The sequence below is a fragment of the Xiphias gladius genome, chromosome 1 (assembly GCF_016859285.1).
Source record: "Xiphias gladius isolate SHS-SW01 ecotype Sanya breed wild chromosome 1, ASM1685928v1, whole genome shotgun sequence".
Classification (NCBI taxonomy): domain Eukaryota; kingdom Metazoa; phylum Chordata; class Actinopteri; order Istiophoriformes; family Xiphiidae; genus Xiphias; species Xiphias gladius.
In genome coordinates, this window is record NC_053400.1 from 22,220,767 (window position 1) to 22,472,086 (window position 251,320).

General features: G+C 39.4%; 10 protein-coding genes and 1 long non-coding RNA gene across 24 annotated transcripts; 5 read left to right on the forward strand and 6 right to left on the reverse strand.

The window, feature by feature from the left end:
• Positions 1–2,187: 2,187 nt before the first annotated feature.
• On the reverse strand, positions 2,188–17,414 carry pkd1l3 (polycystic kidney disease 1-like 3). 9 transcript variants are annotated; one of them, XM_040128217.1, is made up of 24 exons: positions 16,715–17,043; positions 16,049–16,245; positions 14,833–14,940; positions 14,660–14,685; positions 14,536–14,569; positions 14,329–14,390; positions 14,134–14,196; positions 13,850–14,008; positions 13,631–13,743; positions 13,370–13,493; positions 13,160–13,282; positions 11,685–11,904; positions 11,169–11,350; positions 10,817–11,047; positions 10,539–10,640; positions 9,802–9,980; positions 8,717–8,863; positions 8,409–8,611; positions 6,566–6,753; positions 6,194–6,326; positions 5,011–5,206; positions 4,653–4,875; positions 4,301–4,385; positions 2,188–3,460 (listed from the first exon to the last, which is right to left on the reverse strand). In XM_040128217.1, the coding sequence occupies exons 2-24, from the start codon at positions 16,152–16,154 to the stop codon at positions 3,414–3,416; spliced, it is 3,054 nt and encodes a 1,017-aa protein (XP_039984151.1). In that variant the 5' UTR covers positions 16,155–16,245; positions 16,715–17,043; the 3' UTR covers positions 2,188–3,413. The 9 variants fall into 9 exon arrangements, with proteins under 9 accessions (XP_039984151.1, XP_039984141.1, XP_039984131.1 ...); XM_040128207.1 differs by lacking the exon at positions 16,715–17,043 and adding an exon at positions 17,302–17,414 and having other exon boundaries at positions 2,188–4,385; XM_040128197.1 differs by having other exon boundaries at positions 2,188–4,385; positions 16,753–17,043.
• Positions 16,846–26,689, forward strand: dhodh (dihydroorotate dehydrogenase). The gene is made up of 9 exons (XM_040128277.1): positions 16,846–16,935; positions 17,879–18,091; positions 18,201–18,400; positions 20,383–20,465; positions 20,955–21,142; positions 23,202–23,315; positions 24,388–24,541; positions 24,664–24,823; positions 25,705–26,689. The coding sequence occupies exons 1-9, from the start codon at positions 16,918–16,920 to the stop codon at positions 25,859–25,861; spliced, it is 1,287 nt and encodes a 428-aa protein (XP_039984211.1). The 5' UTR covers positions 16,846–16,917; the 3' UTR covers positions 25,862–26,689.
• Positions 26,690–40,968: 14,279 nt separating this feature from the next.
• On the reverse strand, positions 40,969–52,275 carry LOC120792732 (beta-2 adrenergic receptor-like). 2 transcript variants are annotated; one of them, XM_040132042.1, is made up of 3 exons: positions 52,060–52,275; positions 44,110–44,475; positions 40,969–43,392 (listed from the first exon to the last, which is right to left on the reverse strand). In XM_040132042.1, exons 2-3 carry the CDS (start codon positions 44,390–44,392, stop codon positions 42,494–42,496), a joined length of 1,182 nt encoding a protein of 393 aa, XP_039987976.1. In that variant the 5' UTR covers positions 44,393–44,475; positions 52,060–52,275; the 3' UTR covers positions 40,969–42,493. The 2 variants fall into 2 exon arrangements, with proteins under 2 accessions (XP_039987976.1, XP_039987983.1); XM_040132049.1 differs by lacking the exon at positions 52,060–52,275 and having other exon boundaries at positions 44,110–44,564.
• Positions 52,276–55,975: 3,700 nt separating this feature from the next.
• On the forward strand, positions 55,976–60,874 carry LOC120797613 (haptoglobin). Its single transcript, XM_040141466.1, has 5 exons — positions 55,976–56,202; positions 56,312–56,458; positions 56,822–56,887; positions 59,209–59,500; positions 60,089–60,874. Exons 2-5 carry the CDS (start codon positions 56,436–56,438, stop codon positions 60,650–60,652), a joined length of 945 nt encoding a protein of 314 aa, XP_039997400.1. The 5' UTR covers positions 55,976–56,202; positions 56,312–56,435; the 3' UTR covers positions 60,653–60,874.
• Positions 60,875–69,893: 9,019 nt separating this feature from the next.
• sult5a1 (sulfotransferase family 5A, member 1) lies at positions 69,894–76,089 on the reverse strand. Its single transcript, XM_040134866.1, has 6 exons — positions 75,714–76,089; positions 75,292–75,503; positions 72,483–72,609; positions 72,262–72,359; positions 71,844–72,024; positions 69,894–71,205 (listed from the first exon to the last, which is right to left on the reverse strand). The coding sequence occupies exons 1-6, from the start codon at positions 75,850–75,852 to the stop codon at positions 71,036–71,038; spliced, it is 927 nt and encodes a 308-aa protein (XP_039990800.1). The 5' UTR covers positions 75,853–76,089; the 3' UTR covers positions 69,894–71,035.
• Positions 72,570–88,179, forward strand: dpep1 (dipeptidase 1). 3 transcript variants are annotated; one of them, XM_040134851.1, is made up of 14 exons: positions 72,570–72,633; positions 72,740–72,745; positions 72,835–72,890; positions 77,693–77,766; positions 80,021–80,101; positions 80,358–80,484; positions 82,372–82,504; positions 82,647–82,797; positions 84,050–84,119; positions 84,700–84,876; positions 86,060–86,144; positions 86,278–86,353; positions 86,880–87,015; positions 87,978–88,179. In XM_040134851.1, the coding sequence occupies exons 4-14, from the start codon at positions 77,723–77,725 to the stop codon at positions 88,155–88,157; spliced, it is 1,260 nt and encodes a 419-aa protein (XP_039990785.1). In that variant the 5' UTR covers positions 72,570–72,633; positions 72,740–72,745; positions 72,835–72,890; positions 77,693–77,722; the 3' UTR covers positions 88,158–88,179. The 3 variants fall into 3 exon arrangements, with proteins under 3 accessions (XP_039990785.1, XP_039990779.1, XP_039990772.1); XM_040134845.1 differs by having other exon boundaries at positions 72,574–72,890; XM_040134838.1 differs by having other exon boundaries at positions 72,574–72,890; positions 77,693–80,101.
• A 1,858-nt stretch (positions 88,180–90,037) lies between these two features.
• Positions 90,038–106,073, reverse strand: slc22a31 (solute carrier family 22 member 31). Of its 2 annotated transcripts, none has more exons than XM_040134814.1 (9): positions 105,393–106,073; positions 100,508–100,611; positions 99,725–99,879; positions 94,450–94,618; positions 93,499–93,644; positions 91,970–92,078; positions 91,506–91,720; positions 90,714–90,825; positions 90,038–90,513 (listed from the first exon to the last, which is right to left on the reverse strand). In XM_040134814.1, exons 1-9 carry the CDS (start codon positions 105,840–105,842, stop codon positions 90,069–90,071), a joined length of 1,905 nt encoding a protein of 634 aa, XP_039990748.1. In that variant the 5' UTR covers positions 105,843–106,073; the 3' UTR covers positions 90,038–90,068. The 2 variants fall into 2 exon arrangements, with proteins under 2 accessions (XP_039990748.1, XP_039990758.1); XM_040134824.1 differs by lacking the exon at positions 105,393–106,073 and adding an exon at positions 104,752–105,038.
• On the forward strand, positions 90,806–94,496 carry LOC120794143. Its single transcript, XR_005708099.1, has 3 exons — positions 90,806–90,947; positions 93,476–93,697; positions 94,399–94,496. It is a non-coding gene; the product is annotated as an uncharacterized LOC120794143 (long non-coding RNA).
• Positions 106,074–108,342: 2,269 nt separating the features above from the next.
• Positions 108,343–205,790, reverse strand: ankrd11 (ankyrin repeat domain 11). 2 transcript variants are annotated; one of them, XM_040118582.1, is made up of 15 exons: positions 205,675–205,790; positions 205,316–205,524; positions 180,128–180,207; positions 133,546–133,691; positions 129,552–129,684; positions 122,923–123,096; positions 121,599–121,799; positions 121,351–121,493; positions 120,826–120,973; positions 116,237–120,686; positions 113,447–116,123; positions 113,119–113,217; positions 112,565–112,708; positions 112,357–112,449; positions 108,343–112,238 (listed from the first exon to the last, which is right to left on the reverse strand). In XM_040118582.1, the coding sequence occupies exons 4-15, from the start codon at positions 133,630–133,632 to the stop codon at positions 112,053–112,055; spliced, it is 8,535 nt and encodes a 2,844-aa protein (XP_039974516.1). In that variant the 5' UTR covers positions 133,633–133,691; positions 180,128–180,207; positions 205,316–205,524; positions 205,675–205,790; the 3' UTR covers positions 108,343–112,052. The 2 variants fall into 2 exon arrangements, with proteins under 2 accessions (XP_039974516.1, XP_039974599.1); XM_040118665.1 differs by having other exon boundaries at positions 113,447–116,120; positions 205,316–205,744.
• A 1,805-nt stretch (positions 205,791–207,595) lies between these two features.
• spg7 (SPG7 matrix AAA peptidase subunit, paraplegin) lies at positions 207,596–215,794 on the forward strand. Its single transcript, XM_040134352.1, has 17 exons — positions 207,596–208,199; positions 208,500–208,602; positions 208,704–208,793; positions 208,917–209,158; positions 209,263–209,402; positions 209,670–209,772; positions 209,880–210,005; positions 210,248–210,410; positions 210,941–211,114; positions 211,213–211,337; positions 211,901–212,003; positions 212,227–212,337; positions 212,450–212,565; positions 213,355–213,511; positions 213,881–214,044; positions 214,282–214,359; positions 214,472–215,794. The coding sequence occupies exons 1-17, from the start codon at positions 207,981–207,983 to the stop codon at positions 214,676–214,678; spliced, it is 2,421 nt and encodes an 806-aa protein (XP_039990286.1). The 5' UTR covers positions 207,596–207,980; the 3' UTR covers positions 214,679–215,794.
• A 191-nt stretch (positions 215,795–215,985) lies between these two features.
• cdh15 (cadherin 15, type 1, M-cadherin (myotubule)) lies at positions 215,986–233,030 on the reverse strand. The gene is made up of 14 exons (XM_040133262.1): positions 232,980–233,030; positions 225,072–225,239; positions 223,370–223,525; positions 222,727–222,871; positions 221,743–221,924; positions 221,526–221,654; positions 221,166–221,348; positions 220,461–220,705; positions 220,224–220,360; positions 219,486–219,716; positions 219,124–219,363; positions 218,381–218,529; positions 217,798–217,989; positions 215,986–216,743 (listed from the first exon to the last, which is right to left on the reverse strand). The coding sequence occupies exons 1-14, from the start codon at positions 233,028–233,030 to the stop codon at positions 216,543–216,545; spliced, it is 2,409 nt and encodes an 802-aa protein (XP_039989196.1). The 3' UTR covers positions 215,986–216,542.
• Positions 233,031–251,320: the final 18,290 nt, after the last annotated feature.

Genomic DNA, 251,320 nt, shown 5'->3' on the forward strand with positions numbered 1-251,320 from the left:
TTATTTCAGATTAGAGGAATCGGTTCTTCATGGATCCTAATGACAGTCCTGCATCACCTTGAGACACATTTGACCTGTTCCGTCTCTAAATATACGAAGATCAGCTCAGGCTCAACACTTTCTCGGAGAGGGCACAAGTAAGAGCAACGAGGAAGGTGTTCAGTTCGGGCCATTCACTTGAATGCCCGTAGAGATACCCACAGATAGCTGGAAAGGCAAGACATCTGTAGTATATAGGGCTCACTGTGTAATGCAAAATGTGGTAGTTGAGGCATTTGAAAATGAGAATATTAGATACTATATTTACGTAGAGGTAGTGTTTATGGACTCTAAGAGTATTGAAATTAGTATATAGGTGTTTGTAAAAAGAGTAGCCAGTATAACCCGCCACAGAATTTTTGTTTAATACACTCATGTTTAGTGTTTTCTGAAGAGTGTGCTCTCTGTCTGGCCGAGCAGGACACTTTAAGCTAGAAAGGTAAATCATTCTTTAAACTTTGCTTTGTTGGATAAACCAATCATATTTTTTTACGTGAAGCGCATTTGGCAGACACTGTTGTTCAAAGCAGTGTATAATACAGTAAGTGCATTGAACCTATACAAGCACAAGAGCTAGGTGCAATTGAAAATGTCTAAGATAAACTATTTGGGTTGACTGTGCAGCAATAGTTTGCGCCTGTGTTAACATCACAGTGATGTTCGTGGCCAAGCGGCAAAAGATGGGTTTTGCAGGTTTTCTTAACGTTATACAACCTATAAACATCACAGAGCAGACTGACTTTGGAAAAACAGCACTGACAGACTGTTCATTATGGGCTTGAAGTCATCTCTTTTTACTGTGGAGGCTGAGTTACTGTGGCATGAATGTGGGACAAGCTACTCCGCTGTGGGGGTGGTGAAGAACATAAGGGGGGCATAATAAGAGTATGGGGCATGAGCTCTAACATTAAGTTTCTCCCACAGATTTTCAAAGATTACTCCACTGAAACCCACACATTTTGCGAAGGAAATAGTCACAAGCTATTTGTTGTCGGCTTATCACACTATTGTTGAGAGGCTATGTGATAACTACTGGTTTTCGGTGTCCTTTGTGACGTCAGAGACTGTCTGGCCAATCTAGGTGAGGCTTACATCACCTGGCGAACTATGTCAAATACTTCTTTTTCAGCAGTGAAAAGAAATTATTAGAACAAATGTTTTTGGGGTTTTTTTCCTTTCCAGATTCATTACTAAAATACCAGCCAAATGTGTCTGCCCTACGAGGACAAATGTGAAATTGGCTGGATGACATTAAATATCCGCTTTTTACAAAGTCACAAACACATCTTTTCAGAATAGACCAACGATACTGGCACTAAGATGTCTATTCTGCACCTAAAAGGTACTTCATTTACAGAGAGTGTACAGCTACTGATGCTAAAGTTCGGTTTATCTGGAAGGTTGTCAGGAAAAAAACAAACAACAAATTTACAGGGAACTAGTAGGGGTGATGAGTCTGATGATTTCACCTTTTCCCACATCACTTTCAAGAATCAAGAATAATGTTAAAGTGTTTGTTTTACTTTAGTTCTTTAAATATACTTATATATCCATCGTGTCTTGTAATCCATTATAGGGGAGGATCCCAGAAAACAATTTTAACTTTGGAGAACGTTCGATGAAAACTGCGCTAACATTGGGTTTCAACAAATAACCTTTTAGGAAGATGCCTTAAACGTTCTTTAAAGGCCGCCAAAAATGTAACCCTCAGGGTTGCAGTTTCATGACCATGAGGCATAAAACCACCATTTGTAACACAACGGACCTGGTATATGAGTAATCAGAGTTGAAAGAACATGATGATATGTCAGAGGTTTCCCGCTGCCGTGTTAAATAAAGCCTGTTTGCTGATCAGTCAGTAAACAGCTGCGGCGAAATAGAAAAATCACTTTTCTACGAACTGTTCAAAAATTTGCAACGCTAAATCTTTACCTTGACCTTCCCATGCTGGTCATAATGGCCTTTGGTGTCTGATAAGGTTTTTTAAAAGTCTTAATTAGTACAAGGTTGTGATGGAAAGTTGCGTTAGTCTTTAGATGTGAAAATTGTGGATATGCTGTAATTTTTTATTCTATTTTAAATATCCTGGCTATTGGTTTTCAGGTCTAAAGACTTTCAGCTACTTTATGTCTGCAGCTCGTATCACTTTATTCAGGCTCACTCAATACAATACATACAGTATCAATAGATGAAAACCATAAATAAATCAGTCGTTTCTGATCGAATAAAAGCACAGGTTGGTCTAAGACAGGACATGAAAGTATCTGCAGACCTGTGTGTATTCCCAAACCAAGAGCACAAACCTGAATGTAATTAGGTCTGTTACATGAATCATTCACAGGGAGGAAAGACTGAATCAAACAGAAGCAGGCATGTATGATGAAAAGTCATGACATGCACCTTCAGCATGTATTACAGTGATGGAGTTGAAATGATGATAAGTGATCAATTAATCATTAGCTCCCATAAGTGCAATTACATAAAAGTACCTTCCCACTCTTCTAAAAGTGAAAGTCCGTGTTGGTGCACAGTTGATGATTATAAACTGTGATGACTACTCATGTTGACACTAGTAGGGTGTGGCTGTTAGCATGACTGTCTTTGAATGCTGACCATACCAATATTAGCACTAAGTTGCGAATAGCAAATAATTTCTTCCAACAATAAATATCGTAAAGTTTTATTATTTTCAAGTAAAAAACAAGACGGATTCAGTTTTTCCCCCTTTTGGTGAGGTGAAATATCATTAAGAATAACAATGGAAAAATAAAATGCTCCCCTTAAAACCAAATTTACATAAGTAAAATTAACAAATTAATGAAGACTTTTGATATAATATATCTGTATGGACATTCAATCATTTTTGCAGGGCTACTATTCCAGTACTTGTTGATTATGTTTACTGGATTGAAGACAGTTTTTACCCTCAAAATAACTCAAAGAGGTCACAATAGGTTTTACAGTTTTTGACGTCTACACCTGCTCGAATGCTTCTTGAAGCTGTAAATGGATTCTACCAATTGTGTATGTTGACAAGAAATGAACGGTGTATCGTCCATATGAACAAAAGCTTATTAAAATAAGCAGCCAGAAATTTTCTTCATGTACAGACATCATCAAGGATTGTAAATGACTTGGAAAACGCAACACTATGACATGCAAGTTTAACATTTACCCTGACTCACCATTTCAGAAACTTTTCTGAGGCAGTAAAAATGCTGTACACATACATACCACCAGAATGTGTTATGCAATTTTATACTCAGAAAGTAAAACTTCCACTAAGTGCAAAAGAGTGTTTAAGAAGCGACGGCGCCATGGACCGAAGCAGTGCCCGTTGCGGAAGACAGCTTCTCCCGCCAAATGCAGCCTCCTCATAGTTTGTCCCTGCCACAGTATCGTCTACACTTGTCTTGTTGCTCTGTTAAATGGAGAAGACAGTGCAGTGAGATGCACAGTACTTTACTTCTCTTAAACTGAAGGAATGATGCACTGATACACTTAATAGAGAGAAGTCACTCTGGAGGAGTAGAAAAACTAAAAGGGTCACTAGTTTAGAGTTGTCAAAGCAAATAGTTTCACTGTTTCATATGCATCATTACGTAAGAGCTCTCTGCAGTCAGCCTGAAACCAGATGGAATGGATACCTCTGTCTGCTTTATGAATAAGTAGTTTGGACTAAACAATTTATGCGTTAAATGAAATTTTAGAGGCTATTTTTTTCAAATCTTGCATTCACGCATCTCAGGTTTATTTAAAGATTATTCTGCTATTCTATTCTTAGATGTTTTTTGCCATTTTTTTTCAGAATTATTAATTTTGTATTAAATTTTTTATAAAAGCCTTTTGAAGTGAAGAGCTCGAAAAATATGTATTTTATTTTGAAGCAAATATAGCTTCAGGGATTCAATGTGATTTGATTTTCAAAGTGTCTCTAGACCTCTATAAGCATTTTTTTTGCCAACTGGTGGCAAAAAAATGGGTTTCAGCACAAAAAGCTAAAACACGTCACTAATGCAATATCATCTTTTGAGTTGTTATGGCTAACGTGGTAGCAAACAGTTGTTTACAGATAACTACAGACATAATTAAAGAAAAAGAAAAAGAGCTGCAGACTTCTTACATGATGCGTAAAACATTGTTGATAAAAAGCAAACATGAAATTTCTGAGCACAGCATTTACAATACTTCACCAACAGCTAGTAGCCTTTACACCCCAACCTGTTCTGGTGACAGGTGAGCTGCATAATGTTTTTCTTGCCTAATAGCAATTGCTCTGTGTCTTCAGTCTCCTCCACAGCTACAGGTTTCAACAGCAGGGCAAAGAACACAGCAATGCCTATCACCTGTAAACCAAGAAAAGCACAGGAATCCCTCAATCAATGTTGTACACCTGATACACAGAAATATTAAAAAAAAAATACACAGAAATCTTTTAAACAAATTGCATTATTTTACAGAAAGCAAATTATCTTTAACATAGTCATATTATCCCAGTGACTGGAGTGACATGCCAGGAAACATACAATACAGTTTTTAGACCAAAATTCAAAAAAAAAAAAAAAAAGTGTCTTTTTAAGAGGATCAGTTTGATACAGATTAAGTTTTCCAACCTTGAGAGGCTGCAGTATAAAGATGCTCTGGAAGAGGGAGAGGCCCAGGGACATGACCCACTTGATGGACTTTTCCTTGCCGTACTGAAAGCCGTACAACAGGGTGAAGAAAGTGGACACTCCACTGATGGACAGCAACAGGAACCAGCCCAAGAACACACACCACCAGGGCAGCCGGCAGCCGCCCGACCTTTTCTTCTTCTTCTTCTTCACAGGAGGTGGGCTGGGCCAAGGAGAGGGAAGGAATGAGAGAAAAGAGGACGACACACGAGGTGTTTCAGTTCAGTAAAACCAGTGATATTTCTGCGCTATATAAACATTCTTGTTTCTGCGTGCGTGTGTTGGCTGGAGTGCTGACCAGTAGGCCAGGTGGCTGCTGAAGACCATCTCAGCCTTGCGGACCAGCAAGTTGGTGATGTTCAGGGCCCGCTGGTACTCGTGTGGACTCGGGAAGTTCTTTCCGTCCAATTTATCCAGGCCCATCAGGAGGTGACAGAGACCAGCTAGGAGGAACTTGCTGCAGTACACCCAGTGGGGGTCACTCTCACTCTCCCCTGCGACGGGATTACATAAAGGCAAGAGCATGTAATTACATTTCTCTGCACAGCATGGCCATTCCAAGACCTGAGGTTTCTTTCTTTGAGTAAAAAAGGTGGGTTCTTGCCTTTGCTACACAGAGCAGGAGAGTGTTGCCTCTTAGACTGGTCAGAGTGAGGGAAATAATGTGCCAAAAACTTTATAATTTTCAGTTGTGTGCTATGAGTCAAAAGACCATATTCTATATTTTTCTAACTGCCAGCATCGCATCAATTAGCCACACTGTTGTACTGAGAAACACGTTCCTATATTACAATGAACACGGCCACTGTAATTTATTTTAAGTCGATCTCACATACAATAAATGCTCACTAATGCACCAAATCCTCAACTGAAAATTCTCCCTAAAAATGCACTTTTTACTCCTGTTCAAACGTCTGCTCACAGCTACAGTGCCCAGCTGTTACAGGAATTGATTTAGCCTTTTTTAAAAATATATATGTTTGTGACCTGTTTTTTTTCAACTAGAACTTAATGTGTGTAGGGCTGAGAGAATCAAGGCTGGGGAGGCAAGCTGTGTTGGTTTGGTCATTTCATGGGATGTGTTGACAATAATATACAATATCACCAGTCTTATCCTTTAAACCTTTATTGCATCAGAATATATCTTTGCCCAGTTTTTGTGTTTAATTTTTGCCCTAATCCTCTTTTCTTGTTTAGCTTGTTTAGCTCAAGTAAGACCTGACTTTCTGGTTCATCCACTTGCCCCATATTAACCACATTTTATCCACTACAATGCTGCTCTGGTTACTGGTTCTTTTATGTAAATGCAAACTTATCGTGTTTAGATTTTTACCCTGATTGTACGGTGCAGACAGTACAGAAAACCCTTTTTTTCTTTTAACAAGTCAGGTTAACACAAGGTAATCAATGTTTGCTATTTTTCTGGAAAAAAAAGTTTGTTTTTTTTTAAAAAAAAGAAAAGAAATAAAAATAAAAACTACCTTGCATAAGTTGTATGAACTCATGCACCCTATCCAAGGCAGGGCAGAGGTCAGTGGTGGACTCCAGCCTGTGCATCTCTGACATCTTGTTCCTTGGACTTCTGCTCACCAAAGAAATCACATCCTCTGTATCCTAGGAGGGATGCACAATGAATAAACAAATGCATGTACAATATCGTATTTGATCAAATACGTAGAAAAGCAAGAGCACATATTGTATAGTAAAAAAGGCTCATTATAAGTCAAAGCCACACTGGGCACTTACAGTAACTGCAACATATACTTACAAGGACAGTGATGAGGTGAGTATGATTCATCAGAGAAATGCACAAAAAAAGTCACATAAAAAAATTGCTGAACACACTCGCACACCTTCAGAATAGTTGCTATGGTAACTGCGGGGGGGCCAAAGGTCTCCTCACAGTTGTCTTTTTGAGTTTTTGAAATGATGCGAGGTCGGATGCTTCGGAAGATGGTGACGATGAGGATGTTGATTGGGAACATGAGGAGACCACTCTCTACCCCAACCATGATTTCCTGCCAGGTGATTCGCAATGAACCTGGACAGATGCAAAAACAAGGACACAGTGGTTGTTGATGTGAAACAACTGAAAGCGGGCTCCAAAACACAGCTGCAACACCCAGTGGTTTGGACCTGCTGCGCAGTAGCACTCTAACCTGTTTCACCTATTAAAGCTATAATACATGTGCTTTTTTTAAAAACAAAAAGATCTACAGACAAGGAAAGTAACCATTTCTGTAATTTTGACAATTACAAAATGTACGAAGCATTTTGTTAAGTGCAGCATATTTTCTTCTCAGTGCTGAGCTTTAACAGAGCTCTGTGTCACTTGTGAGGAAGAAGTCCAGATTTTATTTGTCCGTAGCAAAAAGTGGGGTTTAGGTTGCAAAGACAAAAAGAAAAGAGTTAAAGAATTAGAGAAAACTGGAAATATAGGCAGATTTTGTGTTGGGAATTGAATATTTTAACCATAAAACCTGTAGTTGTTGAAAATAATTTATATAATGTTGTGACAATTTTTACAATCAATTAACACTTGTCTTGCGACCAGTTTTGTAAGAGACAGAATCCAATGCCAGGTTCATATATGTTTACAAAATAAAAGAAATAATTATTTCATAAAATCTTTAAAAATTTACACTTGGTATTTTAAAGTCACATGCTGAATTGTCTTTTTGAATTTTTATTTTTGCTAGAGAATAGTGTGACATAGCAGATGCGTAGAATACAATTCTAATAGGTGGAACAGGTGTAAAATGTAAAATCTCAAACACGGGTACACAAAGAAAACTGCAACTGTAACGGTGCCTGAAAGTGGTGTCATGTTTAACTCACTATAATTGTTACTTGCTTTTGCCTGCAGGTGGTTAAATCAACACCTGTACGTCTGCAGGTTTTACTGCTGCTGCACAGAGCTGTCCTGACAATGACTAAACAGCTCCCTCTTGTGGAAAAAGCTGCCTTCAGCTGAATGTGAATGAGTGAGTTTGTGAGATAAAATCCAGCTGCATGAACTGCTTGTCTCTATGAAGTCTGGCTGACATTTCCGGTTATATACACGCACGTGTATACACACTCTGCACGCTGCTGGAAAAGGGTTTGTGGTGCTACTAGCATGCCTTTTCAACCCCTATGACCTCTGAAAAGCAACAAACAAGCTCAGTATTATGTACAATTTTGTAAAGGTGGCTCTGTTCTGTCATCCCACACATTTTATTCATTTACTGCTGCAAGGCTGTACTGACGCCTCCATAGTTATCTCATCCGAGGAGGTTATGTGATCACCCGTGTCAGTTTGTGTGTTTATTTCTTAGCAGGATTACACAAAAATTACAGAGCCAATTTGCACCGAACTCAGTGGAGAGATGGGGCAGGGAGGAACCTATTAAATTTTGGGGCAGATCCGGATAATTTACTATGAATTTGAATTTTTTTCCTCTGAAGTTTGGTGTATGTTGTTTGACATTAGCCTTGGCAGAGGTCTGTGCTCTAATTAGCGCATTTTCTAGTTGAAAATGTTTCACTCGCACACATGAAAGCAGAAGCGCACCAGATATTACAATATATCAACAATATCAACAGACGGCTAATTAACTTGCTTCTGAAATGAAACCTTCTGCTCCAGCTCACATATTGCCTTCAGACTTTTGATCTTCCATTCAATACTTTGAGACCTAAAAAAATGTAATTCACCCAATGCAAAAAGTACCGACGAGTCCCCATCTACAGGAATGTTCCAGAAGGCGATATTGATGGCCATGGTGCAGAGGAGCAGGCTCATGCAGCAAGAGACCCTCTGGGCACGTGTGAACGGACTACGTGAGGGAGGATCCACTATGGACACCCAGATGTGTTCATCCCTGAAGCCAGTCGATGTTCTGCTCTGGAAAATATTCCTGACAGAGAAAAACAGAAACCCATAATGACATTAATCAATTAACATGACTTTCTCAAGAGCTGAGTTGGTCTATTTCAGCAGTGTTAAGTGGAGAAACTCCGACCTGAAGCTGGCAATCTCGTTTTTCTTTGCAGCATTGAAGGTTTTCTTAGTCATGCCATCTCCATGGTCATCACTCAGCCAGCAGTCGCAAAGGAAGTGCCACACGTGTTGCGTTTGGAGGTCTTGTATGGTCACCTTGTTTATATACCTTTTTATAAGGGGAATTCATAACACAAAAAAGGATTATACATCTACCATATGGGTAATTTTATGTCAGAAATGCAAATATTAGATAATATTTCAGCTACAATGGGAAAGCTTGCAACCTGCGAGGATCGAATGGCAGCATAAGGAGAGAATTCATATTATACAGTCTATGTTGTGTTTCCATTTACCACCTATCTATGCATAGGTTTCTTGCCTACAGCCAAGGCCAATATTAAAAGATGAGAAAAAGGTTATGAAACAAACCATGATATATTTACCATATCAAGAGTAAAGACAGCATCAAACTCTGATGCTACATGAGTCATAGTAATCTTATTGGAAACACTAAAGTGCTGTATATTGCCCAAAGGATTTTGTGTTTTTCTTTATTACCAATCTTATTTCTACAGTATATTACACTATAGCCCAGATCTATTCTCCAGGTAAGTGTGTGTTTATGCATGTGTACAGTATGCGCAGAGTGGTATTTAATGAGAAGTCATAACGAGGTACTGCTAAATGATGTTGCAGACCTGAAATTTGAAAGTGTTACTGTGAAGAAGCCAGCAAGCTGCTCTACAGAGAGCCAATAAACACTACCTGTGCACAGCTCTAACAACCCTGTTTAAATGATTACACTGACTCTCGCCAGTTATTCAGATGTTCAGTGCAGGGCTGAATCAATCCCAGCATTAAAAACACACAACTATGTAAGTATCACTTCAAGGTACATCCTAAAAATGTCATAAAGCTGCGATCAAACTGCATTCATACTTGTTTTAAAACCAATTATGCAATCTTAAGATAGCTGCCACGAACAACGTTGGGAAATTAGAATTTCTATGTATCCGAAAGAAAAAAAGTTAAATTTTTATGAGATGGTGTTGTACTAAATGTAATAGCTGCACTCAAAGTTTGATAAGTCTCAGCCTCTAGTACCATGACGGGTGTCCTCCAGAGTTGTCGTGCTGCAGCCTGAGGCTTCGTACTTCGCCCAGTGGGAAGGGTGTGGCCAATAGGAACATATCCACAGCTCCTCTCTCAAAAACAGGTTTAACAGGATCTGTGAGGGTGTGTCTTTCACTCTCTCCCTCCGAGCCAGTCAGCTTCACCGTGACCTACAGGATAGCAAAACGTACTGATGTAACAGCGCTGGGTTCACACATCAGTGACCTGCACCAAGATTGTGTAAGGGACCACACTGGTGTTTGTTACTAGTTTGGCCCATTCACTACAAACTGTGTATACCTGACATAACTGCCAACCATCCTCTAATGCAAACCATCAAACATCATTGCATGATCTTGCAGTTAGTTTGTAGTATAATGTAGAATGTGTATGCAGTGCTATTCAGTGAATCCCTATGAAACTCAAATGTGGGGCTTTCCATGAGCAAAGTTTTTTTTTCAATAATCCATATTTTTAACATCATGAATGTTCAGCATGAACTATATTCATTCTGTAACTTGAACTGAATCCATTGGCTGTCTGAAAGGTGGGGAAAAAACATTAATCTGAAGTATACAAAATTTGGATTAAACAGGCTTAAACATGCAGTTCGGTCTATAAACCAAGATGTATGGTACCCTCAGTGAAGGGATTATACTATGAACTATTTCAAAAAAGAAATAAAAAAGAAATAAATCATAATTCTGTAAATGAAAGAAGACTCTTACAATGGCACTAGTCCCAGCATTCTTTCGATGGCCAGTTTGGACACTCATTAAGTAATTGTACTGAGCACCTGGGTGGGTGTCCTCCAGCAGAGTCATCTTCCTCTGATAGTCCAAAATAAAACATTGTGGGGTGTAAATACGAATGTGTTGGCAGACATTGCTTTATTTTGGGCATCGGAATCAATATGAAGAGTTTGGTTTCCAAACAAAATATCCACCATTTTTAAAAAAAAAAAGGAAATTAAGTAGGACATTACGAATTGTCCGGAGAGACTGACCTTAGAGCATGACCTGCGGTCAGCATAGCAGGCCCACAGCAGAGTGACAAGGTAGAGGCCATAGAAAGTGCACAGCAGCGCCAGCACCACATAGTTCTCAGACACAGTGGCAAACAACGTTGTTGTACGAGATATGTCCACGTAGTTTGGCATCACAAAAAAGGAGCTCCCAAACAGAGTGAGGTGGTTACACAGGCAGTGTGTACGGTCTGGAGTGCTTTTCTCTCCCACCTTACACAACGACAGCACATAACTGTCTGATATGCAGCTGGTGCAACTAGAAAATTACTGTACATCAAGAGCCAAAGCAATACAGCCAAGTTTAGCAGACGTTATGCAGGTGGAAACTCACCTGGCAGCCATCTGTACTCCATTTCTCCTTTTCTATGTGCCAGTAAAGGCACTTTATCATAAAAGAAGTGACATTCAGTGTCAGGCCTGGCTCCCATGTGGAATTAAAGAGTCTGGTGTCAACATACCAGACTCCAGGAGTCTGATGTAACATCTCTGGGGTTATCATCCAGCAATAGCCTCCTGTAGCAAAAAGCAGCTAAATATGAGTTCACAGTCCAAGAACCAGTTGAATGAAACTTAAAACTATTTGTCAATTTGATATATTAAAACATGAGAGAACAGGGAGCACATACATTAAAAAAAAAAAGAAATAATACTAAATGAGTGTGTCTTTTGCTGTTTTTTGTTGTTTTTAGTGCCAACCTCGATTATTCGACTGCTACAGATACAGAGGAATTTAACAGACACGTGAGTTCACTCATGAATGTTAAACTCAAGTAGCAAAAGCAAAAGAAAAATCAGAGGTCAGGGTACGCAGTAGTAGATCAACACCCGCATATAGTGATGATTTTACCTGCCGGGCTCAAGATGGTTGTGTTGTTGGAATATGTAGATGTAGGAGGTGACCCTTGAGACAAGGTGAGAATCAGTGACACATTGGCACTGGGCTCCACGCTGAAGACGACGGTCACATTGGGGTCTGAGACGTTGATTGTGGCCAGCGCTTTTGCGTTTTGCTCCAACGCAGCGGTACTACTCATCAGTGCTGAAGCAGTTGGACGAGGCATAAAGATCTGGAGAAACCAGGGCGAGCAATCATAGTGTCCTGATACAAACCAAGAACATCAGACAGGTGTTTGTGTGTTCAACAACAGGCTTTAAAATGAGAATATGAAGCATGTAGAACAGGGAACTGGCAAGGAATTATTTCGTATGGCTCAAAATACTAACATGACTTTCTAACTCTAAATTGAGCCTCCCAGTAGGAACCATTATTTCTTCTTCTTCATTTTAATATATACATATTAGGCTAAACTACAGCCTAAATTATAGCCATTCATATGTTACATTATGTTTATCTAGAAGCCAAAGATCTGTATGTTTCCATATTCAGGATGAAAATAAATTGTGTGATCTTTGTGAGGTTAAGTGGAAAGTGAGTTTCATTTTCTTCCTATGGGGTGACATAAGAGAGTCAATTTTTCATTTAAAGACTCCAAAAGAAAAGAAAAGGAAAACAAACATTCAAGTGTATAGATGATGAGAAACTGAAATGGTGATTTAACACAGATGTTTCTGCTAACTTTGTCTCAAAAGTTGAAAAGAAGTTGGTGAAACGAAGGCAATATACACTATTTGTTTATTATATTTTATTCATCTTGACTTTGATATATCTAGGAGGTTACAATAACATTTACTTTATTAGTAATATACATAATTTTGTTGTAGATATGAAGTCTTGAAAATCTGACTATGTAAACTGCATGAATTGGTATTCTTAATTTTTGGACTTCACTGTGTAGTGTCATCAAGCCAGTGTAGACTGGGCATATTTAAATGCATGACAACAATAACTGAAATGCATGACATCAATAACAATTAAAAAAAATTCTTAGTGTAGTAGTAGTAGTATATTTACCACTTTTCCTCTGGAATTTGGAACGAACTATTCTTGTGGGGGTTTTTTTGTGGTGCTTTTCTGGTTTTTTTTTGTGCTAATTCCACTGTTTGAGCTAGGAAGGGTATACACAGTACTGTGCTAAGTGCTCTGATAAACAAGGTGTCACGAGCGGCTTCTTATCACCTGCCAGCTTGACTGTAGGCACTCTGATCGACCTTTCTAATAACACTGGCTTTCGTAACATGTCAATCTCACCTCTGCCATTTTCAACAACAAAAAAAAGCACTGACCGCCCCCACGGGAGGCACTGTAATGTCGAATTGTAACAAATGTCACTTTTTCTTTGCGTTTGCTGGCTACCTACCTTCAAAAAATTTTTGAACTTTAGTTCAAATGACACAATACCCAAATCCTCCCGTTGGTTGTACCTCTATCATCTCTGTCAGGTTTGCCAGCTTAATGTCTGAGACTCCACTGCTGAGTAAGAGGCTGCAAAGAGTTCCTGAGATGTTGTCACTGGAGGGATGGGGATTCCTGGAGAATGTAGCCATCTAAGAAGGAGAAAAGCTGTGTTAAAAAGGCCGTGGATGATGACAAAGATACAAACGCACATGCGCATGACGATAACACACACAGACCTGAGCCAAGATTTTGCTGTGCTCTCCAAGCTGGGCCTGAAGTGCTGAGTATGAGGGGAGTTTAATGAACTCACCATCTATCTCTGAACCCAGCACTGCATTGCCAAGGTCAGCAGGTTTGTGACTGAGGGGTGGGACATGGAAAAATCTGAATATATTATATAACAGTTTTTAATAATTTAAAGGCAAAAAAAACAAACAAAGTTACAGTTATAGTGGGATATACATCAGGTGAGTGATATTCTGAAAGAAAATACCAACTTGCTCTGATAGATGGTGCCTGTTCCGTGCCTGATGACTAATTTCTGTGTGGTTACTGAACCCAACAGCAAAGAGATTGTCCGGAAGATCTCAAAAACGTCCTCAAACAAAGACTGGAGGGGGAAAAAAGTGCAACACCACCTGGCTGTAAGAGACACAATGACGACCAAATGCGTATGATTGCCTGTGAGCCACAGTCACACATTCTGTTGAACTCACTGTAGGGTTTGGGTTAGTCTGGATGTCACATTTTTTCTTTGAGAGCAGGAGGATGCCGTTGCCACAGCTGATGATGTGACTGATGGTGTCATTGTGGCTCAAAGCAAACTCCGGAGTTAGTTTTTTGGTGCCCTCCAACAAGTACTGAATGAATTTGTACTGGGAAAGGGAAAACCAGACAACATTTCACGCAGCAGGACATACGCTCAGCATAAAAAGAGGTGAGTATTGTGGTGACAATGATGCAATAGTTTCCATAGGCTTTCCAAAGCGAAGCTGCCCACCCTGTTGTAATTTGTCGGCTCCCCTCCTGTCGTTTCCATTCGCTTAAGTTCTTTATCTGCTTCCTGTCTCAGAAAAACAGCGCATGTAAACTCTGAGGTATAATTAACAAAAGGCCTTTTACTGTACTATTCAGTGGTCTTCATGATTCATAGGTCAAACAGTCTGTATGTAAAAATTAACTAGGCATCTCTCACCAGGAGAAGTTTGTTAATGTCTGTGACAGATGAACCCATGGCATCTACATTCCTTCTGAGTCCTAAAATCAAAGTGTGTGTGTTTATGTGTTCGAGAAGTAGAGAAAGACAGAGAGGAAGGTACACAAATTCAGTTTTATGACTGTTGTTCTTCACGTTCATTGTTGGTTGAACTGATGATACACATAATGTTTCGGTCTAACTTACGAGATCTGCTTGCATGACTGGCCACTATTGTATTCTGCAAAGAAAACATGAACAAAACAAACATGGAAATTCAGCCTGGATGTCTATATGGCTTCTTACTGACGGTGTGCAATGTATCTCTTACCTTTGTGTTGGACGAAGACCGCAATTCTTTAAAACAAGAATGACGCTTTTACACAAACTGCATATTGAATATAAAGTGAAACATATAAACATCACTCAGTCGTTATGAATGCAAGAGAAGAAAGGAAGGAAGGATGGAGTTAAAGCCGGGATTAGGAAGCTGTTGTTACGTACTGTGGGTGCAGAGGAAGCCTCGTTGCTGGTTGCACTCGGATGTTATGATGAGCTGAAGAGGATTCAGCTTCATATATGTGCAGCTGTACTCTGAAACGTCACCAATGTCTGTTTTGGAAAGAAGCGTGTGCACCATAGACACAGAAAAGCCATTAGGACATTGCTTTGAGCCACGATCGCGTTACCCTAAACTCGATGACGACAAAAAACATTCGGGCTGAAACTATTGATTAATCTGTCAATTACTTTTTCAGATAATTTAGCCTATAAAATGTCAAACAGTAGTGAAAAATGCCCATCACAAGTTCCCAGAGCCCTGAGTAATGTCTTCAAATTGCTCTTTTCATCAAACCAACAAACAAAATCTAATAATATAAAAAATGACAAATGCGGCAAATCGTCACATTTTAGAAGCTGAAAGCAGAGAGTGTTTTGTTAATTTTGTCTGATAAAATACTTTGACCTGATTTATCAAAAATCTGCATTGTTGTCCATTAATTTTCATATGATGGACTAATTTTCAGCACTATAAATCATTTTAGTTTAGTAAACACGTCACAGAATAACTATAATTTATACAGACGGCTTTTACCTCATCTCAACAGTGAAGCTGTGAACAAAATCAGATGAAACTTTTACTGAAGAAAGTTGTCTCAGATGTAATATAATTTCGTAATGCAGTAAACATCCTACGTAGTGTAGTCTGGATAAACTAGAAGTTATTTGATAGGAAATAAAAAACATATATCTCATATTTCTCTTATTTCTAAATCTCTCAAGTACTGATTTTCTATGGTTTAATTGTTGTTAAAGAAAATATTTTGATTTAAATTATAATTCTCTTAATTTTTATACTGTTCTTCTGCCAACGCTCTTACACTGTTGTATTAAGACAACATGAAACACTGACACATTTAAGAAGTTTGTCTTACTTTGTTAGATGAAAAAAATGTTAATCCAGCTGTATTCAGCCCATAACAAAGTCAGGTTTTTCTAATGTGCGCCCTTTTCTCTTTTAAACATTGAATAACCTTTATCCACAAGGCCTCTGATGATAAATCGAATTAAAAAACCTCTGCATGTGAAGCCTGTGGCAGGGGGTCTTTAATAGAAACTGCTTGATTGTAAGGATCGCAAGCCAAAAACACAATACATTTTAAAAAACAATAATACACCAACAAAAGAAATGTTGTGTTTGTGTGTCTGTTTTTCTCACGTATGGTGGGTTCCCCTCGGACCCCCTCCCCCAGCCACCATGTGAAGTTGCTGGTGTTTCTCTCTCTGGTGATGTTCCTCAGGAGAGTTTTGATCGGGCTGATCATCACCTTCAGGAGCTCCCCTCCTCGCTGTTCACAGCTGCTCCTGGCAACGGACCAGGTTTTCGGTTCCTCAACAAACTCAAAACAGACATTTCTGAAAACAAGATCACACCGGGCAGGGAAATCATTGCCGGGACAGGCCTCAGATTTTTCAGGTAAAGGTAGAAATCCAGCTGAAAGCCACAAAAAGACAGAGGTTCGGACTAACATGTCCATGGTTATTATGATGTACAGAGCTAAAGCACATGGGTCTGCAGGAACTGCGGCTGCAACAGCAACTGAGCAAGGTCACTTCCGTCTGTCGCATGGAAATTAGTGAGCTTTCTCCAGAAAAACCCTGCATACGTTCTCAATACATTAGGAAAATCCCCGCAGACACTCAAACTAGATGCAAAGTGAAGGAGTCACTCGGTGTCACCAAAGGTCACACAAGATGAACCTTTTCATCTGCAACTGACCAAGGACAGGTTTCATTTTTTTTATTTGCCGTTAACATGAAAAACATACAGTATACTATTATCGTGACTGTATTATAGTGGTAAAAATAAATATCTTATTCTCACATTAAATCACCCTCAATATTCTCTGCATTCCAATTTACCCCTTGAGAAGACGCCTTCACTCAGTTGGATCCCTGCATCTTCTCGGCCGTCTACGCGCAGGATGGAAATATCGCGAGAGGATGCGGGGGGACGCAGTGACCGCACGTGTTTGTGTAACATGTTCGGAAAGGCATTCAGTGTAGGGCGATGACAGATCTGCGTCCATGGCGGGACATCTGAAGGTAATTTCGGACACGGACTAATACTCCTTGTCTCGCAGAATCAGATCATTTGAAACGACGCCACGAAAACTCGATGTGACAGCCGCGTTCCTGTTCGCGAGCTCGGTTGTTCCGCCTAAAAGTGACACCGAACCAGGAAGCGCTGTAACCTAGCTTCGCCGCGCCTTTGCATGGAACCCCAGATACACACTGAAGGCAGTGGTGGTGTCCTTGCCACCAGCGTTGCGTTCCCTTTGAAAACAGAGGCGGTTATATTAGGAAAAAGTCACAGAGGCAGATGCTTGGGTTGATGCGTTTAGGAGCGTGCTAAGTTTTCAGCTGTTACTGAGAACTTAAAGTCGCTGTTGTCCCCCCCCCAAACATTACCTCAGATCACGTAAGGATCATGAGACAACGGGCCCCCGGACACAGACAAGGAAAGGGCCCCGCTCCTATATAGGAGTAAGACCCCCAGATTGAAAGTGTAGTCGTTTTGTGTCTCTGTGGTCGTATTGTATCTCTCTGTAGTAATCTCGTCTCTTTGTGGTCATCTTGTGTCCATTTGTGGTTGTTGTTTTGTTTCTCTTTGCAGTTGTTTTGTGTACCTCCCAATTGAGTTTTTCCACAGCAGACATTTTGAGTTGTTATAACAGGAAAAGCACAGGTGGAATTGATTCTGTTAACAAGGGCTCAGTTCCATTGGTGTTAATAATTGCATAATGTGATGCGTAATGGCCATGCGGTCTGTTTTCTTCTGTACGCTACCATACATCCTTTCTGGATGTTAGCCTGATTATTAAACAAAACACTGTATGCAAACTCAGGTTATTGTGGAAATTGAGTCGTTGCAAACATTATGAATGCTTTGATTAAACTGTTACCAGTATATTCACAGTGACCAATGTCTGATGTAGCTCCTCTGACAGCACAAAACTGTATTCATTTTTCATGGTCTTGTCAACAGAAGCAGTTAAAAGACGCAGTGAAGGTCATCAGCTCAGGTAGCCTTCTGTTTGCCTCCTACCTCACTGTGGTTGGAGATGAGCGTTTCTATGCCAACCAGCTGATGCCCCTGCTGCAGAGGATTGTGGGGGCCGAGACGGCACATGTGTTGGCAGTGAAAATGATAGGTCTGGGTCTGGTTCCTCTGAACCGCTACCGGGACCCTGCATCATTGGTAAGCATGTCGTCCCACTGTCTGCGGTGGATCCGACACGTTCCCTTTACATCAGAATAAAGACTAGACTCTGTAAGACTTTGTTCTGTTCCTTGTTATGTCGCTATAGGAAGTGAACGTCCTGGGATTAAAGTTCAAAAACCCTATTGGCATTGCAGCGGGCTTCGACAAGCATGGGGAGGCCGTAGACGGCTTATACAAAGTGGGTTTTGGCTTTGTCGAAGTGGGGACAATCACTCCCAAACCTCAGGAGGGGAACCCCAAACCACGGGTGTTTCGACTCACTACAGATTACGCCATTATTAACAGGTAAGGTTTGGAAAAGCTGCACTATTGTCAGTACTTCAACTGTAAAGAACAAAAAAGATTTGTATTCAGTTACTATTTAATTAGGTTGCACCAAGCTAAAACTAATGCAGTCTTATACAACAGCCCTGATATGAATCCTACCCTCGTGAAGGTAGGAGGTTATACTGTTTCAGAGAGGTTTGATTCAACGTTATGGCCATTTCTGAAACTGTAATTTCTGCTGCCATTGAATTGTGTTGTGTTATACGGAGAGGCGTTTGCAGGGCTGTTGTAGGTAAACCTAATAAACTGCCAGCTGAGCCAACTGACGCTGTATAAAGTACACCTAGCTAAAACTAATGCAATCTAATACAACAGTCCTGCAATAAATTCAATAAATTCAATCCAATGAAGGTTCTAATGTTCAGTTTGTGTTGAATTATATTGCGTCATACCGACAGGTATTTCTATTATTTTTTCCGCCCTGTTGATATCAGTGAGGGTAGGATAAGTGACAGAGACACGTCTCTGTATAATGCGATACAGTTCAACAGCACCACAAACTCATCATTAAATATTATCTCAAAGTTGAATACACACTTCTCTAAAACCATTTTAAAAAATGGAACATTATAACCTTCATGAAGGCAGGATTTATTGCAGGACTATTGTATCACAGTGTTTTAACGTTAAATGGGAAAAATGTTTTCCATTTTAAATTGAAAATGTGATTTTTTTTTTTTTTGTTTTGTTTTTTTTTTTTACTTATTTCTTCTATTGTTTTTAAATTGTGTTAAAATATTACCTTGTATAAATAATGTTGCATATTAAAATAGTGCAACATTGTCTTACAATGAAAACTTTATTGCAGGTAGTGCGACACAGTGTGAAGCAACACGTCAGTCAAGAAAGCTAACATTTCGGTTAAACTGTCAAATTCAAAGTTTAATTAAAGTCCATTATCACACGAGTGTCTCAACAAACTTACAACAGGAAGCAGTAAACACAACAGCAAAACTAACGCCAAAAATAAATACAGTTGACAAGTTAATATAAGAAACACAAAATAAAATAAAATAGGTAGAGATAAAACGTTGGGAGAAATGTTAATAAAACCCAATATACTGCAAACAAGCCGATGACAACAAACAGCAAGTTACATATTGCATGACAAAGAAAGCAGTTGAGTTGTAAATCTGGCCTGAAAGGTCTCTATAGAGGGAGCCGTTCTGATATCTGTGGTAGACTGGGTGTATATGGTGTACCGAGATCTGAAAGGTAACTGGGTGCAAGTCCAAGTACTGCTTCATAGATCAGGCTGAGTACTTAAAATCAGCTCTAGTCTCTGTAGTCAGCTGTTAGCTTTAAGGTTGCAATTCATGTCTGTTAAAATCTTTTTTTATATGCATTGTAACTAATCACTCCACTTTTATGTTTTATGTTCACTTAACAGGAAAGCAGTCACATTAGTCTTAGTTAATGTTAAAAACTGAAACAGAGCAAGAGACAGTAATGATAATGTTCTTTTTCACAGTGCTCAGTCTTATTAAAGAAATTATGCCTCCTACAGGTTTGCTACTACAGGGTTTACATTTACAAAGCTGAGAAAAGGAGTTCAAAGGTTTATCTCATTTTCTATGCTTTTTTTAATTTATAACACTGAATTAAATAAGCTAAATGAAGGAAATCTTTCTTTACGAGCTCTTTTCTGATGATGTTTCTCTCTGTCATTATACCCAGTGAAATTGGTAATTTATGGTAATTTATCTTCATGAGATGTTGCAACGGACATTCACCAGTGAATTAAAAGCTTTGTCAGTGGATGCAAAACAATGGGATTAGAATGATTCCATATTCTAAAGAAAGTTTTATATTAAAGTTTTAGTATTTGGTGCACTTGATGTTGTTTACAAAGTGTGTAGGATAATTATTATTATTATTATACATTTTAACAAGTTGTACTGTGTGTGTGTGTGTGTGTGTGTGTGTGTGTGTCTGTCTAGATATGGATTCAACAGCTGTGGTTTAGCAGAAGCGCAGCAGAGGCTGAAGGCCAGGGAAGAAATGCAGCAAGGGAAAAGAAAAGGTTAGCAGGCACTCCGTATATTCTATGGAAACTACTATAAATGTGAAGTGCATCACTGACCCAGCTGAAAAAATACCTGGTACAATTTTTTTAAAACTTCAGCCTGTTTTTTTTCTGTTTTCTTTCCATAAATTTAAATTGTTTACATTTTTATTACCAAAAGAACTCACATACTGCATAAATCTGCCATGTTTTGTCGTGTGTGCATTTATTATTTTGCTAGTCAGTTAGTTTGTGATGAGGAAGCCAAGCACTAATTTGGTTTTGTTGTTGAATACGCTATTCTGTTGTGTTCTATTTTAATGATCTTGACCTGTCCTTGTCTCCCGTTCCATTGTGCATGATCCACACCTGCTTACAGCCCATTCAGCACATGAGCAGCCTCTGCCCCAGCTGAGTCATATGTCTGATGATGCAACTTGTGTTTTTACGTGTCTAAACTTTCCTGTTTGTGTGTTTTTGCATACATGCGTGTGTCTCTGTTTATAGCTGGCCTTCCCCTGGGCATCAACCTGGGGAAGAACAAGTTGTCCCAGGACGCAGGGGCAGATTACTTGGAGGGGGTGAGAGTGCTGGGCCCGCTGGCTGACTACCTGGTGGTCAACGTCAGCAGTCCTAATACGCCGGGTCTCCGGGATCTGCAGGGGAAGGCTGAGCTCCACGAGCTCCTATATACGGTAGGCCTGTCTGAATGTTCTTTAACTTACTGGTTTGGGACCCAACAGTGACAAAAATATGAACAAAAATGCATTATTTGGTATTATTGCTCAGCCTGTCCCCCTCAAAAGTAATTGAACTTACATTTTATATCACAAGTGAAAGAAAATCATCGTCACATACAGTAGATTCTAAAAATTTCTTAAATAACTTCAAGGAGAAAAAAAGAGGCAGCCTAATAAACAACAATCAATCACACACCAAATTATGTTATACAGTTAGAACAAGACATAAAATACCATATTAACGAAACATAACATTTGCCAAAATTATGGAGCCAAATTAGAGCAGTCAGTCCCTGCCCCTTGTGAAAAAAGGAAACAAACTCCTTAGAAAACCCTAACAAGAGCGAAAAAAGTGTCCAGTCACTTCATTGTAGTTCAGTTGATCATTATCTAAGGGGGGGGCAAATAGCGATTATTTTTTATTATTATTATTTTATCAAACATGCTTTCTGCTTTCAAATTGTTTTCTTTGACTAACAGTCCAAAACCCAAAAATTGTTCATTTTGCTGTCTTGAATGACAAAGAAAACCAACAAAGCAACCACTAAATGTTTAGCATTTTTGCTTGAAAGATGAACTACAACAGTTTATTGATTATCAAAATAGATGCCAGTTTCTTTTCTGGTGATTAACAAGTCAATTAATTAGTTTATTGTTGCACCTCCATTGTGGTGCCACCCTGTAGTATTCTCAACAATATTAGTTTGTACCTTTTTATCCACGGAAAATCCAGTAGTACTCACCTGCAGATCCAAAACGATCTGCGGAAAAAAAGATTGAAAAGACTGCCAAGAAATTATTTCTGCCACGTAGACCACACCCTTGAATTACAAGGCAGCATCCCATTTGTTCCCCACGCACCCCTCAGTGTGAGAAGTATCGAGTTCTTTTGCAAACACATGAAAAGATGAGGAAGGTGCTGCTGAGAGTTGTATTTGATGACTGATTACAGTAGTAGACGTACCACCACCACTACTAGTAAACGAGTAGCTTACAGTGTTGATCAGCATTAAAGTGTTTGGCACAAAGTTATATCCTCCTTACCAATCACTCAGGACCCTCTGTAAAACCTTGCTATGCTAAGCTAGCAGTTCAGACATGTCTGGCTAGAGAGCCGGGAGTCACCGTATGCAACTGCAGCATCACAGTTGTTAGCAAGACTCACTGAACTTGAAGTTCTGCCTTGAATGTTACAAAGTGTGGATACTGTTCACCAAAGTCGATGAAACTGCAAAATGTAAGATTTAAAGGAAGAACAAGTCTCTTGTTAAAGTATTTATCTACCGTCAACCATGTTAAAGTAAGAACTTGTGGTATTTTTGATAACTTGAGAAGGATGAGTGCATAGCTTCAGTGATAAAGTAGAATTCATATTATTTCCACTGTGGTGTTTTTTCTTTAGCTTCCACTGCTTCTGCAGCTCTTGCAACGCCCCCCAGTGAGGAGCAAATGCCTTTTTCTCTGGCAGTAAAAGGAAAAATGACTCAGGACAGGGTTAATGAAGGTCATAGAGCAGACGAGATGTTTGATGAAAGCCCCACACCCTTTCAGCACAGTGTAATTGCTTTAGGTATAATACTGAGTGAAATAAAAACGGGACATTTTTTTGTTAATTCCCGTCCAAACAAACTAGCTACGAAGATTGAATAGAGGATTTGAAAGGATTCACATTCAATAAGCGGATTTGGAACTTGATTGAGATTGGATAAAATGCTATCAAACCCCATCCCTAGGTGCTTTCAGGATTTGAAAACCTTTTTAAAATTTGTGAAGGGGTTGTGCTTATGATTAAACGTGGTGTTAAGTTGCTCTTTAAAATGCAGTAACTATTATGTATTTTTGTGGTTGAGTGCATCATCTGTCTGTTCAAATGAAGTGACAGCTGAACTTTTAATCCTTCCCATTCCCAAGGCTTCAGATCTTACAGCGCAGTACACAGACCTTCTGCCTAGTTTCCAATAGCCGCAGCTCTCTTTTCACCTCGTATGCACACATTCTCATACAATCTGCTCAGGTGCTGAAGGAGCGTGATGCCCTGCAGGGAGAACACAAACCTCCGGTCCTGGTGAAGATTGCTCCTGACCTCACTGCGCAGGACAAACAAGATATCGCTGATGTTGTCACTGAGGTTGGAAGTTATTTGTTATAGTCATTCGATTTCCATGTCACACACACACACACACACACACACACACACACACCCTTTGCAAGGATGCAGCTGCCTTCTTGCTTGAATGGCAGTTGTATTGCTGGCCACTTACATGTGACTCTACAAAACAGTTCAATTTCAGTTTTAATCATTAAAGTCTCCCTCTTAGTAATAAAAAGATAATAATAAACTTATAAACTTAGTCTTTCTAAACAAAGTTACAACATGTCTAGAAGGCAAAAAAAGAAAAAAATTGCAGAGAATGAAATTGAATAGAATACACTGAATAAACAATAAGGTAAGATAAAAAAAGAATACAAAACAAACAGCATATTAGAGATGGAAAAAAGAAATCTTTGGGTTAACATTACTAAAAGGCTTTTTAAAAAGAACCTTTGAAATGATAACAACTGTTAACTAATATCGCTGTTGCTGTAGTTTTGTCTTTTTTTTGTCTTTGTCTCGCTTCAGCAGGTTTCTAACTTTGCATTTTAGTTTAGGTAAATAAAGAATCCTATACATGCTAGAGTGAGGCCTGTAGTTATTTAGTGATCAAATATAAGGTTATAGGTTTTTGGGTTAAGGTTGCTGTTGGGCTTTTCGACGTGATTATTAAAGGCACAAGTATGGAAATCTGCTTGATGTGTCAGCTGACCGTTTTTACTGCGGTACTAATTTTAAAACAGGCTTGTTTTCAACCTCATCAGAACACTGTTTAAAATATGTTGCTCAACAAATTAATTTAAAAGGCTCGGCTCCTTTCTTCAACTCTGTTTTGCTAACCTCACCGCTACTTCAGTGGGTTCCAGTGAATCCAGAGCAGTGTTTTTGTGCTCATCGAAGCGAAGAGGAGACTAACCCTAATGGAAGAGACATTAAGGAGGGAAAAGCAAGCAAATATTTTAACAGCGCTCTGTAACTCTCTTTGTCACAGTACACTTCACATTAGAGGTCTGTGAAAGTCAAATGGCCTTTACTCATAGTGAGCCACATAAATCAGTTCTGCTCCTGTAGATGCAGCTACACCTCTGTATATTGTCTGTGTTTGCAGCTGGGAGTGGACGGTTTAATGGTGTCGAACACCACGGTGTCCAGGCCAGAGACGCTTCAGGATCCACATAAGTCTGAGGTTGGTGGGCTAAGTGGCCAGCCTCTCAAAGACCTCTCTACTAGCGCCGTTAGAGAGATGTACAGCCTCACCAAAGGTATTATTTAATTGTATTATTTAAAGTTCTCTGTCAATTTCTCATCTCCTCAGCATCAAGCAAAAATGCCAAAAGATTTTTGGGAAGTACATATAAAGTAGAGCGTGTTAACGTTATTGCAGGAAAAGTACCAATTGTGGGAATCGGTGGTGTGGCCAGTGGGCAGGATGCTATGGATAAGATCCGTGCTGGTGCTTCACTGGTTCAGCTCTACACTGCTTTGACCTATCAGGGTCCACCTGTAGTGACAAAGATAAAGCGAGAACTGGAACAACTTCTTAAGTGAGTATGACTGTGAATAGAAAATAACCATAAAGTACCAGAAAGGGAAACACCAAAAGTCAGGGACAATCCTTAAGCGGAAGATTTAAGATTTTTTTTCAGTTTTTCCTCTTAGCAAGTAGAGGTATTTCTAGTTTATCACAAATTGGATCTTATTTATTATTTTCTAGGCCATCATTTCTATTAGAAATAACATTTTATTCAACAAATTAATTACTGAGATTTGGGTACCCAGCCATATATTTCTAAAAGGTCTGACAGGGCAAGAAACACCGGCAGTCATTTTTAATTTAAAAAAATTTAGTGAGTTTACTAAACTCACCTGGAAGCGAAAATGATGACTTACAAAATGTCACTTGTAAAATTAATACCTAAACTGTCACGGATCACAGTTTACAATGTCTTTTGAAGTTTGACATCACATCAAACTTTGTGTTTTGCCTCCAAATAAAGTGGTTTATATAGTTTGGCTAAACTGTTCGCTTGTACAAACTCTATGATCATGTTTCTTTTTAGTAATGTTGCCGTTTTTTCCAATTCTCAGCCATTACTTTGATGAGCACAATGTCTGATAGAAACTGATAGAAATTATGGGAAAAGCTACAGAAATAAGAACTAATAAACTCGAATTAATGGCTAAAAAGTTTTCACTCCTCAATTTTAGCATCAGCTTACTTCATATAGTAGTATTTGGCAGCAATGCTAATGCAACGCCACAATGTATTTGACAGTCACGTCAAGTCATTTCATTCAGCATGTTTCTCGAGGACTTACAGCAGTAGTTTTTCATAAGATTCCTCGTGTTCATCAAGTGCTTTGTCTCTCAAGCTCTGATTCTCATCACAAATATTTCTGATTCGATACTTTATCTATTTCCACAGAGATCAAGGCTTCAGCAGCATATCTGAGGCAGTTGGAGCAGACCACAGAGGAGCAGATCGGATGACTCATAAGCACGGCTTGCTGAAAGAGATGGTAAATGTTAACGCAGATGCTCAGGGCTTAGCAGCACCTGTAGCTGCCATCTCTCCCAACTAGGCAACATGATTGTCAACTTTTGCCGAACTGAGACGAATGCTGAGTATTTGTGATGGTCCATCCTTTGATCTTGATACACAGGGTGGCAGATACAACTAGTGCCGAACTGGCTTGTTCTTTAAACTGTATTTTCAGTATTGGTGGTGAGGAGTGCAAACAGTAAACGCATCAAATCTCAGCTATACCTTTACTTGAAAATTATAAAGTGAATGATGGTAAATCTTTGATGGTGCATCTGCAGTACTGAGAAGCTGAGTTCGGTTTGTAACTTTTATTTAAGACATTCATCCTTTTGTTACAGTGTAACAGCAGTTAGTATTTCTCAAGTGCACACTGAGACCTAAGTGCTTGAGTTTTTCAAAGACTTTTTTTCCCCCAAACACACTAATTGTTGAAAATGGATACCAATGATTTTCTTGTGTGTAAAGAAAATAATCTGACATGATGATACAATGATAAAATAGCAGAACCTTTTTGTTGTCCTCCATTTTAGGGATTATCTATTACAGAAGTTTTAAAATATACATTCAAGTGCTGACATTGAATTATTTGCTGTCAATCTAAAAACAGATATTATTATTCATAAATGAATGGTAGAGTGAAAGACATATTAAAGACGGTACTGCACAGCTCAAATGTTATTTGAGTTTAGGATCAAAGTATTTATTTTGCTTTAAGTGCTGTGATAAAGGGCTGGTCATGGCAAGTGTTTGTGAGCTCTCTGTTTCATCTTTTGAACGTCAGACTTAATTAAAGCTCCAACAGGAAAGACTTGTCAACAGACAAAGTTATGCAGAAAAAAGTCTCATCCCTGACAACTGGTTTACAGTAGATTTCCCACTTAGAGCGCTTTGGTTTTTAATGTGCCATTGGCAGATTACACATTAAATAATTTGTATTTTGACATTTTTGATATTTTCACTTTTTCGCCATCTCAAGCTGACATTTTAGAAAGCTACCTAATTTAGCTGATGACTCGTTATACTGTATATAAAAGATATTTGTTCCAGTTTGGGAGATCCACAGCTGGAGTCAAACTACTGTTAAAGCATGACTGATTTTAAAAAAAAATCAATTATGGCCTTTATAGAATTCTTGTTAATCTGAGTCCTAATGATATTAAATTATGACTTAAAATTATCACTGAAAGTGACAAAAAATTGAAGACTGGAGAGTCATCAAATCTGCTGAGGTTATTGGTGGACCCCAGCGGATGAATCATACTACTATATTGCCACTTTCAGACCAACATTTTCACTTGTACATTGACAAACCTCAAAATCCGTTTGTCAGATTAGCATAAAATTTACTCAACACTTTAATGCTCCTCAGAGCGAGACTTTTTGAATTTCCTTTCACAACATATTCATCATCCCTTTGTTGTTATTTTGCATTATTGGATGATCCTGTGAGATCATTCCATCAGATTTTACAAGATGTGTTGATGAGTCTATCAAAAAGACAACTTTCAAAGCAAATGCATCACTAAATTTTGCAGTTGTTCAGGTCAAGTTGGGTATTTGAAACCATCTTCTTTTTCCTGCACCAAAAGACATTGAAGCAATGATGAAAGAAACATGTACCTTTGGAGAGATTACATTCATGTTATGCATACTTTGTCTCTGTTTTACTGTTATAAAAACTAAACAGCTTTGGAATGCAATATGTTCTGTGAGAGGAGGGATGAAATGACGTACCCTTTTTGAATATGAACTTTACAATGTACCGTCCTTAGATTTCAGTGAACCCAGTTCTGTTCTTGTGTGTTTGGAGAACACGGGGAAATGATAAGAAGAGTCATTCACATAGACTGGAAAATATGCTTTAAGGTACAATAAAAAATAAAAAAGATTACACTGTGGGACGATCTGAAGTAGTTTTTATTTTAACAATTACAGAAATCATTTTCCACAGTCCTTCTGAAGAGAAACACCTTCTGCCTGATCAGAGTGTAGTCAACTGATACTTCCCAATCATCTGTAGCAGCAGCAAACACGAGTGTACTTCTGTGGATTTAAGGAATTTTCAGTTTTGAAAGAACTAAGATGACTTTGCTATGTTTTTCCTCCCTCATTGACACATTGTGATGCCTTCCTAGCATATCACAACACAGCCTGCTAATCCTAGAATAGACAGCGGCCATTAGACATAGCCAGGGAAGGCAGCAGTACTGTGAGGATCAGCTGTGAGCTGCCAAGCACCTCCATCTCCCTCTCCTGAGGCCACATCCAAACTGGCTTGTATCACATATGTGGTGTCACAAGGGGGAGGAGAGGCAAGGCCTGGCTCCCAGACAAGCAAAACTTTAAAACTGAAGGCCACTTCGATGTACGTTTTCCTAATATAACTTTGATCATAGCTAGCAGGCCTCACTTATCTGTCCCTGAGATGCTGTTTGCTATGGTACTATCTGAAAGCTAATAGGAAGAGAGAGGCCAGTGCTGGCCATACGGTGCATTCAGAAAGTATTCTGACCCCCTCACTTATTTCACATATTGTTATGTTGCAGCCATAAAATTAAAATCGTTTAAATTCATGTTTTCTCTCATCAATCTATACTCAATACCCCATAATGACAAAGCGAAAAACAGAATTTTCGAAATATTTGAAAATTTATGAAAAAGGAAAAACTGAAATATCACATTGACATAGTTATTCAGACCTTTTGCTATTACACTTGAAATTTAGCTCGGGTGCCTCTATTTCTCTTGATCATCTTTGAGGTGTTTCCTGACTGTAGTCCACTTGTGGTAAATTCAATTGAGTGGATATGATTTGGAAAGGCAAACACCTGTCAATATAAGGTCTGACAGCTGACGATGTATATTGGAGCAAAATTCAAGCCATGAGGTTGAAAGAACTGCCGGCACAGCTCAGAGACAGGATTGTGTTGAGGCACAGATCTGGGCAAGGCTTTTCTTTCACACACTAAGTGTGTGAAAGAAAAATAGCTTGAAATGTAAAACCTTCATTACTGACCTTGTGAATACATATACATAGATAGTTAGTTATAGGACTAACAATCGCACTAACGAACTGTTAACTATAGAGAGCAGATGTCTTGGTAATACACATACAGTCAGTGAAGAGGAGGGAATTGGTCCTTAGTCAGCTGCACAGGGAGGAAAAACAAAGAAACAGCAGTGAATGAACTTAAAAACATTCTGCCTTTGGAAGACCTGTATGCAAAGCATGTAACCAAAACAATGCTAACGCCGAAGAACAGCCGAGGAAAAGGAAATGGATTAGGGACAGGCAGTCTACATGGCTTGGCTTTCTACCTCATTGAGTAATAAAACTACATGACACTGCTATGGCTGCAACTAATGACTGTTTTCATAACCAAATTTTTTTTTGTTTATAAAATTATTATAATACCCATTGTAAGTTCCCAGGGCCTAAGGTGATCTAAAGTGACATAAAACAGAGAAAAAAAATCAAATTGTAACATCAGTTAAGAACCGGCGAATGTTTGGCATTTTTACTCATTTTTTAGTGAGATGTCTTGACAGATATTGGATGGATTTCCATGAAATTTTGTACTGATATTCATATCACCCTCTTGATGTATTGTAATAACTTTGGTGAACCCCTGACGTTTTCCTCTGTTAAAATTTTTAATGTGTCATGTATCTTGTTTATTAGCAAATACCTGCAAACTCAGCCCCTCTTTGTATTTTGTGTGTAGTGTTAATTAGCATTTATTAGCATGCTAACAGGCTAACCGAAGATGGTGAATAGTCAGCATTGCACCTGCTAAACAACAGCATCTTAACACCATGACTGGTGGAAAGTTAGTACACTGATGTTAGTATTTAACTCCATGCAAAACTGTGCCATAAGTACAGCCTCACACAGTCACTAGGTAGGATGTAGACTCTTAATCCTATTCTGTGATAAATTGCAATTATGTTATTATTACAGCTGTCAGTTATTTTCTGTTGATCAACTTAGCAATTTGTTGACTAAATCCTTCTGTATAGTGTTATGTGTACTAGTGGTATTCTAACATTGTGTTTGTAGACAGTAATAACACTTGATCGTCTAATTTGACGCTCATGTTCTCCCTACCATCTGTTTCTCATTATGTCCCTTTTCTTTTTTTTTTTTTCTTTTTTTTGCCAGATTGTGATTGTATAGATACAGACAGAAAACAAGAGCAGAGAGAGTGGGGTATTACATGCAACAAAAGTCCTCTGACTGGAATCGAACCTGGGAAATTGCAGTTATATGGTATACATCTTAAGGGACTTGTACAGCACTGTTAGTCTTTGGCTGGACAGCAACGGTGAGGTCAGCCCTATGAATGCCAATGTCCATTGGTGGGTGGGTGAATGGGTGAGTAGGTGAGTGATAATCTTACACCACTGGTCAGCCGAATACCGCGTGCCTGAGTGCTAACGTTACGCCATTGGTCAGCCAGCTGAGTGTTGGAGTTTCCCCATTGGCCGCTGCTCTTTCAAAATGAATTGGTGCAGTTTCTATTGCGTCATCAGGGGCTCGTTTATGGGCAGTTTTTTGCCAACTTAGCGCTTTTGTCACTAGACTGAACAACTTTTCAAACCCCTTTAGTGACTTTTCTGCAAAAAAGCACATAGCAACAAATATGGCGACGTTTTGGACAAGCCTTAGCTATTTTCTGTAGAAGAGAGTCGCCAGTATTGCCCTGCAAGCGCAGGGTCGGGCTTTTCCTCTGAAGGCACACCTCTCTACAAGTCTCATTCAGTTGACAGCATGGCAGCTGACACAGACGTGAATGAGCTGCTAACTTTCTCTCTGAGTGATCATTTCACAAATAAATGTAGCAGAAATCACAGCCGAATCGTTGTCTTTAACTTATGTGTATGGTGATTTTGTCATATGCTGTCGTGGTTATAAATTCAGGATTTTAGCAGTACAGAGCAGCAGCTTGGAAATGGCTCGGAAGTGACTGGTGCTTAATATGTAGTCTTAATCGGCCTCATTTTAGTCACTATTTCATACTTGTTCCGTTGTCTGACAACAGAAACAGAAAAAGATGTAAATAAGAGCAGCTTTATTGGGAATTCAGCTGTATTCAATTACTTTATATGTGAGCACAGAGAGTAGGAGAGAAGCAAACAGATAAAGGGCTGACCAGCCAGTTTTTGACCTAGTCTTGTTCCCTCAAACACTAAACCTACTGTTCTGTTTTGGTGAACCCAAATATTTGTTTTGACATTTAGAGTGATGCAGTTTGTCTTTTTATTTTATATAAACTACATTTACAAACATATGAATTATGTTTGTGTGGTGTTGTTTTTCCGGGAACCTGAGATGGCAAAGCTAATGAAGCATTCTTCAAATCAAAGAGACCCTATTGGAGATTTTATAGGTTTGAGGAGGAAGAGGAGGAGGAGGCTTGAAACCTGAAAGAGCCAATGTCTTCTGGGTCATTGGTCACAAAACTAATCAACCCTGAATGTTACAAGGTAAAGCAAAAACTGTTTCTGAGTCAAGTCAACTTCAAAAACATGATTTAAAACTTCCCCTCAGAGAAAGAAAAAGCAGTTTATAAGGGCTTTTTAAAAAAAAAAAAAACAATTTTAATAAGCATGTAAAACAAATATAAGAATATATTACAAGCCCAGTGAGGGCCCTTAATGCATTTAACCTTTATATTTAACCTTAGACTTTAGTATGTTTAAATATTGAAATTTAATACTTTGTCAGATTTGTAAAATTTAGATTAAAAAGATTTTTATGCCTGCAACAACAATTTTGCATGACAGATCATAAATACATGAGACAAAAAACATTCAATAAAATACAAAAACAGAGACCGCTGGCAGACAGTCAAGACACTTAAAACATGTATGTGACCCAAGCAAATAAAATAAATACAGAGAAAAAACAAATACTATGAAGCATAGGTAGAGTCAAGTACTTGATTACTAATTATGATTATTATTATTCATAGGTAGAACCTACCAATGCAATAAAACTCACTTTGCAAATATGTGCTTACATACGTAGATTTAGTAGTATAGACATTTGGTTTTCATGACAGCAGTACATTCCCTTTGTTTTTCACTGTTTGTGGTGGTCTGATTTGAAGTTGATTTATTATTTTTATCACTTATTTAGATACATAAACTAACTTTGGATTTTTAAAATTTACATTTTTTACAAATGTAGTGAAATGGAAATCTTAACAGCCTCAGAGTTACATAAACCCATAACAAACATAATTTGTTTATTGTCAGTAGGTGTAGATCTAGGGAAGTGTACACAGCATTTTGACTGTTGGGACATCAATAGATCTGAACATTCAGATATGAATAAAACATGAGATTACCGAAACCTTTGTATGTTTAAAAAAAGGAAGCAACCCCTGAAAATAAACACATAGAACTGCCTGGAATGTGTGAAAAGGCATTTCATAAAGCATGACACAACAAGGCTGTGGCGTTTGGTTAAGCAGAGCTCAGCTCGTCACCCATCTAACACCCTTTTTACTGTGAAGCGTGTCGATGGCAGCATTATCCTGTGAGGGATGTTTGTAAGAATCAACACCACAGTGAATTAAGACAAGTATAGGGGAATTCTTAAGTCTGCCACGGACTTTACATCGATAAACCTGTCTAAAAGGACCGTGACTGCAAAAACAGAGGAGCTATCAACGCTGGAATAACTTCAGAGCAACAGCATGAAAGCCCCGCAGAGGCCAGTGCCAAAGCTCGGACTTAAATCATGTTGAAAACCAGTGAAATGACCTGAAAGTAGCTGTTCACAGACGATACCCAGCCAACTTGACTGAGCCAAACCAATCTGCGAGGAAGGCAGAGAAAGCTATTTGTGCTCAAGGAATGCAAATGAGTCTGCTTCAACTCCAGAGACGGTTTGCTGCTAAAGGGGCTTCTTGTGTGCAAAGTGTTGGGACTGAATATTGTGTCAAGACTGATCTATTGGTTTTCTTTTACTGTATACAGTGCACTGCATGTGTAAGGAAACAGCCAAGTTTTTTGGTCTTACCAAACCATTTGTCAACTGCGAGATAAAGAGTAAATTGGATCAGAGATGAGATGGAAAAGCTGTTCACAGATGACAGGGAAAGCAGTACACAAGGATGAAGGGATAGAGTCCTGCACCGTGCAGCTTTTTAACTCAATAGCCAGCCACTCCGTCAGCAGGTGCACACAAAGGCAACAGCTGAAAGCACTTCTTCAGTTCCTCATCATCGCGGGACAAAGGGTCAACATGAAACTATATTATCAGACCCCTTGTCGTTAGTGGAACCCAGTTTTCCACGGCACTTATACTATAAAAATTAATTGAATAATGGCACATGGTATATGACTGAGGCACACCATCATTGAGTTGTCAGCGTCTTGAATGCAGGCAGGCCGTCAACAAGTCATGTCAAATTCAGGAAAGCGTGTGAAACATATCAATGGACAGTATGTCGGATGTCAAGCAGACGTGATTATGTAAGTTGGAGTGCTGCAGGTGCTGTTTGAGGTGTTTGTTTGCCATACGGAGGAGGAGGGGGAGGAATGACAGCTGCGAGCCTGTAAGGTCAGGTCGACCAAGTAGGCATAAATGTTCTTCCTGAATCCTGATGGTGATGTGAAGTTATTTGGATGTTTGTAACAAGTTAAGTTATTTTTAGCCAAAAAGGATCATAGTAAGATAAAATTGGTGGATTGGTGGTGCATTTTTAAAAATATAAATTGTTGATTATGTGGGAGTAACATTGTCATTTTGTTACATTAGATGCATTATTTGCATTAATACCCGAAGGATAATGGTTACTTTTTAAATTTATCCATGCAGTATTATTTGAAATATTAACAATCATTTTGAAAAAACATCCTCAATGATTTATTGATTTTTTTTATTTATTTAATTTTTTTATGAACTGTAGCCAACATACAATGTATATATGCAAACGATTTATTATCAATAATAACCATTGCTTAAGCTCCTTTTACACATGCAGCCTTCAGCATTGGTGGTTTTTGCATCCATGTCCCTGGAGTCAACACCTTTACTTTTCACATGGCTATGGACTATGAATATATATGAAGATCACATTATCATGGAAAGGCTTCAGCTTTCCATCTACTTCAGCAACAGCCTTGGACATTATTTATAATCTTCTGTATATCATTATCAATTTAATATGATAGACTGCAATCTATATGCGTTCTGCCGCCTATTCCACTGAATTCTATTAGACTCTAAACTGTGAGGGGAATTAATGGCGCTCTCTAAGTTCCTCATTGTCTTACTTACATGTGCAGTAGTTAATTTTTGGCTTATTATACTTATATATCTGTATTTTTGGTCAAATTAAAAAAGATCCCTTAAATACACCAAAAAAAAGCACCATTTTCAACATGATAATCCCTGTTAAATTTTATATGGATCATTTGACGTTGTTTGAGGAGACCGTTTGACCCCATGAGGTTTGTTGGTTCTGTTAAAGACCAGATTGTCTTTCACTCCACTGACCAAGACACATCAGTACATAAACTGTAACTCCACAGTGGGCACCAGCGCCACCACACCCTGTTTGTATTTTATACATCACTGCACCACATGCAAATAAGAGCTGAGTGGCACCAAAATGACCAGCTTCTATTTCCACCACAATGCAGCTGTGTTGCAGGCACTAGAGACAGCTATTTTTTTTTTTTTTCATTTGATTTTAAAATATGTCTTTAGATCTTGACTATGATAAGCTTGGATCAGTCTCAGTGTCTCGGGGATGCACAATGGACAGAAGAGGAAATGTTCCCTACATGAAAATTTAGACGTGTGTATGTATGCTGAAGACGATAAAATCCCCAATGAAAATAAGTCCAATTTTGTGTCATTCAGTGCAAAACATTATATATGACCTGTTGTGTGTGAAAAAATGAAAACATACATTATGGCAGTGTGAGTGTGAAAAAGCCTCAATGCATTTTTAGACCTCAACTAGCTTGAGTAATGCATGTCTGTGGTGGCGTGTGACTGAAGTATGCAGCCCAGCGTCCTACTGCAGATGGCTGTTATGAAAGCTGTTGAAGCCTCTGGCTACAGGAAGTCACAGGTGTGATGGAGGCAGACAGAGCCATAAACGACACACCACAATGCCCAAACCGATTACTGCTGATGGGAGGGTGTGTATGCATAAAAAAACACGAAAGCGGCAGGAAATAGATGCATCAATATAAATCTTGATATAGGTTCTATTTTCCATACAGAGTATATGTTTTCATGTATTTCATTTGGTGCCCTTTTATTTCAAAGTACAAAAATAAGAACAAAAAAAATCCCTCTTTAATAGTAACAGTAGTGCTTACAGCAACATTATAGTGCATTAAAACATTTATTAAATGTGTATATGCTGCTAATAAATGCTAATTAGAGGGAATTAAAGTGTTGGCAAGAATAAAATTTTAAAACTTTAAAATTGTCAATGACTTGCTTTTTATTTCTGCACTATATTTTCTTAGCTGAGAAAATATCTTACAAAATAACAGCAATTTGAGTTAAAAAGGGTCTTTTGCCTGCCATTAAAACCCCTGAAAAATGTGTTACACATGTTACAAAAGTATTTCTTGATAACATTAAGTATTTGTGACTAAATACGCTACAATCGATATTCAAATAATACGGTTTCACTGCTTCTATTTTTAGCATTTCCTACAGTCGTTTGAGGTTTCCATAACTCGGACTTCTGATAGAGTAAGCAAACACCCGATGACTCTCAGCCATGTGGTAAAGCCATATGGGACTTCAGCTCTCATTAGGCCAAAACGGCATGAAACAAGCAGGCTGAAAGGCATCAGAGATAACCGTACAGGCCTTATATATGTCAACCCATCCCTATACATACATTGAACGCATTGATATGTAAATAAAAAACAAAGCTTCATGAACTCTGTCTACTATGTCTAAGATACAAAAAAATTTAAAATAATAAAATTTGAGTGATCATATCACTTCATGTTAGCAACACTGTTAATCTTCACTGATCCTTTACACTGGATGGGATTTAAATGTGTTCAGAGGAAACTAAATGGTAATTAGTAAATAGGCAGGTGCTCAATATTTTTATTGTAGTGTTTATTAGTAATGATGTGACATATTGATGATACGCTTTTAGAGCCTTCGAGCGCTTTAAGCTGGTATTGCGCCCCTCTCTGGTAAACTGATGATTTCAAGAGCAATAGCTTATGTGTTGTAATGACACCCTCTTCAAACAGAGTAAAACCCCTGTGATAAATATTACAGAGCCACCTCTCTGCCTGAGGACAGGCTGCAGTGACAGGACCACTCATGTTAAGTGCAGTAGTGAGTTTATTGAGGAGACTTTGGATAAACTGTGCAGGGGCATGTATTTATAGTGGAAAACGTCAGCAGAGACTCCAGATAGATCTGACACCAGACCAACAGCCTGTACTTGGCGGAGGCTCGGTCTGCTGGGCAGGTGCCGTCACTTGGGCAACGCTGTGATTATGGGTGAATAATCTAGCTGACATATCTGCAAGGTGTGAGGCTGAGCAACATGGACGGACGGAGATGGAGCTGGTGTTTCTGGACTATGAAAGAGGCTTCTGCTCTTTTCTTAAAGATAGGAACATCCTAAAAAGGCAGTCAAATAAGTTTGGAATTGATACATCAATGCCAAATTTAAAACACGTCAGCCTCACACTTTTCCAATTTTCCTTCCGTGCACAGCATTTCAACAGTAAAATGATTGACATATATAATATTTATGAGTAAGAAATTCCAAAATGGGTATGCAAGCAAGCCAAAAAGTGCTTCACTTTGCAGAAGTTTGGAAAGCAAGTTACAGTTAAGACAGTTAATGGTGGGCAGTGAAGGTCTGATTATCCCTCTAGTGGTTGAGTGAATAGCTACACTATAACCTCACTGTAGCAGTAACTGGACAAAGACTTCAACTCACATGTCTTGTCAGTGTAAAACCATTGGGCAGAAACAGTGTAAACTAAGACCTGTGTTGCCATTATTGAATAATGATGGTTTTATACAGACTGATCACAGAGTTACCCACAGACTGCGCTCAATAAAAGAATGATAAAAGATGATAAACACGCAGCAGAAGTGGTCTACAGTGAATGTAAAGTTCGTTTGTATTTCCTTGTATTCAAAATCTTTGCTGTGTTCCCATTTATTTTATTTATTGAACTTTATTAAATGTATGGTGTTTTCTTTTTATTAATTTTATTTCCCTTTTTAATTGTATTTTTAAATGTCATTGCATTTTTTTTGCTTTATAGTAAGCAGTTTGAATTGCCTCTGTTTTAAAGGTGCTCTACAAAAAACGCTGCCTTTCCTTGTCATGCCAAACATTTCACCCATCCAACACACAATTACAAGACAATGCCTTAGGTCAAATCTCAAAAATATAGCACTGGCATCTTCTGGTAACACATATAATTTAATAATTCTCTTGAATTTTTCAATGTAATTAAATGCTTTTAAGCAACATATGTAAAACGCAAAATTTCAAATAACTTGTACATGAATAACAGAGGAAAGAAGACAAAAGTTTAAAGTGATAAAAGACTTTTTTTCCCCCTCATTGCTGAGGCTGCAAGTAACTGGATAACCTAAAGGAGTAATTTGGCTTTCTGGGAAATACAGTCATTCTTTCCAAGAGTTAGTTCTAGATGAGATGATCGATGCCACTCTGTCCAAAGGTAGCAAAATTCTATGACCAGCAACACAATAGTTCAACTCTGGCCCAAGAAATAGTTCAGCACATAACCCCCTCTAAATCTGTAACTTACCCATGCTATCTGCTTTCCCCTCTTTCAAGTGTTTACGCTAAGCCAAGTTAGTCGGGTGCTGGCTGTACTGTAGCTTTGTGTATGAGTGGAATCAATCTTCTCATCTAACTTTCCACCAGAAATCCAATAAGCATACTTCCCAAAATGGCGAACTACAGCCAACTCAGTCTTCGTGCACCATCCAAGTTTAAAGACTGAATTTCTGATTTCATCTTACTTAACAAAGTGTGGCTTGGTTCCTTGTAAAAACAAAAATCGAAGAAGATGGTTTTCTTCTTTCAGTCTGAACTTCCGAACAATAAGCTACAAGATCTCAGCTGGGTGCATAATGCTCTCTCTTTCTTTGATAAATTATGTGCAACACGATTTCCATACTCATATTTTGAGTATGGAGGAAACACAGCATCGCTCCCAAACCCACCCCTCCCTGTCACCCCTCTTAGCCATCTCTGCCTTTGCCCTTTCGAGCCAAAAACAGACACCAGCCACAGGTGGTCTCTGTGCTTTATTGGTTCTGACACACATCTCTTGCCTTAAGAGCTTAGAGAGACAATTAAAAATTCATTAGCACAATGAAACGAGAGAGGATGAAAAAGAAATAGGACAGACAACAATACATAACCTTGCTGAGGCTCCAAAGTGCTCTGACCTATCGCCTACAATGTCTCTTGCTGGCGGCATTATTGTGTGTGTGTGTGTCTGTATGGTTGTGTTGTCGTGTAACTATAGATGTACAGAGTCTGCCTACTCCAGAAAACAAGGCTGCCCTGCTGTTGCCCTAAAAATCACACGACTGAGGGACATTTAGTTATGCAGCACTTGTTTCAAGCTCTGAAATTCACAGCCACTTCTGCGTTTAACTATTGTCAGTTCAATTATTATTTTTCTCTATACAAAAACTCTTCAAGACTAAGGTTGAGCCATGTGACTCAAGCACACTATCTCCAGACATTTGACCACATTTAAATGATTCTGACTGACAAATAACCATCATCCCTGTTTTTTGTTCACTTGCAAATTAGCCTTTACTGTAAGTCTATAGCTGACGCATAGGGGACTGAATTTGTGTTTTCCTTCCCGAATCCTTCCTCGTTACAAAACACTTTTAATCAGACTCCCACGAATGTTTTCAGTCACAAACTGTTACACTTGACATTACATTAACTGCAATTTCACATTGTTACGACAGAGTCATCACCACACAACAAGGCTGTTGCAGCCTTTTTGTTTGCTGAGTACATTCCATATGAAAAGTGGCTTTCTAGTTGCCTCTGAAGTGGCTATGTGAGTGGTTTACCGGGTTGGAGTTCCATTTCTATGGCCTTGAAATTACAAAATAGCATTGAAAATAGCAATAGTCATATTATCCCTGGAATAGTTATCCTTATACCTACTTTTTTTAGGTGCGTCTTCTTACATAAACTCTAAATTATTCTGCTTTAAATCCCTCAATCTCTAAATTCTACTCTTGAAAATCCAGACTTCAGAAACACAAACTATATTATTGTGACATTTATGTCATGGAACCAAACACGCCAGGTCCTGTGCTGTAAGTGGTTTTCGGGTTATGATTTGTGATCCCTAAATCCCAGTTTACGCAGGCTACTGAGTCTTGAGCTGCTTCTTCATTTCAATGCAGGCCAGCCCGTCTTCTAGGAATTACATTCATATACTACTTGTTTGCTTTGCTTTATTTGTTTTCAAACAAAATCGTTACTGCACACATTATGTTAAAAGTACCCTGTGGAGTTTTTGACCACTAGTATTGGTATGTAGCAATGTTCTTACCAGCGGGTCCCCATTTTGTGTACTGTGCACAAGTGCACAGGTGCAGGAGCACCTGGGCAGCATGATTCACATCCTGCCTTTGGTTTTAGATTGTGACATGTTGTAAATTAGTACTATATAAACATAAGTTCTGGGAGATAGGGCTAAGGATAGAGTGTTACAAAGTCTGACTTCAGATGTGCAATTGTTCTTAGGATATTATACTGACCGACTGGTCATATACTGTAGGAATATAGTGACGTATCTATGAACTTCACCATTCAGGGCGCTTTGAAGTGAATTCTGAATTCCAACAGAAGACAGCACACAAACACTACAACCTCAAACTGTATATTATTGTGTCTTTTATATTTGGAAATGGTAATTAGGCACCAGGGATAGCCTACAAGGAAATTAAGTTTGCAAACACAACAGTAGCTGCAAAATCCTCTTTGTAATTTTAACTGCTGGCTTTGAGAGACTAATGCAGCATAAAACATGCGTAAAGCTTGTCAAGTTGCCAGACAGTAGCAAAATATATGTTTTTTAAAAACAACAATAATTACAAAGGGAGTTTGATTTGTTAACCCCTGAAATGGATGGGGTCAGTTTACAACTAGATATATCTTGGAAAGCTGCCACCGCCCTGCACACAAATTTCCACATTATGTGAGTCAGTCTACTACTGTAGACTGTAGCTGTATATAAAAGCCTTTAGACAGTGAACAGTGCTGTCAGCCAGTAGCCTCAAAAGATGTAAAACTAGACACGAAGAATATGATTCATAGGACTCTAAATGTAAGGATATAATGTACTGATTCATGAGTCTGCCAATATAAATCAGGCTGTTCAGATAAATATGCAATAGTAAGTGACCCAAAAGCTCACTGGTCACATAAATCCATAAGAGGATCCATGTTTTATTCTCAGTCTTTAATTGTCTCTCTCCCCTGCTCACTTTCTGACAATTTGGTGTTTCTCATCCTTGTAGTCTGTCACATGAGCAGGCAAGTGTCAGATCATTTATTTCATGGTGGGACTGGAGGTGGAGTACGCTTTTGTCACATCACTGCTGACATTAGCCGCCAGCCTCTCAGCCGTTCCATCTTGTTCTCTAACGTCTTCTCAGATTGGGAGTAATTGTAAAATTCATACCCTTTCCTCATCTCTGAAAAAAAAAAAACACTCCTCATATTACAATTAGGGTCAGTAGGTTTCAAGATCCTCTGGTCTGTGTCTTTGGGCTTAAGCTGTGCTATTTTAGATGTTTCGGTGTAGAGATGAGACAGCACACTAGACCTCACTCTGCTTTCTTACCTGCACACTAACATAAAATCCCCTCATGCTGGTATCCAGTGGCGTTACTGTAGCTCCTTCTCTCCCACATTACATAACTTGACAAATTTGATCTCAGAGGGATCAAGCCAACGAATACCCCAGAGGAAATGGGGAAATGCTGAAGTGGTTTTCTAGCAGCTTGTGTAACTGTAACTAACTCAGTCACCTGAGTGCATTACTGTCACACTGAACCCCATTAAACTCACAGATGAAATGTTCCCAAACACATTTATTATTACCAATTCTGAAGCAATCACCATTGATGAAATATGCACTACTCATACAACTCTGTACAGTGATTCAATATCAGCAAAATACTAGTCATTTGTTTTCTTACACAGAACTACAGATGATTAGGATGCTGTAGATTTCAAACTTTTCCATGATCGTGACAGTTTTTGGTGGAAAAGACCAAATGGCTGTAAGTTTGTACATGTAAGATATTAATTCATTCACACGACATGTTAACATATTAGATTTGCTATAGTCATAATTCTTTTTATACTAAATCTCTGTGTTTGGCATCCCATTCATTTAGTCTATACTGATGTAATAAATATACAGATCATTCTGTTTAATTCACATTTGCTCAGACAAAGACAACCAATATTATAAAATGCAAAAAATAAAACTTGTACCAAATCAACATTGACTGACACACGGCACAATGCAAATGGCTCACTTAGTAACTGATAAAGTGCGTTTCTGATAGTTGAGGCAGATTATTATCACAAAAGATTGAAATTAGATGCTCAAAAAAGATATATAACACCACAGAATCAAATCTATGGTATGAAGTGTTCCCTTAAACGAAACATTTTTAATCAACATTATTCCAAAGAGGAGGCAGTAGCAAAATTTCTACACACACAAATAACACCCCCTGTAAATCAGCAATGTCAAACTCACCACTACATAAAAACATCAATTGTGTGGTTACTGTGGTTGTCAGTGCACCTCCTGGAGATACAGTAGGTTTGATCCTGAAGTTAATGAAAGTCTCACAAAAGCCCTCCCATTTGTAAAGTTTCAGGAAAGAGGTTTGATGCCAGAGGAAGGCGAGACAAGGAGACCAGAGGAGAGGAAGGGGAATGTTGTGGCAGTAGAGTAGCTACAAAGATCTACAGTTTATTCAGATGACGGCCTTTTTTCTCAAGACCTACAGTACGTGTTTTTGGTCCCATCCTGAAAGCAGTTTTATCATGTAATGCATAGATACAGGTTTGTATGCCCAAAGATAAATGTGGATGGAGGTCAAAATTTCAAAATTTGGATCACAACTCTCATTAATAAGGAATTGCAATCCTTTTTTGTTTAAAATGTATTATTTTGCATGGAGTTCACATTTGAATTAAAGAGATATTTTGACAGTTTTGGACGTTCACTTATTTCGCTTTCTTGCCAAGAGTAAGGTGAAAAAGATTGAAACCACTCGCACTGATCTACAGCAAATATGAAGCTTGAGCCAGGAAAAGGTTAGTTTAGCTTAGCACCAAGACCGGAAACTGCTTGAATGTGGATCTGTTGCCTTTGGAAAGAGCCAGGCTAGCTGTTTGCCCCAGTTTCCAGTCTTTATGCTAAGCTTAGCTAACCAGCTGCTGATTCCGGCTTCATACTTACTGTAAAAACATGAGAGTGGCATCTATCTTGTCTTCAAAAAAGTGAATAAGCATATTCCTCAAAGTTTCAAGCTGTTCCTTTAAAGTCAAACTTGCTGGAACACAGCCCCTTGCTGCTACTGGATGAATTAATGTATCCCTCAAGTCTTCTCGCCATGTGGGGGGGACTGGTCTCGCTGAAAGAGCAGGGTCACGCCCTTCCTGAAGCGGTGGTCCCTGACACTGTAGATGATAACATTACAGCAGCTGTTTCCTGTCAGGATCCAGAAGGCAAAGAAGGAAAAGTTACACCAGGTGTATCCCACCACGTTCCCGAGCACAAACACTGCGATGGGAGAGAAGGATGCTGTGAAGGCAAATGTTAGTATGCCAATTGTCTTGGCAGCTTTAATGTCTGAAAAGGAGGGCCTGTGAGGGCACCCTCCGCCTCCTGCTCCTCCCCCTCCGTCACTTAGACTCCCCTCTGAGAGCAGTTTGCGTTTTCGGGAGTACCGTCGAATGCTAGTGAAAGAAGCAATATTAACGGCTAACGTACCCCCGAGTATTATGAAGTCAAATGCTGGGAATAACAGCAAAATGTTGGCATCCGGTGGTAGCTGGCTTCCAGACAATAGTGGGGTGTAGTTACACATACGACTGCACTCATTGTACTCCAAAGTGAAGTTACTGCTGAAGATGAGAGGCGCGAGAGCCAGCAGGAAGCTGGCAGCCCAAGAGAGCAGGATGAGGATAAGAGTCCGTCTCCGGGTCACCAAGGCATCCTTGTGGAGTGGTCGTAGGATGGCCACACTCCGCTCCAAGGTCATGAGGAAGATTGTGCTGATTGAGACAAAGGTGCATCCTGCGAACACGGGACCAATCAGCATGCAAGGCTGCCAAGGGCTCACTAGTCCACCGAGGGAAGAGGAGGAGGCCGGGGAAGAAGAACTACCCTGGTACCAAATGGGAGGAGCGTTCGTCACCATCAGAGATATTTCAGTGTAGACAGAGAAAGGTACCACAAGGACACCGACCATCATGTCTGCTATGGCCAGAGACACTGTCAGAGAGAGAGAGAGATTGACAAGAAGAAGAATACGACTCAAGGGATGCTTTCCGGCTGGTTTCTTTTTGATACACCTACAGCTTTTAGTTAAAATTTCACTATTGAAAAAAGAGGCACTATAGCGAATTTTTTAAAGCTATGAAATACTTTTTTTTTTTTTTTAACTTTGACCTCTGCTAAGGGCAATGTCAAACAAGATACACCAGACTACAGAGGAAAAAATTCAAATTCATAGTACATGAAGTTTTGTGCAAATTGGTCTGTTAGTTTTTCTGTAATCCTGCTGACAAATAAACCAACAAACAAACAAACCACCAAACAAAAAGACACGAGTGATCACATAACCTCCTTGGCGGAGGTAATAAAGTTGTGTTTTGGAATAAAAAAGTGTGAGAACTAAAGTTATATAGGCATCATTTCAAGTAGATAAAGTAATACTACAATACTCATAGATCTTTTTCATTAGATCTTAGCAAGTCTTTGGTGTTGGCAAGTTGATAAATTAATCTTCTTTTTTAACATAATGCATTTTATAGAAATTCAGTTTTTTATTAATTCATTTTTAGTATGAAAATATAATCTCTACAGGCAGGAAGCTTATGCTGCTGGTTATCACTGGAATACATAAGCATATCAACACTGATTTACATTTTCTTGAATGAAATGCCGAGATGAAAAAGTTTGGATGGTAAAATGGTTCACAACATTTACCTTTCAAGTATCCCTGTGGTGTTCTCGATTGCCTTGTCTGCACAAAAACAGTAAGCGTGACCACATTTCCAACCACGATGGCAAATGCCAGGCTGACCATGAACACCACTGCCGAGGTGCGATTGAGAAACCCACAGCAACAGAGGGTACAGAGAGGGGCCAGCGAATGGCCTGACCCGAGTCCTGCCTGAGCAGCTGCAGTCAGGTTGAATGGACTGTCTGTGGACGCCAGCAAGACTGCTGTACTCCTGGGGACACTGACGTTGTGAAGCAGAGCAGTCATGGCCTAGAATAGACTGGTTTATCCTTGTGGTGTGTCGGTGGCAGGGATGCTCAGGAGAGCATGTCCTGGGCTGACAAACTGTCCTGTTGAAATATACAAATGAACACATTTGAATCATTTGTACAAACTAGTTAAACATTTATCAAACAGTATTCCTACTTTGCTTAGCTAATAAATTTGGCCATGATAGTCTGGTGCCATATTATCTCTTTTAAAAACAAATCAACTTGTATCATCAACCATGCAACCATGCACTGTCATTAATGTTATAATTATTTAACCATGATGGATATAGCAAGCAAAAATTGCACATGGACACACTTGACATACAAAAGCAAATCCATTATCTTCTGATTTGGTCTTTTCAAGAAACAGAACTCCATTGGTGTGTTGCGTTGTACAAATCTAACAAATGGAGAGTTTACCCTACATTTAGCTGTTAAGGAAGGTTTTCATTGCTGAAAGAGACAAAACCTTTACATCATCAACCTTTACCTTTACATTGTCGGTCCAGAAAATAACTGCTGATTCTCGAAATAGTGTTCTGTCACAGAAAATCACAGAAAATTTGTAACTTCCCATGATCCAAGCCCTTGTGTAGACATTTCAGAGTGGAACATGTCCACACATGTTTTTAATGGAAGTTGACAATTTGACTCTGCAATGTGTTTCAGCTGCAAATGTCCACATGTAGGCTATTCATATTCATTCATGTTGATTCCCAAAACCCAAAACACTACGTGGACCTTCTAAATAGTTTTTCGCTTTGGCTTTTAGCTACCAAGTCCGTTCAAGCTAGATATTAATTTGGAGTGAGTAGTGTGTAAAGATCCGCTTATTTATTTACCTGTATCATGTCATTTTTAAAAAAAATACATAAAGTGATGATGACTTTAAAATTCCTAAAAGCTACCAATATCAGGCCAAAATGAAGAATATTTTACTGTCTTTGCATATTTTACTCTATAAATCTAGCTGCTGTTTAATATGTTGTTATATGTGAATTTCATGGTTTTACATTTATAATGTTTCAAAAATACCATACTTGTATTGTTTTACTGTAACATTGTGTCATATATCTAACCAAGCACATAATTCAATATTGGCCTGAAGGGTGTGGAGGGCTAAAACTACAGTATGTGAAGACTTGAAATCATTATAGTATGTGACATATTTAAAGGTAGAGCGGTGGTTTGTTTACAGTTCAGTTTACCCTACAAATGGTTTAGGTAAAGGGCTGAATTTAGTTAGATTATTAACCTTTGGTGAAAAACAACGACAACAAAAACAGGCATATGTGTGTATGTATTTCCAACCAGAGTAGTAACCGAGTACAGATGGTAATTCTTTTTTTTTAACTTCTGTGCTCTGGTTACATGCTGTTTCAATGCCCTAACACTGTTGGAAGCACCTCGATGCTGTCAGTACCCATGTAGAAACTCTAAGATCAGCACCAAATGTCTCTCTCAGCTGACAACTAAATACGTGGGTCCTTCAATCATTTATGCTGTTCACTGGGCTGGAGAGCAAAAAGGTACACACATCCAAGAAAATAAAGGGTAACAGAACTGGACATATTCAGACCAGAGCAAAACCAGACTAAATCCCATGCTCTCACTGTAGCTTTGAGCGCAGAAACACAGTCAACGAAACAGCACAGCTGTGAGACCTGAAATCCTTTAACTGTTATCAGCGGTGAATTTGCCGCAGAATAATGGGAGGATCTTGAGAAGCAAGAAAAAAAAAATGCTTGTGCACCCTGTGACCAGCAGGAAATATTGTTCAGGATTTAATTAAGACCCCAGGGCAATGTATTTGAAAGAACTGTATAACATCGTCTGCCCTCACAACTTGTTCACATATGTTTGATTACTAATTTGAATATCAATCTTCTTTCCACAAATTGCATTCAAAGACGCTGATGATAAAAACATATGCAACCTGCCAGATATGTCCATTAACATTTCCTCATTATGTGAATAGAAAACATAATCCGGACAACATTAACTTTACTTCAAAATATAACGTAGTTTCTAAGTCTTGCAGGACCATATTCCCTTAGCTTCCCAGAGGACCCCTCTGGCCCCAGTTGTTCTGCATCCAGCTTGCCCACTCTCATCAGTTCATAGTCTTGAAATGAGCACATGCCATGAATCTCAGTTGGCCATGTTTCTGCCTCAGGTGAGAAAACAGCTCGGGCAGAGAGACTGTCGAATGACTCCCTGATGGCCTGATTGATTTTTTGGTAGCCTCTGTTCTATACTGTCGGGTTCGTATTTACTTGGACATCATACTAGCTTTCAGAGAGGACAGCATGAAATTATATGAGACTCTGTGCCTTATTGTCCAATAGCCAGAGACATCTGTGTACAGTATCTTTTATAAAGGATGCTGCTCAAACATGCTTAAGTAAAGGCACAGCTGATGCTCCCTAGGAATTAACCCTTGTGTTTTGTTAAAATTTGCTGTATTTTCTCATTGTTGGGGATCCCACAGACCCCACTGCTGTATCTGTAAAAATAATAATGATAATAATTGCCAAATCGCGTATTTTTTCCTTTAAGTATTGAAGTAATAATCCTCCCCTCTGCCACAAACTGGTCTTGTACACTTGATGAAGGTGATGTTACTTTCTGTTTGTTTGAGGTCTAATTTCTTTCCTCTACTACACTCATTTGGGATCTGGGAGGGTTAATGGTGTAGTTTTAGCTCTTTTTTTGGTCAGCACCAACGCCTGAGGGATATATTTGGCTCTTTAGCTGCTAAATGTTCCAGTGTGTTCACCGGCCAGTCCCTAACTGTGTCTGTCTGTCTGTTGTTGTTGCCGCTGGGCAGGCTGTGTACAGTTGGTTTTTAGAGCTTTAATGCTAACAATAAAAAGAAAAATCTGCTGCAGCCAAAAATGACGCTACAAGAGCGGTGAGAGCGAAGCGAAACAGTAAAGTTGTGAGACAGACAGCTAACCAATGAGCTGAACCTTGTTATAAAGGTCTGTAAAGCCGAGGGGAGCTGCAGAGTCAGGTGATAATTCTCTGCAGGTTTATTACTACGAGCGACACCTTTCACATTGTCAATTGATACGTTGTTACTTGCATAGCTTTTTTTTCTTTCAAGTACTTCTTTCTGCTTAACCTTAACCATACTTTAACCATACTGCAGTTGCCAGGGACATACTGCATATTGCTTGAGTCAATCACATTTCACATTTTAATATTCAGATATACTTTAAATACACGTAATCCTGGGTTTTGCAGAATCATTCTCTATTTTTGATGAAAGTCAGATTGTGAGAAAATCTGCCTGCCCTTGTGCTTCTCACTGCGCCTCGGTAATCACTTCACAACTATGACAGTAATCTTCAGCTGCAGCAACAATGATAACATTTAATCACTAGAAGTAATCAAGGCCAAGACTTACAACAGAGTTTGTTGAGTGTTGACATTATGAAAGAATCTTGTGAATACCTGAAATATTTAAGATGGGTGGGAGGGAAAGAAAAGAATTTTCTACATCATACACAGTTTATACTTTGACTCTGTTTCAGCGTTTTATGGGTGGATTACTTTTATCTATAAATCATTCAGCCAGATAAATAATAAAGATCATTAAAACGTTTAGTTTAAATTGGGATATCAAAGGACACTATTACATAATTTAACACTACTGGCTTGTAAAATGTAGGGTATTTTTCAACAGCTTTAGGCCATGGTTTTCATGTCATTACAAAGCAAATCCTCTACTTTTAATTAACTGATGGTACTGGTGGTAAAACAAAAGATAAAATTATTTTGGGGAGGATAGAGGATGAACCTCATTAAGGGCCTTTTTTACCTTTACCTTGAGTGAAGATGACAGGCGGAAGTCTACCCTGTGGCAAGACCTCAGGCGTAGTGAGCCAAGCAGCTGACAGCAAAGAGAGTGCGCACACACACACACACACACACACACACACACACACACACACACACACACACACACACACACAAATACACGTACACATACACACGCACATACACAGTTCTAATGTTAGAGAGGCACAATCCCAACATCTTCACAATCAGTACAAATTGAGAGTTCTACCTGTGTTCTGAGCGAGGAGAAAATGAAACACAGTACAACAAGTCCTACATCTATATGTTGACAGTTCTTGAACAACAAAAGAAGGAAAAGGCTGAATGATGGTTCATCATTTTGTGTGAGTGTTGGCTTTTGTAAACTGTTTTCCCATTTTTGGCAAAACTCGCAATCTCTTATTTAAAAAAAAATTGATCGTGCAACATGAAAAAAGTGGTAATGGATTTTGTCTTTCCTCATATTAAGCGTTTTCAGCCGCTTTTTCGTTCAACCATGCTCTGAGTTTTGGAACAACAGTTCCCATAACATTTTGGCAGACTTGAAGAAGATGTATAATGTCGCAATGGATTCATTTAATGAACTGAGGGATACAAGATGAGCCCTGTTTTTTAGCCTATATTTGTTTGCATGTTGGCAAACTATCACCATTAAAAATATGCCGAATTAGCTATTAGTAGTTCTTGTTTGCAGTGTAAACATGGATGTACAGAAAACTATCACTGGATTTCTTTGATACTGAAGAAAACTTGAAAACATGATGATTCAAAGGCAAGCTCTGGAGCGGTAAGGAGCTTGTTTCTCAGTCAAATTACTGGATTCTCATTGACTAACAACACTAGCATCTTTAACTGAATTAAAACGGGGTGTTTTTGGTCAAATACTGAGGCCCTGTTTTACTGTTGGAGATTTAGAAGCTGTGTAATTGTAAGCACTTGAGAGAAAAAACAATCAAGATGATTTATTAAGACATATTAAGTGTTTATGGGAGTGACTCTAAAACTACAGAACAAGAACAAGATTAAGAGTCTAAAGCTATGCTACCAGCTCTACAGGGCATAAATGAAAAATCAGAGGGTCAAAGTTTTTACCTATTCATCTGGTGGCCATCAGTGCCTGCACCAAATTTTATGGCAATCCATCCAATAGTTATTGAGATAATTCAATTAAAAAAAACAGAAATGTCAATCCTGTGGGGATTCAACAGGAAATGTCAGATGATCATCGGTCATTGGAATACATCATGTTGAAAGTGTGAATGTTAGTACAATTTTTTTTTTGCCAATCCATCAACTAGATGTTGAGGTATTCCACTGAATACCTCAAGAATCAGTATTTCCCCAAAGTCAGTATGATTCATCCACTTGCAACCGTGGATATTTGTACAAGATTTCCTTAGTTATCCCTCCGATATTTCTGTCTGAAGTGGTGGACCGACCAACTGACCAACAGACCTAACAATGACATACCTAGAGCCACGTAGTTGGAGTGCAATGAGTTGCTGAAATAACTGTTAATTAAACATATATGACCACATGCACACAGATAAACCTCACTTTGAATGGGAAGGTCTCTTAATGATGCCTACAGTTTGTTTTTCTCTGGAGACTGCTGCGCTGGAATAGCTGAGTTTAGCTTTAGGTTGTTGTTCATGCATGCAGTGAATTGTTGTGTCCCTGAGTGACAGGTCAGGCATATGTAGACAAATTGTGGAGGCTTGGTTAGGGCTCTCAGGCCAGGTCGCCCGATGCACAGAAGGGTCATGTGCAGTAATAACGGACAGGCTGGCTCAGAGACGCCTGAGGCCGACTGCCACAGCACATGAGCAGAAAGACGACTTTCTCTTCACATCTTGGCCTGTCATTCTGTCTGTGTTTGTTTCCCTTATGGTTGGCACAAGTGTACAAGCAACACATTCATGCAAACACATACACATAACACATAACCAGTGTTACTCTCCTGCTATTGTTGTTTTATCTTTCCCTGTGAATATTTTTTGTTTTTGTTTTCTCTGCCTGCATTTATTCTTGCTATTCCTCCCAACAAAAGTTTTACTTTACCTCCCACTCTGGTTTTTTAGTTCACTATGATTTCAAAACAATATTTATAGCATTAATAAAACACCTTAACCCAGCGATTCCAGTTAAAATGGTTTCTACTTCAAGACATATGAATACTGTAAAAGCAAATATTTACAATCTTATAAAAGGTCTTTCAATGTAAAATTGAAGGTAATTCTAGATTACAGCCCGCAAATTATTGTATGGCTATTTTCGACATGAGAGGTACCAAGGAAATACTTACTGGGTACCTGTAAGTACAAGTGAAGGAGTATAGGAAACAAGGGGGTAATGTATTGGCGTTTAAAGGGACTTAAACTAAATTACTCTGTAAGTACTTTTTAAATTACTCAGTACATATTGAATAAACAGGGTACCAGCAGACTGGTACCCTGCATATGCATGTATGTCCTTTCACCACAGCTATGTCACGAAAAGGCGTCAAACTACATGTGGCACTTACACTTAATTTTAAAAAACTCAAAAACTTAATAGTGACATTAATATACCTCGTAACTATACCATAATTACAGTAAAAATAGGGGGAACAAGGGACCAGTTTATTTTACAGCCCCCATACTCTTTAACAACACTGTTGTTACAGTGAAAAGGGGGTGAACAATGGAACATTATTTAATAGGGCAATATTTGCTGATCGATTGCGTGGTTGCGTTTCCGCATTTGTGTGTATGTGTATGTGCTGTCTCCAATTCCTCCCAGTCTAAATTAAGTACTGCTAATGGACGTCACACCCACCTCACTTTACTCAGTCAACAGCTGCTGCATCATGCCTGAATGATCAGATACCAAGCAGGAATCCAACTTACAGTTTCATTATTGTATTTATTAAAATGCTTTGAAGTGATTTCTAACTTGGAAAAAAGAATTTTGAAGGTCCATCAGAGGATGAAATTTCTTTTAATCAAAGGGATCTCATACGACCTAAGTTTAACAAAAAACAGTTTCCCCAAACTGCATTTTTAAACTTTGGGTCAAAACAGTTATATAGATGGAGGACTAAACTTTCTTAGGAACAATGACAGTGTTTGGAACTATTTTTCCACTCTTGGTGAGGAACACTTGATCTGCCAAATTTTCTCAAATAGCTTCTCATTGAACAGTCCTTCTTGGTGTATACAACAAAACAGCATTAACTGCAACAGTTGCAGCGAAGATCCAATAAAAAAAATCCAATAGGACAAAGGGATTCTGTGTGTCCATGTGCATGCAGGAATTGAGATAGTCAACGTTTCTTTGCATCAAGAGACAACGTATTTAAAAAATCCAATTATTTAGCATTAACAGAGTTATTATAAATAATATTTTCCTGATATATTCACAGGGATTGGCCAATGAATTTGCCTCTTGGGAACAAATTGCTCATTATGAGTCACATAATTGAAATATTTTGATGACCTACAGTGCTGTGCTTAGTTGTTATTAAATTTTTTTAAAACAGCTGGAAACTTGAGTTAGTCAATTTAGAGCAACAATGTAGAAACCTTTTACTCCAAAGATGAACAGTACTTGTCTGTTTTTTTTGTGTGCAAATGAACATGTGAGTGCAGTCTCACACACATCCAATTCCAATCAACGCTTTTGGTTGGTGGAAGTTTGGCAATAAAAACGAACAAATGTAGAAATGTTTTATCTCCTTGTTTGGTATTTATTATAGAAAACAGGTGCCATATTATACCACACGTGCATCCACAAACATGCAAAAAAGAAAAAAAAAATCAGATGGGATGATCTTACCGGCATTTCCATCGTCATGGACCATAGAGCAGTTGTAGATGTAAAGGTTGATAACAGGAAAACAATCCAGTGCTAATAAAGCGCTGATTTAGTGGACGTAAAATCCACTTAAAAATCCTCCAGTGAAGAAGAAAGTGGAGCTGTAGTCCTCTCATTATTCATTCTCCTGAGAAGCACACATTAAGCACAAAGCCTCTCACTCTCTCCAGCTCTCTGTTCCTGTGATTCAGCCTCTCCCCTCTCCCTCCTCCGCCCCTCTCTCCTTCTGTGGAGCGCTCAACCTGCAGTACCCACTTGACGTGCCTCCCCCAACCCCCCGCTTTTCTTCTCCCCCTTCCAAATATCTCTCCGCCTTTGTGTCTTACAGCTTCCAACACTGTTGAACTCTCACTTTCAGTCCTCGTTTGCCTACATTAATTTAACTTTTTTAGCATCTGTTTCTTTTCTTAGCTGTACATCTTGACTCTTTGCACTCCCTTCACGTGGCCCATCTTCTGACACTGTTGTCATTCCTGTGCCTTGTATTATGTAAAAGAGACACAGAATGGATGAAAGGGACAGAGATGGAAATAGACCCAGAGAGAGATAGTACATTGTACTAATGAGAGTTGTCTCTGTTACAGTATGTGAGGGGATAAACTGCATCCATCCTCTATTGGGCATTTGTTGAGTTTTGCCCTCCGATGGCTTTGGCCCTTGTGCACAGCTTTGATTGCGTCTGGCACATGGTTCACGTCCCATCCTCTTTGTTGGACCCACGGGGCTGAACTATAGCACTCAAGTGAGACCCCTGCCCTCAGTTTTGATTGGAAACACTGGACAATACGTTGAAGGACACATCATCTGATTTGCCCTTGCCTTGACTCTAGCTCTGTATACAAAAATCTCCCTGAGCCAGGCTGAAGCAATTCAACAGCAAACACGTTGAAATTGAAATGGAAATTGAAGCTCACATGCTCATATATGATGCTGAAGAAATATTAATGATTCCAGAGCAAAGGAATAAATAGTGATGTACATGCTGAGCAGCATAATGTAACCTAATCCTCAAGGGTTTTATGAACCTGCCAAATAAATATATATAAGACATATTTCATGTTAGGGTCATATCGTATCTCTGACTCTGCTTTCCAGCAAGATACAGTATAATCTGGTTTCTGGGGTCCAAGTAGCCTGAGTGACTGGTCTTGTGGTGCTACAGCACGGTCAGATCAATATATCTATAGCCCGCTGCCAAACAGTATGGCATAAGCTCTGGTAGAAGTCATGCTATGAATAATACAATAAAACCTCTCAGAATAAAACAGGCAGCATATACCTGAATGAATTTTCTCTGTCAGTAAATTATTTTCTTCTAGGGATTACTGAAGAGTAAAGCTTAATTATTTTATTTAAAGCCCCCCCCTCTACTCAAAAATGTGTTTTGGTGATTGCATTGGATGTTCGACCTTCACTGTGCAGAAGGATGTCTGTGCAGAGGTTGACACTAGAAAGCTTTTTTCGCTTTCACCTGTTGAAGGGAAAGTTTTTCTGTGCTCACCTAAAATCTGAATTTAAGGAGTGGGCCTGCGAGCATGATTTGGTGACATCACAGCAAGTCTGGAAGCTAGTCCTTGTCCAATAGGCAACTTACACACGTGTGATGTGGAAACTTGAAGTCTGCATTGTGCATACACTGAGCATATACTTTTGAAATGAAAAATAATTGCATATTCATAGATCATGGAGTTTTCCATGAGAGAGGAAGCGTAGAAGTCATTTTAGAATTTCTAACCAGGTAAATGAACTTTTTTATGGAAAAGCCATATCAGTCACAAATTATTATTCAAAGTATAATCTTCGAAGATGCCTGGAGGGGATCTTTAAATTCTACTTTTAGATAATCAAGAGTCTACAGCCTTGCTGCTCTGTGAGGCTGCAGATATAGGCACAGCCCTGCTTTTAGCTATTGGTCAGCATGCTAACAAAAAGGTATAATGTTTCCCACGTACATCGTATTAGTTTAGTGTATTAGCATTCTAACACTTGCTAATCAGCACTACACACAAAGTACAACTTACTTTTGCAGGACTGAGAGGAACATCTCAGGATGAAAACTTTGAACAGCTGCTGGCTCCAGACGAAAAGTCAGAGGATCACCAAGGTCAAAAGAATTCATCCTCCGGGGGAACATGAACATCTGCATAAGTTTTCATGTCAATCCATTCGATATTTGTTCATATATTTTTGGAAAAATGGAACAACCGACTGACTGACATTGCCTTTGTTTGGGACAAGCTAATATCAAAAGATATCTAGAAAACGTACTCACATCTTACTGTGTTCTAAAAATATGCGTGCATAATCTTTGTAGCCTGCACCTACTGAAACAGTGTTATTTTGGCTCTGTATTCTAGCACAGGGGATTTAGAATAAAATTATGCCTATGAGGCTAAAGTGCTAACTTTCAGAGTAAAGCTCCCTAAATGAACAGCTTCTGTGTCTGATCCAGTAAAGAGTGAACTTGCCTCAGGTCACTGAATACTGTAAAGCTTTACTAACACTGCCACCATGAAAAGACTTCCTTTGAAATCAGTGTTTGGTTTTCAGGATTTACATATCCAATTACATGCTTGAAGTGATTAGCCTCTGGAAATTGTTTCTCAAGGCTCGCAAGAAACCATGTTAAATTCTCTTGCACAATTAAACTAACTTTAAACTCAAAGATATGAATCTGAAATATATCTAGTCGTGCTTGTTACATGCGGGAACATGTTTAACTGACTGCGTGGAAGGGAAAGGGAGGCTTCCAGTGTTAGTATTCATGTACATACCTTTAACAATATAAAAACACACTCTGCACACATTTGTATATTCTATATTTGTGTGTATAGGTGAAAATAACTGAGCACCATTTTTTTTCTTGATAATCTATGTTTTCTTAGTGTTTTTATCTGTCACATAGGCCACTGTTGATTAATTTTCAATTGCTGGGAACTGTTTGAATGAGACCATGCTCACTTACTTTGTCTGTACTGTAATATACTACTAAAATTATATACTACTGAAAAACAGTAGTGAAATAGTTTAAAGATGAAAAAATGCTAAATCAGATACAAACCAGAAAATGAGCTCAGTAGACTGCAGACCTCCGCCAAGGCCAAGGTCAAGGTCAAACAGCATAAACCAGACTTTAGAGGAAAAAATTCTAATTCAAAATAAATGATCCGGATCTGCCCCAAAATTGAATGGGCTCTTCCCTGGCCCATGCACCATCCCTCCACCAAGTTTGGTACAAATCAAACTTTTTGAATAAAAATTGTTTTATGATTGTAGTGCCTTATTCCATTCTGCTGCACCTGTTAGTAACACTTTTTCTTTGATGACTTTGATGTTCAATCAAAGTGTTTGACTTGCAGCATTTTGAAATATTGCAAAGCATTGTAATTTAAGATGCAAATAATCCAGGCAGTAAACCCTGAAATGAAATATGTTGTCATAGTCACAAACCTCTGTAACCTTTTTCTGACCTCCTGTAAAATCCCAAAGCAGTAATGCTGGACTTTCCTCCCTGCAGCACATATCTGACTTACTGCTGTGAGCTGCTGTACAGTTAACTATTAACTGACAGGAATTGGATAAAATATTGTGTTTTTTTGTTCCCTGCAGAAAAATCTAATGGGTCAACATGTGCGTTTTTTTCTGTAATAACAAATTAAACAGCACAGTGTATTGCAATACTGTTATTTTCTTATCCATATGAGATAACAATGTTAGAATCAGTCAGCATTGTTTACTTGAAGTAAACTGTGATGCAAAGCTTTGATGCAAAGAGTACAGGCTGTTAATGAATGTCTTTTGAAACAAAATTACAAAACACACTAGCTTGTGAAATAGATTCACTTTACAAAACCTCAAATCCTTTTACAATCAACACAGGATCCCCACAACTGAACAAAATAGTTTAAAAAAAAAAAAGCTAAACTGAGCAGAACTCAACTCATATGAATTAAAACACGAACAAGTTTTTTTTTTTACACCACATGATCAAACTGTTGAACACAGTAACAAGAAATCTCAACAATGTTTTGCTATGGTATTTTTGACATTACTAATTTTACAGACTGATTTATATTCCCTTTTATCATACAAGAGACCTTTGCTGTAGGTGCCACAAATTTTAATCACAGATAAATGTTCTTCTTCCTGAAATCCAGTCTTGGAAAGTCTCCCAACTAATGGACTGTGGGATTTCGCAACTGTTTTATTTCAGATTCCAGGAATAAATGTTCTTGTGCTGAGCAGAAATTTCCAGGATCTATAGCAGATATAAATACTCCTTGCTCCAAAACGCACAACACACTCAGGAACAGAGATTGCAACCAAAACTGCAGAAGATGAACATTATCAACAAAATGTGGTAAGTTAAAATATTCTTTTGTTAATCATTTTTAAATCTATCTGAATACACCAAAATATAAATCTCTGTTCCTCAGCACCAAATGTTATATACTTAGGATTTTAAAAAATCCTTACCTCAGCCTTATCATTACTTATAACAAAAAGGTTACAATCTAATATCTTTTTTAAAAGCTATCTAACTTGAATTTTCAAACAATTATCCATTAATGTTTTGTAAGCTCTCGTAAATGAAGTGCATAAATATCGAACTCTATAATGAATGAACTTAATCCTGCACCCAGTTTCATTGTCTCCATTGAGGCAAAAGAAGAGAGACATTTAATGTTTGTTCATCATGTAACTTTGTTGTTGTTGTTGGAAGGTTTTCTCTAACTGCACTGGTCGCATGGACCTGTCTGGCAGATGTGTCTCAAAGGATAAAATGCTCATGGTGTAACTAACATATCAATAATTTTGTACACATTTTACCAGTACAAGTGTACAGCCAGCTGCTGAGGTCGTATTTAAGCATGTGTTGCCTCAAGTTAAATTCTAATGTCAGCAAGCTAACATACAGTACTGGCAATGAGACAGCCAACATGCTGATGTTCAGCAGGTATACTGTTTCCCATGTTCACCATCTTAGTTTAGCAATTAGTTTAGCAAGTTAGTATTTATGTTTATTTTTTTAATTTTTTATTTTTTTTCAAAAATCACTTTATTTATTTTAGCACATAAAAAATAAAAATAAAAAAAAAAAAAAAAAAAAATAAAAAAAAAAAAAAAAAAAAAAAAAACAACAAAAAAAAAAAAAAATAAAAATTAAAAGAAAAAAAAAATCAGTTAGTTAAAAGAAAGCCTTAAGAAAAATATAATATAAAAAAAGAAGATATTGTGTTTGGCTGCTTGAGATCATCAGGCAGGGAGGTTTCCACAGCTGTAAATCAAAGTAGTGGAGAAATTTAAAATTTGACCTGATGATGGCACTGGATGAAAAGTAAAATGGTCATTAAATTTTTTGCAAATCATCTTCGGGCGGACAAAAATGTGTGTGCCAAATTTCATGGCAACACATTCAATAATTGTGTACACATTTTACTAGTACTAGAGGAAAAGTCAGGGATCGTCAAACTCTTAGAGGCACATCGTCTGGGAACCATGATTGTCTGTTCCAAATTTCATGGCAATCCATCTGATAGTTGTTGAAATACTGTTCTTCAGTCTGGACTAAAGTGGTGAATGGACAAATGGACCAACAGACTGAAGACCAATATTCCCTTGGCAAGGTGGCTACTACTTGGTCTTTTACTTGGTAACTAAATTAATGGCATACTCTGAGGTTAAACAGATTACTGTGGCATTTACAAAAACACATCCTACAGTCTTTAACAGATTTAAACTGGGAACGCATTTACAGACAGAATATAATCCCACATTTGTCCATCCAATCAGCAGCCTTTTACTTCAGGACATATTCAAGTGGATCCAAGAAACCACAGGCGCCAGTTCTCTGATGTTCACCACTGTTTTACATCAGTACTTCCTTGACAGCTGCTGTTCAGAAAGATAACTCCTGCATGAAACTCCTGTGAGACCTGAGGGCTGGGCTATTACTGCTCATTTCAGATATTGTTCTTTGTTTGGGCTCTGTGCTATACTGTCGGACAGGGAAATTGCCCACTTCCCTGCTTCTTTTCCAACAGCCCTTAAGAAATAGCAATACACCAAGTGATCAGAATCCAGTGGGAAATGTCATCAAAATGACTGGAGGCATTTGGAAAAATAATTTGTTGATAAGAGAAGGAAGGTTATGTTCAGTAAAAATATGAATTTAATGAGAGGAGGAAAACATTAAATGTCACAGAAGTACTGAATCCATTTTCAGTTCATGCAGACTCATGACTCATTACAGCTGTAATGCATCAAACTAATTAGTCTTTCATTCATTTAATTGTACTTGTAAAACATTGTCTACTGTGTTGAATAAATTGATCAAACAAGGCATAGAAAATAATTCTTAATAAATAAAACCTTGTCGGGATGTAGAATTACAACAAGATTAATGATCATGAACAGTTAGTTTTATATAGTGCAGAATGGAGCCATCCATGTACTTAGGATGTTGCCATCACTTTGAAGAGAAGAAAGTAGTTTCCATGATTATCCCAGCCACACAAAAGACACATGGATCAAAGCTTGATGATGAACAAATTAGAGGCCACTGTTTTTGGAGGAAACCCCTCAGAGTGTAAAAGCACATAAAGTACATTGTGGAACCCTGGTGTCAAGGAAATCCTGTTTTATAAAATATGTTAAAATTCTACAATTGGGAAAATGTGTCAGCAGTGTTTGTGTTTTTTTGTGAAACAGACACTGGATCGCTGAAGTGGAAAAAAAATATTATTCATGTATATAGTTAATGATAGGGGCACTAATATTGATCCATGTGGGACACCCTTATCTACCATCAGGGACTTGATTTGAAACCTTCAGTAGCAACAGTCTGAATTTGACCAAAAAATAAGATGTGAACCAGCTGTAAGCAGAATAATCAAAGCCCACAGAAAACATCTTATTTAACAAAATGTGATCAAAAGCCTTGTTGTGTTGACCTAACCTATCTATATTTACATTGAAGGTCACAAGAGAAAAATATCCATGTAATATAAAACAACCAAAAAAACTGAAATTCCTTAAAAAATACAAAAAAAACCCAAGTATATAGATAATAGCATATAAATTCTAAATTAATAAATATGTCTATATTACTTTCCCAGCCTCCAGGTCAGCATCAAACCGTTACAGGCGAATGGTTGGGGGGACCCTGGCCCCTCATGTCCCCTGGCAGGCCATGGTCTACATTGCTGACAGTGTGCTAGACGGAGGCTATGCTGGTGGTGCTCTCATCTCTGACCGCTGGGTTTTGACGGCTGGCAGGAACCTTTTTATCAGGAAGAGTCGACAGGACATTCAGGGAAAACATCCCATTATCCCTAAAGTGTACCTGGGAATCACACGACTGTCGGAAGCTAATGCCGCCAGAGAGGTAGCAGTAGAGAAGGTGGGCAAAAAAATCTTAAACTTAAGGAGCCATCAGTGGTTGTCATTCAAATGCATTTAGTTTGTTTGAGTTTAATTTGAAGGCAAGATTCAAGGTTTCCATGTATTTCCAATATGTAGTGCTGCTATACAGGAAATATGTATAATATAATGCACAGACATGTAGATTTTCTTTTTTCACTGGCATTATTTTTTCTGTTTTCATTCCATTGACAACATATTTTTATGGCTGCACTATTATAGGAAATAGAAAGAATGTAGATATTTTGTTCATCACTTATCTTCATTTCCATTTCAAATTTAATACATTTTTTCCATTCGATGTCATGGTTATGTTGTGAAAACATGGCTTATTTGAAACAGCTGCAAATGAAATGTTGAAACAGCACCACTGCCACTGCTTATACTTATCTAAAAACAGGAACATCACAAAGCTTGAAGATACATGTGACACTCAACACCACTGGATGAAAGAATTTTTTTTTTTTTAAAAGCTTTTGAATGTAATACTTAGAAGAACATTTTAACCCCTTAATGAAAATGGAAAGCAATATTAAAGACCAAAACACTTACTTTCGATCTCCTATAGATTGTTCTCCATCCAGGCTTCCAGAACCATTCTGACTGGGACAACGACCTGGCTCTGATCCAGCTGAAGGAGCCCGTGGTTATGAGCAATAAAGTGACCCCCATCCCCCTGCCTGAGAGAGGCCAGGACCTGGCTGACACCATAGGCGGGATGGGGGTCATCACCGGCTGGGGCTGGGGGATCCAACTTACCCCTTCTACATCACTCAAATTCCTCAAACTCCCCCTGGCCAATCATTCTGACTGTAAAGAAGAATATAAAAATATCGTTTTCACACCAGATGTAGATGACAACATGATCTGCACAGGACGTACAAAGTATGAGGAAAATGTTTGTTTTGGTGACGCAGGAGGCGCTCTGGCTGTAACAGACGCTGAAACTGGGGACATCTATGCTGCAGGGATCCTTTCCTATGACAAGGGCTGCAGCAGGTACGACTATGCAGTCTACATGAAGATTTCCTCATATTTACCCTGGATCCACAGTGTCATCAGAGGAGACACAGATAAATCGCCTGCTCTGCGCTCTGATGCCATGTCTAAGATGTACTCCAGGCAGCCGTAGAGCATCAGGCTCTGTTCTGTTGATTTTGAAAAGAAAATCATTGTAGTGTTTTGACTCAGTGAATTTTATTAAATCCTTGTAATGTAACCATTGCAGTGTTCCATCTCTGTAATATTGTTAATGAAAGAAGTGACAAAATTACACTTATTGGATGAATTCTAGTAAATAAATCCAGTATTTGCAGTTTTTTTTTTTTGCCATCATTCACACAAATTGTCTTCCGAGCTATAATTTATAGATTATTTAAGATCACAGTAATGATAACTATCAGCCTCCTCATTCCACCTATTGCAAAAAAGGAAACATATTGATTCCTTGCAGGACATCAGATTATGGTCTCTTGCATTTATTCCTTTACTCCTCTGACCAGCTGCTGCTGAAGCCCCATGGTGCTGAATAGTGACCCTCACATATGCTGATGTTGAATGTTATAAATACACTATATGTTGTAATTTATATATAAGCCACAGATTTTCGTGAAACTTCACTAGGAAGCTCTTCATACTGATGGCATCTACAGCAAGTAATGGTTATATAAATAAAGTCCGATGCTTGTCAAACACCTATAAAACTCATCTGGTGTAGACATTTTTATTGTAAGCAGGAAAGTCTGTACATCCTTCAAATGTAAAAGCAGCTGTAAACTGGCAAAAAAAAAAAAAAAAACTTCCTGAAAGAGCAATTAGAGTTATACTGATTGTCTTTGAAATTGCCTATATGAGTTCACTCTAAACACAAGTCTTTTCTAAACTATCTTTACGCTTACTACGTTTAGGTCTCGGTCAGAAATGGTTGGGATTAATTAAAGGTTTGGTGTTGTTAAGGGTAAGAATGTGGGCAGGGCATCTGTTGCTGATAACTACAGCGAGATCTGTAAGAAAACTTTAAGGGGTCTGGAAGCTACGGACAGGTCACAAATTAAAAACAACCCCACAATAAATAAATAGAGAAACACTATGAATGCAGATGCTTTAAGGCAGGGCATGATGGGTTGCAGTGAGTGGCTTGGTAAGTATAAACATGCTATAGTCTTCATGTTCACTAGATCTCAATGCAGCTGAACCATGTAAAGGATTTTGGACCCATGTGTTACACAGCAGTCTCCACCACCATAAACATAAAGGACTATCTTGCGGAAGAACACTGTTCATGTCTAGGACTAGGACCGAAAGGACAAAATACATTACACCTATTGGAAACAACCTCTATCCTTAGAACCTGGATTAAGAAAAGGAAAAACTCTAAAATTCTAGACTTGTACAATCTTTCACAAGGTTCATATGCACTGGATCTGGTTTTGACACCTTGCAACCTGACTTGTGGACTTTTTGGACTCAAGCCTGTTCGAAAAAAACATTTGATTGGAGGAGTTTGTTGAGCTGGTTCGAATCTTTACTTGAGGCACTCAGTGGGAGGCTCATTTTAGAACAAAACACACAGATCTGCCTTTTCTCCAATAGGAGCACCCATCATCAGTCCGTCACGGTCCACTGCATACTTGAGCATTTCTTGGTTTACAGACAGTGATGATATACTGCTAGCATGAAGAGATTTTGAGATCTTTTTAGCTGCTTAGTGGAGTGTATAGATAATCTTTTAATATGTTGGCCTTTTTAGGCAAAATAGAAATGGAGCTGTGGAAGGGAGTAAGAATCACTTTTTAGCAGGTCTGCTGCAGGGTGCAGGGGTGTTCTCCTCTATGGCTTCTAAAATATTAATATCCCTGTCAAGGGCCATTACCCTCTACCAGTCTCAGAGTGCACTCTCCGTGGCTCCATCACTCACTGTAGCGCACGGACTGAGGTCACAACACTAACAGTCTCTTACTGCAGTTTAAACCAGAATTAGCATGGACGATGAATATTGTCTTTGCATGTTGTATGTGAACTGAGAAACATTTTTCATACTTCATGTAAGGCTATATGTGTTTTTTCTAAAACCTGATTTCAGGCTTTTTTCCTCAGTTACTAAATGAGAGACAAAAGAAAATATAATTAATTTGCCTCTGAGGTTAATTTGCATTAAATGTCAAGTTACATGCCATATGAAGAGTATATCAACAACTGTAAGTACAATACATCCTTTATAATGACTTTGTTAATACTTAGTATTTGGTTCAGGGGTCAAAATTATAGCTGCCAAATCATTTTCTGTTTCTGTTAAAATATGCAGTGTAACAAGCTTTAGTATATGAAGACAAAGACAAAGCTGGCCATGTTTCATATAGAAATACTGAACCTCTCAGCAACTTGTCCATATGGCAGTTTATTAAAATATTCATCATCCAAAATTATGTAGTAAAAAGTTGTTGAACATTTTAGATTTGTAGGTTTTCTAATCACATCTGACTCGTCACGCATGTGTTTGTGTGTGTGTGTGTGTGTGTGTGTGTGTGTGTGTGTGTGGTGGAGGATGAGGCTGAACAGAAGGCTGCGCCGCTGGTGAACCTCTGTCCCGTCTCAGCTGTAGCAGGTAGTGGCAAAGATGGCAAAGGTGTTTTATCAAACCATAAGTGCTGAAGAATGATCAGTGCCCTTTTAAATACTTCTACTACTTAAAATGTGTGTGTTTAATTTACAAGTGGAGTGCTCCAAGTGTTGTTTGATTTCATCCTGGTTGTGTAAAACATTGTTTTAGTAAAATGCTATACATTATATGAAATGCTATTAGTTTTCGCATTAGTATGTATCATTGTAGCCATTATAAGATATGTAAAGGTAACATGGAGTAAGTCTATTTGTTAAGATCCATTAAATATGGCGCTCTCTGTTCATGTATCCCAGCACGTACAGTTATTGTTGATTTTGTTTCCCATTAAACAGAAGCTCAGCTTCGGAGCAAATGTCCTGCTGATACTGGCTGTACAATGTAAATTCAATAACCAAACACAGGAATGGGTCTTTGAGGTAGGAATTATACAATCAATGGTATTTTCTAAGCCAGTCTGCTGTTGTGTAATCAGCTGCCAGGTTATGTACTCTGTCTTCATGTGCGACTAGGAAACTGAAGCTTTTTGAGCTTCATCACCCACCTTCATATGTACTGTACTTACTACACACACAAAGCTTTTCACAAGGCAATAATACAACAGATGTGGGGAATTGTATCAGCTGACGAAAGATTTTCCGCTGCTTAGCAAAACAGCATTTACTCTGTCTTTCAGTAGTCATGGATACGGTTTATTCATAATGGAGACTCTATGTTTGCCTGGTCATGAATGATACTACACTTCAAATATTTAACAGATATCATCAGGAAACAGACAGTAGAACCAAGTGTCAAATCAGTCATAAGGTCAAAATATTAGGAGAATCAGCCAGCGCTGGTCTCTCACTCCTCCTTGAGTTTATTCTCAATCCTCCATCTTTTTTTTTTTTTGTCAGAATCCTTAAAGGATACTGAAGTGATACACCTTCCCTATAGGAGTGCCTTTTTCAAGCTCAGCTCTGGTAGTTTATTCTTCAGATGTGGTCATGTTGGCCATGTTAATGAAAGTAGTCCAAAGGTCCACTTGAAGCTGTTGTGTGTGTGACTTCTGCTGCTAGAATGGTTAAGCCTGCAAAAGTTTCTTTGAATGAATGATAAATGTACAAGCAAAAAAAAATAAAAAAAAAATCATTAAACCACTTAGGACAAGGACGGGTCAGTTGCTTAGCAATAGTTGTCTCATCTGTTTAACCACATGAATTACCCTGATATACTGAATGGACATTTTGTTACCACTTGGTTATTAAATCTGATGCTGACGTTGTTCAGAGGTTCATTTACTCAGATATTGCACTCAAATACAATTTAAGGTAGTCTTTGTTTTTATGATACATCTACGCCCTTGTATTTAAAGGAGGGAACATTTGTAATTTTCACTCCATTTCACTCCATTTAATATTTATTGTGCAGCTCCATCTCAACCCACTGCAATGCAGAAATGTTACTTTCAGTGTTAGGACACCAGTAATAATCAACCAATTATATAGCGTATATCTTAATATAAAATTATAAAAGAGGCCATTCTGCATAATGAGTATTTTTTTATTGTGTTATACATTCAAGTTTTTAAATACTTTTTCCACCACTGTCTTCTTGTTAACTATTTTCTGTGGGCGTAGGATTGGATTTTGCCCCAAATTTTCATGGTGACTAATGATATTCAACTGTCCACCACTGATGCGGCAGTGGCCCTTGTACAGTTAAGGCATAAATTAAGCCAGTTTATAGAGAGCAGCATTCAGTGTTTAGAATGCACTTTGTTTAGGCAAATACAATTGGCTGATTAAAGAAGCAATGATGTGCAATGAGGTTTCGTGGCAGTTCCCATCGAGCCGATTGAGGCCACTATCAATGTCATTATATGGACATGCATCTAACATGATAAACTCAGCTCTCTTAGAGATGATTATGAACATGTTTAATTTTTATTTATTAGTTGCATGCAGTTTCTCTGACAAAAAAAAACAAAAAAGCAATTTATTAGAGCAAAACCACATGTTTTTGACATTAGAGATGTTGGCTGCAATTCAGAGCTCTGGGATCAGTCGATATTTAAAAGCCAATCTTATAGTTTGCCAGACTTTCCATATCAAAACACAAACTCGCAAGTTTGAACAAAGGATGTCCATCTCAGAGTTATACAACCTAGTTTAGAGAGTTAACTTTATCTTGCCCTAGCTTCACCATCTAAGTGTGGATGTAGCTCATTCAACAGCTCCAAAAAGGATGTGCTGTACTACTGTGGCAAAATGAAATTTCCTGTGTTTTATCACAGAGGCACAACCTGTTACAGCTGTAATGCAACAGTGATATTAAAAACAAGTACAAATGATTTAACATTATGTGTCTCCCTTGGAAACTACAACAAAAAAAAAGTCTGTAAAAAAAATAAAAAGGAAAGTTTTCAGCTGTCAATGCAATGTGAAGAAAAAACCAGAATGGTTGTTCGAACATTTTCTTGCAAATGTTTGAATTTCAAGGTTTTCTTTTCCTTCTCACACTTCACCACACAGACCTACAGTCACTCACATCTGTGGTCTCCTGTATTACCCCTCTAAATGTGGAACAACATGTCCTTCTTTAATACTCATGCGTAAAAATCTTTGTGTTTGTGTTTGTGTGTGTGTGTGTGTGTGTGTGTGTGTGTGTGTGTGTGTGTGTGTGTGTGTGTGTGTGTGTGTGTGTGTGTGTGTGTGTGTGTGTGATGTTGAGATGAACCAAACTACTTTGTGTCCCCTGCAGCTGTTAGGTGCTTACTCAGGTTCTGACACAATGGGGAAAGATGATGGTGCTGACAGGCATTAAATGCCATGCAAATGCCACGACTGTCACACCTTGTCTCGTCCAGGGCACGACTGCCAGCCACTATTCCCTGGTCTCATTACCAGCCTCTTATAAGAGAGGAACAACAGTTACTAATGCTTGAAAGAGTTAACACGACTCAGATGTTGATCAGATTTCAAGTTTTAATACTTTTTGCTATTTCAATAAAAAACTGGGAGGAATAAAATCCTCTCACAAAAATACATAAAAACACATACAAAAAAATATAGTAAAGGTATAGTTATACCAAAATCAATGAATAAAATGCAAGCAGTAGCAGTACTAAAGCAGTAGTTACATATATACATCAACTTGTATAAATCAAAATAAATTTTAATTTCAAAAAGCAACTATAATTCATTCGTTATATACTTTGTGTGTGTTTCAGTGTTTGTGTGTGTGTGTGTGTGTATATATATATATATATATATATATATATATATATATATATATATATATATATATATATATATATATATATAGCTGCCTTATAACAAGGATAGATGCTGTTCCTTAGTTGAGAAGTTCTGCTCTGCAATTTTTCTTCTTTCTGAGGGTAGCTTTTTGAAGAAAACATCAATATATAATTTCTGTGCTGTCATGGCCATTCTGGTGTCAGAAGTTTACAGTGCACACCCTCTCCAACAGTATCATCTCATGGGTTGTAATGGTACCGTACTACAGCACGACGGGAAAGGTTAGCAGCCTTTCAACAGCAGCTCTTTAGAAATATACCCTTCCTCCTCCTCCTCCAACTACAACAACAACAAAAGGAGTGTTGCAGCTTTACAAAGCTGGTGCTTTTACTCGCATTTTTTTTTCCAATCTATTTTTATATAAGGCATTTTGAATTGCCTCTGTGTATGAAATGTGCTATATAAATAAACTTGCCTTGCCTTGCAATAAACCAAAGCTTTATAGTTTCAGATAGACTCTGTTGTGAAAGAGCTTCACTCTGAATCTGTAAAATTATTCAAATGAATAGAAATACATGGTATATGTCAGGTTTTTGCCCCAAAATAAAAGAGTTAAGGTCAACAAAATCTGGGCTCAAGGGTGATTGTGCCTTTTACATTGTTGTCCCAACACTTGCTAACACTTAATATCTCTCTTTATGTCTCTGATAGGCCAATTCTCTTCATTCAACATTTGGAAATTGTCTTAAAAGGGTATTCCAGTGATTCATTATTGCGGTCAACAGCGCACAGGTGACTGAGAATGTCAATGCAGGATACAGGCCTGAATGCTTGACCCCTACAGTGAGGGGTCAAGACCCATTTGAGCCTACATAAAGGGCAATGCATCTTGACAAGTCTAGAAACCTTGAAAAATTTAACTCATTGGGTTTTCTTAAATGCCTTCATCCTGCCATGTAGATGTGTACTGATTAAACAAGGCCACCTGGTGGCCAGAGAAGTCATATAATGTCATTTCTCCTGGTACTTTCTCATTCGTGTCATTAACAATCAACAACTCTATGAGATTCTGCAGCTAAAGAGAAACTACAAATAGTGACTATAACAGGATGCTTAACAGGTGCTGGACAGCAGAACTACAGCGAGTTAAACAGAGTAGAATACACTTGTGTGGATGTGTAGAATATTTAAGAAGAATGGACGTAAGATTTAACTGATGAATATGGTATCTTTCACCTTAATGATAAAGGCAATAATGTGATAATTTGATATAATGAACAATACGCACAGTGTGTGGGCTTCAATAACAGTTAATAACAGTCTTCTGATGGTTGAAAATTTCTTCCCCATCCAAAACAGGCTAGCAACACCAGAGTCTGAAGCCTGATATATGGAGAGGTGTAAAGTGGCTTGGCACATGGCTGAACTGTGAGTGTGAGCTCACAACAAAGAGCTCGAGCTACAATCGTGTGTGTTTATGTGTATGTGTGACCACGCATGGACTTTTTAAGCATCTGATACAACTAGCATTTGTCAACTTGATTACTTTGTACACATTTAAAAGAAATCAAACAGATCAGTGACACAAGGTGAAAGAGGAGAAAGAGACAAACCACTTTTGTAAATTAGACAATGCACTAAGTAGAGCGCAGACCATCACCACAGCCAGTGGCAAAGAACATACACCAGACTTCATAGGAAAAAATTCAAATCCATAGTAAATGATCCAGCTCTGCCCCAAAATTGAATGGGTTCTTCCCTGTCCCATGCCCCATCCCTCCACCAAGTTCGGTGTGAATCGGTTCAGTAGTTTTTGCGTAATTCTGCTGCCAAACAAACGGGGGGGGGAAAAACACACACATACAAACAAACAAACAAAAAATAAAACAAGCAGACAAACAGACAGACAGACACAAGTAATCACATAACTTCCTTGGCAGAGGTAAAAAAAAAAAAAAGACGGAACTGTGTGTAATAGAATATAGAAAAAAAACATTCCTTAAATTGATTTTACCTTGCTATTTATAGTTAAGCACTTGCTCCACCTGATAAAAGAGTACACCACTAATGTAGCATTGCACTCCTATAAAACTGACGGATCCACAATGGACAATTAAAAAAGGATCAAAATCGACGCAGCAGAACCTGAGATATTGTCCTTCTCATTCTATGCATTCTTCTTTGCTGTCAAAAGCTGATGCCTACATTACGCACAAAGCAGCTATACCACTGACAGTTACTACATTAATGTAGCCTCAAACTGCTACCCTCAAGCGGAGCTGAGGAGCTTCCACTAAAGTAATACTACTTTAGCAGCATGACGCTCCCCCACCATCCAAATAGCAGGGAACGTATATTCTTTACTGTAGTGGTCTGTTTGGCCATCTATTAATAGTCTACCGAACAATTTTGAATTTCTGCTCATCTAAGCTATAGTTGTGTAATGTTTATTAGCAATGTTAAATCTTTATCTCAGTTTTAACAAATACTCTGTCAACATAGCCTCAAAGTTAAAATTATATTGTGGTATTTATGTGAGAGGTTTACATTAAATTTTCAGCTTAGTCAGCTTGACAAATCACTGGTCAAGCAGTGTCAGTGTAGTTCCTGAATTTGTTTGTTTTAATATGGCTCGGTTAAAACAGACCCAAAATGTACTCAAAATAAAACGTTACTGTTCTTTGGGTGTTTGGTTACAGTCGTAACCCTGGTCTCATTTGAAAGGTAACTCTTTACATTTTACAGCAAATAAAAAAAGCGAATATAATGCTTGTAGTACCTTTTGTGTGTAAAACGCTTTGGAGTCACAGCTAAAAGTCTGAGCCAGTTCCGTGTCAACAACTGTACAATGAGTTCAGTGTACTTCACTGGCCTCCCCAGTGACCAGATCTAAACCAGTAGAAAACCTTTGGGATGTGTTGCAACGGGAGATTGGCGGCATGAATGTGCAGCTGAAACATCTGCAGATATGATGTGATGCAGTAATGTCAACATGGACCAGAATCTCAAAGGGGTGTTCGCAATATCTTTATCTGATTTGGCACCATGTTGCTCAACAGAAAACCACTGGCCTGAATCTCTATGATAACTGTAGTGATCCTCTAAGTGCACTTTTTTTATTGTCAATAGCTGGTGGGTTGTGTGAAGACCGTGTCCCATACAGAACAAAACACACTTTCAGTAGTGCTACCAAGGACAAATTGTCCCATGGTTGGTATGATGTGTTTTAAAAAGTTAAACTGTGGTAAAATTTAAACACAAATGACTAATTTTCTTTATATGTTACAGAGGGAAATAGTATTGTAAATCAGTGGAAATTCTACCACAGCTGGTTGAACAGAGGATGTTTCAGCTTCCCATGATGTCTGGGCTCCAAAATATCTCTTCTTTCAAGACTTAAAAAAAAAAACCAACAACACTTTTTTATTATTTCGTCCCGTTTCTCCGTATTGTTTTATTCAACAGTTTTTCAAAAGCATCTTTTTGTTTTATTATTCCGAACTTCTATTAAGTTTGGTTGCAAGGTGTTCACAGCAAGAAAAAATCTAATTAGCCTTAATCCTCCTATATTGAAATAGCAATGCAAAAAGAGCCTGTGGTCCTTTGGTTGGCTTCAATAAGAATTGCCAGATAATATTTAAAAAGATATTAGAGTAACAGTTATGGAGTAATGAATTTTAAGTGTTATTTATATTTTTCACCCTGCTAGACCTAAATGAATTTAGAATTTAGTTAGCAGGAAGATTCAACTGCTTTTTACTACTGAGCAACAGAAACATCTCCAATAATCTGAGACACTTGCATTCTACAAACCGCCTTTATGGTGTGATATAAGTTTCCTCATATAACACCGAATGTCTCGGATCAATCAGATGTCAGCTACAAGCCTCTGTGGATTAATGCTCTATCAACTTTCACCAGACCAGTGCATTTCCACCAGTTATTGAAGTTCATCCTTGCAGTCACAGAGCACAGTGGGTTCTGTACACTCTGTACCATTTGTTTGGTCTTATACAAACACACTCACACACACATAAACTCGATAGGATTAGATAAAAGCACTTCAGTGCATGGAAACTGGAGGGGGAACAACACCTTTCTCTGGGTGTGTGAAGCGACATGTTGCACAAGGACAGCTCAGCCCTCTGGACGAGGAGCTTCATATTAAAATCTTTGACCTGTCCTTCCCCCTCTTCTTATTGTAGCGCTGTTTACATAACTGTCAATTTCTTTGCTTGTAGTGCACATTAGCAACCTTAAGTGCCACTTGTTCTTTACCAAAGCAACAAATGATTTTGTTCATGGTCAACCTTAAGAGGATTCAGTTGATCTGAGATTTATTAATACATTTATTAGACTGAACAGATCATCACAATTGTCATGACATGCACAGACACATTAATGAAAGCAAGACAGCAAAAAACATAAGAGGCATAGCAGGGTACTGAACATTACATGTGTCAAAGTGTCCCCTTAACTGCAACTATACACGTGAGTAATGTTTAACATAGTTCTAATTCAGGACTAAATTTATTGCATATCGGTGGGATTTATACAGCTAATATGGTTTAAACTACAACAGAGAGAAAACAGCTCACTTGTGATCCGTCTCACAGGATGCAACATGATTTCTAGCTTCATTAACTTGAGCTTTTTTTCATACGTCTGTATTCTCCTGCTGGATATGCTCTTTGGCAGGTGTCTCCTCTTTATCCTGCACCTCCCACACAAACTCTAAAGTGCAGTCTTGCATCTTGGACTTGAAGACGCTTTCGAAATATTGATTCTGCTCCTCTGTGAACATGTTTTTCCAGTCACCAGTCTTGCCTTAGATGTAGGAAGGGAACAGGGAGTGAAGCAAAAAGGATGATATTTAATTAAAGGCCAAATAATTGATTTTAAAAAACACATAAACTTCAAGTTAATCTATATATATATAGGTGAAACGAATAACTGATCATGATTTTAAATATAAGCCAGATGACTCTTGTGTTTACCAATGTTACAGATGTAAGCACACCAATTAACAGAAAGGATTTTAGATTCTGGGAGATACACTTATTCACTTCCTAGCCAGTTAGATGAGAAGATTGATACCACTATGTATGTATGTTAGATATGAAGCTACAGTCAGCAGCCACTTAGCTTAGCTTGATAGATGACCCAAATGAGAGATGTTCCCTTCCCCTATTATTAAATTTCAAGGATTTTTAGAGGAGAGATGAAAGTATCCAGTTCTTCATGATAAAAATAATTTCAACCAAATAATTTGTCTTTTTTGTCCCCTCAGATTCATCTCAGTAATCATTTTTAGTCATTTTTCAGATCAATGGCACGTTCGAACCTCGGTGACCACTATTTTTTCATTTTTATTGTTTTTACAATTGGATCAAATATTGTGAGACATATGACATAATCAGTGAATCAAGTTTGATTTATCTGCATATAATAGAACAGAGCCTAACCTTTTCTCATGAAGGAGCCCTTGCTATGGTCCATTATCTCGTCAGTTACGAGGGTGTAGTTGACCATCTTGTTATTTTTCATGTTGCTGAAGCTGGAGTGTTGCACACAGTTGTTGACCTCTTCCTCCAACAGGGGACACTGTAGGAAAGAGCTGATCCTCTTTATGGCACCATGTCGGTCCTGACAGCAGGAAGAAGACAATATAATGTTAAAAGTTATTAAAAATTCTTATTAAGAATTGATCAGCATATAACATTTTTTTTTTTGTATGTGAACAAAGCTTAGTTTGAAGAGGTGACTGCAGAGTAAACAATATTTTCATGATTGGGGAAAAAGATAAGTATCTTCCAAGAAACTTTACAGTTTATGTTTATTGACATATAGTGCTACAAGTATGATGAATCACTTCTCTGTCACCAACAACATGTCTTCGTAGGTGATGTGAAGAAGATTTTCCATAGCTGCTGTCTGACTGGTCCAGCCTTTAATATGGTCAAACCAGGAACCATAGTGCACTGAAAGGAATAAGTGTAAAAAGAATACTGTGCATTTGATCAAATTATACTTTTGGCTGCAAATTATATGATAAAAGGAAAACAAAAAACATGCAAGTATCCTTTGTCCTCATGCCAACTCACGTGTGTCCCCCAGGAATCGATTTAAAAACTCTGGAAATGTGCCAGCCTCAGGGAGAAAGTTGGCCATTTTGTGAAAGTGGTAAAAGGACACCACCACATCTTTAGGGTTTCTGCTCACATAGATGACCTGAGAGATGACACAGAGGAACAGGTTAGATATTTAGTACCGTACTTTGTATAACCTGACCAATTTTTCAGGCTGATACTGATATCAATATAATTTTTTAAAGAAATCTAAGCAAGATACATACTTGCAGTTACAGGTAGGGTTTATATATACACCAATACCGACTGTGCGGACCTAAAAAAGCAGAGTGCAGTAACCACAGATGCAGCTGACCTGAGAAAAAAGGTTTTAAATTTTTCAGGCTCGATCGCAAACTGGACAACACATAGGAGTGCTGTAAGGTAAGGTTTTATTTTATGTCTTTTTCCGGTGGATTTTTGTGGCCGATATTTTTTACCCATGTAGCTCAGTGCCATAGAATGACACAATACCCCAAAAATGCAGATACTGCACTCTGCATTTGGATAATCTTCACAGATCGTTCAGAGAAACTACAGTATCTACAAACAAACTCTGTTCTATCAGCTTTCTTATCCATTTTAACTTTAGTTTGATTATTATTTACAGCCCACAGTTTATAGGAATCAAGTGTTTCTGTGTATAGCTAAATTTCCATCTGTCTGAGCACTATTTATATTTATTTTTTAAATCAGTATAACACATTAACTTACAATTTAATACATTAAAGTATGAGATTTAAAGGTAGATTAACCATCAAATCACACGGAATTCACTAGAGTCAAAAAATTTGATGGAAACTACTTAGATCTGCTAAGCTAGCTACCTTTAGCAGGAGTTTCTGTTTTTTCTTTCTTTCTGATTTACTAGCTGCTGCGTGAATAACAAGCTGAAACTACGAAATGGATATTGTCCATTTACAGATAACAACTAGGGGAAAAAATAATAACTAAACTTAGCCTTAGTTTAAGCTAAGGTTTGCCATGGCAATCTCACAAGCTAGCTTTCGCCTGATACAGCCCTCTTGTTTTAGCTGCGTAGCTAGCTGTCTTTCTCTGGCAGAGAGTGCAGTAAGTGCGGTGACTAGTCCTGCAACTCACAGATTACAAAGCAAGAATGCAGTAACTACACAGACAAAGTGCAGATCCTGGGTTTTGGTTTTTAGATCCATTATAACTCAGTTTTGACCAGATATATATAGTTACTGTGTTTTGCCTTTCTGGGGCATTTTTTTCTTCAGTATTTCTGCCTTAAAGTTATTATGGAAGGTTAATACTCCCTCAAAAGTTGAGACCGATCTTTTTCAACTTACATACAGCCTAATCAGTTTTATAGGGCCCGGACACACCACCCAACCTCTACTACTAGTAGTGATGACAAAGGCAGATTTATGACTCTCACATCACCTCTCATTTGTGTTAAAAAAATTTGAATATGCCTCAGTGACTACAACTGATCTCCAACTGGCTGCTGACATGCATGCCTGTCCGGGACCTGCATGAGAGGAAATACAGTAACCTACCCTACTGTTAAACACCAGGGACAAAGAGGTAAATAAATCTAGGATTTTATCATTCTATCCCGGACAAATTGTCATGTGTTGCATTTCAAAAATATATTAGAATACTGTCAATAAACTGAACCAAACCAAAGAGGACAGCAGTCTGTTTTTGAACTCCAAAGGACCTTGCAGAGAGATAAACAAAAGATTCCAGCACGACAATGATATTACCATGCAGGAGTGCCGTAACTGCAGCCTGGGCAAAAATACAAAGCCAGAAGTAGTAGTAACTACGCAAACCAAAATACACATACTATGTTTGGTTTTTCGGTCTGTTTTATAGTTACTGACATTTAAAAAAGCTGTTTTGAAAGAAATTACACATTTCTATGACATAATATTTTTTGCATGGTAGAACAGAAAGTCAGATAAAGGTTATAACTCAGTTTTGACCAGATATATATAGTTACTGTGTTTTGCCTTTCTGGGGCATTTTTTTCTTCAGTATTTCTGCCTTAAAGTTATTATGGAAGGTTAATACTCCCTCAAAAGTTGAGACCGATCTTTTTCAACTTACATACAGCCTAATCAGTTTTATAGGGCCCGGACACACCACCCAACCTCTACTACTAGTAGTGATGACAAAGGCAGATTTATGACTCTCACATCACCTCTCATTTGTGTTAAAAAAATTTGAATATGCCTCAGTGACTACAACTGATCTCCAGCTGGCTGCTGACATGCATGCCTGTCCGGGACCTGCATGAGAGGAAATACAGTAACCTACCCTACTGTTAAACACCAGGGACAAACAGGTAAATAAATCTAGGATTTTATCATTCTATCCCGGACAAATTGTCATGTGTTGCATTTCAAAAATATATTAGAATACTGTCAATAAACTGAACCAAACCAAAGAGGACAGCAGTCTGTTTTTGAACTCCAAAGGACCTTGCAGAGAGATAAACAAAAGATTCCAGCACGACAATGATATTACCATGCAGGAGTGCCGTAACTGCAGCCTGGGCAAAAATACAAAGCCAGAAGTAGTAGTAACTACGCAAACCAAAATACACATACTATGTTTGGTTTTTCGGTCTGTTTTATAGTTACTGACATTTAAAAAAGCTGTTTTGAAAGAAATTACACATTTCTATGACATAATATTTTTTGCATGGTAGAACAGAAAGTCAGATAAAGGTTACAACTCAGTTTTGACCAAATATATAGTTACTAAGTTTTGCCTTTGTGATCTAAACATCACATAAAAATGTAAATCTGACCTTGGCTTTGGAACCCTGGAGGGCAGGGCCCAGTAGGTGATGAGGCAGGTGTGTGGTGATGACTCGAGGTGTGGTGGATGAGTCCTCCAGTAACGGAGCACAGTAGTATTGCTCCAGCCATGGAGCCCTGACCCAGTTTGGGACAGTTTTGTTCAAGTGTGGGTCTCCTCTGCTGTATATGAGAGTCACAATTTCCTGCATCCATGTGGTGCCTGTTGAGAGAAAAGAGAGAAGCATCTGTGAGCTGACTTTCATTAAATTAATTTGTTAAAAAGCAAAAAAGTACTTTTAAAAAAAGTTCCAAAACATAGACAAGAAAGTAATGAGTCATGATGTAAATGCCACTCATATGCCACTCATGCATGCTCAAGTGGTGTAACTGTGGTGCCATGTAGCTTGATCAATGTGTCGTCTCTAGTTACCTGACTTTGGATAGGAAACAATTAGGGTATCTGTGTCCTGAAAAGGAAATTTGAGCGCAAATTGCAAGGATTCCTGGGTGTGTATGTGTCCAGGGAGCATAATTCCACAAATCATTTCTGCGACATCCAACCTGGCCATATCTATCTCTAATACGTATTAATAAGTATCTGCTGCTCTCTGTCTCTCCTTTTAAGCTTCCTCTTGACTTGTTCGACTTTGGTGTTTACCTTTTCTGTAGCCCTGCCTTTCTCTGTCTGTTTCTCTACACTGTCTGTCTGAGCGAGACTAAAAAGAGGACTAACTAAAATGACAAAATAAAAATGGGACTCCTTAACTGCTCGTTTCTGTCAATGAATACTAAACATGACATACATCAATGGTTGCAGGAGTGGACAAAGCATGTAAGAAAAAATGATTTAGCAATGAACCTGTACAATGGTCTGTCTGTTTAAAAAAAAAAAAAAAAAATTTTGGGAAAGGAGGGGAAAAAGTGCAACAGACGTTGGCTGGTGACATTAAACAAAGCCTTAATCACACAGGCGTCTCTGTTTGATGTCTGCTCATAAAGTTTACCCTGTTTTGCAACAAGTAATGGAACACTTCTGCCGCTTTACAACTGTGTTGCGACAGTTTTGGTTAAAAATTGTTTTTTTTATTATAGTACATGCCACCGTTAGACACCTGGTTTATTGAGCTCCACTCATTTGCCTCACTTTTATCAACTATACCAGTCTTTCTGTCACCCAGGATTCATACGAGTGTACAATTTGGGTGAATGCACAGTACATGGACTAATAAATTCCTCGTGATAATCATTTCATTCAAGTGGAGCAACTGTTGTAGTTTCTTTGCCTGTAGGGGATTACATCAACATCCACGGTCTAAACTGATTCCCCCATTTTCTTCATTCATAGTCCTTTTTTGATATGTTGTCTGTTTTAGAGTTGTTTTGTATATTTGACTCATTTTTTCTTTTATGCTGCTGTCTTGGCCAGATCTCCCTTGCGAATATTGTCTCTTTCATTGCTAAATAAAGGTTAAAGCTGCACCAATCAATAATTTTGGCTATGAATAACTATTGGTAAATGTGAAAGGGGTCGCTTACAGTGATAAACCCACAAAGAATTATCACCCAACTCTTGGTTTCTCTCATTGTCTCTCTTTTCCTACTCTAACCCACTGTACACTAGAAACAGCAGAAAGACACAGTTAGCAATTAACTGGTGAACATAGTGAAGCATTTAGCAGCTAAAGACCCAGATATTTCCTTCAAGAGTCGATGGAAGACATAAACTGAATTTTGGACCTACGTATTGCATGGTTTGATGATACTCATGTTGCTCTGTGCCTGCCACATGTGTAAACAGTTTCTAACAAGTTTGTCACAACAGCAGTTGCCTATGTCGTCTGTATAAAGTGCTAACGCATCAGTGATATGTTAACAGCTTTATATGCAGGCCCCAAGTCGCAAACTAAGAGAGCTAAAAAAAAAAAGCTGATTTAAGTTAAAAAAATTACGTTGGTGGCACAGATTGGTAAGAAACTGGTCTGACAATGACTTGTGGAGAATATACAGCCCGAGTTACAAGCTACTAAACAATTTCTACTTTTGAACTCTTGATTAAAATTGACGAACAGGAACTTTTTTACATTAATTAACCTCACCATCAAAGGCATTATGTACAATTTGAACCTTGCAATCTGTCAGAACAGAAAAATTCAAAAACTGAAATAGCAATTTAAAAAAAAAAAAGAAAAATTAGGCTGCTGGTTTTAAATCATGATAACTGTTTGTTTCTATAAAGAACAGGTCTGCTCAGGAGGGTGTATGATTACACCCTTTGTGATTTCTTCTCAGGGAGATGGGTGGATGTATTTCCAAAAAAATTCAACCTTTAACCAAGTTCCCCGTGTGGTCTGAACATATTTAATATGACATAAAGAATAACATAATTTCATTATGAGCATTACCTTTCAGGATGCAGCTGGAAAATGAAAATAGGGTTTGATGGGTGAAGACTTTTTCATTCGAAGGATTTCCTCAGTCTTCATGTAAGTGATGGTTAAAGGACATGCAAGGTATGTGTTAACCCTATAATGGTCTTCTCTACTGTTTGGTAGGGCACTGAATAATTCGTACTTATCTCTTTGACCCAGTAAACTATGCATCATTTACTGGAGACCATCATCTTTATCGTCTAATTAGAAGGGCCTGAAAGATAGCAAGTGGGAGCTGATAGGGGCTATGTGTCAAAATCAAGATAAATTAAGCTTTACATGTATGTTCAAGCATGAGAAAGATCATTAGTCTTTTTATCATCATACAAAGTCTGCAGCTCATAATTATTATCCAATGAACTTAAGAAGTTGTCCCTGACTGAGTCAGAAACACTGGTGCGCTTTGTGTACATGGCATCATGAGGTTTTAAAAAAAGGTTTGGAAGATAGCACTGATTTAGCCTTCCGCCCCATGAGGTAAACACAAGAAGGAAACAGAAAAAACAGTGAGAAAAACTTGTAGTAGAAATATATGGTGCTTATAGGTTTGTACATACTGTACAACATTACATTGCTCCAGGCAACATTTTGAGGATAATCAATCAAATCAAAAGAATCACAACATGTAGTGCCACAACTTGCTCAAGATTGGACAAACAAGAGGAGACCATAGGTGTATCTAAATTAAAAGTACAACTAAAGAAAAAGTTTATTTTACATTAGTGTAACAAGAAATACCAAGAAAGACTGACTGACTGCCACCGGGTTTTGGTAGCCAAGTACTCAGATCAGCTGAGCTGAGTTCTCCTGATAAACAGACTCAGCCCTCCAACCTTCTGGAATAATATAATAATAAGAATAATAATCATCATCATCATTCTCATTGCCATAATCGTAATCATAATCATAATAATCAGCTACTTCAATACTTGACCGTGATATAAGTCATATTGCATAAACCATCATCAGCCTCTGGTTGTTATCTTGTTTTCTCTTGTTAGCCTAACAACTATTATTTTGGAAAAGAAAGGTAAACTTTTACTATCACTACAGTGTCTTCCATTATTATTTTTTTAACATACAAATAACATAGAAAGAAAATTAATCCACAACACTTTTGATTATGAACTTCACTTGTTCACGCTTCTCAAATGTGAATATTTGGTGATCTTATGATCTACATTGATAGTACATTGAAAATTTTGACTTTTGGGTAGTTGGCTTGACAAAACAAACAAATTAAATATTTAAATCTGGGCTATGAGAAATTATAAAAGGCTTTTTTTTTTTTTTTCTTTTGATCATCAAACCACAGTCATCCTGGAAGAGACCATTCCCATCAGGATGGAAATGTTTCATCGAAGGATAGAGGTGGTCACTCACAACAACTTTGTATTGATTTGCAGTGACCCCTACCCTCTAAGGGGAAATGTGGACCCAAACCATGCCAGCAACCAAAACCAAATCAAAAGTATCGATTATGGAGTATGGCCCTTTCCAGAGCATTACTTGTTTGAACGACAATGGAGCTCTATGACAGAGAGGAATGAGGTGCATCAGGCTCTGGTTATACAGAGAAAACTTTACTCAAGTAGAATGAGTTCATTGTTTGTTTTGTCGTTTTCATGGAACTGATTGACAATAAGAAAAAATGGAAAATTTGTAAACATATACACCATAAGTGTACACCCTTATTGTGTAGGGTCTTAAAGCTGTATCGCAAATTTTTAAACCAATTAGGTTTCAGTGAGGAATTATAGCACAAATCTCTCCTAAATATACAAGTCTAACTTTATTTGAAACTTTCAATCATAACATTGTCCAAAGTTTAAGGTGTGAACTTTAGAAAAGCAGTCAAAATGTACATTATACATTAACCAACATGTACTGGTTTACTATTGTAAAAATGTTGAAGCTACTGTCTGCCATTTTATGACTGCTGACGCTGTAATAAGAAACAGATTCAAAACAGAGGTGGAGCAATGAGCAGAGTCAGGATCAAGAGGCCTCATCAAATGGAGACCGACTGACAGCCAGAATGAGAATCTGAAAGAAACTGCACAGATGCAAACAATCAAACAAACTAAAAATTGGTAACAGAGACAAAATATGTTCCAGTAGCAGTTAGTAGAATCAGGATGCTCAGAAGGTAAGGAAAGATCAAGTTGTACAATCTTGAGATTGGGCTAAAACGGAGGACAGTTTAGGGACACAAAGGAAAAGAAGAGCAGTGCATTTAAGAGTGTGTAAAAGTTTAAGAAATGCTGTCCAAGGTTATCTGTGCTGTGTATTTGGCGCTATGGGTCAGAACTTGTGCCTTCACCTTGGCTGCGGACCCGCACATGACCAGAGCTCTGAAGCTCATGTCCGAGACGCCGCTCATTGATGGGTAAGTTGAAGCGTCTGTTGCATTAAGTAAAATGTGCTTTGCATGATGGTTTTAATTATGGTATCTGCTGTTTACCACGTGAGCAACAACAGCAGTAAATGTTTACATTGTGCGGTCAAAGCTCTCCTCTGGAAGATATATCTAGTGCTGATCTGGTCAAACGAGCAGTTTTCCTTCCTGCTGTCAAACCACTTTATGATGAAAGTTTTGAGAAAGGGCTCTGTCCATGTGTGACCTTTACTTTCTGATCTTTCAGTCATAATGACCTGCCTTGGCAATTTCGACAGCAATTCAACAATGAGCTCAACAAAGTGGATCTTAACACACTTGAAACAACACACACCAACATCCCTAAGATCAAGGAGGGACGGCTGGGAGCACAGGTACATATTGAACAGAATGTACTGGGAACTGAAGAATTAAAGGAAACTATCCTTTCAAGGTCAAGGGATACTTTATCTTCTGGAGCCCCCATCCTATCTCCAAAACTGTTTCACAGATGCCATTTCAGAAATTGTGTCGTATCATTGAAATATGTTAGGAATAACTCTCAGAACATTAGACATAGATATTTTAACCCCCTCATAAGCACTTGTACTTTGCAAGTGACAGCATCCTTATTTTTACTCTTAATAAGACATTACAGGATGAAGCTGTTTACCTGAACAGCCGAAGAGCAGTGTAGTTGCACCGAACAGCTCCAAGGTGCCAAACCAAAAGGGTGACGAAAGGCTTACAGAAAGCTTTTGTATTAGCATCTGTTTATTGTCCATATTAACAAGCCCAATTGGAAGAAACGTTTAGCCGGGAAAGATTCATTTGTATGCAAATGATGGTTATCCACACAGTCACCCACAGCTTAAATCAAGCTTTTACTGATCGTCTGCCCTCGAGCATGTAAACCCCAATTTTTTTTTCAACTTGAGAGATGCTTTCCTCGTGCAACAACAACAACAACTAAGTCTGACAGTGGTGGAAAGTAACAATTTTGAGTTATTTGTACTGTAGTGGGGTATTTCCATTTTAGGCTACTTTACACTTCACTCTTCTTCACTAAATTTTAGAGGGTAATATTGTACTTCTTACTACACCACATTTATATGGGAGCTATAGTTAGTTACTGTGTACGTTAAGATTAAAACATACAGAATATATGATGAGGCTAAGTAAAATTATGCATTTTTACGGATTAACCTCACAACAGTATATAAAATAGTTAAGATATTATATGTATTATATGTATACCATATGTACAAAATAATATAATGCTATGCAAAGCGCCATACTTAATAATGAATACTTTTGGTACTTTTAGTACATTTTGCTGCTAACATTTCTGTACTTGAGTAAAATTTTGAATAGAGCCCTTTTAAAAGTAACAAGTTTACATTGCAGTATTTTGTACTTTTACCCAAGTAAAGGATTTGAATACTTCTTCAATCACTGCAGATGGGTATCTGCCCCAAAACCGACCTTATTAAGTAGATCATTAATTGGCCAGATGATCCACAAATTTCTTGTAAATTTCTTTGTTTCTTATTTTGTACATTAATTCAGTCATGGCTGGCCACAAACTCAGCGTCTCGTGCCACGGCAATGTCATGGTTTAATTTTACCTTACATAAAAAAAATTCAGATCAGTTTTACACAGTGAAGTATACAAATTTTAAATATGGGGGAAAGAGCACTGGTATCAGATCGGTTCTCTGTATTGGGCGGTACTCTTAATTGAGGTATTGGGATAGGTTTAGGACTGTGACACTGTCTAACATCCATTCCTGTTTTATTTTGATGTTGAATCACACACTCATCGCTGTAAATTATGCATGATAACTGAATGGACCTTACCGGGGATACAGAAAAAGATTCAATCAGTGCCAGTCTTGAAAAACTTCCTGAATACCTCCTTTAAAATGTTCCTTTTCAACAGCCGCCACACTGGATTGTTCATGTGGAAAATACCTAAAGTCACCAGAATCCATTCTCAACATGACAAAAACTAGTTTCATATTATGCAAACTGGAGTAAAGAAAACCTTCATTTGGAAAGTTGCCATCGCATCAGGCATTTAAGCACCACATTCAAAAAATTCTTTATGTTGAATGTAATTGTTTACAGTAGGTAAGGGTATGATTTTCTTCTGTATCTCAGGTCTTATTTTTATTATGTGTGATTGTTGAGAACCGGCTGTATGTATTTTAAGTACATGTATTTCCCTGGCTATGTGGCAGTACTGATAATTCATACCTTACGCTTTGTTCTTCTCTCAGTTCTGGTCGGCCTATGCTCCCTGCGAAGCTCAGTACAAAGATGCCGTCAGACATACACTGGAGCAGATAGATGTGGTTCACAGGATGTGCCAGAAATACCCGGAAACCTTCATTTTTGCCACCAGTAGCCAAGGTGAGACTTTTTTTTTTTTTTTTTTTAGCTGTTCTAGCAATATCACAGACATTTAAAAACGCAGTGCCACCACTACTCTGTTCATACCTGCCTGTGCTTCCTGGCTGATTCACCTGTCATCTCTCATGTCTGCGCTGCACAGGCATCATGGATGCCTTCAGCAAGAAAAAGACAGCCAGTCTGATCGGGGTGGAGGGGGGTCATTCCATAGACAGCAGTCTGGGCACCCTTCGCACCATGTACCACCTGGGTGTCCGCTACCTCACTCTCACACACTCCTGCAACACACCGTGGTGAGAGATTGCTGCCATCAAATACACAAATGAAAACCAATTGGTTGATCTTGGTGGTTCACTTAAAGTTAAACTGAATTTTACTATTGTGGTTGGTGGAGGCGGAACCAACTTTGAACCATTGTATTATATATATTAATTTTATATAGGGCTGCAACGGATGTTTTTTTAATATCAGTTCATCTGCTGATTATTTTCTTGATTAATTGTTTGTTTGGTTTTTAAAACTTGAATGAGAAATGCCTATCACAATTACCCAGTGCCGAAGTACGCTCTTAAAATTGCTTGTTTTGTTCAAAATTATTCAGTTTACTGTTACTTAAGACAAGATCAGACAGATAAGATAAGATAAGATAAGACAAAATCAGCAAATTCTCACTTTTGAGAAGCTGGAACCTTGAAATGTCATGTATTTTTGCATGACTTAAAACGATTAATCAGTTATCAAAATAGTTTTAATCTTCTATTGATTGACTAATCGATAGACGAGTCATTTCAGCTCTAATTTTATATCCTGCTGGGTAGTTTAATTCATAATAGTGCATTATACTCTAGAAGTTCTTCCTACACTATATGATGCAAAATCGTAATTTTTAAAGTAACTAGTAACTTTTGTTTTCAAATAATTGTAGTGGAGTATAAAGTACAAAGTAGCATGAGATGAAAATACTCCACACATACAGTCGGTAAAGTACAAGTACAATTTTCACACTGCCATTGGTGCAGTTCACCAATTGTACCAATTGATGAACTGCTTCTCTTTTCACAGGGCTAAAATAATTTACTGATATTTTATTTAGACATAGTAGCTAGGACGAAAAACAGCTTTACTGTCTGTATTTATTACCTGCGCTTTCAGTAAGGCTCAGTTATATCTGTGTGGTGTATAACAGTCAGACGTCACGGTCAGTTAAGGTTGTGTTTTGGAGAGTATGGGGGTTTCCTGAAGGCCTTATGTTCTCCCCAGGCAGTGGTATCAGATTCTCTGGAAGAGCCGCTTTGGTGCTGGGATACACCCAAGGGTATCATGATATTTGTAATAGTATTTGCAAAGTACAGTACCTGGCCTTTGAAAAGACACTTGAAAGAAGTTCCCAAGCTAGAAATGTGATATCTGGTTATTCTTTGCTATATCTAAGCAAAGAATAACCAGATTTTATATATAAGATTCTATATATAAGAATCAGAACTAATATCGTCCACTGATAAGTTTGACTTTTTCATGGTAAGTGTTTTTTTTCTCTCTCATCAGGGCAGATAACTGGCTTGTTGACACTGGATCAGAGCCATCTGAACACCATGGCCTGTCTCCATTTGGCAAGGTCTGCATACAAGCAGTACTGGGTGAAATTTGCTTTCAAAGTTTAATCAGATCAATGTTCAAAGTTACAGATTAGTGTCTTAAAATTTTATACTTCAGTGAATGCACAAGGCATCACCAAATATTACTTCCAAGATGTGGAAAGAATGGAAAACCGTCTCCACTTTCACAACTGAAATTATGCCTTTTTCTGGTACCACTGTACCTCACTGTGTCAAAATAATGACAAATTGTATTTGTATTTATACTGTGTTCCTCCTAATTGATAGATAAAATAAGAAAGAATGTGCCAATAAGAATTATACATTTTTCGTGTTTTATTGTCTTACAACATTGAGTGTGGGTAGATTTAATGTGACATATTTGATGCTGATCAATGGAAAAAGAGTCTTTAATGTCAAAGTAAAAACAGATCTCTTAAACATTACTTACTGTTATTATATGAAGGGAGTAAACTATTGAAAATGATCAATCAGTAGAAATTAAATAATGATTTTAGCATTTTTTCTATAGGTTTTATATTTTTTGGTACCATCAACTATTTAAATTGATCATAGAAATAATCATAGTTCTTTCAACAGAAACTAATTGTGGAAATGAACCGTCTGGGGATGCTGATCGACCTGTCTCATGTGACTGTTGCAGTCATGAACCAGGTGCTGAACCTGTCCAAAGCTCCTGTCATCTTCAGCCACTCCTCTGCTTATAGCATCTGTCCAAATAAAAGAAACGTCCCGGATGATGTCCTCAAGAGAGTCGTGAGTCTGCGTGTGTGTCTGTTAATGGGTCTGTGTGTGGTTGGGGTTCAAGGCCCAGAAGACAGGAGGTGGACAGACGGTGAAAGAGCCAACAGGGCAATGACAAGGCTGAGGAGTAAAGACAGGTGTACTGAACAGCAGTGGAAGAAGAATTCAGATCCTTTACTTTAATAAAAGGACCAGTACATTAATGTAAAAATATCACATTACAAGTGGAAGTCCCACATTCAAAATCTTACTATAGGAAGCTTACAGAGTAATTATCAGTAAAATGTATTGAAAGTATCAAAAGTGCTCAGTAAGGATAAAAATGGCGCCTATGATTGATATGTTATCTATATGACATTATAAGATGCTGTATAAGCAGCATTTCAATGATGTAGCTGGTCGAGTTGGAACTATTTTTAATTAAACGCATTTTCTTAACGTAAAATTTTAATCTGAAATGTTAACTACAGACAATACCTGTCAAATAAATGTACTGGCATATAAAAAGTATAAAGTTTTCCTCTGAAATGTAGTGGTTTAGAAGTATGAAGCGTCAAAAATTGGAAGTGACTCAAAACTGTAAGAACAGTGCACGATTAAATGTTACTTAGCTCTTAGACCACTAATATTGGAAGGTAAATTTGGATACGGAAAAGCAGAAAGTGTCAGATAACTAGCCAACTGAAGGTGTTAAGCCCTATTAAAAACACACCTGCCGTTCTTGCTTGCTATCTCAGATAACCGCACACCCATAAATGTTCTTTATGGCACCAAAGGGTTTAAAGGGGCTGTAATCGCTTGTGTCCACTCCAACTGATGCAGTCTAATGGTAGTTTCCCAGTCAAGGGCAATAAAACATAGGATTATTGTGCTGCAATCTAAAATAACAGATAAAAATAACAAAACAAACAAAAAAAAACCACAAAAAACTGCTCAAATAGGAGACGGGAATTCTGACAGATAAGAAAGTAGAGGTCAATACCCTCATGTACTTGGATTATTGTGAGGTTGAACGCGTCTCTTGGCTCTAGTCATGTCTTTCCCTGCGCCTGTTCGGCACTCTCAATCACTGGAGATTCTCCTGTCAAACAAAGCAGAAACTACACAGTGTCTCGCTCCGTCTGATAGATCAGAGTTTCTAGGTCAGTCACTGTAAGTGTTTCACTGCCATGCAACATTTTGCCTGTCTCTCCAGAATGAAACTAGGGGAATCGTCATGGTGAACTTCTACAATGACTATGTGACCTGCAGCGAGACTGCAAAGCTCTCAGATGTTGCTGGTAAATTACTCACATGATCATGACAACTCTAGTTGAATATCAACTCAAATCCAGTTAAATATCAACAGTTGCCATTCTTCCTAAACCCCATGTGTTAATGCACTTTATTCTCTGTTTACTGCTTTCATTGTAGATCACTTTGACCATATAAAAAAAGTGGCCGGGGTGGGTACCATCGGTTTTGGTGGAGATTATGATGGCGTTACCAGGTCAGTATAAATGATTCCATGATTCCATGATTAAGTTAAAGGTCCTAAGGTCTCAATAAGCGACTTACGTTGAGCAATGGGATCCTGCACGAACACACAATTTTCCGCCAAGTTTTGGTTATGGAGAGATTTCTGTGCGTGTCTTTGTCCTCGCTTTTTTTTCCCCTTTGTCACATATTTTCATGCACCAACCAGACTTAGGCAACATTTGAATCAAAATTTGATGACAGTAGTGGGATTGTATGTTGTCAGCATCACCCGCACTGTCTTGATGAGGCAAATCAGATGAGTTTTTGACTGTTAAACTCTTAATAGATAATAATTAAGAATGTTTTTTTTTTTACCTTACACTTTAAAGTGACTTTGATTGTTGCCTATTTAGTCATTTATATTTAATCTTATAGAGAGAGTCAGACCACTGAAGAAATATAGACAAATAAAAAAAAGAAAGAAAGAAACTTGACATGATAGTAAAGTGTAACAACTAGGAAGTAAAAATCATCTTTCCTTCATCTCATCCTCTCAGACTACCAGAGGGTTTGGAGGATGTGTCCAAGGTGCCCAACCTGGTGGCTGAACTGCTGAGGAGAGGATGGACTGACGAGGAGGTCAAAGCTGCTCTGGGAAATAACTTGCTGCGGGTCCTGAGAGAGGTTGAGTTGGTGAGGAACACAAACACACACACACACACACACACACACAGACACACACACACAGTGTGTGTTTCTGTTAAAACTCCATGTGAAAACACCCGACTGTTCTGTTGTTTTCCATATCTGTGCAGCACCATGCACTTTATTTCGTGACCAAGATGAATTTTAAGTGTGTTTACACATCCAAATCAGTCAAGTAGTTCCAGGAAGTACTTCTCAGCCTGGAAAAAGTTGCATAATGCTGTTTGTGGCTGTGAAGGAGGGTTGTCGAGTTGGAGAAAAAAACCTTGTTATCTTGATTTGAGCTTGGAGATTACAAAATTTATGAGAGTCTGAATTAAAAACTAGGGGTGTAAAGTTTGAAGGACGTGGGCATTTACCAGGCAGCGAGGGTCATATGGGAGGCAGTGCAGAGAATGGAAAAATTTCCGTTTTTACAACCTACGAGCATTTATATCATTTGAAAACTCAAGTCAGTTGTGTAATTGCAGAGATGGCCTTGTGAGGGTTAAAAATACCTTGTATTGACTATGTCCCAACACTGTTCTTTTATCCTTGAAACCCTGATATTCTCCCTTATCCACTCTGACAATCGAAATAATTTCTAATTGTGTAAAGCCTTTTTTTCCTCTAGGAAACTTTCCCAGAACATGTTAAGGACTGGTAACGTGCAAAATAATGGCATTTTTGAGTAGCCTAACAAATCTTTGAAATAACAATATATGGCATGACTAGGTCACTGTTCACTAAACAATCATCTCGTTTTTTTCTCTCAGGGGTGCGACCAAAGACTCAATTTAGATTTTTGTTAAATAGATTAAATCCTGATTGGAATATAACAACTGTTCAAAATGGATCTTATTATAATAGAGGTGTTGGTGCTGTGGTAGCATGTGGACACTGTGAGAGCAAACACACCTGTCACAGGGCTCTTCCGTCTGTTGCCTGACAGTCTTATCTTTGTGGGTCAGGTCCGTGACAGTCTGGGCAGCATGAGTCCAGATGATGTTCCTATTCCATATGAGGAGGTGAAGAACCCGTGTAGGACGAGCTATGGATACCGCAGCGCCGGAGCCGTCCATTCACTGAGCACACTGGCCTTGCTGCTCACATTGGCTCTTCAGGCTCTCGTCACATTAACAGCTTTATAAGCCGCTTATCAGCGCAAGGGATTGTATGTAAGTCAATAGTTTGTCCATGAATAGTTCTAAAATCTGTTTTAAATGTCAAGTATTTTCCACATTATCCTCTCTGTGCTGACAGAAACACTGAAAAGCTGCGGTTTAAAATGTGTTTAACAGCTTGTTTCTTGTCTGATTTTAATGGTTTTGTGGCATTGTTAAATAGTTCTACAGGGTAACTTAAGTAAAAAATGACCAACAGTGACCTACAACAGTGTCACAGTTATCCTAATAAAGACAATGGCACGAAAATGATCTTGTCGGGCCAAGGTTAGCTTTTTTACTGATCTAAAGAGTCTGTGATGACCAGGACATATAAACAAGGTCGCACAAGTGTAATCTGATTGAACACAGACACACAAAAATAGTCCTTCACATTAGCATGTCCAGCATATCCGTATTTTTGGGAGAAGTGTTCCATCTAGTGTTCTGAGAGGGTAATCTGTCTAAGAGATGCACATCACTGCAGCTTTTAAACTGCAATGTTGTTGATTTGCATTTCTGAATTTAATTTACAGGTAATTTGCTCTACGTTGGGATAAGAAATGTTAACTCTATTTAGTTCGGTGAACTGATGGCATGATAGTTGAAATAAAAACTAAGTCAATATTTCTTAGTTCCTGAGGTTTTCATTTGACAATCATACTTTAGGCAAATATATAAACAGACATTTGACATTTAAAAACTTGTAATGCAAGTGTCGATGACCAACTTTAAAGAATTCCAATTAATACAAAAGTTGTTTGCTCAAGGTAAGGAAGGTAAAATGATAAATTCTGACTGCCAATGCGCAAAAAATTATACAGCATCGTCTCCTGAAGGCTGATAATGTTGCACGTTTTTCTCATAACACACACACACACACACACACACACACACACGGTAACCTTTCAGTAACAGTGAGGAAGTAGTTACATTTGCACTCACATTCGTACATTTGCAAATTCATCAGTGTTTGAAGCGAAAACACTATTTATAAAATAGCACCTTTATAAATGATATTTGGTAACCTAACTATGTGGTTTACAGACTAGGCAAATTCGTCGGCCACAGGCCGAATTCACCATCATCTGGTTTGTATCTGGTGTTAATTTTCCACACAGATCTACACACAGTGTTTCCTTATTTCAGTGACCAGTGCGTCATTTAGCGCCCTCTTGTGTGCTTCACAAGTATAACACAAGACTTCCACAACCACAGCCTGAACCAGGCTTGCGTGTCCTGGCGCTCCCCGGGCTCCGCGAAGCACTGTGACACTGCTGGTGAATCAGTCCAACGGACTTAATGAAAAGTGCATGGGTTACTAATAAATGGACAAAGGGCTGCTGCTCACATGATCCCCAGCAGCTGCACAGTTGAGCGAGCTTCTCTGTTGAAACTAGTGTCTAAAAATTTGGTTTGAATACCTCCACACAGATGAGCAGTGTGACCTCAACTGGACTGGCCACAGACATCAAGAGTGTGACCATTTTCAAGGGAATATAGCACACACATGCAGACATAACATGCAATTTCACAGATCAAAAGGGACTTTTCTGGCTTTCACATAGGTTTGGATGACAAAAAAAACTTTAGCTTAAGAAGAAGGCAACTGTTTTTCTATGTATTACCGGAATCCACCTGAGAAAATGCCATCGCACAACAACGGCCTCAAGTGTAAAATATAATGTCAAGACGATGATATATTGCTGAAAATTGACAGACTTGGAGCCACTGCTCTAAATTGCACTGTATCCAAGCTGAGGCTAGTTCTTCAGCTGGATGACCGGCCAGTGAATCAGACATTCAGTCAGGGAAGGATGATGGTAGACTGTCAGAGGTATGTCCAGATGGAGGAAGAGGGATAACCCAAGTCTGTACAGAGGAGGGATAAGGAGGTTCTTAAGATACGACCTCACTCAGTGCCTCGTGCTCTTGCTCCTGTGTTTCACTGTCTGACAGCAAAGGGGAATGAGTTGGCACAGCGATCCTATAAGGCAAATTATCTTTAGTCAACATCCTCCTGGTGGCAGAAACCAAGCGGGAATAGTTATCAGGGTTGTACTCCGACAAAGGGGGCCGGGCACACAGTAAAGGCAGGTTGTCCCTGTCGGGCCGGGACAGAAAGAGAGGCGGTCGTCGCTGGCTCTCGCCCTCCTTCAGGGAGTCTGGGAGCGGCTTGCGTTTGCTTTCAGGCAGGAGCATTATGCAGAGAACGGAGAGGACGGCGAAGGAGGCGAAGATGACATGGTGGAGGAAGTAGCCACTGTTATTCTGGAGCTCCATCAGGGAGGAGGCGGCCATGCCGACACAACCCGCTGCCAGCACCAGGCCGAGGCAGCCGCCTCTGACAGAGAGATGGAAATATTGATTTGATTTAGGTTTTTTCAGTTTGCTGCACTTTTTATGAGGTTAACTGATAAATAAAAACTATTCATGGCATTGTTATTGAAAGCTTTCTTACTTTACTTTTAGTGTCTTGAAGTTTTGCAAAGTGCTGTATATACTGACAGCCTCATCACTTTGGTGAAGAAGAAAGACACTTACCGAACTACAGTTGGCATCACCTCACACGCGAAGAACACACTGAGCATGGCGAGAGCCTGAGAAAACAGCAGACCCACGACAGACAGCACCAACACCAGGCCTCCACGCAGGTCTGACACACAGAACGGACAACAGACTAAAATAAAGCCATTTTCTGCGTAGCACTGCAGTATTACCAACAGCAGAGATTGTCAACATTTTCTGGCCTGTGAACTAAAACTGGCAAGATGTCATGTGAGTATCAGTACGGCATAAACATTTTATTTTCAAGGCCACTGAGGGAGGTCCAGGTGGATTGTAGGCATATCAAGTGACTCCATGTTGGGTCCTGACCCCAAGAACGAGAAAGTGCTTCACAGAATTTTCTTCATATCCCAGATCTGCAAAAATATTCCGTCCCATTTTGTGATTTCCAAGCTTAAATACATTTAATTTTACTAACTTACATACAAGTTATTTCATAATCAAAAACTCACCAATCAACATTTATTGTATTCAGAGCATGAATTTAAAAAAAAAAAATTAATTTAAAATTTATGTTTAAGTTCTTCTACTACGAAATATGCCAAGAAATGTGTTGAGTTGATTGTGAAACTTCTAAATTGTTATTTCACCTATGTATAGTACCACCTCAAGGAACAAAATAATGTCAATCGCCCCAGTGATGCCTCTTTAACTTTGAAGTAACCAGCTCTTTATCAGGAAAAACTTCTGTCACAAGTTAAAGCCGAGTTAAAACAGTAGTAAAATAATATTGTAAAAAAAAAAAAAAAAGATGTGGCTGTAACGTACACTGAGTGAGGGCCAGCAGCAGCAGCGACGACAGTCCAGTGATGATGGCCGAAAGCAGAAGAATACCACGCCGACCAAAGTGATTGACAGATACACAGATGAAGATGCAGGCCAGTGCTCCAGTTATCACTCTGAGAAAGTAGCTGAAGTAGAAGTTGGTGGAATAACTGTGCAGGTTTCTGGTGAAACAGTACTGGATTCCTGTTCCAATGAACCTGGAGGGGAGAGAAGGCAGAGTTAGACCATAACCATCTACGAAACCCAAGAAACAAGCTACTGTATTTGCAGATGCAGGGTGTGTCTCAAGGCTTAAAAAAAAATAAAAAAAAAAAAATAAATCATTCTTTAATCTGTCTGCTCACCTTCCTCCACATCTCACTTCTTATCATTAAATGGAAATTTCAGGGGGGAAATCAGGGAGGCAAGATAGATTTCACCTTGATTCACAGAGAAGAAAAACTCACAGAGTGAAGCTGAGGATGAGGCAGTTCTTCCAGATAACACGAGTCTGACGCAGCTCCAGCACTGAATAGTACCTTGGTTGACAGTCTTCTCCGAACGCTGAATCTATCTCTATAAACAGAAAAAGAGGATTAAAATCTCCAAATTATTGAGAGGTGGAGTCCTTTATTGGCCCCTACAATAACACATCATTTGACTCGTCCTGCCCCCTTCTTAAAATACTTACATGCTGCATTTTTTAATAACTGACACTTCTTCTCTCCCCCCTGTGTCACTGACATGTTAAAATGTGAAAATATATTGTATAAGGTGCTGAAATCCAAAAGAGATAAACAGATATTTAAACCTGGGGCATACCATTCCAAATCTACTCCACCCTGCCTTTTCCTCGTGTATCACTGCTCAATACAGAATTAATGAGAGCTGATTCCTTGCCGTTAAACCTAACAGAGACAAGCATTCAGCAGACATAGCAAGTCTTAATGTCAGGCTGGCTGCGTTACTTTTGCATTCGGGACAGACAGATGAGCAGAAGATTTTGTAATCTCCACCACAGATTACCAAACATTTCATGTGGTACATCATGATACCAGTCAGGTTTAGAGCTTATTCCAGGTGCAGCCATGCGCAGTGGAACCATTGCATGGGGGAAAATATGGTGAGTGAATCCGAGGTTGAATGTTTACAATAAAGCTAAAACAATTAGTCAATCAACAGAAAATTAAACAACTTTTTTTGATCATTTAGGTCATTTCTACTAGCACAAAAGTCATAAATGTATGGGCTCCATCTTTTTAGTTGTGAGGATTTTCCTCTTTTATGTTTTTATGACACTGTACACTGAGTGGGTTTGGGTTTTGGCCAGCTGAGACACTGGGGCTTTAGGAAACTGTGTTGGGTAGTTTTCACTATTTCCTGGCATTTTTATAGACCAAATGATTAATAAAGAAATTAATTGGTTAAATGATAATGAAAATGATCGTTAGTGGCAGTCCCAATATAGACTTTAGTATGGACAATAAACAAGAGTGATCTGATGATAGCAAGGATATCAATATTTAGGTTGGCGAGATTTATTCTAATAAAATGAAATGTAAAGTAAGAGATGGATGGAGTTTTGACACTGTGAAAAAACATGAAAACAGCACTCAAGTCAGTCAAATCCAAAACATAACAGATCCTACCTTGCTTTTGAGTATTCTGTCAATGTAAGCCTCATGTTTATTGTGTCTATAAAAAGGTTTGGGCAGTTTGGGAAATGCCTTTTTTTCTCTCTCTCTTTTTTGCAGTAACTCATAAGAAACATCAATGAAAGGAAAAGTCAAGTTCTAGAAAATTTTACTGTCTATCTAAATAATACTTGTTTTCCGAATATTTTAATGGTTCAATAAAATTTAATGGGTTCATCTGGTACTGTGGGGAGCTGGGCATTGTTACTACCTTTCTCATCAAAGGAAAAGTGTGGTGACCATAGCGTACGTTTGTGTCTGTGTACGTGCACACACTAGCTTGTGTGTGTGTGTGTGTGTACCTGACAGCAGGGTTTCACCAGGGTAGAGTTCATCTCGCAGACAAACGCCATTTCTGATGGAGAACTCCTGGAGGCTCCTCTTCACCTGAGGGATCTGAGCTGTGGCCAGCAGCCAGCGGGGAGACTCGGGAAACACTGACGCACAGCTGAGGAAAACAACTCTTTTTATCATATTTTAGAGAGTTACGAGGGTGAAAAGGTGAACACACTCACAAATTTTATAATATCATATCATATCATATCTCATATCATATCATGTGTGTGTTTATGTGTAAATATACGAGGCATCAGCATACCTGTGTTTTCATCAAACTTGCCCAGACATTTAACATCTTTAGTTGAGTTCAGAGTTAATAGCCATGGCACTTGAGCGCAGGATATGTTTATGATTTATAAGTTACTCATACAAACTCGAGACTGGAGAAAAGGCCTTATTACTGGATTGAAATACAGACACTCACTTCTTTGACGACTTCAAGGTTGTATAATACTTCTAAATTTTTTAATTAGGTGTATGCGTGTGTATGCGTATGCATGCATGTGTGTGTGTGTGTGTGTGTGTGTGTGTGTGTGTGTGTGTGTGTGTGTGAGATAACTGCTTTGTGTCACTGAACAGTCTTGTGGTGTCTCTTGTAAAAAGCATTCTTGGGCTCAATGGGACTTCCTGACTATGTAACTAAATTAATCCTGAGTAGTGTTGACAAGAATTTTCCAAGTAGGATTTTGTCGGTTCACATGTGTTTATACGATATTTCAGATTAGGCTGTTAGAAAGTGTGACCTTGAAACAGGACCAGACAAACTGCAGGCATGTCAAATGTACTTATCAAATTATGTCACGATGTGAGACTGGTGCCGAGCACCACTGCAAAATAATAAGCTTCCCTTAATGCTTCACCAGATATACACACGGTCCACCTACACACTGCAAAAATATTGCCACCTGACTCACCACCAATAGGACAGCAGCAGGAGCAGAGGCAAAGTGGCCACAGCCTGGAGAATGGGCCAATCACGGCACAGAACAGCGATGCCCGGCAACAGCAGCTCCGCGAACACGGCAAAGAAGCCACTGACCATGGCAACCATGAGACGATGGGGAGGGTCACACAGCTCCAACCCTGGGAAAACGATGGGAACAGAGAGTGAGGACAGACAGATAACATCAAAACACAGCTGAAGTAAAACTAATACATTTGGCAAAAACCAATCCATTTCCTGTCAGGACATGAACACTGACACACAAAGTTACTGGTTGTTGCAGTATGTGTCTTTCTTGGATGATTAAAACTTCATGTCAGCACAGGTTATGTGTGTGGTTAGTATTAGTGATGAAGGCACCTGCATTTATTTCATACGGTATACTAAAATTTGGGGTCTACTGTAGGTCCCACCCACCTGCACAACCATCTCCCTACGCTTTCTTTTTTATTTTTAAGAGACATAAATGGCAACAGAAACAAAACAGTAACAACAAAAAGCAATAAACACAAAGTAAAACATATTCAAAGAAAGAAACGGCAGCAACAAATCCAGACAGAAACACAAAATCAAACTTAGAAGGCCACATATCAATAGACATACAGTATCTCATATACAGTAGCACCAGACCTACTGTAGTCCTACTGTTATCTTCTTAATAACATAATTAGATAATGAGAAATAAACAACATGAAAGGGCATTCAAGATCCGTTTTTCTCAAATACAAATTAATGGAATTTTTGTACAGAAGTATAACGTATAAAATGGAGAAGTTAAAAAACATATTTTCTAGTATTTTTTCATTAAACTTAATGAACTTACAGTTACTTCGCTGACAAGCACAAATTACCATATAAAACAAGCTCATCTTTAACAGTTTAATGTTAGCATTAAGTTGGGTCCTACTCTGTTTTATTACACACCTTGTTAATGTTAAAATGTTAGTTAGTTACAAGTGTCTTTATAAAAGACTGAGGATAAAGTTATATCTGCCCAGTAAGACCTGAACATTTCACTCTTTGTGTGGCTTTCTTGGATTTGTCTTCACTTATAGAAGATTTTTTTTTTTAAAACATAAAAGATACTGTTGTCTTCTTATTCTGAACAAAAATTAACTGTAAAAGTAGTACCCTGTTTTCTATTGTTGTTTTGTATCAGAAAAGGAAGTCCCGCATCTCACGTATGGAGACCCTACTCTCATCCCAGCGGCTCACAGACCTGGGGCTCACAGATGTGAGGTCCACAGCTGGACATTCTTGCACAAACTTGGTTCCTCAGAACAGGCTAATCGAATGTCCTACAATGTGGAGTCTAAATCTATTTGCTGGTTTAAAGCAAACCAAAATTCTGCACACTATCTGAAGAAACACAAATCCAAGGTTCAACAGTCTAGATAAAGCAGCTAGGAGATAAAGCAGTCTGAACCCCAGGTACTACTACTCCTACTACCAAGTGCTGTGTGAGTTTCTGCTGAACTTAAACTTCCTTTCCCCACAGCCCTGACCCCCCCCCCCCGAACTTCCTTGCCTACAGTTCTGTCCTGCTATTGTTTTCTCCTCTCTGTTGAGGAGCAGCGCTGGCAGGACATCACAGTGAAACATTTCTCTCAGGCCCTCATCCTGCCAGCTCAACATCAGCCTAACCTTAAAAAACAACAACAACAACAACAGGACTCAATCTAACCCTGACCTCGCAGGAATGTGGGAGTATGTTCGTATGCCAAAAACAGGAAAAGTGTATGTGTGTGTGTGTATATTTCAGCTGGAACCACTTTAGCGCTCTACTACCTAGTATCGCCCCCTCCCACGCAGGAATGTGTACTGTTTCTGCAAACGCTCGTGTAATTGCATTCCCATGCTGCTTCACTCTTGTGTCAGACTGTTCCAGAAAGAAAGTGTGAAGTGTATTTGATACACTATGCATCCCTACCAGCCAGAGACATCTCCCCAGAGAAAGAGTCATGCGGGAAGACAGGCAGCTCAAGATTTGTCACAGAGAGAGGACAGCTGAGAGGTAGAGGTAAGGAAAAAAACCCATCCAGCTGCCTGCTGTCAGTCAGGGCTCAGCACAACAGACTTCAGTTAGTCATCAGCTGAAATCCCCACACACTGCTGTACAGTCATACACTCCCGTGCAAAGCAGTAATCTAAGTCAGTATCTGTCATTTTACATGTTTTACATTCAAACATGTAGCTTATAGCACTGGTCCTCCAGTTCGTATGACATTTGACTAAAAAACCTAGAGCACTACAGTGTGTCCCAATTCCACTCTACACACGAATTGCGTACAGTATATGTATATTACATATTAACACACAGAACCGTTTCACACCAAGCGGAAATGATACAATATATGCATGTCAGTCAAATGCACCAATCCTCATTAAATTAAACCATTTTTGATATTATTTGTAGTTTTCTTTTTTTGCGCTAGCTATTTAATATATTTACTCAGAAATTACTTCTCTAATGCCTTCAAATTTACAAGAAATCCACAGGGAAAAAAATGCAGCAAGTAATGCTTTATTTTGGAAAACTACTCCTGCTGCGTGCACCACAAAATCATTTCCTATTGACTGATGTCTTCGTTTAAAACAGCACGAGTCCGTTTGGCTGCGCTGTAAACGGACACATGTTTCTGACAAGGCAGTTGCTCAGTGTTTGCTGCACTTGCTTTTACAGTGACCACAGGTGTCACTAAACCACAAAGGACTGAAATCTTAAGGACAACAACTTTACACAAGACAGACAGACATCAAAATGTTTTTCGAAGGATTTAATAGTTTGTTTGTTTTTTTGCTTTATGGAAGTGTTCACAAAGCTGTTACCAGCATCCATAACTAGTTTTAATTGTTAATTGTAATTTTTTGCAGTTGTGCGTAGCTCCTACATTTCCCTTGTGCACTGCACTGTGGAACAATAGTTCAACAACTTCTGTGGTTGTGAAAATGCACCTTATTTTTCGACAATGTCACCAGGAATCAAAACCGCTAAATATGCATTATTTTTAAATAGAAAAAAACGATCTTATGAGTGTTCACTGGACAGTAATACAACTGTTATGTTTGTGTCTAACGAGTCTAATTACAAAAGTATTTGTTTTCATTTTTCTTTTACTGAGAAAAACCTAAGGCCTTGGTGGTTACATCTTTGGCTCGAGGTCGGTGTGTTTGAGCCTCCTGTATTTCCTCCAAGGTAAATGCTTTGAAAAATATTTCTTCTGCTTGACAATCAGACTCAGCTGCAATTTAGTTGATCTCTAAACAAATCCGAAACATCGGCATGACTAAAAAGGTTGAGAACGAGGTTAGAGGTTACAAATACTTTAGCTGAAATAACTACAGACTCACAGGTTTTACGCTGCAGTAGTAGCAGTTGTTGGTGAGCCATTTTTAAACTTGGTTATTGCTTTAATACAATGGATCACCAAAATCTCTATATTTCAGTGATTAACAAAACGTCACGTCTTTACGACAGACATGCATTTTTAAGTTTATCCAAAATGCTAATTGCTTTAAGATTGATTAATACAACAAGGGGGGGCTATGTCAAATTAAGTAAAATCAACAGTTTTGAAGTTGTGAAGTTTCCACTGAACAACAAAATGTATTCTGAGCATCCACCGCATGTTTTGCAGTACCATAATATCATGAACTGGCCATTTGTCTGACTCGTGGATATAATCTGATGAAAGTAATTACATTATTTTTTGTGCTATCAGAGAACAAATGATGTAAGCTTAACAGATAACATGCACGGCTTTATTATTAGGTCATAAGAAAAAAAACGGAGATATCACATAAAGAGATGGGATGTAATTACAGATCCCGCCCCTAATATTATGAGGTTATATTAATTTAGCTCTGGGTCTCTTTATATACTATACTGTTCAATAAATATCGATAAAAAGTGTGCTGAATATCCTTGACACTGCTGCTGAGGTGACCAACCAACGTTCATGGTAAAATGCTATTAAATTTGATCTGAAGCTTATATCTTGCACCTAAACTTTATCAATCCTACCTGGACAAACAAACAAAAAGTATTTAAAAAGTAAGAGGAAAACAGGAATCTCACTAGTGATATAACAGAGATACTGTTAATGTCTGGCCATCTCTTATCACCTGGAACCCACAGCAGGCAAAACTATTTAGCTGTCACTACTAAATCATTGTAGCATATACGGTACATTAAAGTGACTTCAAGCAGTCTTTCAGTTGTTGTTCACGAGTTCCAGAAATCCAAAAAGAAAAGCGTCAAGTCTGACTTCAGTTGTTTGCGTTTCCCAGAATAAAGATAAGATGGTAATACAAAGCTAGGTAGGATTTTTAATTTGCTTCTGTAAGGACACGGTGGGAGTTTTCTTATCTTTGACTCATAAGATAACTCACCACTTAGCTAGGCAGAAAGGCATGTGTTGGGCTTTTTTATTCAGTATTTAGATCAGAATATGAATGGGGTTTTTTTGTTTGTTTGTTGAGACTGAGGAAAGCACTAAAAAAAAAAAAACGTGACCACTGTGCAGTTTTTGCCAGCCTGAGAGAGCGCAATCTCAGGGCACCCAGCATGATGGCATTTCATTCCGCACTGGGAATCACTAGGGCACATTTTATCACATTATTTGACATTTACAAAACATTATATTTTCTGAAAGAGAAAACATGTTGAATGTATTAGCGCCATCTTTGGGCCAAACACAGAATGGTTGCAGCAAAACCATAAAAAGACAAATGATTTCAATTAAATTATAATAACTGAGATAACTCTGACACAATAATGAGACCAAGACATGTGGGGTTCAAGGACTCCTCCGCTTATGAGCCTTTGACATTAACAGCAGCATCTGGATATATAGTAGTGTTTACATGTCTCTAATCTCCTCTTTACCCACCTGCTTCTTATCTTGTTTATTATTTATCACTTTTGTTTCTAACTTGCTACTCAGTAACATTTAATTTTATATCATTTGTGAGCATTGAAATCCCTGTAACAAATATAAAAAAAAAAAGAAAAAAAGAAAAGCTTGATTTTAACAAACACGTGACATTCACATAAACACTGTACCAGGGAATGACTCAGACTGGAGCGCAGGAATCTAAAAGTGCTCTCTGAAGTAAACAAAAAAGTGAGTCATTGAGCGTGAAGAAGCGGAGGTTGTTCTCTTTCCAATCCCCCAGAGAAGTTCATCACTGAATAAGGCTGCAGGAAGATTAACCGCAGTTAACTGTGTGCGCAGGATACTCACTGGCAATGTACGAGGACACAAACACCCCAGCGAGCATGGCGCCTTGAGAGAGACGCAGCAGCAGAAACACCACAACGCTGCTGGAAAAACACAGCGCGACCCCTAACAGACTGGACAGACTGATGGAGAGGAGGAAACCTCGCCGACGACCCAACCTGGAAACGAACATACACGGTCACGTGCGATCATCGCTCAGTCACAAAACTTACACAAGTGAAATTATGGAGCCCCAACGCGTTCAATATTAAATAAGTAACTATAAAATAAAAGTCGTATAAATAAATTGTGTAAAACATATAAATAAAATAATTTGTGGAATAATTTAAGAAATTACCAAAACTCTACTCATTATTATAGAATTTTATTTCATTATTCTTATTTTCATAATAACAGAGTTTTATTTTATATTAGACATATTTATTTCAAAATGCACTTCTTGAAAAGTCTTCCTTTATTTCTTAAGTGGTGTTGTCAACGCCCTCTCACCTTTCATGTCCCTTGTCTCTTGTGATAGCAAATTCAACAACTGCTGCTAGATTTGGCCAGTTAGCACCTTTTAGCTACAGCTGAAATCTACATCTTATTATGAAAATGAATAACAAAATAACATTTTATAGTGATAAGTTCAGGCTTAATAATTTCTTTAATTATTTCACAACTGGTTCATTTATACATATATTACAGAATTTATTCACATGTTTATTTATGTCAAATATCTTTTTTTTTTAATTTATTTAATATGGGACACCTTGGGGTTCCATATAAAATATGATTATTACTTACCAGTCGCACAATGTACCAAGGAAGATATATCCCAGAATCCATCCCGTCATGAAGCAAATATGCTGCAAAGGGATTTTCCAGTAGTCACTGCAAACAAGGTTCCACTGCAAAGGAAGACGTAGAAGTGACACATTCTCAGACTACAATATCAACTTGGGACAAAAAAAGTCCTCTAAAATAGAGAGCTCTGCCATTCAATTAGGTTTAAATAAAAAATTGTTCTACATTTCATGAGCTTTAAATGAAAAGGTTTCATGTTGTTAGTGGGGATCAGTAATTTGACATATTGTACCAGCTGGCAAAACTTAGTGTGCTTTCTTTTCACTTGTTCAAAGACTAAAGGATTATATTGGTGTGTTTGTAGTTTTTTTTTTTTTTTTTAATTTCATTAAACATTAAGGCTGCTTTTATTCTTTATTTCTCTTAACAAATTCCATGGAAAGCCCAAAACTGATAATGTTTACTTCCTGACTTCCCTACCCTGTCTGTGGCTCTCAGCCCCCAAGCTCATTGGTTCCTGCTGAGGACATAAATCTTGAAAAATAGGTCCCAAATATATAGTTTCATTCTTAAAAAAAGAATTGGCTGGGCAGTGTAGCTTTTAGCAAATGATCCTCAAATAGAAGTAAACAGTGCATTTGCTGAGAACTATGTTCAGCTGCGGATTGATACACATTTGTCGCTCTAGCGAGTGTTTATGGCAGCAGGATGGTGTATGTGGGTTTGACTCAAAATAAACAACACCTCCCATATTCATAGGAATAAAGTAACAGATCAACCAGTGTCACTCATTAATGTGTTTTTTTAAATATATTTTGGACCACAATGGAGGCATATGGCACAGAGTAATAAGAAATATCAGGCTTTGAGATTTGAGACCCGGCTGCAAAACGTTGTTCATGTCTGCTTCTTTGTGTCTTTTGCTTTCTGGATTTTGAATCACTGACAACATATGCTGACAATGCACTGCTTTCTGGCAGCTGACACTCGAAATCTGATGTCACAGCATCCTTGAAAGCAACAATAGTTTTTTAATTTCATTCATGTTTCATCTCATTCCGGCTTACTTTAACCAAGCTTCGTTTCTCAACAAGTTAATTGCCATCAGCTGAAACCAGTGGCTACCTGGAGTAAAGGAAATCCAACTAAAAACTTGTGGTGTGCTTCAGAAAATGGACGGCGATAAAAATCACGTGGTTTGTTTTATATATACGGCAAACACCGGTTAACCTTAGAATGAAGTGCAACTATCTTAAATGTTTGGATAACTCGGTTTGTGGATAAAATGGGATTTGTATAATCAAAGATTTAAAAGGGTACATGAACAAATTGTCACCCACTTACTGCATTCATTGTAGTTTGACTACATAATACGCAGAGAATAGCAGGCTACCGGTCAAGACACAAACACAGAGAGATTTCTGTGAGGAAGCAGGAATGTAGATCATGTCCTTCCTAATTGAGTTAAAATGTCTGCTGACAGTGTTATTACATTAGAACAAAGTAGAGCTCAAAGTAGTCTGCCAGCAACTCTCAACTTGTTAGTACTAGTCCCTGTCTGTAAGAAAATCCCCCCCCACAATTTCTTCTCCATCTCCTTTGCTTTGCTGTCTGTGTGCAGTCATGGTGATTCACTACAGTGAGCATGTGAGCATTTTACAAATACATACGGCTACAATGTTTTGGATCAAAGTATCAAAATCAATTAGTTGCATTCAATTAATGTGATAACTGAGAACACTATGAACAGGAAATCTTCACAGACATGAGTGAATAAAAAACAAAAACCTAAGGATATGGTCCTCCCTGCAGAAATGTTGTAATGCTCATAAAATACATGTAATGCTTTTTCTTTGACTGTCACAGATGGTGTTTAAACATAACGGTCAACTTTGAAGCTCCAGTTTGTAGTTGCTATTGGATCAAATTTGTGACAATAGTTGCATGCACATCCAAAAAACCTAAATGGGTTTTGGGCTGGGTATCAAACCTCACTACCTTACTATATTGCTTTCTGGTAGTGATCCAAATGTGCCTGTTGCACCGAGTATCAAAGACTGTAAAGAACCAAACGCCACTATTAAATGCTTACTCAGGTTCGTACTTTTTTTTTTTTCGTTTTTAACTTGTCCTTTGAACAGACAGTTTGTGATTGTAAATTTTACCAATTGTATTGCATCACACAGAGAGGTGTTTCTGTTCTTTAAACACCTCATCTACCTTCATCGGTATAAATCGGGTGGGCAAAATAATAAAAAACACTGGTCAGGAAAATGTGGTACAGCTAGAAAGTTCAGCACCACAAGCTACAGCCTCCAAAATGACCATAACGTTGAATCAACACCTCTTGAAGACAGTTTCAACGCAAACTGAACATTACAACTGTCATGATGGAGGATCTATTGCAGGACTGTTGTATTTGATTGCATTATTTTTAGCCAGGTTTACCTAATAAACTGGCAAAAAAACAAAACAAACAAATTGTACAGCTTATGTTAAGGTAAATATTTATATTTTGGTATCAATACTGAAACTCAGGTGTCACATTGGCACTAATATCAAAAATTCTGCCAAATGCCCAACCCTAAGGAGGACAAAAAAAAAAAAAAATCCACAAGAATACAATAGAAAGGTAGGCACACACTAGAATCAGAGCTCATTTCAATCGCCAGCGTTTCGACCCAACATAGGTCTTCCTCAGAGATAAAACATTTTTCAAGATTATTCCGATAATAATCCCTAAAGTGTTTTTCCGGGGGTGAGGGTCTACTTGTTCTGACTGCTGCTTTGCTAATGCGTTTTTCCCGTGCTTGGCATTTTGTCACAATTTTTGAGACTTTTTGTGATTTTAACAGTGTTTGAAGCACCAGAAACTCAGGCGGCAATTGCAGTAGAAAGGTAGCCACACACTAGAATCAGTAGGTCACAAATACAAAATGGCTACACAAGTTAGTTATTACCATGAACACCGACTGACGGTATATGTCAGCTTTAGATGAGATCTGACAGTAACCATTTTTTTTTTTTTTTTTTAAAGGCGATACAACACAGATTAGAGACATGGCCCGATTGATTTGCTACAGGGTCGCGAAGCAAACATGAACTGTTTGACCACAATTGATCAGAGTAGGGACTTCTGGCACAATTTCACCTACTTCAGGCTGCATGGAGAAGGGAAGAAAGTCTGAGAGGGTCAAAATTCCAGCATCTCTTATAGCATAAAGAACGGCGTTAAGAGGGGCCAATGTGTTTCGTGAAGGTCTTTAAACTAGATTTCTTTTAAAGCGAGAGCCATTTTTAGGTCCTTGTAATGCAAAATGATGCCGCGCTTGAGTTGTTGTATGTAACCAGACCAATAAACTATCATCACACGGGGACTCTGGGGCTTTTGAGGACCCTTCGGGAGTCCAGAGCCTCCATTGTTCACAGTTTGGATTCCAGCCCCGTTTACAAGGGTACAACAAGGCCAGATAGTTGTTGACTTCAAAACCTCAGTAATCTATCAAGTCTGAAAAACATGAAAACGTATGACAAGATAATGAAATAAAAGAGTGGTCACAAGCAGATCCGCAGCAGCATCAACGCTTTAAACAATCGCACCTGAGATGACCATCCAGTTAAATCAACGCCTCTGTCCCACAAAAAACATCATGAGCTTGAACAGTTAATAATGAAGGACTATACTCTACTCTAAGATGGTATTTTGCCCATCTTGCCCTGTGTATTTCAACACCACCAGAACACCATAGCAGTTTATTCATTTTTTTCCTTTCATAGAGTTTTCCCTTGTCCCAGCGAGGGACATCATGGGCAGAGGAAGCTGCTGTTGGTGGAGGAGGTGTTCAGGGTCTCATGAAAGGTACATGGAGGCCTCCAGACTTTCCAGCGTGACATTTTGTCATGGGGGGTTTGGGGGGGTCTCTCCTCACTTCCAGTATCTATTTACTTGAAGCCACCATACACAGACGATAAACTGAGGAGAAGTTGAGGGTCAGTTACCCATAATGACTCTGTCCTGCTGGTCCCCCCCCCGAGGTGTTTTTTTTTATGCACGTTACAAAATACTGCACCGGGACAGATTGGGTGTGCACGTGTGAGGTGTCTGTGCCGGCACGCGTCGAGAAAGATTTTTGTTAAGAACCTGTGAATCAATATTTGCAGACCGGGATGAGTCCTCGAGCAGAGCAAGACCAATGTGACATGACTGAAACGAGGACAAACGAGTTTCTGCTGCCAGTTTTCACCTGTTGCACACTCCACCTGGAAACCCGCCGTCCCCGCTCCAGGCCCTGGTCGCGAGCACGCAAGAGACAGTGAAGGAGGACAGGGCCTGAGAGGCCGTCGCTTGTCCACTGGCCGGTGGAAGTCCTCATCTATGGCCCAGGGACACGGCGAGCCAGACGGGAGATAGCTGACGGTGAAAGGGCGCCGACACGGCTTTAACATTCAACCCGAGCAACTGTCGACCGAGCGCTGCGAGCAGGCGTCTTCGCGAGCACGAACGCTTCCTGCGAGAGATAAACCGCCTTTTTTTTTTTTTCTCTCTCTCTCTGAGCGGAAACGCGAACGAATCAACAGTTCAGCACCAGCACCGCGAGGCCAAACACGCGTCATCGGTTGTCAAAGGGACGCAGGCGAGAAAGTTGTTTCTCTAGACTCGTGACAGTTGGTGCTAACCGACGCTCAAAAAACCGGATCCAGAACGCTGTTTTTAAACGCCGTGCTGCGCCCGCCCGCCCAGTCTCACCCCAGCCTCAAAATGTGGACACATTGATATCAGATCGCTCGGTCCTCCGGTACATCCCCGGGTCTGACCCCTACATTTCAGCTGGCACGCACACATGCCCGGACGGGGACCTGCAGGGTGGAAAGTCGGGTCTCCTACCTCGGTGACAAAGTTGCTCTGGAGCCCCGCTGCCTGGGCGTACTCCCACCCTTTGGTGCAGGGCACCCTCTCCCGGGGCACATTTTCGGACAGGTCCGAGGTGTTGGGTGGGTACTTAAAGAGTTCGCAGTGGCTTAGCCCGGTTCCGTTCACCCAGGGGATGGCCAGGTCGAGGTATCCCTGTCTGGAGAAGTTGCTGAGGAGGAAAGTCGAGGGAAGGAGCTGCGGGTCGGGTTTGCAGTGGTACGAGTCCGGGATTAGGCTGTAAAAAACGTCGCTAAATAGATTCAGCATGACCGCCAGGTTGGGGAACCAGCTAAATACGACCACGATTCGGTTATAGCGTCCATAGCCGCCGGCGTGAGGCAAAATCTTCGTCTCATAGTCCATTTGAAGACGAGTGTTTGCGGTAACAGAAGCGTCCGTGGCCATTGCGCGTCGAGTGCGCATCCTCCACGGAAGAGTGGCGCAGCAGCAGGTAACGAGTTGAGGGGGGGGGGGTTCACATAACAAGAGGTTCTGGGAGTGACCTGTGACACGCGTGATGGCCTCTGCAGTGACTCGCTTCTGGGTGTCCTGAGCCCAAACTGATTTCACCGAGTAAAGCAAGCAGTAGGAGCTGCGGGGAAGAAGTTGCGGGGCTTGCGTCAAAACCGAAGCGGCAGAGGCCGAGCTGTCCGAACTTTTATGGTCCCCAGTGGGGGTCAAACGCCAACGACATTGGATCCTACATTTCCCATGATGCAATTCAACCGCAGATTTCACTAGACTCCCTGTCAACTAAATTGCCAGTTGTTTCAATCGCCACCGCTGCAGTTTGCAATGCAGACTTTCTGATATTACATCTCAGGTGTAAACACGAGGTAACCCTGAACTTCAGGTGTAAAATCAGTGGAGTGCACCTTTAAATATTCTACGGGTCCATTTATATAATAAATCAATATAAATGATTATGATACTATGCATATTTCGTTTCTGATGTCGCAAGAGGAAAAGGCTTTGATCATTTAATTAATTATTAAAAACTTGAAATATGATTTCCTCCCAGAATAATCCACATGCTCATCTAACTATAATGTTTGTTTATTTTTTTCTTATTTCATTGTTTTGTATTTTAGTTTTGTAGATGGAATTGCCTGATTTTACTCATCTCATTATAACATTTGTAGTCCCACAATGTTGTAATCTTGATTTACCCACACAAAGCACTTTTGTAACTTTGATAAGCGCTGTCTAAAGAAGCTGTATAAATAATGACAAATGAGGTTTATCACGTCAGCGATGTGCAGAAAGCTCGGAGGTTTATTTTGGCTGGAATCAAACCGGGTCTTGGGTGTAGTGTTAAGCGTTACTTGACACTACACATCAGTTGTGTTATCAGTGGATCAGTTGGGGTTTGCAGACTCGGGATGTAGAAATGCTTTGCACTTATGTCTGCATGCTTCCTAGTTCAGCAGAGGACTATTATTTGTGTCATCTGACTGATGGGAAACACGATATCTCAAATTACACTGAAAACATGACAGCATATCCACATGATGAGTCATAACAAATAGGTTTTTCTACCCCTTAACCGTGAATTTTATAATGTTAATTTCAGGGAAAATGGGTTCATTTAATGTGTTAGGTGACAGAAGAATGATATTAAGGTTAAATAATCTGTTTTAAGCGCTTGTCCCTAGTTCCACACATGACGACATGTTCGACATGACAGGTAATTATAATATAAACAGAAATCGGACTTTGGCCAGAGACATCCAGGTGCAGTGACTGAACTCTTCCAGGCTATAGGATTACCACATATACCAAATCTGGCAGCCGTGTCAGAGAAGGCATTTCAAATATTCAGGTTGTGAAACATCTTTTGCTCACACTTCCGATTTATGACACCAAACATGGTTACCTCATTCTGCTAGTAACAGAAACTTGTCTCTTGGACCAAACAAGACCACTGGACAAATTTGGCTGGACCCTATATTGAGATCAATGTTAGTATTTAAATGCATATCCATTCTTTAAAAGGCCACATTTTTAAAATTATTGATTTTTTTCTTATGAGTGGATATATTTTGGGTGTATCAGAAATTATTAGTGGCAACTTTATGATAGTGTTATGTAAAATACGGCTTTTACATCATGACATAGACAATGCAAACACCAAACCAATAAGCAGAGGGCAGCTGGTAATATTTCAAAATTTTATTAACGAACATAATCTCTGAGGAACAACAGCAGTTCTCGCGCTCTCTGTACATGCAACTGTAGAAAATAACAATTTAGAATTTTTACTTTTCAGTTTTAGTCTTTTTTTGCCATCCATCCTCATTTTCAGTTTCTCTCGTTTTAACTTTTTTATGTCTTTTTTCTTTATTTTTTTTGCAGGAAATCAACAACAGCTAGAGGTGAAAGTACTGGATTTCTGTTACAGCACTGACAATAGCATCAACAACCCCCTCATATACCCCCACCCCCCCCACCCCTTAGCTGCTCCAACAATATGTACACAAATAAACTACATTGTACAAATAAAAAAATGTTACATTGTTACATCATTATCACCTGCAGCGAGCGCACGCAGCTCGTTGCTGTTAGAACCCCACATTCTACGCAATTTTTCAGACTAGTACAAAGAGGAGGGTGCAAAACGTCCTGGGAGGTTTTATTTACAGAGCTATGTACAGTATGTCTCTTTCACGCATTACAAGGAGGAAAATTTACACAGCGGAGACCAACTTCAACTCAAAACATACCACAGGTGTCAGAAAAAACAAAAAGATAATAAATAGGTTATTTCTCACCATTTAAAGAGTAGTTCTCCATGCTTTTTATTAGTCATTTTCAATTCTAAAAAAAAAAAAAAAAAAAAAGAAAAAGGAACAAAGAAACAGCTACAGTCTGGGTTTTATTTAAAAAATAAACAAAAGAAAACTAGAAAAAAAGGCTTGAAATTGTGATTCTATTATAATGAAAAAATAGCAATTATGTATATTTATGTCCAGTAAGAAAGAAACAACAAATAACAAATCTAAAATAAACATTATGAGTGAATGTGAGGAGAGTAGAGGTAATATGTTGCTGACTGAGGTGGTGTCAGGCTAGCATCTGTATCACCACGGCCAAGTGCTCTACTGTGCATCTGAGGACTGATGTGTGTTGTGTGTGTATTCAATTTATCCAGAAATCGCTCTTTTTGTTAGTTGAATTATTCACACTGGAGAATCATAGCGGATGGGTTGTGTTTAGTCTATTGCTCTGTGCAGTGGTGTACCGCAGACCAGGGGAGAAATCGCCTGTCAGTTGTATCAGCCATCACCATTTCAAGCCTTTGTGGTTCAAATAAATGACTGATTACAGAAGTAAAAACAAAGGCAGGGCTTAAACCATTAAAAAAGGTGACACATGAAACGGAAACACACTTGATGTCTTGTAAACAATAGTGAGAGGGTGTTGTCGGTCAGGGCATAGTAGCGGTATACATTCTGCTCGTTAAGCAACGTGATTGACATGCCACTGGTGTTTATGCTTCAATTAGGAACAAAAAAAACAAACAAACAACAAAACAACCCTAAGATAAACACAACATTCAAAACTACATACACTGAGCTAAGAAACACACAAGGATTCTGTGAACAAAAGACACCCATGACCCTCTTCCCAAAACCTGTACGAAACCGACAACAAAATAAAAACAAAATTAAGACAAACAGGGGTTTAAAAACCAAATTTCTGGCTATTTGTATCCAAATATGTATGTATATGTATACCCACCAGGATGTGTTTATCTCTCAAAAAATATCCAGGACTATACATCTAGCCACCTTGTCTGCACAGTGTAATAGCAACAACCATTGCACTTGACTAGACATACCATACACAGCTATGCTGACTGACAGTGTGTAAATAACTTAAAAGTTTCAGGTAATATTGCCATCAGGATACATGAGCAGCTCTCACACACAGACAGGCAGCCTATGTGGCAGGTTGGGAAAGCTTTTCAAAACAAAGACCCACTAAAAATAATAATCAGTACAAGCCATCACAAATTAACATTTCAATGTGACTTTGAAGTGAGGACATTAAGAGAAAAAAAAAAAAAAAAAAATTAAAAAAAAAAAAAATCGGTCAATTCAGCATTAAGCTATTTCTTTCCCCTCCACTGTTTGTGTTAATGTCTGTTCACTTTTTGGTTCATTCTGAGAAGATTTAAGTCTCGTAACTGTCCACTTGGGCCTGACACAAGAACATGATTGTGGCAAATGCCACAACACAACAGAGTAATATGAGGAAGTAACCTAACATTTAAAATCCCTGACTACACGAGCCAAACCCCTTGTAGATTAAACATTGATAAAAATTAGACGGCTAATTTGATTGGCATTAAAAGGTGTTTTTTTGAGCCTATTATGATTTCACTGACTGCCAGTCTAAGGGAATTAAACTCCCTATGGGTTGTAATAAAATTTAAATATATTTAAAAACACCCATTCAAGTGAAAGGCCACAGGTCTCATGCGAAGCCAAATAAAGTTCTTGAATTTTCTAACGCACCGATCCATGGTGCCATCCAGTGAGTAAAGTTGGAACAGCACCAAGAAAAAAAGCTGCTCTCCAATATTTGACAAGGGGCAGACAGACTGACAAAACACTGTTAAAAGTCCGTATGGATTGAAACCTTTCAGAGGCTGTGACAGCTCTTCAGTCTTTTTAATGTGAAAAGCAGACAAGCTGGGAGGACAGAACATGTAATGAAATGCTGAAATACCGGTGTCTTGTTGGTTTCAGACAATGTTTTGCAATGATTAGAAATTATTTCAATCCAATTTTTGTAAATTAAAAACTGAAACTGGGAAATGAATTTGAAACCATACTACATGAACACGATGGTATCGCTCGTGAATGACATCTCTCTAACTTTCATCCCATCGATATATATCTATGTGACTTTGCCCAACAATGAGTACATTATTTTTCACTTAAAAAGGCATTTTCTTGGTTCGAAATTTTTCAGATATAATTGTGTAGTAAAGCAATGAATAATAATCCTCTGTCTATTCTTTAACTAAATCCTCAACAATTATTCTGCTACATCTGAGGGACTATATGGTGGTTGGCCTGTGGGAGGCCAATTTATTCCAGAAGTGTTCTCTGTCAGTTATTTGTGTGTTGTGGTGATCCACGTCCGGGTGAGATGCCTTACCTAACCCTGGACTGAATCTAGAGATGGGATCATACAACTGTGCACTGGAGTCTTTCAAATACTGACAGAATTGTGTACACATTTTGGCCCATGGATATGAAGGGGGGAAAGTGCTGCCCAAAAGTGAACTGTACATAAAAAGATAATTTTTATTTCTTTTATGTTTTTTCTTTACACTTAACTGAGTGATATTACAGTACATAGGTTATTTACAACTGTGCAGTAATGTGTGGCAAAATAAATTATCTAGAAGGCAGCAAGAATACATTGGTTAACGAATATAAAAACTGTACATAATTTACGGAATACAACTTTTTTTCAGTTTTCTTTTGTTTTTTTCCATTAAACTAATATTGGCTCTGTAGTGTTTCAAGTCACTTCCTCAGAAACAATGAAATGCCCAAGTAAAGAAATAGACAAAAACAATATTTCTCTCCTCCTGCCAAAACACAATTTCTCAATAGTCTCTTTGAATCTCAACATTCGTTATGTTTGTTTCTTCTGGTAGTCCTGTGGTGTTTTTGCAGTCCATGGCGGTCTGATGTGTTTGTGTTGGAGCAAGCAGGTTTGCTGAGGAACACTCCGGTCTGTCCTCAGCGATCCCAGCCTGTCCTCTTCTGTTTAGCCAGGCTGAGAGGCTGCAGGGTCAGTCTCTCCCTCTCAGACACTGGGCCCTGACGTGCACACACCTCGCTAACCCTCTGCTGTATTCCGACCTGTTGCAGGCTCTGTTGCACTACTGTATAGCCAGGCCTGGTGCAGCGAACTGAAAGGGCGTCCTCTGGATGTACTATCTTATAGACTCAAAACCATCAGTGGCTGGTTCTAGCATCCTGGTCTGTCCATCCCAGCTATCTTGCTGTAGATACACACTGAAGATCCACATGATGCACCACGACTCTGTTGACTTCCTCTGGGTCAGCGCTGGACTCGGTCTAGTTCTCCTGGCCCACCAGGAGCTCTGGGTCAACAGGGGAGGCTTCTCCTCAGTACTCCCTCAGGACAGGTACCACACTGCTGGAAGAGCTCTTTTCTGATAACTCCTCCCAGTGGTGGTGGTGGTGGGTCTATTGAAGCAGGGACCAAAAATGAAAGCAGAAAATATATCTCTGTCCCCGGTCTCACCGTAACTGAGCACTGAGGAGTTGTGTCCAGATGTCAGAGCCTCAAAGCAAAAACTGTTTCTGCTTCTCACACTCTGATCAAACAAAAGTGTAAAAACTTTGAGGATGAAAGTGCAAGTTGTGTATTTTCTTTTTCCCCAGTAAAAACATGTTTCCTTCTTCACGGAAGGGAACTGAGAGCAAGTTTTTCATCTTTACTTTTTCTATAGAATATAATTTTTTCTTATCTAAAGTCCTCTGTCAAACTTGCTAGCCCTTTCCATTCGTTCTGTTCAACGAAGTCTCTTTGAGAAGAAGTGATTCATATGAAGTTTGCTCTCTATCTGTGAGCACAGGTGTGTCATGCAGGCAGCAGGACAAAGTCGTCATTGACGTCGACCATTGGCACGTAGAAGGACGGTACTTCGTTGACACAGAGGGACTTGTGCCCTGCTGGGTCCAGCTCTTGGACCTTCAACTGCCACTCCATCCTTTGCACTGCGTTGAGGGCCGCTGCCTCATGCTGTTGCCGCATCAACAAACACGTCTGGGGTAGGAGAACCAAAGTGTAAATGCACTTGGTACATACACAGATTATGGTACCAATGTCTTTAACTGAAGACATCACAGCACATATTAAACCACTGCAGAGTGCCGATACTTACCTTCATGCGGTCATATTTATCATCCACATCCTGGATCCAGGAAATAAACTGACGTGCGTTGAAGCGATCTCTCACAGATTTGTTCTCATCACCCTGAGAACACAGACCAAGTTACAATGTAGATTAAGTAATTGATTAAGTAATAATTGGCCGCCACCAATAAAATCAATTATAACTGTCTTGAAGTGTATATTTACACATTTGTTACCTGGCTCTCTGATGGCATATTGTATACTTCAGAGTCCAGCAGCATGGTGCAGGCGCTGAATGGCACAGCCTGATTGGCTATTGTCCTTGCTGCTCTGCAATGGACCCTTAAAACCTCCTGTTCGCATGAAACAATCAGTTTCTCCTGTGAACAGTAAGCAAGAGAGAGAAAGATAATTAATATTAGATATAAAGTTGGACATCGGGCCCACCAACAGGCTGGTTCTTGAGGTTAATAGAAATGGGTTTTGATCAACAAGGCTTCTACGTATGTTTTGCAGAAATTATTATCACTTAATTACAGAGAGAGATGAAATAGATTTATGTTTGCAGTTCTCTCTGACTCAACCAAGGAGGAGGTGGTATGCAGATTTCAGTAGCATTTCTATTAAAAACAGACTTTGATCTTTCATCATTGATCAAGTGCTCATAGCATTCAGTGCACATGTATGTAGCTGAATGCATGAAAGCAGGGACAGGGGAGTTAGCAATAAGTGAATGAAGGATAGAGGATAAAAAAAAACAAAAACAAAAAAACACACATTCGTTCCTTACCCTTTCTATGCTGTGCTGCAACCTGAGCTTCCCTCTTACTGCCTCCTGTTGTCTGAAGAGCTCCTTCAGAGGTTCTGACAGCGAAGGAGGTGGGGCAATCTGATGTGCAAATACAGCACAAGTATTTTTTTTTTTTACATTTTTATACAGTAAGATACAGTATTTATTTCTGGACAGAAAAAAAAAAAAAACTCTTGCCATGCACTAATGTATGTCTTTTGAATTGCTTTACAGCTAACAAAAATTTGAAATGTTACTAGACAGTTTTAAACGTATTCACTACATTGCCTCTATCATTAGGGAAAAAGGTAAAGACATGGTAACTTACCACAGGGATGTGAAGCTTGCTGAGGGGCTTGCCATCCAGCAGGTAGGAGCCAGTGTAGGTCACATATTCAGCGTAGCACTGCGGGGCCTGTGGAGTGATGTAGCACAGAATCTTCCTCTTTTCCTCAATCTTCTTCCTGATCTGAAGGTATTCAAAGTAGGGGTTTGAACGGTCACTGTGGTAGGGTTCAATATCGTCCAGCTTGATGGCATTTACTACGACAGCCAAAGTCTGCTGAATCATTTCCCTGGTCTGCTGCATTGCCGTGTTTACCAGCTGGACCTGGACCTGCTGCCCAGCAGAACGCGGAAATTTCCTCTTCCGTGGGTGCTGGGTTTGAGACTCCTCTTCGTCCACCGGGAGAGGGCGTCCTTTAGTTGTCTTACTGAGAACCACTGATGCAGATGTTGTCACAGAAGTAGGTACAGATACTGCTGGGGTTGCATTAGATGCAGTAGAGGAGACACTAAGCACGGATTCTTTGTCTTTCTTCAGGGCTGAGAAGGAAGAGGCTGAGGTGGGTGTTGGGGTTCTAGTAAGAATTGGGTTAATGCTCACTGCTGGACTGGTAGTTACAGGGGTGGCAGAAGCAGACGAGGTTAATATGCTGGAGGTAGGAGGGACAGCACCAGCAGAGGGATTGTTCTTGGCGCGATTGCGGGTCATCCTTTGAGGGATTTCTTCCACCTTCTTGGGGATATCTACAGTGGTGGACACAGTGGTCAGGGTTGCCGGTGGTAGCTTGGATGTGGTCTCCTGAGTGTCTGGTAGTTCCACTGTGCTGGAGAGGGTGACTGCCACTGGGGCCTGAGGAAGAGGACTGCATGACACAGATTCTGCTACAGGCTCAGACATCTCCTCCTGTCTCACCTCTGACTTGACAGCAGACACTGAATCCAGGGGTAACTGCAACGACTCAGTGAGGGAGTGAATCTGTATGTGATGTTGCTGACCAGCATCTGATTTCACAGATGAATACAACATACTTGGATTGGACTCATCGGGTCCTCCATAAGATCCTTTTCTTTCCTGTTGTTGAGTAAGAGACAAAGAGCTGCTGACTGGCACACTCTGTGGCTCAGGGTCCAGCTCTTGCTGGAAGTTGGCATGTGGTGACGGTACAACTAAATCTTGTCCAGTAGGTTCTACCAAACCTAGATCTCCAGCAGAACATGAAGTCTTAGCCAGGCTTGGTAGGTCCACCTCCATTATGTCTGGGTCATCTTGGTCTGTAATATTATGTCTGATATGGGTCGGCAAAGTTTTGTTGTGGTCAGTTAGTTCAGGGTCTCGAGGCTCAGCTTCTTCTGACTTGTCTGGTAGCGGTAGGTCAGGCAAGGAGAATGGTCCCAGGTCATCCAGTTCATCTGCATCAGCCGAAAATGGGTCTGCCCAGGGCACCACAGGCTCAGGGCCCACAGCTGGACCCATATGGCCATCAGTGGTAACACTGAAGCTGTGTGTGCTCTGTCTGCTGTCTGGTTCTACACATGTTGACTCTGTGTCCATCTGGTGACTATCATCTATGCTAGGTTTGTTGCAGTCCTGGAAGAAAGACTCCAGCCTATTGGAGGAGGAAGAGGTGTTTAAATAGTTGGGTTCCCCATCAATAGCTGTGTCACGCCTCTCTGGAGAGGGGATGTCAGCCACAGCCTCCTTCTGCTCATCGAAGTCTTCTGGGTCCTCTTTGTGCCACCTATTCCAGGTGGCATAAGGTGAAGTGACGGAGGGGTGTCCAGACAAGTGCTGCATGTCGCTGTCTGAATGGGAATAAGGACTGGTTATTTTTGAGACAGCAGCTTCTATCTCCCCATATGTCCTGTGGGGAGATTTGAGGTCCATATCAGGGTTCCAGCCCAAGTTGTGATCAAAACAGTTCTCTTCTTGGTTCGGTGCAGTGTGTGTGGGGGAGAGCTGATGGACTTCTGGATCCTGCAGATCTGGGGACTCTGCAGGCCAGCTCTTTCTCAGAGGGTCCTCAACTTGAGGGGAGAAGGAACATGGCTCCCTTGTTTGCTCAGGCTCCTCCACTGCACAGTGGTCTCCATCGGCTCTCTCGTCCATATCGCCCTCTTCCTCGTCGTCCTCCTCTTCTTCATCCTCCTCTTCCTGCTCCTGTTCTTCTGTGACAGAAGGAAGATTTGAGTGGACCAGGTTAGGCTCACTGTGGTGAGGCTCAGAGATGTCATCGATGTCCAGGGGTGGCAAAGCAGCAGGAGCTGGGGTTGGTGGTGCAGCGATGTCAAAGCAGGGCTCCTGGGGGTCAGGCCTGTGCACCGGTGTAGAGGGTTTGGGCAGGAAACTATATACACTTTCAGGAAGGTGTTCATTACCCTCAGCGCCAGCGAGAGTTGGTGTTGCCACATCTGGTGTTGGATGGGCCGGCTCCCGCCGAGGGGACAGCATCCCAATTGGGGAGAAATAGGGAGATGACAGGCATTCCAGCCTATCCACTGTTGCTGATTTGTCCTCTAGAGTTTGGGAAGAAGACGATGGATCAAAGTCAGCCTCTGGATCAGTCTGCTGTCGAAGGAACTTGTCAGCCTCAACCTTGAATTCATCCTCCAGAGGCCTGCGGACGTCTGAGGAAGCAGAACGGCTGACAAGTGGCAGCTGGAGGTTCTTTGCAGGGGTAGGGCAGGTGCCCTCCTGGAAACTCTGGGAGTTAGAGTACCTGCTGGGTGGACAACGGAAAGACAAGACATTAGAAAATACGCCACATTCAACAGAGTAGAAAACATTCAAATTATCAAAACAGTAACCCTGCATTATATTTGCAGGTTTAAATACCTTTCAAAGAAGGATGGGGAGCAGGCATTCATTGACATAGTCATAGCCGATGAGTTCTGACAGTCCAACCCATCCAAAATAATGTCAGGGTAATCCTCTGCACTACAAGATGGGGTACGTGGAGTCTGCATTACTTCCTCAAAACTGGGGCAGGAGATGACAGATGTCGGTGTGGGGACTCCAGTTGGCCTGTTTTGATCTGGCCTGGGAGAAGCAGGGAGGTGCTCCTTCATTTGGTGGCCACCCAGCCAGTCCTTTGAGTTTTGACTGTCTGAAGGCTGGAACTTCCTGCCTGGGGACATCATCTGGGCTGGGAGACCCACATCCTTCAGCTTTTTCTCTTTAAGACCAGACTCCAGGCTGTTGGATTTCTTTGACGATAGCTCACTGCGGTTTTTCCGTACTTCCTCTGTGGACTTCGTTTTGTCCTTCAATTTGGGGTCCCCTGACTTGGGTCTTAGTTTCTCCATCTGCTTCATCCTTTCTTTGTGTCTCTTATGGCGCTCTTCAATCTCCTGGTCTTTTAGACTCAACATCTGACCAAAACTTGTCATTTGATAATCACCATCCACCAACAGTTTTTCACGTGGACGATTATCTTTCCGCACTGTGTCTTTGGACTGAGTGAGCTTTTCATTTTCATCCTTAGTCTTAGATTTACTGTGGTCAATTCTGTTGTCTTTGTCCAATGTGTCCCGATTTCTGTCTTTTTTCATATCAAATTTAGGACTGTCTTCTTTCGATCTGTCTTTCAGAACGGTGACCTGTGGGCTGTCTTTCAACCCTGACTTCACATCCTCTTTGGAGTGTTTAAATGACCCAAAGCCATCAATGTACTTATTTTTCTCCTCCTTCATTTTTTCCTTATGTTTCTCCTTTTTCTTTTTGTCCTTCATCCTGTCACTGATGACACCAGTTGCTTTGTCCTTTTTGGACATTTCTTTTTCAAATTCCAAAGTTTTCTCAAAGTCGTCTTCGCCATCTCCCTTACCCCCATATGGGAATGTGTAAGGGTCTGCCTCTAGAGGCATGGGCTCTTTCTCAAAAGGTAGGCTTTCTCTGCGGCTGTAGGACTCTCTGATCTCCTCTGTCTTGTCACGTTTGTCTCCTTTGTCTTTCTTGACCTTTTCCTTCTCCTTATCATGGCTTTTCTTGGACGAAGATGAAGAGGAATGTCGATGCCTTTCTTTCTCTCTAAACTTGTCCTGGGGTGTAGATATGGACAGGGAGTCTCTCCTGTCCTCAGACACATCAGTTAAACTGATTGAGTCATAGTAACTGGTGAGGACTGGCTCATGACCTCTGTCAGTGAAACTATCTGAGGAGATTTCACTATTCTTGTCATTGGAGTCATCCTTATAGTCATTCATAGCTTCCTCCTCCAATTTTTCCAAAAGGGACTTTTCATTATCACCACTGCCTTTTGAGGGTTTCCTTTCCTTAGAATGGTCCAGCTTGTCTTTATATTTGCTTTTTGTCTTTTCCTCACTGGTGTCCCTTTTGTCCAGCAGCTTCTGTTTATTTTTCTTCTCTTGGTTCGAGTCCACTGACATTCTGTCTTTTCTTTCCTTATGTTTTGCATCTACAGAATCTTTCTTGTCTTTGTTGTGTTTCTCTAGGGAGCCTTTCCTCTCTTTACCTGTGTCAAATGTGGCTTTTTCTTTCTTCTTTTCTTTGTGTTCTTTGTCTTTTGCCTTTTCCGTGTTATGTTTAGCCTCTGCAGAAGATTTTCTCATTTTTTCTGAAGGGAAGTGATCCAGTTCATCCTGATCAGGTGTTGAGTCTTTTCTGATGGAGTCAGTCATGAGTACACCACCATTGTAGCTGTCCTCATCATCATCACTTTCGTCAGTGAATATGTCAGCTATCTTGTACCACGTTTTCTCCCGGATTTTCTCAGTTTTTCTTTCTTCTTTCTTTAGCTCCAAGAAATCTTTCTCCCTATCAGCATGTTTGTCTTGAGAGGCCTTTTCTTTCTTGTCCTTTGTCTGTTCTGAAGACATCTTTCGATCTTTGTCTTTGCCATGAGACTCTTTGTGTTTGTCTTTGGCTCCCTCCTTCTTGTCTTTGGTGCCCCGGTCTGCATCCTTTTCCTTGATAGGTTTTTCTGTGGAGCTTTTCTCACTCTTCTCCTTCTCCTGATCAGCTCCTCTATCTTTTGTTTTCTCTTTGTGCTTGTCTGCTTTTGTCTTTTCACGCTTTTCCATTCCATCACCTTTCTTTTCTTTCTCCTTTCCAGAGTGGTTTCTTTCTCTGATGTCACATGATTTACCGGCATCAATGTCTTTGAAGAAGGTATCATTGCCATATTCTTCTCTTATAGATTCCTGTTTGATTTTTATGTCCTTCCTTTCTTTCATGGACTCATACGAGTCTTTACGGTCTCGACTGTTGTCCAGAGAATCCTTGTCTTTCTTGTCTTTGACTGTGTCTGTGGACTCCTTCCGCTTCTTCTCTTTTTCAACTGAGTGACTTGAGTTTAATTTTTGTTTTTCTGACCAGTCTTTTTTCTTTTCATTTGTCTTTTCAGAAGAGTCCTTGTCTTTCTTCCTAAAAGTGGTTTCTTTCTCTGATCTTTTCTCACTGTGATCCGATTTCTTGTCCTTAACTTTGTTTTCTTTCCTCCTCGTCTCTTCCTTAACAGTCTCAACAATTAGTTTAACGGCGTTGTTGGCTTTGTATTCCTTGTACTCTTTGACAGGAGCATCCCAACTGTCATCTCCATAGAGGGAGGAGTCAGAAGACATCTCAGAACCCCACCTGTCATGATGGTCATCTGAGGCACTGAGCTTTGTGTCCTCCAGGTTGAGGAAACGGTTGTTAACGTCATACCCTTCATACTCAGACTCTTCCTTCTGTGATTTGTCTTTTTTACATTTCTCTTTCTCTTCCTTGGTGTTTTTCTCTTTGTCCACTTTTAGATGCTTTTCCTCTTTCTGCTCACTTTTCCTGTCTGCCTTTGAGGACGACTTCTCCTTGGACTTTTTCTTTTTCTCCTCTTTGTGAGCTTTTTGTTTATCCTCCTTGGGCTTCTCTTTCTCTTTGATATTTCTATCCTTGTCAGATTTTACAGGCTTCTCCCTCTCCTCCTTATTTGTCTTGTCCTTGGTGGAGTCCTTTGTCTTCTTATTTTTCTCTTCCTTTGCTGTTCTATGCAGGTCTTTCCCAGATGACCAATCCTTATCCTCAGACTTGCTTTTTGAAAGCCTGTCCTCCTTCTTTGAATGGTCTTTTTCATGTTTGGATAACTTGACTTTACTCTCAGCTGGCGATTCGGACTCAACAATCAGGGACTTCTGCCTTGAATCATCAAAATCAAAAGAATAGCTCTTGACAAATTTCTCATTCATATCTTGATTAAGCACTAGACTAGGAGCTTTGTCTTTTTCCTTATTTTTGTGCTTGTGCTTCACTTTATGCTTTTTCAGCACTTTGCCATCGACATCCGTTTTGGAGACCGCACTGTCTATATTGGGGTTTTTGTAGAGCTCAGAATTTTTCTTGTCTACTGTGTTACTGTGCACATTGTTATTCTTCTTTTTGTTCTCCTGTGCTTTCCTCTTAACTTGTTTTATTGACTCTACACTGGAATCAGCAGAGGAGTAGTCAGACTCACTGGACAGTCTTGTTCTGACTGAATCTGAGAGAGAACTGACGTCCGACCATGTAGGAGATGACACAGTCTTCCATCCATCTGTCCTCCACTGCTTTGGATGCTGTTCTGCTAATGATGGTGCTTGTTTCTGAGAGTTCAAGTTTCCATGGGAAGAGGAGGAGGATGCGTTAAAGCCAGGGGATTCTTTCAGGCTTGTTGCAGAAGAGTCCTTTATACTATTTGAGCCCTTGTCATCCTCACTCTCCATATCTCCACAATCTGAATCAGATGTACAGAATTTGTCATTGACTTTCCCAAACCTGACTTCTTTACTGACATTATTTTTACTCTCCTTCTTCCGTTTCTTTTTGACTTTATTCTTATCTTTCTGTTGTTTAGAGCTCATGTTGCCAGAGTCTCTAGCCTTGGTATTTGTTTGCTGCGCTTGTTGCCGTGGTGTAGGCGCTGGCGTGAAACACAACGTCCTATCATCCTCGTCTGAACTGTTACTGTCAGAGATGATCCGCCTGACAGTTTTCTTTGGTGTGAGCGAGTTGCTTTTGGAATATGTTTTGACCTCCATCTTGGGTATGGAGATGAAGCTGTTGGCCTTGCTGATCGAGTCCTTACGGAAGTCTTTTTTCAAGAGGTGTTTATCATCCACAGGAGGGACACGTTCCTCTTCATCATCCTCATCAAATTCATATTCATCTTTGACGGGTGTGACGGCAGATTTAGGAGGGTCTACGGTTTTCCCTTTCAACTTCAGGCCCTTCTCAAACTCTGAGTCTGTGTTATTGCCATCGACAGAGCTGGACGGGGCAAATGATGGGGCATCTTCTTCCTCCGAAGATTCTGTGAAAAGTAAAAAGAGGTGCAATCAATACACAACCTAATTTAACACTTACAGCCCCATCTATACGAATTACTTACATAACTTGTAAAACTCATGTAATTAGGTGATAGATAGATATAAAGATATAATATTACATACCTGATGAACTTTCTTCACTTGAGGTGTAAGTGCCTTTCCCCAGCAACAGATTCAGCATAGTTGGAGAGTTGGCAACCTTCAGTGGTGTTTCACCTCTCCTGTTGCTTTGACGTGGGTCCCCCCCATATCGTAAAAGCAGCTTAACCACCTGAAACAAATAAAATAAAATATTTCACTGATATAAATTGCAATTAAAGCGGTAATATTACCAAGTCTTGTAGTTCAGAATTTAGAGGTCAAAGGACACAAACTTAATACACTACTTACTTCATTGTTATTATTTGATCATTTGTATGAGCCATGAATGAGCTTTACAGGCAGAGTCATTATGTCAAGAGAAAGACTAGAAACTATTACTACAACCATTAGGTTTCCATTTTCAGAGCCTAATAATACCTGGTTGTGTTTTGCATATGGAATTTAAAGATGTTATATTTCGTGCTTTACTACTTTGTTAATAACATTGAGTGCATTCAGACATGATCTGTAAATACCGATTATGCTTTTTTTTTTTTTTTTTTTTACCTTGAAATGTCCATTGTTGGATGCATCGTGTAGAGGGGTGTCATCGTCCAGACCCTTGGTGTTGACCTCTGCTCCGGCTGCCAGCAGCTGCTTGGCCACATCATAGTACCCCCTATTGCACGCTTCATGCAATGCAGTCCAGCCTAAACATAATAATAATAACTGTGAGAAAGATGTATGCAGTATATGAATGAAGATATATTGCTTCATGCACAAAGTAGAGGACAGTCAATAAAAGAGCTTCTCACCTGCAAAGTCTTTTACATTCACATCAGCTCCCTCGCTAATGAGCTCCTTGATGCGGCGTACCTCTCCACGGATTGCTGCTCTGTGCAGCCGAGTCTCTCCTCTCTCATTCCGTTTATTCACTTTGTCTTTGGTTTTAGATGCAGAGTTTGGCGTTCCCTTCTGACCCAGACTGGACTGTGACTGATGCTTTGGTGTTGTGTCTGTTGGTAGGACATGGACAGTTCAGTTCAATACTAGAACTGTTTCATATGGCGCAATTAGCTTTTATCTACTTTGTTACTTGTTATTACTTCTACTATGACCAGTTTGTTTGAACTGCTTACAGCCAGAAGGGGGCAGTCTTACTCTTACAGTCAGTAGCAGAGTGGTTGGGCCTACTTCACTTGAGCTCATTTCATCACATTTACAAGATTAAACCCAAGCCTTAATCACATTTACATTATTGAGTTTGCATAGCTATTGTCCCAAATGATATTTGAAACGCACTCACTTAATCTATGTCCATGCCTTCAGGCATGCAACAAAGGAATTAACATATAAATAAAAGTGGCTATGCATTGGTCCTCACCATCCTAATTCTATCTCAAATGTCAACAGCAAGAGCAAATGTACAACGTTGCAACAATAATGCTATTTTAGGTATCTAATACATTTATGGCCAAATTACTTGTCTACCAAAAATAAATTTACCATTTGAGAGGATATAATGAGGTTGTAAATTTTATGCATAATCATCAGCAGAAAAGATATATAACGTACACAAAAACAAAATTCTTTTTTTGCATCTGAGTATCTGCTATGATTTGGCTCAGATCTTGAGATTGTACCATTAGTTCCAGACTAACGCAATACCGGCGAGGGGGGGGGGTTAGTTTCATTTCCTTGATGGCTCCATGCTGTATTTTAGGAAAATAATTCCAATACTGTAGATGAACCAATATGTGACTATTATAGCTGTCAAGACAAAACAACCACTTTTACTGACAGCACTAGTTTACTTTGCATCTGCAATGAGAATTAATATGGATTAGCTTGTATAACTACATTCAAATCAAGCAACTGGTCCGGTCTCAGAGGCAGAGCACGACTAAGATGTGGCAAAAAACAGCAGGCAGCGTGCTCAACCTCCAGAAAAATAAACAAAAACATTGAGCCCCATGCCTCGTTCCCCCCTCTGCCTCTCCCTTTTTAAGACCACCTTCATCCCTCTCTCACACACATATAAACGCACACACACTGTCTAGATATAAAGCTAACTCCCATCCCTCTTTCCTTGTCTGCCGCCCGTCCACAGAAGACGTGGCCTCCATGATAAGCCCGCACCTGGACTGTTGACCGACTCCTCAGCTGTCATTTGCATGAGCAAGGCCACCTGCTGCCGCTCAGAGAGGGGGTACCCGGCCCGGATCCCTGGCATCCCCATTCCAAACGGCAAGCCTGCCTTCCGGGTGTTGGTGGGCTCCTTTTTAATGCGCTTCCGCTCTGGACCTGGTTTCTCTGTCATGAAAATGATAGAGAAGCAAACGTTAATTGTATTGGGTTGCATAGACTCAACTACATGTTCATTCATGCATACACAAACAAATCTAATTTACTGAACCTTATGGACTGGGAGAGTAATAGGTGTGTTATTAGTGTTACACCAATAAATGACATTCAATATTATTGTTTAATTATTTATTTGGTAAACTGATTATCCATGTCTCTCTTGTTGTGACAACAAAAATGTATAAGCACTAAACTTAGACCTTCACCTATATTTCCTATACCTGACAATCTTTCACTTTATGAAAAGTTTCGAAAGCACATTAAATATATTGCAATGTAATTAGTCTGACTAATTATGTTTATTTGGTGTCCTTAAACTGCTTACTTTGTCAGACCAAAAGACAATAAAGCAAAAAGTATTCAATTTACAATGATTTAACAAATTGAGTTCTCATTACGACTCACACTTTGACCCCTCTTTCAGAATTCCCACTGCAAAAAAAGCTACTTTCTATGCCCTACTATCTAAATAAGCCTCTATAAAAAAAAAAAAAAAAAAAAAAAAAAAACAAAAACAAAAAAAAAAACACAATTACTCACATACTACATACTGCATATGTAGCCCAGTATGTGAGAGGTTTGGTGGTAGCAGGGGGTGACTTTTGTGCTATTACCCAGCTGCCCCTGAGGAAGGGAGGGGCCAACAGGCAGTGTGTTTATATCCGTCTATTTCCAAGCCAATCAGTCCGAATCGAGAAGAGAGGAAAGAGGGTGTGACTTGGCAGAAGCACAGTTATTACGAAATAGTTGGTGTACATTTCAATTCAACATGGCCTTGCCAAGGTCACCACATGCCTGCCTGCCTGCCAGGCTTACTGGAGACACAGTGCTACTGGACAAAAGCAGCTGCTCCTCAAAGACACACCCAGCAATTATTTTCAGTGGCAACATACCATTTAATGACCCTTATAGAGGGCAAAGCTACACATGACTGTAACACTTCGTCACTGAGGGGGAACAATTCCCAAAGCCCAAAGCAAGAAAACGATATCAACAATACATACTCCTATGTGAAAGACAGAAACAGCAATTTCAAACGTACGTGTACAGAGAAACCAGTAGAGCAGTGGATGTGTCTGAGTGTGATTTCTGTGGCACTTTTCTCATCCGAGTCTGGGCTCATTGCTCAAGGCCAGAAAAACACAAGTAAATAAGACAAGAAGGAAGCATGGCGGCTCACGCTTCCGGTGGCTAAAGGCTTTCCAGGAAAATATTTTTCTACTCACAAGTACAGAGCTGATGAACTTTCACTAACATCTGTGAACACTTACAGCTAATGTACCCCCACCCCTCTTTGATACACTCTCACGTTCTCCAAAGCATTTGCCATTTAGACACATTCCTTCTGCTAAGACTTTAACAGCGGGAACCACAGAAGCAGTCCAAACATGTTTTTGAGCAGCAGAACAGAAAGTGCTACGTTTGCCTTTCCATACTATGTTTACAAGATTGGGAACCAGAAAGGTAGTTATTACCCTGATGCACCCATGCAGAGTACTGCTAAACAACACACAAGGCCAAAGTCTCTAATACAAGACTCATCAATGGCAGCAACTGGCCTGTTCATCTCTGACATGGATCAGACTCCAGGTAGCCCAAAATGCAGATGGGGCAGTTTGTTTATAATTTAAGGACATTTGGAGCAGGTATGATCACTTTTTCAAACTGGCAACCTCTGCCAGTACAAATATGTAAGATTTAAATTTGACATGATGTTGTTCAAACACAGCTACATACAAAATTTTGTTCCACGTGTTTTTAAAGTAAGGCATATGATTTTGCTTTCATAAGGTTTGTGTTTGGTTAATTACCCTGAGAATTTAAGGAAAGATACAGATCAAAATGGTATATGGCTTCATTATACATGACTCTGTCCAGTGTATGCCTATGATTATTACCATTTCCATTACCATTTTGTTCATGTCACATGAACCAAAAATACACATCACATGTGGATTACTGAATTACACAAATGAGCAAACAATTATACAACTTTGTGTCACTGCTCCCACGGCATGTCTTTCTGTTGGATGTCTATTTAGGGAACACTACTTGGGCCTTTAGTAAAATTATATTACTCAGCTTACAGACAGGGTTGAGACCTTACTCTCCTTGCTGCTTGAAACTTGACTAACAAAATAAGGGGAAAGGAAAACAAAAAAGGAACGCAGGCTAGCTAGGGACAGTCACCCCATGAATAGACTGCCTACCTGAGCCAAAGGAGGGGACCACATCAAACGTAAATGTTAGGTTATAATAGAGTTAGATTTTGATATGGCAGGCAGACAATACTACAGCGTTAGCTGTAGTATTAACACAAAACAAAGAGACTGTCTGGTTCAGTTAGCCAACACATTCCACGACAAGAAGAACCACTCTAACCAGTCTGCCCAGGTATGTTTGACTGTAGCACGTTAGATTGAAAAATGTTCTGCTTAGGGACTCATAAAAATTGCATAAACAGGAAGTTAAGGCAGAAGAGGCAGGAAGTGGCCAACAGGATGTTTTGTCAATGCTTTGTATTGAGCAAAGGAGACTCATAAATATATGGTATGAACATAGTGTGGGGTACAATGCTCTGTCTGTCTTCTCTGTCCAGCTGGCACATTTGTTACATATTGCTTTAATCAGTTAGGCAGTGAGTGTACAGCTTCTTTCTATTGGTGTTATTCAGAGCCAGTGGGAGTCTGGGAGACAGACAGACAAATCTCTGTATAACCTTACAGGGGTAAAAGATGTGTGGGCTAGGTATCTGTGCACACCACTGTATCCTTTTGCAGCCAATTCTTCATGGCTCACACTTCCCTTCACAAAACCTGATCATCTATACTGTGCTGAAAAACTGACCCAATGGGAAAGGCATGGCTGCAATTAGGATAATATCCTGGAATGCATTAAGGTAAGCTGCAAATTCAAAGAAAAAAAAAGAACACCTGACTTAGACCACGCAACATCAGGTCGGCTAAATTTGTTTGGCCAATAAGTTTTGGCCTTTTGTACACTGTAACTGGGCATTTTCACTACCAACAACATTTTTCCCAAAAAAAGTCTTCCCAGAGTGGAAAGTATAATGTAGTCATGCTCAAACATGGTATTATGCTGTGTAGAAGTAATGCTGAGACAACAGGCTTTCATTCACCTCCTCTGTGATTGCGCATTTTGAATGCCAATATAGCTGACCACACAGTACTGCTGCTAGCATGTAACAGTTTTTTTGTTTATGCTGTCAGACAATGTTGCATAAAATAACTAACTGACTGTCTCAAATTTCCTTTCACTTTGGGTAACAGGTAAAACTTAGCCACAATTAAATCAGTCAGACACACAAAATTCTTAAACTTGCATCTAATTATTATTTTCATTATTGATTACTCGATTTGTCAATTAAACCTCAAAAATCACTCAGAGCCCAAAATAACATCAAATTGCTTGTCTGACCAACAGTCTGAAAATTCATGTCAGTATATCCTTATATTAAAGTAACTTGAAACTTGTCAATTAATTTTGTGCCAATTGACTAATAGATTAATTGACTCATTACAGCACTATACAATATGTCAAAAGCAAAGTTATTTATTTGGCTGTAGCCAAACACGGTATGAGTGATCATTGAGAGCATTAGGCGACAGAATGAAGTAATCGGGTTGCATTTGTCTCATACCTTATAAATGATGGCTGTATTTCAAAATTTCGTTGTTTTCAAACTAAAAGAGGAGGAGCAGCAGGAAGAAAATATTTAAATTGTTTTCCTTTTGATTTGGTGCTTCAGTGAGGATGGTACTCTGAACAAAAATGCCCTGAAAACACTAGTTGTGTTCACATGTCCTCCTTAGTGTGGGCGTAGTCGTAATCAGACAAGATTGTTCTACCACCTATCCCTGAAGTCTGACTGCTGTTGTGGACAGTGGTGGGGAGGAGGAAGAGGGGAGAAGAGCGGAAGGAGGATGACTTAAGGAAGGAGGAATGTTGCTGTCTAGCGCTCCTAAGGAGATGGTCAAGGGAGGCTTGGCTTTTGTAAAGGGAGGGATGAGCATTGAAGTTTTTGAGGGCTCTGATTAACCTCATCTTTAATGATCTGCAGTGTGCTATCCACAGGCATACAGACAGTACATACTCATTTGCTTCCTCTAGCTTACTTATAGGCACTTATAATATTTGTAAACACTAAGCAGGAAACTTCCATGAGCATGCTCATTAGAGGCTGGGTTAATAGCAATGCAAACAAACATCAGCATTACTGCAAAGATCTCTTCTGCCCTTATATAAATAGGAAATGCTGTGAAATACATTTAATGAAAGGCCAAGCTCAGCCTAGAGTAGATCTTTCATTTGGTGTTCATCAGAAGACAATTTCAAACACTACATTTTAACACACCTACAAAGAACACAGCTGAGAAATTTTATAAAGGAAAAAAATAAAGCCAAATATAATGGAAACCCATTGGACAGGTTTTATGAGTCACACTGTAGGGAATCTGCATGTGGTGTCTTAAATTAGTGAATGTCAGCTCTTAAACCAAGACAATCATCGATACGTTTCCCTTTTTGCCTGGTGGTTAGTATGAAACAATCGCAAATCTAAAAACAGCTAATTCTAAAACATTGTAATAAATGCATATGCACTTTTCAGCAGACTTAAACATTTTAAATTAATTTCCCCATGTTACCCTCCAATTAATGTCCTTATTAGCTACAAAAAACAGTGGATAAATTAAATACCAATTTTTTTCTAAGAGTTTATCTAGTTGGAGCCAAGGACAAGGCTGCAGAATATTTTGGTATACAATACTTTGCCACATGGTCATAGTTAATCTCCATCAGCTAAAGCCACAGAGCAATGTATAACTGGTAGTGGGGTAGAGAGGGGGGTGGGTGCTGTGACGTGCCAGAGGTGTAAAATTTTGCAGAGTGGTGAGACACTGACCCAGCAGGGTCAGAACATGAAAGGCAAAGCAACAAAGTCAGACTATAAAACACAGATATGCAGAAACAACTCAATATACAGTTGAGAAAGGTATACAACCACAAGTCCTGACTAGGATATGCAAAGGCGTAGATACAGAGCAACTACGTTTCCACAACCAAGTCTTAGGTTACCCACCACTAAACAAAATAAAACAAAAATAATTTTGCCTATGTGATGCAATACATCCTAATAAACTTGAGGTACTACAATGACAGTGAGGTACTGGCAACTTTATTGTATGAACTGTGTGAGCTGTGTAATGGCAAGAGCCAGGCTAACTTCCAGGCTTCTATGGTTTGTAAATATAAGAAACTATTAAGAGACAGTTCTGTTCAGAACACGTTGAGAGTCAAGGGTTGAAAGACCGTATAGTCCATTCCAATAACAGATCAAACTATTAGCATACTAACAGACTGTCCTGCTATTGTTCCGGAGATGAGACTTCACACCTACCCTAACTGATGGGGGTGGGGTTGACCTCTTTCTTGGAGAAGCTACGAGAAGCAGCCTAAGAAAGCCAACAGGTAAATAATATGAAACCAGCTAATGAGAATAAAATAATAATAATAATAATAATGATAATGATGATACACAACATGCGTACACTCTTCCTGAAGAAACAGTACACTGAATAATCTTGCAATGTAGGTGTAAGCATGCTAAAAGCAACGACATGCACACAAACACTACAGGGATTCAATAGTGCCAATCAAACAAATAATGAGGAAGCAAGTTAGAGCTTTTCAATCAAACATTTCATTTACTCATATTTCCCTTGAGCTACACAGTAATTACACACAAGCTGACATGTCTACAAAATACATGTCCAATCTTACTAAACTTGACCCCAAACCATAAGTCATCTGTTGCAACACGCACACTTTTAGCTTACCGCTCCTGCCTGGAGCCGAAAGCCTTTTTCAAGTCTAATTGCAGAACATAAACCAATGTAGCAACTCAGCCAATGCTGATGATGAAGGCTGTTACCAAAGCCTCTGAGTTGGACCATTATCAACAAACTAAATCCTGAACCCTTAAAGCCCAAAGTCAAACAAGCGTGAGCAGTAGCCCTTCTCTCCCTAATTAAAGAAAACACAAAGCCAGAGCCTTACCAAAGCCAGACCTGGTCAGGCCTTTACGTTATACAAATCCCCACTTAATTGGATCATGATTTTGTGTGGTCTTCCTCTCCTTTCTGACTGTGATTGTAGGAACAAACTCCTTGGTTCTGCCACAGACACAGCCGACTTGAAGCTACAGCTGAGAAGCCTTTCACTTCACAAAGCCCCACCCCCCTATTACAGAGCATGGCTGACTACTTCCTGCCAGCTTTAGAGGATGTGATGCAATAATTCCTATTCCTTTTTGATTCCCACTTCAAAGTCACATGGAGGAGATGTCAAAACACACAAGGAAATGCATCCCAATATTCTCTTACCTGAGTCAGAATCTTTCTGGTCTCCATTAGCTCCAGCAGTGAAGGGCAGCTTCCTTTTAGGGGCCTTTTCTTTCATCTCTTTGACCCCATCACTGCGATCCAATTTGGGAGTCTTGTTTGACAACACTTTATCCTGTGAAGGAGACAAATCAGAAAATGAAGAACAATAAAAGCAACATGTTTAAGAGGTAAAATAGCTTTGATCAGAATTAATAAATAGCACTGTAATTTAAACAATATTTACTTTTTTTCTCTATTAAAACTATGAGAAGTTAAAATGAGACAGACACGTATGAGCTAGCTGTGGATCCAGCAGCCTCCTCCTGTATTCAGTGCTGTTCTCTGCCCCGACTCTTCTTGCCATTATGGGCTTTCCAAAGTAAAACTTTTCAATGGAGTTTCCTCCTACATTCCTAGCTCCCTGGCCAGAGCACAAAGAGCCAAGAGAAGGGAGAGAAGGCTGTGCTGACGCCGACTCAGCTTTGTGGTCTACAGCTGCTGGAAACAATCACAAGCCTAAGTGTATGTGCTATCAGCAGATGTAAATACTTATGTGTTTGTTCAATGTGTTTCTTTGTTGTACTGGGATCTGATAGTGCTAGTGACTTGCTTATCCTGACTAGCAGCTTTACATCAGTTGGAATTGAAAAATAGGAAGATTTCTAAAGCTGTGTATATTCGTTTCTTGTAGGATTGCAATTTACAATTATTTTATTATCAACTACTCCATCAATTTTTAACAATTAATTAATTGCTTGGTCTATATAATTTATGTACAAAAATGCATATCATAAATTACTAGAGCTCAATGCTATATCTTCAGATTGTTAGTCAGACAAAATAAGCATAGAATATTCAAAGCTTTAACTAGAAACGGTTCATTATTACTTCTCGATAGAGTAAGGAGGCAGTAAACCATGGATCAAAAACAAACAAACAAACAAACAAAACTTTCAGATAGAAGCCAGAAGTTTAATTGAATTAAAGAACAGGAGCATGAATGAAAAATGCAAGCAGAGCCACACTGAGTGAATAGAACACTAACATATAAAACACTGTAGGACACAACACTACACTCCCTATCAAAAAGCAGCTGTAATCAGGTTTTCTTCTTGCAAAGCTATTCATATTAAACCAATTTAACATGCTTTTAGTAGCTTTAATTTAAACATTTATGGTAATTGTGGAGTGTATATATGTATCATTAAGGAGTAAGCAAAGAATTTGTTTTGAAAAAAAAAGAAGAAAGAAGCGGAATAGACTCTGGGACTAGGTATGTATGGGGAAAAATGGGGAAAAAAAAAACAAACAAACAAAAAAAACAACAACATAAAAACACCCATACTTTACATACATTCCAGTTGCATAAAAACTGCCAGGATTTGTTAGGAACAACTGAATTTCAAAATGAGAGTAAATACATATGGGCAAACATGTATAGTACAAATTGAAGTAACATGGAGTATTATGGAGTCAGCCAGCTTTACAACAGTAACGCCAGTGATAAAGAAGTGTATCACACAGAAAGCAGCTCTGTATTTATCAATCCCAAAATTTGTGTTGTCTCTAGACCACAGAACTGGTGGGCGCAATAAAATAGAAAAATGTTTAAGAATGTTAGAATGTTTTTAAAATCAATAACAACTAGAAAGTTTTTGTTATGTAAAAATAGTGTTGCGCCTTTTACAATAACATTATTGGTTATGTGTGAATGAAATATATCCCCCTTAAATTCAGTAGTGATACAGGTGTATTTCAGGTAGTGACTACATTATCAGGTTAAGCTCTCAATGACAAGGGAATTGGCACCAGTGATGGATTCAGTCCATTGTGAATCACTGATGTTTTTTTCCCCCCCGAATCGCTCAATCCTAAATAAATGGTCATAAAACATGTAAGCGTACAAACAATGTAAGTATTTTGATGTAAGGTCAAGATGTGTGTGATCATTATGCTTCATGTACAGAGAGTATAAGGTCTCCTAATGGAGATGCAGGAGCAGACCAGATGTAATGTACACAGGCTCACTTTTTATTTCACTTAATTTCTCAGTCCTGCCTTCTGTCCCCAACCCATCTCTTTCTATCCTCAGGGCAGGTTTTCCATTATGTGTGGACTCTTTGAACTCCTCCCCCTGCCCTGCCCCAGTCATAAGACTATGATGTCATGGTACAGTAGAGACAAACAGTGTCAGCTACAGTTAGCTAATCTCTCTCTCTCTCTCCCTTTCTCTCTCTGTCTGTATCTCTGCTCACCTACACAAAGGCTTTTACAAGAGAACCCACAATTCACACAAGAGCTTGATGCACACATGTGGCATGTGCAAAAGCTACAGTAAATCTAAGCGGAGGAAACTGAGATGTGAGGAAGTGATTTCTTTAAGAGAAGAAAAAAACATACAACAGTCAATTTGGAACTTGGTTCTACTTAGTACCAATTGCATTGGTAGAAAAAGGTCAAAATACCAAAAAGATTATCTCTAAAGTTAAACTGGGTTGTTTTTTGCTGAATTAAATTTAAAGAAAGCTTTGACATCGAGCAACTTTCGTTAGATCTGCCTTCATAAGACGCCCTGTTTGGTGGTCTCCTAGCAATGGCTGCTCTTTTCGTCTCAGTCTGTTTTCCACCCACCCTTGTGCGCTTCATTCCCTCCCTCCCTTCCTCCATGTCAGAGTCTGATGCAATCCTTTGCAGAGGGCTGTAAATCCATGCCTGCATAAGCAGTACCTCTCCTCTCTTTGCCTCTTGGTGCTGCTGCCGATAGCTTAACAGTTGGCACGCACCATGACATCATCAAGCTGCGCCACTTTGTTCCACTACAAACAACATGACTGTACCTCTGTCAAACTAAAAAAGACACTTCCTTCATAAATTGTGTTTCAAGGCCGAATATGTCTTAATAGGTCAACAAGGGTATAGGTACTTTTGAATGTGGCTGAGAAATGCAGCCTTTTTGCCTGAATTTCAAGGACACAAACAGTGTTTATCGGTATCCAACAATCCATTATGCAATAGTCCATTGTGTAAGTGTGCCATAAGGTTGGACCTGGAAGAGTTGGTAAATATGAGGTAACTACACTTTAATTACTAGGAATTTGCCTTCATATGGTCATCATTGGTAAATACATCACACGAATCAGAGTAAAGAAAAAGCCCCCACAAAGTGTAAATAATACAAGGCAGACACAACATCCAGCTCGTTCTTGGTACCTGGGTATGTTCTTAATCAGTATTAAAATCGATAACAAACAATTTTTGGTGCCTCCCCATCTGTTAAGTAAATTACACAGGGTGTAGGTTTAAGCTTGGCTACCACATGACTGCTATCATTTGCTGTTAGCTGGTCTTGGTGCCAGGCGACATTACCTCACCTTTGGTGCCAGGTGATATTACCTAAATAGTAGATGACTGACCTGAGAAAGATTTAGGCTTGAATTTTGGTTACTTTTATAAAAATTCACATTTGACAATAGGTTTGCTCAAGTGTCATTGTTTTTGGACCTTCCACCTTCGTAATAATAGCTGGACTTACATTGAGGGGCAAATCCAAGCCCAAGTACAAAATGTCACCTCATTGACACAGATGACATCACAGACAATGGGAAACTGCTAACTTAACTTATAATGCCTTCCTACTCCACAGAGAGGTCGGAGATCAGAATCAACCTCAGAACACCATTGCTGAAACTGGTAGAAATTCCAGTATCATGCTGAAAGACACTTAAGGGGCAGATACTTTCCATCGTAGGGCATGTACCCAGGCTTTCCAGTTAAAGGATGGGCTGCCAACCATTCCAAAACCAAATTTCCCTCTTTATTTTAGCCAACGTTCTGTCTGGTCTGTAAGGCTTTCCAAGGTTTTTTAATTACTAATCAGATGTAGGGGGTTTAGTGAAAGGTTTCAAGACACAAAAAAAACTGAAACTGTGATTGTATGCTATATACAGACATTTGGTTATTGAGTATTGTGTGTGTACGTTTTTTTCAGCCTTACCTTCTTCCCACCCTGCTTTTCCACCATGTCGGTGTTGAGTGGGAAGTGGTCCAGCTGGGGGGTTTTAGAACCCCCACCTTTGGGCATCGTTCAGCTCTCCCCACGCCAAGCTTCATTCACGCTGCCATTGCATCGTCATCAACAGTCTGGAACAAAGAGAAAGAAAAAAAAAAAAAGAGATAATGGGGAAGGTTAGCACCTTGCCACTACGTTTCTTTGAAAACACATTTACATTCTGCCAGAAAATGCAGCCATTAGCGGTACATCAAGCACTCTATTTTCAACCATTACACCCCTGGTCTGGCAGAAGAGCAGTTGAGAGGGAGGACAGCAGAATGGGATATAGCCGTAGCAGGATAAAAGCTTATCTGTGGCTGAACCCCAAAGAACAAGCAATGTCTGCACAAATAACTTAAAACATACTTGGTAATATCTGGTAGTTTTAAAGCAAAAAGAACACCATTCATATCAGTTATACCACACTAAAGCATTGATGTACTGGAATTTAGGAATGACAACAGGAAAGACCATGTAAGATATTGCATAACCAATGTTTTGAGGTACTGAGTAAGCTAGGAACAGCTGAGGAATGTCATTAGGAACGTGACTGGCACGTCTCAACAAAAACCAAAACAGCTCCTTACCATCATAGAAGCCACCCCTTGTAATTGTGGGCTTTACATTGCCCTAATTCATGGCATCCCTACTATAGTCAGTTAAGAGGTTGGACAATAGCCTCCTTACAGCAACTACTCTAAATCTACTAGGTAAAAGTGATTGGTTTTTATCATGAATGTATAGAACAGAGAGTTAACTTTGTCTTCTGTGCATATACACAACAACAATATGTGCATTACTATCCACGGCCTTCTTTCATGAAGAGAGGCCCTCAGTTTCACAGGGACATGAATTAATCATACATTCCATCCCTCAATTCTCCCCTCTGTAATGCACTTTCCCTTCTGAGCGCATCCACGTATGATCATCCTTGTGACTGACTGAGTGAGTGAACAGATTAGACCATGGCTACCTTATTTTTTCCTCTACTTCGAGACACTGGCACTCCTATCTTGCCTGGCGCCACTTCCATCTCCCTGCCCCTCCCCCAGCCTCCTTCCTTTCCCTCCGCAGTTATCCTACTCAAAGACTGCTATTTATATCCCTCCAGTCAAGTCAGTCAAGTCAAGACAGCCAGCCAGCCAACCAGAGAGGCACACAACTACAGAGGATGTACTGCTCCCCTTTTACTGGTGTATGGAAAGAGAGACATGAGAGACAAAGCAAACCACAGCCCCCTTCCTCTCTCCTATGGCTCATTGTAACTCCCGCTTTGCTACTGCTAGGTACTCACTTCAATGTCTCCTAAACTCCCACCTCTCACCACACCAAACAAAGTGGCAGGAAGGTCAACTACGCTCAGAAAACAACAAACCTTGCAGAAACACCCACATCTCAAACTGGGTCAGCTGGGCTTCTAGAACAATAATCTCTGCATTATTCTGGGACTACTATGATGAGCGGTTATAGCAACTATATTTGTATTTTGTCCTGTATTTCGCTGAAATGCAAAATACAGGAAAATAATGTTTGCAAGCAGTCACACAAAGGTACACACATGGAGAAGAAACCCTGTTCAAAACCACAGGCCTCATTTCCTTTTTAATTCCATCCTAATCAAAAGATACATAACATCTGCTAACAGTGTGTTTCTGAGTGTGTGCGTTTCACTCAGCGAGTTGCTGTTGCCACTAAATAGTTGATTAATTCCATATGTGCATTTGTGTGTACATGAGTGTGTGGGTATTTTAACCAATTTTTACATGCAAAGATTTCTTTTTGATACAATAGAAAAGAATATAATTTTTTGTGATGCTGTCAAGCAGCACTGCATCTCATCATGAGTTCTTCTTCAGAACTTTCATTTTCAAATTTTAAACCACTGTAAACAAGTTTGTGTGGCGTTAGAACAAAAAGAGCAGGAGGCAGCTAAAAGGTGCAAAAATCTTGAACGCACTAAAGGAGGAACAGAATAGACACCATGCTTTGGATTATGAATATAACCAATAAGGCTGGAAAAATGTAACACCATTAAACCAAATTTATGACACTTAAAAATAGAGTGAGAGAGGCGCTTTTGAGCACCTATATAACCCTTTAATGATAAAACTGTCAACATATTTTACATGATACAAAAGTCTGTTTTGGTTGTCATTGCAGGTACACCTCTATATAAACTTCTTTTCAACAAGAGCAAAGAAGATCGTCTACCAAATTTAATTTGTTCCTTTAGATGCTAATGTCTAATGAAAACCAAAAGTTGCTAGCTTGGCAACCACTTTTAAAGCTATCGCCAGGCTCTTGCTAAGTTGGGTTTATATATACACATATTTAGCAATATAACTGGTGGCTCACAATGTTCTATGTAGTGGTGGTGAGTAGAAGTGGTGGTCAACTTTCTAGGCCAGCATCCACCATAAAAACAAAACAAAAAAAAGAAACTGACTATAATTTGAGTTTCATGCTAGAAAGGAACTTGTGGGGAGATTTATAATAATGCATAAAAAAAATTTAAGATTAACTACTAGATACAATGTGTAGAAATAACATGTCGATAAAAATACTTATTTTAGAGAGAAATTAAATCAACTTCAGATAAATATTCAAACACGGTATTCAGGTTTAAGATATGAATGACTCACTGACTACTGTCTGCTGAACATTGCATCTCCTAATACTCGTGCCCTGACACCAGAAAAAAGACAGAGGAGCAGCCCTGTTGAGTTTTAATGTTTTATGTGTGACGTCAATCAAGTTAAACTTGGCCATGGAGATTATGACTGCAGAAAGGAGTTGGTGGGAGGTGAGCCAGAGAAGCAATCTCTTCTAAATGAAGGACAGGACCTGCCAGGACTACCCTCCATCCCCTCTCCCCCCCTTGCATAAAAACACACACACAAACACACACACACATTCTATGTCCCCCTCTCCTATGTCCCACTCTCTCTCTCTCCATCCTCCTGTAGCATCCTCTCTATCGCCTGAGCCACTCCCTCTGCGGTCAGATAGAGGCCAACACTTCAGCATATTGCAGCATACTGTGTGCACATTCACAGATGCACCAACACACAAGAAAAGCACACTTACATCGGTATGTCATAGTACAAGCTTACTTGATTTGGGAAACGTAACATTAAGGTCGACTTCAAGACTGACAGCGGGTAGTGATATGAAAATCTACAAGCTGAAATCTAAATTACCTTGTTTTTGTCTAAACAATTTTACAACCAGTGAAACTGTAATGCAAAATTAGCACTGTCCTTGTGATTAAGAACAAATTATTTCTCCAGTTAAACTGGTTTAGGTACGAAATGTCATGTTTCCAGCCAACTACTAGTAGCCTTGCTAACTAGTAGTGGCCCCCAAAGCAGATTCAAATACACAATGTCAGTCCTTATAAAATATATGAATAGGTATAAATGCAGCCATGTCTATTAATAGTGCATGCAGATTGCATGCATGGATTTAAATTCCTTTTAAAGCATGGGACAGTATATTATTTCGTCCTTTTCATATGTCAACATTAATGTTATATTAAAAATAATTTAATGTTGCAGTGTTCCTAGCTCGGATGCATACATACATGCTACATTTATTAAAGTGAGTCAGTCCACCACGTAAGGCCTACTGTGTCTTCATGAAAGGGCAATGCAAGAAATTCTGCTACAACATGCACTCTTGATTATATATAGGGAAACACAATACAGAACTGGGAAAACATAACGATGTTAACACACACACACAGCTGAGAAAAAATGGAGGTGCAGGTGCAGAGATGAAAAGCAGTTGTTAGCTCCAACCCCATGCCACTCCTAACTCATGACTCTCATTGTACACACAAAAACACACCTAAAATTTTCCACACTGACAGCTGAACAACACAGCAGCTGCATACAGGGATGGGCATGTTTTCTCTGTCTGCCTATTCATTGCCTATTGCCTATATCAGATACAAATCAACAGCAGTCAGTCAACTTATATCTCGGTGTTGGTTAAAAGATATGCTATGGCTTACAAATCGTCTTTCCTTTGGAAAGTCATCACCCTGCTACAGCAACACAGTCAAAATTAATTTGAAGCCTGCAAAAGAACTGAGCTATTAATACACCAACATTCTTTTTAAGTATGTAAATTTTAAGTGTATCTTGTAAAAAGTTTACAACAGTTACTTAGAAAGAAGTTTCGACAAATAATGCAAGTGCACCTATCTCTTAATTACATAATTACCTGTCTGAGGGGAAAAAAAAGATACTTGTGATAGAAAAATCAAACTTACGCTGAAACACTGTTTTAACCGAGTTAATGAGCATCCAACACATCTCATATTATGGCTATTACTAACAGCTAAAAACACAGGGGCATTCAAAAGCAAATGTTGATAGGTGTAATTTTTTCACATTCCAACCAAACAAGGTTCTGCTTATACCAAGGACTTTCAAGTCCCTTAAACCAGAGGCTTGAAATACATACCAACTATATATACTGACACAGCTTGTTGTGCTTTGATCACACATCACCCAGCATTAAACACTATGATAAGTTAGATGATTAGGGAAGGTGGTAAAAAATACAACTTCTCACAGTGCCTTTTCTCTTTTTGAAGGACTTATGGTTTATCTGCCAGTATTTAAAAATTTGGATCAAGTCTTAAGTTAATAAAAAAGAGTTGCAAGTCAAACCTGAAGTCTTGAGTGCAACTTGAATACATGTCTCTGCATTACCCATCTTTACTTCAAACCTCCAACTAGAATGCCAATGTGATTTTAGTTAGATGGTGTCCAGACCGTGCTTTCAATGATCAAGTGTCATCCGTTGCTGTGTACCACTTCTTCCCTCAGTCATCCTCATTCTGATTACACATTCACATCAAATGTAGTGGTCCAAAAGGAATTTTTAGCCTAACCTCTCATTTCAAACTGAGATTTCTCACCAGTACACATGTCATCAAGCTACCTTGCCAACACTTAAAAAAAAACCAACAGAAAAAACAAAAAAACCCTGATGGGTTACTTGTGAGTACTAAGACAAAGCCTCTCTGTGTTTGTGAGGGCTAAGATGCTATTTTTTATTAAGTTATTATTTAAGAAATACCAGCAAATGCCAGCTGAACAAGTCCAGTTTGACCTATTCTTATGTTATATCTCACACACACACACACACACACACACACACACACACACACACACACACACACACACACACACACACACACACGATATATCAATTAAAGCAAGGCTCAGACTACAAGGCTTTAAAATCCTATTTTGAACCAATTTTGAAATCCGGTTGCTTCATGCACATAAGGATAAAGTTCACAGATGTTCTTCTCTCCAATCTCAAACATGCACACGGTACAAGATTTAAAAATAATGCCACATCACACACTACAGGATATTATTAAGGTTATCGTGCCAAAGGGAGCATACAGGGAGCAATGCACCACCTCACATGATCTCATGGGGAAGCAAATGTAAACAAAGTGGAGACTGTAGAGCAAAAACTTGTTCTAACATTAGTAATACTTTGCAGTGAGAAAAAACAAAAGCAGAAGGCTAAAAGAATCTAGATGAGAAAATGGTTCGGGAGATGCGGTAAGCACAGGTTGGCCATTCTTCAGCGAGAACTGGGGGTGAGATTGTAACTGTCAGTTTTAATAGCTGTCAACAGTAGTATGATAGCTAATGTTAGTCTCAAAGGCTAGAAGGTTTACTGTTTGCTTGGGAACACTGTCAGCTGCTCTGGGACTAACGTTAGCTTGTAACGCTAATGTTTAGGTAGCTAGCTAAAAAGCTAAATTATCCAGTTTTGCAATGTACAATTGTGCTGTTATAGTGAAAATAAACCACTGACACTATTGTGAAAAAAGTATCAACATGTTCCAAAACTGAGGCAGCAAATGTAGTGACTCTATGCAACAGCTGCTGTGTTTGTCGCTGTGAAGTACTGGCATAATCATAAGCATCGTCATCCTGATTTTAACTCCTTAATATCAAACATGTTTGCTTGCAGACTCATCGGGGCAGCCCCAATAATATCAGTTTCGGAGGTTTAAGACTGGATCTGTAAACCCCTCACATCACCAGATAATCTGGGCCCAACATCTGTACCGACCAAGGTCAAAGACCAGATTTCTCCTCCAATTGTTGGGAGGGGTGAATCGGGGATAAATCAGCCCAAAACTCATGTAGTCTGAGCCCGGCTCAGACAGATCATTTTACATATATTAACAACAACCCCAATATATATTAAAATAAAGTCTGTTGGTTATTTTGATAGTAAAATTATACCATATCATCCAGTCGTAGTTTGTGCATGTGTGTACCCTGCAGCGCCCATGGCAGTCTATTGACATGTCACGCAGGAGAATGGTCCCAGGAAGGACAGCAGCAGAAGCAGCTAGCTACCCTGTTTGGTGTGTAAATAAAGCCAGCCTGGCTCAGCTGCTGTATCCTGGCAACCATAGCCAGGCTTGGTTGCTCAGTCCCTGACCTGGGCCTATTCACTTCATTATAAACCTGTGTAGGGAAAGAAGAGACCAACACATGAACGCAAACACACAAACGTGTTAACACATACATTACACAAGCACTGCAAGGAAAGACGCATTATGCTAGAATAGAAATGTGCGCTTACAAAAGGAATAAAAAAGGAGAAGAATTACTTTGGGCATTATGTTGTATCAAAGAACAGTGATTCTCTGTGCTTCTTGAGGGTGGAGACCAAGGGTCTACATGACTTTTCAGTTTGTTTTTGGAAAATATATGGGTTTAGTATGCTAGCTTACATACTCAATACACAAGATTTAGTTTGTATTTCAGCAAAGCAAAAGTTTTTGGGTTAAATAAAACAGTATTAAATCTCAATCTTTCATTTCTTTTCCTACTTAAAAAGGTTCCTCGTGCTTAAATGTTGATATCAGCAGCAGGTGATACACAAGGGCATCTGCAAGTGACAAAATATATTTGAAATGTGAGTGAGTAGGAGTAGTTCTATTATCCATAAGGCTCTAGGAGTAGAGAGAGACAGAGAGCAATAGAGGAGTGAGTTGTGGGGAGGAATCTAATCACTTGGTCAGATTTCCTATTCTGAGCACGTTCATTCTCCCTTACACCTCTCTGTTCCATCCAATAACAGTTCACTGCCTGCCTGCCTGCCTGCCTGCCTGCCTGCCTGCCTGCCTGCCTGCCTGCCTGCCTGCCTGCCTGCCTGCCTGCCTGCCTGCGCCAGTGACCTCGCTAGGATAGTTGCAGGCCTGTATATATATATATATGCAGCAAGGCTACAGGAAAGGCCAGAGACAATTTAGTGCTTTTTGGCTCTCTCCTCTCCAATTCCACAGCTTCAGCAGTGCTCTGGCTCATTCTCATTTATTTCCCCTCTCCTCTCTGAGTACTTCTCTCTCATCTGCCTTTCTTTCTATTCTCAATATATCTCTCTCTCCCCTCTCACAGGCAAAAGGCTGACATTGCCACAGCAACGTGTCAGCGCACACACACGCACACACACGGAAAGCCTGTTGCCTAGCAACTCAAGGATGAGACAGATGCAGGCCTATCAGAGAAGCTAGTGAAAGAGCCGTGAACGAAGAGAGGGAACCTATTGATAGAAGAGTGCCTCTGCATATCAACCTCAAGCAATGAGGATTCAGTCGCTTTCTGACCTTTGGATCACTGTGTGATCAAACAGAGCTGTTTCTCTCATTCACAGAGTCCTATGTGGTGACAAATGTCATTTCTAACACAGATACTACCCAGGAGTGCACCGTTGTATAGAGTCACTTTGCATGAGATGTGGTGCAGTAAAACTATTCCTGAAACCATTAAAACTGTTTGTATTGAACACACCATGTAGCAATATAATCAATAAGAGATTGCAAAACAACCAACACTACTACAGACACAACTAAAAAAAAAAACTAAAAAAACAACAACAACAACAACAAAGTGGAACCTCAAACATTAGCTTAAGCCACATTATCATCTGCTCCAATTATCTGGACAGCCTGGCCTTATTTTCACATGCCCAACCTCCTGACTGAGTGGTTGTCAAGCAATACTTGTGAAAAGAACAGCAGCATGTTCAGTAGAATATGCACCAAAATAACAAGAATCTATTTTGAAGGTGTCACAGTTACCAGACTATATTCTTTAAAGGGTGACTAAAGGGATTCCAATTGTTTGAGAAACTGGCACAAGCTAATGTAAATCTGCTATGTGTGTATGTTTATGTGTGTGTGGGGCAGCAAGTACGAAGCAACTAGATGTCTAGCCACTGACAGCCTTTCCCTAAAGTTACACCCACACTGAGCAGCTCACTGAATCCAGATCCCAAGACACAAACAGTTCTGTACAGATATTTTTAAGAGCTAGCATGAGTACTGAATATTTTGTCACCAAGACAAACTAATTTACAGTAACTGATGCCATGTAGTCTTTCAGTCATCCAGGCTTTTAAATCTAAACAGCTGTAACATTTCTACCATACTTTTTATGCTAAGTATCAGATCTGACATATTTCAAAATGTTATTCTGCAAATACTAGCTTTATATGTTTATTTATAATAATCATTTAGGCCAATTCGGCTACCAGGTAGAGTGCACTGTGGCTGATTTAGTTTTACCAAGAGATAAAGACACATGCTGATGCTGATTAGTAAGAATTTGTTAAACATAACACCAGAAGTAGGAAAACCTACTGCAATGAAAAATATCTCATACATGATGAAACATTTTGTTCCAGCATGGCAGGAATGTAAGACAATAAATCATTTAATGTGTTGCAGATGTCTCACAGAAACAGACAACATATTTATATTGCAGGTTAAAATATAGTTAAAATAATAATTTAGAAGCACTATCAGAAGATTTGTGACAGGTTCATGTTGTGGCTAGTACATCAAATGTAAACGTGGTAATTAAAGAATCCTACACTATACAACAAAGCTGTGCCGCATTTCTCACATTATGGGAGTGTCTGGATAAAAAAATACATCTCCAGTAAAGAGTAATAAGCAAACAAAAAATCAAGACAGATTATAACACTGCAGAAATAGTTATTATGGGAACATAAAACTTTGTATAGGTACTACTTATGCCTTGAATACAGATCAAATCATTCTCCTATTCCTGAGCAGGGAATGTCACATAAGCTTTCAGTTACATTCCAGTAAAATAAGTGGTAGAGGCAAGATTCAATAAAAACTAGATCTGATAACCAGAATTGTGTAGACAAAATTAAAACACTCAACTCTGTAAGTAGCTGACCAATCATCTGCAGATAGGTGGTCAAGACAAATCTAACTGCAGTGCAACATATTCCATACAAAAAGAAACACAATATTTATCACGGAGCTGGAGTAACAACACTGATATTGACTGAGGACAGAAAACATAACAAATACTTATTCAAATTAAACAGTAATAGAAGACGATGCATCTCGCAAGTCATATTCATACACACAGAAAACCAACATGAGTGTAGTACAGCTAGATCTAATTTAAACCATCAGAGCTTGCACCAGAGGTTAACACCACAGCCTGAAGTGCTGTCCCATTCCTCATACAGCATTTGTAGCCATTTGCATTCAGGGTCTTAGACTAATCATACTGATGACGTCAATTAAAGAATGTGGGTCTTTTTCATTTTTAAGTTAAAAAGGATTTATTTCTGTTGACCAGTGTAGAAAAAATTAATCTGCTGTGACTGAAAGTAACAGAGGAGAGGAAATCATTCTGGACAGTAAGAAACAAACTCTCTTGCTCCACATTAAGCTTTAATATATAAAAAAATATATATATAGGGGGCCAACAATTTATCCCTCCATAATTTAGTTTGTGTTCCAACAGTGCTGGTGGTTTTTTTTTGGTTTGTTTTTAAATCAATATCGATAAGTTAAAGACATATTTATTCATCTTTCCTTTAAAATGTGTGGTCTCTTAAAAAAAAAAAAAAAAAAAAAAAAAGGTCACAAATCAAATGTCAGCAAAACCTGTTCTGTTGATTATTTTTATTTTGAACCATTTAGCACAGCTGGAGAATGAGGGAGATGACATGTGTCATGGGTCCCAGTCCAGACACCATGGTTATATGGTATGTGCTTTAGCTCACTGAGCAATGAGGCCACTTCATCTGCCTGTTATTGTAAAGTGTGCAACATGTTAAGATGCGAGTGTGTGTGTATGATCTGGATCATTATGCTCCTGCAAAAGACTGACAGAGAAGATGAATGATCGTATGTGTTTGTGCTGTGTGCCTGCTTGTGAGAACATGAATTAGTGTATGTGTTCAAGTAAGTGTGTATGGTCGTAGAGAGTGAGGCACGGTGACTGGATCTACATTAATTAAGGATTACGTGAGGAGGTAAAAATAAACGCAGAGCAGAGGGAGAAAGCCTGGATGGATAATGAACAGAGTGAACGAGAGATGCAAGGGAAGAGGGGCACAGAGGGTGGATATGACCTTTTCACAGATGAGCATCATAATGTCTCTTTCTCTCTCTCACACACACACACACACACACACACACACACACACACACACACACACACACACACACACACACACACACACACACACACACACACACACACACACACACACACACACACAGAGAGAGAGAGAGAGAGCGAGAGGGAGAGAGAGAGAGAGAGAGACTGATGTAAAAACTGCCAACATCTAAAAAGCGTCCCACTTTTGAAGCAGACTGTAAGCCATGATGCAATTCTGATAAAAGTTTTGGTTAAAGCCACACCAGTTTCATGTAGAAAAACAGGTGCCTCAGATGTGCAAAACACTGTTTTTGGCAGCTATATGATCTGTCTGTTGCAGGCCTAGCTATTTGTGATGCCAATTCGTTATCTCTTCTTCTCTTTTGGACTTCTATTGTTTTTGTTAAATGAGGACATCTTCACTGAGTCTTTCATGCACACAAATAATTGAGTCTGCTTCATTACAATCTGTGTCTTATCCCACTTTGTTGCTTTTCTTGGTTGGCTTTGGTTTTATCAGCATTTGACTCAACCCATACCTTTTGGCACAAAAATGAGCATAACAATCACTATATAACAACATCTTCATTTGGTGGATGTATTTGTCCAATACGAATTACAATAAACCCATTCAGTCTCTCAACAGCTAGACGTCATCAAAATTGTGTGTTCCTCCCAAACAAAAAGACAGCTACAACGGGGGGAAAAAACTGTTTTGTGATGACTGTCTTTATGACAATGAAAGCCACAAAGGGAAAGACCCTTTTTTCTTAAAAAAAAAAAAAAAAAAAAAAAAAAAAAAAATGGAGACACATGCAGCCTTTACAGTATGTATGCACTGAAGTATTTGTACTTACTTAACTGCGGGATTGAGTATATGAAAATACCAATGAACTACAAATAATAATGTTTATACTATGGCAACAACCATTATTTTTATTATGGAGTCATCTGCTGACTATTTTCTCGATTAGAATTTTAGAAAAAGTGTGAAAAATATCTGTAAAAGAGTACATTTCTTGAAATGTCCAGCTATGTTTTTGGACTGATGACCAAAGTAAAAGGTATACATGAAAAAAGTATACATGTGTTGTGCTGAATATTGATCTATTTAATTTTCATAATTTGGACTGGTGCACCAATGCTCCTACTGGAATAAGTATATCTGGAGCCTAGTGGGAATAGATGTCACATGTTATGAAGAAAGGCGAAGTACTGGTGAAGACCCCTCTGAGACAGAACCGCCAATATATCATCTCTGTTTTCTTAAACATTCTGCTGCACTGCTTTCTGTTATTACACGAGACCAGAAGTTGGGACAGGCAGCTGACTTGGCACATATGAAGACAGAGGAGAAGGAGAACCAACAGCAGAGACCAGCAGCAGACAGACAGCCAGACAAGCAACCCGATCCCTACAATGACAGAGCAACGCAGGCAAAGCCAGAACAGAATGAACACATACAGCTACGGTAACAACCAAGTAATCATTCCTCTCTCTCACACTCACACTCACACACTCACACTCACACTCACACTCACACACACACACACACACACACACACACACACACACACACACACACACACACACACACACACACACACACACACACGGGTACAGAGTAGCTGGGGACCAAACAGAATGGTAATGCTGTCCTGGTGCAGAGGGGTGGAGGGAGGCAGGATCCCAGATGAATTATAAATCACTGGGCAGGGCAGGATGGAAGGATGGAGGGATGGAGGGATGAAAGGCCGGCTACTGCAGAGCACAGCCAGCTGAGGGCCAGGGCGGTGCCTGCCTAAAGAAGGGGCAGGGAACTGATGCCAGAATGAGGCAGTGATGGGGGCATGTGCATATTCCTATTACGAATAAGATTTTCAGGATGTGTTTTGTATGTGCACGCATTTACATGCAAGTGCAGGAACCGAACAGCTCCGTGTTGATGCCACATGTCTCGGACAAGCGCAGAAAAATTATTCTCTTTGAGACCATGTCTCCATCAGGCTGAGCAAATGAATATTCCACTTCATTACAAGTTCCAGTAAAGTTTCTGATGCCCAGCAGGTAAAACGTTAGATGAAAAGAGCTTCTGAGTCTTCTCATACATTACAGTATCATAGTATCACAGACTGTTTATTCAGGTATGGCTGGAATCGTTGGGTGCAATATTTTTTCACATCCTATTGCCATCAATAACGTTGACTTAAAATGATCATAACTACATTCAAGTGCTTCCTCTCCCTGTAGTTCTGAAACCTGGAGGAATACTTCGCCTTTAGGATTGTTTGCTTTGCAGTTCTACTACTAACAGCAGTGTAACTATGTCACAAATTTCTGTGTACAGGAGAATGATAAAATACTATTTACACACTACTGTAGGTTTGATCAAGTTAGATTAAATTAAAAGGCATGTGATCGTCTGCATTCAACTCATGAAAATATGTATTTAATTGTTTAGTCAGGAATACACTGCAAGAAAAGACGCAACACTTTCACACAACATCCCAGTAAGTCAGCTCTTCAGTTATAAGTTTTTAAGAGAGACTTTATTTTTAACAGCCAATGCAAATGTGCGAGAACTAAAATTGCTTGTGTAGCATCCATTAAATCCATGAATATATACAATTTTAATCGAAGCCAAATTTAAGTTCCAAAGCAGTTGTAGGTGTGTGCAACCCATTGTTTTTCTCTCTCTCTCTCTCGCACGCACGCACGCACACAGTCACAGGGTCAATGCTGCCACCTGCATGCATTCAACATGCATTCAATGCATAAGGGAATACATTGTTGCTATGTCACAGTCATATTTTAGCCGTCCTAAGCCAAACAAACCCTAACCTTAACCGTAGTACAGTGAATACTGATGCTGAACAAATACATCAGGTAGGCATACAAACAAACCATGCAGGGTCTGTGGCAGGCCAAACTTACTCATAATGGAACAATCAATAAACTCATCACATTGGACAGAAAGGCTCCAATTAGTGGTTTGAGCAAGTGCTGTTCAGGATACCTCAAATGGTCACCAATGAGGCCGCAGAACCCTAACATGTCTATATTCTTTCACCAGCCCTGAACACTTTCTTTGAGACTAGAGACTTAAGAAACCTATGAAATTTCCAACAATAAATTGTTATCAAATTGTTAATTATTAAATGGATAAAAATATTTTAATTTTCCCCCCAATAAAACACAAAAAAAAAAAAATTAGCCAAATGGGGTACACATGAGATTAACCTTTACCGTGTAATTTTAAATACTGTAGAAAATATCTTAACATATCAATAGAGATAAGAATTGATAACTAAAAGTTAACAATACTGCCTCAAACTACCATATGTAACTGCAACTATGTTCTTGATTCTAGGCTAGAAAAATGTCATTCTATTTAACCCAAAGTTGTGTGTGGCATATCTGAAGTTATGACACTGTTGGCTTGGAAGATCCATGGCATCATCCCAAAATACACTCTGCTCAGTTAAAGAGCAACATAGCTTGGAGGGACACATGCTTGCTGTGACCACATATCACAGGCTCCTCTAGTCAAATTCAGATAAAAAACTCAACCCCATGATCCCCTACACTCTTGCCTTTAAGTTTTGCCATATAAAGGGCTGTTCCAAACCTGCTACGGAGTATTGCAAGTGGAGAACAAAGATAATATCCCTCACCCTGGACTATAAAAAGACTGGTTGGCAAATACATCTGACCCCAAACCAGCAACTTGATCAACAAGCCATTACTAGGCAACCATGGCTAGCATCTGTTTATCTCTTAGTGTAAGTGTGTGTCTAAGAGTGCATGTCTAAGAGCGCATGTGTGAATGTGTACAGACTCTCTATTTTTGTCCGAAATGGAAACTGCAATAACTGAAAGAGGCACTAGCCTGAGGGAATTATTCCAATGTTCACAAGGTATCAGTTCGTATCATCTGAGCCTGCACACAGATGCGCACAAACACATACACTTCCAGACAACAGCTATCAACATATGTATGGAATTTAGCCAATTAAAGCTTTAACCCAGAACCTAGTGCAGCCCTACCGCAGAGGTAGCATATACTGTTCATTTGAAAGGAGATAAGACAAGGCGTTAAAAAAAAAAAAAAAAGTATATTACGGTCGGAAAGTAGAAAAGGTGAGAATCATTATTAGAGAACAGCTGTGGTTTTCACTGCTGGGGCCATTTCCCTTTTCAATTCCCCATTTCACAAGGCCACTACAGATACAAAACTTTTAATATGGATTTAAGCACCAATTCAGTCCTGTAATGATGATATCTTACACAGTCAGCATCAACTGTTTGCTTGGTGGCAAGCTCTGTTGTGTCCTTAGACAAAACATATACGATATTCTGGCTTTTAAAGAAATGTATACTATGCAATTTTGGGAACATGCATACATTCTAACACGACATATCTGGGAAATTAGTTGCCATTTATGATGAGAACAATGGCCATATTTTACTATCTACTGGTGGAATAGAAATATCAAAGCGCTTTTTAAACAGAGATACTGCTATATTTCTGTTAAGAAGACCCCTCACGCTGCCTTTGCTTGATTGCACTGATCCAAACAAAGCTAGCATTATGCTGCCCCAGTGTGTGATTTTAGACAGCATGCCGGCGTGCCAGAATCAGACAAATCAAACAAAACAGGCAAAGTTGTTACAACAGTGTTTGAATCCCAGGGACACTGGTTCCTCCTGAGTAGCTGGTTTTACCAACTGGAGTAGCTACAGCTTACAAACTGGGCACATGGTTCACCTCTTGATTGGGTAACTACTGTATGCTTATTTTCTAAAATAAATCCAGGAAGACTGAAGTGTGTTGTCAGGAGATGAGTTTAGCCTATTTTATGTTTCCTCTTAATGATAGGCATGTGCTCTTGACCACAACCCTTTTCACTGATACAACAAGAATGTGTTGTGAGGCTTTATTAAATGCCACGTGTGCCCTGCATGGTGAATCTCCTCTACTTTATGTCCACCAATGAAGCCTATAAAAACATTAAAATAATAATAATAATAATAATAATAATAATTATTAGCATTTTTTTAATCTTTTGAATATTGTATGGCCATTTTTTGAAGGCAATTTTGAAAGACACAATTTTGACAGCATTATTTTTAAAGTGTATATCACAAATCAGACTGTTCACTTATGATTAGACCACCTAATTTTTCCTGGGTTGTACTGCAAAAAATGTAATTTTTAAAAATGGTTCAATGAGGAAATTTTTTTTAAAATTGTTGAATTATTAATGATTCAGGATTACTGATTGTCAACATCTGCACCCCTAATAAGGATAAAAACTTAATGGGAATGTGTGTGAACATAATGTCTGGAGTTTCTGTATGTGGAAACCAAGGAACAGTGGTGGGTCAAGCAGCTTAGTCATCTCAGCAACAAAGATGAGGCTTAACAAAGAATTTGTGCACAAATAACACAAGCATGTTTTGTGGAAAATTAAGGGAGGCAAATAAATTAAGTATGATGGAGGGGTAATTAAATAAAAAAAAACAAAACAAAACAGCCCCCCCCCAAAAAAAACAAACAAAAAAAACCCACGCAAACCAAAGTTAAGCAGACAGCTGAGGTAAAAAAAAAAAAAAAAAAAAATCAAACAAACAAAAAAACAAAAAACAACAACACAGAATAAGGTTATGTAAACAATTCAAAAATAGTAAAGAAAATACTGTTTTTTGTTTCCAATTCAACTGACCAAAGGGAGCTCTCATGCAGACCAAACCAGCCAGAGATCTTTGGTTCTCTTATAAAGCTGCCAAACAAACTCCTGATCTTCCTCACTTCTATCTCAGCCATCCCCTACCCCCACACTCCAAGGCTGGAATTTCCTGTTGATGGCCCAGTGCAAACGCCCACTCTCTTATGGAAAAGTTACTTTGAAGATGTGCACGAGAGACAGAAGGATAAAACTACTGAATAGAAATGCATGTCATGATGATGCCTTCTGGCAAAATCTGGAAAGTTTACACTGCTGGCACACTTAGCTATTTAACAATGCCAGAGAGACAGACCAAAATTACACCAGTGGAAAACACATAAAAGTAACTACAATGAACAGAAGTTGTCCACCGGGTTATAAAGCAGGGTTGATGGTAATGACAGAATATTGGACAGGAAGGCGAAGTTGGGCTGCATGAGACACTGCTGGATAGGATTAGACAGAGTTCAAAACTTGAAGCTCTAAGTTTTTGCCTAGACTGATTCATGGACAAAGGTTGTTGAAGGGGAGCCACTTATCAAGGACCGTTTTCTGCTCTTACTAGTACAAGAGTAGCTGCAAGGGGGTCCACTGTGGTGGGGCAGTTCGGAGGACAAGGCGTGCATTCAGGCTAGGGAAAAGGGATAGATGATACAGGTGTGTGAGAGTGTAAAGCCCCAAAACCCAGCCTACTCAGGTTTCCTCCACAAAGCTTCCATTTTACCATGGCACACCCAACCCCCCTCCTCATCTTGCACACATATGCGCATCCCTCCTCAGCTTCTCCTGCCCTATTGTACTTGCCTGGAAATTTAAATTTTCTCTCAGCATGCCCTTTTATGTTATGGCATAATGTAGCATGTATAGGCTGACCATCATTAGGACTACTAGATATACTCTTAATTGTCAGTCCACTGTGTATGTGATGTAATATTGGATTGTTTTCAGGGAGCACTGGAGGCGGGGGAGGGTTGCAGGGCATTGTATTTTTTCCTTCACCCCTCCTTCTGTTTTTGTTTGGTTGAGTGACTCATCAAAAAAAGGCCCTGTGCACTCTTTTCTATCCATCCAAGGTCTGGCCAATATGAAAGCAGCCCTGGAGAGAGGAGGACAAAAGGACACACATGTGACACGCTAAGGCCTTTTGGGATCTGGGTCAGGATAGTGAGCTGGTCCTCAAAGCCTAGCTTTCACAAGCAAACGCCTCTGACAGACTGTAGCCCCTGGCAGTTTCACCATACCCTTTAAACTCACAGACACAGACACAGAAACACAGACACACAAAGACACACACAGACAGACACACAAAGACACAGACAGACACTCACACTCACACACACAAGGAGATGATGTTGATATAATCAACAGAGTTCCATCTCATCTGCTAGCTTCAAATACAAATGCCAAAAGAAAAATGTAACCTCTTTGACAGTGCAGACAGGCGCATATATGTGCACATATATGTCAAGAGGCCCCGGTGTTTATCGGGGTTGGTTCTTCAGTGGCAGAAGCAGAAGGCAGCATTCATATGCAGATACTCTGCCATGTGTGGAAAGAGCACAGAAGAATGGGCTTCCCCCACACTAGAACATGGCTAAACAACCCCTTACAAGGACGAGACACATCAACTCACATGAATAGTGGGTTAACCAGTTAACAGGTAGCAGGCTGGAGGACTAGCAGAAGTAAAACAGTCACTCAGATAACAAACTTAAATCTTTGCCACAAATCTGGAAATAGGCCTCAGCATTTTATTTCTGATGCAGTACTAAATCTGCTTGCCGCAGCTGATGGATTCAGCATCTAGGTCAGAATGAATGCAGTGTACAGATAAAAGGAGAGGCAAGCAGGACTGGCTGTAATAATACATATTAACGGTATACTGCAGGTTTCCACTACTAATGAAACAAACAAAACAAAAACAAAAAAAATAATTAACACTCACAAAAAAATCTGGATTACAAATTAAGCAGAAAAACAATTTCAAACATAAAATGGTCATCTGTAGCTCCCTTGCCTGCACACACTCTGTCAAACACACTTCTCTTACACAACGATGAACGTGAGAGGGCTCAAGATAGAGCAACTGAGCAGGGATCCGGCTTTTGAAGCATAAAGGAGTGAGTCATGATGACCTACATAGGCTGCGGGGAGAGAGTGAGAGAGAAAGAGAAGAGGGTGGTGGGTGGGAGAGAGATTCCTTCCGCATATCAAAGTGTTTACTTGGCTCTGCATGTGCCTTCTCTCTGGGAGGGAGGGAAGGGAAAAAAGAAAGGCAAGTGGGGGGTAGATAACGTTAGGATGGGAAAAAAAAAGAGAGGACAGGAAAGAGGGAGTTAAATAAAACAAAGGCTGTCACTGTTGTTGCCTCCATTGATCTCTGCACTTCATGACACACAGAAAGCCCAGCAAATTTCCTGAAACTTCCATTAACGCAAAATGCACAGAAACTGGGACTAGCACAGAAACAAGGTTCATACTAGGAAACAGTCCAACATCTCTACGGTCTGAACAGGAAAAACAAAACACTAATACTGAACCTTCATGTTTCTCCTGCATGTTAATCTACAGGCACTGTCTTACAAAAAACTGATTTAAATGTATGTGGGGGGAGTACAGTGTTTCCATGATATCTCAGCTAGAATTCACTCCAATACCAAGGAGACCAGCAACATTCCTGGCTGATCAATAAGCACTGCAGAGGGATCTGGTTCCCTTTGAAGCCGTGTCGTGGATCTGGTTTCCTAATCACCTCCACCACTGCTCTCCGTTTCCTACTCCTCTTTTGTCTCCCACAAATTTTCCAATACAATGGAGCAGTCACACTACATGTGGGCCTGAGCTGTGTCAGCCTGCTTTGGAGAAGAGAGGGGGAATAGTGGCTTAAGTAAGAGGCACTGAGGGAAAGCAAAGGAGAACAAGGAGAAGTGGTAATACAGATGGGAAAGCCATCATTCTGAAAATGGGACAACACAAGAGCCTAACATTCAAACTCTGTGCTGCATTATTTGCAGTTGAAATAATTTTCAGATCAGGCTTTTACTTCACAATGATTGGAATAAACCCTTGGAGTCTTTACTCTCATTGCTACATGAAAAGAAATTATTTTTTCGGAGAAATCTTCACAATGGTAACCTTATCGGCTAACACTAAACCAAGACCTGGGTACTTGGCATTTGCCAATATAAAAGCTTTATAGAATAATCTCAAAGTATCCCACTACTTGTCTACAATATAGACATTCAATTCCAAAATGGAGTAAATACAGTACTGGGTGAGTAATAAGTGAATTTATATTGCAAAATATTAGTAGATTTGGCTGTAAAATGTGTTACGGTGCATTGTTTGGGCCACTACAGCAACTGGCTTTTAAGAAATCACATTGCAACTGATCATACAACTAAATGCACAGGACAAATAAAATTACACAAACAAAATGAATGAAAAACACAGTTCTTTAATTAAGAGAGAGGCACAACTCCTCTTTCCCCACTGTCTCCTTTCTTTTTCTTTTGTGCTGCATCACCATTAAATGCGGCCATGGGAGCTCTGCCAAAGAGCTGTGAGGCTGCCATCCACAAGAGGATGGCTGCAACCAAAACAACCAACTACGTCATCTCTCTGAAAAACACTTTCGTCCACTAGCCCTCTGTCACACACAAACAGGGATTATCTTGGGATATGTCCCTATTATGAATCCTGGACCATAAACCAGATAATATAAAACTGAAAAATGTAAAATACAGAAATGTCTCTAAGTAGAGGGGGGGGGCATGGATAGGGACATTGGCCTTTACCGTCTGGGGACTTCATAGTACAAGGGTGGAGGATAGGGTAACGAGCATGGAGAGTAATGAAGGGTGTGGTGTTTATGTGTGTGTTTTCAGGAGGAGTTTAGGCAATGAGCAAAGGGGAGATGAGGTTAGGGCAAAGAGGGAAGACAGAGGAGGGAGCTGGGGGAGGGGATGAAAGGAGGAGAGGAGACAGACTAAAAGCACTAGTGAATTATTGATGAGATCCGACAGACTGGGCCTTAGTACTAATGCGCACACACACGCGCGCACACACACACACACACACACGCTAAAGGTGCACACAGGCATTTACATGGAGCATGGATATTGTTACACATTACATCAGCTGTGCCTCTTCCCCTCTCTTCTTCCTCCTCCAGCCACCACCCACAACCTTAGGCTCAATTTAGCCTCTCTGTCCTCTTGTCTCTTTACCTCAGCCTGTCTCCTGTCCTCTGTGACACCATCCCCATTACATCTTTCTCCCTCCCCCTCAAGCCCTCCTTGCAGACAGTCTGCTATACGATAAGAACCTTCTATTAACTCTGCCTAATTTCTGTTATGGAAACTCCAAATCACACAAGAAACAACAGAATTCTAATAACTTGAAAAAAAAAAATTATATTTGTGTTGAGAGCTAAGGTGCACATTTTGGAAAGCGCTAACCACAAGATCCGAGTTCATATAGAGGCTAGGAGCCATGCAGAGTACCCCCTCCAACAAGGCTGTTTGCAGGCCAAGCACAGGAAAGTGCTGGTGGACAAATCCATTCCACATAAATAGAAAGGGGGGACTGAACCAATATGATGCCACCCCTGCTCTGAGCTCTGTGTGTGTCTTTGTGTCTGTATGTGTGAGTGCGTGAGAACAGAGGGAGAAAGAGGGAAAGAGCGTGTGTCATGGGGCCTGCAGGAAATGTTGTGTCTGAGATTGGAGAGCAAGGGATAGTATAAGGCTGATGCCGGAAGAAGAGGTAAGGAAAAATCAGAGGACTAGGGGAAAAAATAAGGAGTAAGAAAGAAAATTGGGAAACAGTGTTTAGTCTGCTCCTAGTTTTAGCGCATTCATCATAAAATGAAGACAGCAGAAGCTTATTTTTTGATAGCATGATGTCACTAGAATACTAAACTAGATCCCATAAGAGCCTTAGCAATCAGCTCAGTCGTCCAAGAAACCCCTCCGTCCCAGTCATTAAGAAATAAGACACATCCATATTTATGCATGCAATTTCCCATTATACTACCTTTGCCTTGACATGAACCCCTTATCTAGTATGGGAAAAGGAGAAAAAAGAAACAAAAAACTACAGCATGCTGTAGTAAAACCTTTTCTAAGATTTCTGTGTGTTCAATTATTGCTATTAATAGCGTGCAAAAAAAATGCTACATCTAAGTGTGTACATGCAAAGTGATGGGGCTTGGAAGTAAAAAATAAAATAAAATAAAATAAATAAATCTCTAAAACAGATTATGAATTGAAATCTCAGGTATTTTCAGATATCAAAACAAAATAGGCAATTTGTAAAGAGTGTAAACGTTTCTGCGTAAAAATGTGGATGTCAATAAAAAGAAGTCATATTGTATTCAAATTTCTTAATATTCCACAGGTGAAGAAACATTTATTATCATTATTATTATGTAAGTGTATGTATATCAATATCACGACAAGCCACTGGAATTTAAACGTTTCCTCTTTGTGAGGGTCTATCGAAGGCAGATGGCCGTTACTATCTGTAAACATTTGCAGATGATATTGGTGCACAGGCATATATTTTGGGTTTCTGTATGCATGCTGAACTGAGCAGAGCTGCATACAAAGCTGCCTAGCTCTGTCTCAATATTGTTGTTGCCTCTAGAGCTCTGGTCTGCCCTTCCCCCATTCCTCTCTCTCTCTCTTTCTCTCTGTGCTCTCTCTCTCTCTCTCTTTCCCCTCCCCCTGACTGCGGCAGGCAGGCAAGCAGGGCAGATGGTATCCTAGCAAGCAGAATGACCCTGGTGTTCCTGCCCCTTGTTTTGATCCTGCAGTCCTGATTGTCCAAGCCTAATCCTACACTAGCCAGAGTTGCTGGACCGCTGCCAACAATCTTATTAAGCACACAAAGGCTTTTCATTCCAGCTAGGGTGCTAGCTAGCTCATCAGCCTACACACACTACCTCTGTGCTATCACTCGGCTGCTTTCCTCCATCCTTATTCTGTCCGACTTGCCTCTTGCATTGCTCACCAACTTGCTCTTTACTTAAAGATATTCCGTTTCAACTACAAGCCTATCTCCATTTCTTCTATCCCTTGACTTTTACGGTCAGCCTGCTTCAAAACAGCCCTCCATACTCCTCTACCTGCTTCTCTAATTTCTTTTCTAGTCATTTTGATAAGCCTGAGAAAACGCCGTTCAACTGTAGACATTGAGATTGTAATACTGTTAGTATAGTAGTAACACAGTAACTATGACAGATAATATATCTGAACCCTGGGAAAGTGGATTTGAATAGCATTAGGTACTGAATGCGGTCTAACCAGAATGCTGTAAGCATATGGAGTGTCAAGCTACTAATGAGACCAGTGTAAACAAGGTAGAATAATACTAAGATGATAAGGGCTGAGAGTAGACATTTTATAGAATTTCTCAGCAAATCAAAATGTGTCTGGGAGCAACTTCATATGTGATGGAGGAAGGGGTTTTTACTGTTTTGCACGAGTGCATTTATTCTTAAAAGAGATTACTACAGGATAAGCCAAATTACTACATCCATCACACTCTATCTATTGGACATCATAACTAATTTTCTACATTCCCCTTCCTCTGAGAATAATCACCTTTATTTCATGTCCTCTCTGACTAAAGACAAAACAATACAATTTAATATAACTGCAAGGTCCAGTATGATTAGGTTTTAGTCTTCCCTTTCCCCCTGTATAGTATACAGAAAGGTGGAGGTCACAACAACCGACCTGAAAGCATTCTACTTTCTCCTACTAAATAATCCTACTGCTGATCCCACAAAAATAAATGGCCAGTTTTCTTGCTGTTCATATAAGCAGCTGCTTGATAGCCAAATTCACCACTGTTAAAACTTCCTTCTTCATTTCATATCAAATGTTGAAAAATAAATAAACAAATAAATAAATAAATCAAGCAAGCAAGCGAGCGAGCCAGCAGACGGGCTCCAAACCCGTTTTTTAGAATAGAAATAAATGACATCATGCAAAATTACAAAAGCAACCATTAACTCACTGCAACCACAGTGAGGACTGCAGCTTGTTAAGGCAGCAAATGTGTTTTTCTGAGGGCCTTAGCCATGCACTCTGAAACACTTGTTCATTCTTGCTTCCTCCTCCACTCGCTCGTCTCCGTCTCTCTGAGCTAAAATCAAAGATTATGACTGAGAATTCTACAGCGCGTTGCCTAGCAACCTACACAAGAAAGCCACACTACATCAAATCACATGAGGGACATGTGCAGGCCCATGCACACCCACACACAGAATAATATGGGGTTTATGTTTCCCTGCAGCCAGATCCAGAATGAGGGGAAAATAGGAACATTTCATATAGATGAATATCTTCTATTTTCATAACAAAATAAAAGTGACAAATCTTTTACACATAGGTCAAGGGTAAGAACAACATATTAATTTTGAATAAGTCATAACTCTTTATTTCCAAAGTGTATTATTGCTATTATGAGGGATAACCAGAGTTTTCAAATCGAAGCTGTTCCGAGTCCTTAAAAAACATTAATGTTATTTGGCTGAGACAACTGTTGCACTACAGAATTTTGCTAGGTGAAGAGCAAAAACACAATGTACTGACAAACAGAAGCAACAACAGAGAGAGATGGTGAGAATGAAAGAAAGGAAGGCATTGTGAGACAGACACTCCCCTGTTTAAAGATGGGTAATAAAGACGGTAAACTTTACACTTTTATAGCTATCATGTTTACCAGCACAAAGGGTTCAGAGCATAGTCCAGCTTGGCATTGGTCAGCTCAACCAGATGTCTTGAAGATCCTTTTAAAACTCAAACATACATCTCGTTTAAAAATTAAACTTTTAGTTGCCGGGACTTTATTTGTCACATGCTGCTGGTAGACTCACTATAGGGATTCTCTAAAGGCAGTCAGCTTATCAGAGTGAGCAGGTTGAGTCAATGCAGATGATGTAAGACAGCTCCAACCAGACTAGTCAACCTTCTGTACTTAAGAATCCATCAAGCTTAGCGATCAATAGGAATAGGCCCTGGCTTTGTGCTGCAGCTGCCGCATTGCAATAAAAGCCTCCCTGGGCCTGACCTGGCAAAAGCTAACACTGATAAAAAGGCTGTGTTGGATTACCAGCAAACTCTGCCCTCTACTCCTTTCACTGTAACACACCCTTAACTGAAAATTTCCGTCATGTTTACTCACTATGTTATATACTTTTCAATAGTAGCCCTTACTGTGTTATGCTACAGTCCTCGCAGAGAAAAAGATGTAGAGCATAGGTTGTGTGTATATGCACATCCACATAGATCTTGCTGCAGCATTCAGAGCTCTCCTCCATGTTTCCTCTGCAACCCATTACAGATGCGTTCACATAAGCACAATTATCTCTTACTAGAGATCTGATAGGATTACATATTAGTGCTGTGCAACAAAGGTAGCTTCCCTGATCTGGCACTTAATGAAAACTTATTTTTATTAATATAACATTTTGCCAAATAATTAGTATCACCAGTTCAGTCCTAACTGTTGCAGTTCAACAACATAACAGGTCATAAACATACTTGAACTTAATTGCCATAGGAAAGCTTCTAAAAGCATTTCAGAAGTAACATATTAATCCTTGATCTGACATAACTGTATGGTAACCTCAAACTGATACATTTTATCTTCCTTCAGTAATGTCTAAAATACAGCTCTTTCTGTATGGCTTTGAGTGAAATAGCGAGAGAGTCAGGCCATGACTAACTATCAACCTGTAAAAGAGACTGCTGCCTCCAAGTCTTGCACTGATTCTTTTTCCCGTTTGCCTCTCCTCTCCGGCCTGTGACATCATCACCGCTCAAAAGGGGCGCTCTATATTTAGCTGCTCAGACCCGTGCTGGGTCTCTCTACTCTGTCAATGCCTCGGCCGAGCTCAATCTCCTTCCCTCCCTGCCTCCTAAGGCTCATCTCCCCCTGTTAGCTGGGGAGGCTGGATGATGATTTTTTTTTTTTTTTTTTTTTTTAAAAAGGGCCTGAGGGGAAAAGTACAGGGCAGGAGAGAAAGGACTAGAAAGGGACTGAAAGGAAATAAAAAGGAAGATGCTGATTGAGAAAGACAGAGGGGAGGGTTTATAGGAACAAGCAGGATGGTGTGAATAGCTGTGCTGTAAATCAGCCTCTCCACAAAAGTTTCCCTGTGAGAACAGCTCACGTGTTGCCTCGTTACGCCACACTGTCACAATGTGTGCCGGCACGCTCACACACTTCAAAAAACACAAAAAATAAGCCCCGCAGAGCTCTGCAATACTACACTGCACTCTTCCACTGCTGCTCAACGGTACATTATAAAAGACTGTGTGTGGGAGAGAGGAGAGAGGATGGGGGAGGGAGCAGTGTGTCTGTGACTGGCATTTCAAACATCCTCCCTGCACAAAATAACATCCTGGGAAGATAATCTGTGAGCGTGTGACAATTTATTCAGGCTCACGTTCCTGCAGAGTGTGAAAGCCACTGAGCGGTAGAGGGGAAGTGCAGGAGACCAATGCGTGTGTGCTGGTTACTTCTGTCTAGAGACACCAAGCTAACAGCTTCAGCAACCACACAGAAGGAAAATGACATCCCACTTCATCTAATTTGTTTTTCCACATTTGCCTTGCCCAATAGCTTCAGCGCTTTTTATTTTTCTACCCAACGTTTTTTTGTTATCCACATCACAGCCCACTCCTCAATCTACCCTACCCCTTGCTGCTGTTGGGGCTGCTCAGTAAAACACAAGGTTAGGCACTGTTGTAGAATGAGCTGAAGTGTGATGCAGATACAGGGTTTATGGTGTTTTGGATGAGTGAGCAGGAATGTACCATTTGATGGCCCTATTTAAAGTTTTCTCCACTTCTTATAGTCTATGTCTGCAGGAGCCTGGAGGGTGAAGACAAGAATCATCAGGATCACCTGGGTCACCATCAACTCTGCTCACCTGGCCTAACTAGCTGCTAAACTATATAAACAGGTGTTAGCTAGTCTCTGAGTCAGTTGCACCATAGAGCTTCCATGCATTACAACAGATTTTGAAAACAGCCTATATTCCTACATTGTTTTGGTGTTGGCTGGTTTTGTGCAATAACAAGATTATATCCACTTTAATGTCCTTTCTTGAACTACGTTGTGACAACCAGCCCAGGCAAACAGTTCTCCTGAACAGAAAACACTGGCATTCAAACTCACATGGAGGGACAGCAGCTGGTCAGCAACCATATTCTACGCTCAACAGCTGTCAGCCATCCTTACCAGCTACCATGATGATTAAATTATATAACTGCTGCTGGTGTTTAAAACTATACAAACAGGAGTAAGACCTGGTGTCAGTGGCTGTTTAAGTAGTGTTCCAGAGGAGTGGCAGTAAGTAGGCCGTTCCTCAGAAGTTTGGGTGGTCTATTGTCGTACACAGCGCTAAAGCAAAAAACTGGAGAGCTCATCGGTCTTATGAACAGTCTAACTCCTCTGTCCGTAACTCAACCAAACATGTCTCTTTATCCCTACCAACATAGATCTGGATGTGAGCTTCTAACAAAAGTACCCCCCTTTATGGCATATGTCTGATTGCAAAACCTCAAATATCCAAATCTATGAGGTCTAATAAGCAATGCACACAGATCACTTTACCCCTATATTGTCCTTTACCCATCACACCATTACCAGTCATCTTTTCAATGGTTAACTGGCTTTACATTCCTAGAGCGACACTTGCACACTCATCTACACAAAAACACACTATTACCCCCCTCCCCCCAGTAATGTGGAAGTGATTGAAGTGGGAACTAGGGGCTGTACTAACAGGTGGGCACACATGCTGCTAGGGAGATTCATCAGATTAGCCAGCCAGCACTCAGGGCAGTCTTGCCTTGATACACAGTGTGTGTATGTATTATCCCTCTCTACAGGACAGGTGAGGAGCATATCTGCCTCATCTCATTCCTGATCACGTACAGATCCGGCTCCATTAGGAAACGCCACCCCCAGTTCCCCCATCCACCCACTCACTTACAAACACACACACACACACACACACACACACACACTTACACACACACACACACACACACACACACACACACACACACACACACACACACACACACACACACACACACACCCCAACCTCCCCATCAAACTATGAAAGTGAATTTAACACAAGGCAGTTACTATCCACCTAATGTTTCCTAGCAGCAACAAAGCGCTCCACTGCAATGTTGTTGTTTTTTTTTTTTAACTTCCTGTCTGTGCCAGAAGTGGCTGAATTAAGTTGACACCCAATGTGACCCCCTTCCACCTGGATTTTGATAAACATTTGACAATTTTTACAATAAAATGTTTCATTTATTGTATGTTATATTGTCATATGTTACATAAAAAAAAAAACATACAATCATTCTACAATGAGCAACCAAAACACGTGCATACAGTATATCTTCATTACAAACACAGAAAGTGCAATATGGTACAAAAACCTGGGAAAGCAGAGATAAAGCAGTTCATAACTGGCAAGAACAAAAATACTGATAAGCTCCTGGGAGCTCAGTGCTGCCATCAGTATTTGAATGTTATGGACATGATGGTCTGACTGTCTCCTTGCAGTCAAAAGGGACCAAGTCTCTGCTCTTAAATATATGCTATGCACTTCCCAATCTTTCCTGAAATCTCATGTGTTAACCGTTTTTGAAGTAACAACGTTTGAGCATGCACTGAGTCACTGCTCTTAACAAGTGAACCTTCTTTCTGGAGAAGGGTCGTTGTTCTCCTGTAAAGCTACCACATGTAGACAGCCCGTCAGTGGTCTAGATCCCACAAACATGCAGTGGCACACATTCCCTAAACTTTCCACTGAACAGCAATTTAACGTGTATGCCATGATCACCCTGCAAACACATACATACAAAGCACGTTTTTGAGGAACTCCATTATGTCTAGCGATGAATTCCTGCTGTCATTAAAAATAATCACAACATGTGACTAAATGGCCAAACCAGGAGCCCTGTAAAACTTATTTATCTATTGCTTTTATCTTCATAGTTCTGATGCTATAAAAGCAGTGACAAAACTTCCAGACATGTAATTTCATTCTTTTTTACCAGTAGCAATAAACAACCTTCTCTGCTTTCATGTCTTTTACTTACAAAATAATGGAGAATTGTCAATCAACAGTGCTCGTATCAAAACTGGTATTTTTACAATAAAGACACAACCAAAAGCCTATTCCTATAGTACAACCTGATACCAGTTTTACTGGCTAAGTAAAGAGGTTATAGACAATACAGATATAGAGGGAGACACATACAGCGAGAGCATTGCTGGTATAGAGCTTTCCTCTCTGTCCCCCTCAGGCCTCTGTGACAGGTGCAGTGTTTTTTTCCACTGCTATGCAGGACATCATTTCTCTGCAGTTCACCCCAGTTGGCTACATGAGCCATAGCACTGGAAAGTTGGAGAATCCAATGCCAACTGGGGCACAGGTGAACTGAGCATGAGGTCACAAACATTTCTGCAGGAAAAAAATGTGCAGCTCAATGATGAAACTGGAGCTTAACTGGTCTGAAAGAAAAACAATGAGCTGGTATGACTGGCTGATAACTACACCTTGGCTGAACTCAGTGAACTCAATTGTGTGGGAGGAAATACACAAACACACTTACAAGACTGAAGAAACTGACTAGCAGCTTTGCCACTTAAATTCATGACTGTGGGGAGGCAGCCATGTTGCTGATGCCAAAATTTGGCATTCCACTCTGCTCTGGGCTAAACACGGGACTATGAAACTCAGGGGAGAGAGACAGGGAAGAGATTAGACTTGCTATTGTTTATTTCAGCCTATTCAGGGTCCAGTGCTTTAATTCAAACCAATACTAGGGGAACACCTGAAACAGGTCTAGGACTACATGACAGCAAAGCCAAGAAGAAAAACCCCACAATGGCCAACAGGAGCCAATGAGAAACAATATTTTCCATTGTCAGAATAAGATGAAAATGTAGCGAGCATAAATTCCTTTCCCTGCTTTTTACTGTGTGTGACAGCCATAAGCAGGATAATTTACTGTTCCAATTCTGGCATTCAACTACATCAGAGTGACAGTTTTAGCAGCATCCATAGCAACATCTATTGGATTCTGTCTTCACAGAATAATAGTAGATTTCATGCAATCCATACTTCAAAATATAATTTCCATATCAATGCAGAATTGCACTGAATTATAAATTGGAATTATAGGTCACATTGAGATTAATATGAAAAATACGGAAAACCTGAGTTGGAATTTCTCATGATAAATTGCAATGGATAGAGAATGACCCTGCTTGACAATTTCACTTAATATGAACAGAGAAAATTCCCTGTGATGCTTTCTTCTCCTTTTTGCTCTGATAAATTACCAAACATCTGAAAATAAAGAATTTCACAACAAGCAAAAATCGCACATTATCATGTGCTTACCCTGCTTTCACATTGAGTTAGAACTGAATTTATATGCAGTGAATTTGTAAGATTAATCACATTGAGAAAAAAATTTAACGTGATTATGTGTGGAAGCTGTATATGGATTAAAGACAAGTGATCTTTTAAAAATAAAAAAATAAAAAAAAAGGCTTACTGCTGTTCATGTAATATATATATATATATATATATATATTTATATTTATATTTATTTATTTTTTTTTTTTTAAGTTAATTTGATAAAAGGAATATTTTTTTTTTTTTATAGCAAACTGATCCTGTTTCTTTTGATTCTCTTTGTATATTTTGAAGACTGTATGTCAGACTGTAGACTGATATTTTCAAATTTTTTCCTTCTGACCCCTAAACTGGTACCAGCATTAACAGTACCAATGAGATACCAGTGCTAGTGCTGTGACTATGACTGATTCATGATTTTGTTTTCCTTATTGATTCATTTGTTCTAATCTGTTCATTTGTGATTATATTTTCTATAACTGGAATATGTCATAAAATAGTGAAAAATGTCTATGTCCACACCTTTCTAGACACAAAGGCAGCATCTTCAAACGGTTTGTTTTGTTTAAAGAACAGCTGAAAACCAGAGACATACAAGTCAGAATCTGTTCAATTAAATAAAAACAGAGAAACACAGAAAATACGGACATTTAAGCACATGGAAGTAGTGAATTTTGTTTAACAAATAACTTTAACAATAATTCATTATAGACCAGTCAATTAATCAACTAATCATGTCAGCACCATAGGCATAAATTGAGCTGTCCATTCGTGAAAGGTATGTTTTTGCAAGTTTTTACAAATATAAAGTTATATTGTTGTTATTAGATAACACTGACTAAGAACCACAATTTATTGGGGATTCGTCACATCTGACTGATGCATTTAGTAAGCTCAATAAAAGTGCTGGTACCAGTCCAGTGTATAAAATCAGTGCATCACAAAATTTTTTTGTCACAAGAGCTCCCTGTAAACAGACAAAACCGCTCTAGGCTTATTTTACAAAATGGTTCTATAGTCTGTACTATGCCCTGACTGAGCCTTGAATGGAAAATGAATGCAGGGAGTGAGCAGTGTATACCCTAGATGAGCTGTTGTCTGCTGTTGAGGGGTTAGCCCTTGCAAACACAGGGTATAATCACGCTGGAGCATATGGCAGATGCTCAGGACTGTCAGGTGAAATGTTAAAGGCTTTGCCTAGACAGCTTAACAGTCACCAACAGCTTAGTCAGCATTATTAATGTACAAACTACAGCAATGGAAACGATTACAGCACTGTTAGTCTGGGTAAACCGTGCTATCTGGCAATTAAATTATTAGTTAAATTAAGTGAATTGTTAAAATTACTTGGCAAAGAGGTGGAAAGAAGACCTAAAACCCCATATAACAAGGTACATCAAATGTGAAGAGATTTGAAAGCCATTTAAAAGGCATGTACAAAAAGACTTAGAACAAATTGACAAATGCCAAATCCTTTTAGTTCATCAGCTTTAAATGTGGTCTTACAATGACATTTTAATTGTATTTTGTTTTAACAACTCTGACAGATGAAAAGCAACACTTCAGCACCACAAAGGATTACTTTAAATTCACCATAGATCTGAATCAACACCTCTGAGACAAAGTATAAACAAAAACTGTATGTCACAAGTTTTGTAATGCTGGCTTTGGGCAAACTGCCATTTTTAGCTGTTTTCAACGCCAATACACAGACACAAAATTGTGTATGAGTGCAAAATCCTCAGCTTGAAGCTTATGTTTCACTTTATAAGATGACGTGCAAATGCTCTCACACACCTAAATAACTTAAAGATTGGATTCACAAACACAGCTCTCTCACTCATAAATTGACTGAAACTGGTACCTCCACAATCTCAAACTAATACAATTTAAAATCCCTTTTATGAGGTAAAGTGTGCTAAAATATTTTGCAAACTTTCAGGGATGAAAACATTCAAAGATTAGAAAGTATGAGAAGTACTGCGCATACAGATCTTTGTCTTTTGGGGTTATATGTATAGTAATAATTTATACAAACCAAGGAATTGTACTATTATGTTGTGCCTCTTTGTCTAAGGTCATTTCAGGTACTTTGAATGAGACAGCTGCAAAGTGAATGATGCGAAGCACAACACAACACAAAAACACTGCAGCAAAGACTACTCAGTACCAAAGATGATACCACAGTTTCCGGTATTCAGTCTTTACATTATTTTAACATTCCCCATTTCACTGCAAGTATGACTGGATTAGAGTTCAGGTGGACTCATAATATGTTAGGAGCGACTGGTATTGAAAGAATTAATCTATAATAGTATAAGCTGATAAGGTAGTTATTAATTTATAAAAATAAAAAAAATTCAGACGAAAACTGACAGCTTGAATGCTAGTGCGATCTGGGTTCAGTTGACTAAATTAATCCACACAACATTGGAGTTTTTTTTTTTTTTTTTTTTTTTTTTTTTTTAAGAGTATGCAGCAGGTTATTGCTGACTGACAAAAGAGAAAGATACAATACAACCTAACATGTTCAGTGGGTGAATTTCAAGCTTTGTGATGTGGCCAGGAGCAGCAGATAAAGATGCAGGACAGAAAATAGACAGTCACCACACCTCTGATGTCTTATCTGAACACATCACTGTCACACAAACAAGCCACTGGCTCCTCACAAGCACACAAACTCTCTCAATGTGAGGGTGATGAGAGTGAGTCACTCTCCCTTCTGGCCATGAAAAAAAAAATCTGTGGCAAATTTGCTTGTAATACACAGTAATTTTTTAACAATTTTTTCAAATGTTTGTGCACCCATTAATTAATTGATTGATCGGGACTGATTGTTCTGCTGGTCACAAAACAGGGAAGAAACAGACATGCAGAGAGAGAAAAAAAAAAAAAAAAACAGACAGAAAAAGACCGGCTTTAAATCTGGTTGATGCAATCTAATAGAACATAATACTATGAGTGGCTGATGCCACAATATGCACACTAAGCCTGCTGAATCTGAAAAGGCATCTTTTTCTCTAAGTTCTGACCAAAGTCAGTGTTTTCACACCCATCATGTTGCTTTTTGAAAATAATCTGATAGAGAGAGAGAGAGAGCAAAGAGATCTAAAAATATCAGTTTTGAATTTTGGCATGGATGGGAAAACAAGTCTTCAAAAAATGATGACAAAAAAAAATGTCTTTACCGAATTGGCAGGGCGCCGTGTCTCAGTAATATGACGAAACCAACTTTCTCGCCCCCAGCTCTTTGTGATTTCGCCTTTTGAATGCTGACAAAGCCAATCACAAAATGCAGATGTTCTCATTAAGCTACATTTGTCTTTGGAGGCAACTACAGGAATATAAATGGGTTAAGGGATAACACCAAATTTATTTATTTATTTATTTTTTAAATAAAAAAGAAATCTCCAGAAGACGCCAAAAACAAAAATAAAAATTGTGTAGCCACAGCCTGATATAGCCTATACCTCCACGACACAGACCTCCCATGTCATCTAAAAACTATAAAAACAAATAGGGGAGCCATACTGTAGTACTGGCTGATATATTCACTCAGTCCAATAAAAATGGCAACTGCTTTTATTCTGAAAGATCTCAGACATTTTCAGGACACAGTTTTGTGTCTATACCAATCTGATAGCTTCACAAGCTGAGAGAAATAAATTATGCTTGCTTGGGATATACTTCTGATATAATTCTGCATTCTTAATGGGACATGATAATACACTGGACGTAGATAATGAGTGAGGCAGTTATGGTTTTCAGCAGTACGATGGTGAGAATTAGGTGCAAAACAGCAGACGTGTGAAACACTGAAGCTGTTCTGAAGTTGGCACTTCATGGAAGCAAATGATAATGGTTTGCTATTTTAACGGGCTAATAAATTAGTGAACACTGGATGTTAAGGTAGAGATGTGTATCAGACCAAAAGAGTGAAGAGGAGGGAGACAGACAACAAGGAAAACAATGGATGAAATAGGGAAATTGACAAACTGTGGCAGGACAGGAGTAATTAAAACCACTGTGTACTCTGTAATTTTTGAGATACCCTGAGCTGCAATAGATTCAAATCAGAAGAATAAGGCACTGACTACCTTTGGTACACAATATGTGTTTGTTTCCCCAGCAATACTTGTAATTATAACGCTCAACAACTGGAGCAAATGTTGAATAATGAAGCGTGGGAGGTATTGGAAAAGGGAGACTTTGCGGGGAAAATTTAGCCAACAAATTACAACAAAATCATCCATATTTTTTCTGCAAAGCTCACAGCCAAACACATGGGAAGATTAAATACGCCATGATACACCCTTACCACTTTTATGTGTATCCCTTGTTTATTTACCTTTACATTTTTAAGTTTTCCAATCTAATCTAAACTGGCAGGAAGGCAGGTAGAGAAGACAGAAAAAAGAAAAAAAAAAGAAAAAAAAAAGGGTCTGTAATACCCAGAATTCAATAAAATACAAAACATTGCCAAATCAGAAACATATGATATCCACAGCATGTCAGAGTTAAATGTTTGAGGTTTATGAACTATATCAATATGACTGGATCCTCTAGGTATCTAGAACTACTGGTACCTCAACATATACCACTCAGTTACACAAAGCAAGGGCACACGAAGTTTCTTCTCAAAAATGCTATTTTTGCACTTCAATCTTTTCTGAGGCCAAGTCGAACAGGAGAGTTGTGTGGTGTCAGGGCTGGCAAAAACTGTCCAACACAGGAGCTGTTAGAGCCTGGCAGGCATCAGTACAGAGGGAAGAAACTATTCCATCTCAAAATCCTGGACTACTACTACGCAATGCACACCCCTAATTGTTAAGTCTAAGGCTACTGGAAGGTCATCTACAGGCCTCTGCTGTGCGTTGTGGGAAAACCTGTGTTTTCTCAGCCACCACGCAAGTACCATGGCCAAACTGCCTGATGGCTAAAGTGTGACAAATCATCTGTTAATGTTTGAAAATAGAAAATACTTCGAAACTCACAATTCTGCTTGATATAGGGGCTTAGATATTTTGAGAAAAAGGTGAATTAAAGCAATTATGATTGAAATTCCATTATGATTATAGTCACTACAAAAAAAAAAATGTGAAAGAACTTTTAAAGGAAAACCACAGTTTCTTATGACCTTTCTAATGCCAGTTGCAATGATGACATACATTGTACTTCAACCCCAGCTGAAGTAGACACTGATTCAACTATGCAAATTTACACAGCGTCTAGTTTTTCAACAGCAAATGTCTTTCAACACATCCATAGATGAAGGTCTTGATGATCCCTTAGCCATACCATAGCAAAACAACCACATATCACATACCATAACAGCAGTCTGTTAGCTTACTTTGTTGAATTTCAAAAAAAGGTTTAACTTTAATCCTTTTCCCTTTAACAACTTCTTAAAATGGTGTGGAGGCTTGTGAGGCTGTCACTGTAGTGCCATTAAGTTTTGGCCAAAGGTCAACAAAGAGGCCGACTATGCCTTGAAAGCAAAAAGGGGCAAAACAAGAAATGTGAGCAGAATTGTGATGATCACTATGTAAGAACAGCAGAACACAGTCCTTCCTGGAGTATCGGTTGACATCCTTAGAAGGCGATGATCAGAGACAGAAACCAGAGGAGGGTGAACTTAACAAGCTGACTTACAAAAATCCTGAATATTTCTTTCAGATCAGAGGTCAGCCCCACAAAAAAACTGTATTCCCATCCCCCACCCTCCATCCCATAAAACATCCACACCATAGACTTGACACCCCCCCAAAAAAAAAAAAAAAAAAAAAAAAAAAAAAAAAGCTGCCCCTCAAGCCATGCCCCTTTCTATACTTGATTGTGGCTCTCCTGCTCTCCGTCTGTTATGCTTATCTACATCACTGAGAACAATAAGGCCAAGGCAGTGGAGCCCAGAGAGGGCCTCAGATGTCTGTTCTGCCACCCACCCCCATACCACATTCAGCTCTCACTTCTGTTGGTAGCATCAAACTTAGGGGAGCAGTGTTGTGGGTTGGTATTGGTTGTAATGGTGGTAATGGATGGGTGGTAGGAGGTAATGGGAAGAGGAACTAAATCCATTGTTACCATATTGCAATAGATGACATTTCACTGGCCCACAGCTGCTTTCTCTTCCAAAGATAAGTGAATGAGAGCAGCCAGTATGTTATGGCGAAATAAGAATAAAAGTCAGAATATTTCTGCCATTACCACAAACCTGAAGGCTAGCTTGGCAGATAAAAAACAAAAGTAGGCCAACCTACCCAGCTATTCTAACTTGGGAAAAAAGATGGTGGCAATTTTTTTCGATATAAAAGATGCTGTGCATCTCTTTCACACAATGAGCTTCCCTCCTCATCAACAGTCAGAGTTGGTATTGATCTTCCCTCTGGGTTTTCTAACAGTCCCCTGGTTAGCAGGGAGGGTGATTTCCAGAAACTTTACTCAGCAACCACTGATTTGCAATTAAACCGGGACCCTGCATCCCCCCACCAAATCTGTGACTCTCAAATGCCTCAAACAGAGGGCATGCATGCACATCATATTTTGAATGTGACTTGTAGACAGATATTGGCCAGGCCAAGAAATGGGCTGAGCGGGATGGTCATAATCAAACCACCTCTAAGCACATGAATACTACTGCATTCTTCAGTTATAAAAAAAAGTCATTAAAGTGTACTCTATATAGTGGTGTGAGCCTGATTGTTGAAAAAGGGTTTTACCATGGAACCAATAGCAATTATATGTTTGCAGGTGAAACCTCTACCACTGAAAGACATCCAAAGCAAGAAAGCGGGAGGCTGAGTTTCTAAAAACAGTCGGCGGACAGCCATTGGATATCACAGGGTGTGGTGACTCTATAATCCCCGAAAAGGCAAGACATTCCTGGGACAAACAAGCAAAGTGCTGGTTTGGCCGAGAGAGCAGACAGTAGAGTGTACCAGAGGGGGAAAAGAGCTGGCGAGAGACAGCAAGGGACAAGAGCAGTTCCTACATGGCAGGAGGAGCCATATGTCAGCACAGTTCAGCACACACAGGATCTGTAAGGAAAGGTCTACAATGGCAAAGTCTCTCTCTCTCCCTCTGGTTTCTGTCAGTCTTCCTGCTTTCTCTGCTTGGTACTAGAAGCATTATATGTACCAGCTTGTTCCCAAATGGGGACATGGCTTTTGTCCCCAGTTGGACAAGCCATTCGCAATTAACTGGTCTTTAGTCTGAAATTTGTCCCCAGAATTGTCCCCAAAAAGTCCCATAAAAAAGTAGCCTATGACACACAGACACAGACACAGAGCTCCCTTCATTCTATTCTGCAGAGAGGCGTGCAGGTTGGAAGAGGAGGGCCAGGAGGATGAAGTGGCGTGGGAAGGGTTAAGTCCAAACAGATCCATCTGCTTCCTCGTCTGTCCTTCTGGCTGGCTATTGGCCCCAGCCCAACTTTTACACAGCCTGCAGCCTGACACAGTGCATACACACAACTGGACTGCACACATCAAAACCACAATGCTGACAGGTTTGAGTATTTTTGCAAAGCTTTTTTTATATAAAGAGGGAAAGGTTTTCCAGATGGTCTTCAACAAGATACTCATGCCTTGGGCCAAGGACCTGGCAAATAATTTTAAGTGAACATCTGAGAATGTCTTTAGCGTTTCAATAAACTACACTACAACAAACTTTGAGCAAACGCACCTATTTTCCTCTTTGGAAATACTTTTTGACAGTTGCAAGAGGAAACGGATCACAATATCATATATATAATAACTACCCTTGACAGAATGATAAAAGTTTGATTAAAGCATCTACGTATTTTGCTGTAATTCGCCTTGCCCAATAGCCACAGTTTACACGAACATTTTCTTTGCTATATTACACAGAATCCTTTAGAAACTTGTTCAGTCATTAGTACCTAAAAGGGAGAATTTGATATTTGAACCACTAATAAAGGTGCCTGCTGTCATGAGGATAACATTGACCAATGTGAACTACCGAACACATTTTCTCTCTTTCTGGCTTACGTCCCCTTTATCTACAAGCATGAACACATATCTTGTGTTTCACCTTGGCTTACTAAACAAGCTAGCTAACAAACAACCACCAGGGAAAGTACATACAATAACTTCATCTTGCCAGATATAAAGTTAGTTGGCTAGTCAGCTGTAACATTTGGAACAACTTAATAACTTACCTGAAAATCTCAAATGTTCATCTAAGATGTGAAATTGTTAGGGTCATTTTTTTTGCTATCTGTCCTTGGAAGGTAAGCAACAGTTACCAGGGCCAGTTTGTTTACATTGTGTCTCTGCTGTTGCTGTAGGCTCAGCTTTCAGTCAAACATGTTCACTGGCCCCACAACTCACAAGCCTAAAGGCCAAAAGGAACATTTCTCATATATCTCTAACATCATTTTTCCGCCTTTCAACTTGACTCTAGCTGTAAAAAATACGCTTTGGGTTGTGTTTACGTTTGTATAGTGCAAGTGAAATGTGAGCCGTTACATAAGCTTATCTATTCTGTCAGCGTGAGATGGACGACTGAAAAACATGGCTGAAACGCCTCCTATGTGGACACACCATTTCATGCTACTGCCATGTTGCTTTTGGTATAAGTATTTAAGATACTATGAGTAAACTGAAAGATTGACCATCCAGGCTCTGGATGTGCTTACTCTGATAATGACCGTACGTAATATACAACAACATGTCTCTAGTGTTTTCAAAAAAGATGCAAAAACTGGAGGACTCTTTCTCTGATTATAATCACATATAATTAGAGAAAGAGAGTGTGCATATAAAAACTAAACGTCATACACTTCAAATTTGCTTTCCATACCACTTCCTGCAACTACAGCAATACGAGTCCCCACTAATTTAACCTATACCTATGACACTAAAACATTTTTTTTTTTTTAAAGCGAGAAGACTACAAGAAGAGAAATAAGCTTGATGGACGGAACGAAAAAATCTCTGCATATGAACAATATTTCAGTTATGGTCCTTTGATGATATGGATTTACAGGTTTGGACCCATCCATGCACTGTACACAGCCGGACAGCTGCAGGAAATCAAAGGCAAATAGCATAAAGGGAGGGGACAACAGTGTGCACTGCTGCAAACACCATCATAAAAGATTATGTTGTCACTGAGAGAAGAGGTTGTCTGATGACGGAACACCTGCATAGGGAGAAGCCCAAACCTGCTGAACCCACAGTTATTCAGGATTTAAACAACACAACAAAGAGACCTGCTCCTATACAATATACTGTACTGGATTTGCAGTGGTGGAGTTAACACAGAGGGAAAGTTGTTTAGTTCGCTGATGTTGAGGTGTGTGATTGAATAAGAGAGAGACAGAGAGGGGTGTGCAGACTTACAGTGTGTCAGACAACAAGGTCAGCCCATCCCAGGAGAGGTGTTGGCTTTCTAACAGAGTACAGCTACTTGAAACCAAGGTCACGGCTTTGTGGCTGTGAGAGGGACAGGAGAGTGGGGCCAGACAGAGACAGGTTTGCCACATGGCCTGTGTATAGATTTGATGTGCTATGCAGGCTGTATGAGTGTGTAACTGCATGTTTGGTGCTAGTGTGTGTGTGTGTATGTGTGCGCAAGCGCCCCTTCAAATTGATGGAATTCAGATCACTGGCAGAAAATAAATAAATAAATGAACGAATAACATATCCACACCCATTCAGGGCCAAATTTCCTGAAACCAGATGCCTTTCTGACAAAAACAAATCAGAACAGAGTCCATTATTGCTGCCATTATGGCCAGAAACTGTGGAGTAGGGATCTTAAGTGCTCTCTGCACTCATTACTAGTAGCCTTTTGCATGGTTTTGACTGCCTTTCCTAGAAAAAAGGGGCCTACTGACTAGCACTGCATTCTGATACAGCAAAAGATTAGAGCAGAGTTTCCCGTAGAAACTCAACACAAACACATGGTTAGGTTTAGCAATTAAAACTAGCTGCTAATCCAGGCTGAGCTCTTACACATGGAGACATATAAGCCAGTATGTGTCCGTTTCTTATATTTGCCCATTATCTTCAGTTGTGCTCAAAAGTGGACTGGATCATTTACAAGACAAGGAAGGAATGATGAGGTACTTAGCTATTAACTTTATGCAAATAAAGAACAAATACCAATAGAAGAAATGCCAGTTTATTCTCTTAAACTATGTTGATAGATCTGTGAAGTATGTGTCCTTGCTTGTGTGATTCTAAATGAGACCTGAGACCCAATGAGAGCTGGAGAACATGAGTAAGATTTGTGTCTGTACACACCATCAACAACACCCAACATTTCTTATTTGTGCAAAGCATTCACAGTGGCCTAGCAAGGGCTGTTGGATGCAGCTGTATGAGGGTTATTGGATGGACAATCAAAACCAAACTGTGTAAGGAGGGAGGGCTACTTCAATATTATCTTATCCTCCCCCACCTTGGACAAGGGCCTAGCAGCTCTAAAATTAGCCATTGCATCTAAACACGGTCTTTGGTGTAGCAGCTACTCTTTGATGGGAACTTGGCTCATGGCTGATGCACTGAAAGCACACTCAAGCTCATCTCCAAATGCAGAGATGAAGCCAAGATAGTATACAAATGCAAACTAGATACACAGTCCTCGAATGTCTACATTATTTACATTTAGATCGGAAGCATTTGGATTAAGCTCTTACCAAAACTGACAATGAAGTAGTCCACTACAACAGTAAAATACACTCCACATTATAAATGACTATCTATCTTAATGATATCATCAAATTGTGTGAATGTTTATTATCAATATGAAATGAGTGATTCCTAGCAAACATTTTAAAAAATTACAAAATGGGGCATACAGCTGGCCTAGATGCATACCAGGTAACAGTGTACAATAACATTTATTGTACAGTAGAATTTAAAATTAATACAATCTATAAATTTTTAAAATTGATTTGCATGCTGTTGCCATATAATGATACTGTATTGAAAAATTTAATCATTCAACCAAATCACCCAATCTGTATAAAAAACTAGGCTGCCATGACAACATTCTTGTGAAAATACCACACACACACACACACACACACACACACACACACACACACACACACACACACACACACACACACACACACACACACACACACACTTAAGATGAATTAGAATTACAAGAAGAGAAGGGCGCGGATATGACTGAACAGTGAGACTGACATGAAACAGGCTACACTGAAATATAGGGTTCGAGTCTGTGATGGAATAAGTAGACAGTAGAATACATGGCAATTCATAGACCACCAACATTATAAAGCAGTAGCGAGTCTAAATCAGTTTAACCATCAGGTACAGCTCCTGTTTGTGCGTGCGTGTGTGTTAACGTGTACTTAAGCTTTTGGAAAACAGTGCCTGGGAAGTAACCATGACCTCCCAGCAAGAGCAGAAAAAATATCTTGATGAAAGCAAACCGACATCCTATGCTGACGGATTAGATGAATATGCACAGATACTACTATTTTTATCCACATCTGTTTAACCACATTATTTGTATTTATATTTAGATAGCAGGAGGGGCTTGCATGTAAATGAAATGTTAACAGTATCAAGATTTGGTGGCTGTTCTTTTTCTTTGCAAAAATTGCCAACAGGTTTTGCAATGATAGATGCCTTGTATGACTGTCCTCAACGCAGATATAAATAACCAAAACCCTAAAGAATCACAAACAAGAAAGAAATGCCCATTGTAATTTACCATAGGGAAAGAAAGTATTAACTACATTGACTGTCGCAGCACTGTGTGACAGGCAAACCAAGAGATAAAAGCCAGACTTGCTGAATATTTGTCTACCATGATTATGAGCATGGCATGCTATCAAAATACCTTACAAATCTGGATTAAAATCAGGAGAAACAAATATGTGTTTTAGTGTGTTAAATGGGAACATTGCCATTACTCATACCCCTAACACCAAGTGTATTCTGGTGTCGAGTTATTTCCCTTCTTTATCAATTCACTACTGAAGTCATTTGTCATGTCTCAGCAGCAAAAATCCCAACTCCATAGAAGGAAAAACGCAGCAATAAAGAGCAAGCCAAGGATTCAGTGCTGCAAGATGTTGTACACAAAGCTGCCGCCATGCACTGCTATTTATCCTTTTCACTCTCAAGCCTATGAGTTAGTTCTACTCACTCAGAGTGCTAACTGGTCTGAACCTCCATTACACAGAGCACACTGGCCTCCCACTCCCACCCTACTAACAGTGGCAGACTGCCAGGTGGGTAAGAGTGTGTGTGTGTGTGTGTGTCTTTCTGTGTCTGTTGTTGAAACTGCACAGGACAATGGCACAAAAACAAGGAATTAGGGAATACTTACAAACCGTATCATAACCTGTCAACATTGAGCAATTTGGCATAGCGCTCTAACACTCCTAAAATGAACTCTAACCTTCTGTGTAAACACTGAGCATGCTGATATGGAACCCCTGGGCAGACAGTAAAGCACAGTACTGCATTCCCTTGCTTCCCATCTCCCTGAAACTTTATGACCTATGGCAGACCTCAAATTCTTCTGCCCAAGATGTGAGCTCACTGCCATTCAGCTTGCTATTAGCGTATTTCTCTGCACTCCATGCCACAGTGCCTTGCCTGTTCCCTGCAAACAGACCCCTTCTATACAGCATCAGTATGCAGCCTGCCTAAGGGGGAAGAGGAGGAGCAGCAGAGGGGAGGAAGAAGGGAAGGTTGGGAAAACAAAGCCTCTATAGTCGTCTCTCCAGCCGGGCCAGGCCGAGCTGCACTAGCGGGGGCGAGTTATGTAATGTGACTGGCAGGGCCCACTTCCCTGTTCAGAGCTGCAGCACACACTAATCCCCACTGAGAAACAAGCCCTGCTTTGGAGGAAGAGGAGGAGATAGAAAGGGACCTGTGAGGGAACCAGTGGAGAAGGTGTGATTACAAGAATTTTAGCCTTTCATCTTTACCTAATCGAACACACAGACACCTCCCCGCTGAGCTCACCTGTTGAAAGATAACAGTCAGAATGATATCAGTACTGCTGATGGCTGGCTACAGCCTAGAGAGGAGACACCATGTCCACACAAAAAGCCTGTGTATGACCTGCAATAATGACACACATTCAACACAATTAGGCTACTCATACCATAATATTTGTAACAGGTAAATAAAAAGTGCTCATAGTTCACACAATGCCTGGGTCCATAACTTTAGTTCCACACACATTATTGCTAAACTACACATTTATAGCAGATCTATATAGCAATTCTATGTGCTAAACATGGTTGTCACAGTTTAAGTGTTTATTTTATACTGCTGGTTCAATAAAGCAGCAGGTTTAGATGCTATGCTCTACTGTGGTAGGACCTCTTTGTTCAGTCATGTTATTATTATGCAACAGTTTCTGCTTTACAATCTTGTTCAAGCATCAGAGCAATACAGCAAAAAATAATGTATGTATGAAAGGGTTTCTAGTCACCACTAATGTCTTCTACATTAGTACATTATGGTGGCTCTATATTCATGCTTTCATACCCAAGCATAGCATTGTTTAACCCACATAAAACCCATATAAAACCCAGGTACGGAGCAGGGAGACAGATATGGCATAAGCTTCATGAAGCTGGGATGAAATGGCACCAAGATAGTCACATAGTGACAAAGAAAAACAGAGAGAGAAGAAAAGGACTAGTGATCACCAGACACCTTTGTCAGTTCTTCTAACCATGGAGACCAGGTGGAGGATTTAAAGCAGTTAAAAATAAAAGTCTGATTCTGATTTACTGGAAACCATGTGACTGGCATCACATGAGGAGAGGGAGGAGGAGAGTGGCAGAGGGTTTCTGTGTGTGTGTGTGTGTGTGTGTGTGTGTGTGTGTGTGTGAGAGAGCGTGTGTGTGTGTGTGTGTGAGAGCGCGTGTGTGTGTTTGAGCGAGCGTGTGTTTGAGCGAGCGTGTGTGTGTGTGTTTGAGCGTGTGTGTCCAGCCCCCATAGGCACACATGCACACAGCATGTATTCCACTCCTGGCACCATAATAAGCTTTGCGATCAGTTCCCTTGGTTTCCACTGACAGTAAGCAGATATAGGCAGCTCGGAGAGGTAAACAGTAGCAGCTCTTGCTGGTGCACAGCCACAGGCACAGAGAAGCAAGAAGAGAGGTGGGTGGGAGGAGAGTAAGAGAGTCAGAAAACTGAGGAAGAGAGATGAATTTGTGCAGAAGAGGATGGGATGAGACAGTGTTGCAGCTGTTGATCAAGGCCATAGGCAGTCCAGACACTGATCACTAGGCAGATTTTTTAATTAGCATATATTCATTGGTTTTGTGATTCCCAGATGGAACACTTCTGCTTAGAAAATTTCTCTCAATGTGATTTCACATATTTTAAATGATACCCCGTCTGTGATTATTATATATTTTCAGAATTTAGCAATGTCACCCTTAACCCCCCATGTGCCTCTGCACTAAATGCAATCCCTGACTGCAACCTTTAAGTAAAAAAAAACAAAACAAAAAAAACTTTCATTTCTATCTGATCAATACTTCCAAGGCCATTTAATTCCTTGCTACTAGGTATGGGAATTGAGAACCAGCTGCAGTTGAGAACTGGTTCCAAAATGTCCTAACCATTGGAACTGTATGCCTCTGGGTTTATAAATTCCTTTTATCAATGCCGGCAGGTTTCTGCAAAACGATGACGTCAAACTCATTTGTCTATGCTGCTGGGATCTTGCAACAAGGAGTCATGGCAGAGTGGAAGAAACGGTCCCAGGCGTGGCTTCATTTCACCAAGAAAGATGACGACACTGCTAGTCGTAATGTCTGTAAAATGGTCATTTCAAGTAAGGGTGGAAGCACCAACAATATGCTGAGACATCTTTCTACACAACATGGGCTTAAATTGCAGGAATGCCATGTTTGACACTACGCACAAGTGCCACCTCCTCCCAACCGAGCAGCACATGCGTTACCAAGGGTAAATTTAAGCGCCCAGCAGGCAAGCTTAGAAGGTTTTTTCTTTGAAAAAGAAAACCTAAATCAGCATTTCCCATACATAGGGTCTACTTGGGCAGCCCATCCAGGTAGATTGAAATCACTTGATTTCAATTTAGGTAAATCTTACATTAGAGCACCTAAGTGAAATAAGTGAAATAACAACTCATTTTTGGCCACACACCTGTCTGAGTTGCATGTGCTGCAGTAACTGAGTGGGGACTAGAGGGTTCTCCGTGCGCAGCAGCTTAGCTAGCATCTACTGATACCCTGCATGTGAGGCTTTTAGGCAAAATCTGTAAATTGTAGCTACAGAAAACAACCTGGGTTACACTCTCCACCTCTAAACTGCATGAGTCACTGCGTGCACATCGGTCACACACTGCACAAACCACCAACACAAATAAATTCTCAACCTGTGGGAATCACTGTAAATGAAAACAGCAGTTAAACAGAGGAGCTTTTGCTCACCTGAGTCACATGCATGCCTTTTTTTCTACTCTGTTTCTACGCTGTGTTCAGACTCAGAGATAATAAAACAGTTGGGCTGACGCTGAAAACCTGTGTAGGCCTACTTTTTTCCCGGCACAGAAAATTGATCAGGAATTGTTAATGTAAGCGATAAAGAATCTGACCAATAAGCAGAATCGATAATGGCATTGGTATCAATAAAATCTTATCAATTTCCATCCCCTACCTACTACTAGGTTGCATGTTCTTGACAGAAATATCCTTCATTGGCTTGTATACAATGCCAATACTTTGATCGGCGTAGAACTTTGCTTGTATGGCAGGAAACACTGATATTTGTGACATTAAAATGTACAATAAAAGTGGCTGTGCACTCATAATCTAGAATTTTACAGGATCAGGACTTTCAGTTACACTCACATTAACCAACAGGAAGATGTATTTGTGTGTATGCAATGCATGTGTGACTGAGACAGAGAGAGGGTAATGGAAGGCTTTTGTTGGACACATGAGAAGCTGTGACCTACTTTTCACAGTCTAACACACACACACACAAACACACACAAACACACACACACACACAAACACACACAAACACACACACACACACAAACACACACACACACACACACACACACACACACACACACACACACACACACACACACACACACACACACACACACACACAGCCTCTGACAAAGGGACAGGAAAGCAGAGGTTAGGCATGCACTAAGCCCTGTTCTTAATACATGCATTCCAGTGGATAGAACTCAATGCTGCTGCGCTTTCAGCTTGCCTGTTGGTACAAGCAACTCCTGCACACACAGTCTCCTGCATGACTGACAATAAAGGGTAGAGGCTGATGCTTCTAGTATGTAAGCACATATGTATACATGTACACTCACGTACAGACAGTCTCTCTTTATACTGGTTAAAAACACTGTTTTTTTTTGGTTAAACAAGAGATACTTGAGCTGCCTGGTGTTCCATTATTGCAATGATGTAATATACTAAGATAAAGACATTTCAAATATGTGAGACCAAATGAATGTCTTCAAGTATCAGATGGTTGACACCAACACAAACTCCATTTCAGTACAACTCAAACAGATGAAGGATGGTAAAAAGATATAGCTGCAAATGTGATGTTTCTATCCTTCTATCCTCTCAAGTTGCTTTGGTCACAAGAATGCCCACATACAGACACACACCATAAGGTACTGCATTACATGTATTATGATGCCACCACAAACTGATAGAGGGGGGAAAAAAAAAGCCAAAAATATCATTATAAGAAACAAGTGCTTTACTGTTTGAATGAAAGCGGACTTAAAAAAGACTGAGTATAATCCTTATGCTTAAATTTTCAAAAGGATGTTATTTTTCAACATACCGATTCCATGGCTGTGGGAGAATGTCAGTGGGCTAAAATCCAATTAGAAAAACACCTGCCACTGCAGAGTCCACAGAATCCTGAAAAACAAGTTGAAAACAAAACCAAGCATTAATTACTAGGACAGCACAAGCAGTTTCACATTCCTCACGATGGATGGGTATGGGGTGGATGCAGAGGGTCATGTTTCTCCTTCCAGGATCGGTTCTGCCACAGTTCTCGGGCAAGCTGAGAAAGGCCTATGGGAGAACAGGGCATAGGGGCGCTGCCATGCAGTGAGGCATTTGGTCCGCTTTTCGTTCCCTCAAAACCTTGTCTTTATCTAAAATAACCCTGCTCTTTGCCCAGTCCCTGTGCTCCCATGTGGTAATGATCACAAACCTGTACTTTGTCTTGTCCTGAACTGCATGTAATAAGCGCACACCTTCCCTGCTCAAGTGAATTAAGTATAGACAGATGATCAGTTTGCCAATATTTATGGGCTAATTTTTTTATTTAAGATTTACCTGCGGATGACCCCCTATGGGAGTGAAGACAACCCAAAACATAGTGTTTTTTGTGACAGAGCATGAATGCACATGACGAATGTGCTAATAAACTGCCTGTATTTTGCGGTGTGCGGCAAAGAGATGGAAACATTAATTCTGCTAAGCCAATAAACCATTTAGCATTGTAAAACTGCACAAAGCCACAGGTATGATAGTGTAATACATGTGATGGTCTATTTGTGTAAGCAATTTAACTGTAAAAATTATGCTCTCACTGCTAATTCTCTGTTTGTTTGGATAACGTCCATAATTTCTATAATAATAGTGACAATGGATACTTTGCACCAAGAAGCTTATTCAGTTGGTTTCGTACTTAAGCCTGCATAAAAATGTCTGATTTCAATGTCACTTGGAATAAATGGCTTAGAATTTTGTGGTAAAAAAAATACAGCTAAATGGACATGCTTTTCTTGTAATCTTCATTGCACCCCTCTAAGTAAAGGGGAGCATCATCCCATATCTGAAAACTTTTGCTGTTTGAAACAACAATTGGCAACGTTTTTTGGAACTAAGAAAATAAAGATCGAACAATTAATGAAACTAGATGATGACATTTCTCGGTTGTGAAAGCATGGCCAGGAATGCAGTTAAAAGATAAAGTGAGCATTTCATAAGCTGGAGTTTCCTAGAGCTTTAATGGAAGTTATCGTTTTATTATAGAACAAGAGTTTAAATCTAGGAACGTACTGATCAGACTTTTTCTCACCCAATACCCAAAATTAGGGTCCCCATTGATACAGAGTGATTTGACACCATTGCTCCTGTTCCCCAAAATTTAAAATCTGTAAATTTATCTGTGAGGAACCGCTTAATATAATGTTTGATGTGTAAGGTAATGCAATGCTACAACTATGTATATATAAACCTTTAACTTTAATTGGAGATGTGTGTAATGGACGTGGTGCATGTATAATTGGGGGATAGTGTTACGAAGGTTTATGAAATGTTGTCACAATGCATCAATCTCATACCAACAATCATCATTTGGCATAATATTTAATTCATATCTATAATATTTATCTGTGTCATAATTTTTTAATGACCTGTAAAAGAAGCACATATAAATAGGACTCCCGAAGTCACTGAACTGAATCCGTGATGTTAGATACACAGCAATATTTAGCTAGGTTAGTCAACATCATAAATAAGACTATAGCAACAAACCCCTGAGTGTATTGAGCTGGGCTGCCCTAAGAACATTTCCTACTCCGGTCCACAATGAGTAGCACAATGGAATACAAAACAACTCAACCTAACTAGCTAAAGCCCAGCATCCAAGCCCTGCTAGTGTTCCTAACCTGCCTGGCTGGTGGCCCTTCCCCCAGTCCCCTCCTAACTATGAGGACAAGGATTTATCAGGATTTAGGAGGCGGGACATCGGAGGGTATTTAACAGAGGCCCATTGTCAGGCTAAACTGGTAACATTCCAGTGATTATTGGACTCCCCCCAATTTGAACCCACATTTGTTCCATCAATCTGGTTTTAAAAGGCATCACAAGAGGACTGAAGACCAATAGTCAGTAGCAACTAGCTGTCGGGTTTAATGCGATTTAAAAAACACACAGTACTTACAAGTCTCTGGGAACTGCATGTTACCCCACAATCTACAATTTGATAAATGTGTAAGTGCTTGTTTATTATTTTTAAGTTGTGTGTATATCTCTGCTACAGGATAATATCAAGTATGACTTGTGTGGAGGGTTTTACAGGATAGAGTACAAAGGCTGATAGCACAGGCAGGGTGGCAGGTGGGTACGCAGGACAGGATTAAGGCCAGACCTCACTGGGATGGCCTAAGTGATAAGAAGGATGATGGTTAGATGCGTATTTGTGTTCGTTCTGAAGTGGAACCTGTGGGGCTTTCCCAGCGGGAAGCACAGGATTGACGGATTGTAATAATCCAGCCAGGAAGCAGAACACTACCCTCCCAACAGAGTTTTGGATACAGCATACGTTCCCCTTGATGATCACCCACAAAAACTAACAAGAGACAGTTTCAGTTGAGAACTGTATACTATTAAAAGCATGGCTACACCAATGAACATAACACTGAAAGCAAATCCAAAAACTTCTTGTAGACCCAGATTAGTTTCTAAATTATGGATATCAGCAAAACAAGGGAGCATAAACTGTAAATTAAGCCTTTATAGAAAATTTTAAGACGCCTTTTTTATGATACACCATTCCCTATAATAAAGACACAGTAGCAAGCAAAACATGGAGCTGAAAGAAAAAAAAAAAAAAGACAGGTATTATTGTACAATGAAAATTTCTACATTGACAACTGTCAGGAAATTAAACATGAGTGCCGCTTTGAATATGAAAACTGATTCTCTAGTGTCTATTTCAGTGACAATTTCACAGGTGTACCATGCCTGAACTGGATATTTTGTTATAATAGAGGATGAAGCAGCAGCAGATCGAGACTCACACTTTATTTTTTTATTTTACTTTACAAAAACTTACAGGCCACTATACAAGACACTTCAGAAAACACTCCCCTTAAGTGGAACAAGAAGACAACATCAAGGACACATTCTACTGCTCCCAAGAACTGAGATGCAAAGATCTTCGCAAAGTAAAATTTAGCCTAGTTAAAAACGTAAGTGTTTAGCAATTTGCAGATGTCAGACTTGGGAGGACTATGTCCAACCATTTCTGCAACTTTACAAAACTTACAATTCAACATATCTAATCACTTATGTCAGTGACTGGCCAGCTGTGCAGTTGAGAAAGGACATAGGGTTTGAACTTACCCTTTAAGATTTCTCTTTTCCCCCATTTTTGAAACCACAATTTCTGTCACCTTTCATGTGTACAATTAACTAAGCACTAAGAAAATATGAGTCGTTATCCTCTTATTTACCCATCCTTATGAGTGCTGGCTTTTCCCTCTGCCTTCAAGTGTGGTCGTTCATTACAGCTATACACAGAATTGAGCCTTCCAATGAGCTTGGACAACACATCATAAGAGGTGGTTGTTTTTGAGCATATCTCAACCCTTATGTTGCCCCAAGAATTTGGTCCTCGTATTTATTCAAATGTAAAAGATATCATTGTCAAACAACCTAGTAGTAAAACTAAGTTACAACAAAAATGCTTTTGCATGCACACATATTAACTGAAAAATGACGATGCCAACGTTTACCTCTTGACATGCGTTTCCATCAGCACTCATGGTAGGGCATACTGTTGTCACAATACCAAAATTATGACTTTGATACGATACCTGCTTAAATATCTTGACACCGATACTGAAATGATACCATGAACCTGTTCTAATTAATTGTCATTTTAAAATACAATTTGACCAAATAGACAACTAGAAAATGCACTCAGTAGAGCACAGCCAAGAAGGTGTACTGAATCATTTGTGTTCAGTCTACTTTAGTGCACTACTGTAGTGCGCATGCTAATAATCCCGGGTTTGAGCTTCATCACCATGATGTGCCGGACTTACATTTAAGGTAATTTAGGTTTATTTTCATGCTCATTAAAATTACAGTGTATGTGCTATTAAGTGTTTTCTTGTTTGTTTGTTTTTTCATACATATAGGTGTGTCTTTGACAATGAATTAGTACATTTATAACATTAATAACTGAATTATGCAAATAATTAGATCAAGGTCATAGTGTTATAAAAGCTTTTACATGGTATGCAGTGATCTGATGTCCCTTATACTTGAGTTTATGTTTTTTCTTTTGCTTCGTGCGTTGACAAGCCGTGGACGGTCTGCAAGATCACTTGTATATGCGGCTATGCCTCTCATTTTGTCACTTTCCTGGTGAGCGGAAGCACAGAAAACACTGTCATTCTTAATGTATCGCCACTAATAAAATGGATTAGAACAGTTTTTAACGGCAGGGTAATGTGATACCTTTCTAGTATCAGAATACAGTGTAACACTAGTAGGACATGTCAAACAGAACTGTGCTGAAATCTCCAACTAACCTAATATGTTTACATGGCTGGAGTGGTTGCACACTGGGTGGCATTGATAGGCTCCTTAGTAACAGTTGCTTCCTAGCTAATTAGCTTTGATTAAGCTACACCAGGAGAGAATGAGAGGATGGCATATATGTTCAGCACAAACGCAAAAACTGCTGAAAGGCCAAATTTGCACAAAACATCAGTTACATCCTCAATCAGATGAGTCACTAGAAAGACAAAAATTGAACTGCACAAGTGTGCACAAAATATAATCTGTATATGCTATGTAATATTTATGCACGAGACTAATGCAGTGGAGCTGATGAAAACACCAGAGGTGAAAGGCCAGACCCCTGTTTGAAGTTCAGTTCCATTTAACCTAGCCTTAAGTCAAATACCTGCCTTCACACTGTGGAAAAGCTGCCAAACATTCAAGCACTATCATGCGTAATTAAAGCAAATTTCTAGTTCTGCATCACCATAACAACATGTCTGCATAATTAATTATTCTCCATGTTCACTGGACATGTCCCTGTTATCTAACAGCTGAAATATCAACAGTGTCTTTTAGAGTGCTTAACTAAGCTCATCACAGCATTGGAGGTGTTGGCATGTATTGGTGAGGAACAGAACAGTTTGTGAGCCACAGGGCGGTAAGCTAGCACATGTGTGTTGTCAAGGCAGCTGCCCTACAAGCTCTTCAAAACACTGCTGTAAGTGAGAGAGCTGGTGAGACCAACCCTGGTTTTAACAATGACCTTCAACAAGAATCAAAGGCTGCCTTTCATGCTGACAGACTATGACTGCAGATAAGGATAAATCTCTTCACTGGAGCTCAGGGAATGGCATTGCACTAGAGTGACTGAAACATTTGGTTGCAGCAAAACAGGGCCTATTGCTAGGTCGTTTTACTTATTTTACCATTGCAACAGCTGTATCAACACCGCAAAGCTACTACTATTTAACATATCATGACTAGAGCCCCCTGTGTGCTCCAATGGCCAGTATGGATGGTTATGATATTGGGCTTATAATGTGAGGTGATACCTGGGAGATTACTGGGAAAGGGAGAAGGTAAATATTAAGGAAAGGTGTAATTGGTGTAACGGACACACCAAAACCTAGAGACAGCTAACAAGATCTCCTGGTGGGCAAAAACAATTGACTGGAAAGACCCCTGGTTCCCTGTGCATGACCACTGGTGACACATGGCATTTGAGTGTGTGTGCAAAGGAGGCACAACTCCCCAGGGTACTATGGAATAAAGGAGGAGACAGGGACTCTAATACTGGCTTCACCAAACAGGCATATTTTGTCGTGCTTCTCTGTCATTTAGAATCTTTTTACAGGAAAAGCTTACATTTCCACAAACTGGAACCTTGTTGAAATTAAAGCAATATTATTGCTGCTTCTTTGTGAAATCTGGACCATGTAACACAAACACACCAGTGTGCCCCCCGAGGGCTACAGAGCACCTCTCCAGTCAGTCCTGTGTCTGGCTGTCCTATCAGAAAACAGATCGGAGCCAGCTGAAAGGCGACCTGGAACAACAGCACTGACCTCTGTCTGATTTCATAAAGCATGTCACAGGCCTTGTACACGTCATGAAGGGACATTCATTCATACTAACACTGCAGACTTTGCAGCACAGTAAATCATCTAGAACAAAATTCACAGGCTAGCTGAATTTTGTAGAGTTCATATGCAGGACACAGTTAGCACTACATTAGAAATGTTGGCACACAATCTCATGTAACTAACATGTAGTGCCATTAGGTGTGATGAAATAAAACACGTTTGTCCAAAACAGTTGGGCGATAAACTTCTGAAGTATTATATTAGCCTAACGTTGTGTCCCTGTCCTACTAATGGCTATGTGATAAAAAACATGAAAGGGCATATCAAGTGAAATGAGTCTAAGTTTGGGTTGGGACTGACTTTAGCCCTGTGAAAAAACGCAGCCTCCTTATGATTTGAATGAGGCCTCTCTGTTGATGAACGTGTAGGTGCCAATGCAGAGGGCTCCAGCAGGAAAATGCAGGACCGTCCAGCATAAAAATTAAGCATGGCTCAACTCCTGTTGGAGCACTACGGGATGTCACCCAGCAAGGTGCTGCGCTGGCCAATCAAGTATGTGCAATCTCCTACTCCTGGCAGATTACTTAACGTGAACTCTGTATTTCTATTACTACTTTACAATTGTTGAAACGAAAGATATAATAGTTGCTGCTGCTAACGTTCTAGAGTGGTAAATTCTCTTCCTCATAATATTGTAAACATCTATGTTTTGGTGTCTAATAAGCAAATAGACTCATGGATCAGGTACTCAAACTGGACCTACTGGATCATATTTTATTGTCTCACCAGTACCTGAAACAACACCCTCGCATTAACATAGCCCCTTGCATTATTTTAATACAGGACTGTTCTCAGTTTTAATGCCTAGTAGGTCCTTACAAAGACCAGTGATTACTGACACTCTGCTTTGTAATTTACTTAATGAAAGTTAAGTGGATCGCATGCCTTCAGTCTCCATATTTTTCCTATCTCAGTAAAAAAAAAAAAAAAAAAAAAAGAATTACAAAAATGTATGTGTCCATTAATAAGAGTATATGGCAAAACTAATCTGTCAAGTTTAACTAAAATAATCATCCATATAAATGCAATAATACTGTCACCGCAACATGTGTTTGATTTATTTCAAATGAACTTTGATTACTGACATTTAAACAATATTGAAGAGACGAAGCTCTCAACTAGACTAAGAGAGGAAAAAAAAAAGTCAATGAGGAAGCAAGGCAGTTGAAAAAAATTTGTGTTTGTAATTAACCTAATCTATGTAATGATTTTTTTAAATGTGTCAAACAAGTTTAGACTGTGCAGTTTTAATTGTGACAAATCTCCAACTGTAAAATACCTTTAATATGTAAAATTATGTATTAAAAAAAAAGGATACACTACCTATAATATATGGGGGGTTGGCTCATCGATGTCAATGATGAACCCCTATAATAAGTCTAAGCACTATTCCAAATAAACAATAGGAAGCAACAGCAGCTTAATATAACAGCCTGGGTTCAGCCTGCAGTATGTCAAAGCATCAGGTATCAGAGCTTATTGTAATATCTTCACTAATTAGATTCAGTCATCTGCTCTTCTATGCACAAACACTGGAGGGGAAACCTGACACTGGAGGGTGTGGGGAGACAGCTGGGGGGGAGGGGGAGATGGGCCAGGGGGAGGAGGGGGAAAAGAGATGCACACCACACCTCTCCTCTTCAAAAACATCTACATTATTGATAAAGCCTGGCTTCTGCAGGGAGGGACCACAGCACACTGATCCTCCGTATCTCCAGCAGGATCACCCAACACAGACAGCACCATGGCAGCTCTATCCAAATCAGTTTATCTAAAGACCAAAAACACTAGTGCAAGAAAAAGCACCAGCATAGAAGATACCAATGAGAAATAATAAAAACAAATGCAGAGGAGGATGAGAAGAGGTGAAAGACGGAGCAGGGAGTTATAAAAAGCTGTCTAGATAACAAAGATAAAAAGGTGCGTCTGTCAGATAGCTGGGATGGGTGGATACCACCTGAACATCAAACCAGCTAAATAAAAGACTGATATTAAATTAAGGCAGAGAAGTGAGTGGAGGAGGAGGAAAAGGGAGGGAATAAGGGCTGCAATGAGACGGCAGCAGCAGCAGCAGCAGTACTCGTGACACAGTTAGCGACAGCGCTTGTTTGTTCAGCACAGCCATGCCACAGCAAGCTTAGCTCACACGCTCAGCTCCCCTTGCTACGAATATTCTGCTGTTGTCAAGGTAACAAGCTCTCTGGACTGGGAAAAAAATCCCTTCACATTCAAAAGATGTTTTTTCAAATGCTGGCCTCAACCTGAAACTTGCATGTGTTCTCAATATAAAGCCTGTGCAGTTGAAGGTATCTTCTGCGTAGCTGTGCAACAAAGGCAAACACATTTCCATTTTCCATGGAATTTAAACATTTTCAGTCTATACTTTAACACTGACTGTTTTCTCTGATGTAGTTAGAATGAAAATGAAGAACAACAATGACAACATAGTACTTTTTGGAACATTCATAACAATGCTGTTCAGAGCTGCTTCATTAAAATTAATCAATTAAATTAATCATAGAACTCATCAACATGACACAAGGTAAACCAATAAGTCTCTAGCCTGCTAAGTATAATCCTTCCTGACTAGGTGAAGCATCCGTGGGATTTCATCTAGTTACTCATCAAAGGGGTTCATATAGACAAAAATAAAGGTATAAACCGAAAAGCATGGAAGTTGTATTTATATATGACCAATTACAGCTTGGGCTGGGAGAAAAATAGTGCATGTAATATCCTTAAGTCTGTTACATTTTCACAAAGTCACATTTAAAGATCATAAACTGGTATTTTGCCACACTTAAAATGAACATTATTAGGGCTTAACAAATAATACAATGTTTCTTCACCATCATATTCTAGTGTTGCACTCTAATCATATTCCAAACTAGGTTGCTCAATTAGCATGCAGCTTTAGCAGACAGTGTACATAATATCTTCATAAATCAAGTCAAGTCAAATTTTATTTATATAGCCCAATAACACATATCACAAATTTGCCTCGAGGCGTTTAACAATCTGTACAGCATTACAACACCCTCTGTCCTTAGACCCTCAAATCCGACAAGATATAATACAATTATTCAAATACACATGCAAAAACAATTGAAGGAACAGAATAACAGCACCCAAAATTTAACTTTAGGGATGGCAGAATCATTACTGCTTTAATTGTGTCTATCTTACTGATTCAAACATTATCAGGGTTTTCCCTACCATTATATGACTTAGGTGCAGTGTCTAAGCATATATGCACAGCACCTAAACCAAATCAACGGGAAAAACTATGCTGCAAGTTCTCTGTCACTCTGGAGAAAAAGGATATCACATTGGCCCTAATAAAAGACGATATTTTTTCCCTTCAACTCCTGCTGCCAAAGAAGAAATAAAAACATGACGAGTGAAAATTAGTTCTTTGCGTCTCCCGACGTCTTTACTGCAGAAATAAACTAGGGAGAAAATATTTAAAACAGCCAAGAATTACATGTGTCACGGATGATGAGCTCAAAAACACACTCTGAAAAATTGTTTGAGAATAATTGTGCGAGAGGAATGAGAGTGAGAGAGGAATATACTTGTTACAGTAACTCAGTCAGCTTACAAATGGCATAGATAGATAGCTAGCTAGATAAAATAATGACACTGCCCTCACAAGTCACCAGAGCCCAAGGCAATGCTTTCAAAGTTCTTATTCGGTCTAAAATCCTAAAGGTACTCATCAATTTACAATGATATGAAAATGAGAGGGGCAATCAAATCCTCAGTTTAGATGCTGCAAATGTATTTTTCATAACAAATGAGTTTGAAATATACTTAAAAATTTATCATAGATACATTTTCTGTCAACTGACTACTCAAACAACAATCAACAACCAATCATTTCTGCACTTATACCAAACAGTTTCTCTAAACTAACGTCACATATGCCCATTTCAGTGACTGAACCTGCTACTCCGCTTGCTTCAAACATATGTACATTCCAAAACAAACTCACGTGTAAGATGCACATCAAAACAGCCTGTCGTATTATTTTACATAAAAGCCTACACATCAGTGTCAACAAGGCGTGGGTTGGCGCGGGTGGACTTGCTGCCCTGCAACAGATCATGCCACTGTCCTATTTTATAGCATAGACACCGGCTAATAGTACTGAAAAGCAGCAATTCTTTTCAGACTCGCTCTCTCAATTGGCACATCCCAGCTACTCTATGCTGTTTCTTCTCTTGTCAAGTGATATGGCAAACAATATACCAGGACAGAGGAGCAGAGGCCTGAATGATGGATCTTAATACTGATGGGTTATCAAAGCACTCCTTTCTATAACTTTGGTCCATCAAGACTATTAAATATTTTCAGGTAAGCACACATACATGGGCTTTTATTCTCCATCTGTCACCATCTTTCACACACACACACACACACACACACACACACACACACACACACACACACACACACACACACACACACACACACACACACAGACACACAGACACTTTGTGTATCGTATTTATGACATGTACTTGTTTCTTGATTACAAATGACTTTCCGTCACATGTACAGCTGTAGTTTAACTTAGCTAGTTTACAGCAACCAATATTTTCTTAAAAAAATAAGAAATCAGCACATATTCTCTCTAATGCTAATACATGCTCTGCAATGTCTAGTAGGCAAGTCGACTGCATATGTTGCAGTACTTAATCATGATATTACATACTGAGATAAGTACCCAGATGTGGCACTTTGGCCTCTGGTTCTTACTTGCCAGATGTTGGCAAAAAAGCCAAACCAATGCCTAACATGTTAGATTATAATGGAATAGTAAAGTTACATACAGTCATCTTGCAATTGTAATAGCCTTATACAGTTATTGAAGGCCAGCCGGCCTATTCACTGACACTGCGATTTGATTTTCCATTAAGAAAGCTTGCTCTGCCATTCAGCTTCACACAAAACCTGAGTGTTTCCACAGTTCAGCCATTTGTCATTTTCTGTTGCCATGGTTGCACTGAAAGACAGAACTCCGTGAATACTGGAAATGGAGGAGTAGCAGCACATGGTACATTATCGACATAAACACCCGCACATGCGTTAACACCACAAAAAAAGTCGACTGTGTTCGTTCTGAAAGCCTGTGGCCATCCGCTCACCCACATAATTCTCTGCAAGTTAAAAAGTAAGCTTTTAATAAATATCTCCAGCTGAGACACATTGTCTCCACACATATACTAAATCATGTATCCAGCTACAAAGTCTGCTCTCCAATTCCACATGGGGATGTGCAACTCAGATTTCTATCAGTACAAATTCTGTGTTCTAGTGATCAGAAAAATTATGTGTGATATATGGTAATGCTGATGGTTCATATCCCCATGTAGCTGATATGCAGTCACATGGGCTAGCAATTATCTTGGTAACAGAAACTGCTTGGCACAACGAACCCAGCTTGTTACATGTGAAAGTATGCACATCATGCATGATGCCGCTGTCACCTTGACAAGGAGCCATTTCAGACTTTCTGCGTATTTAGCTGGGCTTGACTGTTAGTAAGCCTCTTCTCCCTTTTGACAGGCTTGAGCCACACAAACACTCTGCGATTTCTCATTTTGTCCTCATTTCGTCCTTGGAAAATTGTCTAAACACCTGAGAAGGGTGTGCATGAATTAAGGCAGTGTGAAACTACTGCAAAGTGCTATGGCTGTCCCGAATACCTTTTTCAGGGGTTTGAAGCTTCACCATTATACTTTGTTAGTATGCAGTCTGCACTAACATCAGGAATGGCTGAGCTGTTACTTACAGTTTTAAGGTTATTTGCCAAACTCACTGTAGATTTATGATAGACCAGTTTCCTTTGGCATATCTGGCACTTGACTTTTTGCGGGTCAACTTCACAAAGCTATTCCAGATGCTTGACCTTTCAATATCTTGCTAGCATAACAGATGAGAGCTGTGACACACAAAACTATCACTTAGATTAAATGTCCTTTTCTGAGAATAACTTATAATAATTAATGTTGATGCATAATGAACAATGTTGGATTAGCATTTCTTACTTCATGGGCTAATTGGAATTTCTTTGGTAATGCATATATAATAAAAATTTTAAAAACGCAGCATTCGAATACTGATTTGGATGTCGATTATCATGGCAACAGTCAACGCTTCGAAGCACTCAGGTCAGCCCTACAAAGCACACAGAGTGGGGAAATCGGTAACAGCAGTCTGTGGTTAGGGATTTTTATATATATATATATATATATATATATATATATATAGACAATACAACTCTCTAAAGAATTGTCACTGAAAATAAACATGCTATATAACAACACTATTTGAGGATGTCAGAGTTTACTTGAGCTACTATTATGAAAACTGACTGCTGAAGTGTTCACTGAAGCCTGTACACCATGAACATACATGCACCCACGCTGTATGAGTGTTGTGTATGTTAATTTTTTCCTCTCACTCCTAGGAGGGGAAAGCCAAATCACACAAGGGCCTGCTGCAGAGGGCTTTAATCCCTTAGATGAGAAGCAACTGATAATTGTTTTTCTCCACTCTCTTCTGTGAAGGTATGACGGCAGCCATGTGCAGACCGGGGCAGAAAAATACAGGACTCTGGATGATGGCCATTTAATACAGATACCTATTATAGATTTTTGTGTCTAAAGCAAAAAAAAAAAAAAAAAACAACAACACACAAACCAAAATAAGAAAACTTCCATACACATTGTCACAAGAATAGCAGTGGTAGCATTACGACACAGGGCAGCATTACAAGATGTAGTTGGTTTGCCGGTACACATCTGTTCAGAAATCATTTATGCTTTGGTTCAGCAAAATATCACTTTCTCCCCTCAACTGATACATAATCTTTATATCACTTTGCTTCCTAGTTGAACCTATGGAAAACAGTTAAACAATTAAATTAAATAAAAAATTAGAAAGACATGGAGACAGTAAACAAGAGCTTTCTCATTCTCTAAAAACGAGCTGTACACATACTGATGCGCAACTATAGAAACATAAGCATATATGTTCATGACACGAACAATTGACTGACATCTTAAATGCACCAGAAAAAAAATCATGTTGTTGGATTTGACCTTTATAGTTATGTGGTAAGTAGACAGCCTCTTGTTGCCTTACACACAGAAGAGTGATCTCAATCACTTCAATACAGTCATGTATACAGATTCTAATTTGAATAAGAAAAAAAAAAGCTTTGTTGGTCAACACATTAAGATTAGGCATCAAAATCTACCAGCCGAGGAAAAACTGCGTGCTTACTATAAATATGCATATTTGCGTTTTGGACTACAGAAAAGACATGTCAAGTAAATTATCCTGCATTACTTTATAAAAGATTATAGACTAAATGCTGAAAAACACCATGGCTGTTGGTGTGTGGCATAATTTACTATGATTTTTGTCAAAGAAGGAAACAAGGCAAACAGTTAAGTCCAACGCCCTTAGCTTCCTGCAAACAGTGCTTCCTGAGGAACCAGGGCTACTGCATAGAGGTGGAGATGGGGGAGGAGACTGTCAGAAAGTGAGGGGAGAGGGGAGACGGGCATGTGAGGATGCAGTATGCAAGGGTACTGCTGGGCTCTCAGATTTGAAGATGAGAAGGAAAAGGTGGTAGGGACTGAGTGGAAGCAGAAGATGAGTGAGAACAGAGGTGTTGGGGTGTGAAAAAAAGAGGACGAGGGGGAGTCGAGCCAAGTGTGTGAGAGAGCAGCATAACAGTGCACCACAGAGCTGAGTTCAACAGACGATATAATCTATCCAAGAATCTCAGAGGGCGATATGATGAAATTTAATGGATATGTTGCACACAACTACAATTGGTGTGTGTGTGTGTGTGTTTGTGCAAAACAGCTATGTGGAGAGAGTTTGTATTGCCATAACCACACCTGCATAAATCAACATCGACATGCAGGAAAGGTATGCAGGGCTGGAACAACAAAGGAAAGTGCAAAGGACAACTGACCCAAAACCTCATTGCTCTATCAACCAACCACTCCAAATTTAGCCCTTTATAACTAAATAATTTACTAGGAAAACATTCACAGTAGAGCAGTTGTAGCTTTACATAGAATTAAATCCTGAACTGTTCTGCAAAGAAGAGGTTCTTCCTAAAATGTTTAATGGTGGTGCCACTTGGTCCACAAACACAGACACTATTTGGCTGATCACAACCATGGGAAACTTAATGAGGTATCAACTAAATCATAGCCTCTGACAAATATGGTGTGAAATGAAATGCTTAAGGCAAAATATATGCACATTCAAAGCTTACAGGATCTGATTTTTTTCTATTATTTAGACCATTTAATGGTAGGGCTCTAATATCTTAGACTTGGGGGCTGGATACCAAAAAAGAGGTCATTTTAATGCAGGAAGCCGTCCAGTTCATTATACTGTTTTTATGACTATAATGTTTGCTACCTGCCTTTCAGGTGTGTTTTTCTGACACTGAAAACAATGAATGTAAAATATTTTGGCAGCTGAAATTCTGATTACAGTTTCCTCTCAGCAAGTCCACACCAATATGGAAGACTTCTCAAAAAAATCTAGCTCTAAACCTGTATTATCACAAAACTATAATGACGTAAAAGTAATTTATACTGTACTGAAATGAAAATAAAGACATGATACCTCAAAGCTGGGAAAAATGTATTCATAATAAAAAAAAATTAAAATTAATGCTTCAAGCAAAGGACCAGCAGTAACAAAGTATACGCAATTTGCAGAACATGTGATAAAACATGCACAAGCGTTGGTATGATCCTTTGACTGATCACCTTTTTCTTAGAAAACTGTATTCATTCAAACAGGCTACGCAGTGATTGTGGGTGAGAAATGGCTTTGCATAAGTAATGAGGAGAAATAAAAGGCTGTCCTACATCCACGCCAGAGATTACACTGCTGGCTGCTGTTTCTATAAAAAGATTCACTGCAGGGAGTATGAGTGGCACAAGCACACATGCAACCACACACACACACACACACACCTCACAAACACACAGATGGGCACAAAAACAAGGCAGTGTATTTATAGGGAAGAAGGTTCTAGCATCAAAAGAACTTTAAAGATCAGTGTCTGGTTAACTGTAGTCACCCAATCACAGATCTGTGACTGTTCTAAGCCTTGGCAGACAAACAGTAAAATGCTGGAAAGATTATTGGTAGCTCCAAGCCAACTTAAATGTCTTCTATATTTCCTGTTCTCCTATTTTCCCACTTCCCATTTAGACTGCTTCCTTTCTGGGCAAAACACATAACTCAGTGAAGTAGCTTTACAATGTATGACACAGGGATACAATGTGGACGTAAAAGTCTCGATACAAGGGCCAAACACATACTGGCCTGTAGCTTTAAGAACTGCTCTGTGCTGCCACATATTCAGGAGGGAAAGTCCCTGTGCAGGCTGACTGAAGATGATGTGATTTTCCACTCCCTGTTGACTGCTCTGGTTAAACACACCAGCTCATTCCTATCCCTGCCCCCAAAAAAGAGGCATTTCATTCTCACCTTCTCTATGACTTAGTAAGAATATTCTAGACAATATCAAATTTAAACTATTCAGGGTTGCAATTTGGGATTTTTTTAGTATTGTTTATTTGGTTTACTATTTTTTTTAGATTAATCTATATATTGTGGATGACAGAAAACTGTAACAAAACACAAAATGCTAAATTTTTAAAAATGCCCAAGAAAATTTCCAGTTGCCCAAGGAAATTTCCTAAAATTGCTAGTTAGCTAGTCTGACTAACAGTCCCAAACCCAAAGATATTCAAGTTACAATGAAACACAAAAGAGAAAGCAACAAATATTTTCAATTAATGAGCTTGAAATATTGATTGTTTTGCTATTTTTGCTTGACTTACAACAATTAATCAATTATCAAAATTGTTATTTATGTTGTTTATTTTTGGCTGACCAACAAATTGAATACTATGATGATTGTGCAATTTTGCACAATTTTATCGTCACATTACTAGTGGTAATGAATAATACAAATACTGAGTTTAAAATACTGTACCACTGACTTTGGCTAAAATATACACTAATATGAGTAACATTTTCCTCATTTTATACTTATAGTACTTGTGTTTACGATTTTCTGGGAATTTTTAGCCAGATGCAAATGTCCTTTAAAGATTTAAGTGCATCTTTGACAAGTGCACAAGTCTGACACAGATGTACCGTCAATTGATCTGTTTGTGAGATTCATGATGAGATAATCCCATTTGTCACTTTATTGTAAAAGCAAAAGGAGCAACAAACTGTATTTACAGTGCAGTATTTTGACAACCTAGAACTATTTCTCAAATAAGAAAAGTTGGTGCGCTAAAATTGGTAACACCTTCTGTCGTGCCATATTGCTGATTGTGCATTTTCCTCAGATTATTATTATTACCAGCTTGCAAATTCACTACATTAGGAGTTTACAGCACAGGCAACTCTAAATTTTGACAACATGACCACATAAACCCTTCAAGCCTATTCAACTGTCTACTGCAGCTACCAACTCTGTAACAACTTAAACTGTAGTTTAGGTCTACTAGCAATGGTTCAACATCAATAACGGTCATGCGAAACAAGTCTAGTACGCGCCATTAGCTTTGTACTTAAGTTAGCAGGCATGTAGAATGAAAATAGCACTGTGTCCAAAAAAATGCAAGGGGATGTGTTGGTGTGGGCATTGTGCTACAGGTACCAGTAAAAAAAAAAAAAAAAAAAATGAAATATGAGCCAGTCTCACTGAAATGAAAGAGAAGGCTGTGGTTTGTAAATGCAGTGTTACTGTCTGTCCAAAATGCCTCTCAATCACTGTCGCATGCACACCTCTGAATACATCCAAGTTATCCTGGAAAGCTGAATGAACTCAGAAAAATGACACACTGGCCTCATTTGTCTAACTACAGTTTGTGTCTAAAGCCCCTAATGAGAACAAGCTTCTTCTACCAGTCAATAGCACAGTATGACCTCCATTACAGCAAGCCAGGAGCAAGAACTTTAAACTCCACGTCCCATACAAGATTCATAAATAAGCCTTGATAAAGAATTCACACAAGTAAATCATCTGTGCGAAGGCAATTACCCACAAAATATGAAGAATGCAAAGTACAAAAAGCCTCACTAACAACAGGTGTAACATTAGAGTGTTGTTAAAACGGACCGTGGGATGAATCACAGCCTCTTTATAGCCACCAGCCTGGCTGTACAGACAGAAAAGAGCTGAGTGGTGAAAATGCATGCACTGGTCAAAGGGGTGCTTAGATCCTTTGTGTTAAGTATACTGCCCCACAGGATGCTAGGGGAAAAAACAAAGTATGGCTGCACGTATTGGTGAGCAGGGGTGTGGGCCCCGACTGACGGACCTCCTCTCTTTGGTATTTAGGTATGCCCTTGCTTTTCATTCACATCCCACTCGCACAAGCGCAGAGGCCCATCTCCCCACAGTCTTCCCCTCCCCCCTTCCTGTTGTTGCATTTCAATGTAAATCGGTGGATGAATGGCTGCAGCTGGCCCATCAAAAGGCCAGTCCTGCTGAAGGGCCTTGGTGATTGAGATTCAGCCAGGCCACACCACCTCTACCCTCCCCCACCCAATACTTTGTCCTAGCACCCTTACCCCGTGTCTCAGCTTATACTTTATGTCCAACTCGAAGGGGACGGCCAGGCGTAAGAGGGCTTAAAGAAAACTGATATAGCCGTTTGCCTCTGAGCACAACAGTAGTCAGCATGAAGCAATTTCAAAAAGTAGCAATAAATCCCAGACATTTTTTTTTTATCTCAGGGTGACAAAAGTTGGTTATGGTCTGTTCCATCTCTAAAGTGATGGGAAACAAAAAAGACAAAACTGCTTTCCAACATACAGGTATATCACATCTATATGAAATAAAATTTCCTTCAAGTAATTTCAAACCCCCTGCAACCCAGACAGCACCTAAGCCCTCTGAAAACCTAAGGAAAAACCTGGTGTTAAACACTGATGCCATTATGCATGTGTAATGCTAGGACAAACAATGCGTCTGATTTCTGGTAAATTTACTTCAGTTTTGGTGGTGCTGAATACCACCATCAGTATATCCCACTACGAGGGCCTGCACAAAATGATAGGGATGCACTGATCAGACTTTCTCAGTCCCAATACCGATACTATTACCTGGGCTTCAGGTATCGGCCAATACTGAGTACCGATCCTATAACAGTGTTTAATTAATAAGCTGTTAGCCTCACTGTGCTTTATTTTAGAGATTACCTCATTTTTTCCTCAGGTTTACTGAGAGAATTGGTATAATTTAATTAATGGTAATTACAATACACACACACACACACACACACACACACACACACACACACAAGTTTGTTCCTTATTTAAGATCAGGAACTACATAATATGGTGCACTTTGCCTGTAATTTTAGTGATGGTTAACACTGGCGGAGTGATACAATGTTAAGGGAGTGAGGTATCATGTTTGTGGCCAGTGTTCAGTGGTCCTACTGTTGAAGCAGACTTTAAAGGGGACCAGGTTACACAGAGGAAGCTGTCCCCATGTTCTTGCTTTAGCCAGGATCTTAAAGTACTTTAATTCAATGAAAATAAAGTTTATAGTTACCACTAAGAGTGACCAGCCTTACACCACTGTCAGCAGGTTTGTGGACTGCTAATTTTTTTTTGAAGAGTTTTGCCAGGGATTAAGGAGCTAATTGCCCATGCTAGAACGGTGGCCGTTTTCTCTCTCCTTTCTACTCCTGCTACAAACTAAAGCTAAGCTAGTGACTCGGTCAATGTATTGGTGGAATAAAATGGGCTCTGTCGAACATTTAATGAAAAAAAACAACAACAAAGGACAACATATGTGAGTAACAGAGACTGCCACAGTGGACAAAACTTTTTTCTGTTCTCTTCGTTGATTTTTGTGCTGCTTACGAACTTTTACTTGGTGGGGATTTACCGGCGTACTGCTGTAGCATGACCATGTACGCGCATGTAAACAAAAACATAGAATAACATAGAAATGAATTGAATAGATTGGCCCTATTGTCACTGATATCCGATCCAGCCATTTGAGTCAGTATCGGAGCATCCCTAGAACATGAATGCCCAATGTGCAACAAGCACTTGCAGCTCTTCGTCTAACAGTTCACCGTGTAGAACTGATCTCACAACAGTGGTTAAAATGTCCCAATGTAGATTAAGACCAGCTTATTACCTCAATAATATCTAACTAACCTAATCTATAACTCTGCTGGCAACAATTGCCATGCTTACTTAAAATTAAAAAGCCTTATACAATTTTATTCACTAAAGCCTCTAACTGTGAAAAGCAGGTTCCATATGCAATGAGTTAGATCTTTTTCCTCTCGTCTTTACTCTTGGACTTATTACTGTGGCGTTTTTACTATGATCTGGTTTATAACATAGATTGTTAGGAAGTTTTAAAAAACATATTATAAGCATGGAAAACCATTATAATGGGCTTTAAGATTCCAGAGGAGCAACAGAGATGGTAAGTGAGTACAGACAAGCTAGCCTGTCTTGTCTTCTTCTCCATGTGTCAACGACAGGCTGAACAGACCAGAACAGCTGGGCCCAGAGGGACAGATCACACAGACTGTCTCTGCCATCAGCTCCCAGACCTGGCCGACTAACCTCAGGACATTTCCAATGCCGTGTATGGATAATATATCATCACATGCAACCTCCTGCTCAGCAGCACATCCAATCAAATTACCAACTGTTGACTCCAGATTTGCACCACCCCTAATTCATGCCTCCAGGTCAACGGGAAACCAACCATTTGTCTAATAGTGTTACCTACTCATGTTTTCTCAGTGTGGAACACATGCACAACTGAAATGGGGCTTTTTATAGTCAAGACTTTCACCTATTATCATTGTTCCTTACGATAAACCCTTGAGAATTTCAATAGTATGTAGTAGTATATAATAGTATCTCTTTGACAAATATGTTAACTAATAAAACTGCTAAGAAGATGTGTTGGTATAAGGGAACAAATTAACAAATTAAATCTACCAAAATTAAATTTAACCGTTGAGTTCACAGTGTGAGACAAATATGAGTAAAACTTATAATGACTGAGCCTGAGCCTTTTTGGTATAACTCATAATGAAACTCAAAGTGTAATAAAATGGTACCCTGTAGGCCTACATAGATATCTCATGCCACTCTTATACAGCCTGCTCAAGGCAGGAATGTTGTGCCTTTTCCACCTCGCTGTTCCATATAAAAAGGTACGAAAACAGAATGGGGGGCATTTTGTTCTTGCAAAAAGACAAGAAGCAGAGGTAGTAGTGTCTCTTCTTATAATCTTCAGTTACACTTATGTTTATTCACCTTACTGAAAGAAAATTAATTATAATGGAAATTTGAATAGTTTAAATCAATAAGGTAAACGGGCTAAGTTGCTGGTCAGCCCATATCATAATGTATTTATTAAAGAATGGCAAGACAAATCAAACCCCCCCTACTCCTGTGTGATACAAGTTTTGAAATTTTCTACATACCTGAAATTAAGATTAAGCATATTAGTAACTTTCCCTTAAAAATAAGAAGACAAAATATTCCTTCTTCAAGCTCCAATCAGAAAGATCAAAAGCCAAGTCTGTAAAAAGCACATTTCTGGAGAAGCAGCAGCATGCCAGAATAGAGAACCTTTCCCTTTGATGTGCAAGAGACTGAGGGAAGAAAAAATATTATCAAGAGTGGTGCAGTGGAAGACTAGCACGTAAGCACAACCTACCATGAATTAAAGACGGCGTCAACCATCAGGACTTCCTAAACCCCAAAATGAGGCTCTACAGTCCCTGAGGGAAACAGCAGGATTGGGGCCCGCCATTTTGTTCCATTTCGCTTCGAGGATAGAGGAGGGGGCAAAGGACTAGGCTGAATTTCAAAGGGCTTCAGATGCCATTTGAGTATCTGCTGAGATTGTGCTGGTAGAACAGCAGCTATAAAAGATTTAGACAACTCGAACAGGGAGGAAGAGAGGAGAGTGAGGGAGGAACTGAGACATGGAGAGAGAGAAAGAAAGGCAGAGACAGACAGAAAGGGGCAAGAAACAGGAGTAGCCATGCTTGTTTACCTAAAAGGACCACACTCCCAGCACAAGAGGGGGAGGGGAGAGCTTGCATAGACAGAGGGCAGGCAGAGTGGGTGCTGGAGTTGCAGCTTAAGGCTTCTTTTCCCTCTTACCACTAGCACAACTAGCTGCTGTATTCTTTAATTTGAACCTCAAGAAGGTTTCTCAGCAATATTCAGGGAAGAAATTGCACAATGAACTGCGTACTGTGTCATCCACCTACGCGTCTTATTATTATATAATACATCTTATAAGGGGGCATGAGAGCAGGAAAAGTACTGCTTATTTTTTTCCCTCGACGACTACTGATATAGAAACAAAACTACAAAAGTTTTGTTCCAGTGTAATGTCTTCATCTTATCTACTCATAATAAGAAACTCTTACAAGACCAACAGTATTTTGGCCACTCCTTAAAATATTACACAAGGTAATGGAACATAAACAAATGTGCCTTTTAATGCATATTAACAGCTTTGTACAAACATACAAGATGCACAGAGAAATCTGATCATGACATTAGATGGAGCAACGTTATAGACAGAGGAAGACATGGTGTCAATACTGCCAGCCACATATCATTTATATATGACATATTATTTGGGGTAATATTATCTTGACTAGTCATGTACAAAAGGAACATAATGGATATACAATCATGTTGCAGAATGATGTGCTTATAAAAGGAATCAATTGCTAGTATGTTGACCTGAAATACTTGCAACTCAAATAAAAGGGCAGGAGTAGGGCTGACAATCTTTTTTAACATCAGTTAACCTACCAATTACCTTTCCGATGGACTGATTAGCCACTCAGGTCATAAACTGTAAGAAATATTCATAAAAACATAACATGTGTCTGTATTAGATCCATAACTGATGTCTTCTAATTGCCTATTTTGTCTGCATAACAGCTAAAAAACCCAAAAGGTATACAATTTACAATGATATGAAAAAGATAAGGCACGAATATGCTCACATTTGAAAATCTGAAACCAGCAGAGGTTTGGTATTTTTACCTGACAAATGACTTAAATGCCTGGAGTGGATTATGGATTATAATGGCCCTGCTGCATAAATTATATGACAAATTTCACTGACAAATATTACTAAGAGTACATAAAAAGTTATTCAGGTTCACATACAATGGATTTCAACAAAACATATGGCTTATTTTCACATACAATGGATTTCACCAGAACATGTGGCTCAGTTTCACTAAAAAGACAAAATACTTACTTACAGTGACTAATTTAATACATTTGCAGGGTCACTGGTGTAAAAAAAAAAAAAACCACACAGCCACTCTGCAGTTTGACTGTTGTGGTCCTTTATGAGAATAGACTAAAAAGTAAATATGCAGAGTCATGTTCTGAAGCATGATTTCTACTGTGCAACTACTGCAGTGGTCTCTGCATCTTTTTTTAATCTGCTCTCTCGTTTACCATTCTTTTCATGTTTTGATGACACTTCTACTTTCATTTGGGTTTAACGGTCTCAAAATCAATACTTGTGCGTGGTTGGCCATTCAATGATACTGATAGGACATGGTTATAATAAACATCTGCTTCATCCTGTGCAACTGTTACTGTCGAGTCACCCAAACAGAGCAATCTAGAACTCCTTGTTCTCTCACTTTCACCCGTTGTTATTTTGTCATGATTCACAGACTCAGTTGTGTTTGTCTTTAACTCAGCCTTTTAGTCAGTTTACAAAAATACACAGTAGGCCACCTAAGAATCAGATAGGCGGCAACAACAACAACAACAGCAGATGAGCAGAAACATAGACATGCTGCCTACATTTCTGTTACACAAAACGTGTAACCCCGAGCTACAATCACAGCTCATGACCTTTCTGACCCCAGCAGAACTCGATTTCCTGTTGCAGACAGAGACTATGCCTTAATTCTCTAGTACCACTTATAGTAACAGAGACAAAATCTAGCCTTTACTTATGGGAACCATGTGGGACGTACAGTTCGGGGGGGTCAAGCAGCATGGCAAATATCTGTACTTTTGACAAGATATAATTTGACTTAATCTCTGAAATATCTAAAAAAAAAAATTTTGGAAGGCACATTTGATTTTTGATCTGGCATTTTCATCATTCCTGATTTACAGCTCCTCAATACTGTCTGGGATTGGCTATTTATGAGTCAACTGCAATAATCTAAAATAGAATTTAACACTAGCAAATACTTCCATAAGGAAACAAATAAATAAAAGGCACATGTGTCCACTACATTGTAGACCTGTGAAATGTGTGTACAGAATATAATGTCAAAAAACAAAAAAATTCTACTATCAAATTGACTGACAGGCCCAGCAATAGAATGACATCACTTAATATGTTAAAGGGAAACTTGAATTCAAATGACATTTTCAATCACTATGAAAATGTTATCATACTTTCACAATGTAAACACATCAGTGATGTATGGTAATGTATAAGAGATAAAATCTGTTAAGAATTCTTCAAAATTGCCTTGGTTATATTCACATCTCACCCACTATAATGTATGTATATATAACAGAAAAGAGCATTCAATAAAATTTGAATTGAGGCTTTAACTGTAGCAGAGAGAAATAGGACCTACGCAAGCTCAAGGGAGACAGAGACATGCATCACTGCCTCTGCAGTGTAGTCAACATGAACGCCCCAACAAACTAAAACACTCTCAATATCTTGGTGGAAAACACCACCAGCGGCACTGCAGTGTTTTCTTCAGCACTGGTACTGCACCAAAGTGGAGAGGTTCTCCTCCACATTCTGTTTCCTTCTACAGCTCAACTCAAATCCAACCATAATGTGCCTCTCCTTTCCATCTTATTTACCACAGAAAACACAGTCACTCCACTGAATCAACTTAGGGTATTGTGACAGTTATCCATCCATATAGCTCACTGTTAGTCTACTGGGTATTTACAGGCACTTCCTGTTAAATCCAGATAGCCTGTGGGCATTTAAAAGCACCGTTTTTTAAATAGTCCTACAAAGAGTTTTAGTTCTGACACTCTAGTTCATTACTTTCCTTACAGACAGGCTTGTAGCACATCCATTTTGCCTTAGGGGTGGAACAGACCAGCAAATGGACAAGACATATACTTTCATGACAGGAATTTATGACGCTGTGCACACTGTACTGGATAAGCAGGTAAACTGGTTTTGCATTAGGTCAACTGCAAAATAACTAGTGCCATTTTGGGAATCAAAAATAGGTCAACATTTAGATGTTTTAGTATATTCCTTTGAAAAATGTAATAATATTTTTTGCCTGGGATATTGCAACTCCCCCTTGGTGGTAATCCTGAGAGTATGCAAAAAATTTAAACCCAACATAACTGTAAAACTTACTGTACATGTGCGGTGTAAGTTAATTCATTTTTGTTTCCAAGACAAGACTTCTAAAAAACACATGCACAAGGCTGACTTGTTAATCTGTTATCTTGCATGTACGGATACGTGCATGCATGGTATCAAAATATGCAGCACTAGTTACTTACTTAAAACATTTAAATTTAGTTTTAACATATCTACATACTGCCAATGCCCGTCTCATCACACATGAGCAATTACTCACTACAGCTAAATTATTTGCCAAATTTGCCAAAACAACTTCAGATGGCTTACGTTACCAAAACGTGTAACGCTCGTAATGCATTACATTTCTGATCAAATTATCGGCATTTCAAAAAACACAGCTAAGCATAACCATAGAAAGGCTGCGTTAAATAAACAGAGCAGCGTGGTAAAATCTTTTAAATATCCAGTGAAAACAAAAATAATTCAATAAATATAGCACGTGCTTTGAAATCATTAGTAAATGAAGATAGTGCAAGTTGACCTTAGTCTCAACACACAACAACCCGAGTTAACCACGGGGGTAGCAATAGTCAGTTTGTTGTTGTTAACGCGTTAGCTATGCAGTGCCAGTAAAAATGCGACTTACCTCTGTTTGAGTTTCCACAAATTCAAATACTTAAATGAATTTTTAATAATTAGTCTATGCCGCGATGTTTTCGGCCGATGCTGGATGGTCCCATTTGTTGCCGTCGGTTCAGTATAGACTGGCCCGGAGACATCCGCATAAACTCACGACGACCATCGCAGCTCAAAAGCAGCTCAGTAGAATCGAGGCTAGCGCTAGCTTGATAAAACCTTGTAGACCAAAAAACAGACGTCCAAAGAAAAAAAGACTAAAATATCCACGTAACTGGTTTACAGCGTAGCTATTTCATCTTCACCACAAATTGCGAACCTTTAAAAGTCCATTTGTATAACGGTAGGCTTGCTTGACTGGACGCATACCATCAAAATATCATATTCTGTTTCGGTTTAATCCTCTCCGCCAACCCATTCGAGCGGTTTTCGAGCGGCCTTTGACTTCGGTGTGTGGACGTACGGGACGGAAATGCTTCGGGAATAAAACGAGCGTGCTGATTGGCGCTAGCGCCGTAGGCGGATACCGTTTCCGCGCATGCTGAAACTGACGCCATTTTGGATCCGCAAAGCCTCCTGTTCCCGCTTCAAAACAAACACAAGCTTGGCTCCAACGTGGCTGACTCACTGTGAACAGTTTCAAATGCAAGAGAACACACTCCATTATATAGTTGGAGACCAAGAAAAGGAAATGGAGTACAAGCATTGGGTGCAGTCGTTTTTCTACATCTGTAGAAACCTTTAACTTTGTTTATTCAGATTCGCTGTTTACACATTCGGATTTTACATAGCTTAATTAAAAAGCTAACGCTGACGTGTACTGCAAAATGTAAACTAAATAACTGTAAGCATTTTGTAAATATGCTAACAAAGACATTCACGAAACGATGTATTAACTGTCTGTAATGGCTAACTGACTTCACATAAATGTACAATCACAGGTATCGGTAATCCCCATATATTTTGGCCCTTATCAAGCTTTAAATTTTGTTTTCCGTGGATGGGGGGGCACACCTCTGTCTCCTAGGTCAAAGGAGACGGAGTAAGCAACCAAGCGGAGCGTGCCGGTGAACACACTTGACGCACCCGTGGTCAAAATGAAACGCGACAGGATGAAACGAAGGCTCCCATTGGTTCAAAGAAAAGATTTTGTACTCTTATTGGGTTTCTTGAAAAGTCACTCAAACTGACCTGTACACGTCGCTTTTCACGATGTTGTTGATTTCATTATTTGCAAAATCAGTGGGGGTATGAGAACCCGCAATCTGCTTTTGCTTTCGTTCTAGTTACTAAAGACTCCCCGAGCTAATTTCACTGTTATGTGCGCCTTCAAGTAAAGAGCAGAAAGTCGTTAATACAATTACGATAATTTGCAATGAAAACCCGCAAACTGTGCATGACACATGGCTCCATGATACTGCATCTCAAAACATGTGCTAGGTTTTTACAAGTTGGATCTTAAAACTGCCAACAAAATGCGTTCATATGTATTTATTTTGCTAAACCCAACTGGATCAAGGTCCACTGAAGCCCGAGCTCTACTTAATAAACCTAACTAATAGCGCACCCTGCTGGTCTACTTCTAAAGTGTCAACACACTTAGAAAAATATACTTTCCGCATTTTACATTTTTCACAGTGGGTTCAGAGATTATAGACAAGCCCATATAGTCATCTGAACACAGAATCATTTGATGAGGTGAAATACTATTTTTTTTTACGTTTCGTATTGCTGCTATTATCTGGACAGACAATCAATCAAAACATATTTTTATATTTTGCTCGGGGCAATTGTTGTATTGTGTTTTATTATTTGCCAATTTATTATTATTTTAGTACTATTTAAATAGGTCATTGCTATAATTATACAATGAATTTTTTTTTCTTGTATTTTTGTATTGTTTGTTCGATTTTAAATATTTGTCAGTGAAACAAGTTTGGATATATTGTTGATTTTCTTTAAATAAAAACAATAAAGCGGGGTTTAACCTTATTACTATACTTGTATGAATATGGATCTTAGAATAATCATTGTGGAACTTATAATAATAATTTAATCAGTTGAATGCGCGAGGGAAACTGTGTCTAATGCAGTAGACTTGCTGCATTGTGCACTGTCAAAGTTAGTCTCAAAAAGTGGGCAGAATTTAACATTAATAAAAAGCTAGTGAGTGTTAATTACAGTTCACAGCATAACTGAGAGATTGCAGCGTTTAAATTGCATTTCTATTACCGGTGCGCAAACGTCTGCGCAGCTGGTAGGTCCTTGAAGAACAAGAAAGGTTGGAGTTCAAAGTTCGACGCAAAGATGATTTCAAAGCCTATGAGATGTGTTAAACTGCACTTATGCAATATCCAGCACAGATTAAATACTGTCTCTGCAATTATGAAAATTTAGCCAACGGCGATAAAATCGAATTTAGAGCAAATTCGTATTTTATTTTTTTTGCTTTCTATTCCGTGCGCAGGAAATCTGAGAGTAGGTATTTGCAGTGTTGATTTCGAGCTGACATCTTTGTTTGGCTGCACGGTTAAATAACGTAGCAAGCTAGCTCCGAACGGAGGTTTGGGGTAAACAACCGTCTTAAAACACACAGTTGTAGCTTAGCAGAAAGCTGATAGCTATGGCATAACAACTGTCCAGGTAATATACTGCAGTCGGTGATAACAGGCACTATGTCAGCTTTGTTGTGGCAGAACCGTGCTGGCCTTTGCAGAAAATACGGTACAGGTTTATCGTGGGCGCTGTCAAGGCGAAACTCTCATGTATTAGCGAACAAGTCGATATTCGGCGACACTGGTCAAAATGTGCTGTCGAGATGCGCTACCGTCAGCAAGATGCTTCTGGCAAAATCGGAGCGGACGCTCACAAGTCAGCCACAGAAACTCCTTCAGGTACGCCAAAATAGATCAGAGGTTCACCGAACATGATAGTTGGGTGAGAGCTTCTCTAAGTACAACACCAGATTTTGAGTAAAATCTAGAAAAAGTCAGACCGCCGTTACCTTAGAGACATCTTGCAATGGGTCTGTGAGGTGTGATCTGTATACCTGTGGCCTTTTTTTTTTTTTTTTTTTTTAAATGCATTGTATTGTGATGAAGTTTTAATGCATGTGTAAACTACTGCAGTTGTTTTTCCTTCCTCTCTGTCATGTTTTACTGATGTTTTGTCACAACAAAATATTCCCATTGTAGAGTCTTCTCCACAGACCTTTGAGTCCTGGCATGAAGAGAATTAGCAAAGAATTAATCAGGAGCAACCTGCTGAGGAACCCTGTTGGTTTGGTAAATCTATTAGGTAAACATTCAGTTTTATCAACCTTACTATGATTATAAACTCATATACTCATGATATGATTGTATTTTACTTACACATGATGAAAAACACCTTGATTTCAGGGGCAACAAACTTCTTCAGTACGTCTCAATCTAAACAAGAGAAAAATAAAAGTAATGGACCAAAGGGAAAAACTCCAGAGGAAGATGAAGGCAAGTGATAAACTGCCTTGGCACATGACTGTTAAATTACTGCACAACATCTGGCTGTGGTCTTCATGTTTTGTTTTTTTTTTCTCTGATCCTTTTCATTCCCTAATCTGCGTCACCTTTCAGAGGAGAAGAAACGTCGTGAGCAAGAGGACCAGATGTACCGGGAACGCCTGCGAACCCTCTTCATCATAGCGCTCATCATGAGCCTGCTGAACTCCATAAACACCAGTGGCGGTAACATCTCTTGGAATGACTTTGTCAACGAGATGCTGGCCAAGGGAGAGGTTTCACGTGTACAAGTCGTTCCCGAGAGTGACATTGTAGAAATCTACCTTCATCCAGGAGCCGTTATCTTCGGACGGCCTGTACGTCGTGCAGGATTTAATGCAGACACGCAATTAGCATCAGAACTTTCATAGCAGATATGCATGCTAACCTCTCATTTCCTGCCATGTTGCTTGCTTTGCAGAGGCTGGCGCTCATGTACAGAATGCAGGTTGCCAACATTGACAAATTTGAGGAGAAGCTTAGAGCCGCCGAAGAAGAGCTGAATATCGACACTAAGGACAGGATACCAGTGTCGTACAAACGCACCGGATTCTTTGGGAAGTAAGAACATGACCTTTCTCAAAGCAAGTTTAAATCGAAAGAAATCAAATAAGAGGCGCCTGCAAAGGTTTAATGAGCAATTTAAAGGAATGCTATATCCATATCGAGTTAAAGGATGTGTCAGCCTTAAAAACCTCATTTAACTTGTCACTGTGTTGGATTATTCTTCTCATTAGTAATTTCATAAAGAGCCAATAAGTCGGTTTCTTTTAAAAATGTGTGTAATGTCTTGAACCCCTGATTTCATCCCATCTGTTCACTTTGCAGTGCAGTCTATGCTCTGGGGATGGCTGCTATCGGCGTGGCTATTCTCTGGTATATCTTTCGACTCGCAGGCATGGGTGGCAGAGAAGGAGGCTTCAGCGCTTTTGTGAGTGACACCGCGTCAGCAGAGCGGCATGTGTACATTTGGGGTTCTTGTTGTGTCCCACTGATTTTAACTAGTTGATTAATTGCATATTACAACATACTTAACAGAATCAGCTGAAGATGGCCAAGTTCACCATTGTGGACGGCAAGTCGGGTAAAGGTGTGAGTTTCAGAGATGTAGCAGGCATGCATGAGGCTAAGATGGAAGTAAAGGAATTTGTCGACTACCTCAAGGTAAGAAACCAGACTCAATATAATATATATTGTTCTTGTACAGTGTATTTGCCATGCTTTTTATATGAAGCAGTCATTGAATATTCAATCCACCTTAAGTAATCTAAGGATGAGGTGAATCTGATTGATGGTTTAGCTCACCCTTCGCTCCAATTTTTACTTGATGAACTGAAGTCCTTTGTATCTACCATGCAATCTCACATTAGTCTACTACTCAGCACAGTGATGTTATCTGTTGTCAGAATCCAGAACGATACCTCCAGCTGGGAGCCAAGGTTCCCAAGGGTTCATTGCTGCTTGGGCCTCCAGGCTGTGGGAAGACGCTGCTGGCTAAGGCTGTAGCCACTGAGGCCCAGGTGCCCTTTCTGGCTATGGCTGGCTCTGAGTTTGTGGAGGTCATTGGAGGTATGTAAAGATAGCACAGGCAATTAATATGACGTGAAGCCAGTTAACGTACATCAAAATAATGCCGATATTCAACATGCACGAATACTGCTGGTTATGATGATATATATATTTTTTTTATTTTAAAGTTTTATTTGTATGGGGAGCATGCAGTATATCCTGTAGCATAAACCAATGCCGTATACCACAACATTTATAGGCTAAGCCTATAGATTTAATGTCTTTTCCTGTTTTACACTGCAGGGATACATTGTAATTTATTGAACAGATCTGACTCATTTATAGGCGGAATGCCCTTATTTTCTTGGTCATCAAACGTTACTAATGCTTATTTCACAAAATTTTGTTGTCTGTAAATATCTCGAAAATTCTGTCACACCAGAGGTTTCAAATTATTGGTTAACACATATATGTGTGGGCGTCACCACTCAGCCTTGTCGTGGCAGCCTTTTTAGAAGGTTAATTTCTGAAAACAGATGAGATACTGTATGTTACAGTTTTGGACTGACTGGTATTGCGTTTGTGTGTAGGCCTGGGTGCCGCTAGGGTCAGGAGTCTGTTCAAGGAGGCTCGTGCCCGAGCACCCTGCATCGTCTACATCGATGAGATTGATGCTGTGGGAAAGAAGCGCTCCACCAACATGTCAGGTTTCTCCAACACTGAAGAGGAGCAGACCCTCAACCAGCTGCTGGTAGAGATGGATGGTGAGTAACGCTTGAGATTTCAGAGCAGTTGGATGTCATCAGGGGCAGACTTTTCAGACAGAATAATGATACTCTGAAATCTTACTCTTCTTTTGCAGGAATGGGAACAACAGACCATGTCATTGTCCTTGCTTCCACCAACAGAGCAGATATCTTGGACAATGCTCTCATGAGACCAGGCAGACTGGACAGGCACATCTTTATAGATCTGCCCACATTGCAGGTAGTCTTTCTTGAGCGCTCGCAGTTGCCAGAGACCTCATTTACAAAGTGATCAGTCACTGTGTGCAGCAATGTGGTTGCTGAAATCATATATCCTGTTTTTGTCCCCACTTCTTGTTTTTGTAATATTGTAAAGCAAAACCTTGTTGTGTGTTTATTTACTATTGACAAACCACTGTAACTGTGGCAGGGAACGCCATAGTTTATTTCGCAATCTTATATGTAATGCTTTTTTTAAATTTTAGTGTTATAATAAACATCTGCCTTACAGAGGAAATGTAAGGCACTTCCTCAACCAGCCACTATTTTTGCTGTTTTGAAATATATTAAATGATTTCAGCACTATCACTTATCAAACCAAACCAAGTTTTTTGTGAGTCCTTGCACCTCTTGAAACTAGTCCTTTCCTACAAATGAGTATCCTATTAAGCTGTTCCAGTATATATTCTCAAGTAAACAAACCTATAATACTGTGACGACTGAACCATGTTAGCTGCTTGGGAGGTTTATACAGATTTTTTTCAGTTAAATCTACTTTGTTTCATTTTTATCATTGTCTCTCAGGAGAGGAAGGAGATCTTCGAGCAACATCTGAAGATCCTGAAGCTGACCCAGCCAGCTAATTTCTACTCTCTGCGTCTGGCTGAGCTCACCCCAGGCTTCAGTGGTACATACATATTTACTGTTTTGTCCTCATGTAAATGTAAATCTATGAACATCTGTGGCCATAACAAAATAATGGCCTGCACCCATGAATAAATATAAACTCTTGATCAACAAATACAAAACATCTTTGTACATAATAACACAACATTGTTGATGTTTACTGAAATGTCATTCCCATATGGTGACCATGAAAACTTTGTTGCCAACTCACTGTGTCTCTGCAGGTGCCGACATTGCTAACATTTGTAACGAAGCCGCTCTTCATGCTGCCAGAGAGGGACACAAGTCCATCGATACCTTTAACTTTGAATATGCAGTGGAGAGAGTAATAGCAGGTACAGTGATGCCCACTGTGCATCATGGCACACTGTGCCATGGGAAAAACAATACATTTCATGCGTCTTAGTTGCTACTCTGGAAAAATCTGACAAGTCTGTGTGTCCGCAGGAAGTGTAAAGAAGAGTAAGATCCTGTGTAAAGAGGAGCAGAGGGTGGTTGCCTTCCATGAGTCTGGACATGCCCTGGTGGGATGGTTACTAGAGCACACAGAAGCAGTCATGAAGGTAACACTCTCCCGTATATTTGCTACTTGATGTAGTGTAGGCTTTTATTGGAAAAGCAAGACATGTCCTCCTTTAACACATAATTGTATGTCTGCCATATTTTGTTTTAATCAGATTAGTCATATAGATAGTGTGACTTAACTGATGCCTGTATTTAATTGGAGAGTAGAGATTAGGTGTAAATTTTCATTAAAATTTAGTGCAAATATCTTGTTAGTAAATCGGTCATTGCTCAACCTTATTGATATGAGTGTTTTGGGTTTTTTTTTTTTTTTTTTTCCAGTTTCTACAGATACAGGAACTGTGTATTATGTCAAAGTTGTGCAAATGACCCTGGGTCTCTTTTCTATTTCTATGCTGGTCTGAATCATCCAGTATATGCTCCACTTGACTTTCACACATCTATGAGTCAAAGCCAGACTGACCAGGACATCAAACTAGGTGTTAAATATGCAACACTCAGTTAACATGTAGATCGATATTGGTTGCCAGATGGGCCACCAACAAACCCAGCCTCAGTACATTTATGAATGAGTACAAATTATTAAGCCAGAATTATGAATTAAAGGACCATTGAGGTCTTTTCGTTCTGCTGAAGAAGACAGTGCAGGAAGACTTGATAAAATGACAGACTACAACAAAAAAAATATTTAATATACAGTGTGATAGACAATTATACATAGTTTCCTAACATTTTTAAGATGCATATAAAGGCCTTGGAGACAGTCATTTAACAAAAGAAGCGAGGCTTCACCTTCAGTTCTTTTCAGTTCGTCGTGTGTTTTTCAGGTGTCCATAGCCCCGCGGACTAATGCAGCCCTGGGATTTGCCCAAATCTTACCTCGTGACCAGTACCTTTTCACCAAGGAGCAGCTGTTTGAGCGGATGTGTATGGCTCTGGGAGGAAGAGCTGCTGAGGCTATCACCTTTAACAAAGTTACAACAGGTACACTCCAGCTATTTCATATCCACTGTAATCACTCCCTTCTCACATGCATATCACCTTCTTTTAATGCTTAACGCTTCTCACTTATCCTGCTGATTGCTTTCAAGTAATTTCTTCAAAGCTTTCTACTACTCAAATTCCTAGCCCTTCTCAGTCTTAATATTATCTAATTATTTTTTGATAAAAATTGTATAATTCCTAATATGAAATTCAGATTATTTTACTTGTTTCAAGAATTGAAATGATAAATTCCTGAACATCCAAGTGTAAATGCTCTCCTATACTGTGTTAAGGATACCTTACTACCCAGTGGGATTTTTACCTTAACTTCAAAACAGTGTTTGAAGTATCCTTGCTGTGTGCCCGCAGGAGCTCAGGATGACTTGCGTAAGGTGACACGTGTGGCCTACTCTATGGTGAAGCAGTACGGCATGTGTGACAGTGTCGGACAGGTCTCATTCCCCGACACAGAGGAGCAAGGTGCCATTGGACGTCGTCCTTTCAGCCAGGGCCTGCAGCAGCAGATGGACCACGTGGGTTCTAAAATTGGATTAGTTCCCTGTTCTCAAATTAGCACACCATGCATGTTGACATAATGAGTTCTGGTTATCACCTTAAAATCTTGATTTTTAACTTTTGCGGTTGTGATTTCATGAGGCCAAAGTGTTAACAGCTGCTGTGAAATAGGATGGGTTACTCTATCATCTCCCTGTTAATCTTACATAGTACACAGTGAATGTTGTTTTTGACAGTACTTGTTGCTCTTTCAGGAGGCTAAGATGTTGATAGCCCGTGCCTACAGACACACAGAGAAGCTGCTGATGGACAACAGAGACAAGCTGACACTGGTCAGTTGTTCGTTCTTTGTTTATAAGTTTTGTGCATCCTAACCTTCTGTGTTATCTTTGGTTTATTGTGAAGTTATAATAAGTCACACCTATTTGGGGTCTGTCTTTCCAGTTGGCCAATGCGCTGTTCGAGCGTGAGGTGGTGAACTACGATGACATTGAAGCCTTGCTCGGGCCACCACCCCATGGGCCCAAGAAGATGATTGTCCCACAAAGCTGGATTGAGGCTGAGAAGGACAAACAAGACACAGGGGAAGACGAACCTCAACCACCTCCCCGCAAACACAGAGAAGAGGACATGAATCCACAGCTGGTCTGATCTTAAAATATACATCTCAAAGTTCTTTTCCACTGCTGCATTTTGTGGGGGTCACCAGGGGCTAGGTGAATTTTATAAAACCTGGTACTGATTTCCTCACTTTGAAGCTTTAAATGCCTTGAAAGTGAAATCGTCAAAGTTTCTTAAAACTCTGCAATCCATTCATACTTTGGCACTTATTTTCCATTTAGCTGATCCATTTAAATAATCTGAAATCTAAGGCCTAAACAAGCCAGTGCAACTTTGAGAATTATTATTTTGGGAGAAATTCCACTATTTTTCCTCACTTCCTTGTTGCACAGCCATATTATTATGCCCTGGAAGCACTAAAAACAAGTCTATTTATACAGCATATCACTAACTAGCATAAAGTGCAGATAGTTTAGAAAGGCCATCTAATCAGCATTTACTGAATGTGCAGTCAACAATTAAATGCTCTTTCTTTGAATTCCCCAACACTGTGTGCTAATGCCTGAAACTGATGTGGGATCGTTTTATGCAGACATGGTGCAACATATACAGGTTTGGATTCCAGTATTAATCTGTACTGAAAAAAAGTTGAATTTCGGGTTTTTCCTACTTTGGTGCAAATGGCATCTCTGACAAATATATTTGCATTCATTCAGGTGACTCACATCTACACAAACATATTAAGTTCTGCATTGCGGTTGGTATTCAGATGAGCTGCAGACAAGAATTGCAACATATTGTAGTAAATTGCTGTGGACATCATTACATAACAGCATGCACTTGAGTCATTTTTTTTTTTTTTTTGACCAGGCTAAAACAGAAGCGGCAAGGACCAAATTAACCTGTTCTCCATCAAAAAAGGAAACTTTTTTACAATTTTACAACTTGAAATACCCCTTTAAGGTTTAAATATCAAAGTTTCTGTCATGTTGGTGATCAAGCGGCAGGTATTACTCCACACAGCTTGGTCCTTCTCTCACTGCGAGACATATTGATTGAGTTAATAGATGGACTAGGTTGAGTTAGTGTTTTCTTTGGAAAAAGTCTGTATTAGGGGCTGTGTATTGCTTTGATTGCCACAAGTGAATATGAAGTCCCAAAGGACAGTGTTGCTAAATATTTAAATAAAGTTTTATTTAAATATTGTGTGTTGCTCTTTGTGTAGCATTTCATTTCAGTGGTAACATATGTGTACGTATGAATTATGAGTAAACTTAGTGCAGTTCATTTCATAATGAACAATATAGACACTAAATAAAAGATTTACATTTATTCTGTAGACACCAGTAAAATCTAAATTCAATAAACATATTAAAAAAAAAAACATTATTCAAAGTTTAAACCTCCAAATTATTTGATTACAGAATATTGTGTGGTACAGTATGTTTTGTTAAGTAATATTTTGTGCTGGATGGCTTGCAAAAAGTTATACAGATGCTGGAATGGAGGATTTGTGATCAAAACAGAAAAACAACAATCAATATCAAAGCAAATTCATCTTATAAAATAATCAGTTATGTAAAAAAAAAAGAAAAACATTTAAAAGATGTTTTTATATATCAGGCTTGTTGTATGCATCATTACTGAGCAATCCAAGTCTGAAGATAAACAAAACCAGACATGGACACACATTTCAACACACATTGTGTTTGCCTCGTAGCATGCACAGCTCCTTTCCTTGTGACTTATCATGTCAACACACGATTTTACTGTCTCATTTACATTTCCTGAGCTACCCACAAAACTTTGCAGCAAGCCATTTTCTCATTTGTGTCCGAATGATCCTCAATAAAACCTAAGGCACATTCAATTAAAGGCCTGGACTAAAATCTCTTCAAATGTGTCCGGCAAAACACCCCAGGCATGATCTGTGTCCCTAACTGGTGGCGACACCTTAACGTGGGTCATACATGTGGGCCAATTTCTGAAAGCGTGGTCCCCAGTTGTTGAGGTAGTCATAGTCTTGGTCTCCATCAGAGCTGCACGAAGCAATGGAGCTGAGGCTGCCTGCCAGTGAGCCCTCTCCCTCATAGTCATAGATCAGGGCTGTGTCATATGGAGGCACGTTGGGATCATTGTCTGCAGCCTCTAGGCCCTGAGGAAAGAAAAATTACAAGTTTTTTTTTTTAAGTCGACAAGTGTAAAGCAAATGCCCTGGGGATTTAAATGGACATTGTTTACTCTTGGGGTGATAATGTCCACTAAAAAAGGAAATGTTTGATGATTTTCAGTTAAGTAACATTACTATTGAACTTATCGTCACTGTTTAAAGACACTGCCACTTAGTTCTAGAAAAAGCTGAAGCTACATCACAGATAAATAATATTTATCTTCATTCCAAAGAAAGGTCTATTAATTTTCAGAGAATTGCTTCTTACAAGAAAATTAAATGGTTATAGTGATACTAGAATAACTATTCTATATATATATAACGATATAGATAGATGGCGGGGGGGGGTGTCCCCCTCTCTTTTAAAAATTCTATTTTTGTCCCTCTTAAGATTTCAGTTAAATTTACTCACTAAAATATCTTGAAACAGAAGCTTCATGCTGTCCAGCTGCTAAAATCCAGAGCAGTGGAGTTGCACTTCAAGCAACTATGTTCATGTTCATCTACCATGCATTCTGTAATTGTGCTTTACAAGGAACAGCAGCTGATGTTTCGGACCTTTTTTTTGCCCCATATTTCGCATCTCAGGCTACATAGAGGCTACTGCTCTACCCTCTGATTGGTGGAGGTTATACCTGCAGCCCAAGCGGAGGACCTGCACACACTACTCAGGGCCGGAAAAAACACCTCAAACACCTGCCCAATTTTTCGGTTAAAAAAAGAAAAAGAGGACAGAAGCAAATGCAATTTTTTTCTTTATAGTAAATATTTATCTATCAAAGTATCTGGTAAGGAAAACTTTAAAGGGACATTAATGTAGTAGTTAGGCTATTAATAGTACGTACAAGTAAAACCTAGATTTAGTTGTACAGTTTTAACAGTTTTAATCTGTAAAAAGGCCTTTCAACAAGTTTTGGAATAATAGTAAGTTCCTATCTCTGCTGTTCCTGTTCCTGTCCTCGTTTGTATAACTGTAGATTATGATTTGGGCCCTTAAAGTACAATTTATGTCAAGAATTTCGTGGTGGAAGCCTCTCACATCATTGATGTAGTCCTCAATGTCAGTGGGATCTGCAGGAGGCCTCCTTGGGTAAGTGGGGGAGGGCAGGTTATGCGGGGCATCCTTCCTGAGGGGCTGCTTGCCTCGAGGAGCACCAGACCCGAGGTAGTAGGAGCCCGGGGTTGAAGGAGCATCAAGGGGATTCCACAGCATGTCGATGTTAAAGGCATTCTGCAAGGTGATACAAATAGGCTACAAGTTGACTATGTGTACTTCATAAATACAGTAATAATGCATAAACAGGAAAAACATACAAAACAAAACCACACTAACAAGTGAATATTTCAGAATCTGTGGTGACACACTCACCCCATCAGTTACGATTAAATACCACGGGGTTACTATTAAATAGAACCAGTAAGACTGTATTTGCTTTATTATAGCACTGCATTCCTAAACCCCGAACCATTCATAGATTTTCCAGAGCCACAATTCCTGCGCCCACATTGTACAGCATTGATTTTAGCATGACCACAGGATCGTTCACGCCTGGATCGTTGACTTTGGTAGGAAATTCAATACTTCAGCCCGAACGAAAAACGTGTGACCTGTGTAGCCTTACCTCATCCTCCTCACCCCCTCCTTGCTCATCATAGTTGAAGACATTGTCACGAATGTCGTCTTCCGACTCCCCGACAAGCAGACCCGTTCCTTTCTTGATATGGTGACGTCTCCCACAGGTGGTCAACGCCACAGCCAGGAGGAGCAGCACTGTAGTCAAACAGAGGGAAATCATCAAGTATTCATTATTTAGTGTTTTTCCGGTTATAGGGCTGCAACAAAAAAATTTTCATTATCGGTGAACTTGAAGACCATTTTCTCGATTAATCGATTTATCGTTTAGTCTATTTAATACCAGAAAATAGTGAAAAATGCCCATTCTAGTCTCTAGTCTCAAAGTTTTTAAGTTTTTCGGTGACTTCTGTAATAGATTTGTATCAAGCCCCAGTACATGTTTTGCCTGTCAGACTGATTATGGCATTAGAAGTGTTTTTGATTATCTGGATACTGTACTTCTCCAAAAAAAAAAAAAAAAAAAAAAACAACCCCCACATCTTGAGGAGCCATTTATATAAAAAAATTGTTCAACATGTAGTGACACTATTTTAAGAATCCCCTTGACAAAAGAACCAATATCTTATAGGAGGGATCACTCCTCTTGGACAAAGAATATATAACATAATTTAAGATTTTTCTATTGTAAAAAACTGAAAATATGTGAAACTAGGGTCATGTTTGCTTTATTCTTATTGTGAAAAAAAATTATGTTTTTTAAGACTGAATGACATGTACAAGATGACTTACATAGTAGGAGTGCAATACTGGCCATGATGATAATGAGCGCGATGAAGCTGATTCCCACACTGGAGCCTAAAACCGCCCCTGCCTCAGACTTACAGTCTCCGAAGGAGTCACAGAGACACACAGTGACATTGACCTGGGTATAAGCACCCAGAGATGGGCTGCCAGAGTCTAACACCAGCACTGTGACCGCGTACTCTCCTGCCTCCAGCTCTACGAGGGGCTGAAGCACAGCGTGAGTATCTGAAGCAGGAAGGAAAAATTGAGAAAGCGAGAAAATGAGAACGGTGTGATGTTACCAGAGCCACGGGAACACCCGTTATACAAATCCTCCTTCCATCCTCCCCCTGCAGCTCTTATCTTACCGTTGACTTGAACAACAGTCCAGTTGATTGACAGATGATCAGCTATTTCGAAGACGAAGGGTGCAGCGTGCGGAGGGAGGTCTTCATCCACTGCAGTCACGACCAGACCAGAACTCATCCGGCCTGCACCCCTGCATACAGAGCCACTTAGAGGGAAGAGCTGAGGGGGGAAGTCATTGGTCTCCTTCAGTGTGATGGCAACTGTGGCTGTGGTTGACACGCCACCAGCATCTACGGGAGTGAACATAAATACACAGCAGTGTTGTATATGTGCGCAACATCTTATTCATTGTTAACGTCTGCCGAGAATATACCACAACAATCATTTATGTCTGTTAATCTCTCTTAAAGTGCAAACCAAATAAATGACAGTTTTTATTAAGGCATTGTTTCTTAAAGGATGTGAAAACCCAGCTGGGAAAAGATGATTTCACATTTTTAACACAAATCAACTATCAAGAATGTTTCTGAATCGGGGTTGTTGAAACTAGTGTAGTGACCTGCTCTATTTCACTACATTGTAACTTTATGCATGAAATACAAACAATATGCCCAAAATGAAGTTTTAAGGTAGTTTCAGTTACATGCTCTTTTTCTGTCTCTTGCTTTATAAATTGATTGATTAAGAAACATAAAGTGAAAGTCTAGAGGCAACTCATTCAAACTGTTGAAACTCTTACATTTTATATTATTAAATACTGGCGTATTTTTTCAGATGAAAAAAACAGATGAACTGACCTGTAACCTTCACAACAGCATTGTAAATGTGGTTTTTAACATGTGGAGATCGCATGTTGAAGGTTCTCCTGGCAGTAATGTCTCCTGTATCTCTGTTGATTTCCAGCCATCTCTCAGGATCTCTGCTAATCTCATATCTACCACAAAGAGAGAGGAGTAATTTTTTTTTTTTTTTTTAATTTAGAAGCATTTTTAGAAACAGGAAAATACTCCTCATGTTTTGCTGCTACATCATACCTCAGGTCAGAATTATCAGGGTCAAAGGCAATACTGCTTTTCAGTAGTGTCCCAGGAACCACAGACTCAGGAACCACAATCTGTATAGGGTCCTCCCTGAAACGTGGCGCTTCGTTCTCATTCATGACAGTGACCACCACTGTAGCTGTGCTCACTGGGAGGTTGGGAGCCTTGTTGCTCAGAGCATTGAGATTTTCCACTGTCAGACTCAGGATGTACTCACTCTGTGCTTCATAATCCAGGGGCTGCAATACAGGACAGAACACACTGTTTGTGGAGGGAGAACACTCCACTGTGGTTGGATATTGAAGAATATATGATAAATCTAGAATATATTCATAACAAAGGCCAAAATTTCAGTCATTTCAAACCCAATCTACCATCCCACATACAATTTGGAAAAACCAAATAAGCACCTTTGGCTGAGTAACTTGTAGTTTAAAACTCAACCACTAGAGAGTGTTGTTGATTTGTGTTGGTGGGCATCAGGGCACGTTTTGAAAATCCATGTTATTCCTGGGCCCCAGAACAGATCATAAATCAATCATTGGTCTCCTTATCAATTTAAATTTGTCAGTGTGACTTTGGATACTTGGCATGAGTCCAAACATTTGCTCACACGCTGAATATGTGATGTCCTGAATGTATGATGGACACACAACAATTACCACAACCCCTCCCTCACACTCCTCCAGCCAACTGTACCTTCACCACTATCAGAACGCCCTGGTTGGTGGAAGGATCTGTAGTGATGGCGAAGTTGCCGTCAGGATCTTTGGAAATGAAGTATTTGGCCTCCCAGTTTCCTGTTCCACGATCGTCTTTGTCCGTCACATTCACCCGGCCAATCTCATAGCCCTGTCTGTTCTCCACTGCTGTCATACTGTACTACATGCACACACACAAAACACAGATCAAATGATTGAAATCACCGTGAAGCAATGAATGTCATAATCTGTAATTAATTGAATTAACAATTAATACCTAATTATCTAACCTAATGTGAGATAAGTGTTTTAAATAACAATTTAAAATATGTTGTTTCTTATATTGTCTGAGACTCACCGAGGCAGGGCTAAACTGCGGGGCGTGGTTGTTGATATCAGATACATGTATGATTGCTACACCTTCAGTTGTTAGTCCCATGCCGCCCATATCAGCGACCTGTAGTTTCAATCGGAAGCTTTTCACCACCTAAGATAGAAACAGTACATTTTAGTGAAAGGAACCATACTATGATGATCTGCAAAAATCTGCATCTTAACCTTGACCTGCATTTTACCTCTCTGTCCAGGCCTACATCTCTGGTGTAGACGGCTCCAGTCTGGTTGTTAATACCAAACATAGTCTTGGTAACAGCGTTGGCAGGGATGCTCTCCTGGCCAATGATAGAGTAGCTCAGAAAAGCGTTTTCTGTCATTGGGTCATCTGCATCAGTGGCTGAAACTGACATGACTGATGTGCCTATCAAAAGTAACCAAAAGCTTCAGTCAGCTGGAAAGATCAGTCAGTATGAGTCACTGATATGAGAATTATGTGCTGGGGCTGCAGGACGTCAGTGAAAAAATGTCAGGCTTTACAAAACATTTAACAAGTCTTGAACCATACTATTCACAAAATGAAAAGACAATGTGCCTCTAGGTGAAAACAATTTACTTGCAGGATAACTGTGCACAAAATTTCAAATCAAATAGTGAAGCCACTGATAAATGCAATCTAGGATTTGAGTATTTTACTTAATCCTGCAATAACAGATTTTATGGCCACTTTGAGGGAGCAGAAACAAGCTGTAAACACTACTGTCAAATCTGATGTAGGTAGATTTGGTGAATTTGTTAGCAAATTGTTATTTGCACATGTAAGTCTAATATTCACTCTCCTTTTAGCTCTGATCTGAGCTCTACCAACTCCTGAGGGAAACATCTGGCTCTTCAGCTGCTAAATGTGCCACAATATTCACCAGCTAGTCCCTAACTTTGTCTGTCTGCTGTTAGGTGCTAGGCAGACAGCTTACAGTCAGCTGTCTGCTGCATCTGAAAATTATGCTGATAAGTGGTAAAAATGAACTGCCTGTACAGTACACTGTAGTTTAAATGACACACAAAAGAGACAGTTATCAAACAGTATGGGAAATGTCACGTGTTATATTTGAGTCAAACTTTAAAAGCTTTTGAAGCTACTTCAGGAACGAAATATAAGATGGGAAACTGTGTGGAAGGTAAGAAAATTAAAAGTTAGTAATGCAATATGTAATACATGGATGTACCTGGGACTGAGAACTCAGGGACAGTGCCAACAAACTGACTCTGGGTGAAGGCGGGTCTGTTGTCGTTCTGATCCAGCACCACTATCTCTATGGTGGTAGGATTCTCTAGTCTCTCTCCACTGGGGGACAGTGCAAAAGCCTTCAGCTACACACACAAAAGAACATAATACAGACAAATATTTCTTAATAAAAACTGCATTCATGTTGTTGTTGTTTTTTAACTTTTAATTCCACAAATCTTATGCATTCCATGAAGGAAACATCCAACAGGTCACTCAAGATGACTGTGGGTATTTGTGGTATATGTACACAACATATGCTTTAAATGGCAGAAAAAAATGTGCAAGATGTTTGGTTCAACATCACAGGTTACATTACAAGTAATCTGGTGTGAAACATGCTGAAGTCTCTCCCAAGATGCCCATAAAGGCCCTTGGAAACTGACCTCGGGCTGTTCGTACTAGTGTCTGAGACACTGATATATGCTTTAAGACAAAAACATGGACCCACACTTTGAAACACGTGGTCAAGGTCTCATTGAGCGCTTTGGGGCTTGTGTTAAATACCTTTGTTTGCTGCGCTTTAAAACACATTTCAATTCCCTGGATGATTTAAAATGTTAAACCGATAAATGCTCTCTTACTGTGAAACTGTTGTATTTCTCTCTGTCCAGTGGCCGCTTGCTCCTGATTATTCCTGTTTTATCGTCAATCTCAAATAGATTCTTGGGCTCCTGGTCCACCCCCGGTCCCTCTAACTTGTAGATCACCTCACCTGTAAAGATTTTGTCCGATTTGATCTAGACAGAGAAAGGAGATAAATTTGATGATCATTGCAACCTCATGGGAAGGTGGGGGGAGGATATGTCGTAATGCCAGATGTGAGTATGTTGACAGTTAAGAACCTTGAGACATGAGTGTTTAAACTCAGAGAGGCCTTTGACTTAATGCAGGAAATAAGATTCTGAACTAATATTGGCAAGAAGTCTATATTTTATGCTTTTTGTATAAATCTTCTTTGACATATTGTCTCTTCACTGTATAAAAGTGCCCAAATATCCCCCCTTCACAGTAAGATTTACGTACTTACTGGTTGTCTGTATATTTACTTATTTATCCATTTGTTAGGCAAAACGTTAGCAACTGCCGTTATTACTTCAGCCCCCTTTTTCTTCCCCAGCTACAATGTACCGTTAGCTAAATCCTAGAAACTATATCTTACTAAAATTAAAGTAAGCGAGATACAGGGTTAAGAGTTTGGATGATGCTATCTTTTTTAACCTTTCCAAAACAAAAAATAGAAAAGTAAAAGTGTAAGAGATGAATTGAACAGCATGTTTGTCTGCTCTAATGTAAGCTGCTAATGTTAGCATGTCCAGCAAACTACTAACTCTCAGTAGCAGCCCAAGACCAAGAAACATTTCATACTACATTATTTTGTGGGGCTACAGGTTACATTAAAAACAAATTGTATTTGGGGAAATATGCACTCCAGCAAACTCAGGTAATGTTTCCCAAGATAGCGTTATATTCAACAAACTTAAGTCTTCTCTTGTAATGTTACAAGTGACACAGACTGTTTGAAAATGTGAACGATAAAGCAAAACTCTAACCCTTTTGCCTGGAACATGTAGCTTTAGCCTCGGACTTTTGGCACGACACCCATCAAGTGCATATTTAAGATACCTTAAAGAGTTCTCGTTTTACAACTAGTCAGCTGGAAAGATTGAAAAATCAGAGACAATGTTTTCAACAAACTTATGACGATAACTTTAACTTAATCAGCTAGCCGACGAAATCGATGTTCGCTGGCGAGAAAAGAGAAGCCTGCTTTAGTAACCTCTATATGAATACACTGACCCATCATTTTGAAGATTACAAAATAATTTGAGTGGTAAATGTGCCTGTTGTCATTGTAAACTGTATATGAACTGTGTGAACAAGCACTGACTCTTGGTCTTTCTCTGAAGATTGTTTCACTCTTGGGCTGCAATGGAGGGATAGTAATAAAAAGAGGGAATTTTCTACCAAACAGACTGTAACTGATTTTACGGACTCAGACTGCATTTTTGCACAGAGCAAGGACTGTGGATTTCGTCCCCTGTCACTTACATTGAAAGTGAATTTGGAAAGGATCTTATACTAAACAGTATGAACAGAAGGAATGATTACAGCAAACAAAACCTGTTTCAATGTACTGTACCAATGGGCACTTGACTATTGTTTTTAGATAGACTGGAAATATTGTGAAACTATACTTGAGGCACCATTTATAACAGAAATTATACAGCAGTTATCCACGGATGAAATTCTAATGTGAAAAGCTATAATCAAAAACATTTTTACCTGGACAAGATCTTCGGGAACCTGCTTGCTATTCTCCAGCACTCTGATTGGAGGGATGATCCAGTCCCTTTTCACCCTGATCACTCCCTTGCCTTGATTTCTCCAGGGGTAGAGGGCCTGAGGATGCAACTCTTTCTCATTTTGATGAGGTTCTTTAGAGCTCCACACCTGAAGGAAACAACTAGGGTGTGAAAATCTCAAAAGAAAGTCAGGGGAATATGCTGTTAATTAGATATTAACACACATCGCATTACACTTATCAGACATGGAGATATAATGTACGTGAGTAAAGCAGGTCACATGAAGTGTATTTTTTGATTCTAGATGTTCTCCTTCATGAAAGACAGAAATTTCGTCATTATATATATTTGCAGCTGTTTAAAACAATGTCAGGAGAATCCCTCAGTGCTATAACAATCCCAAAGGCCTGATTGAATGGCTGTATGCTAGCTGTAGTGCTGTAATGTGGAATCCGTGAGATTGTCCAGGACAGAAGGGATGAAGGGCCACAGCCTCAGGTTTCACTCACTAATACATGTCTTTGTCAGCTTCCTTTGATCTGGGTGCAAATTCATCTCAGGACGAGGAAACACAAACACTCATGCTCATTTCACAAGCCCTCCTTCACCACATTGCTGTCTTGACCACGTTCACACAAATACACCCACAAACACACACACACACACACACACACACACACACACACACACACAGAAACACACTCACACAACAGCTGTCGACTATGGATTTAGATCCTGTGCTTTCCCACACGCATTCCCACTCACACACAAATTCCCCTTTATGCTTAGCTCTGCACCTGACTGGGAGTTTGGGGTCACCTTACGGATCTGCTCTGCTGTAGGAATTCCACAGACGCACTCATTCATAGGCTTTCTCACACACAAATGCACAGACTGATATACTGTACATGCATCCACAAAACACCCACCCCCGCTCAAGCATAAATAAACATTTCCACAAGTTGCTTCCTCTTCTGTGGGAATTCACCGCATTATTTCCCATATGTTAAACAGCTCAAAGGCATAATCCATGGAGCTTGACAAAAATGTCAGTTTTCACTCAGATACAACTGAATATGGACAATAATCCGTTTCAATGGAATTCTAAGGGAGCCATAACTAAATAAGCCAAATAATGAATCAGTGGATAAATTTGTGAATATTTTGTGAATGGCCTGTGATCCCTGCCCTGTCTCTGGGGTGGGTGATCTGATATTCTAATCCTCTGGCACGCCGCTGGACAGTACAGGGAGGAATGGCAACCATGGCGGGCATGTGCAGGCCGAGTCAGAGGGCAGGCTAATCTTAGACTGTTCTATATTCTTGACCCTTACCTATTTAACTTTTTGTAGCCATCGTCATGTACACATTCACAGAGATGTTTACACACACATTCCAGCACTGCATGTCCCCCACACAAATTCATCCCGATAGTTATCTACTTCCATATTTAAGACTCCTCCATATATGCGATCCCAAACCTCCAGCGGCATAGCACACATTCTGTATTGTTACTTAACCTCAAAATCAATAACAGCTGCATCACAGTTGTATTTCCAAATATAGCACTTTCTAAGTTTGACTGATTTGTGGAAACTTAGGCTAACACGACCACCATTTCTAATTTTGTGAACGCACACACAACAGTGCAGACCAGTGTGAGATTTAATGCAATTTCATCAAACTTAAAAACACATTGCACAACTCCCGTGTAGTACACCATGCTTTACTCCCAAAACAAACAATAGGTCATCTAGTTAAAGGATGAATGTGTAAAGGTTAACCGCTGATTGACTTTGAAATTAGTTGGAGTAATCCATAAATATGAAGAGAGGAATGAGACATGATAATACTATACAAAAATTAATTTGACAAAATGAGGGTGGCAGGATTCAGAAGTTGCTGTTTTGTATTTAACAAATGTCTACAGCCATGCTAGCATTTGCTTAGTAGTACTGTAGTTACGTAGTAACGTAAATGACAGTTGAGGATGAAGGTTGACAGATGGATGATGTTATTAGTTTTGCACGTATTTCGTCAAAAACCCAAATTTTTGACAAAAAAAGTTTGACCTGAAGATGGCGTTAGAAAGGTTAAGGGCTCACCAAATTTATTATGGTTCATCTTTGAGGGGGTCTTTCACGTGTGCACCAAATTTCATGACAACCCATCAAATACTTAGTCAACACATTTCACTCAAAACCACAACTGTAAACCTCATGGTGGCGCCAGAGGAAAAGTCAGAGGATCATTTAAGTCAGTAGGATTTATCATCTGGGGATTATGTACAAATTTTCGTCTCAGTCCATCCAATCGGTATTTCAGTCTAGGCCATAAACTGACTGACCAGCTAGCTGATAGACCAAAATGACATTAGCACAGCTAAAAATGCAGTTTCAACCATTTTACCCATGGTGAATAAAGCATTGTGTACTGGAGTAATGGATATCTGTACCACGTTTGAAAGCTCAATGGAGCTCAATGCACCTTAAAAGCTGCAGTTATACTCTACATAAACAATACTGTGGTAAATCTGACTCAAACCACAACAACACAAAGCGTTTGAGATTTTCCATAATATAAAACTAAGAGATAGCAAGAAAACCTTACAACCGTCAGATAACAAACATTTGTTATTCTGCACACTACCTTTTCACACAGCCTATGTCATTGTCATGTTCTGTTCCTTCAATCTGAATTCAAGGTGACACTGTTTTTAGAAAGCGGCTCTGCCAATATCTGCCACTGTTATAATGTTTTTACCAGACCAAGATGCAGTTACACCAAAGTGTCATGTTACCAATTAGACCAACAAGTGCCTTTTCTTACAGGCTGAGTGATGACACCACACACAGATTAACTGTTTCAGAGGCTTTTCCCAGATACTTTTACAACTTGGCCTTTCACCTCAAGCCCTCACAGAAGTATGGACAGCTTGTTTGGGGATGATATGCTCTCACAGCGAGAACCATTAAGCACTCTGTTGCTGAGGAGTGTTTACTGAGTTTGAGAAAGTTGGATTCTTCCTCCTTGATGTTGGCTTTGGAGAACAAAAGTGTACTGTCGTACGTCTTTAGTATTCTGGTTTGTTTGATATTATATTTCAAATAAAGAGATGTGCTCTAATGGACGTACTGTATCATAGCCAATGTACTTAGATTTTGAATCTGCCCTATCTTTAGGAGATGATTGGTGATTATGAGCCTGAAATTGAAAATGGCATAATCAAAATTCAGTTTGAATAAATTATTTAATAATAACTTGAAGTAATAACAACATATAAACAGATCAAAATATATAAATGCAATATTGTTCAAAGACAGGCCAGATTTACTGGCATAATTATAAACAGGAAACCACACTTACATATGGGGAAGTACATTTGGTAAAAATATGCAACAATCCTGTAATAATGTCACAACTATATTAACAAAAAACTATTACAAAAACATAAAGCGCTGGGTACTCTGATATGCTGCAGGTTGACATTCCCCAACTACAACTTAGTCGTTACATATAAAAACTTATAACAAAAGATGAGGTGTGTAGGGGTCACATATCAGCTACAATCAAACATATAATGTAAGACTGTAGTAAACATACACACCCTAACATTCACCATTTTGTTGACAACTGTAAAATCGCTTTCCAAGTTTTGCCGCTGCTGCAAATGCATTAAATCTCGGACATTCATTCACAAGGCCATCAGAGTTGTCCACCTTCCAAGTACAGCTCTGCCCCTGGTACAAATGCACCACTTCTTGGACATGCATTCATGAGTCCTTCCAAGCATGCCTAGCCTTGTTTTTGTGCATTTTAACACGGCAGTCCAAATGCCTGTCAGATGCTGCAAACCATTAAGATTAGTTGATATCTTGGCTGTTGTTACAAGCTTAAAGCAATAGTATGGGGGAATGTTTACGCCACACAACAAATGTGGAGAAATGTAAAAGAAATAAATGTAACTGTGACAAATTATACCATGCTTACCATGATATTTAAGTAAGTGATACATTTTACAAAAATGCTATTTGCCATCTCGTAACATTTGAATTTAGTAGAAAAACACCACCCTGAGAGAGAGCCAACTGTAGCTATGTAGAGGAGTATGCATCTCTGTTTGTATCTGTACTAAATCTCTATTGGCCTGAGTGTCTCCTCTCCAGGAGTGTGCGAATGTTGCAACAGTCGTGCAAATAACTCAAGAAAAAACTATGCAGCCGAGAAGTAATGTCTGTAGCATGCCTGACAGTCGCTTCGGCCACAGGGCTAGAGGTCGCACAGGTGTCCCTCAGGTCACTTCTGTCACTGGTCCTCAGACACAGACATTCAATGAGTCAGTGACCAACAGCACTGGTCCCACACCCCTACTCTCTGCTAAGTCATGACTGCCTGGCATGGGCATGGACACCCTATTTATGGTGCCACTACAAGTGTGTGTCGCCCTTGAAGCAAATGTCTCATCTTTAGGAATGCCGAGCAAGGTTCTAACATTAAACTAAGACTAAAAGTAGGACTCAATAGGGGCAAAAACATGGAGTTACTGAAACAAATGTACAGTAAAACAATGTTAGCTGACAACTAAAGTGGTGGATTAACTTAAATATAATCAATAACATAATTAATTTAATAGAGCATAAGGAAGAATCCCTTTGACATAAAAATGGCGCAAATTTACTATCAATACAGTGGTAAAATTACCTGATGAACTTTCCCTCTCCTCTGCTTTCTCAGTATAGAAGCCCTATACATTTTTTGGCAGAGAAACCTCCTCAGACAGATTCTGTTAATTAGAATACACCAGAAAAAAAAAAAAAACACAACTCTGAAACTTCATTGGACCCTTTGGTGATGGATGATCGTTGAATAGTCCGGCTGTTGGGAGAAACGTTGGCAACCCCAAAACACACAGTACTTAGTAGAGAGTCCAAAGTTTCCATAGATAATATATCTATATCAAAACTGAATTTGTATAAATGTACGACTTGTATTAGAATATTTCAGACAATGTACTAAAGGTACATTAACAACTAAATGTAGGAACAAATAAAAAGTCAACAAACAATTTGAAATTCCAAAATAATTGATAAAATGCTTTGATTGTATGTAATGTGGTGAGGTCTTTTTGAGGTGATTAAATAATGTTTCTGCATGGCTTAATGAACTTATTAACTTACTGAGTGAGACACTGTCACCACTTGGCCCTCCATGTCTCAGTCTGTAAAAAACATTCAGTAAAGGAAGGAAAGGGAACTGACTTCACTGTTCAGTCGACTAGTTTTTATGATTTGGAAGTGTCTCTCTACCCTTTGCTCCCTCTGAAACCCTAGTCAGTGTAAAACAGCCTGCAGGTATCCACGCCCAGCAGGACCTGTGATTCAGACTCTTAATCCTCTGACTGATTGTTTCCGATGAGTGAGACCTCAGCGCCAGCTGGCCTCTGCTACAGTCTCTTGAGTTGTACCCGATTTCATGGTCCAGAAGCGGCCCACTCCTCTTTCTGCAAGAGGGATTACAGAGTGGGACAAATGGCATCACGTATGCATCTGGGAACAGCTGTGGTTGCTGCCCAGTCCTCAGCACAACATACACCCACCACAGCAGTACCGCATACTGTCCAGTTCAAAACAGCACCAGCTAACTGAAAATTAAAAAAGCACAACTGAAGCACAAGTGAAAGCTATCAGGTGACACTGATCAAAGTCCCTGGATTGGATTGACAGCTGTTGATGGTTAAATTAAATTAATTCAGATTATTCATTTATTAGAATTTATGACAAATTTATATTTGTTTTACTTATGAAACTGCAACGTTTGAGAATCATTATACAAAGAAAATATGTGCACTGTGTGTGGCGATTCAGCACTTAAAACACTGAAAATGCATAATATATCTGGTCCACGGTTTGTTTACAAAAATATTATGACAAATAATTTATTTTGTTTGTGTATTTTGTCATTTCTGAGGTTTTAGCAATTGTTATTTAGCACATAGCAATTTGTAGTCTTCCAACATGGAGGAGCTTCTTTCTTAGCGGAGGATGGCAGTTGTAGTTGCCAGAGACACAACAAAAACTAAAACTAAAAATATCCAAACTTTAATAGAAACTTCTCAAACCATTCCTAAAGTATAACCCACTTCTTCAGTGCTGATCTGTCTGTTCACTATGTTCCAAACACTCACACACCACTTCAGTGCTGATCAATTTCTTCCTAATAGCTCAGACACTTCGCCGGACAAAGTATATTTAGTGATTTATTGGTAAATTGGCTTTGATTGATTGATTGATTGATTTTTGATGTTTTGATGTTTTTTTTCGATGGTGATGTTGGATTGCCAATGCAGTCCACTAAAGCTGCTGTTTCACTGGGTCAGTATTTCATAAGTGTATTGTAAATTTTTGTTGTAGCAGGCTGTTTCCATTTAATCAAATTTTCAACACAGTAAACAGTCTGAATGAGACACTTTTTGTTATTTGGTTATTGCCCCTGTTGGACTTGTAACACTTCTGGCATTTTAAGGTGCAATATAACCCCATATCAGCCTCACAACACAGAGCTTAACTAGTTCTCTGATACCTGCATTGAGGCTGAAGACTGGGATCCTGCACCTCAAAGGTCATGCTTCAGGGTTTAAAGGTCTTTCAGATCATTCACATGACTATTTATTTATGTTCATATAAATAAAATTATTACTGAGGCCCTGAGGATTTGCCCGAAATACCTTTTGTGTATTGTCACTAGGGGCTTAGGCCTCACTGTGGCAAACTGGTTTTCCCAACGGCTGTGTCAGTGATCCATCACTCCCATGTTCAAAAGAGACAACATATATTTTCAGGGAATTTTCTCCACAATCATTTAGCCATTAAATATGAAAATGAACCACAGAAGTAGCATAGATTCACCATAAAGACTTTCAACCAAAAAGACACTAAAAATTTGCAAAAACTTTTAACAATTCACATGGTCAGAGACACTTCACTGATTGAGAAGATCTGATTACTCATTTCCACAGCAACATTCACAATGAATTATAGAGCACATCACAGCAAGACTTCATCGCTCACCCTCCCAACCTCGGCTGCATTACTACTCCAAACAGAGAGAAAGACTGATGGTGGTTGGAAGTGCTGTAGGTAATGTGTCAGTTTACATTGTCATCCATTTTAGATCTCATAATAGAGTCTGCTGACAGGGGCTGCTAATGATGCCTTAAGCCCTCTCTACACATCTGGATTCTTGTCCTCCTCAAAACACTTCATCATCCTCTTTCCAACAAGACTGAAGTGTTTAGATCAGCCACAACCTCTGATTGCAGAGCCATTGTAGTGCCTCTATCGATGAAAAGGAGTTGATGTGTGGTTGAGGACATCATTCAGGTAAAAACATAAACTGTATATTTGAGGAGCAAGGCAGCTAAAGGTCAACCTCTCACCGAGATCACACTCTGAAGGGGCAGGAAGTGAGAAGTCCGTGAGCTACAATTTGGGGGTAGGCTGAATCTAGATCCATACAGCAGGGGAAGAGCCAATGGAGTACCTCTACACTAGCCTATGCAATCCATAGGTTCGATTACCTTCTATTGACATTTTTATAGCAATTACGTGACATGGATATCACCATGTCACCCCCCACCCACCCCCATGCTGAGGCACCTGTGCTCTAAGTTCTTTAAAGAGTCAACAGTTAAACTAAACCATTAACTGAAGATAATGTCCACAAAACTGCCATTATACACAAAGACAACTTTAACGCTGTCTGTGACAGACAGCTCACTCTTGACATGACAGAAAACAAACACAAAAGTAACTCAGTGCTCAAATAAATCAACGTATTTTGTTTAATTTTTTTGAGCATCGACAGTTAAGAGGCAATGACTTTCTCTTACCTGACAAAGCAGAGCACCCAGCACACACACCATCAACATCTGTACCGCCATCCTCAGTACCTGCACTAAGAAACTCAGTATGAACAAACCACTGATGACTAAAAGATCTGAGGCTCCTCCACTTAGAACAGGACTCCAGAGTGGCTCTACTGAGCAAAAGGGCCAAACTCTCCAACCCTGAAATCTATCTCTCTCTTTCCGTCTCTCTGTCCTCTTGCTCTTGCAGCCCCTCTCCCTCTCTGTGTCTCTCTCCCTCCCTCCCTCTCCAAGCGTCTGTCTCTCACAGCTCCTCCCTGTCCATAGCTGGGGTATGTCTCACAGTCGTGGGGTAGGGGGTTAGAATTTCAGCAGCGTCCCTCCCAAGTACCCCAGCACATGTGCTGTCACTCACAAACCCAATGAGCGAGGGAGAGAGCGAGAGAGAGAGAGAGAAAGATGAAGAGAGAGGCCGGCAGCTGTTGGTGGTGTAGACAGAAACACTGTCTTCACCAGCTCAGAGTAAGTAAGTGAGTAAGTAAACTTCATTTAACACTATTGAAACACAATAGTGCTTTACAGAAAGACACAACGGAACAGGAGCAATAAGAAAGACAGCCAAGACAATATGTGAAACTTGGACACATACGAAGCAGAAAATGTGCAATTACTATTTCAGTAAAATACAAGTGTGTTTTAAAATGCTTCTTAGAAAATTTGCACTCATTGGGCGACTTGAAACCTCCCTAGAAAGCTATTCCAAATTCACTGAGCTATGTTGGCACTGGCACTGACGGTATAATGTGAAGTCAGATGTAACTCAATGGCACCACACCATTCAGCAGCTGAATCTTGTCGTTCCACCTAGGAGGGCCTCTCTACCAAAAAAAAAACCAAAAAACAAAAAGAAAGAAATATGGCTCACACCTCAAATTGTCACCGTCAATCAATTTGTTGTTTTATTTTTACAATTAATTGCTTAAGCGTATACCATTTCTGACATTAGTGAAATAATGGCCATCATGGTTTCCCAGAGTCCAGATGACACCTTCATATGTCTTGTTTTGTCCAACCAGCAGCCTAAAACCCAAAGATTTTCAGTTTAAAATGATATAAAACAGAAAAACCGATTGCAAAAAAAGAGAATGCATCTTTCTTTGAAGATAATTAGTCAATTGTTAAACAATTGGTCAATTATCAAAATTACTGACGGTTATTTTTCTGTCAAATGGCTAATCAATTATTGTTTAATCCCTACAGAAATATTCTACAGCTCATAAATAGGTCAAAAGCAGAACCTCAGTCTCTACCGCTATCTATCTACCTCTATGAAATTATACTTCTGGAAGCAAATATCTACTTCCATTAGCCCATGGTGATAAGTTACAACTATGAACTATTTTCAGATTTTGTCAAAACTGAAAAATGATGTCAATCGAATTCAACAGTTTGATCAGGTTGATCTATTTATAACATCTGTTGCTGCAATACTAAGAGGAGAATAGAAATAAAAATCTTTCTAGTATTTTACTGGCCCCACTTAACAGCGCAACGTACTCTTCTGTTAAAGTCGTAAAGGGCTTACAACTCGTTTTCTTCTTAAATCCTTCTTGTCCAGGCCGACCTACATGTCGTAAGGTCACGTACATAACTTCCTTGTCCAGTGCAGTGTGTGTTGTGCCCTAGTACATTCAGAACATTCAGCCAGACCTCTTTGATCTCCTGCTATTTTGAACACTCTTTCGAAGCAGAAGATGAAGATCTATGGTGCTCCGTGTGGGATGTCAAAACAGAGATTGCCATTTCTGTGATGCTTAAAGTTTGACTCAAACACTGCCACGACTGATCAAGTGCAAGTGTTTTAGATAGCCTTCCCTGCTGCACGAAGAGGTTGTTCTTGTTCACCTTAGAGGGAAAAAGTTGAGAGAGTGGGTTTGCTTTGTTGGTTAGATGTTCTCAAGGGAGACACAACCAGCAGGAGATGTATTTGGCATTATGGAATGGTTAGACGGGGAGAGAATGGAGTCCAGATCTCCTCCGCGCTCCTTTGAACTCTTATCAACACCCTCTCAGCAGTCGATGCGGATCTTTGCAAAGTAAACAACTTTGGACCACCTTGGCTTCTCCTTCATCATGGGTCAGACACCTATTCCTGTTGAAAACCAAAAGTGAAGACTAACTCGGACATTGAATACCGCTACACAAATGAAACTCTGTGACTTATGAATGTATAGTTACAAAGGAGAAAAAGATATTGTTGATACTGCTGTTGAGGGACTCTCATGCTAGAAAGTAGAGCATTGAAAATAACTGAGTGTGTTTGCAGGCTGACTGTGCATGCTGGGTGGGTGTCCACATGCTTCCATGTGTCAGTGTGTTCATGAATGTGTGTGTGTGTGTGTGTGTGTGTGAGACAGAGTTCTGGTATAAAGGGGTGATTTTACAGCACCTGTCTCTGTCATTTCAGGCGGCGGCAGTTGGCAGGAGCCAGCCTGATGTTGCGCTTCCTTCACCCCCCACTCACGCACTTCCTGAACAACAGGCTCTCTTACTAGGCTGCGTGCAGACATTTCATGCGGTGCTGGAAGAATATCGCTTCTCCATTAGGTAGTGGGTTTTGTGTAAAAGGGGTTCGGGTGTGCTTCTTACTAATACAACAAGGTCCGGAGGTAATGTTTAAGTTTAAAAGTTGAACCAATTAAAATCTTGCTCAAAACATTTTCTACAGATTCATAGGCAGAACTCTGCTGCCCACTGTTGGCAGAAATGACAGCTTGCGTCAACACGGAACGATGAGCCACATGATTATAATAATTACACAAGTGGACAAGCTGTAGCATGCAACTTTTGTTAAGTTACATCTAGATTTTAGAGGACAAAATCTACTCTATTACAAAATAAGAGTGGGCCATTAATGGAAATCCTGAAATCCTGAGTTGGGGATTTATTTGCTACATTCACCAATGAAATGCCACCTCTATCCCATCTTTCCTCTGTAATTGAAAGAATAATCTTAGTATTTAAACCAGCATTAACTGGGTTTTTTTTTTGCCACTTGGGGGCCTCGTGAGCTATAAACACAACACTGTCATATCATCGCTTTATGTCACTCTCTACTGTAAGGTGACCCTGTCTGCTAACATGTTAGCAAATAGTTGCCTGTTTACACATGCAGCAGACACAGAGCGTTTGGAGTCAGGTTTCTGGCTGTGGGGTGAATAAATCCCATATTCCCCCTCCGCAGAGAGTGAACCAAAACTCTAAACTGCTGCAGTACCTTGAGCTCTCTCTACTTTCCTGCTAGTATTGCAGCAAGCTTAGCTTCTGTTACTGCTGTTTGGGTTGATATGCTTGATAAGCAAAGTAGTCATCCAGAGGAAGTAAGACTTAGCCTATTACAATTAAGCTATTAACAGCATTATGAGTCATGTCAGTTGACAGTTCAAACAAATTGCATATTTATGGATGTCACAAACAACACATGAACTTCACAAACATGCAAGTTGGTTACATACTGTAGGAAAGAAGATGACATGCAGAAGCAGCATTTGCACACGTAGCAGAACACCGTGAAACTGAGATCATGAGTTTCAAAGGCTTGTTCGTGTGGGCGCCCACTGAGGCAATAATAACGAAGAAGACTTCTAGTGCTCTTGAAGCTGTAGTCAGGTCACTACACAATATTCTTCTGAACACACAGGTGGCTCGGAGCCCCACTGATCGGGAAATAAGGAACCAAACCTGGTAGCTGTCTGGCACACCAGGCAGACAGTAACACTATTAATGATGAATATTGGCGGGAGGCAGAGGAAACCTGTACTTGGTTTTCACACAATATCTCTGATGCCAGGGACAGGTACATTGGTGAACCATCTGGAAATCTACTGTTGCTGATTTCTGCATCATTTGGTCATGAAATACACTTTAATAAAGGTAAAGAATAATAAAAGACATTAAGAATATTATCGTTATTTAATTAACAGCAATTAATGTAACTTTGTAGCTTCTTCAGCTCCTGTCTGTTGACCTTTGTCTGGGAACAAGTGAGTAATTCAACTGCTATTGGCAGTATGAGTCACTGAATGGCAGCCAAAACATTTGCTAAAGTTGTAGTTTTGCAAAAAGCTGCAAATCTCTTTAAAAAAAAAAGTTCTCTTTTATAAAGATTATCACACATGAAAAATAATAATTACAAAAAAAAGACAGAAAAATAAAAGATTAAGTTACATTTGTACATTAATTCTTTTGAAATACACTTATCTCCTATCACATCTCATCTTTCTTTGCTTATATTAAATTACTTACAGTAAAGGTTGTATATCAGTATATTAATTTAGGTGGGAAATAACAAACCAACCAAAGAAATGAATGAATAACAAAAGTAAAAAAGGAAGTAGTTTATATCTATCCTAGCAAAGGACATGGAAGACTGAATAAGACATTTTACAATATACTGCACACCTTTTTTTTTAAACTATTGACTTCTGTATATGTATGTTTTTTGTGCATTTTTCACCCACCCATAGACAAAATACCTAAAAATTGTTCTCTGACTAGCCAAAATCATGTCCTATTGTGTTTTGATGGCAGCAAATGCTGTGACTCTGTACACCTGCAGAGGGCAGTATTAGACCATGTAAGCACTCAGCTGGAGAGGCAGGAAAAGATAGGAAACTTGTGAGACTTGAGGGTTTGCCTAATAAAAGATCCATCTGAAGAATAGTGCAAATAATGACCCTGAGGATGGAGAGAAAAATAATGACTAGAAAAACAGTAGAGACTGACTCACAGTATAACAGTTAGTCAGTAAATCGCAGTCTAACACAATTGCAGACAAAAAAGCCATAAACACCCACACACATAGAACTTTGCCATACGCTATAATAATCTCTGCATTAAATCACTTTGTTCGCTATAATGTCTCTGAACACGTACTTGTATTCAGCTCATTTGCTGTAATTTCTTTGTCAGCACAGGAAAAAAAAAGCGACTCAAAAGCCTTAAACAGCACAATAACATTTCCAAAGGCAACAGTGAAGGGAGGCGAGGGTGTGCCCGCGGGATGTGTTTGGGTTACTGCAGCTCTGCCTTCGCCCCAGTCAGCCTCCACCAGGGTGGGTTGCCAATTAGAGCCAACACGTATGACACACTTGACTCCCCCGCTTGAACCATGGCTGGAGATAATAGGCCTCTTCCTGCAGCTCAATCGATGACATACTGTCCCAGGGTGGATGTCTGCCTCACTACACACACACACACACACACACACACATACAGGCAACACACATGCACACACAGTCTCTTCCTTTCTCTCCTCTCTACCTCTTATTTGTCAGAGAGGAAAATGTCAGCTTTTTCTTTCTTACACAGAAATACACAAGCAACACGCGCACACACACGCTCACTTCTGAACTCTTTCTTTTCCCCTATTTTTCAAACAATAAACAATGGCTTCTAATGAGAAAGTCATTGCACCCTATTTTCCACAGTGAGAAAAGACAGTTTTTCAAACAATTTCAATGCAAAGTGAAGTTATGTGTACATATATATAGCTAATGCATCAGTTAAGTGTGTTCATAACTCTAGCTAACCCCACAGGAGGAGTCTGGGCTATGTGAGGGTACCTGAGTCATGGGGCTTACGGACATTATGGTAATGGATATCTGCTGTGTAATGTAAAAGTCAGATGGATTGCGTGAACTTGCTCTCATTTACAGGTCTCAACGTTGTGGTCGCTGACATGCATCTCGATTCGCTTGTTAGACCTTGGCTATCAATACAGCTGGTATTGGTCCATAACTGGCTAAGAAAAGGCATAAACATTGTATTAGTACAAATTCACAAAGCTCCGTGCGATGCGAACCCACCTGTATAACAGCATCCCATCAGTGCTGAGGTGCCTTTGGTCACTTTCAGAAAATGGTAAAAATGTTTGTGGAAGTGTGTGTTTTCCGTCTGTTTGTGTATTTTTGTATGTGTACACTAAAAGGAATAAAGAGAGGAGAGTTTCGGAGACAGTGCTGCTCTTTGCATGGCTGGAGGAGGGATGGAAGGAGGAGGAGCAGCTGAGGGATGGAGATGAGTGGAGGAAGGCCTCTGCATGGCTTTTTGGTTGGGGGGTTGGGGTTTGGGGGCGCTGGGGGTTGGGGGTTGGTGGTTCGGGGGGTACAATTGAAGAGAGCAGTGGATGGGGATGCGTGTGGGGTGGGAGGTGGTTGACAGTTATGTGCGTGCGTGAGCCTAATCTGCCTCCATCAGCTGTCAGAGTCAGGGATGTCAGGGCTACCAAGGCTCCTGGTCCTCCCTCTCTCTCCTTCTCTCTTCCTCTATGTCTGACCCTCCCTCTCCTCACTGGCAATGTCATGTTGTCAGCCCACATATGCTTGTCTGCAGTGGAGGGGGTGGGGATAGGGGCGTCGGGTGGTGGAGGAGACATAGGCACATGGGCAGCCTCCGTCTTTTTCCTGTCGCTGTCGACACTTGTCTTATTGCCTTTGTGACGCTGACGTTGTTCCCTTTTAACCCCTTCAGCGCCCCCTGTTCTCTCTCCCTGCTGCCTCCTCCTCTGTCTCTGTGCATGCATTTCATCGTTTTGAGTCAAAAATTACACTCACAGGGCTTTTACTTCTAGCATGATTTTATTTCCCTGCCTCTTTCTGTTCACTTAACATCCATAGATTTCGTAGCCTCTTTAATTTGGGCAGCAGGGTGGTGTATCGAGTACAGGGATTGTCCTTCAGAGGATTTGTATCCAGCAGCGATGCTGTTCTGCAGCTGATCCTGAGCTCTGACCTCCCAGTGGATGGGCTTACTGGGGGGTTCACCACAGGGTAATGGTGTTCTATACAGCAACATGTCTTTCCGCTGTCCACGTTAGTTGTGCCTCTTATGATGTATTACCATTACATTCGAGTCATCGGAGCTAAGCATCTAATTTCTAGCCTTTCAAAAACCCATGAGGTTCTTAATCAACATTTCTGAAGGTATTTCAAAAATCTCTTCTCCCCATCTGGATGAAATAATATCCCGTCTGCTACACAACAAAAGTTTCGGCTTTTTTTCCTAATACAAACAAAGATAGTAGCCGGAAATGGCATATCTCCTTGCTCAATTTGTAATTTGTCAATTTATATATATATATATATATATATATATATATATATATATATATATATATATATATATATATATATATATATATTTTTTTTTTTTTTTTTTTTTTTTTTCAATACCGTATATTTTCATACAAAACAAGTTGTTAATATTTCACCTGTGTTTTACAAAAAAACTAGGAAATACAGTTGGTCCATTTCGGGTACCTGGATAGGAAATACATCTTTTGGATCCAGATGGTTAGAAGAGTCTTTGAGGATTCTGGAAATAACTTTAGAACAGCAGTAAGTTTTTTATTGCCGGGTATTTATTTTTTGATGTTTATTTCTGTGAATTGAATGAATTTTTCCAGTGCTTTAAACCCTGTAAACAACATTCCTCCATCCTAATACAATGGAGGCAAAAAAACCTCTGTGATGAAAATCTTAGCACCTTGACAAATACATACAAATACATACAAATTTATCTACTTGGTGAGATACCACTAGCTGTATTTGAAAAAAATAATTAATTGGGTGAATTGATCCTTTAAGAACCTTACATTTGCATTGTTATTAACAATCTCAAAATATTGTGAGGTACAGTACAGTCCAGTTCGGAGTGATTTTTTCACTTATCATTTTCTGTTTTTTTCATTTTTGTCATTTATTCTATTTCACAGCTGTGTTTAACATAATGATAACAAATTCAAAATGTGCTTATTTGAACTTATATCATGTGCTTTTTTTTACATGATAGAAGGGTATATGAACTATAACTACCTTTTTTTCTTATAGGCTTTGTTGCACTGTATTTGTGTACATGCTACTTATTGCTGTGTTCTGTTATGTTACTGTGACAATTTCATAGCTTGAGGTAATAAATTTAGCTTCTTAGAACAACTCCTTCGACCGAAACATCCATATAGGTCGTATGTCCTGACCCATAGGCTGTGTTTCCTCAAGTAGTGCCCCTATGGCGGCCGGAGGTACGCCACAGATAAAAACGATTAAAAATCACTGTTGAAAAAAAAAAAAAAAAAAAAACGAACCGTTTTGTGATGCGACAACACCGTGGTAAAGGTTTGGTTAGGTCTCGGCACAAAACCAACTTGGTTAGGTTTAGGGAAAGACTGGGTTAAAATAAGGACCTTTTCATCATGTAACCCTATCCACCCTCTTGGTCAGTGTTTACAGAACAATTATGACCATGGTTAAAAGAAACAACATTGATTGTTAGTATAGTACTACTACTACTACTAGTAGTCTCCAGTGTTAAAGTCCAATGTTTTGTCGACTTATCCCTCCACCCCAACCCAACCAACGAGGACTTTGTCTCTCTATAACAACGTCACCTGTCTTCCGCCTTTGCTCCTTTCATAATTACTGTGGCCACTAGAGGTCTTTGTCACTTGAACGTAAACATGTTGTTTTGGGGCTTTCGCTGTCTCACACGACTGCTAGATGTCGCTTCACAATAAAACATAACCATGGGTTATAAACTGCCTCCACAAACAAACTATGGTGTCGTTTTTTTATGGGAGGACAGTCTGGCCCTTTAACATCTGAACAGGGACAACATATAAAAAACACACCAAATGTACAGCTTCTCTATTCATCAATTGTGAACTGTCACTGAAAAATAAACGAATAAACCAGCATCACTCACCCGTCTTCCCCAGAGAATTTGCTCATCTTTTGTTTTTTTAACTCCAGATGAGAAACCATCGGGCTTGTGTCCTGAGTAGTGAGAGGCCCATTGCAAAGACAGCAGTCAAGCAGTCAAGCGTTTATATCTATATGGATAACAGTGCTCTCGCCCCAGTGACCTGCCCCTGGCACCTGCCACAGGGGGCTTTGAGACTACCTGTCAATCAAACTCAGATGAGCCCCCCCCCCCACCTTTCTTAGGACTCCTGCTGTACGTCTTGGCTAACCCGTTACATGACATCCCCCCATCTCCGACTCCCAGTTTACACACAAAGATGATATCTCAATACGCACCCACCAGAGTGCACCGCCTGCCTGTCTCCGCATGCATGTTGCATGTTAACCCTAAATCCCCATCTACTGTATGGTATCTACTGCGTGAATAGATTTTTGTTCTGTGGCACATTCAGCTACAGGCTGCAGTTGTGGCTCTGTACTGAACTGAGTTACTTTGTCTGAAGATTTCTAGTCTGCAGGATATTGATGCAGAGCAGCTTTAACCAGGAGCAGGTCAAGTCTCACATGAAAGCCTCTGCTGAGTGCTTGTGAAAAGAGTGATTTGTGTAAAAGAATTAAAGTGCTGTGTTACCCTCAGTGCTTCTAGAAACTACGAAAATGTCTGGGTAAGGCTGAGAGGTATTTCTAATTAATGTTAATATTTTGCCTTGGCAATAATACGTATAATGTGATCAATGGCATGAAGCTTTCATGAGGAACCCCGTTGCATTTAAATTCAATTTTTAAACCCACACCTGCACACAAACACAGAAAACACAAAGGTGCTCAATGAAAACTCTCTCTGTCGCACACTGACACAAACACAAAACTGCACACACTCTCACACACTCCTCCTGGATATGAGTACCCTTGCCCCGAGTGTTCCCCTGCTGCAGTCTCCATAGCAGGCAGGGAGACTGTCTGAGTGCTTTATGTTTGTTGTAACACAGAGCCATCACTGTCAGAGCCATTGATTTGTCAACAACATGGTGATACACTGTAGATGGATAATGGCCCATCTTGTGCACAGTTGCTGCATTTTTCTGGACAGCCAAGGAGCATCTGTTGTTTTTTTTTCTTTTTCCTTCCTCCTCCTCCTCGTAAACCTCCCTCTCCCCACCCCCCGCCCTGCACACACATCCTTGCAGTTTGAAAACAATAAAAGAAAAGCAATGTGTCTTGTTCAGCTACTAAATAGTTGTCTGGTTTGTGTCTCCTGAGGTGGTTGCAGATCAGTGGCCAGCACATCTATCAGGCCAATGCACGGTCCTCAAACCTCCAGGTATAAAGATGATAGATACCCCACCTCCTGAAAAGGGCATGGAAAAAGATGGATGGATATGGAAAGAGAGAGACAGTTACAGATATCGAAATGGAGGGATTGCGGGAGAAAAATGAGGAGAAATTCAAGATGAAAGAAGCTGAAGAACAAGAAAGACACAAGACAGAGAAAGAAGAACCAGGATGTCATTTAAGCGCACCAGGAGCCACTTGCAACTGCTCTTCATAAGCCCAAATTTAGCCTAGCTATAACCTAAGTGTTTAATATTTAAGGGTTATTCATTGTACAGGTACGCTATTTCGTAATTATAGCGGACCTTACAGGAAAAATAGAGACAAAGGTCTGGGACTGTTATTTTATTTTGGTTTTTATTTTTTTTATTTTTAGTTTAGTTCAATTAGTTTATTATTGACTTCCAGATTAATTTCCATGACAGATATTGTTGCCCCAGTGAATATTTATCAGTCATTTATTGAGGCTATTATTGGAAACTTTATTCTTCATTTATGCAGAACGGTAGGATTGTTGGTAGACACATTTTACATGTTGTAAGTTCACCTAACCTGCTCTTCTCTGAATAAAAGTCTCAAGGTTGTGCTAGCTTAGCATTAATAAATACCTGGGAGTGGACCAACTGATCACTCTCCATTTTACCTATTGTTAGTACCAAATTATATGGTGCTCTCCTTGAAACTTCTTTGGAGATTATTGGAAATGAATTGGAATTCACGGGCCCATAAAATAAAGTGTTACTGATTTACACACCACTAAATTAAAATGGGTCGCACCACATAACACCACATAAACTAAGTAACTTAGTTTCCTATCTAGATATTAGCTGTTACTGATATTTACACCAACTAACTGCCAAGTGTGGTACATAAGCAAGGTGAACCAACTGACAGAGCTAGTGTTAGCTTGCTAATATATGACCTGCTTGGGGTGAAGAGCAAAAATGAAGTATTGTGAAATATGCTCAACATATTTGACCGAACACTTGATCAAAATGCTGTTCAATAATGATGTAAACTGGGAAGAATAAAATGACATAATAAACCTGCAATTACAAAACGACTAGCTAAACAGCGTTCGTTAGGTTGGCATAATCAGATATTTCCCTCCTACTCTAAACTGCATAAATATTGCTAAATCGATGTTTGTGTATATAAGGAAACAAGGTCATACCCACATTTACAAAGGACTGGGAGTTTAATATATTATGTAATAATATATAGTAAGTTTATTTTTATATCTTCTGGGCCTATCTGAAACTGTAATATTTAGCAGTTATGTTTATGAATTCATGTTTAAATAGTTGATTGCTTTTTACTGGACAGTGCTGCAGATTTTTCCTAGCAACTAATTTACAGCTAAAACACAATTTTAAAGGTGCAACCTAATTTAGTTCATCGCTACTTTGAAGCTACCTAGTATTACTGAGAACTTAAGGAGGACTTTACACACAAACTTAGTGATGGATTTATGAATAACTGTTACAAGCCAGTGCAGGCTCCCTCTGCTCATTCTCTATTCCCTCCACTGTTTGATTAAACAGTACTTTCCCCCCTTATCTGGGCTGTCGCTGCATGAAGGAGCTATCTGCTGTGTAACTGACAGACTACTGCCTGCTGCCTCTGATAGCATTCCACTTTGGTTAGGTAAATAGGAACTTAACTGAACTGAGACAATTTAAACAGTCTAAGTGTAAGGAGATTAAAACTGGCCAAACAGTGGCTGAGCACAGGGATGCATCACTGCTAGTTCTGCACTGCTGCAAGAATGAGAAACACACATGTATTGTAGGTCTATGCACGGCGCACACACTCACATATTTCACAAAGTCAAACAGAAAGACACGAGCATCAGAGACGCTCAGTAAAAGACACAGAGAGCGAGAGGACACGTAGAAGCAGCCTTTAGTTGTTTTGATGCCTTGGTGCACCCTCTCTCTCTCTTTCTCACACACACACACACACACACACACACACACACAAACAGCTACAAATGGCATGAGGCAAGGAAAGCAGGAAGGACCTGGGGACAAGTTTCCGCCTGGACACCCTCATATCTGAGCCAGTCCTGCCCTGCTCTGCCCACAGGCCTTTCCAGACTGGCCAGTCGAGTGAGCGACCTACCCTGACTCTAACACTGTGTGGCAGGGGGTCCTAGAGACAGATGTTCCCTGCCACTGGCATGGTGCTAAAGAGGAGATGGTATCCCACGTGCTCACAGTATATGTGTCTATAAGGACAGAGCGAGACGGAGAAGGAGAGAGAAAGTGAATGCTTTTATGGCAATGGTGGGAGGAAGGAGGAGGAGCAGCAGTGTGGGTGGTGGTGGGGGGATTGTAAAAGGAGAAATAAATCAAGTCAAAGCAATTCGTGGCAATGGCTGCAGCAGTGTCATTAGGAATCCCGTCACGCAGCAGCTTCTCTGAGCAGTCAGCAGACACAGGTTGACAGCAGGCCAAAGAGGAATTTTAATTTTTCCCCCTGTCTCACAGCTCCCACCTCAGATACATTTCCTAACTACTGGCTTGCCAGTGTTAGCCTGCACACACTACTGGCCCTTCCTGCATTAAAAACAACTTTCAATATCATGCTAATACATGCTAACTGCAAAATATAGTTAAATAGTTTTAGAATAATTGCATTTCTTTGTAGTTTTACTTAAGTTTCACTCAAAAGTGACTAATAAGCCAGAGATAAATTAATCTTGTTTGCAGCACAGCTTCTGAATCAGTAATTGTCCATATATTGAATAACACAGATCATGATAATTAAAGAGGATTTTTTAAAACGAAGTTATTTGCAATAGAAACAAATCTTTCTTTACTTTATTTCAGAGTTTAAGTTAAGTTCTAGATAGATGATTTACTATATTGACTAGTTATTAACAACAACATTTTTGCAGGACTTGCTTGTACACAGACATTCAATTCCGTCCCCTAGAAAAATTAGTAGTCCATAAACATATTTACGAGGAAACAGGGTTGAGACATGGCACAGAGCTGGTGCTATCTGGTGAAGTGGTATAATTTACAGTTCTAGGTCATCTACCTCTGCATTAGTGTGCAAAACGATTTCCAACAATTTACAAAATGGTTTCTGATGTGATAAACATGTTTGAAGTTGCCCTCCTCAGATGGGAACTGTCATAGACAACATGACAATATAATGCATTCATGTTACAGAGATGTGGTGGAGAAAGCAACTGAAGAGGGCAAGTTTTAACATTTGAGAGAAAAGCCAAAGATGCCACTATTTTTGGTTTATGAATGTTGTTACAGTTAAAATTAATAGAACGGAATAAAATGTTCTTTTTACCCAAAGTAATCTCGCAAAAATATCTAAAAGTAATGATAGGACATGACTGAGGTGAAATAATCCAATCAATTACTTTACAGAATATATTATATGGTGCATTCATCTGAAAAAAAAAAAAAATTGCTGCTGGTATGCAAGCTAAAGATATCTCTTATGGAAGCAGCTTACCAGATGAAATAGATACATTGCGGATCTGAAAACCAACAGATCCAAATTTGTTTTATTAGAGGATAAGCAGCACAAACAGATAAAGACATGTTGTGTGTCTGGCGTTGTAAGAAGAGGAGAATGTGGTAATAACACTGCCCGAGCAGAGCAGGGCACAGTAATGCTGCACATTTCTCCTCACAGCTGCCACTTTAATGAGCAGACAAAATGGCCACTGCTGAATAATTAATATGTGGGTCCATTAACAAGGCATTAGAATGCATTCTATCTCTTATTGATTTTTTCCTGACTTTTTTTTTTTTCTGTTGAAAACTTTTACTCCATCTGTAGACCACTATGCGTCCAGCGCTGGCGCGAGTGAAATATGGCTGCTGCTGTTTAAATGTCAGCTTTGTAATTACACATGGAGCCACGAGCTGAGCAATCCCACGGCCCGAGGACCATTGATTTATGGTCAGGCACCGATGGTAACAGCACAGACACATTAAGACAATTTACACTTACACACACCAAACCTAAACTCAGATTACACACCTTTTTTATTTACTTTATAGAGTTTTACCATTAAGTTTAGGCTTTCGTGTATTAATAGTAAACAAAATAGTGAGTCCAGTCAATCTGGTACTTTTTTTATGGGGACAAAACGGATAAATTAATATGTTTTCTCCTTAACCCTTAAATGCATACTTCAGGAACATATTTTGCTCTGGTATGTATGTACATGCTTTCTATTGTCTTGGACTTTGATTTTTGACTCACTAATTCACGTTTGGTATGTGCAAGTCACAGAGCAGTTACAGTAGACTATGTGTAACACAGTGCAATATGTATTTAAACATAATATAAGAGGTGGCATTTAAATATAGATAAGAGATCGAAAAATTTTGAAAATAACATTTTTCTGTAATAAGTGGAGATTAAAAAAAATTAATTTTCATCAAATACATATTATTTGGGGAATTCGACACTGTCAATACTATCAATGTTATTTTTATTTGCGGCTGTATACCTTAAGTGTTGGGTCACTAAAGACCTGTACTGTAGGAATGCTTGGCAAAACACGCATGTATTTAATGGTTAAAAATCCCTACCCACATGCATCTTTAGTGCTGAAACAATAAACCAATTAACCGAACAAAAGAAAATGAATTGGTAACAATTTTGACAAACCATTAAATGTCTGTCTCTCTGTCAAATCTTATCTGGTTCTAGCCTCTCAAATGTGAGGATTTGATTTTTTTCTGTGTTTAATAACACTGTAAATTAAATATCCGTGGATTCTGGACTGTCGGTTGGACAAAATAAGCAATGTGAAAAAGTCAGCTTGAACTCTGATAGGCATTTTTCAGTACTTTCTGACATTTTATAGACTAAACGATTAATCGATTAATCTCAAAGTGATCAAAAGCGTAATCGATAAAGACAATGACTGTTGCGGCCCTCCACTTTTAGCTTTAACATGTCATCAATTCATAAATGGATAAGAGTGTCACTCCTCTACCCAGCATCTGTTAGACTCGTTTGAAGTATAACCTTGCCCCCTTTCCTCCTCCCAGTGCTTTTTTGCTCAGCGGTCTAACACACTCTAGTGGCATGTTGGACACCCCGGTTCAATACAGCCTCCCTTACACACTCTGCCCATCAGTCAGATTCTAGGCACAGATACCTGCTGGGAAAACCAATCTATATCTGGATGAATGGAGGAGGAGAGGCGAGGCCAGATCAATGTACAGATATTGATACACGCAGCCATGCAAGGAGACTACACTCCCTCTGAACTCATTCTCTCTCTCACTGAAAAGATTAGGAATCGAGATGAACTGCTGAGTAAGGTGTGTGTGTGTAGGTGTTTGTGTGTGTAGATGACAAAAGAGACACTGTAACACACTGGCAGATACCACAGATAGAGCAGGGAGAGAGAACAGAGAAGGAGGAGGGAGTGGAGATATGTAGTAGAGACACAGATTACCACCACAGAGCTCAGTAATGGTGCGAGGGGAGCACGTCAATAATAAATACCTCCCATTACACCACGGTGGACTGCTGCAGCAGCCAGTACAGCACGACACCTGCTGACTCCCTGATCTACCTCAAATTACGATGATTCTCTCACACTGAGATTCTGTGGACTACAACACATAAAATCAAACATGCGGCTGCGGTGCTGAATTCATTTTCCTGCATAGCACAGAGGTTGAGCGTCAGGGTTTGATCCCATCTGACGACTCCCTGTAGGGGTCTGGATTTTTTTATTTTTTAAGTCTACCTCTCCTCCCTCCCTCTCTTCAAAGAGACGAGGCTTGACATCCAGGTGTTTTATAGTATTTGTGGCTCTGATCATCCATCAAGCCGATCGATCACTCTCCCAGCAGCTTTTATTAATGATCTTGTCAGCTAGCCCGCTCTTGGGTGCAGCCGCTTGTCCAGAATGATAGATCATTAGCTAGTCTGCCTGCTATTTATTCTCTCATGACCTTGTCTCTCTCCATTGTTGAGTGGGCCGAGTTATGAGAGCTAGAACATGATAATTCAGTATTGATTCTGTTTTTTTTTCTTTTTGCCAAAAAAGTTTTTTTTTTAGCTGTGTTCAACTACAAAGACACAGATAGTGTTGGAAGAAGTATTAAAAAAATGTGTTTAAATAAAAGTAGCAATGCCTCGCTATAAAAATATTCCAATACAAGTAAAAACTACTATACTATTCTCTACTATATCTCCCGCTGAAATGTATTGGTGTCGAAGTATAATGTAGCATTAAATGGAAATACTCAAGTAAATTTGTACTTGAGTACAGTAATTGAGTAAACTGACTGAACTGTGCTTAGTTACTTTCCACCACGGGCAAAGAAGTTGTGACGCACGGCTCTGTCCTTCATTTAAAAAACATGTTGTGGAACATCACAGACAATGAGACAAACATAATTACCAGATAGTAATGAGGGTCAGAGAGGAATAGAAAGGAAAAAAGAGAGTCAGAGAGAGAGGGAAAGAGGGAAAAAGGTCAACAGAGAGAGAGGCAGAGAGAAAACAGAGAGTGAGTCAGCGGGAGTTTCACAGGAACGAAGCTCTAGGCTGAGCCAGTGAGGTGTAAGTAGCTTTAGAATAAACATGAGCTCCGTGTAAACAACAACCTGCCATTACAAGCATCGGTTATGCACCCACACAGACCTAGTGGGGCTCTGGATTCACTGATGTGCATTTGAATGTGTGTGTACTGTATACTCAGGGTGTCCCTGGGGTTGAAGAGCCTTGCCTGTCATCCTCCGACCACTCCCCCTTCTACCCACTTACATGCATAAAGCCTGTCATGTTGATCAAGTAGCTGCAGGCCCGAAAGCCTTTTGTGAATGTCAGAAGTGTGCACATGTGAATGTTAGACTGTATAATTGTAGTTTGATTTTCTGTTTGTGTCTGCAGTGTACAACAGACCAAGTGCTCGGCCATGAATTGAGAGGCTATTGTGTGTCTGTGGCTTATTACTTCAGTCTGACCTGTTTTCTTATGCAGTCAGTGTTCAAAGAGAAGAGGGATGAACTTCCTTCTCCTCCAGAATCATTCATGATGGACGGCTTTCATGTTCACAGCAGAATGACAGGCTGACTGAGACTTCTGAGGGGTCAGAGTGACAGAGGATGACTTTCAAAGAAACATACTGTACTGTATGCACATGAACAAATTCAATCATTCATTCATTCATTCATTCAAACCCTCCAAGTGCAGGCAGCACATCACTAAAGTGTGACCTCTCTGAATTGCTGCCTTGTGAATTTTAAATATTAAATGTTAATGATTGCATACTAGGCCCTACATGGTGAAGCCCATGGGCACATTTCTGAATTGCTGTTTTCATATAGTAAACTAAAGTCTCTCAGGTCAGATAACTAATATCTACTAGATGTTCCCAGAGCCTGGCTGAAAATAAAGGGAGACCATCTGTCTGTCTGTGAACATAAACTTTGGAAGAGTTTGCTACTTATTATTAGACCATCCAAATCAACTGATAAAAAACAAACAAGGAAACTAACTTGTGTTTTTGCTCTTTTGTTTAAAGGAATAGTTCAATATGTTGGGATATATACTTTTACAGAAAGTTACACGAGAAGATTGACAACACTCTCATATCTGTGCTTTAAATATGAAGCTTAGGTTAGCGCCAATACTGGAAACATGGGAAAGTGCTAGCCTGAGTCAGTTCAAAGGTAACAAAATGTATCTACCAGCACGTATAAAGGTCACCAACTAACGTCTTGTAGTTTAATCTGTACATAAACCGAAGCGTAAAAACGACAAATTGTGGTTTTATGGGGGGTTATGTACTGGATTATTTCTGGACCTTGAGCAGCAACTTCCAAGCAAGCTGCTTCCCTCTGTTTCCAGTGGTTCTGCTAAGCGAACTGGCTGCTGCCTCTACCTTCATATCAATGCACAGAAATGAGAGAGGTATCGATCTTCTTACCTAAAGCTTTGGAAGTTTTACAAAAAGCCTATCTCCCAAGATGTCAAAATATATCTTGAGCACTCCACCAGTTTTAATTTGTGTTCTCGTGTTTGTGCCTCAATATATTGTGCCTAAGTATTATTAAGTTTTAAAGACTAATTTAATACAATTCTGAAAAGTGGTGTTTCACTCTCTCTTGAATGTATAAGTCTGTTGCACATCTGACCTCACCCAGGATCAACGCTGGGTGTGGTTAGGTGCGTTCAGAAGGGCTCTGTTGCACCTGTAACCATACCCAACCGGGACGGTGCACTGAAACATCCTGGATTCCACATCTACATCACTGAAGCAAG

Coding starts and splice junctions, on each gene's coding strand:
- pkd1l3 (XM_040128207.1), bottom strand. CDS start 16,154: ATGATCAGCCCGATCAAAACTCTCCTGAGGAACATCACCAGAGAGAGA. Junction 14,197..14,328: donor ACATTAACAAACTTCTCCTG/GTGAGAGATGCC, acceptor TTTCTGAGACAG/GAAGCAGATAAAGAACTTAA. Junction 4,876..5,010: donor AGCAGCCACCTGGCCTACTG/GTCAGCACTCCA, acceptor TCCTTGGCCCAG/CCCACCTCCTGTGAAGAAGA.
- dhodh (XM_040128277.1), top strand. Junction 18,401..20,382: donor GATTACGCCATTATTAACAG/GTAAGGTTTGGA, acceptor GTGTCTGTCTAG/ATATGGATTCAACAGCTGTG. Junction 24,542..24,663: donor GATGTACAGCCTCACCAAAG/GTATTATTTAAT, acceptor ACGTTATTGCAG/GAAAAGTACCAATTGTGGGA.
- LOC120792732 (XM_040132042.1), bottom strand. CDS start 44,392: ATGACTGCTCTGCTTCACAACGTCAGTGTCCCCAGGAGTACAGCAGTC. Junction 43,393..44,109: donor ACCACAGGGATACTTGAAAG/GTAAATGTTGTG, acceptor TCTCTCTGACAG/TGTCTCTGGCCATAGCAGAC.
- LOC120797613 (XM_040141466.1), top strand. CDS start 56,436: ATGAACATTATCAACAAAATGTG. Junction 56,888..59,208: donor TCTCAAAGGATAAAATGCTC/ATGGTGTAACTA, acceptor TGTCTATATTAC/TTTCCCAGCCTCCAGGTCAG. Junction 59,501..60,088: donor GAGAGGTAGCAGTAGAGAAG/GTGGGCAAAAAA, acceptor GATCTCCTATAG/ATTGTTCTCCATCCAGGCTT.
- sult5a1 (XM_040134866.1), bottom strand. CDS start 75,852: ATGGCCAGGTTGGATGTCGCAGAAATGATTTGTGGAATTATGCTCCCT. Junction 72,610..75,291: donor TCCAGGGTTCCAAAGCCAAG/GTCAGATTTACA, acceptor GTCATCTCTCAG/GTCATCTATGTGAGCAGAAA. Junction 71,206..71,843: donor GGGCTCCTTCATGAGAAAAG/GTTAGGCTCTGT, acceptor CCTACATCTAAG/GCAAGACTGGTGACTGGAAA.
- dpep1 (XM_040134838.1), top strand. CDS start 79,974: ATGCTGTCCAAGGTTATCTGTGCTGTGTATTTGGCGCTATGGGTCAGA. Junction 80,485..82,371: donor AGGGACGGCTGGGAGCACAG/GTACATATTGAA, acceptor TTCTTCTCTCAG/TTCTGGTCGGCCTATGCTCC. Junction 86,145..86,277: donor AAAGCTCTCAGATGTTGCTG/GTAAATTACTCA, acceptor CTTTCATTGTAG/ATCACTTTGACCATATAAAA.
- slc22a31 (XM_040134814.1), bottom strand. CDS start 105,842: ATGCGCACTCGACGCGCAATGGCCACGGACGCTTCTGTTACCGCAAAC. Junction 99,880..100,507: donor CTTGGTACATTGTGCGACTG/GTAAGTAATAAT, acceptor GTTCGTTTCCAG/GTTGGGTCGTCGGCGAGGTT. Junction 92,079..93,498: donor TGGTGAAACCCTGCTGTCAG/GTACACACACAC, acceptor TTCTGTTTATAG/AGATAGATTCAGCGTTCGGA.
- ankrd11 (XM_040118582.1), bottom strand. CDS start 133,632: ATGCCCAAAGGTGGGGGTTCTAAAACCCCCCAGCTGGACCACTTCCCA. Junction 120,687..120,825: donor AAGTGAAGAAAGTTCATCAG/GTATGTAATATT, acceptor TACTTTTCACAG/AATCTTCGGAGGAAGAAGAT. Junction 116,124..116,236: donor TCCCCATCCTTCTTTGAAAG/GTATTTAAACCT, acceptor TTGTCCACCCAG/CAGGTACTCTAACTCCCAGA.
- spg7 (XM_040134352.1), top strand. CDS start 207,981: ATGTCAGCTTTGTTGTGGCAGAACCGTGCTGGCCTTTGCAGAAAATAC. Junction 208,603..208,703: donor TGGTTTGGTAAATCTATTAG/GTAAACATTCAG, acceptor CCTTGATTTCAG/GGGCAACAAACTTCTTCAGT. Junction 208,794..208,916: donor AACTCCAGAGGAAGATGAAG/GCAAGTGATAAA, acceptor GTCACCTTTCAG/AGGAGAAGAAACGTCGTGAG.
- cdh15 (XM_040133262.1), bottom strand. CDS start 233,030: ATGGCGGTACAGATGTTGATGGTGTGTGTGCTGGGTGCTCTGCTTTGT. Junction 221,349..221,525: donor CGCAGTTTAGCCCTGCCTCG/GTGAGTCTCAGA, acceptor GTGTGCATGTAG/TACAGTATGACAGCAGTGGA. Junction 219,717..220,223: donor TGCTGTTGTGAAGGTTACAG/GTCAGTTCATCT, acceptor TCACTCCCGTAG/ATGCTGGTGGCGTGTCAACC.